The 288,358-nt window shown below is 42.5% G+C and overlaps 2 protein-coding genes across 2 annotated transcripts; both read left to right on the top strand.

The window, feature by feature from the left end:
• The first annotated feature begins 20,078 nt into the window (after nt 1–20,078).
• On the top strand, nt 20,079–20,450 carry LOC132866732 (helix-loop-helix protein 2-like). The gene has a single exon (XM_060899515.1). It carries the CDS (start codon nt 20,079–20,081, stop codon nt 20,448–20,450), a length of 372 nt encoding a protein of 123 aa, XP_060755498.1.
• Nucleotides 20,451–57,191: 36,741 nt separating this feature from the next.
• LOC132866165 (vang-like protein 1) lies at nt 57,192–274,860 on the top strand. Its single transcript, XM_060898767.1, has 9 exons — nt 57,192–57,377; nt 146,214–146,486; nt 194,488–194,617; nt 231,448–231,879; nt 235,659–235,834; nt 251,523–251,656; nt 267,499–267,652; nt 269,334–269,568; nt 272,981–274,860. Exons 2-9 carry the CDS (start codon nt 146,416–146,418, stop codon nt 273,239–273,241), a joined length of 1,593 nt encoding a protein of 530 aa, XP_060754750.1. The 5' UTR covers nt 57,192–57,377; nt 146,214–146,415; the 3' UTR covers nt 273,242–274,860.
• The last annotated feature ends 13,498 nt before the right edge of the window (nt 274,861–288,358 follow it).

The following is a 288,358-nucleotide window of genomic DNA, read 5'->3' as shown; positions in this document are numbered from 1 at the left end:
TTCAACCTGCTGTTACTCCTAAAGTACTGAACAGATCTTAACGAGATAAATTCTGTGGAAAGCAGAGATTATAAGCTTTTTAATGATAGTATTCATGGTATAAAAATATTCAAGAGTTAAGCAATGACAGATTTGGAAACTCTGATGAGCGTCTGCATGCACAATTTTCACAGCACAGTCAGTGAGCATCTGATCTGCCTATTATTATAGATTTCTATTTTATGACTTCGACATTGGGCGGCACGGTGGTGTAGTGGTTAGCACTGTCGCCTCACAGAAAGAAGGTCCGGGTTCGAGCCCTGTGGCTGGCGAGGGCCTTTCTGTGTGGAGTTTGCATGTTCTCCCCGTGTCCGCGTGGGTTTCCTCCGGGTGCTCCGGTTTCCCCCACAGTCCAAAGACATGCAGGTTAGGTTAACTGGTGACGACCGTAGGTGTGAATGTGAATGGTTGTCTGTGTCTATGTGTCAGCCCTGTGATGACCTGGCGACTTGTCCAGGGTGTACCCCGCCTTTCGCCCGTAGTCAGCTGGGATAGGCTCCAGCTTGCCTGCGACCCTGTAGAACAGGATAAAGCGGCTAGAGATAATGAGATGAGAGACATATTGACTTTGTTTCATTTATTATGACTTACTGCTGTTTATATTACTTTTTTAATATTGAAACATTTCATTTAATTATTTTTAAGCCATTTTAGCTCTACAGCATTTCTTTACATGTGCCTAAGACTTTTGTATAGCACTGTATATATACGTATATAAACAGATTTTCATGTTTTCTCCAATGAGGCTCAGTGTGATAGAGAATAGAAATGTCTACCTATGGACACCAGCACACTGACGGTGCTAACATAGGAGCAAAGAAGCTCCAAAGCCAGTGATAAACAACAGTGAATAAACAAACAAACAGGAAATTATGCTCGGATAACATAATTGGTAGTGCTAAAGAGGTGTGATTACGCAAAATGGTGTGAAGGAAATCAAATAGAGAGAAAGAAGAGATGAGGATAAAAGGAAGGCGAGCGCAAAATGTTATTAGGGGAAAAACAGATGGCCGAATTCAGCAGACCCTGGGGAATACAGGGGACAACTCGCCACACCTACGGTTATGAGCGCCAAGTAGGGTTTTAATAAGTGTGTGTATGTGTGTGTCCAAAAGCACTTTTAGAAAGTAAATCAGTGCTGCATGAGTGATGTCATAAAAGAGAGGAAAGAAGTCTCCACTGAATGTTGAGTACCTCACATATGCAACATAATACACTCACACACACATGCACACGTACTCAGATGACAGGCAGAGAGTGTAAATGAAGGATTTGGGGTTCCATCCCGTTACATTATGCAGCAGATGGCGTACAGGCCGAGCCAGGCCGGGGCAGTCCCAGGGGTAACACACGCTGGAGGGGGAGGGGAGAGGGGACAAAGCTGCCCTCCTGCCCTTCTCTTCTCGTCTCCTCTCTCATCTTCTCCTCTTCACTCCTCCCTTCTCTTCTCTTCTCTTCTCTTCTCTTCTCTTCTCACACCTCTGCATTTCTGATTTCCTTTTGTCACACTCATGTCTGAGGCCCAGCATACTTCACTTTTCTGCTGCTCCTCACCTTCATTGCTTTTCTTTTCTTTTCACAATTCTGCCCTGTTCTGCTCAGATAACCATCACTTTAACCTTCCCTATAACTCTTTTTCTTTCTGTTTTTGCTTTCTCTCCACTCAAGTGAAGCTGCACCTGAGGACCACTGCAGAAGATTCTGACCCTGATGGATCTCAGAACCCGTGTGTGTGTGTGTGTGTGTGTGTGTGTGTGTGTGTGTGTGTGTGTGTGTGTGTGTGTGTGTGTAGATGTGGATGGATAAATTGTGGATTTGAAAAAGATGGACGAAAGAAACAGACGTGTATGTATACAGTGTTGAGAGAGAGAGAGAGAGAGAGAGAGAGAGAGAGAGAGAGAATTACAATCATCACCAGCATGGTTCTGGTTGTTGGTTTTAGAGTTATGCTGATTAGCGTCGTTATGTTTATGATCACTTTCACTGTGCAGGTTCATTAGTTTAGCGCTGCTCATTACAGGCCGCTGCTGTACCTGAAACAAGGACACACAACAAACACTGAATTAGACCTATTTCTCAGTCATTGTCTATATGATAATACAGAACAACAACAACAACAACAACTTTATTCATCACAAACTTGTGAAATTCCTCTCTGCATTTAACCCATCTGAAGCAGTGAACACACGCACACCTGAGCAATGAGCACACACACATACCCAGAGCAGTGGGCAGCCATGCTAACAGCGCCCGGGGAGCAGTTGGGAGTTAGGTGCCTCTCTCAAGGGCACCTCAGCCCAAGGCCGTCCCATATTAACCTGGGGAATCAACTGGCATTAATCGGCACACCATACACAGATAAGGCTCTATTCTCATTCTGAAGCTGACAGTGGCATACAGATGTTCACTAGAAATTTAAATTAAAGACTTTAAATATTAGATAATTTTATCCCTAATTTATCCCCAATGAGCGCGCCTGTGACAACGGTGGCAAGGAAAAACTCCCTCAGATGACATGAGGAAGAAACCTCAAAAGGAACCAGACTCAAAAGGGAACCCATCCTCATTTGGGTGATAACAGACAACGTGATTAAAATAACTTGCTTCTACAGTGCCTTGCAAAAGTGTTCATACCCCTTGAACTTTTTCACATTTTTCCACCTTACAGCCACGAACTTAAAAGTTTTTTATTGAGATTTTATGTGATAGACCAACACAGAGTAGCACATAATCATGAAGTGAAACGAAAATGATAAATGGTCTTCAAAATTTTAAACAAATAAAAATCTGAAAAATGTGATGTGCATTAGTATTCAGACCCCCTGCGTCAATACTTTGTACTGTAGAGCCACCTTTTGCTGCAATTACAGCTGCAAGTCTTTTGTGGTATGTCTCTACCAGCTTTGCACATCTAGACACTGAAATTTTTGCCCATTCTTCTTTGCAAAATAGCTCAAGCTCAGCCAGATTGGATGGAGAGCGTCTGTGAACAGCAATTTTCAAGTCTTGCCACAGATGCTCAATGGGATTTAGGTCTGGACTTTGACTGGGCCATTCTAACACATGAATATTCTTTGATCTAAACCATTCCATTGTAGCTCTGGCTGTATGTTTAGGGTCATTGTCTTGCTGGATGGTGAATCTCCTTCCCAGTCTCAAGTCTTTTGCAGCCTCCAACAGGTTTTCTTCCAGGATTGCCCTGTATTTAGCTCCATCCATCTTCCCATCAACTCTGACCAGCTTCCCTGTCCCTGCTGAAGAAAAACATCGCCATAGCATGATGCTGCCACCACCATGTTTCACAGTGGGGATGGTGTGTGCAGGGTAATGAGCAGTGTTAGTTTTCTGCCACACATAGCGCTTTGCATTTAGGCCAAAAAGTTCAACTTTGGTCTCATCTGACCAAAGCACTAGCCTGGCTAATGCGACTTCAAAGCTCTCCGAGCATTTGGTCTGGCCAAGCTATTAAGCCAAACCGTTTCCCAGAGCCCGTGGTTGACCCGCCTCCCTGAAATGCCTCAGTTTGCTACTGGTCGAAGCCAGAAAAGGCTGTGACGAAGCTTAAACCAATCACATCACTCTTTCCTCTGACGTATGCGACGCAACGGGGCTAACTGGTAGATTAAACTCTTACCGAAGCCGGTCGGGAGCAAGGCGAAAACGTCCTTCCTTTCAATAAATACCTCCAGGGCTGCTCTTTGCTCCGTTTTCAATGAGAACTTCCCGTTGAATGCTTTCAATACAGCATCTACCGCTGTGTTAAAGGCTTGCCGCTGCTCCATGTTCATGATGTGAATGAAGCACTTCCGGCATAGATTCTGTAAACAATCTATGGCTTCCGGTCGCAGTTCTACTACGTCACTGCCTTGAACACGCCTCTACCCAGGGCCGTTGGAGATGCTCAAAGTTGATTGGTTCACGATTTTTCGGGAGCTTGGAAATGCTGTAGATAGCCTGCCTGGCCAGACTAAGCTCGGAACAGGCCCTCGTGTTGCGTCACGCTTAGGATGGGCGGGCCCAGGCTACCAAAGCACCTTCTTCCACATGTTTGCTGTGTCCCCTACATGGCTTCTTATGCCTGTCTTTCAACAATGGCTTTCTTCTTGCCACTCTTCCAAAAAGGCCAGATTTGTGGAGTGTACGACTTATAGTTGTCCTGTGCACAGATTCTCCCACCTGAGCTGTGGATTTCTGCAGCTCCTCCAGAGTGATCATGGGCCTCTTGGCTGCTTCTCTGACCAGTGCTCTCCTTGCTCGCTCTATCAGTTTAGGTGGACGGCCATGTCTTGGCAGGTTTGCAGTTGTGCCATACTTTTTCCATTTTTGAATGATGGATCGAACAGTGCTTCTTGAGATGTTCAGAGCTTGGGATATTTTTTTTATAACCTAACCCTGCTTTAAACTTCTCCAGAACTTTATCCCTGACCTGTCTGGTGAGTTCTTTGGTCTTCACGATGCTGTTTGTTCTTCAGTGTTCTCTAACAAACCACTGAGGCCTTCACAGAACAAGTGTATTTATGCTGAGAGTAAATTACACACAGTAGGACTCTATTAACTAATTAGATGACTTCTGAAGGCAATTGATTGCACTGGATTGTATTTAGAGGTATCAGAGTACAGGGGGCTGAATACTAATGCACACCACATTTTTCAGATTTTTATTTGTTTAAAATTTTGAAGACCATTTATCATTTTCATTTCACTTCACAATTATGTGCTACTCAGTGTTGGTCTATCACATAAAATCTCAATAAAAAACTTTTAAGTTCGTGGCTGTAAGGTGGAAAAATGTGAAAAAGTTCAAGGGGTATGAATACTTTTGCAAGGCACTGTATAACTGTGTCCTATAGAATCACAAAGTATAACTGTGTAACCAGGAAAATCATTATAGTTTTAACATGAAGTCTGTTTTGTTGAAGTTATAAACTGTTCATTGATGGAAACTTGAGTGCAAAACTGTTCATGACAACTGCAGTCCGAGAGTTAGCAAGTCAACTGTAGTCCTCAGCCATAAAAACATTACTGTAAGTGTCCAGAGCATCTTCCAAGTGTGACTTTCATCTGTCCGTATGGGGCCGTCCTCCACTGGAGTGATGTGATGAGACTCCAGTCAGACATAGGGCATCAGGATGGATCAGGTAGGTCCGAGGAGCAGAAGAGGTCAGCATCTCGATCTCAGGATCGACATGTAACTCAGAGGGACAGACAGAGTGAAGGGGGAGAGAGAAAGAGAAAGAAAGAGAGAGAAAACACAAGTTGTTAGGTATGCCCAATGTCACCTAATGAGTAAGAACAGGATACATTTTGCGCTGAGTGCAAGCAGGGACTTCGGCAAAACTATGACAGCATAACTAAAAAGGGAGAACCAGAAGGTAACACAGACATGACGGCGCCCCGGGACATAAAACAGCCACCCACTACACTGTCAAGAAACCCGAGTGTTCGAGTGAATGGGGGGCCGACAGCATCCATACAGCCCAGTTTACTAAAACACTCTATGCCTGAGTACCCTCCAGATCTACTCCTTTACCTAATAAAACTATTAACAAAAGGCTTGACTAAAAAGATATGTTTTCAGCCTCGACTTAAACACTGAGACGGTGTCTGAGTCCCACAAGAAAAAATGGGCATTTAGGAACCTTATATTAGTAGGTTGATAAATGACTTGGTTTTGATTTACAATTTGCTCATTACAATAAAGAATATTTATAGTAAAAGAAAAAAAACATTCTGAATATATTGTTTGGCATGCTGCATATTACACTGGTTGTCTTGTATTAGCAAATATACTTGCTAATTTTTTTTTTTACTTTCACTTGTGTAACTGAATGTTGATAATGAAACAAGACAATTTAAGATAAAACGGTACATCCCAAAGAATCAAGTGTAACCCTGGAATCATTAAGGAATTAAACACGATGGTGTGTTCTGTTATAGGAAATTCATCAACAACTAGCTGGTGTAAAGAGGTCCAAACTTGAACAGGAGGAATTGTGTATTAGCTTTTACCTAAGTGTGTTATTCCTTTTATACTGTAGCTAATTGACAATGTTAATTTTTTTTTATTTAAAGAACATACTGTATGTTTTATCCATTTAATGTTATATTTAATGTAGTGAAACATCTGTAAAATTAGTTAGTTCCTGTTATCACTAATATGTCACTCCAAACAAGTGTAAGCAGTCGATGCCTCAAGAGCTTCTCTTTTGTCTGTCTTGAACTTAATGAGACAAACTTTCAGCTTGTCTTGTTACAAAGAAACAGCAAAGCCCTTCATCCGTATCAGAAAGCATACAGTTTCAGCTTTACCTCTGACTGTTACAAACTGACACTGGACACTCCTTCCATACATGTTAAATAAACATCTCCTCACGTATCAACAATTACATCCATCCATTTTCTGTAACCACTTATCCTGTGCAGGGTAGCAGGCAAGCTGGAGCCTGTCCCAGCTGGCTATGGGCAAGAGGCAGGGAACACCCTGGACAAGTCGCCAGATCATCGCAGGGCTGACACATAGAGACAAACAACCATTCACACCTACAGTCAATTTAAAGCCACCAGTTAGCTGTGGGGGAAACCGGAGCACCCAGAGGAAACCCACGCAGACACGGGGAGAACGTGCAAACTCCACACAGAAAGGCCCCCGTCGGCCACTGGGCTCGAACCCAGAACCTTCTTGCTGTGAGGCAACAGTGCTAACCACTACACCACCCTCAACAATTACATATATTTTTCAAATTAGTTTCTGCAGAGCATCCACACTTCCTGTGTAAGTCCCTAGGTAAGTTGTTACTATAGAAACCACAACAGATTTGAGTGAGTCGATCAATATAAACCTGTGCTTTGTGGCTTGCAGCCAAACTATTGTCTGAGCTGCTGTTATGGAAAATTAACCAATACCTTCTGACCAATCAGAAGGAAGAATTCAGCAGTGCTGCTTTATAATGTAATATAATGTAATTGAATGGAATGAATTGCTTACACTGAAAATCGCAGGGAAACAGTAATGTGGGTACATCATCATTATCCAGACTTCATTATCCACATTCTAGACTTAATTTCTGCAAACAACCGTTTCTAAACAAAACAGTCAGATGATTATATAGGACTAAGATTGTCCCACAGTTCTAATGAAGAATCAGCCCAAGCTGCAGTGCTCAGATGAAGTCACATTCAAGTCCAATGTCATGTTTTTGTTGCACTGGTTTTCAGCCAGGAACAGAGTGAAGTACCTCTTGAGGCTCCTCCAGAACAGAGCTGTCTGCTATCACATTACTTTTCTACAATTCCCAAGTTCTCACACTGGTAACAACACCTCCTGCTTCACAATACCCTTCCATAACAAGAAAGGCCTCCCAACATCCTGTTTCATGTGAATGTACACTTTTCCACATGCATTTGTTCAAGTAAATGACCAAGCCTGCGATTATTTCTAGAGTCCCTCAATTTGATACTCCCAAACCCCCTCCCACAACCTCCAAGTTATGCGATCTCAGGTTTGTCCTATTTGGCTTGTATAGTACCTCATTGCCCATTCTATCCCTTGCCATTTTATTTGCAGCAAAGGACAGATCAAATCAGAACAGAGCAACCGATGCCAGTGCCACACAGCCATCCGGTTTGCAGTCAAACAGGCAGTCTGAGTGCCAAGAGTCTGGTTGGATTCTTGTAATTCAGGAGCTAATGAATGAGCCAATGCACAAACAAGTTCATTAAAGCAGAGACACTCAAGTCCAAGTCCACCCAAAATGGGCTTCCTCACTCTATATATTACCATGTGGTCACCCTGGATGCTCGTCCCAGCACCAAGGTGGATGCCAAGGGAGCTGTGAGGGGCCTGCAAATTTCAGACACACACACACACACACACACACACACACACACACACACACACACACACACACACACACACCTTGTGGTTTCACTGGGGCATTGTGGAGTCCTGGCATGGATGTCAGTCTAATGAACCCATCAGCCAGCTGGAGGAGCAAAAGAGGAACGATTTAAAGAGCCGAGCAAAGCCGTGCCACACTGCCATACAAACACAGGCCAAGAGGTGGTGGAAGGAGGGAGTGAGGGAGATAGTGCGAGAGAGAGTGTGTGAGGCTGGGTTAGATGTGAAGAGTTAAATGAAGAGAAGCAGCATGAACAGTGACCCAGGGTTAGGTGGAAAAGAGTTAAGAGGTTTGAGTGTGCCAAGACTCAGCCTTCTTAAAAGGACTGATTGAAAGGCTATAGAAATTGAACAAAAGGTTGAGTGAGGGTTATTGGTATTGGGTGGGTGGAATGAAATGGATTAATGATAGACAGAAGCACTGGACTGAGACATGAGTATTAGAGAAAGTGGGAAAGAAGCAAGATATTTTACTGGCAGAAGCATTAGCGGGCAAAGAAGAAGGGAGATCAGGCGTTGTTGTGTCCAGATGCTTGCGACATCTGCACGTACCTGAATCACTAGCTAGCTAATGGGGCCTCTTCTCACCTGACTCTCTTATCTGCCCAAATGATGTTTAACATCTTTGTCTGTCTGCTTGTCTTACCCTATGCTTTGTTGGCGTTGTTCTCTCTATAAAAGCCAAGAATTCAGTGGTAGCATCTGGATCCCATGCAATTCACTATGGGATTGTGTGGAGTCAGTTCTGGGCAGTACACATGACCCTATGCTTTGATGACTACCTGTCCTAAGTTCTACATCATACATCAATGGAAAGATAGACTTCAGTGTTATGGCACAATACTTATCTTCAGTAATTGTTTTATGCTAGTCAGGAATCAGGAGTATGTCACAGAAACACTGGGCAAAAATCAAAGATATAACTTGAGTGGGATGCCAGTCCAGTGTTTTCTGTTATTATGGCTTTCTGAAATTCCCAGGATTTTCCTACTCATAGTCGTTCTCACTATGATCAACCATACACTCACTGGCCATGGTGGTATAGTGGTTAGCACTGTTGCCTCACAGCAAGAAGGTTCTGGATTCGAACCCAGTGGCCTTTCTGTGTGGAGTTTGCATGTTGTCAATGTGGGTTTCCTCCAGGTGCTCCAGTTTCCCCCACAGTTCAAAGACATGCAGCTAGGTTAACATGGGGCGGCCTTGGGCTGAAGTGCCCTTGAGCAAGGTACTTAACCCCTGACTGCTCCCCGGGTGCTGTAGTATGACTGCCCACTGCTCTGGGTTTGTGTGCGTGTGTTCACTGCTTCAGGTGGGTTAAATGCAGAGGATGAATCTCACTGTGCTTGAAGTGTGCATGTGACAAATAAAGGTTTCTTCTTCTTCTAGGAACTTGTTCTTGATTCTAAGACTGCTGTTCTTGACTGGCAGGACTGGAACCCAATGTGTTCTTCTGCTGTTGCATGCTGAGATGCTTTTCTGCTCATCATGGTTGTAAAGAGTTGCTATGAGTTGCTTTATCCTTCCTGGCAGCTCGAACCAATCTGGCCATTGTCCTCTGACCTCTTATCAACAAGGCATTTGTTTCCACCCACAGAACTGTCGCTCACTCAATGTTTTTTTTTTTTTGCACCATTCTGTGTAAACTCTAGAGACTGTTGTGTGTGAAAACCTCAGGAGATCAGCAGTTTCTGAAATACTCAAACCAGTCCATTTGGCACTAACACCTATGCCACAGTGAAAGTCACAGATTAAACAATTTTTCCCATCCTGATGTTTGAAGTGAACATTAAATGAAGCTCTTGATTTGTATCTGCATGATTTTATGCACTGTGCTGCTGTCAAGGGATTGGCTGATTAGAGAACTGCATCGAACAACAGGTGGATGGGTGTTCCTAATAAAGTGGCCAGTGAGTGTATACTATTCCATCTGCCAAAGCAATTGTTCCTGACTTCCTGGTAGTGTCAGAAGGTAGTGTACAACCCCGATTCCAAAAAAGTTGGGACAAAGTACAAATTGTAAATAAAAACGGAATGCAATGATGTGGAGGTTTCAAAATTCCATATTTTATTCAGAATAGAACATAGATGACATATCAAATGTTTGAACTGAGAAAATGTATCATTTAAAGAGAAAAATTAGGTGATTTTAAATTTCATTACAACAACACATCTCAAAAAAGTTGGGACAAGGCCATGTTTACCACTGTGAGACATCCCCTTTTCTCTTTACAACAGTCTGTAAACGTCTGGGGACTGAGGAGACAAGTTGCTCAAGTTTAGGGATAGGAATGTTAACCCATTCTTGTCTAATGTAGGATTCTAGTTGCTCAACTGTCTTAGGTCTTTTTTGTCGTATCTTCCGTTTTATGATGCACCAAATGTTTTCTATGGGTGAAAGATCTGGACTGCAGGCTGGCCAGTTCAGTACCCGGACCCTTCTTCTACGCAGCCATGATGCTGTAATTGATGCAGTATGTGGTTTGGCATTGTCATGTTGGAAAATGCAAGGTCTTCCCTAAAAGAGACGTCGTCTGGATGGGAGCATATGTTGCTCTAGAACCTGGATATACCTTTCAGCATTGATGGTGTCTTTCCAGATGTGTAAGCTGCCCATGCCACACGCACTAATGCAACCCCATACCATCAGAGATGCAGGCTTCTGAACTGAGCGCTGATAACAACTTGGGTCGTCCTTCTCCTCTTTAGTCCGAATGACACGGCGTCCCTGATTTCCATAAAGAACTTCAAATTTTGATTCGTCTGACCACAGAACAGTTTTCCACTTTGCCACAGTCCATTTTAAATGAGCCTTGGCCCAGAGAAGACGTCTGCGCTTCTGGATCGTGTTTAGATACGGCTTCTTCTTTGAACTATAGAGGTTTAGCTGGCAATGGCGGATGGCACGGTGAATTGTGTTCATAGATAATGTTCTCTGGAAATATTCCTGAGCCCATTTTGTGATTTCCAATACAGAAGCATGCCTGTATGTGATGCAGTGCCGTCTAAGGGCCCGAAGATCACGGGCACCCAGTATGGTTTTCCGGCCTTGACCCTTACACACAGAGATTCTTCCAGATTCTCTGAATCTTTTAATGATATTATGCACTGTAGATGATGATATGTTCAAACTCTTTGCAATTTTACACTGTCGAACTCCTTTCTGATATTGCTCCACTATTTGTCGGTGCAGAATTAGGGGGATTGGTGATCCTCTTCCCATCTTTACTTCTGAGAGCCGCTGCCACTCCAAGATGCTCTTTTTATACCCAGTCATGTTAATGACCTATTGCCAATTGACCTAATGAGTTGCAAGTTGGTCCTCCAGCTGTACCTTTTTTGTACCTTTAACTTTTCCAGCCTCTTATTGCCCCTGTCCCAACTTTTTTGAGATGTGTTGCTGTCATGAAATTTCAAATGAGCCAATATTTGGCATGAAATTTCAAAATGTCTCACTTTCAACATTTGATATGTTGTCTATGTTCTACTGTGAATACAATATCAGTTTTTGAGATTTGTAAATTATTGCATTCCATTTTTATTTACAATTTGTACTTTGTCCCAACTTTTTTGGAATTGGGGTTGTATTAGGCTTATTCATTAGTTCATTTTCAGTAAGCTCTTTATGTTGGTAAAAGTTACAGTGGATCTGGAGCTTATCTTGGGAATAGTGGGTGCAACGCAAGAATGCACCCTGGATGTCATGCCAGTCCATCGCAGAGAACCACGCACACACATTCACACACTCATTCAATCCTAGGGACACCTATGACTATCACCAGTCCACCTACCGCCATACAGACACGGGGAAGATGCAGAACTCTAGTAACCTGAGCTCAGAATCGAATCCATAACCCTGATCTGTAAGTGTTCCAGTTAATAATCAGGGCTAAATTATATACACATGATGGTCCTCTTGAGAAGATCATCCATTCATTATCCATAACCGCTTATCCTGTGCAGGGTTACGGGCAAGCTGGAGTCTATCCCAGCTGACTATTGGCAAGAGGCGGGGTACACCCTGGACAAGTTGCCAGGTCATCACAGGGCTGACACATAGAGACAAACAACCATTCACACTCACATTCACACCTACGGTCAATTTAGAGCCACCAGTTAACCTAACCTGCATGTCTTTGGACTGTGGGGGAAACCGGAGCACCCGGAGGAAACCCACGCGGACACGGGGAGAACATGCAAACTCCACACAGTAAGGCCCCTGTCAGCCACTGGGCTCGAACCCAGAAACTTCTTGCTGTGAGGCGACAGTGCTAACCACTACACCACCGTACCACCCTCTTGAGAAGATCAGATAAATCCAAACAAACAAGGATAAAGATAAGTTACCCATTAAATTTTCATACAAACTGAGTCATTAATATGATGTATAGCAATGTCATTTGCTCCCATACATGGATGTCTGCAAACTTGTGCATATTTCCCTACTCTTCATACAAGTGACTCATGAGATAACATCTGCAGTGTTAAGGTTCTCCATCATGAAAGAAAAAGTCTATATAGAATAGACCTTTTATCTCACTTTTCTAAACATAGTTTCATAAACCTTTCACAACTACACCAATAATATTGCTCAAACTGCTAAGGTGTTGGACAAAAATGAAATAATATAATAAGCAGATTTGTTTTACTGAGCCATAGCAAATCACTGACAATCGCAATATGCCTCTTTATATATGCCTCCATGTGCGAGTGTGTGCACGTCTGGCTGCATGTATGTACTTGTGCATGAGGGAGGGGGATCCCTGCTGGGACTACAGATGGTGCAGAAGGCTCAGTGATGGCCACATTTTCACTTGGGACTGCCGGCCCCCTGCTCGCTCTCCCACACCTCCTGTTCATGACTGGCCAACTCCAGTGTCATTGTAGAAGCCTCCTGCCACACACATACACACACTGCCAGAAGCAATGAACAGAAACCGCAAAGGTGCCAAGTTGTAACACAAATACAAAACAGTGTTTCATAGCTTGAGGTAGAAATAAAAGTGTGATATGTACTCTGGAGTACATCTCAGACTGGGTGCAAACTCATTGACAACTCTTGAATCCAACTACAGAGTGTGAAGATCCAAACCGTGAGCTTGGACACATCCCCAATGGTTGACACTACATTATCACTCAGTTTTCAATTATTCACTCCCAACAGATGTGTAAACAAGCCCCTGCTCAGCAGTTCCCTCACTACTTCAGTGTGTAGCACCGTGTCTGTGTTTAAAAAGCAAATTAGGAAAAGATCCGACGCACTCTGTTTTGACAGTCCCGACGGCTTCCTAGCCCACATATCCTTGTCCCTTAATCCCTTCTACTTGGTGCTCAAAGGAACCAACAAGTGAGATGGGAGGGAGGTAGAACCCAAGAGAAACCACGAGGACACTCTTTGGAGTTTTGAGGGCTTTGAACAAGTCTTGCCAACTTCAAACACTCAAGGTTTTCAACACATCAGGTTCATTATGGCCTTGCATGGTTACAGACAAGTGTGTCGAGCAGATTGGTGGAAATTTGGCTCTACCAATAGTGTTTGGGACATGAGTTGAAGACTTGAACAAGGGGAAAAGCCAACACTGATAAGTATGTCTAATTGAAAGCATGGGTCAGTGTTCTGTTTGTGACCTTTGAACAAGGTGTGAGTGACATCCTTGTTGCACATTGGTTTCTGGACTATAATTGCCACAGTCAGGAAAAAGCCGTCTGGAGTTAGAGTCTCAGGATGGGTGGTTTCTGTCTATCCCTACTGACACTACACAATTAGAGCGACCCCATGTGTGCTCCCTGTCAGTGCAGCATTCTTCCTCTCTTCTGACAGGTCTCCAATACCACGAACACACACCCATACATTCTTGGCATCCCCCACAAAGTCTCTCCATGTCACATCTTTCTTGACTCAGGGCAAAAGGCGACTTGTCCATCAATCACCCACCCCCTCCTTCCTTTTCATTCCTCAGTCCACCCCTCTGATGCACCCCATCAGCCCTCCGGCCTAAACCTCTCCACTCTCCCCTGATTCCCTCCATTCCAAAGAAGGCTTTCCTAACCCTCACCCCAGACAACCACACACACAAATACACACACCACCACACATAGAGACAGATACTCCCCATGCAGTGGCTCAGGGCCACAATACCTCAGCAGAGCCTCCTTCATCGTTTTAATCAGCTCGTTAGGCACGGTCGGTCACCACGACACACTCCCTGACCACCACCACAGGCACATGAACACACTTGCACAGCCATGACCTAGACCTACTGCTCTCCCTGGGTGGGATGTGAAGCAGGGGCAGGGTAACACAAGGGTCACGATACAGATCCAACTGATGCCAGGCTGCTGCTCTGATGCCAAGCATACACAAGAATCGCTGGTGCAGTGATGTGGAAAGATTTGGGTAGGAAAAGGAGAGAAGTGCGCTTGAGAAGAGCAGGGAACAACTTAAAAAAATTTAATAAATGTACTTGTTTTTATTTGTTAACGCTTGCAGCCAAGGTTTAGGATATTGCTGATGTTGAAGACTGGGTCTGTTGTAGGAGGTTGAAAGAAATTGATTGTTTGAATCACAGTAGAAAACATTTCAAATAAAGTATTTCAAGAAAACACCGTTTCTTATAAGTTGACAAATCTGTTTTGTACAAGCCACACTTTAATTTGGGATTATTCTGTAAGGAAATGTGTAATAAGCTGAACAGGGACTGAACCTATCACTTGAATCCATTGTGATCACGAATCCAAGAAGGACTCTCAAGCATCACCTCGAACCTAAAGCAACCTCCTTGTCATCTATACCTCTAATTTCTGTTTATTTCCTTTCTGTCTCATCCCACTTTAATTCCAACCATTTCATCCTTGGGGTGTTTTAATGTAGACAATGCTGTTGATTTTAGATTGTACATAACTTTACCCCTTTAAATCCATACCTTGGGCTGCTAGGACCTACAACTTCATTCCCACCTAAACTTCAGTCACTTAATTTACCAATTCACTCAATTTACCAAGACCACAATTCAAAAATCATCACTAAACTTAACTTTGAAGTGATTAATACTACAGACCATAATTTTTTAAACAGCATTCTGTAATGCATTTATTATGGCCAGGTTCATGTCCAAACTGATAATCACATCAGCATTTTTTCTTTGGCTAATCAGATACAAGGTACACTTGCTGGAGCAGTTGGGGGTTAGGTGCCTGCTCAAGGACACTTGAGCCAATCCTGCTGGTTCAGGGAATCAAACCAGCAACCTCTTGGTCCCAAAGCTGTTTCTCTAACCATTTGGCCATGGCTTCCCCAAATGTGTTATGTAAATACAGCTCAATACTGTATGCCATAAATATAGTCTGACAGAATCCAAACCACATGCATTACATTTTAATCAATTCTACCTTGACGTTGTTAATAGTTGGGGATATTTGCCAGTATTAATGCTGTAATTAAAGTGTAGCTAATGGTAACTCTGGTCAACACTTCTTGACCGATCTCAAAACTACTTTATTTGTCACAGGAGCTGTTAGTTAAACACACTCTCAGTAAAATAAAAGTACTAAGCTGTACCTTTCCTTGTCACTGAGGTGGTCCCCTCAAAGGTACACCTTTTCGACTTTTATTATGTATTTTTCACTTGGAAAGTGTGGAAATCTGTACCTTTAAAAAATGATATAGGCTCGATACTTGGATCATATATATATATATATATATATATATATATATATATATATATATATATATATATATATATATATTAGTGCTGTCAAGCGATTAAAATATTTAATCGCGATTAATGTTGCGACTGTCATAGTTAACTTGCGATTAATCGCAATTTAATCGCACATTTTTGTCACATGAAAAAACATTGTAAATTCTCTTATCAGCATAAAAAAGTGAATGGGCTTGCTCACCGTTCGAACTACGGAGGTACTTGGGGGATCCGAGATCCCCTGAAACAGACATGAGATCCCTTGAAAACATGATTTGGGAAATGTTGGGGGGTCTCTAAAATATTGGCAAAATGATGTTTATTGACATAGCAATCATGTGTAACGGGAAGCATTTGCATATCCGAAGTGAGCGCGTGATGGAGATCCGCGCTCTGAGACAAGCGCAAGCACCCCCCCCAAGGGAAAAAAAGGGACCCCCCCGAAAATATCGGCATAGTTCGAACACTGGTTGTACCAATGTGTTTTTTTTTTTTTTTTTATTGCAGAGCATAACACGTCTTGTCACAGCCACTGCAAAGTGGGGCTGGAGCCGCCGATGGGAAAACGAAACCTAAGCCGAGCACCGTGGCTCTTCGGGGGAGGGCAGAGGACTCTGGCTGTGCGGGGCGTGGCATCATGTCACAGAGCGTTAATCTCGCGATAAAACAATTATCGCCGTTAAAATTGAGTCAAGTTAACGCATTAATAACGCGACATTTTTGACAGCACTAATATATATATATATATATATATATATATATATATATATATATATATATACTAGTATATTTTAAGTAAAGCTTGATGCATCTTTTTTAGCTTAAAAAATGTATACATGAACGTTACAAAAGCTGTATGTTTGATGGTACCATCCTGACAACAAGGAAAGGTACAGTTTAGTACCCTTTCTGCTCTGAGAATGTAATTGAGACTAAGAATAAAATTGTTTATCAATATTCAGTATATCCAAATATCCAGTGCCCAACAAGAATAAATTGTATACATAGTATAGGCCAAGTATGACAAAGCTATCATACTCTCATCCTGTTCGTGACACCTGAACTTCAGAAATGTCTCTTATTATTACTGCATTGACTTTTACAGTAAATTAAGATCAGTTGACTTTTCTATGGAGCCCCTAAAGTCCCAAAAGGTGACTTTTAAAAAGTCTTATACCCACAAGTTTTCTTATCTTATCTTGTGGGAACAAGATAATTATCCTGATTTACTTGAGTATCCTGATTACATGATATAGTATCTTGTGTGAATAAGATAATTATCCATCCATCCATTATCTGTAACCACTTATCCTGTGCAGGGTCGCAGGAAAGCTGGAGCCTACCCCAGCTGGCTATGGGCGAGAGGCGGGGTACACCCTGGAAAAGTCGCCAGATCATCGCAAGGCTGACACACAACCATTCACACCTACGGTCAATTTAGAGCCACCAATTAACCTAACCTGGATGTCTTTGGACTGTCAGGGAAACCAGAGCACTCGGATGAAACCCATGCAGACACGGTGAGAACATGCAAACTCCACACAGAAAGGTCCTTGTCAGACACTGGGCTCGAACCCAGGACCTTCTTGCTGTGAGGCGACAGTGCTAACCACTACACCTCCATGCCGCCCAAGATACTATATATATTATCTTTTATCATACTGGATATTATCTGATAATAACTTGTGCATTCAATATTAAAAAAAGACACCTTTTGTGGGCTCTGGTTGTACTTTTCAGAAATATGCTACAAGATTTTTTCTTTCTCCAAGCTCAGCATCCTTGTCCATAGACCCTTTGGGGGAGAGAGAGAGAGAGAGAGAGAGAGAGGTGGAGGTAGTGGTGGAGGAGAAGTGAGGGAGGTGTGGTGGCAGAAGGGGCGGTGTTAGACAATACCGCCCCATAAATATATTCCATCTCCCCGTCAATCGGGACAGCGTTTCACTCGGAAGTAGTATTTTTATTCCCTCTTCCACTCTTTTTTGCAGAAGCGGATGCGACCAGAAACGCTCTGCTTCAAGAGCAGGAAGTGAAAATTCAGCTGAAATGATTTTCGATTCGAGGACTGTTTACTCTGTTGGCATTTGGGGCTTGTGATCGCCATCTCATCCAGGAGATAAGGCATTTCTGCACTTTCCCCATCATCTTATCGCCACTGCCATCTCTATTGTCTGAAGCCGGGGGGTCACGAGACATCAAGATCCTTTTTTTTTTTTTTTTTTTTTTTAAATCTCTTCCTAAATCAAAGTCGATTACTCTGGGAAAATAATCTAATCGACTAATCTACACTGATACAGATAAACATCTACAGAGAGAACAGATGAGAGAGAGTTTATTCAGCTGTAGATGATCTGAATCAGAGTCTTCAGTAAACCAGGTGGTTTTTGCAGAAGAGGATGTTGCATGAAAAAAGCCACGAGTAGCGGAAAGAGTTGGAGGAGGACTTCAAGGCCATCAGGACTTTTTTTTTTTTTTTTTTGGACCTCCAGCATACTACGGTTGGTTGCACTTGAACTCGAGATATGTTTCCAACATAAATGATATCCTTTTTGTAAACATCTGTAAACTACAGAGCTCCTAATAGTTATCTTTTTTTTTTTTTTAATCTCGTGCGCACAAGTTATTATCTCGTACGCACGTGCGCAAGATAATAACTTGTGCGCACGAGACTGAAAATAAAAACCTTTAGGGCTTTTGTAATAAACATGTAATACAGGTTGTTGGGGGGGGTCTTCATGTATAGGTTGAAATTAAACAAGATTAAATAATCCAGTTAGTTAGTTAGTTAGTTAGTTAGTTAGTTAGTTAGTTAGTTAGTTAGTTAGTTAGTTAGTTAGTTAGTTAGGAGAGCACAATAATTGAGAATCCTTCTTACAAAATGTTTTGTTTTTGGACATTGTGAGGCGTTTCCTGTTTGCACCAATGTGCATGAATTAAATATGATTTTTAAATGAAAAGCTCTAGCCTATAATTACAAGTGAGGTTTGTGAGCGAGGAGAATTGATGCTGATCGAAACCCAAAGTTCCTACAACAGATGTTAACCTTTTGAACCTCTTTATTATTCCGGTTCCGTTTTGTCCTGTCACGCAGCACGCGCCAAGTGTTACAGCGCGTGACAGATGGGTGATTTTAATTACGGAATAAGACTCCAAAAAAATTATCATATTTGCAATGATTTCGTTCAGTCCTGAACAATAGCCTACATATAGGCTACTCATGCACATGCACATGCATTAAAATCCTAAGCTCTAAAGCTCATCTAAAGTACTTTATACCTGTTGTTTGGCATTTAGAAATAGAACAAATTAAAAATAAGCAAACAAATAAATAAATAAATAAACTAAAAGCAGCTTCATGTGCACGAGATATCAATTTCTTGACAATTTAAGAGATTGAATTGTTTTTTTTTTTCAGATGGTGTTCGTGCATTATTTTCCCACTTCGTTTTGAGCTGGATGTTTATTGCAAGTTGGGACAAGTAACATTTATTTGCTCCCCTGCAATTTAAAAAAAAAAACACAACAGTTTGCATTTATAGCACCAGTCAGTTTTACATTTCGTTTTTGCTGTGTCCAAAGGCAAATAAAGCATTCTAGTCTAGTCTGGTCTATTCACTCAGAACCCTTAGATGGAAAGGTTCTTTGGTTCTCTTCTTGAAAGGTTTTAGATAGAACACTAGAAGAGATTCTCGATCAGAAAGTTCAGGACCTTTAAGGCTGTATAATGAAGTGTTAAGAGTCCTTAAATTTGTAGAATAATGTTTTATTCAAAATGCATATAGATAGATAGATAGATAGATAGATAGATAGATAGATAGATAGATAGATAGATAGATAGATAGATAGATAGAACTTTATTGATCCCTTTGGGAGGGTTCCCTCAGGGAAATTAAAATTCCAGCAGCATCATTACAGGATAAACAGAGAACAGAGAAAAACTTCTAGGTAAATTAAATTAAATTAAGTATTTACATATACAAATATAAAAAAGAATAAGATATTGGGGGGGGGAGTCCAGCAGGAGAGGTATTGCACATTATATTGCATGTATATATATATATATATATATATATATATATATATATATATTTAAAAAAAATATTTGGGTGGATGGGTTTATTTTATGTTTCAAGAACAACCCAAAAACAAAACCCTTTTATATGCACATACTGGATGCTCTTTTAATATGTCTAAAATGATGTAATAATATGACTGTTGCATCAAATCAGCATGTTATTTGGTTTAGTCCACTACTTCTAGACGTTATGATGTCTATTGCATGTATGCATGCTCCCTTTCAGGTCCTGTAAAACTTTAAAAGGTGCTGTAAAACTTCCTGTAAAACTGTGTGTGTGTGTGTGTGTGTGTGTGTGTGTGTGTGTGTGTGTGTGTGTGTGTGTGTGCCAGCAACAAAAAAAAAAAAAAAGAGAGAGAGAGAGAGAAAAATGATGCTGAGCCCAGACCAGACGGACCCGGAGCTGCCATGGAGCCACTCGGACGCCGAAAGTGTGTTAAGTGACATGAAGGCCGGCTGCATGTCCGAGGAGCTCCACACAGACGCCGAAGGGAAACCCAAAGCTCTCGCACCGCAGCCGCTCACGCGCGAGGAGAAGCGACGGCGCAGGCGCGCGACAGCCAAGTACCGCTCTGCGCACGCGACCCGGGAGCGCATCCGCGTCGAGGCGTTTAACGTGGCTTTCGGCGAGCTGCGCAAACTGCTGCCCACCCTGCCGCCCGACAAGAAGCTCTCCAAGATCGAGATCCTCAGACTGGCTATCTGTTACATCTCCTACTTAAACCACGTGTTGGATGTTTGAGTCCCACGGACAGCGTCTTTAAAAAAGAAAAAAAATATTGAGATCATGTTTTTTAATAATAATAATAATAATAATAATAATAATAATAATAATATAGGCTAGATAAAGTCAACTAAAGTCCCTTAATGGTGATATTTTTAATCTTGTATGTGTATGTATTATCTCGTGCGCACAAGATATTAAAAAAAAAAAGGGATAAAAAGCATCTCCTGTCGGGACTTTAGAGACTCTGTACTACTCACTCAGTAACTAATCGGTAAAGTGTTAGACTTGTTAGAAGAACAACTTGTTTGAGGTTTGATTTGAACGCTGTACCGCCCCTTGAACCACATGGTGAGAGCTCCAAGAGCTGCTCTTCACACCGTTATTAAAAACAACACAATGCGGTCCCTGCTGGAGGCGAAATAGAGATGCAATAAAGCCGAAAGGGACTTTAAAATCACTTGCATAATCTTATAGCAGTGTAGACAAGTGGAGAAAGAGAGAGAGAGAGAGAGGACTAGGCTAGCTTGTCCCATGTTTATCCCCTTAGGTATGACGTAATACGTGTCACACTATTGCAGGTTCGCCTCTTTTAATGTAAATACTAGCACTCAGTCCATCTCTCATATTTCGAGAGTAAGGAAGGAAAAAAGAAAGAAAGAAAGAAAGAAAGAAAGATGTAAGGATGAAAGGAAGGAAGGAAAGAAGGGTGAAAAAATCAAGAAATAAACAGGGAAGGGAGAAAGGGTGGAAGGAAGAAATGAAGGATGGGAGGAATAAAGAGAGAAAGGAAGGGACAGAGAGAGAGAGAAGGCTATAGACCACCAGTTGCACTGAGACTGAAGAGCTGGTGATTATAGCTGCCTCCATCTGTAACACGTCGTTTTTCTTTCTTTCTTTCTTTCTTTCTTTCTTTCTTTCTTTCTTTCTTTCTTTCTTTCTTTCTTTCTTTCTTTCTTTCTTTCTTTCCCCCAAATGAGGAGGGGGAAAAAATAAAAACAAAAGTGCCACTTAGAATTTAGAACTATTTATTTATTTATTTATTTATTTATTTATTTATTTATTTGTGTTACAATTTTATAAGTCGTTCTCTGAAACATGTACAATAATGCTGGGTGTTTGTAATGTATTCTATCTCGTACACGACCTTACCATATGTGTTAGACTGTGACGTTTAAATTTACACACACACACACACACACACACACACACACACACACACACACACACACACACACACACACACACACAAAGAAGAAGAAGAAGTTAAAAGACAGGCTACACAGGAAAAAAAAGTGATTGAGCAATTTTTCCAGACTTAAAAGTATTTTCCTGAAAAACAGTTAATTTTTCAAAATTTTAAATTTGCAGATTTGGAGTTGGAGTTGGTTGTGGCTCTGAACCAAGTAGTACAAGAGTTAATTTCAAGACACACTGAAAAGAGTCAAATACCAAAATAAAGACTTAAATATTAACACTAAATTGAGGAGAAACTGACTCTGGAAAAAACAGCTCGGTCAAAAGAGTAACGTTTACTCTTTTTTTTTTTTAAGAGAGGGACCAAATGTTATCTGGTGTCGAGTAAAATTTTCTTCAATTCAAGTAAATTTTACTCAGGCAAATTTCCTGTGTATGACTGCACTCTTTTTTTTTTGGTGTTTATTTATATTCCATAGGTTATGTTTGTGATGGGAAAAAATACTAGAGATTAGGCTACTATGAAATGAAAAAAAGAAAAGAAAAGAAAAAAGAAACAAAATCAGATTTTGTTTTCTCTCTGCTTTCTGAAGTAGTTTCTTGTGCACCTCTTAAAGCTGCTCTATCTCACCTATTAAAGGAAAACTAACATGTGAACATGTGACCTTTTGCAGCAGGAGCCTAATTCCCCTTCTGGTTGATGTGACACAGTATTTTGACTTTAGTGGAAGTTCAGGACTTCCAGATCTGACCAAATAAAATCACAAGTCTTTTTGTTCGTTGGTGTTTTATGTGTCGCAATTTGAAAATTTTTGATTTCTGTGGTTTATAATAATAATAATAATAATAATAATAATAATAATAATAATAATAATAATAATGTATGTTATTTTATAACAGGGGGGAAAAACATATCTGCTATCCAAAGAATTCTTGTCTTTTCAGGGTCTGGCCCTTATTGCTTTATGCACATATTTTGTAGTAGAGTTGCTGTGACAGCTGGTTTTTAAACAAAGATTTTTTTTAATATTTTACTGGTGGGGTGTTTTTTTTGTTTGTTTGTTTTTGAAATAAAAACAACAAGAGAAATTGCAAAATGTCTCCTGATTTTTTTAAAGACAGAAATCACCTTATATGTGTGTGAGTGTGTGCCATATGGGTCAGCTGACACATTTTGTCGGAGCTGCAAAATATGTGATTAAAAAATAGCCAGCATTTGAGGACCAATTTATTAATTTATCAGTGCTTCATTTTATTTAAGTCTCTGGAGAAATCATTTATCAGATCTGGTTAATCTTATAGCCTTTAGACTGCTTTCATGTTTCTGTTCCAAACCTTTCGCTTCCACCAAACACCACAACATGGAATGGAAATGGTCAGTCGTCGAGATTTAGCTTCGTAGTGTGACTTTATTTTATTATTAATTTTTTTTTACCCTGCAAGTGTTTGCTCCTTGTCTTCCTCCCTCTTGGCTGAAAGGCCATTTCCCCAGAGAGGGGGCAGGTGTTACTCCAGACGAGCCAAGACAACCAAATTACTGGCCGTCTGGCACCTCCCGTGGGAAACACACACACACACAGTAGAAGATGGAAATTTATGTGTATGAAAGCGTCCTGTATCATCCATCCTGTTAAAAGATTTCGAAATGTTTCTATGAATTCAATTGACATTTTATAGTCTATAGAAATAAAATGACATCTCAGATGCATTGCACCTACAGGGTAGCTTCTGATTGTTTTTCTTTTGTGAATATGAAAGATGATAAATATTTGATGCAGGTTATGCAACCCAGATGTAAACGTGGTGGTGTGTTCCCGAGGGAAGCAGGCTTTGAAGTGACAGCACTTCCGTCTCTGGGTCAAGAAGTTTGGGGACGTAAACATAGCTTCCAATTAACGAACATTTATCCTGTCAAACTTGAAAGAATTGGTTGGGATACCACTGAAACCATTTAAATGGGACACTTCACATAAAGATTTGTGACACTCTCTAGAAAACAATAACACTCTCAGGGGGAAAAAATTACCCCAGATACATCCAAAACCCTAAACAGTCCTTTGGCTTGTCGTTTCAGGAGCTAAGCTTAAATTAAGAAATTGGTCCAATGGTTTGACCTTTTCTAAATCCCAACTCCATTAGAAGCCCATATAACTCATGTAAAGTCTTACACCCCCCGCCGCTTTTCCTCTAGAAATACAAGCAGACAACTCCAGTATGTGTATCCTCTTGCAGGCATAACCTCATGGATATAAATTTGTAGAGCTGAATTTTAATTGTGGACATAGTGGCACAGGATGTACCTGGTTTGATCCTGAACTCAGGATACTGTTTGTAAGGAGTTTCACATGTTCTCAATGTTTTTTTCTGGGTTCCAGTTTCCTCCCACTGTCCAAACTCATGCAACCAAGCAGATTGTTTAAGTTAAAGCTAGACGGCCTTTTGATTTCATAAAATCTCTGAAGGGCGGCACGGTGGTGTAGTGGTTAGTGCTGTCGCCTCACAGCAAGAAGGTCCGGGTTCAAGCCCCATGGCCGGCGAGGGCCTTTCTGTGTGGAGTTTGCATGTTCTCCCCGTGTCCGCATGGGTTTCCTCCGGGTGCTCCGGTTTCCCCCACAGTCCAAAGACATGCAGGTTAGGTTAACTGGTGACTCTAAATTGACCGTAGGTGTGAATGGTTGTCTGTGTCTATGTGTCAGCCCTGTGATGACCTGGCGACTTGTCCAGGGTGTACCCCGCCTTTCGCCCATAGTCAGCTGGGATAGGCTCCAGCTTGCCTGCGACCCTGTAGAAGGATAAAGCGGCTAGAGATAATGAGATGAGATGAAAATCTCTGAAATTTGGTCATTTTGATATATGTTTATTTCTGTAATATCTAAAAAAGCAAAAAATAAAAGAAAAAACCAACCAGGCCATTCTGTGCCTGGGAAGTTATTTAATTTGAGGGGATTCCCTCGCAAATAATGTGCATGAAATCGCTCGTGTCACACAGTCAAGCAGACAGAGGAAGTCCGTGTGCTCAAGCGCAGGTTTACTTGTTTCTTCTTCTTTTCCTTCTTCTTTTGGGATGGCATTACTGCCATCTACAGGTTTACCTTTGACCGTGCACTGACAGTCACATCATTCTGTCACTAAACGAACAGCTGATCACACCGAGGTGCTCGCTGGCTGCCGATATTTATTAGTTTGGTCCTGCATTTCCTTTCCTTCGCAACATAATGTCTTTTCTTCTCATTTTCTGTTAGTGTAGTCAGTCTTTCATGTTTCATTCGCACACTCACGTCCTCCATTTTTCTCTCCTGGTTCAAATTTGTATCCCACAATGCCTTGCGCAAATGGGGAAAGCCCACCACGTGATGCATGATGTAGTATCTTGAATTGGGTCATGGTGAAGCAGGAAAAAATAGCAGAGAATTTAGGGCCACATGGCCCTAAATTCATTAATTGTTCTATTAAAAAATAATAAAATTGGAAGTCTGTGATTTGGATTCAGTAGCTTTTGGTCCACTAAACAAAAATAATTGGTTGTCGGGAAAATTCTTTTTATGGCCTAAACTTGACAAATCTGAGAGGCAGTCTACCATTAAATTGCCCATAGTTGTGAATGTCCCATCTGGGGCGAGGCCTCCTGCCTTTTACCCCGAGGTCCTGGGATTGTCTCTGGTTCCACCATGACAAAACAGTTACTGAAAATGAATGAATGTTTGGACACTTCTCTCCAACCTTTAATCCAACAGTGTTAAGGTCAGGCCATTACATTACAGGCATTCTTATCCAGAGCAACCTCCAACAATTTTTTACCTGAACTGCATGTCTTTGAAGTGGAAGGAAACCCACGCAAACATGGGGAGACCATATAAACTCCACACAGAAAGGCCCCCATCAGCCATGAGGTTTGAACCCAGAACCATCTTGCTGTGAGGCAACAGTGCTAACCACGGCACCACCATGCCATCTTTATGGGCTGCCATGACAGACAGCACTTCTAGCTTCCTGTCTAGAACTCCCACAGTACTGAGGCATGCCTGGAGTCACTGAATCAAAAGGTTGCGGAAACTGTTGTACATAATACAAGTGTGTAGCCTACACGAAGTTTCCAGAGAAAGAGACATATCAGATGAAAGTCCCTATCACCCATGCAAACAAAGTGCACTGGAGCATGTAAGCGGTGAAACCATTTGAATGACATATAAAATTTCCAGAAAAGCAGAAGGTCCTACATCACATAAAACGTTCTATTATAAGTTCTTTTGTATTAACTCCATGGGGCTCTAAATGATCCAAGAGTGTAGATGAGCCAACAGAGATCATTAGCATGTAATTTGTGTAGATGTTGAAGAAATCTGTTACAAAATGATCGTCTTCTTCTCTTGGTTTCCCCAATCTCTTGATGAAGTTACAATAATCAATTTTTGCAAAGATGGCTGATGAAAACAAACAAACAAACAAACAAACAAACAAACAAACAAACAAACAAACATCATTTATGACTTGTGATTTTGGTGATGCCATGGATAAGGGTGGACTAAGACTAGGACTAGTGGATAAACATGGATTAAGATAAAGCAGGTACTAAAGATCAGCAATGAGCAGGAGCTCATATTCGTTTGCAGCTTTCTTTTAATTGTGATAACACACGAACTCATGTGCACACCCTGATTCACTTAGGCATGTGTATAAAAGGCCACCAGAGAGAACTGGAGAGTGTTTCTCTGGTAATCCAGGGCTTTACATGCTTTTACCAGGATAGTTATGGCTATGAAACAGAGTTCTTAAAGGATTTACTCACCCATGTGCCATTGCGTTTCTTTTTAATATATTTCAGAGACACTAGAACAGCTTTAGCTATAAACAAGGATTGATTCAACTGAGAGTAATGTTTTAAATGATCAGATTCAAGTTTTATTGGTTGAAGTATAAATTTGGAACAACACCAGACAGCACAATTTGTTTAAAGAGGTTCATTGTAAAGCAAGGACGCTGGCTTGGCCTCTCTACCCGAGCTTTCAAATTAAAGCTACCATGTGTAGGGTTTTCTGTTGAAGGTAAAACAAACAAACAAACAAACAATTATTTAGTCAAGAGAGAAAGGCGTACAGAACTAGAAAGGCACTCGGAGAGCGCAGACTGCCGCCAAGGACAAAAGTCAACTCTTCTATGATTTGCAAATCTGCAACCACAGCCACTTGATACGTCTGGATATATTTCCAAAACTATTTGAATGGTGTGCCTACATGTGTATCCCAGAGGATGGATACAGGTCATTTCATCCAATGACTATTTCGTCCAATAGTTAAGACATTTTGTCCAAAGCCTTTTTCATACGCACTATCAATTATTTTATATTTCAGGTATTTGTTTGTTTGAAAAAAGGAGGAATTCTCAACAGAATTTGACTAAAGCAAAACACATCTTTGCAGTACCAGTATGTAGTTTAACCACCTGCCATTCACCAAACGCAAGTTGTGAAATCTAATGGAGAGTAAAGATCGTCCCAGACTCTCCTTTCTTGGCGACTGAGATCAAAACGATGGGTTCCTACCTAGTATTCATGTAAAATCCAAGAAATATTCGACAAAAACTCCTTCCTTGCACATGTTGGGGGCCATCATTGCAAAATGAAAATGAAACCGGAAATAATGGGAATCAGCGAGTGTCAACTTCGGGCATGTTCGGCAGGGGCCACTTGTGAAGAGAGATCGTTTTTATTAAACCAAATTACATAGAAAATCTATACTCGCACTTGCCAGATATCCTTTTTTGGGGCCCCAACTATTATGTGGGTGTCAGTCCTGTGCGCTTCGGCACGCGCCCCTTGAAGGACTCTCAGGCACACTCTGGACTGCGCGCATGCCAAGCGGACTCTCACACGCTCGCTGTTAAACATTTTATGTTTTGTTTATTTCCATTTATTACAGGGAGATCCAGTCATAAACCTGCTTGATGCACTCTCTTAAATGAATTATGGTTTGTTTATACCTTGAGCTTGTCACACATATTGTCACCACATATAAAATAATTGATAGTGTGTATGAAAAAGGCTTTGGATGAAATGTCTGAACTTTTGGATGAAATGTCTCAAATACTGGACGAAATTGCATTGGACGAAATGGTCATTGGACGAAGTGCCCTGATCCCCAGGGGATTAATGGCACCTGTAAATGTGCATTGTGATATGGAGTCATCATATTTCTACATTGGCTATGTTTTGTCACTATTGAACTTTACTGCCATCTACTGGATTGTAAGCTGTATGGCAAATGCCATTTCTCACAGTGTTAGCAAAAGAGCAAAGAAAGTTGTGGATTAGCTCCATGACTCGGATGCGCTCCAAAATTTAATCAATTCTTCCTTGACCCATGGTACACCCTTCCACCAAGTTTCATGGAAATTGCATTGGTAGGTTTTGCGCAGGGTGGCACGGTGGTGTAGTGGTTAGCGCTGTCGCCTCACAGCAAGAAGGTCTGGGTTCGAGCCCTGTGGCCGGCGAGGGCCTTTCTGTGTGGAGTTTGCATGTTGTCCGCGTGGGTTTCCTCCGGGTGCTCCAGTTTCCCCCACAGTCCAAAGACATGCAGGTTAGGTTAACTGGTGACTCTAAATTGACCGTAGGTGTGAGTGTGAATGGTTGTCCGTGTCTATGTGTCAGCCCTGTGATGACCTGGCAACTTGTCCAGGGTGTACCTTGCCTGTAGTCAGTTGGGATAGGCTCCAGCTTGCCTGCGACCCTGTAGGACAGGATAAAGCGGCTAGAGATAATGAGATGAGGTTTTGCGCAATCTTGCTTAAAGGCAGATTCAAGTTTTTTTGGTTGAATCATACATTTGGACAGCACAGCTGTTTAAAGACGTTCATTGCAAAGCAAGAATGCTGACTTTGCATCTCTACCCAAGCTTTCAAATTAAAGCTATGGTGTGTAGGTGTTTTCTGTTAAAATTAAAAGAAACAACCATAATTATTGAGTCAATGGAGAAAGGTGTACAGAACTAGAAAGGCGCTCGGAGAGCATGGACCACCGCCAAGGACAAAAGTCGTCTCTTCTATGATTTGCGGATCTGCAACCGCAACTTGCGATTATCTCAGATGATTAACCACACCCATGAATGTATTTCAGCTTCATGATTGTGATATGGAGTCATCGTATTTCTACATTGGCTATGTTTTGTCACTATTGAACTTTACTGCCACCTACTGGATTGTAAGCTGTATGGCAAACGCCATTTCTCACAATGTTAGCAAAAGTGCAAAGAAATTCATGGATTAGCTCCATGACTTGGTTGCGCTCCAAAATGTAATTAATTCTTCCTTGACCCATGGTACACCCTTCCACCAAGTTTCATGGAAATTGGATTGGTAGGTCTTGCTTAAAGGCAACCAAACAGACAGAGAAAGAAACAGCACCAAAAACATAACCTCCTTGGTGGAGGTAATAATATGATGTTTTGGGGTTTTTATGAGTTATCCTGACAATCCTGTAATAGTAATTCACAGTCAGCTCTGTGTCAGGGCTGTCAGGTTGGAATTGGCAGGAAATTTTTACACACACTTCATACGTCAGCTCAGATACGTCAAATGTCATCATGCCTCCATTTTCAGATGCAAGAGAGATCTGAGTGGTTACATGGTGACAGACAGGAAATCACAGGAGAGAAAGTGGAAGAGTGTCGGCGGGTAAACAAACCAAACAGGAATCAGAGTGAGAGTACTGTAAAACTGTAATGAGGGAAATTAATTCAGGAGTTCAAGTGTTCATCTTACTGAATAGACAAGTCATTCACTGTTTTCAAATTTGATAAGAATCAAATGAATAATACTTCATTTATCCTCATTGTGCAATTTATATTATTGTTATTATTAGCCAGTTGTGAATTTGTTTCACCTGAGAACTCATCATAGCCAACGAGTATATTACAGAACATGCTTCTTTTCTATATTGGGTGAAAATCCTGGTGTGTCTATTTATTGAAAAATATATATACTAAAAATTAAGGAAAAGAGCGCAATGTTTCGGTGCCCCTCAGACACCATTATCAAGCGAGTGTTCATAAGCTAAGTTAATGTCAAACAATATAAAAATAGATTAGCAAAAGACATTAAAGGAGAACTGCAGTCATTTTTAAACTTGCTTTATTTCTTAATTAACGTGTTATTCAATTACGTTTTCGGTTTTAGTAACCTTATATCGTGACTCACATTGGCAACTAATTGCAATTAAATATTATACTTATCGGACGATTCGGTTTTTAGCCGTGTTGAATTTAGTTCGTTTGGTCCACGGCAGGCGTCGATTATCCGCGCGATCTTCATGAGACTTGTGCGAGACTTTGAAACGTGAAGTGTCAGCCAGGTGTCAGTGCTGCCATTTTTAAAACTGTTTTCCAAATGAAACATTGCACAAAAACGAGTTTAAATGACGGTTACTGCTGACTTTTTTCAAACTTTCCTGATTGCTCTCAAAACAAACAAAACTTCCGGCTTGATTACGTCAGCATTCGAAGGAGGGCGTGCGCGTCTTTTGACAACGTTGGCAGATGTTGGTCACTTTGATTTCCACTGTACGTTTTATTTCCGTCCTACGATGTCTCGCACAGGTCTCAACGAATCTCGTTTACGGCCATTGCTTTGACATATGGACTGATATATTACAGAGCGTATTTCAAACACTCATAACTTGCTATAGCAGTGACAAAATAGCTATCAGAAATGCATTCCGATATTTAATAAAATGAGATAAATAGAATTTTGATCATAAAAAATTTGCCTTCAGTTCCCCTTTAATAAAACCTAAAGACATTAATAAGATCTTTTGTCTTAAGAAAATGTCAGAGTAAATTCACTGCTTGTTGTACGAAATGCTCTACATTAGAGAAAGAAGACCAGCTCTCAATGTGCAATCGCCTCCTTACAGGCCAAACTTTTTGTTTAGCATTATGTTCATCTATTTTTATATGTTTTGACATTGACTTAGCTTAACAACACTCGCTTGACAACAGTGTCCGAGGGGCACCGAAACATCACGCTCTTTTCCTTAAAACTAGACAGTCTTTCGATTTCATAAAAATCGATGAAATTTAGTTCCCTCTGAAATTTGGTCATTGTGATATATGTTTATTTCTGTAATATGTAAAAAAAATAAAAACAGGCCATTCTGTGGCTGGGCAGTAGTTTAATTTGAGGTGATTCCCTAGCAAATAATGTGCATGAAATCACTTGCTTTGTGCAGTCAAGCAGACAGACGAAGTCCGTGTGTGTGTGTATGCATGTGTAGGTTTACTTTTGACCGTGCACTGACAGTTACATCATCTTGTCGCTAAACGAACAGCTGATCACACCGAGGTACTCGCTGACCGCCGATATTTATTAGTTTGGTCCTGCGTTTCCTTTCCTTCGCAACATAACGTCTTTTCACTATCTGTTACTGTAGTCGGTCTTTCACGTTTCATTTGCGTCCTCCATTTTTCTCTCCTGTTTCAAATTTGTATCCCACAATGCCTTGCGCGGATGGGGAAAGCCCACCACATGATGCATGACATAGTATCTTGTATTGCGTCATGGTGAAGCAAGAAAAAATAGTGGAGAATTTAGAGTCACGTGGCCATAAATTCATTAATTGTTCTCATCTCATTATCTCTGGAGCCTATCCCAGCTGACTACGGGCGAAAGGCGGGGTACACCCTGGACAAGTCGCCAGGTCATCACAGGGCTGACACATAGACACAGACAACCATTCACACTCACAGTCAATTTAGAGTCACCAGTTAACCTAACCTGCATGTCTTTGGACTGTGGGGGAAACCGGAGTACCCGGAGGAAACCCACGCGGACAACATGCAAACTCCGCACAGAAAGGCCCTCGCCGGCCACGGGGCTCGAACCCAGACCTTCTTGCTATGAGGCAACAGCGCTAACCACTACACCACCGTGCCACCCCACAAATAATTGTTCTATTTAAAAAAAAACTAATAAAATTGTAAGTCTGCAATTCGAATTCAGTAGCTTTCGGTCCACTAAACAAAAATAATTGGGTGTCTGGGAAAATTATTTTTATACCAGAGCTTCTTTATTTTATTTTATTTATTTTTCTATTTTTTTTCCTGTGTGTTTGTGTAGTTTGATGTTTGTTTGAATGTTTTGTCCGCCGGTTGTGGTGTAGCTCCGGACCTAGTTTTGGGCGTCGGTTCCCTCCAGGCCTTGGTTTGCCGTGGATGATGCCTGCGCTCCCAGCTGTGGACTGCAGTGAGCTTGTTGCTCATTTTACATCGTGGTTGTCCAGCGCTCTGCGCTTTAATGTTCGGCGTGATGTTCCGAGCGATGTTGCTCGGTGGTGTCGTGGCGGCTGTGCAGGTGGTTTGGGACACACCAGTGCTCTGCGTGGCGGAGCTTCTCTGCTCGCTTTGTGGATCCATGGCGTGGTGTTGAGCGATGTTGCTGACGGCGTCGCGGCGGCGGTGCTGGAGATGTGGGACTTGTTTTCGTGCGCCTTTTGGTGGGACTGTGACTGCTACACCACGGGAATTACATCCTGACCCCTACTTGGTGGACGTTTTACTTTTTATTTATTTATTTATTTATTATCTATTTATTTATTTATTTCCTTTGTCTATAATTGTAAAGCATCCTTGGGTTTTTTGAAAGGCGCTATATAAATTTAACTTATTATTATTATTATTATTATGACCTAAACTTGAAAAATCTGAAAGGCAGTATAGCTTTAATTTTTAGTATATATATATATATATATATATATATATATATATATATATATATATATATATATATATATATATATATATATTTATTTTATTTTTTTTTTTCTAAATCTTCACCTATAAAGTATATTTATTGCTCTGTCTTTTACTTAGCATGCTACCACAATGGCTAACGTCTAATGTTTTTGACAGGCTACAGAGCAACTTACACAGATTTCATAAGAAAATACACAAAACACACAGATTGAGTATTATAAATACACACAATGGCAGTGACACAGTGGAGGTTATAGTTTAGTTTGCTGTGCTACATTTTAGATAGCTAGCTCGAGCTAGTTGTTTAGCTTGTGTCTGTCGCTGTTAGATATCTGCAGAGCCATTGTTGATACATATAGACACAAGTCTACTCATCAGTTGAGCAAGCATGAGTAGCATGAGCTTCATCTTTTATGTTGTAGTCAGTAATCAAATTGTCATCAGTCATATTAATGTGCACGATAAATAAAACATAAGCAAATGATTATATCCTCTGATTCACAAAGACTTGGGATGAGTGCCAGACTGTGCGAGACAGTGCATTATTGGTGTCATTACTATTCATTTTCATGTGTATTATACTGTTTGTGATACAGAAATGAATTCTCTCTGAATGCGTATTGACTTAGCAGTGGAGAAGAACTCAGCCAGAGAATTTTTCTCCTGGACCAGCCTGACATATCAAACTCTTACATCCTGTAGTGTTAATTATTAAAAGCATTTTGATCTCCTTTAATGTTTAAGCAGTAACCTGTAATTCATCTTTTATACAACACCATACAAGAAATGAATGGCTGAAATGATGAGCGCTTGCCATGTCCAAGGTTTAGCCCTAATCAACAAACAACAACATTTTGTCCTGAGTCAGTTTTTGTGGCTACTGCCTCATAGAGGCAAAGTGAGGCAGTGTTGTAAGAATAAGTGTAACAATAGCGCACTGTGCATATGCATAAGCATTACAATCACCAGAATGGCGAATCGTGATTTCGTGATACGAACCGTTGATCTCGCGTTATCCAAAGGTACACAAGAATGAGTGGCGAAGCCTCTGTCATCGTGTTGTAAGAATGAGTGTAACAATAGCGAAACTTCGTAACCAATCAGCACTTATCCTGATCAAGTTTGATTACTCGTTCTACTTCTTGATAAACTTTGGAACCAATCAGAACCAGAAACCTCGTTATAACTTCGTAGTATCAGAAGATAATCAGCAGATAAAAACAAACGAAATTCACCTCGTGGTTCGCCAAGACTGCTGATTCGATCTCAAGTTAGTGGTGTTTATTTTAAGAAAATTTACCTTTTGATTATCACAGCTTTAGTTTGGTCCTTCTGAAAGGACAAATGAAAGGGTTTTTTTTTTTAGCTTTTTGGCAGATATACTGAGAAGCCGATATCAAACTTCTGCTATTCGTTTAAATTTTTTTATTAAATTTTTTATTTTAGTGTCTTTACACTACACTTGTGAAACAAAATGTGCTCATTAGTACTAAATAATGCTTCTAAGACAATTCATGAACAAGTGCTTTCTTACTATTTTGAGCATAGATCTAGTTCACAGCGCTGTATTTTCAACAAAACACAGTAACCAAAATACTACAAGCCCTGATGCTGCTCACAGCTTGGTGATGCTTGCAAGAGATGAGGCGAGTATAATTGATAACGTGTGGATATATATGCGATATTTCCTGTATGGGCATCAGATTATCTCATCTCATTATCTGTAGCCGCTTTATCCTGTTCTACAGGGTCGTAGGCAAGCTGGAGCCTATCCCAGCTGACTACGGGCGAAAGGCGGGGTACACCCTGGACAAGTCGCCAGGTCATCACAGGGCTGACACATAGACACAGACAACCATTCACACTCACATTCACACCTACGGTCAATTTAGAGTCACCAGTTAACCTAACCTGCATGTCTTTGGACTGTGGGGGAAACCGGAGCACCCGGAGGAAACCCACGCGGACACGGGGAGAACATGCAAACTCCGCACAGAAAGGCCCTCGCCGGCCACGGGGCTCGAACCCGGACCTTCTTGCTGTGAGGCGACAGCGCTAACCACTACACCACCGTGCCGCCGGCATCAGATCAGAAAACAATTTTATTTATAAGCAGTAACCACATGTACACATACGGTACCTATTTTTTATATCTTGTGATTTCTTAACATTGGATGCACAAACTCCAGTATTATGGAATAATAGAGTGTATAATTAAAATAAAGTGTGTATACAGCCTAAATAATGATTAAGCATTGACAATAGTGATATATAACTTCTCATCTGCAGTTGATTGCTGTAATCAATCAGCACTCAAACATGTTTCTGCTTTTAACTGTTAATGCTTCCTTCCTCTGGTACCTCATTTGGCCATGTGTGGTTAGTCATATATCTATTCCTTCCATTCCTTCTCATCTTCTGTGTGTATTCCAACCCAAAGCTCCTGCCAGCTGTAGCCCTGCTGTGGGCAGTAGCAATCTGCCAGTGCGGCCAGTATGAGTGTGTGTCTGTGTGTGTGAGAAAGAGCCATATTGCACCTCTTTTCACCATGGATTATGTAATGGCAAAGGCCTACAAGTGACCATATGTCAGAAAGTGTACAGACGGACCCACAACCATAATCACCATTGTTTCTTTTTTGGGAGCTGTGCACTCTCTGTTCATTCAGGTGGGCTTGTGTAAAAAAAAAACAAAAAAAACTGAAATGGGCCAACAGACACATTTCCCCTTTGTTCCAATGGGGAGCATCTTGTCTTCTGGCTAGAAGAGAAAACATGACAACAAGCAGCCATATGTCCACAGGTCTGGAAAAAGCATCTCAGTGCAAAGTGTGTGTGTGTGTGTGTGTGTGTGTGTGTGTGTGTGTGTGTGTGTGTGTGTGTGTGTGTGTGTGTGTTGGGTTATGTGTGTAGTTCTCCTGTCTGTGCACCTTCATTATAAGTGTGCTCCGTCTTCAATGCCTCTGAACTCTCCCCCCTCTCTTTCCTTTTCCTTTTCTCTTGCTCTTCGTAGCCATCAGAGGTGTGTTGCTGTTGTAGAGCGTGAGTTCATGTGTGTGTGTGTGTGTGTGTGTGTTGTGTGCCATACAAGCAGCAAGACACAAAGGCAGGTCCATGTGTTGAAATGTGGCCCCCGGGATGGACCACATTATGCCTGCCTACTTCACCAGCAGGGACCCAGGCTGGAGCTGGCTCACAGCCCTTTGTCTCCAAACAGATGGAAATAGATTGAGAGGGGTGAGAGGAAGACAGACAGACAGAGAGAGAGAAAAGAGAGAGAGGAGAGAGAGAGAAGAAAGGGAATGTAGAGGGGGGGAAAAGAAAGTCAGTCTGTTCTCATTAACTCGCATATTGAGAGAGGCCGGATAGACTCGGCCTTATTCAGGCTCACGCTCAGACCATCTGTACACACTGGACCCATGCATGTATTAACGCTCACACACCAAATACACGCCACGTTAACAATTCAACGAGGAGTTTTAATTTACTCTCGGCCGTTTTTGAAATCTCCTCTTCATAATATGGCCTATCAATCTATTATACCTTTTATTTCTGATAAGCAAGTGGAAAAATAAATGCACCTTGAATGGAGACACGAGGCTATTGCATGCAAATTTGTTTTATGCTACAGATTACAGGGAGAATTAAAGGAGATAAAGCAGATATGAATTTCCAGTGTTTTGAAAAGCCAGTACGTCCATAATATCTGAAAAAGTTGATGAACCGCTGTATCACTTCATTTTTTTTTTACCTTTCAAGCTATAAGTCCTTTCGATTTCATAAAATCGGTGAAATTTAGTTCCCTCTGAAATTTGGTCATTGTGATATATGTTTATTTCTGTAATATCTCACAAAAACAGGCCATTCCGTGGCTGGGAAGTTATTTAATTTGAGGGGATTCCCTAGCAAATAATGTGCATGAAATCGCTCGTTCGCGCAGTCAAGCAGACAGAGGAAGTCCGTGTGCGCATGCGCAGGTTTATCTTTGACCATGCACTGACAATTACATCATTCTGTCGCTAAACGAACAGCTGATCACACTGAGGTGCTCGCTGACCGCCGATATTTATTAGTTTGGTCCTGCGTTTCCTTTCCTTCGCAACATAATGTCTTTTCTTCTCGCTTTCCGTTACTGTAGTCAGTCTTTCATGTTTCATTCGCGTCCTCCATTTTTCTCTCCGGTTTCAAATTTGTATCCCACAATGCCTTGCGCAAAAGGGGAAAGCCCACCACGTGATGCATGATGTCGTATCTTGTATTGTCATGGTGAAGCAGGAAAAAATAGCGGAGAATTTAGGGTCACATGGCACTAAATTCATTAATTATTCCATTTTTTAAAAAGCTAATGAAATTGGAAGTCTGTGATTCGAGTTCAGTAGCTTTCGGTCCTCTAAGCAAAAATAATTGGGTGTCTGGGAAAATTATTTTTATGACGTCTCATCTCATTATCTCTAGCCACTTTATCCTGTTCTACAGGGTCGCAGGCAAGCTGGAGCCTATCCCAGCTGACTACGGGCAAGAGGCAGGGTACACCCTGGACAAGTCGCCAGGTCATCACAGGGATGACACATATACACAGACAACTATTCACACTCACATTCACACCTACGGTCAATTTAGAGTCACCAGTTAACCTAACCTGCATGTCTTTGGACTGTGGGGGAAACCGGAGCACCCGGAGGAAACCCACGCGGACACGGGGAGAACATGCAAACTCCACACAGAAAGGCCCTCGCCGGCCACGGGGATCGAACCCGGACCTTCTTGCTGTGAGGCGACAGCGCTAACCACTACACCACCGTGCCACCTTTTTTATGATGTAAACTTGAAAAATCTGAAAGGCAGTCTACCTTTAAAGCTTTACTCTAAAAATAACTCTGGCCCAGTTATGAACTGTAAATCATTTTTAAAGCTACACTAGCTACATCCACGTTTACTAGCATTAACGGTACAAATGGTGAACATTTCAGGGCAGCACATAATAGTGACAAAGAAATTCAAGGTTGCCACTTTTGACAGAGCATAGACATAATCACCTCATGAAACAAAATTTGGTCTCTTTTTTTTTTACAGAATGTCAAAGTAAAGTTTGGATGATGAAAGTAAAGCACGCTACAGGACTGCTACTCCATGTAACACCGTGTCTTGGAGTAATTAAGGCGTTATGGTGGCAATAAATAAAGTAAACAACACTGCATGTGAGCTTTATCTGTATGAAAGCAATTCTACGACTATTTAGGAGACATTTAGGTTACAACACTGAAATGGAGGGCAGTCTAAAAAGCAAAGGCGTGACCCAGTAATCAGTGCATATGTGTGGCCTCTCATTTCTTCCCACTGCCTCTTAATTGTGCATGGCCTTTTGTAAACCTGCGATCCCTAAACTCATAAGACTCGTGTCCTCAGGCAGGGAGTCATTCATCTACTGCGTGCGCTGATGAATGCCGTGACGTCAAAGGCGCTGGCCGCATACGCGCTGAATAGCAGCCATCTGCGCACGGACAGCGCTCTCTAATCAAAGATGCGCGTGACGTGAACCTGTGGCCTTTAAATGTGCGCACGCCCTTTTCACACGTGACATTCACGTCCCACGTTAATCGATCAGGACACGTTGTGAAGTTGAGATCTTCCTAATGTGGCCAGAGAGAGAGAGAGAGAGAGAGAGAGAGAGAGAGAGAGATGCCATATTGCCTGTATCAGTGTTCCCCAAATTAAAGTCCTGGAGGGCAGGAGTCTAATACAGTTTAAGACACGTGATTCAAGCCACCAGGTGATTACCAGAGCTTCACTTCAGTACAAGATATTTGGAAATACCACAACATCTACAATACATTCTCACTCCTGGGTGATATCTTCATGTTGTTTATGTACACTATACCAGCTAAAAGTTTGTGGACCCAACCATCACACACATATCTACTTCCTGAATGTCCCATTTCAGATTTTACCCCCCTTTGCTCTTGTAATAACCTCCACTCTTCTGCGAAGTCTTTCCAGTATAGATTTTGGAGCATGGCTGTGGGGTTTGCCTGTTCAGCCACAAGAGCATTAGTGATACAGTATTTAGCGAGGAGGCCTGAGGTGCAGTCAGTGTTCCAGTTCATCCCAAAAGTGTTCAGTGGGGTTGAAGTCAGGGCTCTGTGCAGGCCACGAGTTCTTCCACTCCAACCTTGGAAAATCATATCTTCATGGAGCTCACTTTGTGCACAAGGGCATTACGATACTGGAACACGTTTGAACCTCTTAGTTACAGTGAAGGGAAACAGTAAAGCTACAGCGTACAAAGATATTCTGTGTGGACAACTGGGTCCTTCCAACTTTGGGGCTACAGTTTGGGGAAGTATCCAATATGATTGTGATGGTCAGGTGTCCATAAACCTTTGGCCACAGTAGAGTGTATCTTTCAAGTAGGAAGGTACACAATGTGTATTTTTAATTTGCTTTTAGAGTGAAGCTTTGGTATAAAAGGTACATTAGTAGTCCTTATGGATTAATTATGTACTTTTATTGGTGTGGGATAGCAGGTACTGTTGAGGCCTCACAGCTTGACGGTCTCTGGTTAAATCCTGAGCTCAGTTTTAAAGGTTGTGTACACACATACTTGGACACATTTTATGGTTTGATAATGCATGTGTTCCCCATGCTTGTGTAAGTTTCCTCCAGGTTTTCTGTTTTTCTCCCATTTTCTAAAAGCAGACCATTAGGTGGAGAGGCTATGTTAAGTTCACCCCTCATGCCTAGTGTTCCTATGATAGGCTCCAAATCCACAATGATCCTGATTAGCACAGCATAGTTGCTGAAGATGAATGAATGAATGAGCAAACGAATGAACGAATGAATGAACGAATGAATGAGCAAATGAATGAATTAATTAATGATCAAATTAATTAATGAATGAATGAGCGAGCAAATGAATTAATGAATGAATGAACAAGCAAACAAATGAAGGAACGAACAAAGGAATGAATGAATGAATGAGCAAATGAATGAACGAATGAATGAATGAATGAATGAGCGAATGAATGAGGAAAATAATTAATTAGTGAGTAAATGAATGAATGAATGAATGAATGAATGAATGAATGAATGAGCAAATGAATGAGGAAATAAATGAATTAATGAAGGAATGAATGAACAAGCAAATGAATGGAGGAATGAGCAAAGGAATGAATAAGCAAATTAATGAAATAATGAGCAAATGAATGAATGAATGAATGAACAAGGAAAAGAATGAATCAATGAGCAAATGAATGAATGAATGAATGAATGAATGAAAGTGTGCTGGATTAATATTTCGATTAATGTGAGAGATACACATTAAAAGGTACAAAAAATGACCCTGTATGATACCCAGTGCTTAATTTGTGAAGTGGGAGGTCCCGGAACGCAGGAGGTGGGTGGGTCCGGCGGCTCAAAAAAAAAAAAAGGCGGGGGGCGGTTTACTATAACTTTACGCACACACGCCTATTGCATGACATGTATTGCAACAGCACCAGTTATCAAATCCTGGACAACAATGGACAACGCTCAGAATGTTCTCCAAACAGGCACTCAAGTTCACTCTTGCTCTCCACACATATGTTAAGGCAGGGGTCGGGAACCTTTTGGCTGAGAGAGCCATGAAACCACATATTTTCAAATACGTTTTCGTGAGAGCCATATATAAAAAGTGACGCTGAATACAACTAAAATGCATTTTTACGTATAACCAACAATTTGAGTGTAATATATTCTTTTTCATAATGAAGAGGATCTTGACATGCCGTCTTCCTCCTGTTCCCCGCTGAATATTTTGACGCAAACGTAGCTTGGCGTGTTTCGAAGTGCCGCTTTATTTCATTGTTTCATCAATGCAATCTTGTCATTGTATAGGCCTATTGGACACAAAGCAGAACCCTCTCACCCCACAAAGGCGAATTCCTCTGTCCATTCCTGTTGAAATGTACGGTAGCCTACCAGTCACCTTTTTTCCCTTTTCGCCATGTTCTTTGTCAAAAGGCTTTGCTTTGCGGACAGCTAACTGACTTTCATTAAATGGAGGTGTACTTCTTGATCTCAATGTGAGCTGATTAATCTGCGAGCCAGATGCAGTCACCAAAAGAGCCACATCTGGCTCCCGAGCCATTGCAGACCCCTGCGTTAAGGCAACAACTGGATCAACAATTAACAAATCAAACACAGGTTACAATATATTGATGGCCATAATAAAACACAGCAGAGTAAAGACTTAATCTTGCTTGTGTATCTGACTGAGATTATAAAGAAAGTAAATAAATAAAACGGTCCTGGCACTTGCACCCACAACGCAGCCCCATAGACCGTAGAACACATTTGAACAATAGACCTACCACGTGTCGACCGACCCGGCAGTGGCCCCGCTTAGCAAAAAAAAATATATATATATATATAGGTTTAAAAGCAGTACCAGCAAACATAAGTGCCAGCAAACATAAGTGCAATCAATTCAAGTAATAGTTAAGAAATAAAGGGTTTACAAAACAAGTTGGAGAATTCATTTTAAAAATTTTAGTAAGCTTTCTTGTTTTTTTTTTGCCATTTTTTCCACAGCGCAAGCTAACGGCTACAAAAAACCCGGTGTTCTATTGAGCGGAAGTATACACCCCATGCCCCCCCCTTCCCCTTTCGCATAGATTTTGTGGATGTCATAGGAGAGAAATCAACAACAGATATCAAAATCAAAACCGAACACTAAACAAATTTTTATTTACTTATTTATTTAATTTATTGTTTGATTTTTTTTTCCCCTTTGTGATGGTCACGGAGGTGATCTGATCCATTTAAATAGCTGCCAGAACACCGAATGAAATCAAAATAGCTGCCGGATCCGACGACGGAGGTTCCGGATCTTGTTCCGTCATGTTCCGGCTCAAGTTAAGCCCTGATGATACCTAGAAGGTACCACACCAGCAACAAGGAAACATACCTTTAACTTCAACATCCACACTAAAATGATTACAACCATACAATGAAGAAACCTTTATTTGTCACATGCACACTTCAAGCACAGTGAAATTCATCCTCTGCATTTAACCCATCTGAAGTAGTGAACATGCGCACACACACCCAGAGCAGTGGGCAACCACACTAGAGTGCCCGGGGAGCAGTCAGGGGTTAGGTACCTTGCTCAAGGGCACCTCAGCCCAAGGCCGCCCCATGTTAACCTAACTGCATGTCTTTGGACTGTAGGGGAAACCGGAGCAAACCCACGCAGACACGGGGAGAACATGCAAACTCCACACAGAAAGGCCCTCGCCGGCCTCGAACCCAGAACCTTCTTGCTGTGAGTCGACTGTACTAACCACTACACCACCGTGCCGCCCATATAAAATGAACGTAACTGTATTATGATAAAACAGCATGGCACCAAAACAGTACAGACTCCAAACATACGAAATACTGTGTAGAAAAATGACACTAGCTGCGATATGACAAAGCTTTACACTAAATACACTGTCGAAATACTGTACCAAGCCACTAGATGAGTAGACTTATAAAAGTATTTGCCTTTCTTGAGGTTTATTCTGTGAATGTTGTTATTTGTAAGTTTTAACAGCAACAACATGATACATGTGTGTCACAGAGGAGCACAGGACGAGATATAAATGTAATGTTCACTAATCCAAGAGCAAGTTATTCGTGAAAACATGTGGTTTTGTGAAATTTATAACTATAAATCTGTCAGAAATAAAACATGCTTTCTGCTTGCAAGTAAAATGCATGTATGTTATAATCATGCAGAACAATAAGTATGAAACTAGCAACAAAAAAGTGTGAGATTTATGTATGATATACAGTATTATTAAAATGTTATTAAAATATTGCTGGGTATTGGACAGATGGTTTACTGCAAGCAGGTCATTCGACCTCATCACATTATAAGATTGTAGATAAGGTTGAGATTTGGGGACGGTGCAGGCCACTGAAGCAAGGCGAACATGCTGGAATGTTCTGGAAGCCATTCAGTAATGATACATGCCTTGTGTCTCGGTGCATTATCATGCTGAAGGACATGTCTATCCAGGTGTGGATAAACTGTAGCCATAGAGAAGTAAATTTTGGTCAGCACTGTGCTATTCAAATCCTAAAGAAAAAAATACATTGTAAATGACTGGCTTACTCACTGCAGAGTTGCCAGAGATTCAGTACAATTATTTAAATTAATATGTCAATAATTCAGCATTGTATTTATACCATTCACACTGTAAAGCACGTTTACACTTATGACACACTGTACTGCCATTTTTAAAACTGCATTTTTACAGAATAATATATGGGTATAATTATCTCATCTCATCTCATCTCATCTCATCTCATTTTCTTCTGCTTATCCGGGGCTGGGTCATGGAGGCAGCAGTCTGAGCATGGAAGCCCAAACTTCCCTCTCCCCAGACACCTCGGCCAGCTCCTCGGGAAGAACACCGAGGCGTTCCCAGGCCAGCAGCGTGTCCTGGGTCTTCCCCAGGGCCTCCTCCCAGGGGGACATGCCTGGAACACCTCCCCAGGGAGGCATCCAGGAGGCATCCGAAAGAGATGCCCGAGGCACCTCAGCTGATTCCTCTCGATGTGGAGGAGCAGCGGCTCTACTCCAAGCTCCTCCCGAGTGACTGTGCTTCTCACCCTATCTCTAAGGGAGCACCCAGCCACCCTGCGAAGGAAACTCATTTCGGCTGCTTGTATCCGTGATCTTGTTCTTTCGGTCATTACCCGAAGCTCATGACCATAGGTGAGAGTCAGAACGTAGACTGACCGGTAAATCGAGAGCTTCACCTTTTGGCTCAGCTCCTTCTTCACCACGACGGACCGGTAAAGCGACCACATCACTGCGGAGGCTGCACCGATCTGCCTGTCTATCTCACGCTCCATCCTTCCCTCACTCGTGAACAAGATCCTGAGATACTTAAACTCCTCCACTTGAGGCAGGACTTCTCCACCAACCTGAAGAGGGCAAGCCACCCTTTTCCAGTTGAGAACCATGGCCTCGGACTTGGAGGTGCTGATTCTCATCCCAGCTGCTTCACACTTGACTGCAAACCGCCCCAGTGCATGCTGAAGGTCCTGGTTTGAAGAAGCCAACAGGACAACATCATCCGCAAAAAGCAGAGATGAAATCCTGTGGTTCCCCAAACAGGATTCCCTCCAGCCCCTGGCTGCACCTAGAAATTCTGTCCATAAAAATTATGAACAGAACCAGTGACAAAGGGCAGCCCTGCCAGAGTCCAACATGCACTGGGAACAGGTCTGACTTACTGCTGGCAATGCGAACCAGACTCCTGCTCCGTTCGTACAGGGACTGGACAGCCCTTAGCAAAGAGCCCCGAACCCCATACTCCCAAAGCACCCCCCACAGAATACCATGAGGGACACAGTCGAATGCCTTCTCCAGATCCACAAAGCACATGTGGACTGGTTGGGCGAACTTCCATGAACCCTCGAGCACCCTATGAAGGGTATAGAGCTGGTCCAGTGTTCCACGACCAGAACAAAAACCGCATTGTTCCTCCTGGATCTGAGGTTCGACTATTGACCGAATTTTCCTCTCCATTACCCTAGAGTAAACCTTCCCGGGGAGGCTGAGAAGTGTGATTCCCCTATAATTGGAGCACACTCTCCGGTCCCCTTTCTTAAAAAGAGGGACCACCACCCTGGTCTGCCACTCCAGAGGCACTGTCCCCAACCGCCACACAATGTTGCAGAGGCGTGTCAGCCAAGACAGCCCCACAACATCCAGAGACTTGTGATACTCAGGGCGGATTTCATCCACCCCTGCTGCCTTGCCACCGAGGAGCTTGCAAACCACCTCAGTGACTTCGGCTTGTGTAATGGACGAGTCCACCTCTGAGTCATCAGCCTCCGCTTCCTCAATGGAAGACGTGACGGTGGGATTGAGGAGATCCTCGAAGTATTCCTTCCACCGCCCAACAATATCCCCAGTCGAGGTCAACAGCTCCCCACCCGCACTGTAAACAGTGTTGGCAGAGTACTGCTTCCCCCTCCTGAGGTGCCGGATGGTTTGCCAGAATTTCCTTAAGGCTGACCAATAGTCCTCCTCCATGGCCTCACCGAACTCCTCCCAGTTCCGAGTTTTTGCCTCCGCAACTGCCCGAGCTGTGGCACGCCTGGCCTGCCGATACCTGTCAGCTGCCTCAGGAGTCCTGGAGGCCAACATGGCCCAATAGGGCTCCTTCTTCAGCTTGACGGGATCCCTTACTTCCGGTGTCCACCACTGGGTTCGGGGATTTCCGCCACAACAGGCACCGGAGACTTTGCGGCCACAGCGCCGAATAGCCGCGTCGACAATGGAGGCAGAGAACATGGCCCACTCAGACTCAATGTCCCCCACCTCCCTCGGGAGCTGGGAGAAGCTCTCCGGGAGGTGGGAGTTAAAGACCTCCTCAACAGAGTGCTTGGCCAGACGTTCCCAGCAGACCCTCACCATATGTTTGGGCCTGCCAGGTCTGTCCGGCCTCCTCCTCTGCCACCGGATCCAACACGCCACCAGGTGGTGATCAGTTGACAGCTCAGCCCCTCTCTTCACCCGAGTGTCCAAGACATAGGGCTGGAGATCAGATGAAATGACAACAAAGTCGATCATCAACCTCCGACCTAAGGTGTCCTGGTGCCACGTGCACTTATGGACACCCCTATGCTCGACCATGGTGTTTGTTATGGACAAACCGTGACTAGCACAAAAGTCCAAAAACAAAGCACCACTCGGGTTCAGATCGGGGAGGCCATTCCTCCCAATCATGCCCCTCCAGGTGTCACTGTCGTCGCCCACGTGAGCATTCAAGTCCCCCAGTAGAACAATGGAGTCCCCAGTCTGAGCACCTCTCAGTACCTCTCCCAGGGACTCCAAGAAGGCTGGATACTCTATACTGCTATTCGGCCCATAGGCACAAACAACAGCAAGAGCCCTCTCCCTGACCTGAAGGTGCAGAGAGACGACCCTCTCGTTCACTGGGGTAAACTCCAACATATGGCGGCTGAGCTGGGGAGCTATAAGCAAGCCCACACCAGCCCGCCGCCGCTCACCATGGGTGACTCCAGAGAAGTGGAGAGTCCAGCCCCTCTTGAGGAGCTGGGTTCCAGAGTCCAAGCTGTGCATGGAGGTGAGCCCGACTATCTCTAGCCGGTACCTCTCAACCTCCCGCACAAGCTCAGGCTCTTTCCCCCCAGCGAAGTGACATTCCATGTCCCAACAGCTAGCCACTGTGTTCGGGGATCAGGTAGTTGAGGCCCCTGCCTTCGACTGCCACCCAATCCACACTGCACCGGCCCCCTACGGCTACCTCTGTGGGTGGTGAACCCACAGGAGGTCGGGCCCACATCACCGCTTCGGGCTGAGCCCGGCTGGGCCCCGTGGGCAAAGGCCCGGCCACCAAGCGCTCGTATACGAGCCCCACCCCTAAGGCCTGGCTCCAGAGTGGGGCCCCGGCTGCGCCATACCGGGCAATGTCACAGTCCTTGATTTTTTTATTTCCATAAGGGGTTTTGGTGAACTGCTCTTGGTCTGGCCTGTCACCTAGGACCTGTCTACCTTGGGAAACCCTAACAGGGGCATAATGCCCCCGACAACATAGCTCCTAGGGGGGGTATAATTATTTTATTGCCAAATATGTATTGTAAATAAATTGGAAAGAATAAAAAGTTCTAACAAATGAAGCTGATTTTTTTTAATTGCAATTCTTATTCTGTAAAAACCTTTGTCGAGATTTATGTAATAATAAAAATGTTAATAAATTGTGAAATAGAAGCAAATCATTATAGAACATGCACAGGGTCTACAGGTTGGCTATAAGATATCAAATTACACATGTTGTGAGAATGAACAATCAAGTTCAACAAATAGAAAATGCTAAAATCAAAGATGATACGTTAAGAAACATTTAAAGTAAGAAACGAGAAACAGTGATGAAATCAATGCGTCATCGGGCAGAATATGACAGAAAAATCAAGAAGAAAGTAAGCTACTGTTTATAGGTTATCTATTTTAAATTATTCTATCCACATTCACTGGATATGAGTAATCGTGCACTCTGATTGGCTACTTTACTACTAGGATATCAGCTCATATACCATGAGTAGAGAAAAACAAAATGCAGAGCGTGTTGCTGAACCAACTGAGGACGAAATAAAAACTACTCGAAAACAAAATCCTAAAAAATACAAAAAAGCAACAAAATATAGAACGAAAGTATTTGACGGTAAGAACGTATCTTTTTTTATTTTTCAAGAATTATTATCACATTTTTCACAAATTGCGACTGTCATTTCACCAGTTTGTTTACATTATAAGTGGAAATTATTTTGTTGGATGTTTTGTACAAAATTTTTATTTATCAAATTTGCAAAAAATAAAAATGCTCTGTTTCTTAAAATCCAGTGAATGTGGATAGAATAAAACAGTTATTCCACTCAATCTCGTCATAGATGGCTTATAGCCAACTCAGTGCTATGCGCCTCGTCGGCTATCAGCTCATGTACAGTATGACTTGATTGAGTGGAACTGTTAAATAATCTACCAGTTGTATAGATACTATACTGCATTTTCCCAGAATGCCATGCAGGCTGTGGCACTGAACTGTAAAACATATTTAAAGGTTTATACCAGTTTGATTCTTGTATTTTATTGTAGAAATTACAGAAATTCTTTCTGTAATGTGTGCCAGGAGAACACCATAACCAGCACACAGCCCTGACACACAAAAAAAAGAAAAGAAAAAAGATTTGTCCAATCAGTTAATGGTGTTGATGCTCCTGTGCCTCCTAGAGATGCTTCTTGTTCTTACATTCTCACTTGCATTGGTCTTCAGCTGTTCAGATGATTTGAGGTTGATAAGTGATTCATTATGAGATGGCATTTTGCACACCATTGTTAAATTTACAAAACATTTCGTCGCTATAGGTGCTAAAGAAGGCAACTGGACTTGCTTGAAATTCTTGAAGACGTTTCACCTCTCATCTGAAAGGCTTCTTCAGTTCTGTCTGACTAGTGAAGAGTTCCAGGTATTTATCCTCTAGTGGACCAAAAGCAACCCTAAGGAGAGCCATTGAGGTCGCATGGGTTGTTGATGCTCATCCTGTAGGTGTTAGGGTCACTGGAGGCCGGGTGTGAACGGTTTTAGCAGCCTAGAGGGTGGGTAGGGTGATCTGTGGGTCGTTGGCTCTCTCTGCCATCATGTGAGTCATTGAAGTCAGCTGAGTCTTGGTGTGGATGTGTATTCAGTTTTCTGGGAAGTGTGCCAAGGACTACATTGTAGGTGGATGAAAAGTGGTGTCTCCTCTATTCAGTGATGGTCATTCCAGGTTGACGAAGATGGCTTCTTTTACTCCTCTTTCAAACCATTGGTCTTCTCTGGCTAGAATGCGTACACTGCAGTCCTGAAATGAGTGTCCTTTGTTATTGAGATGAAGATAGACTGCAGAGCCCTGGCCTGAGGAACTGGCTCTCCTGTATTGAGCCATGTGCCTGCGAAGCGGTTGTTTCGTTTCCCCAATGTACAGGTCTGTGCATTCCTCACTGCATTGAATTGCGTACACTACATTGCCCTGTTTGTGTCTTGGTATTCTGTCCTTGGGGTGGACCAGTTTCTGCCTCAGAGTGTTACTGGGTCTGAAGTGTACAGGGATGTTGTGTTTATAGAAGATTCTCCTGAGTTTCTCAGATAGTCCAGACATGTAGGGAACGACAGTGCTCTTGCGTTTGTTACTGATTGTCATTCCTTACATTTCTGGAGTATCTGAGAAACTAGTCACATTAGTCCAACGCAGTAGCAGAGACTGTTTCACATAAAGGCAGCGACAGCCACCTTCAAATGGTGCCGTTGGAATCTTGTTCTCAGACTCGGCTCAGTAGTGGACTTGACTCAGACTTGACTCAAAGTTTTCTTTAATGACTTGGACTTGAACACTGGGGACTCGAGACTGGACTCAGACTCGAGGTTTAGTGACTCGACTACAACACTGCCCCACGCGGACACGGGGAGAACATGCAAACTCCACACAGGAAGGCCCCCGTCAGCCACTGGGCTCGAACCCAGAGCCTTCTTGCTGTGAGGAGACAGTGCTAACCACTACACCACCCCATTATACTCCTAAAAGTTTAATAATATACTTTACTTTCTGAGACTGAGTCCCCTGTTTGTGCTCTCGAAAGGTGCAACAACATTTTTTAAAAACTTTTGTCAAAATGGACCATCTTCCTAATGTTTTGCCTGTTGGTTGTTTTCACTCCTGTCCATAAAAAATGACAGATGTAATTGTGATTTCTTACTGTTGGGGTTTCTAAAAGATATCTATTGTGTTAAAAAAAAAATCAGAAGCTTCCATGTCAGCTGTATTTATTACATGACAAGAAGTGAAGGCTTTTTTATGTCTTAATAAAACTCTTTTCTGTCTGAATCCACAATAACTTGTATTCCACTTTATTAAATTTTAATACATCAGAAAACAGAATAAATCTGCGACTGGAGATTTATTATGAGTTTGCAGTGCCCTCTATAGGCCACTAACAGTCAAGTGATGGCAATCTGACATCATGTGGTTAATACATTATCATTTACATTTTTTCCTGTGAGTATTTTTCTAGTTATTTAAATGGAAATGATGATGAATAGGTCAGTTCATGATTACAAATTATACTGTAGTTTGTGTGCAACAGCTGATGAAAGGTCTGCAGTACATAAGGTTTGCCATAAGGGGGAAGTCTTTCCTTTTTTGTGCTTATGTTTTCCCACTACTCTGTGGAAAGATTGAGCCAATTAAGGGAAGGGAAGGGAAGGGAAGGTTAAGGGCCTTGCCCAAGGACTCAACAGTGGCAGCTTGACAGTGCTGGGGCTCAAACCTACAACACTCTGAGTCCTCACTAACTCGGAGCTGTAACCTGTTGAGCAAGCACTATATTGAAAGCTATTTCAGTGTCCGTGTTTTGCTGAAGACATGTACAAAGCAGCTTGTGTAGCATGACATAGCTACAAAAGCCCACAGATGAAGTGGGGTCAGGAGAGCTTATGTGCTCTAACGGCTTCACCCCAATTACCATCCAACGTCTTCATCACTCGCTGTCTCCTAAAGAGAGCAAACTGATTAACTCAATGGTGGTTAATTCAAACGGCCCATCATGTTTATGTATCCCTTGAGAGTTGAAGAAAGGAAATGTCATAGGTCATGAACTCGGTACGACCCCAGTCTCTTTTAATACCCAGTCATAAATAACATGCATGCAGGGGGGCTGTAGAAAGTGGGACAGGCTAGATCGCCAAAGAAGCGCCATCTACTCCACAAAACCACTCACACAGCTTCACCCTGGCAATAAATAGCACGTCAGGGGTTCCGTGGAAAGCAGGAAGACCACTGTTTAGCTTTCAGAACAGTAATGGCATGACCTAAATCTACTAATCGGCTCTCCATTGAATCTCCATCAATTCATCAAGCTAGAAATCTGCATGACATCTTCTAATGAACAGGGATTCCTGTCACGTTCATCAAATGATCACAGGCTCATTTTTTAAATTCCCACCGCCAGTAATAAAGTATCGACCCAAATCAGTGTTTAAAGATTACCAGGGTTATTCGAGCAGGCTGAAATGCAGACAGGTAGGTCTATAAATTTCTCAAGAGATCCCAAGAGATAAAATTATTTACATTCCATGTTTACAGTCCCTGAGGCTTAACCACTTTTTTCCCCCTTGGCTAATCACAAAGGGCCAAGGAGATAAGGTCCGAATGAAACTCGCATGATCTTTTTCACTAAAATGTGAGTGCGGAAAATCAGTACAGCTACAACAATGAAGATCTATTAAAAGAAGCAACTAATATTTAATCAGATATTTTTCATTAAAAGCAATTATACAGGTAGTAACCTCCTGTGTCCGAGGGGGAAAATGCCATTTTGAAAATGTCAAATATGATCTCGGTATTATTAGTTTCACAAGTGTGGTTGGAGAACATTGCCTTATTTGTCTTTCCTGAGTGGTGTAGTGATTAGCACTGTCGCCTCACAGCAAGAAGGTTCTGGGTTTGAGCCCAGCGGTCGCCAGGGGCCTTTCTGTGTGGAGTTTGCATGTTCTCCCCGTGTCTGTGTGGGTTTCCTCTGGGTGTTCCGGTTTCCCCCACAGTCCAAAGACATGCAGGTTAGGTTAACTGGTGACTCTAAATTGTCCAAGTGTGAATGGCTGAAAAGAAAAAACCTCTATAACAATCCAGTAGAAGGCAACGGCAAACCACTACTATTATGTTCCATAGAGACTTTGATGGCTGAAGCTGTCAGAGTGGCCATGTCACTGTAGTGATATGCCAAAATGGATGGATGGATGGATGGATGGATGGATGGAGTAATCTGTATCCTTTCACACAATAGTTTTTAAACATTGGCAACGACATGTTTTATACATACTTTGTCCCTCCTCTCCTGTCCATCAGTGTAAATGAACCATTCATTATAGGTACACCACTGATTGAGTACTCTTTGGATGCTGATAATTACTGTATTCCTGAACATCCATCATTCCAAAATATCCAGCCAAGAGAACCAACACCAGTCGCATGGTCAGAACTTGACACGTATGATGGACTAGAGAATGATTTAGTCTATAATATCTGTCCACCAACAAAGTGGAGTAACAAAGTAGGTGTTCTTGGTGAAATGGACAGTAAGAACACATGGTGTTTAAAAACATTAGCGAAGCTGCTGTAGCTGATAAACTCGTACCAGCACCACACACAGTATCAGGTCAGTGTGAAGAGAAATAGTGGGCCACTTCCAGTGTTGGACAGAGTTGGAAAAAAAAAAGCCATACAACGCAACAGGTAAAAGGGTAGAATCAGGAATTGTGCACCTATATGTTAAGTTATCTGATAAAATGGCTAACAAGGATTTTCACACACCTATGAAAATGCAAGTGCGTAAAATCCATGATGAAAATTCTAGTATGGTCAGGGTGATAGGTGATCTTTGTCAGCACTTTTTGTTGACCTTTTAATGATGACCTGTTTTAAAAAAATTCAGAGTTAAAAAAAAACAAAACAAATTGCGTCTTCTTTTAAGCTGTTATGTGACACATTTCCTTTATAAATCTTCAAAACCCGACTAACTGAAGTGGAAACACATTAAACAACATTGTATATTGTCCATCCATCCATTATCTGTAGCCGCTTATCCTGTCCTACAGGGTCGCAGGCAAGCTGGAGCCTATCCCAGCTGACTATGGGCGAGAGGCGGGGTACATCCTGGACAAGTCACAGGGCTGACACACAGACACAGACAACCATTCACACTCACATTCACACCTACGGTCAATTTAGAGCCACCAATTAGCCTAACCTGCATGTCTTTGGACTGTGGGGGAAACCGGAGCACCCGGAGGAAACCCACACGGACACGGGGAGAACATGCAAACTCCACACAGAAAGGCCCTCGCCGGCCACGGGGCTCGAACCCGGACCTTCTTGCTGTGAGGCGACAGCGCTAACCACTATACCACCGTGCCGCCCCATTGTATATTATCTCTCATCTCATTATCTGTAGCCGCTTTATCCTTCTACAGGGTCGCAGGCAAGCTGGAGCCTATCCCAGCTGACTACGGGCGAAAGGCGGGGTACACCCTGGACAAGTCGCCAGGTCATCACAGGGCTGACACATAGACACAGACAACCATTCACACTCACATTCACACCTACGGTCAATTTAGAGTCACCAGTTAACCTAACCTGCATGTCTTTGGACTGTGGGGGAAACCGGAGCACCCGGAGGAAACCCACACGGACACGGGGAGAACATGCAAACTCCACACAGAAAGGCCCTCGCCGGCCACGGGGCTCGAACCCGGACCTCCTTGCTGTGAGGCGACAGCACTAACCACTACACCACCGTGCCGCCCATTGTATATTATGTTTCTTTTAAATAAAAATTCTCTCTCTCTCTCTTTATATATATATATATATATATATATATATATATATATATATATATATATATATATATATATAAAAAGGATTTATATTACAGATGTATTTCCCAAAATGTTGACAATAGTTGGATTTGCGTTCGATTTTATACTAAAAATAGCATTAGCATCAAATAATTAAAAAATTAAATTTAAACAAACTGTTCTGTAAAAGTCTTTCTCTTGACAACATCTTTGTCAGATCCTGGTCAGAGTCTCGGTGGATCTGAAATCTATCCTGGGACCAGGACACAGTCCATCACAGGACACCATGTACACACACAAATACATCCTTACTCACACCTCGACGCAAGTATACACCTACTGGCATGTTTTTTTTTTAATTACCTGGAGAACCTGAAGGAAAACACAGGGCCAACCAATACACACAGAGAGAAACATGAACCGATGAGCATTAAAAGACTATATTTTTGGTTTAATTGAGTATGCAGATGTATGCATATTAGATGAATATGCAAAACATCATTTGCATGAACAAATGTAAAACAAAAACAATGAAATTAAATGTTTCTTCATGGGAAAAATATAAATAGAAGTAAACATGAATAAATGAAGCAAAGTCAATATTTTGTGATGTCATGTGATGAATATTTGCTTTAAAAACCATTATCTCAGGTATAATTTGTGCAGATTTATAAAGAAATGAAATGAGCTGTAAGTTTTAGCGAGCATCTTACAGAACCAGACACAGTTCTGGAGTTTGTCACACTTGATGTTTATTCTTGCAGCAACCTTCATTAGGTTTTTTTTTTTTGGTCTGAAAAGTGCTTTCTTATATTATGTGCGGCTTTCTTTACTGGCATACAAACATTTTTCTATTGATTGATTGATTGATTGATTTAATTTATTGATCCCAAGCTGGGAAATTGTTTTGTTACAGCAGCAACTTATCAGACATCTCATCTCATCTCATTATCTCTAGCCGCTTTATCCTGTTCTACAGGGTCGCAGGCAAGCTGGAGCCTATCCCAGCTGACTACGGGCGAAAGGCAGGGTACACCCTGGACAAGTCGCCAGGTCATCACAGGGCTGACACATAGACACAGACAACCATTCACACTCACATTCACACCTACGGTCAATTTAGAGTCACCAGTTAACCGAACCTGCATGTCTTTGGACTGTGGGGGAAACCGGAGCACCCGGAGGAAACCCACGCGGACACGGGGAGAACATGCAAACTCCGCACAGAAAGGCCCTCGCCGGCCACGGGGCTCGAACCCGGACCTTCTTATTATGAGGCGACAGCGCTAACCACTACACCACCGTGCCGCCCCTTATCAGACATGCAAAAAGAAAAAGACACACCGGACAACATAAAAAAGAATTTAGAAAAAATATCCCAAGTACAAGCCGACTATATAATATACAGATAAAAATTTAACGATAAAAAATTATAAATGTGTATGTGTGTGTGTGTGTGCTTTGTACAGGTGGATGCGCATTAATAGTGCTAAAAACAAGAATTATGATAAATGAAGATAAACTGTGCAAGAGTGGCAGTGTTGAGCAGAAGATAAATAAAAAAAATTAAAAGCAAATAAACTCTAATGGTGTAAAGTGACTAACATTGTTACAGTAAACAAATGAGCTCTGATGGTGCAAAAGTTACAGGAGGACCAGGGTTATTTAATTTTTGATTTAATTTTAATTTTAATTTAACCTTGATTTAACCAGGAAAGACTCGTTGAGATTAAACATCTCTTTTACAAGAGCGTCCTGGCCAAGACAGGCAGCAGCACAGTTAACGAAGCACAGAGCCAAGACACACAACATTAAATGCAGAAACCTATTCTGTTTGTTAGAAACAGAATAATGTAGAAATCAGAGGTGGACAGTAATGAAGTACATTTACTTGAGTACTGTACTTAAGTACACTTTTTGAGTATCTGTACTTTACTTGAGTATTTTTTGGGGGAAACTTATGACTTTAACTTCACTACATTTGAAAGGCAAATATCGTACTTTTCACTCCACTACATTTCTATCAAGGTCCTCGTTACGCGTGACTACCGTATGAAGCGGCTTTGAAAGTGGATGTATTTTCCTTTTCTTTTCTAAAACGTGATTGTTTTTTTTCCCAGGTGACACTGAGACAGCCGATCAGTAATCACTAGGGTCACGTCACGTCCATAGACTGAATAAAATCAAGTTCAGTGATTTCTCAGCAGCATTATTTAACACGATCAGTTGATGGCAGAATGGAAGGAGGCGGTTCTTCTGGGGAATAATACATGCACCTATGGCCCATGAACCCATGTTTCAGTTTTCTGAAAGGATTAAAGATTTGTTTCGTTTGAAATGTTTGCTTTGTTTGCCTAAAACGAACCACATCACGGCCTACAAAAACTCGCCGTCCAACCTGCAGAGGCATATTGAGGTATATAAACGTTTTATTCCAAGAGAAAGCTTGCAATGAAGTTGTCTGTGCTTTTAGAGCTAGCGATAACATTGCAATAGCTATGCAGTCTGGTTAGTCAAATGACTTTCTATGGATTTGCCCAACAAGTTGCCATCGCCTTGTCCACAGCTAACGTTTACACATAGCTAGTTAACTTGGACACTGTTAGTTAGCATGTAAAAACGGAGTTACGCTAACATGAATAATGTTAACTTATCTGAAGTCCTTTTAGAAATATGCTTTAGCATAATCTTGCCAAATAAACAATGTAGAAATCTTTCTTTTCTAGTAGCGTTAGCTACCCAATATGATTTCGAATTTGAAAAGAGTTTGCTAGCATGTCAGGTGGAGCGTCACTGACTAGCTAGCTTAACGTTAAACCACCATGATGGCACAGCATGCATTCATTTTGTGAATTCACATTTCTGTTTTTGGTAATGGCGTTAGGTTTTGTAAGCGTTGTGGCAATAATACAACGATGCGTTGACAGAAAATGTACTTTTAATACTTAAGTATTTTTAAAAGCAAATACTTCAGTACTTTAACTGAAGTAAAAATTTGACTGGACAACTTTCACTTGTATCGGAGTAACATTTGCCCAGTGGGATCTGTATTTTGACTTAAGTAATGAAGTTGGGTACTTTGTCCACTTCTGGTAGAAATCCATCCATCCATTATCTCTAGCCGCTTATCCTGTTCTACAGGGTCGCAGGCAAGCTGGAGCCTATCCCAGCTGACTATGGATGAGAGCTGGGGTACACCCTGGACAAGTCGCCAGGTCATCGCAGGGCTGACACAAACAACCATTCACATCTCACATTCACACCTATGGTCAATTTAGAGCCACTAATTAGCCTAACCTGCATGTCTGGGGAGGAAACCCACGCAGACACGGGGAGAACATGCAAACTCCATACAGAAAGGCTGGGCTCGAACCCAGAACCTTTTTGCTGTGAGGTGACAGTGCTAACCATGACACCACCATGCTGCCCCGGTAGAAATCCATCCATCCATCCATTATCTCTAGCCGCTTATCCTGTTCTACAGGGTCGCAGGTCGACCCTGGACAAGTAGCCAGGTCATCGCAGGGCTGACACAAACAACCATTCACACTCACATTCACACCTACGGTCAATAAACTCCATACAGAAAGGCTGGGCTCGAACCCAGAACCTTTTTGCTGTGAGGTGACAGTGCTAACCATAACACCACCATGCTGCCCCTGGTAGAAATCCATCCATCCATCCATCCATCCATCCATCCATCCATCCATCCATTATCTCTAGCCGCTTTATGCTGTTCTACAGGGTCGCAGGCAAGCTGAAGCCTATCCCAGCTGACTATGGATGAGAGCTGGGGTACACCCTGGACAAGTCGCCAGGTCATCGCAGGGCTGACACAAACAACCATTCACACTCACATTCACACCTACGGTCAATTTAGAGCCACTAATTAGCCTAACCTGCATGTCTGGGGAGGAAACCCACGCAGACACGGGGAGAACATGCAAATTCCATACAGAAAGGCTGGGCTCGAGCACAGAACCTTTTTGCTGTGAGGTGACAGTGCTAACCATAACACCACCATGCTGCCCCTGGTAGAAATCCATCCATCCATCCATCCATCCATCCATCCATCCATCCATCCATCCATCCATTACCTCTAGCCGCTTTATCCTGTTCTACAGGGTCACAGGCAAGCTGGAGCCTATCCCAGCTGACTATGGATGAGAGCTGGGGTACACCCTGGACAAGTCACCAGGTCATCGCAGGGCTGACACAAACAACCATTCACATTCACATTCACACCTACGGTCAATTTAGAGCCACTAATTAGCCTAACCTGCATGTCTGGGGAGGAAACCCATGCAGACACGGGGAGAACATGCAAACTCCATACAGAAAGGCTGGGCTCGAGCACAGAACCTTTTTGCTGTGAGGCGACAGTGCTAACCATGACACCACCATGCTGCCCCTGGTAGAAATCCATCCATCCATCCATCCATCCATCCATCCATTATCTCTAGCCGCTTATCCTGTTCTACAGGGTCGCAGGTCGACCCTCGACAAGTCGCCAGGTCATCGCAGGGCTGACACAAACAACCATTCACACTCACATTCACACCTACGGTCAATAAACTCCATACAGAAAGGCTGGGCTCGAACCCAGAACCTTTTTGCTCTGAGGTGACAGTGCTAACCATAACACACCACCATGCTGAAAAAATGTTTGTACTAAAAAAAAAATAATAAAGGGCGCCAAAACTTTTGCGCACTGCATTCAGTAATGTAGTAATGTTCATGTACGGTAGTAATGCAGTAGTTATGAAGCGTTATGAGGCTGCTGTGCTGTGCCCCGAGGTCCCCTAGCGCCTGACTGCGGTATTACAGCTTCCACATGGAAGAGAAGAGAAGAGAAGGGAACTGAACACTGCCCCTGCTGTTAGTGTTAATCCTGATGTGGAGAGGAGCCCGTTCTGCCGCCGGGGATCCCAGCCGGGCTCGGGTCGGTGCCAGCGGTACCTGGGGATTACCTTCACTCTGATATGGCATGCAATTAATCATCATAATCATAATAATAATTAAACAAAAAACACCATCGGAATGTCACGCGCTCCAGTAAAGGTGAGTGGGTCTTTCACAGTGCTGTATGCATGGAGCGCGTGCACGGCCGGTAACACAGCAACGGGCTGCTCGGTGGCTAGCAGAGCACGAGCAGAGCAGATCAAAGCAGAGGATGGGATTTGAACTCAAAACGACCCTTTCAACTTCACCGACTGACTCCTAACCGTCGTATTGTTCATTATCAGTGTTGTTTGTTTATTTATTCTTACAATCACATCGACTTATTTGGATTCTGGTCCCCTTGTTCACTCAGCTAGCAAACATGCACTCATAAACACATTAACAGTAGAGTTATTGATTTGATGTGATATGATTTGATTTGATATATGCTCTATGATATTTTCCTGTTTTTGCTAGCACTTTGGTGCAGTCATGTACGGTATTTATTTTCTAATCTATTCAACCCGACTTAAGAGCAAGTTTACAAACTGTCAGTCTGACTTGTAAGACGTTATAGCTGCAGGAATTGACAGAACACAAACTGTTGAATAATATTTATGAAACACTGTTAGCGTGTTAAGTCGCTGATGCTTGACTCTGCTGCTGTTTGTCCGGATTGGCATCGGTTTTTGCCCCTCGGGTGTCCTGCAGCTCTTGGGCAGGGTTTTATGGTTCAGTATTCCTGTCTTTTCGTTCCTCGGTTCGTTCAGAAATGTGTGTGTGTGTTTTCTGACTCGGTTTGTGGAGGCCTTGAGAGACCGCGGAGTTTCCTGCTGCGACCGCCATTGGTTTGAAGGCTACAGGTACCGGAGAACCAGGATTTGGCAAAAACACCCACACTGTTTCACATGGAACTGTCAACACCGACTGGATACTTTAACATGGGGTGGGATATCAGAACCAAACGTCGTATTTAATGACAATACAGTGCACTGCAAAAAGTAAAATCTAACCAAGATTAAATATCTTAAATCAAGACAACTGTTATTTGTCTGCCAAGATAATTCTCCTTTCCAGGCAGGTTTTGTGTAAGAGCATTTCACTTACTTTAAGCATTTTTTTCCCTCAATTATCTTAATAAGGAGGGCGGCACGGTGGTGTAGTGGTTAACGCTGTCGCCTCACAGCAAGAAGGTCTGGGTTCGAGCCCCGTGGCCGGCGAGGGCCTTTCTGTGTGGAGTTTGCATGTTCTCCCCGTGTCCGCGTGGGTTTCCTCCGGGTGCTCCGGTTTCCCCCACAGTCCAAAGACATGCAGGTTAGGTTAACTGGTGACTCTAAATTGACCGTAGGTGTGAATGTGAGTGTGAATGGTTGTCTGTGTCTATGTGTCAGCCCTGTGATGACCTGGCGACTTGTCCAGGGTGTACCCCGCCTTTCGCCCGTAGTCAGCTGGGATAGGCTCCAGCTTGCCTGCGACCCTGTAGAACAGGATAAAGCGGCTAGAGATAATGAGATGAGATGAGAATTTCTTATTTCAAGCATCTTATCCTTTCTTTTAATCTCTTAACACAAAACAGATAACTAAATGAAATGAATTGTTGTATTGTCAATCTGGCAACAAAAATAGGCTACAAAATGGATTGGTTTGTTGTTTTGATTTTGATTTATTTGGCGGTCTCAGTTGGTATAAACACTTACTTAAACAGAGCACACCAATATGCCCAGATGAAATAGTCAAACTGTTGGTTGGGGGACAAAGTATCTAGCATGTTAAAGTGAGTAGTACAAATCTACTTGTTTTTAGTATAAATACACTAGTTTTAAGACATCTGTGGGGTTTCTAAAGCTAGATATATTTACTTGTTTTTAAAAATCTTGCCAAGTCAAATTTTCTTGTTCTGTTGGCAGATAATTTTGCTTATTTTAAGTAAAATATTCCTCATTTTATTACTTTTTTTTCTTGTTTTTGTAAGCCGGGTTCTTGCAGTGTGGTGCTTGAAAGTTTGTGAACACTTTGGAATTTTCTATATTTCTGCATAAATATGACATTATCAGATTTCAACACGAATTTCAAATTTCAAATTTCAACACAGATTTCAAGAGGAAAATGATCCGATATTGCATATCTGTGAGTGGCAAAAGTATGTGAGCCTCTAGGATTAGCAGTAGGTGTTTTCAATCAATGGGATGACAATCAGGTGTGAGTGGGCACCCTGTTTTATTTAAAGAACAGGGATCTATCAAAGTCTGATCTTCACAACACATGTTTGTGGAAGGAGATTTCTGAGGACCTCAGAAAAAGCGTTGTTGATGCTCATCAGGCTGGAAAAGGTTACAAAACCATCTCTAAAGAGTTTGGACTCCACCAATCCACAGTCAGACAGATTGTGTACAAATGGAGGAAATTCAAGACCATTGTTACCCTCCCCAGGAGTGGTCGACCAACAAAGATCACTCTTTCCATGAGCAAGGCGTGTAATAGTCAGCGAGGTCACAAAGGACCCCAGGGTAACTTCTAAGCAACTGAAGGCCTCTCTCACATTGGCTAATGTTAATGTTCATGAGTCCACCATCAGGAGAACACTGAACAACAATGGTGTGCATGGCAGGGTTGCAAGGAGAAAGCAACTGCTCTCTAAAAAGAACACTGTTGTTCGTCTACAGTTTGCTAAAGACCACGTGGACAAGCCAGAAGGCTATTGGAAAAATGTTTTGTGCATGGATGAGACCAAAATAGAACTTTTTGGTTTAAATGAGAAGTGTTATGTTTGGAGAAAGGAAAACACTGCATTCCAGCATAAGAACCTTATCCCATCTGTGAAACATGATGGTGGTAGTATCATGGTTTGGGCCTGTTTTGCTGCATCTGGGCCAGGACGGCTTGCCATCATTGATGGAACAATGAATTCTGAATTATAGAGGTTTTTGACCTGACGTCATAGGGTCACGTGATACTGTTTACGCCGCCATTTTGGAGGTCAAACAAAGCCACGCTTATCAGCAAACAACGCTTGTAATATCCATCTTCTTCATCGCTTACTTTTATCGTAGAATGCCTGATACGTGTTGTGCAGTTAGCTGCCACAACAGAAGAGGGGATAAACCTGGATTAACGTTCCATAGGTTCCCGGCCGATCAACAGTGTCGCAAAAAGTGGATCGTGGCGATCAGGCGAGAGAATTGGCAGCCCACCGAACACACGCGTTTGTGTGGCGAACATTTTGTCTCAGGTAACTTTTCCAAAAGTTTAAAGATATTGTATGCGAGATAAATGACAAATTATACATGTAGCCTAGCACCTAGCCTACACGTAAGCCCTGTTAGGCGGTGTTCAGGCTACCTGGCACCTAGCCCCACTAGTCAGGCTACGATGGTTTTATCTTTATACATCCATGGTTTTACCGTATATACGTGAGACGGGGACTGCTCGGCCTCATCAGTGGGGCTACCTGGCACTGGGCTTCTTACTAGTGTTTGGGCGGCTTATGTGTAGTCTAGGTTTAACATACACGGTGCACTCAGGCGAGGCAGAGCCATGTTGTTGGGTGGGTTGTACTTTTTAGATGTGAATATTCAATGGTCAAAACTAGAATTCAATACTAGACATATTAATTATTATGCGTTTTTCTATATGATTAATGTAACTCTCTCTCTCTCTCTCTTTTTAACCTGGACACTATTTTTCTAACTGCAATGAATTTACTTTTATTTGGTATCACATTGAAGTAGACTGTTATGGAATTTTTTTGCCACAAAATGTTGTTGAAAATCTTTGCATATGTTGTCATGGCAACCATTCAAACAATGCATGCTGTGAAAAGGGAAAATAGTGTAATGTCGCTCGATAACCCACATGTTGGGCTAGCAGGAGTCGCCATTGTTGTGACCGCCAAAATGGCACCATCTACATGTCGACATGGCAACGGTCACGTGGATCGAAAACCTCTATACCAGCAAATTCTAAAGGAAAATGTCAGGACATCTGTCCATGAACTGAATCTCAAGAAAAGGTGGGTCATGCAGCAAGACAACGACCCTAAGCAGACAAGTCGTTCTACCAAAGAATGGTTAAAGAAGAATAAAGTTAATGTTTTGGAATGGCCAAGTCAAAGTCCTGACCTTAATCCAATCGAAATGTTGTGGAAGGACCTGAAGTGAGCAGTTCATGTGAGGAAACCCACCAACATCCCAGAGTTGAAGCTGTTCTGTACGGAGGAATGGGCTAAAATTGCTCCAAGCCGGTGTGCAGGACTGATCAACAGTTACCGCAAACGTTTAGTTGCAGTTATTGCTGCACAAGGGGGTCACACCAGATACTGAAAGCAAAGGTTCACATACTTTTGCCACTCACATATATGTAATATTGGATCATTTTCCTCAATAAATAAATGACCAAGTATAATATTTTTGTCTCATTTGTTTAACTGGGTTCTCTTTATCTACTTTTAGGACTTGTGTGAAAATCTGATGGTGTTTTAGGTCATATTTATGCAGAAATATAGAAAATTCTAAAGGGTCCATAAACTTTAAAGCACCACTGTATTTTGACGTATTTGTTCGTAGAAATCTGTCAAAATACCCCAAAGTGACTGAGGAGAGAAGTCTAGTTCTGAAGTGGCTTGTTCTTTCACTGAGCGTTATGAAAGTTCATTATGAGTTCGACAAGCATAATATTATTTCATTTCTGTATTTTCTCCCAGCTGGGAATCTGAAAAGCAGTTCTCTCTCTCTCTCTCTCTCTCTCTCTCTCTCTCTCTGGTCCACGTCACGAATGACGAGCGGAGTCTCTCAGTTGACGTCTTTGACGGCGCCTTTGAGATCTAAGGTCAAGCTGTTCCTCAGCGTGGACACGGCCTCTTTCTGTCTGGTTACGCCAGGCATCCCTGTCTGCGGTGAGGTTGTGCCATGTGGTCAAGTCGAACCCAAATGCCTTCAGGTCTTCCTTGATGCAGTCCTTCCATCGTTTCCTTGGGCAATCTCTGCTTCCTTTGCCTTCTGCCATCTCGCCAAATAGCAATTGTTTGGGGATGCGATTGTCCTCCATACGACATACGTGTCCCAGCCACCAGAGTCTATTGCTGCGAATCATGGTCTCAATGGTGGAGGTCTTTGCTCTATTGAGGACTTCTCTGTTTGTCTTCTTGTGCCACCATCTGATTTTAATTATCTGGCGTAGAGAATACTGATGGAATGCTTCCAGACTTTTGAGATGGTGTGAGAGAGTTGGCCAGGTCTCACTGCCATACAGCAAGGATGGTAGGACAATAGCTTTATAGACAGTGAGCTTAGTAAACAGGGTAAGTCCTTCCTGATTCCATACTCTTGAGCTTAGGGACTTGAATGCAGCTGCACCACGGGAGGTTCTGTGTTTGACCTCTGAGTCTAACGAGGCATCCTCTGACATAACCCCACCAAGGTATGTAAACTTCTTGGCACGCTTGAGGGTGAAGTTGTCAATCTTTATTGGGGGTGGATCAGGGCAGCCAATATGCATCACTTCAGTTTTGAGTTTACTGATGGTAAGACTCCAAGCTTTGCAAGACTGATTGAGGGCAGTAACTCCATACTGCAGAGAACTTGCACTTTTTGTGGCTAGAGATGCATCATCTGCGTACAGGAAAGCATCTTGCTTAGTTGTTGATGCTGACTTTGACTTTAAAATTGAAAGGAGATAAATCTGACAATGTTCAACTGTACGTCTACCATCGAAAGATTCACAGTAACACCCTTCCAGTGTTTCTCAGGTTTCAGCCATCTGGGAGAACCTTCAACCTACCAAAGAACCCGTGAGGAACACCTTTCTAACCCAAAAGCTTTATACTATCAGTCAACATGTTCCTCCTCACTCCAGCCCTTATATTTTGACTTAAAAAAAATTATTCCTGCAACTGTGTTGCACTTATTTCTGGTAATTTTGATAGAAACTCAGCTATTAACTAAAAGGACACACAGTAGAATCCATACCACCACCAAGCCACATGTTATCAACATCAAAATCAGATCACTTGAACTTAGGATGATACTAAAGCTGTGCACCAAATTTCATCCAAATCTGTTCACTACTTTTTGAGTTACCTTGGGGAAAAGACAGACAAACAAATGGAGGCGAAAACATAACCTCCTCCAACAAAGTTGGCAGAGGTAATTACAAATTGGATTCTGCATCTGAAAAATAAATACTGTGTGTCTAAGGATCTACTCACATTACCCAATCCAAATTGTGTCCACGCATGTTTGACCACCAAAGTCCAGTTTGACTAGTGTGATCACTATGGCCCACTTGAACAAATGGGGTCGGTTCAGTCAGACTCGGGCACAGTACACATCTGGTGTGATCACTAAGTGCCCAAGTATGGAACGTAAATGCTGTGACATCCATCCATCCATCCATCCATCCATCCATTATCTGTAGCTGCTTATCCTGTTCTACAGGGTCGCAGGCAAGCTGGAGCCTATCCCAGCTGACTATGGGTGAGAGGCGGGGTACACCCTGGACAAGTCGCCATGTCATCACAGGGCTGACACAGAGACAAACAACCATTCACACTCACATTCACACCTACGGTCAATTTAGAGTCACCAGTTAACCTAACCTGCATGTCTTTGGACTGTGGGGGAAGCCGGAGCACCCGGAGGAAACCCACGCAGACACGGGGAGAACATGCAAACTCCGCACAGAAAGGCCCTCGCCGGCCACTGGGCTCGAACCCAGGACCTTCTTGCTGTGAGGCGACAGTGCTAATCACTACACCAGCATGCCGCCATGCTATGACATGCGCTCTGTAATGGAAATTTCTAATAAACACTTCAGAACGCTAGCAGTCGTCTTTTCAGTTTATTTATAGGAAAGAAAGAAAATTAAAGCAGAACATCACCTCTAGTGATGTGAGAGTATGCGCGCGCTCTCTGATTTGTGTTTTAGTGGCTGCTATCTATTACACTCTAAAGGCATTCGCTTACTGCTTGCATCTTCACGTGATTGGCTCAAGAATTTCTATGAAGCTTTGTTAAAGCGTGCACCTGGCGTGCAGGCGGATGCGTAGTTATGAGAACTCAGGCACCCTGCTTATCACCACCGAGGTCAGGAAAAGGTGGTTACATCATGAGAAGATGCAAGCTAGGACGAACTCAAGCACCCTGCTCATTACCACCAAGGCCACAGAAAAGCGATTACAACATAGGAAAAAACATCTTTCTCAGTATATTAGGCCACTTGAGCTCAACACACAGAAACACAGAATAGGAATGTTCATCCATTAAAATTCCCTCACAGCTCTTCAATTAATCCGAGACTGTTAGAATTAATAACGGGTATGGTTCTCACCTTATTGATGAATGCAAACTGTAGACAATAAGTAAAGCTGCGAAGTCCTCCCCATTGTCAGCTGCCTTTGTAAAAATGTTCTTAAGTGTACACTTTAGCATAATTTAATCTGTAAATCTGTATGGTGCGTCTATCACCGCGCCCAAAACTAATCCGTGCGACAATCATCAGGAGGTTCCCAGTAACACCCTTCCAGTAGTTCTCTAGTTTTGTCCATCTATGAGAACCTTTAACACTTGAAGAACCCTGTTCCTAACCCTATTTTCATACTAGCAGTCAACAGATTGCTCCTGTCACCTTTGGTCTGTCTCTTGCGGGTGATTAGTAATTCTTTAAATGGTTAATAATTGCATGTAGGAATTAAAATGGTGAGTCAGGAACTGAAGAAACACAAATCACAAGCTCCTTGTGATTGATATTGCGGTATGCATCTTGTACATTTGTTGCTTGCTAGCCTGAACGAGTGTGATGATGCTCTCGTGCTCTCATGAGAAGTTTGTGGAGTAACTATAACCTGATAAAAAGTACAGTGTAGCCAAATTGTCAGCAAATTACTATGGTTCAACATTTTGTGACATGATGTTATTGAAAAAGAATCAACATTGAGGTGGCAATGTCTCACCGGGCCGCATCACACCACCCCGTCATTGATTAATTTTCTTTAACATCATCTGTTTTAGGCGGCACGGTGGTGTAGTGGTTAGCGCTGTCGCCTCACAGCAAGAAGGTCCTGGGTTCGAGCCCCGTGGCCGGCGAGGGCCTTTCTGTGTGGAGTTTGCATGTTCTCCCCGTGTCCGCGTGGGTTTCCTCCGGGTGCTCCGGTTTCCCCCACAGTCCAAAGACATGCAGGTTAGGTTAACTGGTGACTCTAAATTGACCGTAGGTGTGAATGTGAGTGTGAATGGTTGTCTGTGTCTATGTGTCAGCCCTGTGATGACCTGGCGACTTGTCCAGGGTGTACCCCGCCTTTCGCCCGTAGTCAGCTGGGATAGGCTCCAGCTTGCCTGCGACCCTGTAGAAGGATAAAGCGGCTAGAGATAATGAGATGAGATCATCTGTTTTATTCCTTACATTAAACAATATGATCGTAATATCGTGGCCAGTTTTTATCAACGCACGTCCGGTTGTGTCATAATAATCCAATCACCATGTCAGAAAATAATGTTTAAATGATTAGCTTGTAAGGGGCGTCACGGTGGTGTAGTGGTTAGCACTGTCGCCTCACAGCAAGAAGGTCTGGGTTCGAGCCCCATGGCTGGCGAGGGCCTTTCTGTGTGGAGTTTGCATGTTCTCCCCGTGTCCGCGTGGGTTTCCTCCGGGTGCTCCGGTTTCCCCCACAGTCCAAAGACATGCAGGTTAGGTTAACTGGTGACTCTAAATTGAGCGTAGGTGTGAATGTGAGTGTGAATGGTTGTCTGTGTCTATGTGTCAGCCCTGTGATGACCTGGCGACTTGTCCAGGGTGTACCCCGCCTTTCGCCCGTAGTCAGCTGGGATAGGCTCCAGCTTGCCTGCGACCCTGTAGAACAGGATAAAGCGGCTAGAGATAATGAGATGAGATGAGATGATTAGCTTGTAGAAATAATGATACAGATTTCACTATATACACTGTATTATCACAATAGTCTTCATTTATTTTGAAAAACAAGTCACATGGCACACCAGGGATGTGACCTGATTCCCATGGTACTCTCCATGTGTGTACAGTTGAGCACCGATGACGTCTCTTAAGGCATTGTTGCCTTCCAGAAATGTTTCAATCTCAGACGTGCTTGAGTGAATAAAAATGAATTTTCACACCTGTGATATTTATCCTCCAGTCAGTCTCGCAGTTATCTTTTCTCTTTAAAGATCAGCGTGTGCATTGTACCGAAAAGGAACCGCTCTGTTGAGAGAACGCTGAACACTGAACTGATATCTGCTTTTGTGCTCTTGTGGTAAAACACGCCCTGGCATCGAAAAGAGAGAGAGAATGAGAGAGAAAGATAAAACACCTCTCTGTCTTGAGCAGAGTAAGGATTTCTCCTCTGCTATTCAATGAATAATGCAACACCGTCAATTACGGGGGGATTTTTTTCACTGTGCGAGACGTGAATCTGACAGCAGCAAAAGCATGCGATTATTACAACTGATGTTCACATGGGATTTGAAAGCACAGTTCCCGTTTGCAGTGATAACAAGTTCTCAGAGGAATATGACTTACAACACCTATCATATATATGAGAGAGAGAGAGAGGGAGGAATAGGCTAGCTTGTTCCACGTTTATCCATTTAGTTATGATGTAATACGTGTCACACTATTGCAGGTTTGCTTCTTTTACTGTACGCAGGCTTGTAGTACTCGGGTCCAGGACTCGTGTCCTAATTTTAAGGACTCGTGACTCGACTCGGACTCGGACTCGCGTATTAACTGCATTCGGACTTGCAAATTGGAAATGAGGACTCGGATTTTTTCTGTATTTTTTGTAACGTCATAATAATTTGGCATAAGATATTTATATCTACATTACTTTTTATACTAATTTCGTGCAAGAGAATGCACATTCACCTGTTCATACGTCATGTTCAGAAACAAACTAACGTTAATGGCGCTAAAATGCCTGGAGAGAAGCCCCTAGGATTGTCCGCTTTGCTTATACAGACTCCTCGTGCAGTGGGGAAAAATGCACTGCTGTGTGTTCCATATGTAGAAGAACTATCGAGGAGACGACGGGGACGACCTCGAACTTCAGTCGTCATTTGGCAAGACTCCACCCAGAGAAGGAAGTGACACGCTATGTTCATTGCTCTGTTGATAGCGAGGCTTGCTGACTGATGAACTAGCTAGTGTTAACCCTCTCTCATGTTATTTGCCCTGTTGATAGCGGGGCTTGTGTCAGACTCGACTCGGATCAGCAGTGGACTCGACTTGAAATTTCCTTTGACTTGGACTTGGGGCGGCACGGTGGTGTAGTGATTAGCGCTGTCGCCTCACAGCAAGAAGGTCCGGGTTCGAGCCCCGTGGCCAACGAGGGCCTTTCTGTGCGGAGTTTGCATGTTCTCCCCGTGTCCACGTGGGTTTCCTCCAGGTGCTCCGGTTTCCCCCACAGTCCAAAGACATGCAGGTTAGGTTAACTGGTGGCTCTAAATTGACCGTAGGTGTGAATGTGAGTGTGAATGGTTGTCTGTGTCTATGTGTCAGCCCTGTGATGACCTGGCGACTTGTCCAGGGTGTACCCCGCCTTTCGCCCGTAGTCAGCTGGGATAGGCTCCAGCTTGCCTGCGACCCTGTAGAACAGGATAAAGCAGCTAGAGATAATGAGATCAGATGAGAGACTTGGACTGGACTCGGACTTGAACACTGGGGACTCGAGACTGGACTCGGACTCGAGGTTTAGTGACTCGACTACATCACTGAATGCAAGTACTAGCACTCACTCCAGCTCTCATATTTCGACTCTATTTTATTTTATTTATTTTTTTATTCCTACACCTACTGTATATTGCACTTGTTTCTGGTCATTTGGTCGAACCTCGGCCATTAATTACGAATTGGATTGTGCATTTGATAAATAAATACTGTGTATATAAGTAAATGTTCTGCACAAGAACTAGTCCTCTTCTTTCTTTTTTTTTTATGGCATCCTTCCCCCCCCCGAGACTTATTTTTGATCTGTCTGGGAAAATAAGTGTCAGTGTAGAAATTTGTAATCTAGTAATGGGCAATTCCATGTAAATGTCAACCTCACCATGCAAAAATAAAGCAACATGTAATACATCAAAACCACTCCCAAAGATCTCACCTAAGCCTGTATTTTACAGATGTGAATAAGTTGAACCAATTTGTAACCAACCTAATATGTCACTGTCAGTCTTTCTTTCTTATAATGTAAAGCCCAAGCTAAAATCAACTTTGATCATGTACAATTCTATATTATTGCCACAAGCCACAGAAATGTATGCTAAAATCCACAAAACAGCAAAACAATAGCCATCCTAAATATTATTTAAGAACTTTGATAGTTTTAGCTGATATTTAGAGAGTTTTTCAAAGGGTTATGGTGGTTAAATTGCTGATTTTCTAAACATATGCCATGTCCATTTCAGACGCGTCACATCCATAACGGAATTTCGTCACATCCATAACGCTGACTTTTCCTTCCGAAACTCTGCATGAAATACAAAATATTTTAAACAAAGGTTTTTTAATATTCACCTTGGACCCCTCTATCAAATGGATAGCTCCATTTCGACATTAGGTTTACAATTTCACAGAGTTTGATAAAAATGTACAGTCACCCAAGAAAAGTGATACTTTTTCTGTCACATCCATAACGCATCTTTTATTGGCGTTTTCTGGCATGCCCTAGATGTACTATGGGAATTGTTCTTGTTCTATCACTTCTCCAGTATGGTACAGCCTTAAAATATGCAACACCTGTTTAAATACTGGGAGACAAAACATGCACTGGGTCATTTGTTGCCATTTTGAGTTCTAAAAATACTCTGAATGCAGTCGTACATTATGACACAAATATCACGTCATGATTAGGATTGTTCCACAGTCACGATTTCACAGTTAGTCACGGTATAGGATCTGATCGTTACCTCACTGTTGAGTTTTTCAAAATACTGATTGAAATGCATTTCTGTTCATCACCGTTTACCTGTGGTCGGTTTTCTTTTTTAAGCCGATGAAGTAAGCCACCTCACTGTAAATCATACTACAGAAACCTTTGTTCGTCCACACAGGGGATGCGAACTGCTCTGAAAACCCTTTGGCTGTGTGATTTGTTACTGATGTATAGAAGCGCATTGCTGTTACACCAGAAAAAGTAAAACAGATCAGTATCATGTTATAATGTGGAATATTTATTGTGATGACCAGATTTTTTTTCACGTTATAACAAGATATTTTAACGTTATTACAACATACAAACTTATGTTATAATCAGAAACTTTTCTTGTTATAACAGTGTACTTTTTATATTACACATACCTATTACAATCTCATCAACATGATAAGTTTGTATGCTGTAATAACATGAAATTATTTTTTTTCGAGGTCCGGTTTCCATCAAATCCTGTGCTCTGATTGGCTGGCGAGCGGGTCCATATCCTACGATACAGACCTCTGGTGACTCGCTCGTTCACAACAGCAAACATAGTAGCATTTTTTGTCAACATTTATCTTTTTTTTTTTTAAATAAGAGTTTTATCAAAAATCTTGTAAATTTTTGCCAGCATTTCTCAGGAGAATGGCATTAATTTTACATCATGGATAATGATAACGACAGTGTTCACAGTGAAAGCGAGTTTTACTACCCTGAGGAAGAAGAAATAAAAGAAAACATTTCAGGAGAAAGCTAAAAACCTGTAACTGTTGCTAACACTGAACAAAAACATGGCTGAATCCTGAATGACTCCTATTTGTATAAATAGGGGACTACATAGGCGGCAAAGTGTAGTTTTTTTCCTGCCATGGAAGTGCACTTGTATACCGAGGAGGAAGCAATTTGCATTACAGCCGTGAATGAGGATTCAATATGGCGTCTCGGCTCGGTTTTCCCTTTCGGGCGCTCTCGTTTTCTGTTAGAATTTGGTAAAGAAAAAAATAAATATATTATTTACCAGCTTAAGGTCGGTCCATATGGTGAAATACCGTGACCTCGGCCCAGAGGGCCTCGCTCAGTACTTTCAAGACCTTGGTCACAGTATTTCACCATACGGACCTCCCAGCTGGTAAATAACATATATGTATCTTGTTTTATTCTGTCCACATTCACTGGATATGAGCAATCGCGCACTCTGATTGGCTACTCTACTACTAGGCTATCAGTGCATATACCGTAAGTAGAGAAAAACAAAATGGTGGTGTGTTGCTGAACCAGACCAAGGATGAAATAAAAGCTCTACTCGAAAACAAAGCCCTGAAAAATACAAAAAAAGCAACAAAATATGGAAGAAAAGTATTTGATGGTAAGAATGTCTTTTTTTATTTTTCAAGAGTTATTCTGAGAGCATTTTTCACAAATTGCTCCTGTCATTTCGCCGGTTTGTTTACATTCTAAGTGGAAATTATTTTGTTGGACGTTTTGTATAAAGTTTTTATTTATCAAATTTGCAAAAAAAAAAATTCTGTTTCTCAAAATACAGTGAATGTGGATAGAATAAAACAGTTATTCCACTCAATCTTGTCGTACATGGTTTATAGCCAACTCGGTGCTACGCGCCTCGTCAGCTATCAGCTCATGTACGACTCGATTTCATGGAATAACTATTAAATATCAATAAACTTTTCACGTTATAACATGATCCTGATCCGTTTTTCTTTTTCTGGCGTGGCAGCAATTCATTTCCGTACTGATGTAAACTTTGACATTTTACAGTTTTAGAGATTCAGGAGAAAATTTGAAAATTGGCTGTTTCTAATATAAATAAAACAAAAGAAATTACAAAAAACATCATGATATACAGGGCGGCATGGTGGTGTAGTGGTTAGCGCTGTCGCCTCACAGCAAGAAGGTCCGGGTTCGAGCCCCGTGGCCGGCGAGGGCCTTTCTGTGCGGAGTTTGCATGTTGTCCGCGTGGGTTTCCTCCGGGTGCTCCGGTTTCCCCCACAGTCCAAAGACATGCAGGTTAGGTTAACTGGTGACTCTAAATTGACCGTAGGTGTGAATGTGAGTGTGAATGGTTGTCTGTGTCTATGTGTCAGCCCTGTGATGACCTGGCGACTTGTCCAGGGTGTACCCCGCCTCTCACCCATAGTCAGCTGGGATAGGCTCCAGCTTGCCTGCGACCCTGTAGAACAGGATAAAGCGGCTAGAGATAATGAGATGAGATCATGATATACAGTACTGTGCAAAAGTCTTAGGCATCCTATTATTTTTTTCCATACAAACTTTGTTATAGAGTTCTATTTTATGACTTCTACATTATCGTGTCAGTACAGAAACATTTTAGAGTCCAAACGTTCGTTTCATTTTCCAGCACAAAATTAAATGCTACAGAAAAAAAATGTTTGTATCTGAGCAGCATATGACATAAGAGAGCACTTTTCAGATTAAAAAAGAAAACATAATGAAGGCTGCTGGGTTTTGGTGCAAAATTAAGAAGTGAGTGTGACAGTCAAAGTGTCCAGAAGAACTGTGGCTGGTTCTGTAAAGCCAGTATCTCACTGGGCTGCGACAGCTTGCGACAAATTGCGAACGTCATTCACGAGAGAGTTTCAAAAGTGTCGTGAAACATTCGCGGGGCTTCTCAATTTCCTCGCATGAGTCGCAAAGTGTCGCTCCTTCGTCGCTGAAATTTTGAACATGTTCAAAAAATTTGTGCGAAAAATTTCTCTCAAAATAGCCGCGCTGGTGTCACAAAGCCGTTGCGAACCCTTCTCAAGTCAGTTTCCGTGAGGTTTCCTCTATTTCCCTGCCTGCCGAGGGAAAGCCGGGCTGCGACAGCCCGCGACTAGTTGGAGACACAACAATTGCGGTAAAATATGTGAATATCAATTCAGTGTGATTCCAAGTGAAAATTGTCGCTAATTCGCATATTTTACCGCAATTGTTGTGTCTCCAACTAGTCGCGGGCTGTCGCAGCCCAGTGAGATACAACCCTAAGATGCTCAGTAAAACCTACGGCTCATTTCCTCATCAAACTGCACTCGCTGTACCTCAGACTGCTTTTTAAAAATTTTTTTTAAGCAAAGGGTCGTCTCATACCAAATATTGACTTTGTTTCATTTATTATGGCTTGCTGCTTATTTTTTTAAACGTTGAAACATTTTATTTCATTATCTTTTTTTTTTTTAAAGATATTTTTTTGGGCTTTTTGCACCTTTATTGGATAGGACAGTGTAGAGACAGGAAATGAGCGGGAGAGAGAGAGACGGGAAGGGATCGGGAAATGACCTCGGGCCGGAATCGAACCCGGGTCGCCCGCATTCATGGTATGGCGCCTTAACCACCTGAGCCACGACGCCCCCTTATTTCATTATCTTTAAGCCAAGCGGCGGCACGGTGGTGTAGTGGTTAGCGCTGTCGCCTCACAGCAAGAAGGTCCGGGTTCGAGCCCCGTGGCCGGCGAGGGCCTTTCTGTGTGGAGTTTGCATGTTCTCCCCGTGTCCGCGTGGGTTTCCTCCGGGTGCTCCGGTTTCCCCCACAGTCCAAAGACATGCAGGTTAGGTTAACTGGTGACTCTAAATTGACCGTAGGTGTGAATGTGAGTGTGAATGGTTGTCTGTGTCTGTGGTGGGGTTTACATTAGACCGTATCAGCGGATCATCAGATTAACGTTTTTAAAACGATTCGCGTGCACACAGCAACACCAATACACGGATACGCTCGGCTCCGCAGGCATCCTGCGCTCCAAATCACTCCGCCCTGAACAGCGAGTGGCCTCTGGAGGGTGCGCACTCCGGCCCTGCGCAGCTCACACAGCGCGCGAGTAGAGCGCACGAGCAGTGATTCAGGACTGAGCCGCTGTGTGTGTGATCCCAGCGCATATCACTTACCACTTGCAAGTGGAAGGATGGCAAGCCTAAAGACCATCATAACTACACAATGGGCAGTATTTGCATCAGTATTTGCAGTATTTTCATACTTTTATACTCTTTAATGAAAGGTGATACAAGGCGGAAGTCCGCGCCGTTTTTCAGCAGTCGCGTCACATGACTAACGCCAGCGAATCAGGAAGGTGGATGTCACAGTGACGTTGTCCAATGACGACGCCAGCTAGAGCTCAGCACAGCGTATCCGCGTATTCTCAATGTTTACACAGCACCGGACCAGACACGATCTGGATTGAATACGTGGACCCTGGCGGATTCCCGTTTCCCGGCGTTTTAATGTAAACGGACAGTGCATCCGCGAAGAAAACGAGACAGATACGGTCTAATGTAAACTTGGCCTATGTGTCAGCCCTGTGATGACCTGGCGACTTGTCCAGGGTGTACCCCGCCTTTCGCCCGTAGTCAGCTGGGATAGGCTCCAGCTTGCCTGCGACCCTGTGGAACAGGATAAAGCGGCTAGAGATAATGAGATGAGATGAGATCTTTAAGCCATTTGTGGTCTACAGCATTTCTTTACATGTGCCTAAGACTTTTGCGCAGTACTGAAGCTCAGTAAAGTGTATCGTGATGTCAGTATAATTTCTTCACATTGTCGAGGTCTGTGAGATGAATTTGGTTCCCTTCAGTTTGTGAACCTCCTGCTTTTGTTCAGATTAGATTATAGATTATATCCCCTTTGTGTATTATAGTCCAGGAATTAATTGTAGTATTTACTCAAATTTTTTGGGATCAAGGAAAGCTTAAGTACATAAAGTATGTACAATGGTATCTCAGAAAATGGAGTCCATTTCTCTCTCTCTCTCTCTCTCTCTCTCTCTGTCTGATTGTTTGTGGGTTTAGTCTCATGGACATGCTGGAGCCAAGAATGGTGTAAGTTCTTGTTGGAGGCGAGCCAGCACCTTTTCTTTTGTGTGCTGTAGTAATTTGTCTCTTCTCTTTTCACTTTCACTTGCACTCTTCCTGCCTCCCCTCTGCTCGAGCTTTTCATTTCACGTGTCCATTCCAGCTGCACCCCAGAGTACTCACAAGCGGACAAAAATCCCTGAAACGTCCTCCAATCCACACAGAAAGGAAGTTCATTAACATGTCCATCACACAGAGGATTCCGATGGCTGCCTTTTTTTTTTTTTTAATTTCATCCCATTGTTTGCTGATATGAAGCCTCTAAGATTAAACCCAAGATGAGCTGTTTTAATGCAGCCAGCTGTGAATGGATTCTCCTTTCTTGCACAGCATTTCCCCCTGATGCGGAGCACTGAATACTGAGGCACGGCGAATCGATTGCTTCCTGTGCTCTTGTGCATTTCATCTTCCCAATCATCCGAGTTTCTTTTGTGTTGCTTTTATTACCAGCCGTCGCGCTCCGGGCAGGGAAATCGCTGCTTGTTTTGTTTGCTTGTTTACAGAGCTGCTTTGCATATACTTGATGAGGTGTCACTAATGAGCGTGACACAGACAATTTTCACATCTTCCACCATTGTCGATGGATCTGTTGGTTTTTTTGTTTTTTTTTTTCTTCACAAGCTGTCTCTCGCTCCTGTCATACGCTCCATTCCAAAGCAGCTTAGAGACAGGAGGTCAATGTAAAACGAATTTCCCTGGCAGCTATATTGAGTTAACATCACCAGGGTCAGGGGTTAAAAGTAAAGATAGATGAATGTTTTGTGTCAGACTCGACCTTGTACGGTACGTGTGGCTCAGTAAATGTTCTCCGGTCTTTCAGTCCCATACAGAGGAGTTGCTCTGGAGTTTTGGAATAGGCGTTTTCATAAAAAGGGGTGTTCACACAGCAACTTTTACTCCGGTGTAGCACCGGGGCTGCCCCGGTAGAGCGTTCACACGGTACAAAGTTATACCGGTGTAGCCCCTGAAAGCTGCTTAAACCGGTGCAAATCTAACCCTGCTCGGGAGGTGGTTTAAGAAATTTACTCTGGAGTAAATGTTAGGGTTTTGTTGGGATTTGAACCTGGTTCGCTGGTGTGATAATCTAGCAAACCCCCACTAGGCCACCAGGGGGATGACTCAAGTGCAGAGGCGTGAGGCGAAAGTAGAGTATCAAAAACAGTTTAATTACACTATATACACTATTTACAATCCAGGGCAAAAACAAAAAGTATAATCCAGAGGTTCTGGGGCAAAAAACAAAAAGTATAATCCAAAATGCAAAACACTCAGAAGATCGATCAAAAAAGAAAATCCAAAAGTTCAAAGACCAAATAAGAAAAAGGCAAAAATGTAAACGCTCAGAAGATACCAAAGGTTAAGTGAAAAATCCAACAAGAAAACAAAAGGCCAAAAACACAAGGGCAAAAGCAAGGACACGGGACAGAGGTTCTAACGAAAAGCATTTATACACAAACTAAAATAGGACACAGGTGACACTAATGAGGACTAGGCGGGGCACAAGACACATGGAAAACAACAAACATAAAACACAGAAACAATGGCGGCCTCTAGAGGCCAAAACAAACATGACAAGAAAAGCAATAACAGCGGCCTCTAGAGGCCAAGACAGTCCCCAGTCCTAACAGTAAATGCTAGTTTGCGGGGCAGCACCGATATAAAATGGGACGTCTGAACGCTACAGGGGTAGACTCGCTATGTGTGAGGAGAGTTGATTACATACAGGCATTGCATAATTTGCATCCTGGTATTTTCCGCTTCCAAAATGGCGAATATCAACAACAACAGAACTGCGCGTCTTCCAGTGTTGCCAGATTGGGCGGTTTTAAGTGCATTTTGGCGGATTTGAACATATTTTGGGCTGGAAAACGTCAGCAGTATCTGGCAACACTGGTGTCTTCATCCACGTTGTTTTCCCGGCGCTTGGTGATGCCATGACAACCGGGAAAAGGAAGTACATTTTCACGCATGCGCATATTTCATTTCCGCATTATTACTATTGTATAGCACGGTTGCAAAAACTGCCGTGTGAACGCAAGTGGGGCTGCACCGGTGCTAACACGCTTCTCTCTAGTAAGCAGGTTTGTGACGTGTGAACGCTCCACAAAATTTACACCGGTGTAAGATATATCGCAACAAAATACATCGGTGCAGCATCGATGCAAATATGTGCCGTGTGAACACCCATAAAGATGTGGCAGGTGATCATGGGAGGATGTTTACGCAGGAAGAAGGAAGTGGTAGAACAGATATAAGAAAATAAACGTGGGATTTGGTGAAGCCTGGAAGATTTCCAACGTCGTCATAGTGATGGATTATTGTAGAGGGGTAGGTTTCCCAGAAGCATCGCAGCACAAAGATCATCATTAAATGGTAGAGCAAGCATCACAATGAACACTCTGTCCTAGTTAAGATGCTTTTAGGAAATCCACCCCAGTACATTCATACTAGAAAGAGTCAGGTCTCTCATTTTACTTTACATTAATAATATTTAGCCTTGCATTATTTTTTGTCTGTACATTTGCATTATACCATCCATCCATTATCGGTAACCACCATCCCAGCTGACTACGGGTGAGAGGCGGGGTACACCCTGGACAAATCGCCAGGTCATCACAGGGCTGACACATATGGCCCTTTTCCACTACCCTTTATCAGCTCACTTCAGCCCGACACGGCTCGCGTTTCGACTACCTCAGAGCAGCACGACTCAGCTCGCTTCAGCCTTACTCAGCACCCAAAACTCGCACGGTTTTGGAGTAGGGCTGAAGCGAGCCAAACCGAGCCGAGTGGGGCTAGGGGCGTGAGGAGACACTCCCCTGTGCACTGATTGGTGAGGAGGAGTGTCCTCACATGCCCACACACGCCCCGCGAGCACGCTGGGATCTGTAAACACCGTAAACCCGGAAGAAGAAGAATTACGAATTACGAGAATTTCTGAAGCCTTATGCGCCTCTCCTCATCTATACGCTCTTGCCAGTATCTGTTGGTGTTGTCGGTGACAACAAGCCACAGCACCAAGACCAGCAACACTAACGACTTCATGTCCTCCATGTTTATTGTTTACTATCCGGGTCGTGAGACTACCGCTTAAAAGGTCACTGATGTCACTGTTTGCGCCACCTAACGACATCACGTGACATCCACCCACTTTCGCTAACTCCACCCAATGTGTCCACCCACTTCCAGCCAGCACGGTTCAGCGCGGTTGTAGTCGAAATGCAACCCCAACAGCCCCGCTCAGCTCGACTCAGCCCTACTCAGCTGTGTTTGTAGTGGAAAAGCGGCAATAAAGACAAACAACCATTCATACTCACATTCACACCTACGGTCAATTTAGAGCCACCAATTAACTTAACCTGCATGTCTTTGAACTATGGGGGAAACCGGAGCACCCGGAGGAAACCCACGCGGACACGGGGAGAACATGCAAACTCTACACCCCCGTCAGCAACTGGACTCAAACCCAGAACCTTCTTCCTGTGAGGCGACAGTGCTAACCACTACACCACCTTTGCATAATACCAATAGTAGTAAAGGTTTTGTTTTCTACATCCGAGTACTAAAGTTTCTAAATTAAAGTAACAGATCTGCCAACCCTATCATTCCTAACTTGCATACAATTAAGAAATAACAAATTCACATGAAAAGTATGATCATCCGTCACTTTGGTTCTTATGTAAGGTTTCAGTAGCTGATTTGATGCTTTCGACAGTTTTGTTTTAAATGGTAGTTACGCATAAATACGCTAAAAAGCTTCTTATTAATCGTTTGCTTTAACTTTTACTCGGAAGCTTAGCGTTAATACCTTAAAGTCCCACATGTCATCTCCAGAGTCTTGAACATCACATCCCCTCCAACGCTAAATCTCTCTTGCGTTCCATCCCCATTTGCCATCGATAAGAGGATTATTTTTGACTGATGATGATGGCACCTGAACAGGCAACTCCATATTCCTTACAAGAAAAGTTAGTACTCCTCAGCCCCCTCCTCCTCCTCCTCCTCCTCACGGGTTTTAGCTTGAGGAGAAAGTATGATGGCTCGAAGTTGACGTGACGTTGACGGTCACGTTAATTTAAGGCTTCTCATAGTTGTGTCTTGACACCGATTCAAGCGCTTAAATGAGGATTACAGAATTCGCTCATGCACAGAGACATTCGTGATGCTTTTAAGTGCTGGAGGTTTGGTTTCATATTGAAATGTGGTTTACTGAGGACTGCCTCAAACCCGCTAGTGGTTTTTAAATCATGTGTGGGCTCGGAGGCTCCCTGTAATTGCACATTTATTAGGTATGAATGACAGCTAACTGGCTTTCAGTTGGAGTATGATGGAATGAGACAGCGCTGAAATATATTTCAGCCGCTAATACCTGTCTGTGCTGTAACACAATTCATACTGCAAGAGGCATCCATCGAGGAGCAAGAAAATAGGAAATAATGTCAGTGGATGACACTAATACAGTATTTTAGATTTAGATATCGTATGACGCAACTTATATCCTGCCATAACACAAGCTATTTTTGCTCTCTGCCTGTTTTGTAGCTAATGTTTTGTTGTTGTTTTTTTGCTTAATAGTGATATTTGGATCTGTAATTTGCCAGAAATCTTCCAAATCAGGGTTCTCCAGAAAATCTGAAGTCGCTGGCTAAAAAAGGAGTAGTTGGTTCTGGAATTTGTGGCTAATGGCCAAAGACACGCTAATGCTAAGGGGTTCTGGGGGCATGCCCCCCCCCGAAAATTTTTTTATTTACATGGCTTCTGGTGGGTGGCATGGTGGTGTAGTGGTTAGCGCTGTCGCCTCACAGCAAGAAGGTCCTGGGTTCGAGCCCCGGGGCCGGCGAGGGCCTTTCTGTGTGGAGTTTGCATGTTCTCCCCGTGTCCGCGTGGGTTTCCTCCGGGTGCTCCGGTTTCCCCCACAGTCCAAAGACATGCAGGTTAGGTTAACTGGTGACTCTAAATTGAGCGTAGGTGTGAATGTGAGTGTGAATGGTTGTCTGTGTCTATGTGTCAGCCCTGTGATGACCTGGCGACTTGTCCAGGGTGTACCCTGCCTTTCGCCCGTAGTCAGCTGGGATAGGCTCCAGCTTGCCTGCGACCCTGTGGAACAGGATAAAGCGGCTAGAGATAATGAGATGAGATGAGATCTTTAAGCCATTTGTGGTCTACAGCATTTCTTTACATGTGCCTAAGACTTTTGCGCAGTACTGAAGCTCAGTGAAGTGTATCATGATGTCAGTATAATTTCTTCACATTGTCGAGGTCTGTGAGATGAATTTGGTTCCCTTCAGTTTGTGAATCTCCTGCTTTTGTTCAGTTTAGATTATAGATTATATCCCCTTTGTGTATTATAGTCCAGGAATTAATTGTAGTATTTACTCAATTTTTTTGGGATCAAGGAAAGCTTAGGTACATAAAGTGTGTACAATGGTGTCTCAGAAAATGGAGTGTGAATGGTTGTCTGTGTCTATGTGTCAGCCCTGTGATGACCTGGCGACTTGTCCAGGGTGTACCCCGCCTTTCGCCCGTAGTCAGCTGGGATAGGCTCCAGGTCGCCTGCGACCCTATAGAACAGGATAAAGCGGCTAGAGATAATGAGATGAGATGAGACATGGCTTCTGGTGGATTCTCAGCAAATAAATGACTAACCATTTCCCTGTAAAACACTTGCAAAATCTGTATGAAATTCCCCTCCAGATGTGTGTGCTTGGCTTTCTCAGTTCCCCTCTGTAGTATGCTGCCTGGCTCTGTAACATAACTACATACGCTACAGCATGGTCACGTGTTCCAGCTCAGCCAATCAGAGTGCGAGAATCGATCAACAAATATGGCATCGCTTCTGGTCATGCTAGACCCGAATCGATGACAATGTTGCGGTGAAATAATTGGATTTGCAGCAAGTTGTAGGCAGCGGAGACAATAGAAATCGCTTGAACATCGAAAGGCAAGTTTGTATTTTTTCTGAGATCGAGTAGCCAGCGTGGGGCGGCACGGTGGTGTAGTGGTTAGCGCTGTGGTCTCACAGCAAGAAGGTCCGGGTTCGAGCCCCGTGGCCGGCGAGGGCCTTTCTGTGCGGAGTTTGCATGTTCTCCCCGTGTCTGCATGGGTTTCCTCCGGGTGCTCCGGTTTCCCCCACAGTCCAAAGACATGCAGGTTAGGTTAACTGGTGACTCTAAATTGACCGTAGGTGTGAATGTGAGTGTGAATGGTTGTCTGTGTCTATGTGTCAGCCCTGTGATGACCTGGCGACTTGTCCAGGGTGTACCCCGCCTTTCGCCCGTAGTCAGCTGGGATAGGCTCCAGCTTGCCTGCGACCCTGTAGAACAGGATAAAGCGGCTAGAGATAATGAGACGAGTAGCCGGCGTAGACTGTCTGTGTAGGTGGAGAAAACCGTCGGTTGCCAGCACTTGTGGACATCTCTGCAAATTATTGCATTTATCTCGCTAACGTAACATGACTTGAGAGACATCATTGGTCATCATCTGAATGTTTGGCTTCAGAGTCTTATTTGTATTTGTAAGTTACCAAAATCTGAGTTTATAGTGAAATTTAGCTAGCTAAGGTAACATAACCAGATAGAAAGCACAGCACTTGTAAACTAGCATCGGCTACAAAGCTACTCAGGTTTGTCTTCTGAGGTAATATACAGATTGGCATTCATTATTACCGCCGCCAACCTTGTTGTCGGAGGTCATGTTTTTGCCTCCGTTTGTTTGTTTGTTCCCAACATAACTCAAAAATTAATGGACAGCTTTTGATGAAATTTTGAGGAAAGGTGGGGCCATTGGTCAAGGAACAATTGATTAGACTTTGATGTAAATCTGAATATGTGGCCTGGCGGAGGTAAGCGCTCTATCGAGTGCCCTTCTAGTTATTACAATATTATGATGTCATGTTAAAATGTTGGACATAAATTGAGGTATAAGGAATAAAAGACATACAGTACACGTTTAACCCAAACCAAACATGTCCACTTTTGTATGGATTTCTCTGTGAAGCTTTCCTGAAAGAGTTACACCATTAGATAAGTAACCAAATTAGCTAACAAGTTACACATGCTGACTGTAAGATCAGGTTATATTATGTTGTGTTAGATAAATTTAACAATTCAAGTTATTTCTGGTCATTTATAATTCCAAGTGAAGGGTTTGGTTCCAAAACGCTATATATCCAATTCCACTGTTTCAAGAAAAATCACTTTTTCTGATTACAGGAAGTGATAAAAGGAAAACCACTGTATCCTGCTTTAAAATTTATTGACTAACTCGTTAATGATAATAAACTTCAAAAATGAAATCCAGAACTAATTAACAGCTTTTAACTGAACCAAGTAATTATTTTTTTGTCAAGTTGCTACATATCCATGCCTGGCATTTTTCCCCAAAATGCTACATATCCCTTTCTATTTAAAGTGCATTTAACTGTATTCTTTCATGACAGATTATTTTATTTTATAGATAATTTTATCGAAATTATTCATAATTCAGCGTGAAATTGCCCAATAAATGCAAGACGTGATGAAGCGATTTCCTGCTTCATGGGCGCAGTTGTCTTGGAAGACTTCACGCCAATGGCGGCCTCTGATTGGCCAAATGGATATGTCTGGTTTTGAGAAAAATCAGTGATGGTGCTTGTAGCATTTTGGAATGAAAGGCCGTAATGCAGTGTGTAAATCAATGGCAGATATTGTGTTTTGGCAAAAATTGAATATGGTACGAGTAAGATATGATAATTGCTGATGCTTTGGTGGCGGGAGTTTCAGTTTTTCAAATTTGGGGTTTATCACGTTTTATTTAGCCTTTATTTTCTTCATTTAGCCTTTATTTTTTTCAGGAAGGTCCCATTGAAGAAGAAACCTTTATTCGTCACATGCACACTTCAAGCACAGTGAAATTCATCCTCTGCATTTAACCCATCTGAAGCAGTGAACACACGCACTCACTCAAAGCCACACCAGAGCGCCCGGGGAGCAGTCAGGGGTTCGGTACCTTGCTCAAGGGCACCTCAGCCCAAGGCCGCCCCACGTTAACCTAACTGCATGTCTTTGGATTGTGGGGGAAACCGGAGCACCCGGAGGAAACCCACGCAGACACGGGGAGAACATGCAAACTCCACACAGAAAGGCCCTCGCCGGCCGCTGGGTTCGAACCCGGAAGCTTCTTGCTGTGAGGCAACCGTGCTAACCACTACACCACCATGCCGCCCAGATATTGAGATACAATATCTCTTCTGCCAGGGAGTCCTGGCCAAGATAGGTGGCAAATAAAAGTTACAGTAAATACAAAAGATGTAACAAAAGACGCACACGACAATAAAACATTCAGTTAAAAGAAAACAAAGAATAACAAAAAAGACATAGAGGAGGGTACAGTTAAGATGTGTTAAGAAACCAGAGAAGCTAGGTTAGAAACATTGACATTGTTCTGTAATAGTTGTTTTTAAATACATTGAGAGAGGGTAATAACTCAAGATTTAGTATATTCTGAAGTTCATTCCAGGCATATGGCGCAAATATGCACCATTTGGTTTTGGAACCAAACTCTTCAAATGTTAGTGTCAAACAAAATATGGCCTAGATGTTTAGCTGATATCATGTCACGTGAGACTGGTAGTAATTTTTAATACAATGTAATGATGCTGCTATGGTGATAAGGAAGACACCCCAAAAATAATAATAAAAATAGAATAAGAAGTTTAACTTATACACCGATTAACAATTATTTGCTGAAGGTGATGCGCAGAGGTGGACAAAGTACCCAACTTCATTACTTAAGTCAAAGTACAGATCCCACTGGGCAAATGTTACTCTTATACAAGTGAAAGTTCTCCAGTCAAATTTTTACTTCAGTTAAAGTACTGAAGTACTTGCTTTTAAAAATACTTAAGTATTAAAAGTACATTTTCTGTCAATGCATCGTTGTATTATTGCCACAACACTTACAAAACCGAATGCTCTTACCAAAAACAGAAATGTGAATTCACAAAATGAACGCATGCTGTGCCATCATGGTGGTTTAACGTTAAGCTAGCTAGTCAGTGATGCTCCACCTGACATGCTAGCAAACTCTTTTCAAATTCGAAATCATATTGGATAGCTAACGCTACTAGAAAATAAAGATTTCTACATTGTTTATTTGGCAATATTATGCTAAAGCATATTTCTAAAAGGACTTCAGATAAGTTAACATTATTCATGTTAGCGTGACTCCGTTTTTACATGCTAACTAACAGTGTCCAAGTTAACTAGCTATGTGTAAACGTTAGCCGTGGACAAGGCGATGGCAACTTGTTGGGCAAATCCATAGAAAGTCATTTGACTAACCAGACTGCATAGCTATTGCAGCGTTATCGCTAGCTCTAAAAGCACAGACAACTTCATTGCAAACTTTCTCTTGGAATAAAACGTTTATATACCTCAATATGCTTCCGCAGGTTGGACGGCGAGTTTTTGTAGGCCGTGATGTGGTTCGTTTTAGGCAAACAAAGCAAACATTTAAAACGAAACAAATCTTTAATCCTTTCAGAAAACTGAAACCTGGGTTCATGGGCCATAGGTGCATGTATTATTCCCCAGAAGAACCGCCTCCTTCCATTCTGCCATCAACTGATCGTGTTAAATAACGCTGCTGAGAAATCACTGAACTTGATTTTATCCAGTCTATGGACGTGACGTGACCCTAGTGATTACTGATCGGCTGTCTCAGTGTCACCTGGGAAAAAAACAATCACATTTTGGAAAAGAAAAGAAAAAACATCCACTTTCAAAGCCGCTTCATACGGTAGTAATGCGTAACGAGGACCTTGATAGAAATGTAGTGGAGTGAAAAGTACGATATTTGCCTTTCAAATGTAGTGAAGTTAAAGTCATAAGTTTCCCAAAAAAATAATACTTAAGTAAAGTACAGATACTCAAAAAGTGTACTTAAGTACAGTACTCAAGTAAATGTACTTAATTCCTGTCCACCTCTGGTGATGCGAATATCGGTCAGTTATAACCGAAACGAAGTCGAGGTTATTATTCACCAATATTCACTGAGCCTGAGATGGATAATTGTTTCAGTATAAATACGCAGGTGATTATTTTACAAAATAATAAAAATAAATTGCATTAAAAAATAGTTTATTTCAATTTTCAAAAGCAGCATGCAAATGTAATAAAGGTACGAGTACGTGTAGGCTTGCTTCACTTATCTATGCGAGTCACATAAAATACTTTGCTTTGAAATCGATAAAAGAAATCACAACTCCACCTGACCTTTGAATAGTTTTAGACCAAACTTCATAGTATCTTTAGTGCTTTTAGGAACAGCATTTTCTTTCATAATTTGTAATTCTTCCTCACTTACGGTGACACAGCGATTAGCCGCCATTTTGCCGAGTCGCTTGAGGTGATTATCGAGTAATAGTCCAAATTTCTCGACCAATCAGCATGCGCAATTTTCTATAATCACCTGCATATTTATACTAATCAGCCATAGCGTTATGACCACTGACAGGTGAAGTGAATAACATTGATTATCTCATTATGGTGGCACCCGTCAAGGGGTGGGATATATTAGGCAGCAAGAGAACAGTCAGTTCTTGAAGTTGATGTGTTGGAAGCAGGAAAAATGGGCGAGCGTAAGGATCTGAGCGACTTTGACAAGGGACAAATTGTGATGGCGAGATGACTGGGTCTGAACATCTCCAAAATGGCACATCTTGTGGGGTGTTCCCGGTATGCAGTGGTTAGTACCGACCAAAAGTGGTCCAAGGAAGGACAACCAGTGAACCGGTGACAGGATCATGGGTGTCGAAGGCTCACTAATTCGCATGGGGCACAAAGGCTAGCCCATACGGTCCAATCCCACAGAAGAGCTACTGTAGCACAAACTGCTGAAAACGTGGATGCAGACACCTTTCTGTTTTAGCCAGTTAACTTTTTCAGCAGTTTGTGCTACAGTAGTTGGCAGAAGTAATAATTAGTGAACCTGTTATTATGAACCAATATAGAACACAAGGACGGAGCTGTGGTCTCATTTATGCTGCTAGTATGGAACTGTCTCAGATTTTCTTGATCAAATTCTGTTTTCGGGGCGGCACAGTGGTGTAGTGGTTAGCACTGTTGCCTCACAGCAAGAAGGTCCGGGTTCGAGCCCCGTGGCCGGCGAGGGCCTTTCTGTGTGGAGTTTGCATGTTCTCCCCATGTCCGCGTGGGTTTCTTCCGGGTGCTCCAGTTTCCCCCACAGTCCAAAGACATGTAGGTTAGGTTAACTGGTGACTCTAAGGCTACGTTTACACTAGACCGTATCTGTCTCGTTTTCTTCGCGGATGCACTGTCCGTTTACATTAAAACGCCTGGAAACGGGAATCCGCCAGCGTCCACGTATTCAATCCAGATCGTGCCAGCTCCGGTGCTGTGTAAACATTCAAAATACGCGGATACGCTGTGCTGAGCTATAGCTGGCGTCTCATTGGACAACGTCACTGTGACATCCACCTTCCTGATTCGCTGGCGTTGGTCATGTGACACGACTGCTGAAAAACGGCGCGGACTTCCGCCTTGTATCACCTTTCATTAAAGAGTATAAAAGTATGAAAATACTGCAAATACTGATGCAAATACTGCCCATTGTGTAGTTATGATGGTCTTTAGACTTGCCATCCTTCCACTTGCAAGTGGTAAGTGATATGCGCTGGGATCACACACACAGCGGCTCAGTCCCGAATCACTGCTCGTGCGCTCTACTCGCGCGCTCTGTGAGCTGCGCAGGGCCGGAGTGCTCACCCTCCAGAGGGCACTCGCTGTTCAGGGCGGAGTGATTTGGAGCGCAGGATGCCTGCGGAGCCGAGCGTATCTGCGTATTGGCGTTGCTGTGTGCACGGCTAACGGTTTTAGTGTAAACGCGAATCGTTTTAAGAACGTTAATCTGATGATCCGCTGATTCGACGTAATGTAAACATAGCCTAAATTGAGCGTAGGTGTGAATGTGAGTGTGAATGGTTGTCTGTGTCTATGTGTCAGCCCTGTGATGACCTGGCGACTTGTCCAGGGTGTACCCCGCCTTTCGCCCGTAGTCAGTTGGGATAGGCTCCAGCTTGCCTGCGACCCTGTAGAAGGACAAAGCGGCTACAGATGATGAGATGAGATGGGAAATTCTGTTTTCTGTTGTCACCTGTGATCCTCTCAGAAACAGAAATAAAATGTTTTGGTATGAAAAATACAGTCGATACCTATAGCACAAACTATTAATTGGATTTTTTTGGTGGATCTTTGTAGTCTGGTCTTGTGCAATGAATCATTGAAAAAGTTGGACAAGGCAGAAAATCACATTTCAAACTTTGGGACTTCTTTTTCTTTATAAAGTGAGCAAGTTTTCCTCAGGGCAAAAATGAAACGGGACACCTTCTGTGTGTGTCCATCCATCAAAACAAATGGGCTATAACTACCTTAAGATTTCCACGTGATCACGCTCAGTGTCACATCACTTACAAAGACTTATTCTCTTTCAAGACTTGCTGCGTTCCGCAGTCCTGAATATAACGTGTTCAAAGTGAAAGCATAATGTTTCAATCAAAATGCCATTCCGTTTCACTCGTGAGTGTTATAGAGACAAAATCTCTCTTGAAAGGTCAAATAAAAGAACTGCCTACAACGAACGACTTTTTCTTTGTTTTCTTTTTCTGTTTATCATCTGGAATGCGCTTACTGGAATGGTTTGGGAAGAAATGAGCCATAAAGTTGAAAACAAAGAGAGTGTGCCATATAAATGCGTCTCTTTTGTATTCGGTCACTCAGACCTGCGTAAATTAAACTCCATTGTGATTAATAGAGTGTGGTTGAGCACAGAGGTGAGATTTGATACGGTTGTTTGGGTGCCGGTATGAGAGGCACTCAACTCCATCATTGGACACTTAATCCTGGCATGTACCCCGGAGGTCACTGCAAAACAAGGATTCTTCTCTTTCAAGGCAGTTGTGCTGGGCCAAGAAAGACAAGGGTGCCGTGTTGAAGCAGCTTGGGGGTCAAGTGTTTTGGTTTGAAGCACAACACCACTCTGGACCACTTAGTGCAGAGAGAAAGAATTCAAGAATAAACATTCAAGAATTGCAAACAAGGGGAAGCTCTCTTAGGTGGGGTTTACATTAGACCGTATCAGCGGATCATCAGATTAACGTTTTTAAAAACGATTAGCGTGCACACAGCAACGCCAATACACGATTCGCGTGCACACAGCAAAGCCAATACACGGATACGCTAATCACATGACTAATTCGGCATGTAAGTTGAGAAATGTGTCAGTGCAGCTCATCGCTTCCTCCTCAGCGGCTGCGCTCCAAATCACTCCGCCCTGAACAGCGAGTGCCCTCTGGAGGGTGCGCACTCCGGCCCTGCGCAGCTCACAGAGCGCGCGAGTGAAGAGCACGAGCAGTGATTCGGGACTGAGCCGCTGTGCGCAAGTCACTTACCACTTGCAAGTGAAAGGATGGCAAGCCTAAAGACAATCATAACTACACAATGGGCAGTATTTGCATCAGTATTTGCAGTATTTTCATACTTTTATACTCTTTAATGAAAGGTGATACAAGGCGGAAGTCCGCGCCGTTTTTCAGCAGTCGCGTCACATGACCAACGCCAGCGAATCAGGAAGGTGGATGTCACAGTGACGTTGTCCAATGACGACGCCAGCTAGAGCTCAGCACAGCGTATCCGCGTATTCTCAATGTTTACACAGCACCGGACCAGACACGATCTGGATTGAATACGTGGATGCTGGCGGATTCCCGTTTCCCGGCGTTTCCAGGCGTTTTAATGTAAACGGACAGTGCATCCGCGAAGAAAACGAGACACATACGGTCTAATGTAAACTTGGCCTTACATTGGAGATGGCCTGGTTATTCAGTATTTAAGATAAGATACTTTATGACAAAAGTGTGAGTTGGTCAAGTGGTTAGCATGTCCGCCTCTTGACCGGGAGATCGCTGGTTCTACTTGTGGTCGGGTCATACCAAAGATCATCATAAAAATGGTACCTGCTGCCGTCTGGCAAGGCATGCTGCAGTGCAGATGCAAGTAGGGAGTCAAACTTTTGCCATTACAAGAGGACTAGCCCCCAGTATAACTGTAGCTACAGTGCTGAGCGTAAATGAGTACACCCCCTTTGAAAAGTAACATTTTAAACAATTGCTCAATGAACACAAACAATTTCCAAAATGTTGAAAAGACAAAGTTTAATATAACATCTGTTTAACTTATAACCGGAAAATAAGGTTAATAATTAACTTAGATTACACATTTTTCAGTTTTACTCAAATTAGGGTGGTGCAAAAATGAGTACACCCCACAACAAAGCTACTACATCTAGTACTTTGTATGGCCTCCATGATTTTTAATGACAGCACCAAATCTTCTAGGCATGGAATGAACAAGTTGGCGACATTTTGCAACATCAATCTTTTTCCATTCTTCAACAATGACCTCTTTTAGTGACTGGATGCTGGATGGAGAGTGATGCTCAACTTGTCTCTTCAGAATTCCCCAAAGAAAATCATTTCTTTCCACCACAAAGGTGATGGCTACAAGAAGATCAGCAACGCTTTACTTATCAGTCAGAATACTGTAGCAAAAGTGGTACAAAAATTTAAGAAAGATGGAACTGCAACCATCTCACAGAGACGTCCAGGTCGTCCACGGAAGTTAACACCTCGACAGGAGCGTCTTCTGATGAGAAGGGGTGAAGAAAATCGGCATGCAAGTTCACTGCAGTTATCTAAAGAAGTAGAAAGCCAAACTGGGGTGACTATTTCCCGTGACGCAATACAGCGTACACTGCAGAGGAATGGCATGCATGGATGCCGTCCACGAAAGAAGCCTCTCCTAAAGCCCAGGCGCAAAAAAGCCTGCCTAGAGTTTGCCAGGGCCCATGCTGACAAAGATGAAGACTACTGGGACTCTATACTCTGGAGTGATGAGGCCAAGATAAATGTTTTTGGAACTGATGACTTCAAAACTGTATGGCGTCGCAAAGGTGAGGAATACAAAGGAAACTGCATGGTGCCTACAGTGAAGCATGGTGGTGGCAGTGTCCTTATGTGGGGCTGCATGAGTGCTGCTGGTGTTGGGGAGCTGCATTTCACTGATGGCATCATGAATTCACAGATGTATTGCTCTATACTGAAAGAGAAGATGCTACCATCACTCCGTGCCCTTAGTCGTCGTGCACTTTTCCAACATGACTAAACACGCATCTAAGGCCACTGTTGGATTTCTGAAGAACAACAGGGTGAAAGTGATTCAGTGGCCGAGTATGTCTGCTGATCTGAACCCAATCGAACACCTATGGGGAATTCTGAAGAGACAAGTTGAGCGTCACTCTCCATCCAGCATCCAGTCACTAAAAGAGGTCATTGTTTTTTTTTAAAGATTTTTTTTGGGCTTTTTCACCTTTATTGGATAGGACAGTGTAGAGACAGGACAGGAAATGATCGGGAGAGAGATCGGGAAATGACCTCAGGTCGGAATCGAACCCGGGTCCCCGGATTTATGGTATGGCGCCTTAGCCACCTGAGCCACGACGCCCCTAAAAGAGGTCATTGTTGAAGAATGGAAAAAGATTGATGTTGCAAAATGTCGCCAACTTGTTCATTCCATGCCTAGAAGACTTGGTGCTGTCATTAAAATTCATGGAGGCCATACAAAGTACTAGATGTAGTAGTTTTTGTTATGGGGTGTACTCATTTTTGCACCACCCTAATTTGAGTAAAACTGAAAAATGTGTAATCTAAGTTATATTATTAACCTTATTTTCCGGTTATAAGTTAAACAGATGTTATATTAAACTTTGTCTTGTCAACATTTTGGAAATTGTTTGTGTTCATTGAGATATTGTTTAAAATGTTACTTTTCAAAGGGGGTGCACTCATTTACGCTCAGCACTGTATGTAATAGCCGAGAGGCCGAGGGCTATGGAAATGAAGATCGGTACCGCCCAATTTGCTTTAAGGACCTGGTTAGTATTGGGACGGGAGACTGCCTGGGAAGATCAGGTCCTGACACAGGAGGGACTTTGACTTTATGACAAAAAAAAAGTATGATACCTTATGAATCCAATATCTTGCATAAAATCATCCCATTTGATCTCAAATGCAATTCTGAAAAAACAATTCTACCAAGAGGACTGATGACTGTCACAATTTTAATTTGGTGGTTAGTGAACCACTCCATGTGGATTTAGATATTGTCCAACTGGAAGATCCACCCATCTATTTTGGATATCGCTTATCCATTGTGGGTAGTGGGTGCCAATCCTGGAGCCAATCCCAACTGACTTTAATAATAAAATAAAAAAAGAGAAACCAAGAAGCCTTTATTTATCACACGTACACTCAAGCATACAGTGAAATTTAACCTCTACATTTAACCCATCTGAAGCAGTGAACACACACATGCGCGCACACAAACCCAGAGCAGTGGGTAGCTATGCTACAGTGGGGAACAGTTGTGGGTTAGGTGCCCTTGCTCAAGGGCACTTCAGGGCCACCTCATGTTAACCTAACCGCATGTCTTTGAACTGTGGGGGAAACCAGAGCACCCGGAGGAAACACAGGAAGAACATGCAAACTCCACACAGAAAGGCCCTGTCGGATGCTGGGCTTGAACCCAGAACCTTATTGCTGTGAAGAGACATTGCTAACCACTACACCACTGTGCCGCCCTTTGGTCGAGATTTGGGGTAGACCCTGGGCAGGTCACCAACCTGTTGCAGGACTAACACAGAGAGAGAGACAGCCATTCACATTCATACTCACATCTATGGACAATTTAGAGTAGCCAGTTGACCTAATCCACATGTCTTTAGACTGTCAGAGGAAACCAAAGCACCTGGACATGTAAACTCCATACAGAAAGGTCCCCCAGTCGGCCAGCAGGTTCGAACTCAGAAACTGCTTGCTATGAGGCGACAGTGCAAACCACTGCACCACCTTGCTGCCCCACAATCTTGGTTGCAATAAAGAACTGTACTATCTTATATAGTATAAAACACATAACCCGGTACATTTGCTCAACACAGGATACAACTGAGCTGAAGAGTCTTGCTCAAGGACCCAGTCAAGGCAGTTTGGTGGTGTTGGAATTTGAACACACCACCTTCTTATCTGTGACTCAAAATCTTAACTACTGATCCCCCACAGCCAGCTCAACTACCTTGCATTGGTTCAGTGCAATTTCTAGTAGAGTCAGTTCAGTTGCAGTTGGATGAATCAGTGGAAGATAGTTGTGATGGCTCAGTGCTTAAGGCTTTGAGTCATAGGCTACGTTTACATTAGACCGTATCTGTCTCGTTTTCTTCGCGGATGCACTGTCCGTTTACATTAAACCGCCTGGAAACGCCGGGAAACGGGAATCCGCCAGCGTCCACGTATTCAATCCAGATCGTGTCAGCTCCGGTGCTGCGTAAACATTGAGAATACGCGGATACGCTGTGCTGAGCTCTAGCTGGCGTCTCATTGGACAACGTCACTGTGACATCCACCTTCCTGATTCGCTGGCGTTGGTCATGTGACGCGACTGCTGAAAAACGGCGCGGACTTCCGCCTTGTATCACCTTTCATTAAAGAGTATAAAAGTATGAAAATACTGCAAATACTGATGCAAATACTGCCCATTGTGTAGTTATGATTGTCTTTAGGCTTGCCATCCTTCCACTTGCAAGTGGTAAGTGATATGCGCTGGGATCACACACACAGTGGCTCAGTCCCGAAAACACTGCTAGTGTGCTTCACTCGCGCGCTCTGTGAGCTGCGCAGGGCCGGAGTGCGCACCCTCCAGAGGGCACTCGCTGTTCAGGGCGGAGTGATTTGGAGCGCAGGATGCCTGCGGAGCCAAGCGTATCCGTGTATTGGTATTGTTGTGTGCACGCAAATCGTGTATTGGTGTTGCTGTGTGCACACTAATCGTTTTAAAAACGTTAATCTGATGATCCGCTGATACGGTCTAATGTAAACATGGGCATAGTTCAGAAGGATGTGGGTTTAAATCTCAGTGCTGTCATGGTTTGTCAAGACCCTTCAGCTCGGTTGTATCTTCCTGCATGAGCAAATGTATTGGGGTTATGTGTTATTTTATACAACATTAAGCTATTGCAGTATTTTACTGGAAATATGTTTTAGTTGTTTGCTGTAAATCAGGGGTTTTCAAAGTGTGGGAGAGTCCGCCCCCCCTCGGAGAGCAAATAAACAACAGCGCCCCCCCTTACAATTTTTGTTGTTGCTATACTTAATGTTCCTTTCGTATTTTTAAAAAAATGGTTGTTGTACACATTATTTTTTTCTTTTTCACATTTTAAACATCTGTGCTTTTTAAAACATCTTGTTTTACACATTTTAAACATCCCATAGCATCGTTAGCTAGCACCTCTTGGCAGACAACACACTGTGGCAGTGGAGCATCTTCAGATCCAGTCCATGAAAATCCAAACTTTAAATAATCGTGGTCATACTTCCTTCTTTTTCCAGTCCCCCAGGATTCCGCGGGCCTTTTCTGTGATTGTTGCGGGCTAAAATGTCTGATGTTGCGGGGGTTTTCCAAAAAAATTGCGATGAAAGTTGTGGTGTGTTTTAGGTTTTTGTTGCGATTGGAGGAAGTGAAAGTTGCGAGAAATTGTTGCGATTTTCTCTTTTTGTGATTAAAACTGAGTGATATGTTAAATATTAAGTTATTACTGAAAAACTATTGATTAAAAAAACAGAGAAATGGTCCTATAAACAACTTTACCAATATAAAAGATTACCAGGACTACAAAAATGCAGAAAAATAGGCTTTACTTATCCAAATGCTCCTGTTGGTTCGAAAGTTAAAGTGCAGAGAACCTCACAGCACAACATGAAGTTACCTTAAAATATAATATAAATGCCTCAGCTTTCATGTAAGAAAAAAAACTATTAATACTAGTACTGTGTGCAGGCAGTCTCTCCTGAAGACTAAATTAAACAATAATTATAAACTAATAAAATAAATGGCTCAGGCTTCATAGAAGAAAAAAAAACAATTTGAACAGAATCTCACAGTATGATGCTGAAGCTGCCTAAACAATGGAAAATAAAATATCATTTTGGCAAAAATGTTGGCATCCATTAACTTCTTGTATTAAGTAAAAAAATAAAAAATAAAGTGCACACAGTCCTTCACTGTAAACATAACACACTTTCAGTGTTGCCAGATACTGGTGACGTTTTCCAGTCCAAAATATGTTCAAAACCCGCCAAAATGCACTTGAAATCGTCCAATCTGGCAACACGACGCGCATGCTGCTTCTCTTGAACACACGGAAGTAAGGCGGAAGGTAGTTTGTCGACGTCACCTCAAGACGACGCCAACGATTGGTCAAATTTGCGGGAAAGTTGTGGTGATTGGATATAATTGCAGCACCGCCCTGAATTCGCGGGGATTGGTTGAATTTGGGCTGAAGTTGCAAATCGCAACATCCTGGAGGCTGTTTTTTTGCTTGGCCGTCTCCTCACTCACTGTAGCTTTAGGTACTAAAAACCGATCCATTTTGTCTCTCACGTTGCGCCCCCCCTGAAGAACTCTGCCGCCCCCCAGGGGGGGCGCGCTCCACACTTTGAAAAGCCCTGCTGTAAATGTTACAGTACTTTACTGGCAACCCAAAGTGTCACTAAATTACTGTAGAAGTTACAGCAGGTTTTTTGTTTTTCCCCCCAGTGCAACCACAACCCAGTTGTAACCTTATGGCAGAGGTAGCCAGATTTTCAGTTAAAATCTCTTGATACTTCATGAAGTCCATGATGCCACGATATCATCACAAGGTTTCCATGGTATTTGGGGGCAACAACCCCAGCTCCACAACACTGCAGAGCCTCTGCTGGTCTTAGCTGTCGAGATGAGGTTCTCTTTTTGTGTGTAAATATTTATTGCTTAAAAAAAAAAACCAACTCTATTTTTGCCATGTCTGACCATAGAACCCATTCATCTCATCTCATTATCTCTAGCCGCTTTATCCTGTTCTACAGGGTCGCAGGCAAGCTGGAGCCTATCCCAGCTGACTACGGGCGAAAGGCGGGGTACACCCTGGACAAGTCGCCAGGTCATCACAGGGCTGACACATAGACACAGACAACCATTCATACTCACATTCACACCTACGGTCAATTTAGAGCCACCAGTTAACCTAACCTGCATGTCTTTGGACTGTGGGGGAAACCGGAGCACCCGGAGGAAACCCACGCGGACACGGGGAGAACATGCAAACTCCGCACAGAAAGGCCCTTGCCGGCCACGGGGCTCGAACCCGGACCTTCTTGCTGTGAGGCGACAGCGCTAACCACTACATCACCGTGCCGCCCACCATAGAACCCAGTTTCTACCAATGACCTAGTAGAGTCTGCTGAACTCCAGGCACTTACACTCACCGGCTACTTTATTCGGTGCACCTATACACCTGCTGTTTTATGCAGTTCTCTAATCAGCCGATCCCTTGACAGCAGCACAATGCATAAAATCATGCAGATACAAATCAAGAGCTTTAGTTCATGTTCACTTCAAACATCAGAATGGGAAAAATTGTGATCTCAAAGTGTGACTTTCACTGTGGCATGGGTGTTGGTTTGAGCCAGATGGACTGGTTTGAGTATTTCAGAAACTGCTGATCTCCTGGGGTTTTCACACACAATAGTCTCTAGAGTTTACACAGAATGGTGCATAAAACAAAAAACATTGAGTGAGCGACAGTTCTGTGGGTGGAAACGTCTTGTTGATAAGAGAGGTCAGAGGAAATGGCCAGATTGGTTCAAGCTGCTAGGAAGGATAAAGTAACTCATAGCAACTCTTTACAACCGTGGTGAGCAGAAAAGCATCTCAGCATGCAACAGCAGAAGAACACATTCGGTTCCAGTCCTGCCAGTCAAGAACAGGAACCTTAGAATCAAGAACAAGTTCCTATTAAAGTGGCCGGTGAGTGTATGGTTGATCATAGTGAGAACAACTATGAGTAGGAAAATCCTGGGAATTTCAGAAAGCCATAATAACAGAAAACACTGGACTGGCATCCCACTCAAGGTGTATCTGTGATTTTTGCCCAGTGTTCCTGTAACATACTCCTGATTCCTGACTAGCATAAAACAGTTACTGAAGATAAGTATTGTGCCATAACACTGAAGTCTATCTTTCCATAGATGTATGATGTAGAACTTAGGACAGGTAGTCATCAAAGCATAGGGTCATGTGTACTGCCCAGAACTGACTCCACACAATCCCATAGTGAATTGCATGGGATCCAGATGCTACCGCTGAATTCTTGGCTTTTATAGAGGGAACAGCACCAACAAAGCAGTCTCTAGAGTTTACACAAAATGGTGCAAAAAACAAAAAACACTGAATGGGTGACAGTTCTGTGGGTGGAAACAAATGTCTTGTTGATAAGAGAGGTCAAAGGAAAATTGCCAGATTGGTTTGAGCTACCAGGAAGGATATAGTAACTCATAGCAACTGTTTACAACCGTGGTGAGCAGAAAAGCATCTCAGCATACAACAGCAGAACAACACATTGGGTTCCAGTCCTACAGCCAAGAACAGGACTCTTATGGTGATGATACACGGGGCAACTTTTTGGGCAATGTTGCCGAGCAATGTTGCTGGGCAATTGCGTTTTGACTCTTTTCTATTGAGATTGGGCAACATTGTTTCTTTCTGAATGGTTTTGATAATCTCTGGCAACTTTTTGAGATAAGCCAATCAGAACGCGAGTATCGAGTCATGTGACCTCCGGTGAGGTTCGGATCAGAAATTTCAAACAAATATGGCGGCCGCTCAGTGTCAGTGGAGTGAAGAGATGGAGAGACTCCTCATCTGTTTTTACGCCGGTAAGTTATTTTAATATTCTATATGGAGGAATTTACCTCACCAAAGCTCTAAAAAACAAAAGACAGCTTGATTAAATGGTCACAGCAAAAATTAAGACATCGATTTTTTTTTAGCTAACTGTAAACTGCCGTTGCTAACTGTTGTTGCCCATTGTTAGTTGCCCTGAAAAGTTGCCCTGTGTCTCACCTAGTTGCCCGTTGCCAGCAACATTGCTCGGCAACATTGCCCAAAAAGTTGCCCCGTGTATCATCACCAATTGGATCAAGAACAAGTTCCTATTAAAGTGGCCGGTGAGTGGATGTTTGTGGTTAGATGAAAAAAATAATAATAAGGGCTTTACTCTGGCACACCTTTCAGATAGATTCTTGGCATGGAAGTGGCGTCCAGTTGTAGATTTGGAGACTTGATTACTGTAAAATGCTCCCATCTACCACCATGCTGCAATTATCCAGCTTTCTTTGTTACTTTCTGTGCTCCCTCCGAGTGTGTGGGGGCAAAATACACTTGCATTCCAGCTCCAGGTGTATTAAATCTCCCGAACAGATTTAAATTGCTTTAAAAGTAGCTATTAATACCATAAGAGTGACGCCTCGTTAGGGATGAGTGAAAATGATGGCATAGGGTATGAAGCGGGAATACATGATGGGACGATGGGACTCCAGGATATCCCAGGGCACCATACAGACAGACATTCACACACTCATTCAGAGTTTATTCACTTTTAGAGGAGCCAAACAAACACCATAACTTAAAGGGGAACTGAAGTCATTTTTAAACTTGCTGTATTTCTTAATTAACGTGTTATTCAATTCCGTTTTCGGTTTTAGTAACCTTATATCGTGACTCGTATTGGTAACTAATTGCAATTAAATATTATACTTATCGGCCGATTCGGTTTTTATCCATGCTGAATTTAGTTCGTTTGGTCGACGGCAGGCGTCGCTTATCCGCGCGATCTTCACGAGACTTGTGCAAGACTTCGAAACGTGAAGTGTCAGCCAGGTGTCAGTGCCGCCATTTTGAAAACTGTTTTCCAAAAGAAATATTGCACAACGAGTTTAAATGACGATTGCTGCCTACTTTTTTCAAACTTTCCTGATTGCTCTCAAAACAAACAAAACTTCCAGCTTGATTACGTCAGCATTCGAAAGAGGGCGCGCGCGTCTTTTGACAACGTTGGCAGATGTTGGTCACTTTGATTTCCGCTGTACGTTTTACTTCCGTCCTACGATGTCTCGCACAGGTCTCAACGCATCTCGTTTACAGCCATTGCTTTGACATATGGACTGATATATTACAGAGCGTATTTCAAACACTCATAACTTGCTATAGCAGTGACACAATAGCTATCAGAAATACATTCCGATATTTAATAAAATGAGATAAATAGAATTTTGATAATTAAAAAAAATTGCCTTCAGTTCCCCTTTAAGCTCAGGATCAAACTGCAAAACCCTTTCTCAGACAGCAGTTTGTTCTTGCTTACGTTTTTCACTGCAAGACATATTTTTCATCCTTGTGACATTTTCAGCTCCAGTGACTTTTTCAGTCCTACTTACATTACACACTCTACTGGCTGGTTTTAAGTATAGAAATGGTGAAATTGTGTGTCTTAATAATGACTTTTAAGCACTGTTGCTACCAACAGAGCACCACCTAGCCACAAGGCAGTTCCTTAATGTTCTGCACTTATTGCAGGTTTAATGAACCCAGTCTCCATTTGCACCATGTCAGCTGACTCTGAAGTGAGAAGTTTGTAATCTTCATTCTCATCTCATTATCTCTAGCCGCTTTATCCTGTTCTACAGGGTCGCAGGCAAGCTGGAGCCTATCCCAGCTGACTACGGGCGAAAGGCGGGGTACACCCTGGACAAGTCGCCAGGTCATCACAGGGCTGACACATAGACACAGACAACCATTCACACTCACATTCACACCTACGGTCAATTTAGAGTCACCAGTTAACCTAACCTGCATGTCTTTGGACTGTGGGGGAAACTGGAGCACCCGGAGGAAACCCACGTGGACACGGGGAGAACATGCAAACTCCACACAGAAAGGCCCTCACCGGCCACGGGGCTCGAACCCGGACCTTCTTGCTGTGAGGCGACAGCGCTAACCACTACACCACCGTGCCGCCGTTTGTAATCTTAATTACGTCATTTACGAACTCCATGATACAAATTGGGAGGATGTTCATGTTCAATTTTTGTTAGCAATACTATAGCTAGGGTGGCACGGTGGTGTAGTGGTTAGCGCTGTCGCCTCACAGCAAGAAGGTCCTGGGTTCGAGCCCCGTGGCCGGCGAGGGCCTTTCTGTGCGGAGTTTGCATGTTCTCCCCGTGTCCGCGTGGGTTTCCTCCGGGTGCTCCGGTTTCCCCCACAGTCCAAAGACATGCAGGTTAGGTTAACTGGTGACTCTAAATTGACCGTAGGTGTGAATGTGGGTGTGAATGGTTGTCTGTGTCTATGTGTCAGCCCTGTGATGACCTGGCGACTTGTCCAGGGTGTACCCCGCCTTTCGCCCGTAGTCAGCTGGGATAGGCTCCAGCTTGCCTGCGACCCTGTAGAACAGGATAAAGCGGCTACAGATAATGAGATGAATGAATACTATAGCTAGCTATCTGTGCTGACTGATGTAAAAACAGTGAACTGTGTTATCATCAGTGTTATCGAGTCCACAAGCAAACGTCTGTATATTAATTGATCTAAACCAAATAGTTGTGTATACAGTTTAACATACAGTTATGACATGCTATTTTCTTTACTGTTGATGCTGTGAGCAGCCATGTTGATTTGACGTCACTTGCTGAATTCGGAGTCGAGACTCCCAAGACCTTCCTGACTTTTCGAGTTAAGGCCCCGTCTCACAATACCGATAACTATAACTACAACTATAACAATAACTATAAATAAATGGGCCTCCTGCAGTTTATGCGGTTGTTGGTCACACCAGACCGATAACGATACCTTTAGCCCAGGCCTGGGTTTATCCGTATCGGTGAGATTGCTTCTGGAGCAATTTTTCCCAGCCTGGACCTGATCCGATAAAACATCTGACCAATCAGGTAACTGTTTACATGTGACGTTGTCTGAGCACGTGCTATTTTTCCCCGGGCATCTTTGTACATCCTTGTAGCATCATGAAGTCACAGAATACGGATTCACGGAAAATAAAATACATAATACAGAGCACGGAGCTTTTATTCGCGGATATGTGATTTTCTGTGAAAGATCGACAGTAAATTAATAAAGTAAACAAATAAATGTCGGTCAGATATTTTAATTATGAACTTCAGCAGTCCAAACATTTAATCGTTTTAGACTTCTTAATTTTCATCCGTGATGCATCATCCATGTGAAATCTGTAACCAATCTGTAATATACTGAAACGTCTGTGACCAATCCGTAAATTATTTGCATCCGTATTAAAATCCGTAACCACTTCATATTTTGTATCCTTTATTATTATATTTCCGTAATCCGTGACCTATCTGTATTTTGTCAGCCACTGGAGTATGTGGTTGTTTTGAAGTCCAAGCTGTACAGTACGACCCGGAATAATGTGCTACTACTTGGAAAAAACTTCCATGATGATTCGTAAGTTGCATGCATTTATTTCCCTGAGTGTCAGGACCAAGTGATATTACAGTCGGGGTTATAGTTGTGGTGTGACTGCTCCAGACTGGAACTAAATTCAGGCAGAGGTATAGTCATAGCTGTAGCTATAGTTATCGGTGTTGTGGGACCGGGCCCTTAAAGGGACTTTTTTTTTCTCCCCAAGTCAAAAGTTGGAAATTCAGAGTTACGAGTTTTAATCATAGCAGTGATTTTACAGGATTACAAAGTCATTTCCTTTGGACTGATTAGACATAATACTTAGTCGATTTAAAAAAAACATGTACTGCTATCGGACGGCACGGCGGTGTAGTGGTTAGCGCTGTCGCCTCACAGCAAGAAGGTTCTGGATTTGAGCCCAGTGGCTGACAGGGGCCTTTCTATATGGAGTTTGCATGTTCTCCCCGTGTCCGCGTGGGTTTCCTCCGGGTGCTCTGGTTTCATCTACAGTCCAGAGACATGCAGGTTAGGTTAATTGGTGGCTCTAAATTGACCGTAGGTGTGAATGTGAGTGTGAATGGTTGTCTGTCTCTATTGCCGCTTTTCCACTACCAACGCGGCTGAGTCGGGCTGAGCCGTGCCGTGCTGAGTTGGGCTGAGTCGAGCTGAGCGGGGCTGTTGGAGTTGCATTTCGACTACAACCGCGCTGAACCGTGCTGGCTGGAAGTGGGTGGACACATTGGGTGGAGTTAGCGAAAGTGGGTGGACGTCACGTGATGTTGTTAGGCGGCGCAAACAGTGACATCAGTGACCTTTTAAGCGGTAGTCTCACGACCCGGATAGTAAACAATAAACATGGAGGACATGAAGTCGTTAGTGTTGCTGGTCTTGGTGCTGTGGCTTGTTGTCACCGACAACGCCAACAGATACTGGCAAGAGCGTATAGATGAGGCGAGGCGCATAAGGCTTCAGAAATTCTCGTAATTCTTCTTCTTCCGGGTTTACGGTGTTTACAGATCCCAGCGTGCTCGCGGGGCGTGTGTGGGCATGTGAGGACACTCCTCCTCACCAATCAGTGCACAGGGGAGTGTCTCCTCACGCCCCCAGCCCCACTCGGCTCGGTTGGGCTCGCTTCAGCCCCACTCCAAAACCGTGCGAGTTTTGGGTGCTAAGCAGGGCTGAAGCGAGCTGAGTCGTGCTGCTCTGAGGTAGTCGAAACGCGAGCCGTGTCGGGCTGAAGTGAGCTGATAAAGGGTAGTGGAAAAGGGCCATATGTGTCAGCCCTGTGATGACCTGGCGACTTGTCCAGGGTGTACCCCGCCTCTCGCCCGTAGTCAGCTGGGATAGGCTCCAGCTTGCCCGCGACCCTGCACAGGATAAGCGGCTACAGATAATGGATGGATGTAATTCTGCACATCTCTGGCATTTCTTTCTGATTTGTGCTTTTTAGTCATTACAAAAACAGCCCGAGTTTCTTCATTGCCGTTAAATAGGAATGTGTGTAATGTGGGAAGGGCGGAAATGAATTCCTCACAGCTTTTATGACACCGTCTCCAGCATCATCCAGATACAAGACTTTGAGTACGATGTACTTGAAACATTATTCTTTTGTTTCAACTAATCGACAAAACCAGAATGAACGGAATACATTTTTCATTGTTAATGTTATTTGCTCCTTTACAATGAGACAGTAATATCAGGCAGTGTTGTGAAGGATGAGGAAGAAAAAAAAACACTCAGAAATGACCATGATGTCAAAAGGGTGACAGTGTGAAAGCGTTTGCGTATCTCTAGTTAAAGCAGCAAGTAAAATGATAGTAATTCTGTAGTTTTAATAATCATCAGTTCTTACTGCTGCGTGCTACATGTGACGTCCCATTTAAAAAATACATATTCAGTTTTCTACCTTTTTGTACCTCTGAAGTGTGTCTTCTGTTTTTAAGACAGTGGCGCAGGAGGCTAGAAGCATGTAGGGAATCAAACTCTTTGGGTGCGTTTAGGAAAAATAATCAACAACATCGCTGAATATTTGAATATTTTCCAGTAAAAGCACATCCTGAAGTTTTTTATTCTTCTTATAACTTAGCAATTTGCCAACGCTGACAATTATAACGTCTATAAACAGTTGTTCCTTCGGCTGCCTCTTTTTTCCTGCTCTTCAAGTTAACGAGAGAAAGCATTTGGTCTTCCATTTGAAAGACTTTCCCATGTTTTAAAATGTAAAGTTAAAGCCAAACAAAAACCAAAAAACAAACTCCTTGAGACTGACAAATAATATCCATACAAGACATGTTTGAGTGCTCACTTGTTCGTATTTGTGCCTGTATACTATGTACAGATTTTATTTGTAGCTTCACGAGCCTCGGTGAGTCATGTTTGGAGTCGGTGACGTCACGATTTGTACTCAGAGTGCGATATCTGAACCTCGGTGGGAGTAAGATATCAGCGCCCAGGGACATTGTTTTCCTTTTAAAATAAAATCTGTACACAGTATACACGTACAAATATGAACAAGTGAACACTCTAACATGTCTTGTATGGATGTTATCTGTTAGGATAAAGGAGTTTATTTTATTTTTTTGGGTTTTGTTTGGCTTTAAAGCTTTACCTCTGACTGTTATAAGTAGGCATATCAGACGCTCGCTGGCCGTGCTGTGAAAATTGTGCATATAGACGCTCGTTTAAGTTTCCAAATCTGTCATTGCTTAACTCTTGAATATTTTCTCATCTCATCTCATTATCTGTAGCCGCTTTATCCTGTTCTACAGGGTCGCAGGCAAGCTGGAGCCTATCCCAGCTGACTACGGGCGAAAGGCGGGGTACACCCTGGACAAGTCGCCAGGTCATCACAGGGCTGACACATAGACACAGACAACCATTCACACTCACATTCACACCTACGCTCAATTTAGAGTCACCAGTTAACCTAACCTGCATGTCTTTGGACTGTGGGGGAAACCGGAGCACCCGGAGGAAACCCACGCGGACACGGGGAGAACATGCAAACTCCACACAGAAAGGCCCTCGCCAGCCACAGGGCTCGAACCCGGACCTTCTTGCTGTGAGGCGACAGCGCTAACCACTACACCACCGTGCCACCTTGAATATTTTCTATCGTGAATATTATCATCAAAAAGTATATCATCTCTGCTTTCCATAGAAATTTATCTCGTTAAGATCTGTTCCGTACTTTGGGAGTAACGGCAGGTTGAAGTTGGTACAATGGAGTAAAAACTCTGCTCGTGTGATGTCGGAAAACTGCCGGTGCTTTTTGAGTCATGGGAAAGTGGTCAGGCTCTCTCTCTCTCTTCTGATCGGTTTCTGACCGGATTACTCGTCAATATCGATCAGATAACTTTTATAGGGATGTTCTCCAGCTCTCACTGTTTCTGATGACGTATTCAGCAAAATTTTCCGTCAGCTAGTTTTGATTTTATGATTCACGGGAGACTCTGAAGTGAGTTTTCATAGCTTTGCCTACTTTTTTATTCAAATCAAACTGATTCATGTAAATAAATAACTATTTTAGAATATAACTGGAGTTGGTTTGATGAAAAATATTGAGGTCTTAGTGGTCGGAATGATATTTAAAAAAAACAGAAGTCAGAAACGCGAGTGTCAATTTCAGTTCAGTTAATTGGAGTTGTTTATTGGATGCGGCTCACACAGATTTTTCGAGGTTTGCCTTGAAATCTGTGAATGTTAATCGAAATAATTATTTATGTTCTTTAATATAAACACTAGTAGGCCCTACTTTTGAGAAATACAAAGGCCTACAGAGCACAAAGAGTATTAGAAATAATCTTTTCCTTTTTTATTGAGTGTACCGATTTAACATTTTTGCATTATTAGCAAAATTAGTACTAATTAAATACTAATTTGCATAATTTTTTAAAACTAATTTTTCAAACTTTGTATTCAGTATACAACCATCTATGTGTCTGACAATTTCCATGTAAATATCTTGAAAAATAAAAAAGTTATGAAGAAAAAACATTTGATCTCACTGGTTAATGAGGCCCATTTTGGACCATACAGAATATTACGGCCGTTTTCTAAAAATTAAGCCATTTCTTCAGTCTTTGATTTGTAATATCTAAAGAATGGATAAACATCTTTTAAATCTGTAAAAAGTATGTTGTTTAGCATTCAGTTCTGAATTCAGCGAGAGCAGTTTCAGGCAATTTGGATTGAATTAAATTTTCACCTGATATGTCAATTTTAAAGCTCTGACACTGGAGACTCCTTCCATAAATGCTCAATAAGCATCTTCTCAATTAGAATAACTGTTAATGTAACCAGCTTCCAGTTTTTGGGTGTGGGTTTTTTTTTTACATAATGTACATAACACATATTATGTACAGTGCCAGTCAAATGTTTGTACACCCCGAATGATTCATCGCTTTTTCTGTATTTTGACTTTTCTACGTTGTAGAACAATACTGAAGATATCAAAACTATGAAATAACATATGGAGCATATATGGAATTATGGAGTCAACAAAAAAGTGTTAAACAACAAAAAAATGTTTCAGATTTTAGATTCTACAAAGTAGCCAGCGTTTACCTTGATGACGCTTTGCACACTATTGGCATTATCTTCACCAGCTTCATGAGGTCGTCACCTGGAATGCTTTTTAATTAATAGGTGTGTCTCGTCAAAAGTTAATTAGTGTAATTTCTTGCCTTCTTAATGCGTTTGAGATCAAACAGTAAATAGTAAAGAGCCCTATTCCACAACTGTAGTAATCCATATTATGTCAAGAAGCGCTCAACTAAGTAAAGAGAAATGACATCCGTCATTACTTTAAGACAGGAAGTGTCTTTAAATCGGTACCGGGACTTTTTAGCAGAGCCCCATAGGCATAGAGTGTGGATACATAAAGAAACCCATCGAGTTGTTTTCTGACGGTTTCGGTCCTGTGCGTGCGTGCCTGCCTGCCACCACAGGAAACCCAACAGCTGAGTAGTGAGTAACCCCATCGAGTTGTTTTCTGAGGGTTTTCTGATGAGTTATTCTGTCTCAACATACTGTATTACGTGCGTTATTCATTTTAATAACTGTGTAATAAGGACCTGAGACCTTCGTGCAAAACGTGCACACTTGTAAAAAACAAATGTTGATCTTTTACGAACAAACTATAACTCTAGAAAACTCTTTAAACGTCTTTCTAGTTTCATAACACAATTTCTTAATATTAGTATGTTGATAATGCCGATGCGGAGTGTTTCAAATATTTCCTCAATTACACTTTTTTAACAAAACCTCTATCGTTTTTTCAAAGTCAAAGCTCTAATCCTTAGAACAGCGTTTCTCAACCTTTTTTCAGTCATGGCACCCTTCAGAAGTATGCAAATCCTCAAGGCACCCCCGTATAAAATATACGCAGTCACGGTGACCCCGGCAGTGACGTTGTGACATGGGAAAGGGGGCCGTGAGACAAATTTTGATGATGCATGAGGCGGCGATGATCTGCATAAGTGTAACTATCGTTTTTTGGAATTTTAATTCATTTTATTTATTTCAATGTTAGAATAAATAATTTTTTGACGACACCCCAACGAAGCCAGACACCCCCCGGCTGAGAAAGGCTGCCTTAGAGCTACATGCGCTGCATTCAAACGAGGAGTACATTCCCGGGAGTTTTTAATCCCACTGGGTTTTTATCCCGGGTTTTCGTACCGGGCAGTGTATTCATTGTATTATATTTTATTTTCAATCTGATATTAGTTTTCCAATATATGTTTGGTTTTTTTTTGTATTCTTGTCTCAGCAATGATGAAATTGAAATCGAATTTGTAAATAAAATCACTTCCCTGACTCTACTCATCAAGCCAGAGCTATTCTCTTTCTGTGTATTTTTTGTACAACATAAGGAAACAGTATAGTAACTATAACGGTAAAGAAATTAAACAAAAGAGACTGGCTATGATAAGAAAATTCTACAACCCAGAAACAGATGGCCGCTCCACTTTTAGGCAGTGCCTAAATCTATATATTACAGTGTACCGGGACTTCTCACAGTACCCTTTCCTGTCCTCTCCATATGAGAGTGTCTCTTGGCGAGTCAATATGATGTTTAAACTACATTACCCAGGGTGCACTACGTGACGCATGCCTCTCTTGACGCTCACGAGACTACATGAAACTGTCATGCTCTGCCCCGGACATTCACTCTGGAGATTACGGATCTCTCATGCCAGCGCCGATCTGGATCCGGGACAGAATTCCTTCTCCCTTGAACTTACTTCCTGGTTTTCACTGCTGCTTATTTAAAGGCCATTCTCAGACTCTGTTTTTGCCAGAATGTACTGTTAGGATTGGTGGAGGTGTGGTGGAATTAGGATCCAAAAGCAGAACACAGAGAGTAATCCAATAAACAAGATGATTTAATGGGTGGCACGGTGGTGTAGTGGTTAGCGCTGTCGCCTCACAGCAAGAAGGCCCGGGTTCGAGCCCCGGGGCCGGCGAGGGCCTTTCTGTGCGGAGTTTGCATGTTCTCCCCGTGTCCGCGTGGGTTTCCTCCGGGTGCTCCGGTTTCCCCCACAGTCCAAAGACATGCAGGTTAGGTTAACTGGTGACTCTAAATTGACCGTAGGTGTGAATGTGAGTGTGAATGGTTGTCTGTGTCTATGTGTCAGCCCTGTGATGACCTGGCGACTTGTCCAGGGTGTACCCCGCCTTTTGCCCGTAGTCAGCTGGGATAGGCTCCAGCTTGCCTGCGACCCTGTAGAAGGATAAAGCGGCTAGAGATAATGAGATGAGGAAGATGATTTAATCCAGAGAAGAAAGGGCGTGGCAAAAAGGTAGACAAACAGGACAGTAAACAAATGGCAAAAATAGTCAAGGCAAAAAGAGACAACTTGACAAAAACACGAGACAGGCAAAGACAAAAACGCTAGTGTAAAAAATCATGAATAAGATAAGTAACTAGAGAAAAAAAAACATGAAAAGCAAGAGTGGCACAGAAACGGCTAGAGTAGCAAACGAAACGTTCTGGCAAAAACAGAGTCTGAGAATGGCCTTTAAATAAGCAGCAGTGAAAACCAGGAAGTAAGTTCAGGGGAGAAGGAATTCTGTCCTGGATCCAGATCGGCGCTGGCGTGAGAGATCCGTAATCTCCGGAGTGGATGTCCGGGGCAGAGCATGACAGAAACAACAAAAGGGAAAAACAAAGAAACAAAAACAGGACAGTAATGTTGGCATGGCTACAAAAGGGCACAAAGAGAATGAGAGTCAAAACGGAGTCGTATGATGACACAGCTCTTCGATAGTCAAATTCTACTGCGGCAGAAAATGCAGGTGGGGAGTGGCAAGCTAACACTAGCGCGTCTGCTAACAGCGAAGAGCCTGTTGCTACCGATACTCCAGCCAGCTGCAACGTTAACAATAATTTAAATCAAGTCCTTCCCACACCATGTGGCGCATAGGGCAGCGCCGATCTCCGTTTGCCTAGCCCTCGGCCTCTCGCCTATTACCTAGCTAGGGTTACAGTGGGGGGCTAGTCCTCTGGTAACCGCGAGAGTTTGACTCCCCATTCGCATCTGTATTGCAGCGTGCCTTGCCAGACGGCAGTAGGTATTGCCTTCCTATCTTTAATTAACTGTAGAAATTCAGAATGTATTACTTGATGATCGGCTGACTTGATGACCGACTCATATGCCAGCAGGTGAATATGGGGAGAACTGGCACTTATTTTTTTTTTCCGCTTAAAGCACTGCTTTTAATGAATAAAAATAAAGAAAAAACATTGAATTAGAAGGTGGCGGGTACTGTATGTCTGCCCACGCCCTCTTTTTTGCAAGAATCAACACTCTTCAGCAGCCTTCACCCGTCTAAAGCCTAGGTCACAACGATTTTTTGGCCGTGCGATTTTTGGCGTTTCCCAAATCGCTGCGTTTTTTTTTTTTTTTTGTTCGTGGAGAAAGACGCACGTTGGCCGTAAGTTTGTCTTGCAACCTGAAAAAAACGTAAGCGCCCGTAGAGTTTGTTTGACATGACAAAGAACCTCTGCGGCCGATCTGCGGCCAGTCTACGGCTCAAAAATCAGCACGTCACACGCGCGCCCTCCGTGCGTTTCTTGCGTTTTTTGCACGTAGACCGGCTGTAGGAGCACGTACGGCTGGTTGTGACCGAGGCTTAAAGTGACAGGCAGTACTGTTATCGATCAGTGATAGCCAGGCAGCACAATAGACCAATGGTATATTACACACGATATACAGTATATCACAAACCGAATTCTGCTGAGTCATACCCTGAACTCTAAACATTCAATCTCTTATTTTGGTTTCCTTAGAAAGCACTTTGACTCAAAGTATGTGAGGAATAAATGCCAACACTGTAAAACAGCTTTTGAAACACAGCCTCTGATCTCATTTTTTAACCTGCTCTGCAGTCATGAACCTCCTGCTGCAGTTTAATTAACCGAAGCCGAATGCGAATCACACGTACTGCAGCAGCGCTTCGATTCATTACACAGTCCGGCTTTCTCATTATTGAGCACCGTTCTACAAAGCTGTAAAGTCTCTACATTCTGAGGCATTTTTCTTTTTTTTATTTCTCCGAGTTGAATATTTGGAATTGGGTTCTCTGTTAATCTCCCGCGGTCTGATTAATGAGTGGGGTTAAGATTTGCATAATCCCATGAAGTGTTGGAATGGAGGGATGAACGTGCAGTGTCCGGATTCAGTGCTGCAGCTTCTTCAGATCCTGTCCTGAGGGATTGAGCAGGAATTTCTGTTTTGAGTTTTAGCTCCAGAAACTTTGTCATACGGTCATAAGGTAGCATACTTTTTTTTTGTCATAAAGTCAAAGTTCCTAATGTGCCAGGATCTGGTTTTCCCAGGCAGTCTCCTGTCCCAGTACAAACCAGATCCTCAAGGCCTCTGCATGCTCTTGCGACAAGGCTTTCGCAGATAGCTTTTCGCAGACAGTTGTAATTTATCGTTGAGCGGGGAGTAATAGGCGTGCGCGATGTTATTCACTGCCACAACGCAAGGGGGCACGAAGTCGCGAAATCGCTAGGAGTAGTTGGTGGGTGTGGTTAGTGGAGTGTTTATCCTCCGGTTACTTATAATGACTAGAACTGGAGTCGTATAGATGTACGTACTTCCTCACTTCCTCGATCAACCGCTCTTCGTGCTGCTCCATCTTCGCTCGTGTTTTTAAAAATGCCGGTCGTGAAAACAAACCAAACCGGGAAAGTAGGGAAGCGGAAGTGCGTGTACAGCGGATGTAGAGTGGACCAATCAGAGCCCTCTTGTTTGCGACGCTGTCTGCGAGGCTGTCTGCGGTGGTCACAATTTTTGGGAGGTGCGCGCAGAGCGTCTGCGAAGGGGGGGGCTTCGCAGACGCCATCTGCGACGCCATCTGCGAGGACTGGGTTGTCAGCATAAATTGGCCTTTAGCCTTCTGGGGGCTGAGGGTATTTTCTGGCACTAATGATTTTGGCATGCTCTGATTATCTTGTCAATTTCAACAAATCTAAGCAGTATTTTCAAAGTCATATGACTTTTCTATTCAGCACAAGTTCAGCTACAATAATATCTATGTAGTATGTATGTCATGATTGTTCTTTAAAAAAAATAAAGATAAATGAAGATGTTGTAAAAAGCAGTTTTAGAACTGTTCGAATGTGTGAAAAAAAAACATGACCTTACCCATTGTGTCGAACCGTTTTGGTCACTTGAGGTGATTCTGTTCAGTCTGAGGAATGGATCAAGCACAAAAACTTAAATCTGCTCCATTGATTTGGACAATTAACTGGCCATGAAAAAAATTATGTCCTATTGTTTTGAGATAAAGGGTTGGCAGTGGGAAGGGTATTCAATGAGAAGTGTAAAAAATTTCCATTCCATTCAATGAGAAGAGTGAAAACCCCCTCCGCTGCCAGCTCTTAGTCCCAATGGGTAAGGTCAGGTTTGTTCACACATTCCAACACAGTTCTAAAACTGCTTTTTACAAACAGATTCATTTATCTGGTATTTGACTTTATTTTGGTATTTGACTCTATTCAGTAGGGGCGGCACGGTGGTGTAGTGGTTAGTGCTGTCGCCTCACAGCAAGAAGGTCCGGGTTCGAGCCCCGTGGCCGGCGAGGGCCTTTCTGTGTGGAGTTTGCATGTTGTCTGCGTGGGTTTCCTCCGGTTTCCCCCACAGTCCAAAGACATGCAGGTTAGGTTAACTGGTGACTCTAAATTGACCGTAGGTGTGAATGTGAATGGTTGTCTGTGTCTATGTGTCAGCCCTGTGATGACCTGGCAACTTGTCCAGGGTGTACCCCGCCTTTCGCCCGTAGTCAGCTGGGATAGGCTCCAGCTTGCCTGCGACCCTGTAGAACAGGATAAAGCGGCTAGAGATAATGAGATGGGAGATGAGACTCTATTCAGTGGGTCTTGAAATTAACTCTTGTACTATTTTACTCAGTCCCGAAACCTTGTGAACGCGATATCTCAAAGGCTAATGAATGGAATTTCACCAAACTTTCACCATTTGTGCGCTTTGGGACAAACATGAACTGATTAGATTTTGAGGTTAAAAGGTCACAGGTCAAGATTACTGTGAGGTCAAATGTCCATCCCCAAACTTTGTGAACACCATATCTCAAAGACTAATGAAAGGAATTTCACCAAACTTTCACCATTTGTGCACTTTGGGACAAAGATGAAATGATTAGATTTTGAGCTCAAAAGGTCGAAGGTCAAGGTCACTGTGAGGTCAAATGTCTGTCCGAAAACCTTGTGAACACAATATCTCCAACGCAAATGAAAGGAATTTCACCAAACTTTCACCATTTGTGCATTTGGGGACAAACATGAACTGTTTAGGTTCTGAGGTTAAAAGGTCACAGGTCAAGATTACTGTGAGGTCAAATGTCCATCCCCAAATCACAACTTAATAAGGCGTGTGGTCTACCAGGCGGAGGCATCCCCATCGACGCTGTTGACGTCGAGTTCTATCTAGTTTCTCTCTAAACTCAAAATAGAGCAAAATTAACTATTTTGAGGAAAATACTTTTAACTCTGGAAAAAACTGCTCAGTCATTTTTTCCTGTGTATGCACTACAGCGCACCCATATCAACCGATCTGCTCATCAAAAATAGAAGAAATATTTACACTTACTCAAGTTGATCTTCAGCTGGATCGAGTCGAAGTTAAAAAAAAAAGGCACTGTTCATCATCAGTGTTGCAGTTCTCAAGATTGAACCGAATCGCTGTCCTGAATCATGAAATGAATCATGATTATGAATTGAATCGCTGTCCTGAATCATCCGAAGCGCATAAAATCCATGTGCCATCTCGCAACAAGTTTTATCGCTAAATAGCCTGAACTATGTCTGACAGATTTTATCCTGTTTACGGTGGACGTTCCCACTGCGAAAGAGAAACTGATCGAAACCAAAAGAGTGAAAGTGATTATCATGCTGTTGCCATGTGAATAGTCTTTTATGAATGCAGAAGTGGTGTAGTGGTTAGCACTGTCACCTCACAGCAAGAAGGTTCTGGGTTCGATCCCAGCAGCCGGCAAGGGCCTTTCTGTGTGGAGTTTGCATGTTTTCCCTGTGTCCGCGTGGGTTTCCTCCGGGTGCTCTGGTTTCCCCCACAGTCCAAAGATATGCAGGTTAGGCTAATTGGTGGCTCTAAATTGACCGTAGGTGTGAATGTGAGTGCGAATGGTTGAGTCAGCCCTGTGATGACCTGGTGATTTGTCCAGGGTGTACTCTGCCTCTCGCCCATAGTCAGCTGGGATAGGCTCCAGCTTGCCTGTGACCCTGCACAGGATAAGCGGCTACAGATAATGAATGGATGGAATGCGGAAGTGGGCTCTCAGCGCTCTGGCTCCAGTGTGACTGAGTAAGGTGGCAAGTTTTATGTTTCATCTAATTTAGGTAATTTAAAAACTATAATATTATTTCACAGTGGACACATAGGAAAGTGTAAAGTATAAAGTTTGTCAGTATGTTCATCATGCTTGTATGATAAAAACTCGAAGATATTTATCTAAATTCATGACCTGTTCATTCTAAACCTGTTGAGCTTCGCTGGCGACGCTCTCGACCCCAAAGGGTGAAGGTGCATCGTGTGGTGCTGATCTCCGTTTCCATAGCCCTCGGGCTGTCGCCTGTTACATAGCTACAGTTACGATGGGGGCTGGTCCTCTAGTAACTGCGAGAGTTTGACTCCCTACTCGCATCTGTATTGCAGTGTGCGTCCCCAGATGTTAGTTGCAATCTGGCAACAGGTGCTTTTACTGCCATCTACTTTGTCAGATAGCAGTAGGTACCATTTTTACGATGGTCTTTGGTATGACCCGATTGCAAGTAGATCTCACGATCTCCCGTCCAAGAGGTGGCCATGCTAACCACTAGGCCAACTTGTGATGATTTAAAGGAACAGTCCACCGTACTTCCATAATGAAATATGCTCTTATCTGAATTGAGACGAGCTGCTCCGTACCTCTCCGAGCTTTGCGCGACCTCCCAGTCAGTCAGACGCAGTCAGACGCGCTGTCACTCCTGTTAGCAATGTAGCTAGGCTCAGCATGGCCAATGGTATTTTTTGGGGCTGTAGTTAGATGCGACCAAACTCTTCCACGTTTTTCCTGTTTACATAGGTTTATATGAGCAGTGATATGAAACAAGTTCAGTTACACAAATTGAAACGTAGCGATTTTCTATGCTATGGAAAGTCCGCACTATAATGACAGGCGTACTAACACCTTCTGCGCGCTTCGGCAGCGCATTGATATCTGAGCTCCGTATCAATGCGCTGTCGAAGTGCGCAGAAGGTGTTAGTACGCCTGTCATTATAGTGCGGACTTTCCATAGCATGGAAAATCGCCACGTTTCAATTTGTGTAACTGAACTTGTTTCATATCACTGCTCATATAAACCTATGTAAACAGGAAAAACACGGAAGAGTTTGGTCGCATCTAACTACAGCCCCAAAAAATACCGTTGGCCATACTGAGCCTAGCTACATTGCTAACAGGAGTGACAGCGCGTCTGACTGCGTCTGACTGACTGGGAGGTCGCGCAAAGCTCGGAGAGGTACGGAGCAGCTCGTCTCAATTCAGATAAGAGCATATTTCATTATGGAAGTACGGTGGACTGTTCCTTTAAACAAACAAACAGAAAAAGCGATACTGTACAAAAGTCTGAGGCACCTTATTTTTTTTTTTCATACAAACTTTGTTTTAGATTTCTATTTTATGAATTCTACGTTATCGGGACAGAGTCCAAACGTTCGTTTTCCAGAACAAAATTAAATGCTACAGAAAAAAAATGTTTGTATCTGAGCAGCATATTACATAAGAGAGCACTTTTCAGATTAAAAAAGAAAACATAATGAAGGCTGCTGGGTTTTGGTGCAAAATGAAGAAGCGAGTGTGACAGTCAAAGTGTCCAGAAGAACTGTGGCTGGTTCTGTAAGATGCTCAGTAAAACCTACAGCTCATTTCCTTATCAAACTGCACTCATTGCACCGGAGACTACTATTTTTTCTAAAGCAAAGGGTCGTCTCACACCAAACATGGACTTTGTTTCATTTATTATGGCTTACTGCTTATTCATCTCATCTCATTATCTGTAGCCGCTTTATCCTGTTCTACAGGGTCGCAGGCAAGCTGGAGCCTATCCCAGCTGACTACGGGCGAAAGGCGGGGTACACCCTGGACAAGTCGCCAGGTCATCACAGGGCTGACACATAGACACAGACAACCATTCACACTCACATTCACACCTACGCTCAATTTAGAGCCACCAGTTAACCTAACCTGCATGTCTTTGGACTGTGGGGGAAACCGGAGCACCCGGAGGAAACCCACGCGGACACGGGGAGCTTCTTGCTGTGAGGCGACAGCACTAACCACTACACCACCATGCCGCCGGCTTACTGCTTATTGTTTATAGTATTTTTTTAATGTTGAAAATTTCACGTCATTATTTTTCAGCCATTTTTTGGTCTGCAGCATTTTTTTACGTGTCTAGGATGTTTGCACAGTACTGTATATATACACCTTTGTTCAGATGAAATATTGGAGGCTGACAGTATCAAATCCACAGCTGCTCTTTTTCTTCTGCTTGATGGCAATTTGTCGATATCCTCCAGTTACTCTCTACTGTATTTACATTTGTGGCTCAGTGGATCTGTAAAAGAGAGACTATCTGAGAGATTATATAAACAGAGATGCTATCAGCACAGACATGACGAATTTGCGCTGTCTAGGTCTGTGAAGTCTGTGCATAGCGTTCCGTGTCACATGACTCGTTGGATCTGACGCTGTACTGGATGATGTGTAGAGGAGAGATCTCCGGACTGCTTCTGCCACTACACTTCCTGCCTCGGTGAGTTTCTGACAAATGCTATCGATTCCCATTACACTAATCTCAGCCACTATGTCTGGCTGCACGTATCACAAACACACTGATCTCGAAGTCGGAGGATTTTTTCTGAAGCTCAGCCTTTGAAGGCACCTGGGACATACATGCTTTCTCACTTAATACTCATTACCCATTAAGATGGGCGATATCTAAAAATAATTCAGGAGGAAAATAATGGTGATAACGTGTTGCGTCACCCCTGTGTTAGCCTGTTTACAGCATGGTTGTCACGGTAACCTGTCTCTCAGCGATAACACAGGTTTCCTATTTCTCTTTCTCTCTGGCTCGCACCAAACCTAGGTTCATAATTCAGAGCATTTAAAAAGCGTCTCAAGTGTCAGATCTAATGCTTTACAAATAACATTAATGGTGATGATAATTAATTAAAGTGTGATTAAATACGTTTTTTAATGGGTTTTTTTTTCCAACTGAAGTTTTGCTTTACAACATTGTGAGTAGCATAAACGATGAAAATGTGAGCCTTGTGAGCAATCGACAGTTTATTTGTAAAAGAAGTACACTCACTGGCCACTTTATTAGGAACACCGATCCGCCTGCTGTTTGATGCAGTTCTCTAATCAGCCGATCCTTTGACAGCAGCATAATGCATAAATGAAATCATGCAGATACAAATCAAGAGCCTCAGTTAATGTTCACTTCAAACATCAGAACAGGAAAACTTGTGATCTCAAAGTGTGACTTTCTTTCACTGTGGCATGGGTGTTGGTTTGAGCCAGATGGACTGGTTTGAGTATTTCAGAAACTGCTGATCTCCTGGTGTTTTCTCACACAACAGTCTCGACAAAGAATGGTGCGAAAAACAAAAAACATTGAGTGAGCGACAGTTACAGTGCCTTGAAAAAGTATTCATACCCCTTGAACTTTTCCACATTTTTCCACCTTACAGCCACGAACTTAAACGTTTTTTATTGAGATTTTATGTGATAGACCAACACAGAGTAGCACATAATCGTGAAGTGAAACGAAAATGATAAATGGTCTTCAAAATTTTAAACAAATAAAAATCTGAAAAATGTGGTGTGCATTAGTATTCAGCCCCCCTGTGTCAATACTTTGTAGAGCCATCTTTTGCTGCAATTATAGCTGCAAGTCTTTTGTGGTATGTCTCTAGCAGCTTTGCACATCTAGACATTGAAATTTTTGCCCATTCTTCTTTGCAAAATAGCTCAAGCTCAGCCAGATTGGATGGAGAGCGTCTGTGAACAGCAATTTTCAAGTCTTGCCACAGATGCTCAATGGGATTTAGGTCTGGACTTTGACTGGGCCATTCTAACACATGAATATTCTTTGATCTAAACCATTCCGTTGTAGCTCTGGCTGTATATTTAGGGTCATTGTCTTGCTGGAAGGTGAATCTCCTTCCCAGTCTCAAGTCTTTTGCAGCCTCCAACAGGTTTTCTTCCAGGATTGCCCTGTATTTCGCTCCATCCATCTTCCCATCAACTCTGACCAGCTTCCCTGTCCCTGCTGAAGAAAAGCATCCCCATAGCATGATGCTGCCACCACCATGTTTCACAGTGGGGATGGTGTGTGCAGGGTGATGAGCAGTGTTAGTTTTCCGCCACACATAGCGCTTTGCATTTAGGCCAAAAAGTTCAACTTTGGTCTCATCTGACCAAAGCACCTTCTTCCACATGTTTGCTGTGTCCCCTACATGGCTTCTGGCAAACGGGACTTCTTATGCCGGTCTTTCAACAATGGCTTTCTTCTTGACACTCTTCCAAAAAGGCCAGATTTGTGGAGTGTATGACTTATAGTTATCCTGTGCACAGATTCTTCCACCTGAGCTGTGGATTTCTGCAGCTCATCCAGAGTGATCATGGGCCTCTTGGCTGCTTCTCTGACCAGTGCTCTCCTTGGTCGCTCTGTCAGTTTAGGTGGACGGCCATGTCTTGGTAGGTTTGCAGTTGTGCCATACTTTTTCCATTTTTGAATGATGGATTGAACAGTGCTTCTTGAGATGTTCAGAGCTTGGGATATCTTTTGATAACCTAACCCTGCTTTAAACTTCTCCAGAACTTTATCCCTGACCTGTCTGGTGAGTTCTTTGGTCTTCATGATGCTGTTTGTTCTTCAGTGTTCTCTAACAAACCACTGAGGCCTTCACAGAACAAGTGTATTTATGCTGAGAGTAAATTACACACAGTAGGACTCTATTAACTAATTAGATGACTTCTGAAGGCAGTTGATTGCACTGGATTGTATTTAGAGGTATCAGAGTACAGGGGGCTGAATACTAATGCACACCACATTTTTCAGATTTTTATTTGTTTAAAATTTTGAAGACCATTTATCATTTTCGTTTCACTTCACAATTATGTGCTACTCTGTGTTGGTCTATCACATAAAATCTCAATGAAAAACTTTTAAGTTTGTGTTTGTAAGGTGGAAAAATGTGAAAAAGTTCAAGGGGTATGAATACTTTTTCAAGGCACTGTATGTGGGTGGAAACAAACGCCTTGTTGATAAGAGAGGTCAGAGGAAAATGGCCAGATTGGTTTGAGCTGCCAAGAAGGATATAGTAACTCATGTAATCACTCTTTACAACCATGGTGAGCAGAAAAGCATCTCAGCATGCAACAGCAGAAGAACACATTGGGTTCCAGTCCTGCAGCCAAGAACAAGAATCTTAGAAACGAGAACAAGTTCCTATTAAAGTGGCCAGTGAGTGTGTATTGATGTGCTAGGGTTTATTTATTTATTTACTTACTTACTACTTTTGCTTTTGTTAAGGCCCGGTCCCACTGGCCGATGGACACAAAATGTATGCAAAAAGGACACAGCGGACGAGCAAAATTTTGGGGGTGGCTCTATCCGTTTTCATCCGCTCCAGAAATGGACAAAATTGGCGAAAATTTGCGAAAACATAACGGAAAAGAACAGACGTGGGTAGTATATAGCGGGGATGTTAAACGCATGTTCATAGGAAGCCTAGTGGATGAAAGCGGATGGAAGTGGATGACAGCTCCGACGGGGTTACCGGTGATAACTGAGAAGCGGACGCATAGCAGAAAGAGCGGATGCATAGCGGATGAAGGGGATGCATCACGTACGCCTAACGGAAACAAAGGGGATGTTGCGCGGATGTATATCGGATGCAGACCGTTCACTGCGCATGCGGGGGGTATGAATTGCGTCTGCTCCGCGGATATAAAGGGATGCAGCACGCACGCCGTCAGCATAAAGCGGAAAGACATGCTGGCGGCTACATCGATACATCTCTACTACTAGATGATTTTCTCCCCCTTTTTATACAAAATATCGATTGTCCGCTAGGTGTCCTTCTACATACTCTAGACATACTCCAGACATCCTAAATATACGAGATACATCCCAGATATAAACGCTTTGTCCGTTTTGAATACTTTATATACGAGATGCATACGCTTACGTCCTTTCTATTTCCGTGCTACTAACGATGAATAGACGTTTCCTGTACCTTATCTTTCCTCCCTCTTTCCGTTTTCAGCTGCAGCGGATGTGAGTTGCGAGGATGCCCGGAGGATGCAGAGAGGATACAGCAGACGTTTAACGGATGATAACGGACATAGAACGTTTGTTGCTCGTATATGTCACGGATTTACATCGTACACGGCGGAAAGTTCATCCGTTCTAAAAGTTTTGTGCAGCTCAAAACTTTTTGCGCGGATGAAATCACAGTGGACGGATGCTCGATGGATAGAGCGTATGAAGCACGTATGCAATGAGTACACAACGGATGCATAGCGTTTTCCAACGGATGGCAAAGATTTTTTTACGTTTTACATCCTCTTTGCATCCGTAAGTGCAGTGGGACCTGGCCTTTAACGGCGTATTACAGCAGAATCACTTAAAATCCACCATCTAGCTGATGGTTTCGCCACAGTTCCTGACTGCACAGGTGATAATATTCTTATTGTGTCCTGGTTTAATTTGGACATTTTCTTTCTCATCTCATTATCTCTAGCCGCTTTATCCTGTTCTACAGGGTCGCAGGCAAGCTGGAGCCTATCCCAGCTGACTACGGGCGAGAGGCGGGGTACACCCTGGACAAGTCGCCAGGTCATCACAGGGCTGACACATAGACACAGACAACCATTCACACTCTCATTCACACCTACGCTCAATTTAGAGTCACCAGTTAACCTAACCTGCATGTCTTTGGACTGTGGGGGAAACCGGAGCACCCGGAGGAAACCCACACGGACACGGGGAGAACATGCAAACTCCGCACGGAAAGGCCCTCGCCGGCCACGGGGCTCGAACCCATGACCTTCTTGCTGTGAGGCGACAGCGCTAACCACTACACCACCGTGCCGCCACATTTTCTTTCTCTCAGGTTTTTTAAAAATATTACTAACACTTTTTAAAAAATGTTTAACAAACATCCATCCATTATCTGTAGCCAATTATCCTGTACAGGCAAGCTGGAGCCTATCCCAGCTGACTACGGGCGAAAGGCGGGGTACACCCTGGACAAGTCGCCAGGTCATCACAGGGCTGACACATAGACACAGACAACCATTCACACTCACATTCACACCTACGCTCAATTTAGGTGGTGTTTACATTAGACCGTATCAGCGGATCATCAGATTAACGTTTTTAAAACGATTCGCGTGCACACAGCAACGCCAGTACACGGATACGCTAATCACATGACTAATTAGACGGCACGTCACATGATCCCAGTGCATATCGGGCATGTGCAAGTCACTCACCACTTGCAAGTGGAAGGATGGCAAGCGAACACCTTCTCCAGCAGATAAACACACCTGGCTGTGATGTTCATGTTCTCTCTGAGTTTAAGCGCCTGAAGAAGGTAAATAAGTTGAAATGTGTAAATAAACCTCAGTGCAGCTCAGCGCTTCCTCCTGCGCTCCAAATCACTCCGCCCTGAACAGCGAGTGCCCTCTGGAGGGTGCGCACTCCGGCCCTGCGCAGCTCACAGAGCTCACGAGTGAAGCGCACGAGCAGTGATTCGGGACTGAGCCGCTGTGTGTGCGATCCCAACGCCAGCGAATCAGGAAGGTAGATGTCACAGTGACGTTGTCCAATGATGACGCCAGCTAGAGCTCATCACAGCGTTTCCTCGTTCCTCAATGTTTACACAGCACTGGATCAGATACGAACTGGGTTGAATACGTGGGCCCTGGCGGATTCAAGTTGTTCCGCCTGTGGAGTCGTTTCCCGGCGTTTTAATGTAGACGGACAGTGCATCCGCGACGAAAACGAGACGGATACGGTCTAATGTAAACACCACCTTAGAGTCACCAATTAACCTAACCTGCATGTCTTTGGACTGTGGGGGAAACCGGAGCACCCGGAGGAAACCCACGCGGACACGGGGAGAACATGCAAACTCCGCACAGAAAGGCCCTCGCCGGCCCCGGGGCTCGAACCTGGACCTTCTTGCTGTGAGGCGACAGCGCTAACCACTACACCACCCATTTAACAAACAGTTTTTTTAATATTAAGAAAAGAAAAGTGTTTTTTTTAAATGTATGAATGTACTCATGGACATTCCTTAAAACTGAAATGATGGTAATGCTCATTTCCTTGTCTTTTTTTGGGGCTGGAATTTCTGGATGATTAAAATGTTTATCGCAGTCGCATGTGAGGAAAACATCAGTATCGCCCAAGCCTCGTAGGGATGCATGAATACTCGTAATTAAAATGAATACAGTGCAAAGATTTGAGTATTTAACAATGCAATTCTAGTTTTCTTTCCGTTTCAAAAAAAACCCACCTATATTGTATGTGTGGCAGCGGGGGCGTGGTCAAGCGCCGGTCTGTGACAGGAGGGCGGAGTCAGGGAAGGTAAGTGGCAGAATCACGACACCTGAGAGCAATTAACCTGTGTTTGTGTGTCTTCCCAGTGACCGCGCCCTATATCAGGAGGGAGAGCGAGAGCGGAAGGAGCTCACCCTTGGACGAGACGCTGATGTGTGTGTCTCTGTGCGTCCGACACATATTGCTAAAACTGAAAAGTGTGGCAATAAAAGCCTTGTTTCACCTGATCTCTGTCCTGCCGTCCTCTGTGCTCCACCCACCCACAGGGAAATTACCACAGTGGTGCCGAAACCCGGGACAGAGGATGGCAGGACAGAGATCAGGTGAAACAAGGCTTTTATTGCCACACTTTTCAGTTTTAGCAATATGTGTCGGACGCACAGAGACACACACATCAGCGTCTCGTCCAAGGGTGAGCTCCTTCCGCTCTCGCTCTCCCTCCTGATATAGGGCGCGGTCACTGGGAAGACACACAAACACAGGTTAATTGCTCTCAGGTGTCGTGATTCTGCCACTTACCTTCCCTGACTCCGCCCTCCTGTCACAGACCGGCGCTTGACCACGCCCCCGCTGCCACAGTATGTGTACCGGTAGTTACTCTCAACTAGAATTTTGTCGATAGGAAAACAACTGGAAGGCTGATGACCCCATGTTCAGTAAAAACAAGTCTGTGCTGACGGACGAATGTGTAAGAAGTGCGTCAGAAGTGGCAGTCAAATGTTCTTTGATATTAACAAGCTTTTAGGGTCACTTGAGAAGAAGCTAAAGTCCATAGAAATCGATTGAATTCACAAAAGCACAATAAAAATCATCACATACAGTTGGGTGCTGATTGCATGCTGTTGTTCCAGTGCTGTGTGTGAAACATGTTTGAGGTGAACGAATGCTCACCACACATCCTTCTCACTATGTAGTGTGAGGCAAATTTGGGTTAAGATCAGTTGTTGGGGCGTCAAAAAATGTCTATGTGAAACATAACATTTTTTTTAAATGGAAAGCTTACATGGATTTATTTAGCTTTGTGGTTTTTATGAGCGATGTTGTTTTACATCACAGGATAAAACAACAGCTTTGGGAAGGCTTTCTTTTCGGTGTGTAGCATCCTTTGATCTTTATTACTTCCACCAGCTTTGTTGGAGGAGGTGATGTTTGTTTCTGTTCCCAGTGTAACTCAAAAAGTCGTGAACAGATTTGGATGAAATTTTGACGAAAGGTGGCCCATGGGTCAACAAACAATTGATTAGATTTTGAAGCAAATCTGGTTATATTGGCAGATCCAGGATCCAGATATGTATGTGGATCCAAGATATTTTTGTCTGTTCCCAACGTAACTCAAAAAGTAGTGGACGGCTTTTGATCAAATTTGGCGTACAGCTTTAGTATTATCCTAGGTTCAAGTGAGTTGATTTTGATGTTGATAATACGTGGCTTGACAGAGATACAGTGTCTTGCGAACGTATTCATCCCCCTTGGTGTTTGTCCTGTTTTGTCGCATTACAAGCTGGAAATAAAATGGATTTTTGGAGGGTTAGCACCATTTGATTTACACAACATGCCTACAACTTCATCTCATCTCATTATCTCTAGCCGCTTTATCCTTCTACAGGGTCGCAGGCAAGCTGGAGCCTATCCCAGCTGACTACGGGCGAAAGGCGGGGTACACCCTGGACAAGTCGCCAGGTCATCACAGGGCTGACACATAGACACAGACAACCATTCACACTCACATTCACACCTACGGTCAATTTAGAGTCACCAGTTAACCTAACCTGCATGTCTTTGGACTGTGGGGGAAACCGGAGCACCCGGAGGAAACCCACGCGGACACGGGGAGAACATGCAAACTCCACACAGAAAGGCCCTCGCCGGCCCCAGGGCTCGAACCCAGGACCTTCTTGCTGTGAGGTGACAGCGCTAACCACTACACCACCGTGCCACCCTGCCTACAACTTAAAGGTGAAAATTGTTGTTTTATTCTGACATAAACAATAATTAAGATGAAAAAAAAACAGAAATCTGGAGTGTGCATAGGTATTCACCCCCCCAAATTCAATACTTTGTAGAGCCACCTTTTGCTGGGGTATGTCTCTATTAGCTTAGCACATCTAGCCAATGAGATTTGTGCCCATTCCTCAAGGCAAAATTGCCCCAACTCCTTCAAGTTAGATGGGTTGTGTTGGTGTACAGCAATCTTCAAGTTATGCCACAGATTCACAGTTGGATTTAGGGCTGGGCTTTGATTAGGCCATTCCAAGACATTTAAATGTTTCCCTTTAAACCACTCCAGTGTAGCTTTAGCAGTATGTTTAGGGTCATTGTCCTGCTGGAATGTGAACCTTCATCCCAGTCTCAAACCTCTGGCCGACTCAAACAGGTTTTCCTCCAGAATTGCCCTGTATTTAGTGCCATCCATCTTTCCTTCAGTCCTGACCAGCTTTCCTGTCCCTGCAGATGAAAAATATCCCCACAGCATGATGCTGCCACCACCATGCTTCACTGTAGGAATGGTGTTCTCAGGGTGTTGGGTTTGCGCCACACATGGCATTTCCCATGATGGCCAAAAAGATCAATTTTAGTCTCATTTGACCAAAGAATCTTCTTCCATGTGTTTGGGGAGTCTGCCACGTGCTGTTGGACAAACTGTAAATGTGTTTTCTTCAGCAATTACTTTTTTCTGGCCACTCTTCCATAAAGCCCCGCTCTGTGGAGTGTACGGGTTAAAGTAGTCCTATGGACAGATACTCCCATCTCCACTGTGGATCTTTGCAGCTCCTTCAGTGTTTTCTTTGGTGTTCTTGTTGCATCTCTGATTAATGCCCTCCTTGCCCAGTCTGTGAGTTTTGGTGGGCGGCCTTCTCTCGTCAGGTTTGTAGTGGTGCCATATTCTTTCCATTTTCCTATAATGGATTTAATGGCGCTCCATGGGATATTCAAAGTTTGGCATAATTTTTTTTTTACCCCAACCCTGATCTATACTTCTCTACAACTTTGTCTCTGACCTGTTTGGAGGCTCCTTGGTTTTCATGTTGCTTGCTTAGTAGTGTTGCAGAGTCAGGGTCCTTCCAGAACAGGCTGATTTATTCAGACATCATGTGACAGATCATGTGACACTTTGATTGCACACAGGTGGATCTTAATCAACTAATTATGTGACTTATGAAGTGAATTGTTTGGACCAGCTCTTATTTAGGGGTTTCATACGAAAGGGGGTGAATACTTATGCACACTCCAGATTTCTGTTTTTTCATCTTAATTGTTGTTTGTGTCACAATAAAACAACAATGTGCACCTTTAAAGCTGTAGGCATGTTGTGTAAATCAAATGGCGCTAACCCTCCAAAAATCCATTTTAATTTCAGCTTGTAATGCAACAAAACAGGACAAACACCAAGGGGGATGAATACTTTTGCAAGACAATGTATACACTCTACCGAGTGCCCTTCTAGTTGTTACACTGACATGGTTATAGTCTTGATTTCACATTCTTCTAGTCATGTATTTTACACAACTGCCCCAGACTTTCAAATAAACAGGATTTCAGTTCTTTTCCAGTCACGTTCACTTAATGCTACGTTTATAATGACCTGGATGACCTCTCTCTCTCTCTCTCTCTCTCTCTCTCTCTCTCTCCCCATTCTTTCTTTTTCTGTCTCTTCCTGCTCTTGCTCAAAGTCTTGCTCTTTCCCACAAATTCAAAAACAAGGAAATTCACAAGGCACTTCTGTTTCAATACTCCAAGCCTCCACTTTTGGATTGTCTTTTGTCTCTGTATCAGGGATATCATCTTACCAAATTTTTGTTCTGTGAATCAAAAGTAAAAAAAAAAAAACAATGGTCGCATTTGTCATAGCAAAGGTAACCAGCGGAAAAAAATAGGCTAATTATATTGGTAATTATAAAAGCCTGGGGTAACTGCTGTTCTCTTATTAGTGGTGTCAGAATTTCTGGTTAAAATATCAGGAGACGGCGGCACGGTGGTGTAGTGGTTAGCGCTGTCGCCTCACAGCAAGAAGGTCCGGGTTTGAGCCCTGTGGCCGGCGAGGGCCTTTCTGTGTGGAGTTTGCATGTTCTCCCTGTGTCTGTGTGGGTTTCCTCCGGGTGCTCCGGTTTCCCCCACAGTCCAAAGACATGCAGGTTAGGTTAACTGGTGACTCTAAATTGACCGTAGGTGTGAATGTGAGTGTGAATGGTTGTCTGTGTCTATGTGTCAGCCCTGCGATGACCTGGCGACTTGTCCAGGGTGTACCCCGCCTTTCGCCCGTAGTCAGCTGGGATAGGCTCCAGCTTGCCTGCGACCCTGTAGAACAGGATAAAGTGGCTACAGATAATGAGATGAGATGAGATATCAGGAGACACATCGTTCTGGAGTAATGTTGGAGTCATAACACTTTCTGTTTTGTGAGCACAGTTTTATCAGATTAAGCAGCTGCTATTTATAGCATGAGGAGAGAATAGCAATGGTGACAGCTGAAGATTTTGTTGTTTCCATGACTCCGTGTCAGGATCTGTGTTGGTGGACAAAAAGAGTTACGCAAAGGGAGTCACCGTTTTGTACAGAAAGGGATTTTAAGGAATATGTTCAAAAGGACCGTTTGGTATCTATTGAAAAACATGCATGCCAATAATTCAGAACAATGTGTTGATGGACAGTGCATGCTGTTACCGAAAAATGTTTGTTGTTTGTTTAAAAAGTTCATCCGAGTTAAGATTTTGATGGAATGTACTTTGATGTGATCATGCATCAGCCAAAAGAAGATACATATTGTGGGCAAAGCATCCACGTTGATGTCGGGAAAGCAGACAGAGAAGTTAATTACACTTGTCAGTTCACATCCAGAGCTGTGACCCAGTGCAGAAAATCTCAAATGAAATCCAGTGCTAAAAATCTATAATTAAATCCAGTGCAAAAGATCTCGAATTAAACCCAGTGCTGAAAATCTTGAATGAAATCCAGTGCTAAAAATCTAGAATGAAATCCAGTCTTCAAAATCTATAACGGATGAGAGTTTTCCGCTTTTCGGCGGATTTCCGCTTTTCCTGAGTAAAAATCGACCTTTTTATATTATGCCAAATCCGTTGAGATTTTTTCTTCATTTATTGAGGGGGGGTTGGGGTATGTTCCTTCGTGATACTCAAGCGTAATTCATTCCTACGACAATGTTACATGTTTACATTTTCGCCATCTTTAGTCTCGCTAAGTCTCGCGGTAGAATACGTGTTCTCTGCAATGTAATTGGCCAAAACATCGATGGCGAGAGCATGATAGCCAATCATAACAGTTCTTACAAAAGTACCCACATCCGTTCTATTTTATCGAAACTTGCAACTTCATGTTCATCGTCGCTGCTCTTCAAAAATACGTTTCTCTTTCGTATCGGCTTTTTTACTCAAAATGCCTCAATTTACTCAGTTAATACATTGAACATGTATATGATAGATAGTCAGTAAATCTGAATTAATGCTGACAGTTTTGAAAACTTAAATATTTCAAAAGACTTTTTGAAGAAATCATATGCAACTAATGAGGACATGGGGAGAAAAGGTCAGTCACCCGAAGAAATTTTTTGTAATATATGAACATTTTGATAATTAATAGAACTTAAGTTTAATGTGAATTTAGTTTGTCATTTTTGTTGATCATGAATTATAACCATACCCTTGAATGTAGAATGTGATTTTATTTTGAATTCAAACAATACTCCTATTGATTTGAAACATATTTTCATGTAAATGTATAAAAAAGACAACAGATTTTTTTTTATCTACTTCAGCTCAGATTGCAGGAAAAGTGGTTTGTAAGGCCTTATTATTCAAAATTTTCCTGGGGGGTATTCCTCCCAGACCCCCCCCCCCCACCCCCTTGGCTTCGGGCGCCTTCGGCACCCTCGCATACCTTTATCTTGTTTTCTGCTTTTTTGATGACCACCCACTCTCATCCCTGCTATCATTAAATCCAGTGCATAAGATCTCAAATTAAACCCAGTGCTACAAATCTATAATTAAATCCAGTGTTAGAAATCTATAATTAAATCCAGTGTTAGAAATCTATAATTAAATCCAGTGCAAAAAAAATCTCAAATTAACTCCAGTGCTAAAAATCTATAACTAAATCCAGTGTTAAAAAGCTCTCTTTAAATAGTGTTAAAAATCTATAATTAAATCTGGTGCTAAAAATCTATAATTAAATCCAGTGTTAAAAAGCTCTCTTTAAATAGTGTTAAAAATCTCTAATTAAATCTGGTGCTAAAAATCTATAACTAAATCCAGTGTTAAAAAGCTCTCTTTAAATAGTGTTAAAAATCTCTAATTAAATCTGGTGCTAAAAATCTATAACTAAATCCAGTGTTAAAAAACTCTCTTTAAATAGTGTTAAAAATCTATAATTAAATCTGGTGCTAAAAATCTATAATTAAATCCAGTGTTAAAAAGCTCTCTTTAAATACAGTGTTAAAAATCTATAATTAAATCCAGTGCAAAAGATCTCGAATTAAACCCAGTGCTGAAAACCTATAATTAGGCCATTATTAAAAAATGTTCTGTTTCCGGTCCACCGGCCGGAAACAGAACGCCGGTTAACGCCGGTTTTTCGACATTTTTTTCGGGTTCGTAAATCTAAAATCGAACTTGACATTTCCGCATTCCCAGGGCTTTCCACTAAGGCTCATACTAGCCAGCCATGACAAATAAGTAGCCAGGGGGGTAAACACAAAATAAACTCCAGTTCCCAGGGTTAAATGTATTTTCCACAGACCATTTATTTATTCACTTTAATCAAATACAAAATAAAATGGCAGTAAATCTTTTCTTGTGTATTGCATCATGAGGCGTTCCTGGCTTGTAAATCTCTTATTTTCGGTGCATGACACATTCACGCAACTGAGTGCGCGCGCACACCGCATGTCGGGGCGCGGATGAGTTGCTCTCCCTTGATCAACGGTTCAGTTTGACATTATTGTCAGTCCGTTAGATAAACATTTAATTTTATTAAAATCGAAAATTAATATTTAGAGCCTGTGGGCTACAAAAATAGTCATTAAAGTAGCCGGCTGGACTTAATTGTGTGGCCGGCAGCCGGCGCTTGTGGAAAGCACTGTCGAATCAGCTCTGCGCATGCGCCGTGCGGCACAAAAAAATGGCAGCCACCATGAAGGAAGGAGATCCGGAGTTTTCAAACATTTGCTGAAGTGTGAAATCGCAAAATGGTATTCTAGCGAACAACAAAATAGTAAAGATTCAGAAAAACAAATCATTCAGTGATCATTTTAATAGTGTAATTTCATCCGAACTAGGCCTAACGGTCGATTTAGAACTACAAAAAGTCCGTGTGTCGGACATTTTAAGTACCTTTGTAAAAGTTTTGCAAATGTTGCAGTCAGCATTTAAAATGCTAACTTAAAGTTTTTGTACAAGTTTCAGTTGATTTAACTGTCATATTTTATTAAATGTGTCTGCTTTTGTAATAAAAAAGTACTGAAAGAAAAAGCAAACACAGCATTGCGATTTCTTATCCATCCATCACATCACATCACATTATCTCTAGCCGCTTTATCCTTCTACAGGGTCGCAGGCAAGCTGGAGCCTATCCCAGCTGACTACGGGCGAAAGGCGGGGTACACCCTGGACAAGTCGCCAGGTCATCACAGGGCTGACACATAGACACAGACAACCATTCACACTCACATTCACACCTACGGTCAATTTAGAGTCACCAGTTAACCTAACCTGCATGTCTTTGGACTGTGGGGGAAACCGGAGCACCCGGAGGAAACCCACGCGGACACGGGGAGAACATGCAAACTCCACACAGAAAGGCCCTCGCCGGCCCCGGGGCTCGAACCCAGGACCTTCTTGCTGTGAGGCGACAGCGCTAACCACTACACCACCGTGCCGCCTTATCCATCCATATATAATAAAAATAAATAAATAAAAATAAATAAATCCCTCCCTCCCGACTGAAATTTTTTTTGCCCACCCGGTGGACAGGAAACGGATTTTTTTTTTAAGGATGGCCTTAAATCCAGTGCTACGTTTTTAATTACATTAAAAATGCTCCTGCTGTTGGCAGCTTCAAATCTAGACTAAAGACCAAGCTGTTTTCAGATGCTTTCTGCTAACTGATAAACATCATCTTTACATGTTTTAACTTTACTTAACTTTTACAGTCTTTGCATGTTTTAAACTTTACTTAACTTTTATTCTATTTTATTCTGCTGTTTTTTACTGAACTTTTACTTCATTTTATTATTTTACTTCTACTATTGTTTAATTCTTATATTATTTTTATTTTTCTCTCTTCTTCCCCCTTTATTTTATGTAATTTTATTTTCTATTGTTTACTGTTTTGCCTTTACCTCCGTAAAGCACACTGACCTGCCACTGTGTATGAAATGCGCTATATAAATAAACTTGCCTTGCCTTGCCTTTTATGTGTACGCCCCTTCAGTAACTCTATGTTCACCACTATTGTTATCACATATGGGTTTTCACTGTCCTGTTTTTATTTATTATTACCATTTCTACTGATAAACAGTAGTAGCCAAAACATACAGCCTGCAGCCCAGTGTACATTTTATAGACACCCCTTGTTTAAAATGTGCTAACATTCAATTTACTCGGCTTTGTTCTAGCTTTATTGGAAGATAGATGCTAAACAAGCTAAAGGTACTAGCTATTTTGGTGAGCTCGCCAAACTCTTCAGCTTCCTTCCAAGCTTTATTTTTATTCAAACGGAAGAAAAAGTCAGACCAAATGTGCCACAGGGAATTAGCAAGCCAAACCCTTTGGATTTGTCACTTTATCTCGTCGTATTTAATTTGCACAGCATCTCAGTTCAGATGTCAGATGGTCATCTTGTAGCTCACTAGTGTGAGAATAGATGGAGAGACGCTGGAGAAAATACCTTGATTCTGTAAACAGCAATACTGCAGCGTGGAATACATCGTATTACTAATCTACTATACCATGCCCTGACAGGCTCTGGTTGAAAGTATGGATTGTCTGAGGTGACTGGCATAGTACTATTTTGTGACAGGCACAGCTCTGAAGAACATAGTACAACACCAGTCACCAAAGAGAATCCATAATTACCGGTGTCTCTTAGTGCATGGTACAGTGTCTTGCAAAAGTATTCATCCTCCTTGGTGTTTGTCCTGTTTTGTCACATTATAAGCTGGAATTAAAATGGATTTTTGGAGGGTTAGTACCATTTGATTTACACAACATGCCTACCACGTTAAAGGCAAAAATTGTTGTTTTATTGTGATACAAACAATAATTAAGATGAAAAAACAGAAATCTGGAGTGTGCATAGGTATTCACCCCCTTTCGTATGAAACCCCTAAATAAGAGCTGGTCCAACCAATTCACTTCACAAGTCACATAATTAGTTGATTAAGATCCACCTGTGTGCAATCAAAGTGTCACATGATCTGTCACATGATGTCTGTATAAATCACCCTGTTCTGGAAGGACCCTGACTCTGCAACACTACTAAGCAAGCAACATAAAAACCAAGGAGCCTCCAAACAGGCCAGAGACAAAGTTGTGGAGAAGTATAGATCAGGGTTGGGTTATAAAAAATATCCCAAACTTTGAATATCCCATGGAGCACCATTAAATCCATTATCCATCCATCCATTTTGGCATATCACTACGTGGCCGCTCTGACAGCTTCAGCCATCAAAGTCTCTAGGGAACATTACAGTAGTGGTTTCCTGTTGCCTTTTACTGGATTATTGTAAAGGTTTTCTCCTCTCAACCATTCACACCTATGGACAATTTAGAGCCACCGATTAGCCTAGCCTGCATGTCTTTGGACTGCGGGAGAAACTGGAGCACCCAGAGGAAACCCACGCAGACATGGGGAGAACGTGCAAACTCCACACAGAATTCCCCATCAGCTACTGGGCTCGAACCCAGAACCTTCTTGCTGTGAGGCAACAGTGCTAACCACGACACCACCGTGCCACCAAATCCATTATAGCAAAATGGAAAGAATATGGCATCACTACAAACCTGACAAGAGAAGGCCGCCCACCAAAACTCACAGACCGGGCAAGGAGGGCATTAATCAGAGATGTAACAAGAACACCAAAGAAAACACTGAAGGAGCTGCAGAGATCCACAGCGGAGATGGGAGTATCTGTCCATAGGACCACTTTAAGCTGTACACACCACTCTGGAAGAGTGGCCAGAAAAAAGTCATTGCTGAAGAAAACATGTTTGGAGTTTGTCCAACAGCACGTGGCAGACTCCCCAAACACATGGAAGAAGATTCTTTGGTCAGATGAGACGAAAACTGATCTTTTTGGTCATCATGGGAAATGCCATGTGTGGCGCCAACCCAACACCCTGAGAACACCATTCCGACAGTGAAGCATGGTGGTGGCAGCATCATGCTGTGGGGATGTTTTTCATCTGCAGGGACAGGAAAGCTGGTCAGGACTGAAGGAAAGATGGATGGCATGAAATACAGGGCAATTCTGGAGGAAAACCTGTTTGAGTCAGCCAGAGGTTTGAGACTGGGACGAAGGTTCACATTCCAGCAGGACAATGACCCTAAACATACTGCTAAAGCTACACTGGAGTGGTTTAAAGAGAACCATTTAAATGTCTTGGAATGGCCTAATCCAGGGGTTTTCAAAGTGTGGGAGAGTCAGCCCCCCCTCGGAGAGCAAATAAACAACAGCGCCCCCCCATTACAATTTTTGTTGTTGCTATACTTAAAGTTCCATTCGTATTTTTAAAAAAATGCTTGTTGTACACATTATTTTTTTCTTTTTCACATTTTAAACATCTGTGCTTTTTAAAACATCTTGTTTTACACATTTTAAACATCCCATAGCATCGTTAGCTAGCACCTCTTGGCAGACAACACACTGTGGCAGTGGAGCATCTTCAGATCCAGTCCATGAAAATCCAAACTTTAAATAATCGTGGTCATACTTCCTTCTTTTTCCAGTCCCCCAGGATTCCGCGGGCCTTTTTTGTGATTGTTGCGGGCTAAAATGTCTGATGTTGCGGGGGTTTCCAAAAAAATTGTGATGAAAGTTGCGGTGTTTTTTAGGTTTTTGTTGCGATTACATTGTGGGAAGAAGTGAAAGTTGCGAGAAATTGTTGCGATTTTCTCTTTTTGTGATTAAAATTGAGTGATATGTTAAATATTAAGTTATTACTGAAAAACTATTGATTAAAAAAAACAAAGACACTGAGAAATGGTCCTATAAACAACTTTACCAATATAAAAGATTACCAGGACTACAAAAATGCAGAAAAATAGGCTTTACTTATCCAAATGCACCTGTTGGTTCAAAAGTTAAAGTGCAGAGAACCTCACAGCACAACATGAAGTTACCTTCAAATATAATATAAATGCCTCAGCTTTCATGTAAGAAAAAAAACTATTAATACTAGTACTGTGTGCAGGCAGTCTCTCCTGAAGACTAAATTAAACAATAATTATAAACTAATAAAATAAATGGCTCAGGCTTCATAGAAGAAAAAACAATTTGAACAGAATCTCACAGTATGATGCTGAAGCTGCCTAAACAATGGAAAATAAAATACCATTTTGGCAAAAATGTTGGCATCCATTAACTTCTTGTATTAAGTTAAAAAAAAAAATAAAGTGCACACAGTCCTTCACTGTAAACATAACACACTTTCAGTGTTGCCAGATACTGCTGACGTTTTCCAGTCCAAATTATGTTCAAAACCCGCCAAAAAGCAGTTGAAATCGTCCAATCTGGCAACACGACGCGCATGCTGCTTCTCTTGAACACACAGAAGTAAGGCGGAAGGTAGTTTGTCGACGTCACCTCAAGACGACGCCAACGATTGGTCAAATTTGCGGGAAAGTTGCGGTGATTGGATGTAATTGCAACACCGCCCTGAATTCGCGGGGATTGGTTGAATTTGCGCTGAAGTTGCAAATCGCAACATCCTGGAGGCTCTGTTTTTTTGCTTGGCCCAGACTTGTCACCTCACTCACTGTAGCTTTAAAACCCATCCATTTTGTCTCTCACGTTGCGCCCCCCCTGAAGAACTCTGGCGCCCCCCAGGGGGGGCGCGCCCCACACTTTGAAAGGCCCTGGCCTAATCAAAGCCCAGACCTCAATCCAATTGAGAATCTGTGGCTTAACTTGAAGATTGCTGTACACCAACGCAACCCATCTAACTTGAAGGAGTTGGAGCAGTTTTGCCTTGAGGAATGGGCAAAAATCCCAGTGGCTAGATGTGCTAAGCTAATAGAGACATACCCCAAGAGACTTGCAGCTGTAATTGCAGCAAAAGGTGGCTCTACAAAGTATAGAATTTGGGGAGGGGTGAATACCTATGCACACTCCAGATTTCTGTTTTTTTCATCTTAATTATTGTTTGTGTCACAATAAAACAACAATTTTCACCTTTAAAGTGGTAGGCATGTTGTGTAAATCAAATGGTGCTAACCCTCCAAAAATCCATTTTTAATTCCAGCTTGTAATGCGACAAAACAGGACAAACACCAAGGGGGATGAATACTTTTGCAAGACACTGTATATTAGCTTTATATCCCTCATGAAAAAAATTCCAAACTAAAAGTGCTGACTACAAAGAATTAGAAATAAATCTGAAAAAAAAAAATTAGAGGTCTAACTCATAGCGGTGACTCCAGTTGGCTGTATAGCTAGAAATTGTAGCGTGAGGCCATCCTTAAAAAAAAATCCATTTCCTGTCCACCGGGTGAGCAAAAAAATTTTCAATCGGGAGGGAGGGATTTATTATTTTTTATTATTATTATTATTTTTTTAATATATATATGGATGGATGAGAAATTGCAATGCTGTGTTTGCTTTTTCTTTCAGTACTTTTTTATTACAAAAGCAGACACATTTAATAAAATGACAGTTTAATCAACTGAAACTTGTACAAAAACTTTAAGTTAGCATTTTAAATGCTGACTGCAACATTTGCAAAACTTTTACAAACGTACTTAAAATGTCCGACACGCGGACTTTTTGTAGTTCTAAATCGAGCGTTAGGCCTAGTTCGGATGAAATTACACTATTAAAATGATCACTGAATGATTTGTTTTTCTGAATCTTTACTATTTTGTTGTTCGCTAGAATACCATTTTGCGATTTCACACTTAAGCAAATGTTTGAAAACTCCGGATCTCCTTCCTTCATGGTGGCCGTTGTGCCGCACGGCACATGCGCAGAGCTGATTCAGTTGAGAGTGCGCGCGCACTCGGCGGAGGCAGTAGTGTGTCGGAGGGAACAGAAGCAGAGATGACGCTTATTTTGTCTCCGGTAAACCAGTCTTCTCTCGTTCAATTACGTGCTGGCATCAAAAGACACCGTTGGTTGTAAATGAAACCAAGCTGAGTGGTTGGAGTGTATTTTCATACACAAATGGAGAAATGTTCGCTGAGTGTGTAATTGTGTAGCCCCACTGCAGACCGCTGTCGTTGTTAATTCATAGCATGCTCAGCTGCGTGAATGTGTCATGCACCGAAAATAAGAGATTTACAAGCCAGGAACGCCTCATGATGCAATACGCAAGAAAAGAAAGAAGATTTACTGCCATTTTATTTTGTATTTGAGTAAAGTGAATAAATACATGGTCTGTGGAAAATACATTTAATCCTGGGAACTGCGTGCACAGGAGTTTATTTTGTGTTTACTCCCCCGGCTACTTATTTGTCATGGCTGGCTAGTATGAGCCTTAGTGGAAAGCCCTGGGAATGTGGAAATGTCAAGTTCGATTTTAGATTTACGAACCCGAAAAAAAATGTCGAAAAACCAGCGTTAAAAAAAAATTTCAACCGCACTCATCCGGCCGGTGGACCGGAAACAGAACATTTTTTAATAATGGCCTGAGTTCTTGGTATATACCATGACTGACTCACACCAATCAATTTTATTTGTATTTTTTTTTTTGCTTGGTTTTGATGTCACGAGATACATTGCTTCATCAATGGTGGAACTATTTTATGTCACGTGAGCCATCCTTGGCCAATCCCTGCACAGGAATTTTTTGGTGAGGGATATAAATAGTAAATATATCTGTTGAAGAGATTTTACGCCGACTGTTAATAAAACATACAAGAAACACGCTAAATTCAGACAAGTGGTTTAGTTGTAATCATTATGATGAATGGTATGCTTTAAAAAAACTATACTATATCAGATAATCTGATTTCTACAATACGAGAAATCTCTGTGTAGGATTTCGGTAGTTGTGTATCTGTAGTTTGAGTACTCGCTCTCTCTCTAACTCTCTCTCTCCGTGTGTGTGTGTGTGTGTGTGTGTGTGTGTGTGTGTGCGCGTGCAGGAATGCAGTTATTTTCAGCGTAATTCAGTTTAACTCAAGACTCAGACTGTGTAGGGCAGAGATGGTGTGTCCTCTGTGTGTGTGTGTGTGTGTGTGTGTGTGTGTGTGTGTGTGTGTGTTTAGTAGACAGCTCTCTCACACATCGAGAGTTAAATCTTACCTCACACACACACACACACTGCAGCTTTTGGGCAAGGCTCAGCTTGCCAGTTCCTGCCTGAACCCTTAATATTCAGCTGTAGGTCTACACACTGAACCTGAGTGAAGCTGGGAGCATGTACCAGGCCTCGGCGCTCTCTATTTCTGTCATTTCTTTACAAACAGAGACTCATTAAAGTCCTTTAAAATCCCAGCTGAGCGTCTTGAAAAACACCACAGGGCCCTCTGTCTGTCTAATCTCTCCTGGTCCCATTACATTTCCTTTTGAAAAGAGTAGAATCATATTGATCATAAAACACACCACAGAGAAGTGGGGTTTTATTCTCCACCCTGATTGTACACAATTAGAGAAACACACACACACACACACACACACACACACACACACACACTTCTTGTGGAAAATTGGGCACCTGTGCCACTGATTGTGAGGCTCACAATTGAGCAGTAATGATGAAACTTCTAGCGAGCAATTAAAACTACTGCTTTTTGGGTAGAGCCTGGTTTAACATCTGGTTCACATGGTTATGAAGAAGATTCACATGGCTTAGCCTTAGCGAATAGGTGACAGTCATCGACTTCACACATGAATAGAGCGAAATGAGGATGGATCGAGGCTTAACGATGAAGCCATTTTTATCTGCTCAGAATGACGCATCTCTGAAGGAGAGTTGAACAGAAAAGTCTGTTTGAGCTTCTTTTGAAACACGAGATTGATCTGATTGATCTCATCCTCTCAAATCTTCATCATGATGCTGTGTGTGTGTGTTAAGTCAAACTACAGTTTAAAGAAAATGTGGGGATTTTAGGATATAAAACGCACAGAAAAAAAACCCCCAAACAATAAAGAGGTGATGACAATTCACTAGCCAAATGTCAACACCCTGAGAACAAAACAGAAGAAGCAACCAGCTTAATTACTGTCCGGTGTACTCAACCCGGCACATGGTGTCATATACACTACCGTTCAAAAGTTTGGGGTCCCTTTGAAATGTCCTTATTTTTGAAAGAAAAGCACTGTTCTTTTCAATGAAGATCACTTTAAACTAATCAGAAATCCACTCTATACATTGCTAATGTGGTAAATGACTATTCTAGCTGCAAATGTGTGGTTTTTGGTGCAATATCTCCATAGGTGTATAGAGGCCCATTTCCAGCAACTCTCACTCCAGTGTTCTAATGGTACAATGTGTTTGCTCATTGCCTCAGAAGGCTAATGGATGATTAGAAAACCCTTGTACAATCATGTTAGCACAGCTGAAAACAGTTGAGCTCTTTAGAGAAGCTATAAAACTGACCTTCCTTTGAGCAGATTGAGTTTCTGGAGCATCACATTTGTGGGGTCGATTAAATGCTCAAAATGGCCAGAAAAATGTCTCGACTATATTTTCTATTCATTTTACAACTTATGGTGGGAAATAAAAGTGTGACTTTTCATGGAAAACACACAATTGTCTTATTGAACGGTAGTGTACGCAATGCAGCTCTGGAAGTTACAGGCGTGCAGTCAAAAACCACGCTGGAATAGATGCTGTTCGGATGCCGTTGTTGTTAAAGCAGAACTGAGGTCATTTTTAAACTTGCTTTATTTCTTAATTAACATGTTATTCAATTCTGTTTTCGGTTTTAGTAACCTTATATCGTGACTTGTATTGGCAACTAATTGCAATTAAATATTATACTTATCGGCCGATTCGTTTTTTAGCCGTGTTGAATTTAGTTCGTTTGGTCCACGGCAGGCGTCGCTTATCCGCGCGATCTTCACGAGACTTGTGCGAGACTTCGAAACGTGAAGTGTCAGCCAGGTGTCAGTGCCGCCATTTTGAAAACTGTTTTCCAAACGAAATACTGCACAAAAACGAGTTTAAATGACGATTGCTGCCTACTTTTTTCAAACTTTCCTGATTGCTCTCAAAACAAACAAAACTTCCAGCTTGATTACATCAGCATTCGAATGAAGGCATGCACATCTTTTGACAACGTTGGCAGATGTTGGTCACTTTGATTTCCGCTGTACGTTTTACTTCCGTCCTACGATGTCTCGCACAGGTCTCAACGAATCTCGTTTACGGCCATTGCTTTGACATATGGACTGATATATTACAGAGCGTATTTCAAACACTCATAACTTGATATAGCAGTGACACAATAGCTATCAGAAATGCATTCCGATATTTAATAAAATGAGATAAATAGAATTTTGATAATAAAAAAATTTGCCTTTAGTTCTCCTTTAAGAAGCTGCTAAAAAAAGTTCTTATCAGTGCAGTGATCCGTGGGCTATTGTGCAGAACTTTGAACATCTACAAAGACTGGAGAGGCAACTGGTAAGAAGCTGAACTTTAAATCCTGGGTTTTACAAAGTTTGCTGCTGCTACCAAACCAGTTTGTCATGGCGTCTGGTAATTGAATGAGAGTAGTGTTTGGCGTCAGTGGTTGTAGCTCTGTTTGCTAATGTGTTTGCCTAATGAAAGCACTATGTTGTCGGGATAATGTTATTTGTAAATGAGAGCAAACTGCATTCTGTTTGTAATCAGCATTGTGAGAGAATGTGTGGTTAACTGTTGCAGTTTGGTGCATTGTGTTTTAACTGTAATGCTAATAGTTTTAAGAAGAAATTGGCTTGCTAGCTAATGGACTTGTGCAATTTAAAGGTGCAGTATCTCTTTTTGTACAGAGGTAAATTACATGTGTATTTTTAATGAAGGTTAAATGATAATTTTGTACTAAATTTAATATTTAAGCTTAAAACTATTGCATGTTTGCACATACTAATGTCCGTTTACTGGTGTTCATGTACATTGTGTGCAATAGCTCATGTATACATTTTCTTTCTGTTTTATCTAAAGGTTTATTACCTACTTGTCCTATTAGTCACCTAACTGACTGACTGCTTTCAGCTAATGGCCACTAGCTATTGCTGGGTTTCAGTCATGTGACTTTTCTTAGCGGTTTTACCGGAAGTGAAATAGCTGGTGGTCTAAACAGCTGCCGTAGTGCAAACAACTAGCGATAACTTAGGCTACATCCACACGACAACGGCAACGAGATTTTTTTTTAGCGGGTAAAAAAAATATCGCGGCCACATGGGCAACGGATCAGTAAAATATCAGGTACATATGGCAACGCAACGCTTACTGAAAACGATGCAATACACATGCCACACCTCTACGTGCGCTGTAAGACGGTCCCATCGGAGACACCAGAACAATAGAAAAAGTAGGACGCATGCGCATAAACCCCTTCTTCTACCCGGCGTAAAGCACTCACAGGAACAAACACACAACAACAAGAAGAAGATGGCTGCGACTACGCGAGGAAATCATGCCTTCTGTGTGTACAAATTAGTTTTATTAGTGTGCATAGTTTTATATAACTTAATTTTCTTATTGTATGTGAACATTTTGAAAAGCATTTTTATATTATTTATATAACTTTTTATATTGTGTGTGAACATTTTGAAAAGCAGTCTTATCCGATAAAAAAAAAGAAATTCAAGAAATGGTTCAGTTACTTGTTTATTTAAAAGAAAAGCTGTTGTTGTTACAAATGATGCGCACGAGAGTGCTGCTTGTTCTAGTCATGTGGTTGTGACGTCATCGTAAACAAATCCGTTCTACTCATCCAGACGACTTCGCAACGGCGCCGTTACCAGATTTTTCCACTCTGGAACCTGTTCTCAAAAAATATCGTTTTGGGGCACCCAAAATGCCGGTGCCGTGTGGACGTCAGGCCGAAACAATAAAAAATTTTATCAGATTCACCTGAATCCGTTGCCGTGTGGACAGGGCCTTAGAGTACGCTCATAATCTAGAAGCCACTGCTCGCTTTAGATATATTCAGAAGATTGCTATGTCCAATGGAATCGACCCCTACAGTCTGGGAAAGAAGGATTCGTCATACGATCTTGAAAACTACCCTTCAGTCGAGTTCCCCGACATCTCGAACTATCTGGTGTTGCAGACGTCCTTCTACACTGCAGAACAAATGAAAGCGTGGAAGAGTATGGAGGCTTACAACTTTTTTGTACGTGGCTGGGTAAAAGACCTCGGGATCAAGTCGCTGCCCAATGAATCCTGGATTGTTTTTGCCTGTGTATGTACATTTGTTTTTGTTTTTTTTTTACTTTTCGTTCACATCTACAACGAAGCGCTGCAAGTTGAAGTGTAAACAAACAACAGTTCACTTGATTCTCACTTGTGTTGGCTCTTATCTCTCAGGTAAATTTCACTCCAATGATGTCACGCCCAGTATTTTTCCCGCTGACTGGATGCACGTTGCCAAAATGGTGAAGAACAACAACTTTGAAAATGACCCCCTTAAAATGAGATGCCACATCTCAAGGGGTTATCCTCAAATAAATAAAATAAAATCATTCACAAAGAGGGGCGGCATGGTGGTGTAGTGGTTAGCGCTGTCGCCTCACAGCAAGAAGGTCCGGGTTTGAGCCCCGTGGCCGGCAACGGCCTTTCTGTGCGGAGTTTGCATGTTCTCCCCGTGTCCGAGTGGGTTTCCTCCGGGTGCTCTGGTTTCCCCCACAGTCCAAAGACATGCAGGTTAGGTTAACTGGTGACTCTAAATTGAGCGTAGGTGTGAATGTGAGTGTGAATGGTTGTCTGTGTCTATGTGTCAGCCCTGTGATGACCTGGCGACTTGTCCAGGGTGTACCCCGCCTTTCGCCCGTAGTCAGCTGGGATAGGCTCCAGCTTGCCTGCGACCCTGTAGAACAGGATAAAGCAGCTACAGATAATGAGATGAGATGAGAGATTCACAAAGATCATCAGAAACCCCATAAAAACCTGGATCTTAGTTAAACAAGATGGAGAAGTGATCACGGCGCATTGTAACTGTACGGCTGGGGAAGAATTGTCATGACCTTCATGCATATGGACTTTGTGAGGAGTAAACAAAGAAACAGCTGGGGACTTTAGCGCTTCGTGACTAAAAAAAGTACCATAAAATAACGACACATAGCAAGAAAAGTACTTGGAAAACACTCAGGCCATAGCTGAGAGGGAGATACAAACCTTTCACCAAGTGATCACTGCAAACTCGAGCATGCTTCGACTCGGCTCCCTTCGATTTCAGTGAGAGGTTCAAAAGCCACCTTTCTCGACGTCTTTTTGTGAAATCCTGTGTTCGTTCACCCTTTATTAGTTCACGGGGAACCCTGAAGAAACTTTGATCAGTTTCACGGTTTGATCGATTCAAACAACCGAAAACAACGCAAGCGTAAGGCATTTTTCATGCGAGCAATGCACCTTCTCCGTACAAACGCTTTGTCAACTGAGCTTTGGTAGACCACCAGCTAAAGTTTTGAATAACTAATGAGGCGGATGTGACGTCACGTGAAACCCAGCAATTGCAACCTGCTAACTGAAGCTAACTTTTCTGCCATCAATGCAGTGCTTCATGGAGCTGATCTCCTGAAATCAAAATAAAAAAGGGGGGAAAAAGAGGAAAAAGGAAACAACCCTTCTGGTCATTGAGTGAAATCCAGTTTTCATCTCCAAGTAGACATTTCAAATCTCTCTTCAAGTTGGGGAATCTGCATAACCACACAGACAACTTGACTGTGTGTGTGTGGTGGCAGATGAGAAGTGTGTGCTGCAATTTTAGCCTGATCTCAATGACTCCTCAGACTAGCACTCAGTAACTGTCAGTCTTCATTTCGCATGTAGTGTGTATCTCTCTGTCTGTCTGATGATGGTGGGACGTGGCCTGGGAATCAGGCTGATAAGTTCTCGAGCTATGACTGTAGTGCTATTTGTCACGTTCTGGCAGAGATGGAGCTTTTCATTACATTACATTTGGCTGTCTGGGCAGCATGGTGTTGCAGTGGTTACCACTGTGGCCTAACTGCAAGAAGGTTCTGGGTTTGAGCCCAGTGGCCGACAGGGGCCTTTCTGTGTGAAGTTTGCATGTTCTCCCCATGTCTCTGTGGGTTTCCTACACAGTCCAAAGACCTGCAGTTAGGTTAATTGAATGTGTGTGTGTGAGGGTGCGGAAAGGAACTGGCCACCCTACTGCTGCGATTCTGGCCAAGGTGCCTCAAGTCCGGATTGGGTTTGGCAGTGATGACAACATTGGGCTGTACTCACATTGCCTTTACAAATAAAATATTTTGTGTTTGCATACACATATCATTCACATTCTGTAAACAGTCAGCTGGCAGAAGCCGTATTCAGAGATTGCAGTTAAGGATCCGGCCAAAAACGTACTCGACTAAAGATACTTTTAAATGTACTTATTTAGTACAACCCCGATTCCAAAAAAGTTGGGACAAAGTACAAATTGTAAATAAAAACGGAATGCAATGATATGGAAGTTTCAAAATTCCATATTTTATATTTTATTCAGAATAGAACATAGATGACATATCAAATATTTAAACTGAGAAAATGTATCATTTAAAGAGAAAAATTAGGTGATTTTAAATTTCATGACAACAACACATCTCAAAAAAGTTGGGACAAGGCCATGTTTACCACTGTGAGACATCCCCTTTTCTCTTTACAACAGTCTGTAAACGTCTGGGGACTGAGGAGACAAGTTGCTCAAGTTTAGGGATAGGAATGCTAACCCATTCTTGTCTAATGTAGGATTCTAGTTGCTCAACTGTCTTAGGTCTTTTTTGTCGTATCTTCCGTTTTATGATGCGCCAAATGTTTTCTATGGGTGAAAGATCTGGACTGCAGGCTGGCCAGTTCAGTACCCGGACCCTTCTTCTACGCAGCCATGATGCTGTAATTGATGCAGTATGTGGTTTGGCATTGTCATGTTGGAAAATGCAAGGTCTTCCCTGAAAGAGACGTCGTCTGGATGGGAGCATATGTTGCTCTAGAACCTGGATAGACCTTTCAGCATTGATGGTGTCTTTCCAGATGTGTAAGCTGCCCATGCCACACGCACTAATGCAACCCCATACCATCAGAGATGCAGGCTTCTGAACTGAGCGCTGATAACAACTTGGGTCGTTCTTCTCCTCTTTAGTCCGAATGACACGGCGTCCCTGATTTTCCATAAAGAACTTCAAATTTTGATTCGTCTGACCACAGAACAGTTTTCCACTTTGCCACAGTCCATTTTAAATGAGCCTTGGCCCAGAGAAGACATCTGCGCTTCTGGATCATGTTTAGATACGGCTTCTTCTTTGAACTATAGAGTTTTAGCTGGCAACGGCGGATGGCACGGTGAATTGTGTTCACAGATAATGTTCTCTGGAAATATTCCTGAGCCCATTTTGTGATTTCCAATACAGAAGCATGCCTGTATGTGATGCAGTGCCATCTAAGGGCGCGAAAATCACGGGCACCCAGTATGGTTTTCCGGCCTTGACCCTTACGCACAGAGATTCTTCCAGATTCTCTGAATCTTTTGATGATATTATGCACTGTAGATGATGATATGTTCAAACTCTTTGCAATTTTACACTGTCGAACTCCTTTCTGATATTGCTCCACTATTTGTCGGCGCAGAATTAGGGGGATTGGTGATCCTCTTCCCATCTTTACTTCTGAGAGCCGCTGCCACTCCAAGATGCTCTTTTTATACCCAGTCATGTTAATGACCTATTGCCAATTGACCTAATGAGTTGCAATTTGATCCTCCAGCTGTTCCTTTTTTGTACCTTTAACTTTTCCATCCTCTTATTGCCCCTGTTCCAACTTTTTTGAGATGTGTTGCTGTCATGAAATTTCAAATGAGCCAATATTTGGCATGAAATTTCAAAATGTCTCACTTTCAACATTTGATATGTTGTCTATGTTCTATTGTGAATACAGTTTTTGAGATTTGTAAATTATTGCATTCCGTTTTTATTTACAATTTGTACTTTGTCCCAACTTTTTTGGAATCGGGGTTGTATTTGACTCTTACAGACATATTTATAAGAATTTCTAAGAGACATTACTGTAGGTAGGGCTGGTGTGTCCCTGTAAAATAAAGTAGAAGAAACTCCAGCATATTTTTGAGATTTGTAAATTATTGCATTCCGTTTTTATTTACAATTTGTACTTTGTCCCAACTTTTTTGGAATTGGGGTTGTATAAAAAAAAAATCATTTTTAACTGATGAAATTAAGTTCATGCCATATTTTCATGTAAAAACTAACTTGTATTACATATCTGAAGTGGTTTCATTTTAAATTACACTCCAGCTACACCATTTTGCCTGAATACATCATTTACTCTCTAAGTTCACTGTTTATATGCTTGACTAATGCAACATAGTTTGATAAAATAACCAATAACCAACTGGTAAATAATAATAATAATAATAATAATTGTGTAAATAACCAATATTTATCATTAGCCGGAATTTGACTTGCTGCATAGCCAATAAACTTAGCTAAACATTATTAGTATTAGTTTACCCTGGCATTAGCAAAGAACACAGGCTAACTTTGTTAAATGTAGCTAGTTTTGGTTACCGAATTAGCAAAACCTACCTCAACATGCTTTTTAAAATATTAGATGGATTTCATGCCTTCTTAGGAGGTAAAGGAAGGAGACGCCTCATTGCCTCCACCAATTAGGTTTTGTTTTCAGTGCAGTTTGTTTGTCTATTTGTTGATCTGCCTGGAAGTAGGACTGCGCAAAACCTACCAACCCGATTTACATGAAGGTTAGTAGAAGGGTGTAACATTTGGCCAAAGAGGAGCCTGTTAAATTTCGGAGCGGATCTGAGTCACAGGACGGATCTAAGAATCTAGTGTCTCTTTTGCTAACGTTGTGAGATACGCCATTTGGCCTTCGCGTGCAACAATGCCATACAATCCAGTCGATGGCAGCTAAGTGCAGTAGTGTCAAAACAGAGACACTGTAGAAATACGATGACTCCATCGTATGACAATCCACGTTCACAGGTACCACTAATCCTCTGGGATACACATGAAGGTTAGTTGCTGAAATGTAATAGAGAAAGCAGGCGCACACAGGGACAGCGGTTTCAAAATATGTCTTAATTTGAAACAAACAGGCTGCGGAATCAGTGCCAGTGAGTCCGACTCATCCAGACATATAAAGTGGTTGCGGTTGCGGATTTGCTTATCATAGAAAAGTGGATTATTGTCCTTGGTGGAGGGCTGTGCTCCCCGAGGGCCTTTCTAGTTTTATATGAATTTTTGCTTCTTCCAGCATATTGAAATCTTTTACAAATGTTGAAGTTCAAGTTCCACACTGCAGTCCATATTCAAGTGAACGCAGATAGTTAGAGCACTGCTCCACTGTGAAGCATGAGAAGGTCATTTCAATAACTTCAATAATACTCAAAACATGAATACCCTGAACTTATATGCAATTATAATAACAAACGACAATTACTCAAGCATTTTCCACCATCTGGGAATCCTGTTATTGCCAGTAGTGCTGTCTGTTCATACTTATCATGAGCTAACACTATTATAGCAAAGCAGAAAACAAACATGGCTACTAGGCAACAAGCCCTCACTGAGTTCAAAGTTTTAAAAGTCACACTGCTGCTCTTTTGTTTCAAACCCCAGGCCCATGCACTCAATGGAGAGTACAGTGAATCCATACTGACGCGTGTGTGTGTGTATATGTAGACACACACCAATCAGGTGGAGTGAATAACATTGATTATCTCATTATGGTGGCACCTGGTAAGGGGTGGGATATATTAGGCAGCAAGAGAACAGTCAGTTCTTGAAGTTGATGTGTTGGAAGCAGGAAAAATGGGCGAGCGTAAGGATCTGAGCGACTTTGACAAGGGTCAAATTGTGATGGCGAGATGACTGGGTCTGAGCATCTCCAAAATGGCACATCTTGTGGGGTGTTCCCGGTATGCAGTGGTTAGACCCGACCAAAAGTGGTCCAAGGAAGGACAACCGGTGAACCGGCGACAGGGTCATGGGTGCCGAAGGCTCATTGATTCACATGGGGCACGAAGGCTAGCTCATATGGTCCAATCCCACAGAAGAGCTACTGTAGCACAAACTGCTGAAAAAGTGAATGCTGACACCTTTCTGTTTTAGCCAGCATTAACCGGTTGGACCATAACAGAATACTGCATTTCATTTCATTTGCATGTAAAGACATAAGCTGCATTAGTTGCATTAGGTATGATGGAAAAGTCTGGTCTAAAAATGAAGCAATTGATTTACATTGTTTGCTACTTAAAGGAGAACTGAAGTTATTTTTAAACTTGCTTTATTTCTTAATTAACGTGTTATTCAATTACGTTTTCGGTTTTAGTAACCTTATATCGTGACTCATATTGGCAACTAATTGCAATTAAATATTATACTTATCGGCCGATTCGGTTTTTAGCCATGTTGAATTGAGTTCGTTTGGTCCACGGCAGGCGTCGTTTATCCGCGCGATCTTGACAAGACTTGTGCGAGACTTCGAAACGTGAAGTGTCAGCCAGGTGTCAGTGCCGCCATTTTGAAAACTGTTTTCCAAACGAAATATTGCACAAAAACGAGTTTAAATGACGATTACTGCCGACTTTTTCCAAACATTCCTGATTGCTCTCAAAACAAACAAAACTTCCGGCTTGATCACGTCAGCATTCGAAAGAGGGCGCGCACGTCTTTTGACAACGTTGGTGGATGTTGGTCACTTTGATTTCCGCTGTACGTTTTACTTCCGTCCTACGATGTCTCGCACAGGTCTCAGCGAATCTCGTTTACGGCCATTGCTTTGACATATGGACTGATATATTACATAGCATATTTCAAACACTCATAACTTGCTATAGCAGTGACACAATAGCTATCAGAAATGCATTCTGATATTTAATAAAATGAGATAAATAGAATTTTGATAATAAAAAAATTGCCTTCAGTTCTCCTTTAAAGGCAGATGGAAGAAGCTTGAATGGTTAAATAGTGCAGTAAAGCTGTTGGATAGTTGCATTATCTGCTCTTCCACAATTTCACAGTCAGCAATTAGAAGAAGAAGAAGCCTTTATTTGTCACACGTACACTCAAGCACAGACTGAAGCACACAGTGAAATTTAACTTCTGCATTTAACCCATCTGAAGCAGTGAACACGCACACATACGTGAGCAACGAGCACACACACACACACACACCCAGAGCAGTGAGCAGCTATGCTTCAGCACCCGGGGAGCAGTAGTGGGTTAGGTGCCTTGCTAAAGGGTACTTCAGCCCAACCTCAGCCCAAGGCTGCCCCATGTTAACCTACCCGCGTGTCTTTGGGGGAAACCGGAGCACCCGGAGGAAACCCACACAGACACGGGGAGAACATGCAAACTCCACACAGAAAGGCCCCGTTGGCCACTGGGCTCGAACCCGGACCTTCTTGCTGTGAGGCAACAGTGCTAACCACTACACCACCATGCCACCCTTAAGGCCAATTTATGCTGACAACCCAGTCCTCGCAGATAGCGTCGCAGACAGTGTCTGCATAGCCCCCCCACCTTCGCAGACGCTCTGCGCGCACCTCCCAAAAATTGTGACCACCGCAGAAGCCTCGCAGACAGCGCCGCAGACAAGAGGGCTCTGATTGGTCCACTCTACATCCGCTGTACACGCACTTCCGCTTCCCTACTTTCCCGGTTTGGTTTGTTTTCACGACCGGCATTTTTAAAAACACGAGCGAAGATGGAGCAGCATGAAGAGCGGTTGATTGAGGAAGTACGTACATCTATACGACTCCAGTTCTAGTCATTATAAAAAAAAAAGTTCTAGTCATTATAAGTAACCGGAGGATAAACACTCCACTAACCACATCCACCAACTACTCCTAGCGACTTCGCGCCCCCTTGCGTTGTGCCGGTGAATAACATCGCGCACGCCTATTACTCCCCGCTCAACGATAAATTACAACTGTCTGCGAAAAGCTATCTGCGAAAGCCTTGTCGCAACAGCATGCAGAGGCCTTTAGCAACACAATAGTGTCATTATTCCATAGGTCTTCCCCAATATTGTTCATTTATCTTATTTATCCATTTATTAATGGAGGTTCATGTGTACGTATGCAGTGTTCTGACTGGCCCAACTCATTTTTACTCATTATTAATGTAGGATATAATTAAAATGGCTGCTTTTGCGATTCGAAAATCACAATGTCATATTCTATTGTTAGCCAAGCATTGTACACATTTTTACAGACCTGAAATTTTAACTGTCTTTTCAGATTGATGTTTGATGGCTGGGAGGCTCCAGACTCACATCCAGGATTGACACTCAACAGTGCACGCTCTACATCGATCTCCTGCGTGAATTCCACTTCCTGACAGATAAAACCGCTCACTAGCTCCCACTACACCAACCCCACTGACAAGTCGAGCAACGTACAAAACGCCCTCAGCCAATCGCTGGGGCAGGAACACGTTACCATGGACACGGAGTCCACCTACTCCGGCTACTCGTACCACTCGGGCCGGTCGAGAGGATCCCACAGACATGGGTAAGAACCAGTATGGAAATAACGCATACACATGAAGGAATTTTATACTTACAGTCTCATTCTGAGACATATGTCGTCATCATCATCAGGAAAAATGTCTATAGGTTTGTCCATGTGGAAGAGTCCCACATTAAAGGAACAGTCCACCGTATTTCCATAATGAAATATGCTCTTCTCTGAATTGAGACGAGCTGCTCCGTACCTCTCCGAGCTTTGCGCGACCTCCCAGTCAGTCAGACGCGCTGTCACTCCTGTTAGCAATGTAGCTAGGCTCAGCATGGCCAATGGTATTTTTTGGGGCTGTAGTTAGATGCGACCAAACTCTTCTGCGTTTTTCCTGTTTACATAGGTTTATATGAGCAGTGATATGAAACAAGTTCAGTTACACAAATTGAAACGTGGCGATTTTCTATGCTATGGAAAGTGCGCACTATAATGACAGGCGTACTAACACCTTCTGCGCGCTTCGGCAGCGCATTGATACGGAGCTCAGATATCAATGCGCTGTCGAAGCGCGCAGAAGGTGTTAGTACGCCTGTCATTATAGTGCGCACTTTCCATAGCATAGAAAATCGCCACGTTTCAATTTGTGTAACTGAACTTGTTTCATGTCACTGGTCATATAAACCTATGTAAACAGGAAAAACGCGGAAGAGTTTGGTCACATCTAACTACAGCCCCAAAAAATACCATTGGCCATGCTGAGCCTAGCTACATTGCTAACAGGAGTGACAGCGCGTCTGACTGCGTCTGACTGACTGGGAGGTCGCGCAAAGCTCGGAGAGGTACAGAGCAGCTCGTCTCAGTTCAGACAAGAGCATATTTCATTATGGAAATACGGTGGACTGTTCCTTTAAAACTATACTCTGCTGGTAATAGAGTTATTATGAAACTTTTCACAGTAAACGTTAAATTGTTCTACATGTTTTGTTTCTGTTTATAGTTTAGGTTTTGTTGTAAAACGTGTATTTTCTTTTTCCAGTTGGAAAATATGCAGTTTTGATATCATAATCTTTATGGTCTCGTTACACATGGACCAATGCAACCAATTTTTGATCAATTCAAGAAATTTAATAAAGAAATCGTAAAATAACTCCAGTTGTAGACACGTTTACACCTCTCAGCTCATTGCGAGTGCGTTCCATCTTGCTGATGCACTGTGTTGACCGTAAAGTCGTGTTCTTTTTTTACAGCACTTGTTTTTTCAGTTGGATGAAGCCAAGTAGCTTCATCCAACTGAAAACAAAACCAAGATGGCTGTCAAAGCTGCATTAAAACAGCCAAACTTGGAGGAATGGTAATGTTCTGTCACGTCTAAGCAAACGTGAATTAGCGTGGCGCAACAGTACAACACTCAGTATCCAGTAAGATCAGTGAAACATGTTAATGATTGTCCTTGCTCCTGAGTATTACAGCTTCTTAAGTGCATCGCAGCTTCATGAAAAGTTCCGCAGTTCAGGTTTTCTTTAGTGCAGTAGACGTATCTTGTTTGACCTCCTCTGTTGCATATTCAACCAGCATCATGACTGTCTAGCGGAGAAATTTTACAACGACAATTCCAAATATTTTGAAATGGAATGCAAATTAAAACAAAAAGCCATAATTTGTAAAAATATAAAATAAAAAAAAATAATAATCTCATCTCATTATCTGTAGCCGCTTTATCCTGTTCTACAGGGTCGCAGGCAAGCTGGAGCCTATCCCAGCTGACTACGGGCGAAAGGCGGGGTACACCCTGGACAAGTCGCCAGGTCATCACAGGGCTGACACATAGACACAGACAACCATTCACACTCACATTCACACCTACGGTCAATTTAGAGTCACCAGTTAACCTAACCTGCATGTCTTTGGACTGTGGGGGAAACCGGAGCACCCGGAGGAAACCCACGCAGACACGGGGAGAACATGCAAACTCCGCACAGAAAGGCCCTCGCCGGCCACGGGGCTCGAACCCGGACCTTCTTGCTGTGAGGCGACAGCGCTAACCACTACACCACCGTGCCGCCCCTAACTAAAACTCGTACTTTTGAAATATTAATTTTTACACCTTCTGCTGAACAGATCGGCAACATGCCCAGGGTGTACCCCGCCTTGTGCCTGAAGTCAGCTGGGATTGGCTCCAGCTTCCTTTGTGACCCTGACAGATAAATGGAATAAGATAATGGATGGATGGATGGACCGACCTCATGCTTCTTTTTCGAGCAATTTTTAGCTTCAGCTTGGAAATTATACAATTATGTTGGCTGAATTCCTCAGTCCTTCAAGGACTCAACTACCAACTTGGATTCCAATAGATAAAGTTATTTAAAAAAAAAAACCTTATGAAGGACCCTGGGATTGACACAAGGGGGAAAAAAAAGCTGATAAAGCCATGTTAAAAGAGTAGTGGTCTAGACCACTACACCACCATGCTGCCCCAATAATAATAATAATAAAATAAAAAATTATGTTGACTTGTAGTCAAACAAAAACAGTGAAGCAACAAGGTGTTTCGTGTTTTAGCTAATCAACGTCATTGTTTTTTGAAGACGTACGTTTATTCGGAAATTCCTCATTTTTTTGGCTCGGGGCAATTTAGGACTAATAACAGTTATGATAACAAGGTGATGTGAAACACTTGCATTAGAATAAGTTGTGATCAAAAAGATCAGAGACTGTTCATTTTGTGAGCAAATGGAGAGCAGCGAGGTCACGCACCTGCAGCAGGAGCGAGCGGAAACTCTCGTGAGTCAGTATGCTGCGTGTCAACATTGCATTTTACCACATTATGAAGCTTAAATAAGAGCAACGAAGACCTCGTAAAGTTGTGCAGCTGAAGACCTCAGCGTGCCAGCTTGCTTTCCAAGAGGGCAGCGCGCCAATCATTATCGCAGGCAATTTTTCATGCATCTACTGCAATTTTGCACACATTACTATAGATCTATAAGAATCTGTCATGAAAATTAGCCATACTGGACAACTATGCAAGGTAGCACCCACGTGCGATGAACCGGTGCTACAGGTGCTCTAGCCCCTGCCCCTTTTCTGTTTGCTGTCCAAAGTGCCCTTTTCATAGGGACTTTTTTTTTTTTTTTTTAATATTTGTAAAAGATAAGTTAGCTCCAACATCAATATTCTCTACAATTTGACAATAATATATGAAATTATAGATTTATAAAATAACGTTTTTCTATGTAAATGCGGGCATCAATCCGTGACGTCATGCATTCAGTGAACCTCCGTGCAGAAAGCGCATGCAGGCGGTTGGCAGTGGGAGACAGTGCAAGGAACGGCATGGTAAGGTCACACTGAAAGTCTCCTTTCATTTATCTGAACATGCAATATTGTGCAGCTTAGAACACAACAGTAAATGCGTAGGGTTGTTTATCACTTAATGAAGCCGCCTAGGCTATATTTAAACCGTTTGCTCCATCTCATCTCATCTCATTATCTGTAGCCGCTTTATCCTTCTACAGGGTCGCAGGCAAGCTGGAGCCTATCCCAGCTGACTACGGGCGAAAGGCGGGGTACACCCTGGACAAGTCGCCAGGTCATCACAGGGCTGACACATAGACAACCATTCACACCTACGCTCAATTTAGAGTCACCAGTTAACCTAACCTGCATGTCTTTGGACTGTAGGGGAAACCGGAGCACCTGGAGGAAACCCACGCGGACACGGGGAGAACATGCAAACTCCGCACAGAAAGGCCCTCGCCGGCCACGGGGCTCGAACCCGGACCTTCTTGCTGTGAGGTGACAGCGCTAACCACTACACCACCGTGCTGCCCCACCGTTTGCTCCATCCATTTCATTAACGTGGCAGATTCGGAAACTTTAGTTTGAACGACGGCGTTAATAACATATTCTAGCAGCTTCGAAAACTTAAGGCTGAATGACGACGTCCACAACATATTCTAGGCTGTCAGACCTTCTTCTGCTGGCAATTGAGAAAGATATCCATATTGAATACAGTGTTGTCATAGACATTTTCAAGAACATGGCAAACCGAAGACTGCTGCTTTGAAGAATACTGCAGCATTTAGATGGATCTCACACACACACACACACACACACACACACACACACACACACACACACACACACACACACACACACAGAATGTTCAGTTGCAATTGAAATTTAGTTTTGAATAAAGTTAACTTGTGTGAAAAATTTGTTCCAAGTGCCCTTTTTTGAATGTTGAGCCCCTGCCCCTCCAAAGGTCTTTGCACGGCCCTGCAAGGTAGATTACTTTTATAAAATAAGTATGCAAATCTGAAACTTTACTTAACCAGTTTAATACAATGCTTCATAATAGTATTATAGTATTATTAATAACTTAGTATGAATACACAGGTGATTATAGAAAATTGTGTGCACTGATTATCGAGAAATAGTACGAATCTCTCGACCAATCACCTCGAGCGACTCGGCAAAATGGCGGCCAGTTGCTTCGTCACCGTAAATGAGGAAGAATTAGAAGTGATGAAAGAAAATGCTGTTCCTTAGAGCACTAAAGATGGTATGCAGTTTGGTCTAAAACTATTCAACGGTCAGGTGGAATTGTGATTTATTTTATCAATTTCAAAACAAAGTATTTTATGTGAGTCGGCTAGATAAGTGACACAAGTCTGTGCTTTTGAAGTTTGAAATTAATTATTTCTTTAAATATGATTTTTATTAGGCGGCACGATGGTGTAGTGGTTAGCGCTGTGGCCTCACAGCAAGAAGGTCCGGGTTCGAGCCGCGTGGCCGGCGAGGGCCTTTCTGTGCGGAGTTTGCATGTTCTCCCCGTGTCCGCGTGGGTTTCCTCCGGGTGCTCCGGTTTCCCCCACAGTCCAAAGACATGCAGGTTAGGTTAACTGGTGACTCTAAATTGACCGTAGGTGTGAATGAGAGTGTGAATGGTTGTCTGTGTCTATGTGTCAGCCCTGTGATGACCTGGCGACTTGTCCAGGGTGTACCCCGCCTTTCGCCTGTAGTCAGCTGGGATAGGCTCCAGCTTGCCTGCGACCCTGTAGAACAGGATAAAGCGGCTACAGATAATGAGATGAGATGAGAATCACCTGTGTATTTATACTGAAACAATGATCTGTCTAAGGCTCAGTGAATATCAAGTGATATTCACTTTGTCTTCGGCCAATAATTGTGAAATTTAGAACTAGTCACACTTATATACAGTATTTATTAAAAGTAATATTCAGAATTGAGTAATAATGCTAACAAAGGCATTTTAAGTGATTGTCTCTGCAACAGTTTTACACAATGCATACATTCAGGAACATAATTTCTCTCCTGTTCTATTTGTTTCTATCAATTTCAAGCCAGGATTGTAGTACTCGAGTCTATCCCTATGGACTATATATGGTGAGGACGCCATTTTGTAGTGCTGTCCGAAACCTAACGCTACGTTCACACTGCAAGGCTTAATGCTCAATTCTGATTTTTTTGTGAAATCCGATTTTTTTGTGAGGTCGTTCACATTAACAAATATATGCGACTTGTATGTGATCCTCAGTATGAACGAAAAGCGACCTAAAAGTGTTCCGCATGCGCATTGCAGGATACGACGACGTCACACGCAGTGAGCATGGCCAGTGTTTACGGAAGTAAAACCGCCCGGTTGCGGTATGACCCATCCAATCTAGCTTGAATAGCTGCATCCCCCCAAATGGAAATCAGCTCCCTAACCTCTGCGTCCTTCCATTGAGAAGATTCAGAACCTTCACAGCCCGAAGCGTCCCTCGCATTGATGTCATGCGCAGGGGCACAGATATGTTTTTTGAACTGGGAGGGACAAAAAACTGGGGGGGGGGGGACAAAGCTGCCAGCAAACCAACCCCAAACCCCGATATGCCTGTCAAACTTGTTGTTAGTAACCATAGCAACCAAGCTCAAGCTCGCAACCTGTGCAGTCTGCGCAGCTCAACCAACCGAATATCAGTCTTTGTTTTGTTTTATGTGAGTTGTTGCAACTATGTATGTACTGCTGTGCACCTCAATAAACCGAATGGTAATTAGTCTTTTGATTTTTCCGTGAGGTTTGCCTTATGCAAAGAAAGACAGCATAGACGTTTTTTCCTCCCTATAAGTGGGGGGGACCGAACGAGGTGAATTTAAATCTGGGTGGGACAAGTCCCACCCTCTATCTGCGCCCGTGATTATGCACCATGTTGTTGTAACTTTTTTTGAGAGACCCGCCGCCTACTTCAGCGCAGAATAGTGACGTTTGTGGCTTGTTGATGACGTGTAAGTCGGATGAATGCGACCTGGCGGTTCAGACTGAAGTCGCATATGAAAAGAGCGGATAGGAATCGGAATTAGGACCACATATCCAAACGGCCTGGGTCGGATTTGAAAAAATCGGATCTGTGTCGTTCATATTGTCAATAAAAGATCGGATACAGGTCACATATGGGCGAAAAGATCGGATTTGAGTCACTTCAGCCTGCAGTGTGAACGTAGCCTTAGTGAGGATTATTTACACCCTATATAGTGCACTCAAAGTATCCCACAATGCGTCATGAAAAGTAGTGTACAATGATGCTCACTAGCCAAAGCAATATATCCCATCATGCATTGCGGTCGCGCTGAAAGAAATCAAATTAAAAGTCGCAAATTTGATTTGATAAAAGGCAGCGGCAAAGAAGAAAGCATTCAGCCTTGATTTAAAAAACTGAAAGATGCAGGTACTTTGTATTGATTAATGTGGGAAATGCGCTCAGTATAATATGGATTTATCACAAAAACACATGCATGTATTTATTATTTTGAAAACTCACCAGCTGACTGATCTGGCGCGTTTTAATTGTGCGACAGTAATGACGTAAATACCAGCATGACGGACTAGTGTCCGAAAGTGTTTTCCATTTTACCAATGAGCTCACTATATAGTCCTCTATATAGTAATTCCCTAGATAGTGAGTAGGGAGTAGTGAACGAGTGAGCGATTTCGGACACAGGGCAGGACTTGGACTCGAGTCCGTCTCGTGCCCTAATTTTAAGGACTCGTGACTCAACTTGGACTTGAACACCGATGACTTGGACTTGGGCTCGGACTCGTGCATTAACTGTATTCGGACTCATAAATTGGAGACGAGGATTCGGATTTTTTCTTTATCTTTTGTAACATGCCATAATAATTTTGCAAAAGATATTTATATCTACATTAAATTTTGTACTAATTTCGTGCAAGAGTGACACCTGCATGCCTTGGCATGTGCATCAGATAGACTCTCAGGCATGCTCCGGACAGTGTGCACGCACCGTAAACGACTCGCACCTGCACAGGATTAAGGCACAATCAGTGCGCCAATATAAAAACTGTGAAAACACACTCACTTTGCGAAGTATTGAGTTGCGTTGCTGACACATTACCTAGCCTTATTTCCTTGTTTGGTTTCCTGATCCCTGATTTCCTGTTTCTCGTCTTTGATTCTGCCGAGTCTACGATAGCCTGTTTGTGTCTCGCTCGACCTGTTGCCTGTTTCACTGTTTTACGATTTTGCCTGCTGTTCTGGATTGTTCACCTCTCTTCACTTGTATGAATAAACACACCTTCTGCACTTGCATCTGTCTCCCAACCATCTCTGACAGAATACTGCGCACTCTCTGATAAAGAGAAGCACGTTCACCTGTTCATACGTCACGTTCAGGAACAAACTAATGTTAATGGTGCTGAAACAGCCACCGTCAAATGGTGCGGTTGGAGTGTTGGACTCGGACTGGACTCAGATCAGTAGTGGACTCGATTCGAAATTTTCTTTAATGACTTGGACTTGACTCGGACTTCAACACTGGGGACTCGAGACTGGACTCAGACTCGAGGTTTAGTGACTCGACTACAGCGCTGTTTCAAACAGCCTCCTATTTTTGGCTTTCAGCCAGCTGTCCACTGACAGGTTTCCACACTCAGATAATCAGCCAATTTGTGCAAAATGTTTAAATACATTAAACTAATTTAAAGGAAAAGTTTGAAAGGTGATAAAGGATCCATTAGTGCTGACTTGTCAGTGTTGATCTCATAAATTTAGCTTTGATCATGTGTCTGTATTTTGCACAAATCACTGATAACATGGTGCATTGGGATTGTTAGTTTTAATTAATGTTAGCGCAAAAATATTAGAGAATATAGATCTGTAAATCATCATCACCTAAAATGAGATCATGGGCCAAATATAGACCAATAATGTTCGGCCTGTTGATGTACAGCAACTTAAATGTATTATATTACATTACAGGCATTTAGCAGATGCTCTTATCCAGAGCGACGTACAACATACCCAGAGCAGCCTGGGGAGCAGGTGCAGGATAGATGCCTTGTTCTAGGGCACTTCAGCCATTCCAGCAGGTCCAGGGACTCGAACCGACAACCTTTTGGTCCCAAATGTGCTTCTCTAATAATTAGGCCATGACTTCCCCCAAGGACAACAGGAAACACAAATGTAAAAAACTAATATTTAGATTTATTGCTGTATTATTATATTAATGGCAGACCAAACAGTTAGGCCTATTTAAAATTAAAAATTAAATGGTTGCAACCCAATTGCAATTAGCCTCGACTAGGTCTAACGTTAATACTACTAATAATAGTAATACTAATAGTGATCATCGTTGTTGTAGTTTCCATAACAAAAGGGCTTTTTACGATGTGGGGATGTTGACCCCATGCCCAACCCCCAGCCTGGAGGACCAGGGGATTGCTCTTTGTCTGGACCCTACCCTTCAACCTGTTTGGCATAGGTGGCCTTACCAGGAGTCTAAGACTCCAGCCGACATAGCTCTCGGGGTCATAGGGACACACAAACTTCCCCACCACGGTAAGGTGGCAATCCCTTCGGAGCAGAGTAGGCAAGGCTCACAGTGCATTTGCTCGACTTCAATCCATCTGGAAGTCAAAACAGTACAGCCTAAGGACTAAGATCAAACTATATAACAGCAATGTGAAATCTGTATTTCTCTATGGCTCAGAGTGTTGGCGAGTGGTTAAAACAGACATGGACAAGATCAACGCTTTTCACAACAGCTGCCTGAGGAAGATATGCCACATCTTCTGGCCTCAGAAAATATCAAATGAAGACCTGTACTGTGCAACAATACTGTGCTAGAGGTTAAGCGTCGCCGGCTGAAATGGCTTGGACATGTACTGAGAATGGAACAAGAATGTATACCAAGAATAGCGCTGCCTTGGACCCTGGCGGGTAAGCGTAAAACTGGGTGGCCAAAAACAACTTGGCGTAGAACAGCCCAGGCTGAGCTCCAAGAGATGGGCCTGACATGGGGTGAAGCTCAAAGGGTAGCAAAAGATGGCACAGAATGGCGTCTATTGCCGCTTTTCCACTACAAACGCGGCTGAGTCGGGCTGAGCCGTGCCGTGCTGAGTTGGGCTGAGTCGAGCTGAGTGGGGCTATTGGAGTTGCATTTCGACTACAACTGCGCTGAACCGTGCTGGCTGGAAGTGGGTGGACACATTGGGTGGAGTTAGCAAAAGTGGGTGGACGTCATGTGATGTCGTTAAGCGGCGCAAACAGTGACATCAGTGATCTTTTAAGCGGTAGTCTCACGACCCGAATAGTAAACAATAAACATGGAGGACATGGAGTCGTTAGTGTTGCTGGTCTTGGTGCTGTGGCTTGTTGTCATCGACAACGCCAACAGATACTGGCAAGAGCGTATAGATGAGGCGAGGCGCATAAGGCTTCAGAAATTCTCGTAATTCGTAATTCTCCTTCTTCCGGGTTTACGGTGTTTACAGATCCCAGCGTGCTCGCGGGGCGTGTGTGGGCATGTGAGGACACTCCTCCTCACCAATCAGTGCACAGGGGAGTGTCTGCTCACGCCCCTAGCCCCACTCAGCTCGGTTTGGCTCGCTTCAGCCCCACTCCAAAACCGTGCGAGTTTTGGGTGCTAAGCAGGGCTGAAGCGAGCTGAGTCGTGCTGTTCTGAGGTAGTCGAAACGCGAGCCGTGTCGGGCTGAAGTGAGCTGAAGCGAGCTGAAGCGAGCTGAAAAAGGGTAGTGGAAAAGGGCCATAAGTGTCGCAGCCTTATTTTCCACTTGGAAAGAAGAAGATAAGTAAGTAAGTAAATAGTGTTAATCAATAATTGATATTAGTCCGGGATATTAATGTTAGATTAGATCTTGTCTAACATGTTAATTTTAACGTTAAAGGGGAACTGAAGGCCAATTTTTTATTATCAAAATTCTATTCATCTCATTTTATAAAATATAGGAACGCATTTCTGACAGCTATTTTGTCTCTGCTATAGCAAGTTATGAGTGTTTGAAATATGCTCTGTAATATATCAGTCCATATGTCAAAGCAATGGCTGTAAACGAGATTCACTGAGACCTGTGCGAGACATCGCAGGACGGAAGTAAAACGCACAGCGGAAATCAAAGTGACCAACATCTGCCAACGTTGTCAAAAGACTCGCGCGCCCTCCTTCGAATGCTGACATAATCAAGCCGGAAGTTTTCCCTGTGTCCGAAATCGCTCCCTACTCACTATATAGGGCACTATATAGTGGGGACGCCATTTTGTAGTGCTGTCCGAAACCTTAGTGAGGATTATGTGGGAAATGCGCTCAGTATAATATGTATTTATCGCAAAAATACATGCATGTATTTATTATTTTGAAAACCCACCAGCCGCCTGATCTGGCACGTTTTAATTGTATGACAGTAATGACATAAATACAAGCGCGACGGACTCGTCCTTATCCTGTCGTCTTTCCAACTCTTCTCTACTCCATGTTGGTTCGAAGTCGTATGGAATAATCTCCATCACTGATGAAGCTGGCAAATCTTGAAATTAATCGAAATTGGAATGATATGAAGATCTGGCCGCTGTGTAAACAGTTTTCAAAATGGCGGCGCTGATACTTCACGTTTGAAGTCTCGCACAAGTCTCGTGAAGATCGCGCGGATAAGCGACGCCTGCCATGGACCATACGAACTACATTCAACATGGCTAAAAACCGAAAAGGCCGATAAGTGTAATATAATATGCCAATGTGAGTCACGATATAAGGTTAATAAAACCAAAAATGTAATTGAATAACACGTTAATTAAGAACTAAAGCAAGTTTAAAAATAACTTCAGTTCCCCTTTAACATTAGTGACTAAATTTTCTATAGATCTATATCTAGAGTCTAGATCTATCGGTCCTAACTTTTGATTGAATTTGTTTAGTCCTACAACTTCTAGATGTACTTATGTTTTGGTAAACAGAGATCTGTGAATCCCTTGCTGCTTTAACCAACTCTTTTTTTTCTTTCATACGTTTGTAGGCATAACTGATTTTTAGGGCCTGAGCACCAGTGCAAAGCCCTATCGTTTTCGGCATGTTTTCTTCTTATTATTATTTTTTCTCCGCACGCCAGCTCATTTTTGAGGCACTTGTGATGCTTGAAAACTCAAGGATTTTGGCACACCGATCAAATGTGCATAAAATCACAAAGTTACATTGAGCAAGGGACTGGGCGTGGTCCCAGAGCTCTATAGCGCCCCTGAGAACAAGCTATGGTTGAGATGAAGTTGCTTGGATCAGCACAAGATTTGGTGTGATCAATACTCTTGTTACACTTATGTTTAGCTTGTGTCACTGACTTCTCATCTCATCTCATTATCTCTAGCCGCTTTATCCTGTTCTACAGGGTCGCAGGCAAACTGGAGCCTATCCCAGCTTACTACGGGTGAAAGGCGGGGTACACCCTGGACAAGTCGCCAGGTCATCACAGGGCTGACACATAGACACAGACAACCATTCACACTCACATTCACACCTACGCTCAATTTAGAGTCACCAGTTAACCTAACCTGCATGTCTTTGGACTGTGGGGGAAACCGGAGCACCCGGAGGAAACCCACGCGGACACGGGGAGAACATGCAAACTCCGCACAGAAAGGCCCTCGCCGGCCACGGGGCTCGAACCCGGACCTTCTTGCTGTGAGGCGACAGCGCTAACCACTACACCACCGTGCCGCCCGCGTCACTGACTTGTTCTTGTAATAAGACAAAATGGTTGACAGAGCAAGACTATGACCCCATGCTAATAGTGTACTGTGATTGGTCAACATGCATTACTGTCACTAAATGTGGGCATTTATTAGTACTCGTTAGGGCACACTTTCTTTCTGTGGTGGAGCGTACGGTATGTGCTGGGCGCTTGGAACATTCTGGAAAATTATGAGCAGGGAGCATATAAATTTGGGCATGGCGATGGTATTTGGGGTCAGGGTGTAAGTTCTGGAGGGCAGGGTGTGGCACTGTGGTGAAATAAACTGGCTGGAACACTGGACGTGCATAATGTAGGAACAGGGGAAAATTTCATTTGCTTAACTTAACCAACTGGTGTCTTCAGAGCCCAAACGCTTATTAAGTGTTATTAAAACAAATGGTGATGTTACAGAGCGGTAAACACACAACTGTCTCAACTTTACAGTGTTACAGTCATCAGATTTGAAGTTAGTGTATATGGGGGGGACTCAGGACGAATAGAATTTATAAATCACTCCTTTTTGTTTTTATGAGCATTTTCCATACTTATTTGGAATCGTGGTTGTACAAAATGTATAGTTTTGAATGACTTGCACTATAAAAAAAAAATAATAATAAAAACACCACATGAAAAACAAATATCTTCCAATGATGGAGATTCCACCCTTACCTTATTTTGCACAAAACCTCTAATACCAGAGTTAAAAGCTTTGACTCATGTTCTTTGAATGTCTCCCTTCTTTTTTCTCCCCCTTTCTTTCTTTCCGCTGTTTGGCGGTTTAGTTTTCTCTGGGCTATTTTTCTGTCAGTGGTTAAATTGCTCTGACTGACAGGTTCAGGAAGTCAGTAGTAGACAGGCACTGAAGCAACTTGGATGCTAATCCTTCCTTTCTTTCTTTGTATCACTCTGCTCTCTCTGCTCCCTCTCTCTCTCTGGGGTCAGTACACCTCTGTCTCCATGTCTTTTCTTCCCTTTTTCTTGCACCAGCGCCTGCATTGGCTCTAAGGTTTTGGAAGGTCAGGGAGATGGATATTTTAGTTTCTATTTCCTTCCTACCTCATAGAGACCTTTCCTTTTCTTCAAGGATGGACAGATTATGAATTTATTAGCAAGGCCACCAGGCAGGTAAAAGCTCCAGTACTGGTTAGGTTTGGTTGGTAGGAAACTGTCAGGGATAAAAAATGTTAGGGAAATTAATCTAATAACATTATGGGTGGCACGGTGGTGTAGTGGTTAGCACGGTCACCTCACAGCAAGAAGGTTCCGGGTTCGAACCCAGCGGCCGGCGAGGGCCTTTCTGTGTGGAGTTTGCATGTTTTCCCCGTGTCTGCGTGGGTTTCCTCTGGGTGCTCTGGTTTTCCCCACAATCCAAAGACATGCAGTTAGGTTGACGTGGGGCGGCCTTGGGCTGAGGTGCCCTTGAGCAAGGCACCGAACCCCTGACTGCTTCGCGGGCGCTCTGGTGTGGCTGCCCACTGCTCTGGGTGTGTGTGCGCGTGTGTTCACTGCTTCAGATGGGTTAAATGCAGAGGATGAATTTCACTGTGCTTGAAGTGTGCGTGTGACGAATAAAGGTTTCTTCTTCTAGTTGGTTAGTTAATTTTATTAATGCAGACTAAAGGAAATGAATAAATGTACTGTTATGATATTAAATGTCTAATGTAACACATTGTGTTTGGAACATTGATAAAAAATGAGTAAGTCACTGGCCAACATTTCGCTATGACCTGTGATGTTCTGTTCTTGACTGTAACGACCGACAAGAACTACAACGCCCAAACTCTGTCACGTTCACATTCACCCGATTACTCATCACACACACCTGGACTCAATCACGTCAGTCACACTCACTGCATATAACTTACTTACTTCAATAATTTAGCATTATAAATTTCTTAGTGTTTGTTAATTTTAATGGATGAATATGTAATTCAGCCTTGTGCTGCGATTTATTTGTCAATAAACTAGAAACTTATCCTCTTCTTTCTGAGTGGAAAATAAGGCTGCGACACATTGACGCCATCCTGTGCGGTCTTTTGCTACCCTTTGAGCTTCACCCCATGTCAGGCCCATCTCTTGGAGCTCAGCCTGGGCTGTTCTGTGGCAGGTTGTTTTTGGCCACCCAGGTTTACACTTACCCACCAGGGTTTAAGATTGGACTCAAGTCTGGTCTGGTACCAGTAGATATTATTTGACTTGTTGTCGTAGTTTCCGTAACAAAAGAGCTTTTTATGGTGTGGGGATGTTGGCCCCATGCCCAACCCCCAACCTGGAAGACCAGGGGATTGCGCTTTGTCTGGATCATACCCTTCAATCTGTTCAGCATGGGTGGCCTTACCAGGAGTCTAAGATTCCAGCTGACGTAGCTCTCGGGGCCATAGGGACACACAAACTGCCCCACCATGGTAAGGCTGCAATCCCTTCAGAGCAGCACTGCATCTAAGGACTCTCAGTTTTCACATTCTTTGCGAAGTACATCCATCCATTATCTGTAGCTGCTTATCCTGTACAGAGTCGCAGGCAAACTGGAGCCTATCCCAGCTGACTATGGGCGAAAGGTGGGGTACACTCTGGACAAGTTGCCAGGTTATCGCAGGGCTGACACATGGAGACAAACAACCATTCACACTCACGTTCACACCTACGGTCAATTTAGAGCCACCAATTAACCTAACCTGCATGTCTTTGGACTGTGGAGGAAACCAGAGCTGCGAAGTATATGCTCAGCATTATATTACCTGTCTTTATTAAGCCTTGCTACATTGTCATGTTCTTATCCTGGTTTTGATCATTGTTCTGGTTTCTCAATTCCTGCCTTGCCTTATTTATGCTGTTTGCTCATCGCCTGACCTTTGCCTGTTTATCAGTACAGAGTTTTACCTGCACCTGCATTAGGGGTGGGCGATATATCGAGATTATCGATATATCGATATGTTTTATGAACACGAAAAAGATTTTGGCATATCGTATATATCGAGATAATGCTCTAAATTAATATGATTTCGCCACTGTGCTTAATTTCCTTCACTGTGCTATGGTGCTGCCCGCCCCGCCTCCTTCTTGCGTTTGTACCCCCTCCCCTCGCGTGTAGGTGGCGTGTTAACTCATTCAACATGGCGGCGCCCACAGAAAGCCCGGAGGCGGCAGAACTCGTCCCAAAAAAAAGGACAAATGGCTCCATTATATGGAGATATTTTGGTTTTAAACCGTCGGACGAACAACAGAAAGAGGTCTCCTGCCGGGAATGCAAGAAATTGGTGGCAACCAAAGCATCGAGCACCACGAACCTGTTCAACCATTTACAGGTACGCCACAAACTTTTGTACGAGGAGTGTGCCAGGCTGCGGGTCGCGCCCAAACCCACCACCTCTACCAAGACTCCACAGCAGACAACACTCCACACTGCTTTACCCCGGGGTGTACCATACGAAAAAAACGAGCGCAAGGTGGGCCAGCATAATGGAGTCGGTTGCATTTCACATAGCAAAGGACATGGCACCCATTGCCGTCGTTGAGCAAAATCTTCAAATGTAAAAATGTTACACAACAGGTACAGTTTTTGGCTATGTATTTGTTACTGACTACTACAAAAGAGTTAATGCAGTGAGATGAGTTTAAGTTTTGCTTTTAAGGAAAAGGAAGGCAATATGTAAGTCAAATTATTATTTATGAAATGAGGTTTTTTTTTTTGTTATCTTAAATGTTTAAGACACACTTTATAAGAACTGCCTACCCTCAGGTTTTATGTTTGTAATTAAAATAAGGCAATATACTACTTCCTTGGTTTGATAATTCATGTTAAAAATGGTGCACAAGCACTTTGTTACTAGTACCTGTCTACCTCTAGGCACTTGGCTGCCTACCTGTTTGCACTTCAATTAAAAAAAAAAAAAAACACCTTGCTGAATTTGGTGTGTCTGTTTTTTGGGGGTTGTTTTTCCTGCATAGGTATCGAGATATATATCGTATATCGAGATATAGCAAAAATATATCGAGATTTTTTTTTTCTCCATATTGCCCAGCCCTAACCTGCATCCACATCTGCATGTTCCTGATTCGGAAAAGATCCTCTGTCAGCTGTACATGCTTATTAATCCATGTAGTAAAAAACGGTTTACCAACAGCCAGCTCACACCTCAGCTGATGTGTGTGGTGCAGCAGCCTGTGGGATTCAGAACGAATAGCTCACGCTGTAGTTACAAAATCAAGATGTTCCACCTTGAAGTGTCAAGTTTAAATATAATCAGTCAAAAGTCTAGACACCCCTACTCATTCATAAGTTTTTTCTATATTTTGACTGCTTTCTACATTGTAGAACAATACTGAAGACATCAAGACTATGAAATAACATAGGGAACATATATGGAATTATGTGGTAAAGAAAAAGTGTCAAAAAACAAGATATGTTTCATATTTTAGATTATTCAACGTAGCCACCGTTTATCTTGATGACGCTTTACGCACTATTGGCATTATCTTAACCAGCTAAATGAGGTAGTCACCTGGAACGCTTTTCAATTAACAGGTGCCTCATCAAAAGTTAATTAGTGCAGTTTCTTGCCTTCTTAATGCATTTTAGATCAAACAGTATATAGTAAATAATAAAAATACAGTAAATAGCCCGATTCCACAACTGTAGTAATCCATATTATGTCAAGAAGTGCTCAACTAAGTAAAGAGAAACAACATCCATCATTACTTTAAGACAGGAAGTGTCTTTTAATGAATAAAAATAAAGAAAAAACATTGAATTCGAAGCTGTGTTCAAACTTTTGACTGGTACTGTACCAAATAAATTGTGTTACTTTGTTGGAGAAGGTTATGTTTTTGCCTCCATTTGTTTGTTTGCCTGTTCCCATAGTAACTCAGAAAGTAGTGGACGGATTTAGATGAAATTTGGTGTACAGCTTTAGTATTATTCTAGGTTCAGGTGATTTTGATTTTGGCTTGGCGGAGGTATGGACTCTCCCGTGTGCCCTTCTAGTTTTGGGAGTTTCTTTTTCTCGTTATTGTCTACTGCGTGACAGCTACACATGAGACTTATGTCTCAGAGTTTATACACACAATAACAAAGAGTAAATGGATTTAAATCAACCTTTTTTTCTTCGACCAGTTGTGAGAATAAAAAGTTCCTGTGGGACTCGCTGCATTGATTGCTACTTACAAGAACAAACACACAATCACTTCAGGGCACTTTTCAAAACTAAAGTTATGAGGTACAGTTAATATCTGAGTGGCTTATAAATCAGTGTGTGTTTAAAACATAAAAACTGGTTATCCTGGTTTCACCAGGGTGATCATGAACAACCCCAAGCATTCTGGTGACAAATAATTTACTACCTGATCATAGTCGTAAATGCTCATGTGTGTAATGCATTGGCATTTTGTGATCTAGCTCTCTAAAGTATGAGACTTTAAAAAAAAAAATTAAGAAGTTGTGGCAAAGGGTTTGAAATTATAGCAACCATAGTGCTGCTGAATGCTCAAATCTGATTGGTCAGAAGGTGTGCATAATTTATTTATTTTTTTCCGTATAGCAGCATAGGTAGTTCCGGCTGCAACATAAATGTTAATATTAACGCGCTCGTTGTAATATTTTATTGTTTCTATAGTAACAACTCATAATAGGGCTGTTTCACAATCATGGTTGTCTTTTTGAACAATACGAACTAACTCCTGCAACTAGGTCCAGTGTATATATGCTGGAGTTTCTTCTACTTTATTTTACAGGGACACACCAGCCCTACCTACAGTAATGTCTCTTAGAAATTCTTATAAATATGTCTGTAAGAGTCAAATACAACCCCGATTCCAAAAAAGTTGGGACAAAGTACAAATTGTAAATAAAAACGGAATGCAATAATTTACAAATCTCAAAAACTGTATTCACAATAGAACATAGACAACATATCAAATGTCGAAAGTGAGACATTTTGAAATTTCATGCCAAATATTGGCTCATTTGAAATTTCATGACAGCAACACATCTCAAAAAAGTTGGGACAGGGGCAATAAGAGGCTGGAAAAGTTAAAGGTACAAAAAAGGAACAGCTGGAGGACCAAATTGCAACTCATTAGGTCAATTGGCAATAGGTCATTAACATGACTGGGTATAAAAAGAGCATCTTGGAGTGGCAGCGGCTCTCAGAAGTAAAGATGGGAAGAGGATCACCAATCCCCCTAATTCTGCACCGACAAATAGTGGAGCAATATCAGAAAGGAGTTCGACAGTGTAAAATTGCAAAGAGTTTGAACATATCATCATCTACAGTGCATATCATCATCAAAAGATTCAGAGAATCTGGAAGAATCTCTGTGCGTAAGGGTCAAGGCCGGAAAACCATACTGGGTGCCCGTGATCTTCGGGCCCTTAGATGGCACTGTATCACATACAGGCATGCTTCTGTACTGGAAATCACAAAATGGGCTCAGGAATATTTCCAGAGAACATTTTCTGTGAACACAATTCACCGTGCCATCCGCCGTTGCCAGCTAAAACTCTATAGTTCAAAGAAGAAGCCGTATCTAAACATGATCCAGAAGCGCAGACGTCTTCTCTGGGCCAAGGCTCATTTAAAATGGACTGTGGCAAAGTGGAAAACTGTTCTGTGGTCAGACGAATCAAAATGTGAAGTTCTTTATGGAAATCAGGGACGCCGTGTCATTCGGACTAAAGAGGAGAAGGACGACCCAAGTTGTTATCAACGCTCAGTTCAGAAGCCTGCATCTCTGATGGTATGGGGTTGCATTAGTGCGTGTGGCATGGGCAGCTTACACATCTGGAAAGACCCCATCAATGCTGAAAGGTATATCCAGGTTCTAGAGCAACATATGCTCCCATCCAGACGACGTCTCTTTTAGGGAAGACCTTGCATTTTCCAACATGACAATGCCAAACCACATACTGCATCAATTACAGCATCATGGCTGCGTAGAAGAAGGGTCCGGGTACTGAACTGGCCAGCCTGCAGTCCAGATCTTTCACCCATAGAAAACATTTGGTGCATCATGAAACGGAAGATACGACAAAAAAGACCTAAGACAGTTGAGCAACTAGAATCCTACATTAGACAAGAATGGGTTAACATTCCTATCCCTAAACTTGAGCAACTTGTCTCCTCAGTCCCCAGACGTTTACAGACTGTTGTAAAGAGAAAAGGGGATGTCTCACAGTGGTAAACATGGCCTTGTCCCAACTTTTTTGAGATGTGTTGTTGTCATGAAATTTAAAATCACCTAATTTTTCTCTTTAAAAGATACATTTTCTCAGTTTAAACATTTGATATGTCATCTATGTTCTATTCTGAATAAAATATGGAATTTTGAAACTTCCACATCATTGCATTCCGTTTTTATTTACAATTTGTACTTTATCCCAATTTTTTTGGAATCGGGGTTGTACAAACTCAGTTTTGACCTTGTAGTCATTTCATTTAATTCTACTTTAATTATTACACTTAGGTTTCACTTGTTAAATTCAGAATTGCATTTTTTTCGTACTAACTAGGTTTTACTTTGCGATGTGTACAGTATTTTCATTCACAATAGAAATATATTTCAGTGGAAGTTACATTTTTTTGTAAACTAAGTGCCTCTGACAGAATCCTTTATCCGTCAGAAATGTCCTCTCTGGAAAGCACTCACCATATGATGAGGCTGTAAATGATTTTTTTAAGAAAATATTTGTCTCTTCTGAAGCAGAATACTCTGTTGTCGCTCAGTAAAAAACAGGACTTGAAACCGATGCGAGACACACTTGCAGCGGAGCTTCACATGTGGTTGAAATGTGAATCTGTCAAAAAGTGTCCTCTCCGGAAAACCACAAGGATTGTGATCAAGACTTCAGTTGTTATTACAGTTACCACCATGTACACGCATTAGTGCACAGTACTTGAAAATTTGTACTTAAAATCACATCCATTTCAACAGTTTTTCACTTTGTATTTGAAAAACTGACCCGCTTTCTTATAGTCCTCTTGTGGACTATAAGAAAGTGGATCAAGTCTAGTAACACATGATATACTGTCTTCTCACCACAAGTAACACACCCAGTATATGACCTGTAGCTCTGAAATTCTGCGCAGTTAATTTCCGTATCAAAAGGTCATTTCTGGCAGCAGAGAAACACAAAAAATCTGAAGTTTGATTTTTGGACTATTGTGGATCCAAAAAGTAGACCTGATTGTGAAACAGCCCAATCAAGGACTCATATGGTGGACGCTTGACGTAATCTAAAACTATATAGAACCGACTCTAATATCTCATTTAAAATGGGTTGTTTATAGGGTAGTCACACTAGAGGCGAAATGAGCCGGAATGCCGTTGGAATGAAAATTCTTCGTATATTCCGGGATATTCGAAGTGCATTCTAAAAATTCTGACTGCATTCTGAGTGCATTCCAAACATTCGGGCCCATTCTTGTGGCCGGCCCGAATGTTTTGCTCGTGCTCAAAACATTCGAGGTGCATTCGAAGTGGAGAAATATCGAACGGCATTTGAAGTGTATTCTAACTGCATTCTGACTGCATTCTAAATATTCTTATGGCATTCCAACAGCATTTGAAACATTCTGATCACATTCGAGGGAAAAATCGAAATGGCAAGCCACTTCAAATCCTGCCAGAATGTCCCGAAAGTGCCTCGAATGAGCTGGAATGCCGTCGGAATGAAAATTCTTTGTATATTCCAGGATATTCAAAGTATATTCTAAGTATTCGAGCTGCATTCTTTTTGAATTCTTAGACATTTGAAACATATTCGGCGGCTATTCCGGGAGCGTTCTGACTGCATTTGAGGTGAATTCATACAGCATTCGAGGCACCTTCCGACCAGACTTCGGGTGGTATTCGGGCAGCAATCAAATCGCACTCGTATGGCATTCGAAGTGCATTCTTAAGATTCTTACTGCATTCTAACAGCATTCTAGGTATTCCTACTGTGTTCCAACTACATTTTAGCTGCATTCGAAAGCTAATACACCCGGAATGTGCAAGAATCATTCGAGGCAGGTTTGAAGCGCATTCTAAGTATTCGAACGGCATTCTTACAAAGCTGTAAGAATGTTGGTCAGTTTGAAATTCCCGCCCGAATGTGGCACGAATTTTGAAAAATGTTTCATTCCGGCTGGTTCTGCTTGATTCCTGCTAATTCCGAATAAGTGTGGCGGGAGCCTTAACAAAGTAATCACAGAAACACTTTTAAATTATACTTGTTATTATAAAAGCTTCTGTAAGTCTTTGTTAAAAGTGATGTCCTGTGATTGTTCGATTGAGCTAAAGACAGGCATTGTGTCTCAAAAAACAACCAAAATACTATTTATTTTTGTAGTAGCAGTATTTATGTCTTCTGTCCTATACTAATTCGATTCCGAGTCCACCTAGCTAGCTTGTGTGAAAAAATGAGCTTTCTGATTTTTTTTTTTTTTGCTTAATCCTAATTATATGCTTCCCAGAATGAATTAAATATCCCAGTGTCAAACGCACTAATCCTTCTGGGGCAAAAGGGAGCTTAGAAGTTACAAAAACCCGTCTCGCTGGATTAGGCGTGTGTCCTCCAAAGCTCTTCTGCAAAGCATGGCTCCAATGTAATAGGGAAATACTTTCTAGAGCATTGGTGTATAAGCCTTATGTTTCTATATGCCTTTGTTTCTACGGTATCTGTATTGCCGTAACTGTTTGACATGGAAGAAAAATGCCAAGACAGTCCATCATGTGCTTTTAGTAAACGCTTATTGTTACATTTGAGGAGATTTTCAGTGCACTCCATCAGATATCCCTTGATTAGAAAGCAAATAGATTATTTATAGCCTTTAAAATGAAGGCTTTATCACTAATGCATGAGCAGTGCACTATAAAGTACTGTCATGTTTTTTATCTTTCCTTGAAAGCTTTTCTCCAGAGATAACAAGATATAACACTGTTAAACTGTTATAATGAGAATTATAACATAGCATGTATAGTATTTAACTGTAACCCTCTTTTTGGATTTTGTTCGGCATGTGCAGGTTGTAAAAGAGGCAATAAGAAGCACTTAAATCTGCCGTAACACAGTAATTTAGTTTAACACTGAGACTCGGTGAAATCAGAACTGGCTGCTTTTTCATTTATGAGCATTAGCTTGCTTACAATAAGCCTCAGGAGTTGTTGGCCTTTAGCGAATGGGCTAATCTCTTGGTATAAGTGAGCAGTTTTCTTGCTCAGATGCTCAAGCGAACAAGGAGATTTATGAGCTTCTCTTTGGTCAACTACTGGATGTTAGTGGAGTTTCATTCAGAATGGTAGCCCAAGTGTGGGAAAAGCTGGCAGAACCCCAAACCCCTACAGCAAGAACGTCTACTTCACTCTAATACCTGTATTTGGAAGCAACACTGGAAGTTAGAGATCATTAATCAAGCCTTACAGCGTCTCCTACTGAATCTGAAACGAGGTAGCCCCTTTTAAGTGCTAATTTATCTGCCTCTAGCACCAGTAAGTGATGGATGGTTTTGGCACTCAGCAAGGAAAATCAATGAAGTCTAGACCACTACTCTTTTAACATGGCTTTATCAGCTTTTTTTTTCCCCCTTGTGTCAATCCCAGGGTCCTTCATAAGGTTTTTTTTTTTTTTTAAATAACTTTATCCATTGGAATCCAAGTTGGTAGTTGAGTCCTTGAAGGACTGAGGAATTCAGCCAACATAATTGTACAATTTCCAAGCTGAAGCTAAAAATTGGTCGAAAAAGAAGCATGAGGTCGGTCAATCCATCCATCCATCCATCCATCCATCCATCCATCCATCCATCCATCCATTATCTTATTTCATTTATCTGTCAGGGTCACAAAGGAAGCTGGAGCCAATCCCAGCTGACTTCAGGCACAAGGCGGGGTACACCCTGGGCATGTTGCCGATCTGTTCAGCAGAAGGTGTAAAAATTAATATTTCAAAGTACGAGTTTTAGTTAGGGGCGGCACGGTGGTGTAGTGGTTAGCGCTGTCGCCTCACAGCAAGAAAGTCCGGGTTCGAGCCCCGTGGCTGGCGAGGGCCTTTCTGTGTGGAGTTTGCATGTTCTCCCCGTGTCCGCGTGGGTTTCCTCCGGGTGCTCCGGTTTCCCCCACAGTCCAAAGACATGCAGGTTAGGTTAACTGGTGACTCTAAATTGACCGTAGGTGTGAATGTGAGTGTGAACGGTTGTCTGTGTCTATGTGTCAGCCCTGTGATGACCTGGCGACTTGTCCAGGGTGTACCCCGCCTTTCGCCCGTAGTCAGCTGGGATAGGCTCCAGCTTGCCTGCGACCCTGTAGAACAGGATAAAGCGGCTACAGATAATGAGATGAGAATGAGATGAGTTTTAGTTACTCAAGCATTTATGTTTAGTGAGTTATCTAGTTCTCAACCTTTTTTTTTTTTGCCAGGAACCTGTTTAAATTTCCACAGATCCCTTCAGTACATATTTATTTCATGAACATTATTTAAATATGCAGAAATAATGTATTGTCTATTTATTGAAGCAATAGACCTTTCTATTCCTGAACTTCTATTTCACCAACAGGACACATTCCAGTCCAAGCTGACATTATTATCCCCCGCCCAAACGAAGTTTGGCAGGGGATATAGAAACGGGTTCCATCCATCCATCCGTCCGGCTGTCCATCTGGTCACGTTTTCGTTTCCGGGCCATATCTTTAAAACTACGGAAGATATCTTCATGAAACTTTGTATACATATCAAGCAACATATGAACTGGTGCCTTTTGCTATGTTGGATTTTTGAAAAAAAAGTATTTTTTTACATTTTTACATAAAAAATAGATTTTGACTTAGTTTCTAAGAGCACTGTTCATTTCCAGAGCATATATCCAAAACTATTCATGATACGGATTTGAAACTTGATATACATGTTAAAGTGCATATCCTGGACCAAATTCATTTTTTTTTTATATGAAAGAATGTCCCTTTACACACTCATCCAGAAGGGTAATTTTGCACAAGGCCATCTGTCTACAGCAGAAAAAAATAAAATAACAAAACGCGTCTGGAAAAATCCCAAGGGAGTCTGGAGCCAGGTTTGTGACGTCACGTGCAGAAGCGCCAGCAGGCTGCGAGAGCTTTGCACGGTTTCAGTGCACAGCCTGTGTAGACCAAGTTTAGCAGCTAGCGATTTTGCATTGAAATATGGAATTGTCACCTGAGCGCAATGTGGGAAACGATGAGTACTAATCCCATCAAGATTGGTGTTGCTACACCCTCCTACGATACATCTGTTAACCATTTTAATAATTACGTGATAACGTTGAAGAAATTTGCAGAAAACCACCAGGTCGTTTTCTCATAAACAAACCAGTGCTGACGTAGGATTCAGAGGGAGGCGTCCCGCACTCGACGTCACGAAAATCAATGTTTGCCGGGAAATCCAAATGCCAAGTTTTTTCAGAGGCGGACCAATTCACCTCAAATGGCTTGATTTCAACTGAATTTTTCTGGTATTGCTCAAGGTAAAAAAATTGCAGAGAGTGCAGAACGTTACAGATATTTGACCAAAGTTTAATATAAAATAGGAGAATTACACTGATCTTGCTCCTGAATTTACCCGTGATATGCACTTTAACAAGGTGATATAGATGTGCATTTTCATACTAAGAAATTTGAAAAATTTGAATTTTTCATGCTTCCATGGGAACAATTTCAGACTTAGTCTCTCAGGTTAGTCTTAGGGGTAGGTTTAGTTTCTGGAGCAGAACTTGAAAACTATGAGTGGTACGGTCTTGAAAGTTGGTAGATGTGTTGATTAAGTAATGTATATGTGCCTTTTGATACTAAAAAATGTGAGAAATTAAAATTTTTAGCTCACCTGGACCAAAGGTCCGGTGGGTTTATGCCCTGGGCTGCTGAGGTCAGTGTAAAGACGTAGGGTTGGTTTCCTGCAGCAGAACTTGAAAGATGTGACAAATAATATCTTGAAATTTGGTATATAGTTGGTATATAGGGCGGGGGATATAGATGACTCTGTCTCCTTGTTTGTAACTTGTTTGAGAGCTGTTGAGGTTCGGATGAACTGAAACTAATTCAATTTCAATAGACCAGTCAAGTATGCTAATAACTATAAGAAACCAATAATAAATATAATCTTTAACTTTGATAGTGGAGTTCCTCGCGCATGCGGAGCGGAGCTCCATACTTACAAGAATACGGTAATGCATCGACCTCATTTTTGATGGATTGACCGGACGATGTCCATACAAAAAATGAACGTGTACCACTACAGGGTACCTGGTGATGAGTGCAAGGCAGCGTATCTCATAAACACTTGACCACCAGACAATGAAATTTGTATCTTTATTTCCATAAGATAGATGGGTTTTTATCCAGTGCTTACTTTTAATTTGCTTTTGAAAAATAACGTGAGATTATTTACTAACACATTTTACAGACAATATTCAGGACAGTTTCATATAAAACAAGTTTAAATGGTTTTATTAGTCAGGGATGAAAGTCTTCCGGATTTACCCGGAAATCCAGATATTTGACAAAACTCTTGAAAATCTCCGGTTTTCCGAATGGAGAAATTTATTTTTCGGATTTTTCGCGTTCCTAGATGCGGCGTAATACTTCGCATCGTCCTTGCATGGGCGTGGTCCTTAAATAGCCCAAACATAGTTCATTGATTAAAGACAGGTGTTCTTTGTTAACGGCGTGCATGCCGGAGCTCGTTAGGCGCACGCTCCCAAGGCGCGCTTTCAGGTGCATGTGCTAAGACGCGCAGGACTGACACCGTTCTGCGCAAGCGCAACACAGTCGCACTAGAAAGCATGTTCAAGCTGCCAGTGTAGCTGCAGTCTTTTTAGTTGCGAATTACAAGTATTTCCTCGTGTTAATAATTCGCCATGTCAAAACAAGCAAAACTTTCCTCCTTCTTTCGACGTGAAGAGAGGTAGCAATTTATTATATTTTTTTTTCCATCAAAGTTGCATTTTGTGGTTTCGAAGCTAAGTTTTAGTGCCGTTTCTAGAGCACATCAAGAAAACGTGGAAGAAACAGCAATAATGGAAGAGTCGGTTTCTAAGCTGCCTAAAACTAGCAATGGTAATTTATTTTTTGTTACATAATGCACTCAGGCTGCCAGTCAGTGTGTGACACACACACACACACACACACACACACACACACACACACACACCCAAACACACACACACCCTACGCCCCTGATTTACGTGAGAAATTTGGTATTCATTGGTGTGTTTAAATTTACAGACAATACGAACTAATGTAAACAATTGTCTTCAACTCGCATAAATATGAATTGGAAATGTTTAGTTCACTTTAGCTTCTGCAAACGCACAACTCTACTAAAATATTGATAAACGAGGCTCAACGTCCCCAACATTGAAACCTGAAAGCTTTAGAAACTCTAACAGACCTTTACTTTTTAACAGGACTGTTTTGGGATTTTGCTGAGTTTACCTTCAACTGTCTGATTTTTTTCAAAGTAATGAACTGTGTAGCAGGAAAATCACCACGTTTTCTAAATGCACTCCTGAAAATTACTAATTAACTAGGGGAATTTAATTTGATATTTTTGACATGTTAATCATTAATGTACATGAAAGAAAAAGGCTTAAAAGTTATAACTTGTTTTAGTGAAAATAAGTACTAAAATGCACTAGAATGCAGGGTTTTGCGTGTTATGTTATTAAAATATTTTCGGGGGACGTTGGCCCCCCCATCTTAGTTTGACTTTCAAAAGTTCAGGGTTTTTTTCTTTGCTCCCTTTCATCTCTAATTAGTCCACTAGCTTGTTGGACAGTTGGCAGTTTCTGCCATGTAAGGGCCATAGATGGATGTAAGTGCAGGAAGAGTTTTATTGAAAACACGCTAGCAAACAGATCCAAAACGGAGACGAAGGCAGAGTCGAAAAGCAGGCAGTGGTCGAGTGAGGCACAGACAGGATATCAGAGGTAATACAATACTCACAGTCCAAAAACACAAACAGGGTCAAAAGCAGAAAACGATACAAAATACAAGGGTTTTGCAAAGTCTGTTTGTTACTGAGAGTCCTTATATGTATGTGCTGTGATTGCGCTCTAATCAGAAACAGGTGCATGGCAATTATTCCTAATGATGTGTGTGTGCTTTACAACCTGTGGCTGCGCTCCAAGCTCTAACACGCGTGTGGACGTGACAGATGTAACCAGACAACTATTTGACATGTCAAGTTTGATATTTGATCATAACTATATAGTAATGATGTAAATTGAAAGCGCTGGTTCACTGTTATCCACCAGACACCCAGCAGAGTCACACCATAATAAATGTCGTGGTGTTGTTTCTGGCGCATGGCATGCAGTGTCACAGAAAGGAATAAATATGTATTCACAACTGCGATACATTTCTCATTATTGGTATCGCTGTCACAAGACAATGCAGTAATTTATTGATGTGAAATACACCACACTACAAAATTCGATGGTTCATATGCTGTAATATTATTATTCTATTCAGGTCGATTTTATGCCCTTGCAAATATTTTCCTCATACACTCATCAGGAGCTCTGCTTTTAGGTCATGCCTAAATATCTATATTAATGGTGGGTTGTGGTTTCAACTGTCGTAAATGAATTCAAGAAAATCCCCCCCGGGTGTCCCTCGACCCCATTGAGAGAACAATGGATCTAGTTAACAGCCTGCTATAACTCATGTCAAGAAGACACTCATGAAATAGGGTGAAGGAAACCAACAGTTTTATTATTTCCATATTTCCAATTATTTTAGTATTGAAAAATGTGTTCTCTTGTATTCCTTGTGTTGCAAATTGTTATTCTTGCCATTCCCATACACTTCCAGCTGCAAGTTGGCAAGAGCTTATTAAAACCAATATTGAAATGCAGGATAACCAAGGTATTTCTGGGAGGTGGAAGGAAACTGGAGATATCCTCCGGAAACCCACAGGGATATGGGAAGAACATGTGCAGAAGGTCCACGTAGACAGGAACCAGGATGATACTCAGGATGAAACCAGAGATCCTGGAGCTGTGACGCAACAATGCTATACCAACATCTCATCTCATCTCATTATCTGTAGCCGCTTTATCCTGTTCTACAGGGTCGCAGGAAAGCTGGAGCCTATCCCAGCTGACTACGGGCGAAAGGCGGGGTACACCCTGGACAAGTCGCCAGGTCATCACAGGGCTGACACATAGACACAGACAACCATTCACACTCACATTCACACCTACGGTCAATTTAGAGTCACCAGTTAACCTAACCTGCATGTCTTTGGACTGTGGGGGAAACCGGAGCACCCGGAGGAAACCCACGCGGACACGGGGAGAACATGCAAACTCCGCGCAGAAAGGCCCTCGCCGGCCACGGGGCTCGAACCCGGACCTTCTTGTTGTGAGGCGACAGCACTAACCACTACACCACCGCGCCGCCCGCTATACCAACATGCTGCCTGTTATTGGGTTAATAAAACAAATCTTAGATATTAAAGAAAATATCTCACAAATAAACAAACTGAGCAAAAAGTCGAGCTTTATGTCTGTCCTCCATGTTGAATTTGTTCTTAACAACAGAACATAACTCCATCGTGTGTGATGTCATTTTCTGCGAGCACAGCAGAGGTGTACAAGTGCATGCTATACGCGACTATAGTATAATATTATGGTCTCGCGTGACTTCTCGGTCAATTTGTTTGCATTTCTCCACAAAAATTATGGCAATGCAGTATTAGAAAAGGAATCAAAATAAAGTAGTGGCAAGTTTATTGCCTGTTTATTTAACAAAATATATTTACCTGCAGGGCGGCACGGTGGTGTAGTGGTTAGCGCTGTCGCCTCACAGCAAGAAGGTCCTGGTTCGAGCCCCGTGGCTGGCGAGGGCCTTTCTGTGTGGAGTTTGCATGTTCTCCCCGTGTCCGCGTGGGTTTCCTCCGGGTGCTCCGGTTTCCCCCACAGTCCAAAGACATGCAGGTTAGGTTAACTGGTGACTCTAAATTGACCGTAGGTGTGAATGTGAGTGTGAATGGTTGTCTGTGTCTATGTGTCAGCCCTGTGATGACCTGGCGACTTGTCCAGGGTGTACCCCGCCTTTCGCCCATAGTCAGCTGGGATAGGCTCCAGCTTGCCTGCGACCCTGTAGAACAGGATAAAGCGGCTACAGATAATGAGATGAGATGAGATATTTACCTGCTTATCTTCCATCCGTCTAATGCGTGACACAGGATGCTGTCGTGCTGCCGGTGTTTTGTGGTGAAACAAAATCGGGATCATGTCTGGCTTCAGTTATTGGTTCTCTCTCGTGTCTTGCTTCTTCCCAGGGATTTTTTCATACAAGTCCTCCACAAAACAAACAATCTTCTGTAAAATGCTCACGGCACAATTTGCTGCTTTTTCCAGGAGTAAAATTTTCTTGCTTTACTTGATGAAGCCACTTGGCCAAATGTCTTGGATCCAGGACAGAATGAAGGAGATGTGCGGAATCCTATGTCACGCAGCGCCATCCTCATTTTCGTCTCCTAAAGCCTGGCGCACACGGGCGATTTTCCGTCACTTGGTCCTGCAACTTTTTGATGCAAGCGAAAAACTGCTTCATATGCGGATACAGTATTTGCAACGGCGATTTTTTGTTGCTTGCGACAGATTGCAGGTATCAAACATGCTTGATATTCTGCAACAAAAAATCACCAGTCACTGACTTGTTGCAGAGATATCGCCGCGTGTGCGTGTCTTTGCGATAATGAAGCGCTCACCTCCAAAGGCTAAGCCAATCCCTGTCCATGAAGTAGTCACGTGAGTTCCACGTGACTTGCATCCCCCTCCCCAAATTGCCCACTGGTCACAGATAACGCGCACACGTAGCTACCCGAGGAAACCTGCGTCCAAAAATCGCAATATGCTTGCGACGAGAAGTCGCCCGTGTGCACTGGGCTCAATACATCCATGCGTCTGGCTAATCCAGTGCGGCTGCAGCCGGGGAAATGACCCAACAGCCTGATGTTACAACTTTAACAAGTTTTTTAAGCTAAAGTCCGCTTAATATTTTTTCACCTAGAACATCTTGTATTAATGTATAACGATGACATTTCATAACCCCGTCATTTCAAAATTTCCTGGTTAATCACTTTGAATGGTCCCAGAGTCCAGCCATCCACCCATATCTACGATTCATATTTACTACGAAAGGCTCATACTGTTCCTCGAGCTTCAGCCTTAAAGTGCATATTCTGGACCAATTTCGGGTTTTTTATATGAAAGTACGTCCCTTTACACACTCATCCAGAAGGGTAATTTTGCACAAGGCCGTCTGTCTACAGCAGAAAAAAATAAAATAACAAAACGCATCCTGAAAATTCCTGAGGGAGTCTGGAGCCAGATTCGTGACGTTATCTGTGGAAGCGCCAGCAGGCTGCGAGAGCTTTGCACGGTTTCAGTGCACAGCCTGTGTAGACCAAGCGCTCCCATTTCTCTCTCATTGTCCGGTCTTTTGGGAAACAATGAGTACTAATCCCATCAAGATTGGTGTTGCTACACCCTCCTACGATACATCTGTTAACCATTTTAATAATTACGCGATAACGTTGAAGAAATTTGCAGAAAACCACCAGGTCGTTTTCTCATAAACAAACCAGCGCTGACGTAGGATTCAGAGGGAGGCGTCCCGCACATGACGTCACGAAAATCAATGTTTGCCGGGAAATCCAAATGCCAAGTTTTTTCAGAGGCGGACCAATTCGCCTCAAATGGCTTGATTTCAACTGAGTTTTTCTGGTATTGCACAAAGTAAAAAAAAAAATGCAGAGAATGCAGAATGTTACAGATATTTGACCAAAGTTTAAAGGGGTACCAAATATAATATATACAGTTGCTTATGTGACAAAGTAACGTATTCTTAAGTATTCTATCAAATTTATATACTAGAAAACAACGAAATATCTTGGTAATTGTAAATATAATACTTTATACGCTAAACCGCACAAGAGTCGCCATTTTTAAAAGACCGTGATGCCAGCGCTACGTACTGCACTAGCGGAACTCTCTGAAATAGAGGAGATAAGCGCGTAATCATGGCGTCGGGCGCATCAAGTGAAAGCGACAGCTCTGTCGAATCATACGAAGAGATCCCGCAAGACACACTGCAAGCAGGCTATGGCTTAGAAGGGTACCAGTTTAAACCTAGGAGAGGTACTCTCGACTCCGGTGATGAAATAAGAGAAGAAAGCTCGGATGACGGCGAGGATGAGACCGATGCTAACCATGGGCATGGCGAGCGTGGGGCAGAGCGTCTGCGTGCAGGTGACACGGCGTGGTGCTCGTGCGGAAAATGTAACTTGGAGTTGCTCACGAGTCCAGCAGAATTTATTTGCTGCAATGAGTTAGGCGCCACCCGTGGACTTGCGAAATCGTCGCAAGAGGCAGAAACAGGTATTTCACACGTGCTATTCCCAACCTCAATGAGCCAACACAACTGGGCACATACATACGTCATGAGTGTTACGCAGAGAAAATGAACGTGCATTCTGATTGGATAAAATTAATATCATGGCGGGCTGTTCAAACTGCGGAAATAGTTTGCTCGAGCTACTTTCAAAACACTATAACTTTCCAACCTTAGAACAAAAAACTTTTGTAAGTCTTGAATAAGGTTCGTTAATGTGTGTTTTATTGTTATATTTACTCTATATATTGCCCTCTGTTCCCCTTTAAGGCCCGGTCCCACTGGCCGATGGACACAAAACGTATGCAAAAAGGACACAGCGGACGAGCAAAATTTCGGGGGTGGCTCTATCCGTTTTCATCCGCTCCAGAAATGGACAAAATTGGCGAAAATTTGCGAAAACAGAACGGAAAAGAACGGACGTGGGTAGTATATAGCGGGGATGTTAAACGCATGTTCATAGGAAGCCTAGCGGATGAAAGCGGATGGAAGTGGATGACAGCTCCGAAGGGGTTATCGGTGATGATTGAGAAGCGGACGCATAGCAGAAAGAGCGGGTGCATAGCGGATGAAGGGGCTGCATCACGTACGCCTAACGGAAACAAAGGGGATGTTGCGCGGATGTATATCGGATGCAGACCGATTGTCCGCTAGGTGTCCTTCTACATACTCTAGACATACTCCAGACATCCTAAATATACGAGATACATCCCAGATATAAACGCTTTGTCCGTTTTGAATACTTTATATACGAGATGCATACGCTTACATCCTTTCTATTTCCGTGCTACTAACGATGAATAGACGTTTCATGTACCTTATCTTTCCTCCCTCTTTCCGTTTTCAGCTGCAGCGGATGTGAGTTGCGAGGATGCCCAGAGGATGCAGAGAGGATACAGCAGACGTTTAACGGATGATAACGGACATAGAACGTTTGTTGCTTGTATATGTCGCGGATTTACATCGTACACGGCGGAAAGTTCATCCGTTCTAAAAGTTTTGTGCAGCTCAAAACTTTTTGCGCGGATGAAATCACAGTGGACGGATGCTCGATGGATAGAGCGTATGAAGCACGTATGCAATGAGTACACAACGGATGCATAGCGTTTTCCAACGGATGGCAAAGATTTTTTTACGTTTTACATCCTCTTTGCATCCGTAAGTGCAGTGGGACCGGGCCTTTAATATAAAATAGGAGAATTACACTGATCTTGCTCCTGAATTTACCCGTGATATGCCCTTTAATCTGAGAAGTTTGATCAGTTTAACCCTGTTCTGACATATCAAGCTGAAAGACCAGGATTTTTCCAGTCTGTCTTTTTTTCTGTGTTGTAGATCCAGGGGCCATCTGTGTAATACTCTGATTTCGCTAATTACATCAATACATTGAATCTGATTCTCGTCATGTATTACTCACTGTCTATAATCTGGTTTTGGGTGGACATGAGTTACTGGGATTACTTTAATGTGGTTATGTCCCAATAGATTAGAAGCTTAACTTATTTATAGCATCCTCATATCCAACTCACTCCATTTATGTTTTACAATTTCAGTTTGGATTTCGGTCCTCTGTGGTAAAAGACTCGTACCATAAACCTTCAACACTAATTGGTGCATTTTAGAACAATAGGCCAAGGGTGAAATTTCTGAACGCAGCCAGGCGCTGGAGATCCCCTCCGAGATTTCACAGGATGAACTCCAAATACCAGACCCTGCTTTTTTTTTTTTTTTCTCACTCTCCGGATGATTTATGATTCAGTTATTTGCAAACGCTGGAGTGAAAAATATTTCTGGTTTAGCTCAGGTAGGGGTGTGGTACATGTAACACTCAGGAGGGTATGTTTATTAGGGTGTTTCCACCAATTCTAGTTATGACAGGTAGCTGGAGTCAAATCAAAACAGGCAAAGTAATCATATGCACTTTCAGAATGTCATCAAGAGTCTGATCCAGAAATTTCTAGCATTTGAAAGCTCACAAAAGAAAGCATGGGTTGTATATCAGTAAATCCGAAGGAAAAGCTGTTCACCAGAACTCCTGTCTGAGGTTGGCATCTTGAGTAAGAGTGATGAAAGCACTCAAATTATTGTGAGCACATCGTAACATTGAAAGAGCTGGCTTAAGTGTGTCATGTTTTCTTTGAGATGTATTTATACCACAGCGATGTTTTTCTCAATTGCGATTGGTCAGAAGGTGGAAGATTCATTTTCTGTAACATACACTGTGACAATAGGTCCGGCTACAAGGTGTACAGTGTCTTCCAAAAGTATTCATCCCCCTTGGTGTTTGTCCTGTTTTGTCGCATTACAAGCGGGAATTAAAATGGATTTTTGGAGGGTTAGCACCATTTGATTTACACAACATGCCTACCACTTTAAAGGTGAAAACTGTTGTTTTATCATGACACAAACAATAATTAAGATGAAAAAACAGAAATCTGGAGTATGCATAGGTATTCACCCCCCCAAAAGTCAATACTTTGTAGAGCCACTTTTTGCTGCAATGACAGCTGGAGGTCTCTTGGGGTATGTCTCTATTAGCTTAGCACATCTAGGCACTGGGATTTTTGCCCATTCCTCAAAGCAAAACTGTTCCAACTCCTTCAAGTTACGTGGGTTGTGTTGGTGTACAGCAATCTTCAAGTTATACCACAGATTCTCAATTGGATTGAGGTCTGGGCTTTGATTAGGCCATTCTAAGACATTTAAATGTTTCCCTTTAAACCACTCCAGTGTAGCTTTAGCAGTATGTTTAGGGTCATTGTCCTGCTGGAATGTGAACCTTCATCCCAGTCTCAAACCTCTGGCTGACTCAAACAGGTTTTCCTCCAGAATTGCCCTGTATTTAGTGCCATCCATTTTTCCTTCAGTCCTGACCAGCTTTGCTGTCCCTGCAGATGAAAAATATCCCCACAGCATGATACTGCCACCACCATGCTTCACTGTAGGAATGGTGTTCTCAGGGTGTCGGGTTTGCGCCATACATGGCATTTCCCATGATGGCCAAAAAGATCAATTTTAATCTCATTTGAGCAGAGTATCTTCTTCCATGTGTTTGGGGAGTCTGCCACATGCTGTTGGGCAAACTCCAAACGTGTTTTCTTCAGCAATGACTTTTTTTCTGGCCACTCTTCCATAAAGCCCTGCTCTGTGGAGTGTATGGCTCAACGTGGTCCTATGGGCAGATACTCCCATCTCCACTGTAGCTCTTTGTAGCTCCTTCAGTGTTATCTTTGGTGTCTTTGTTGCATCTCTGATTAATGCCCTCCTTGCCCGGTCTGTGAGTTTTGGTGGGCGGCCTTCTCTTGTCAGGTTTGTAGTGGTGCCATATTCTTTCCATTTTGCTATAATGGATTTAATGGCGCTCCGTGGGATATTCAAAGTTTGGGATATTTTTTATAACCCAACCCTGATCTATACTTCTCCACAACTTTGTCTCTGACCTGTTTGGAGGCTCCTTGGTTTTCATGTTGTTTGCTTAGTAGTGTTGCAGAGTCAGGGTCCTTCCAGAACAGGTTGATTTATTCAGACATCATGTGACAGATCATGTGACACTGATTGCACACAGGTGGATCTTAATCAACTAATGATGTGACTTATGAAGTGAATTGGTTGGACCAGCTCTTATTTAAGGGTTTCATACGAAAGGGGGTGAATACTTATGCACACTCCAGATTTCTGTTTTTTCATCTTAATTATTGTTTGTGTCACAATAAAACAACAATTTGCGCCTTTAAAGTGGTAGGCATGTTGTTTAAATCAAATGTGCTAACCCTCCAAAAATCCATTTTAATTCCAACTTTGGAATTAAAAGTTGGAATTAAACTTCCTTGAGTCGGATGCAAGGGCAGGTTTAGTGTTTATTAAAGAATATGGCAGATAGTCGTAGTCAAAACAGGCAAGATTCAGGCAGTCGGCAAACAGAGTATCAGGATCAAAATGAGATAAAACCCAAAAAGTAAACAAACAAAAAAACTTGGTATAAATGACGCAGGGAGTATATGTCATGCCAAACAAACAAAACAAGAGTTAAAATAGACAGACTAATCAGGGAGTCATTTGAAGCGGAATAGAGAACTAACCAATGATGACATAAACAAACACAAACAAGTGGTCTTGTTTGTAGCGCTGTGACCTGTGAGCCGTGCCGAGAGCTGTAAAGCTCAGTGCGAAGGGGAATTACGTGATAGCCTCTTGTTGATTATGATTAACACACAGCAGCACTCCCTATTGTGGTTTACTCCGTACTTGCCGAACCTTTAGATGGATACAGACATATAAACATAGATGATACAGTATAACAGGACATGGGTATGTTTGATTATGGTGAAGCACGATGTCGTGCTAGGAGTTTTCAAAACATTGAAGGAAAAAAGGTCCAACTGGCATGATCCCATGACCCAGTCTGTCTCACACTTAGAACGCTTCCTGCTTTATTATCCCTGCACACCAAATAGCATTATTTTCAAATCCATGTTTCGTTCATCTTACTTTGCGAGTTCACGAATTTGTTGTCCTGTGCTGGAGAAAAGGAAGCGGGTGATGGAAATCACAACATTTAAAGCGACTCAGCAGTGTGTCTGTCCAAACTTCAGGATATCCTCTATATACCATGTTTATATTTAGGGTTTATATAAAGCAGCCTCAGATGGCTTCCTCACTGTGGGGATTTCCGTATTTACCGTTGTGTTTCCATATTCACTCAAACACTCGAACTAGAGAACGTTTTCATTTTACATGGTTATGCGTCAGCACATGATGTAAAAAACGTGCTAACAAGTCCAGAGTTATGGAGATGTCAAACTGGATTCTGTGAAATTGTCCACTTTTTGAAGCATTTAAAATAAGGACTGAAAAATTCACTTAACCCTTTGATGCAAAACATGGGTCAAAAGTGACCCGGCTGAGTTTTTATCTTCTATATCTTTGCAATAAATTAATCCCATCATTCAGTATTCAAGGTATTCCTCAATTAACTTGTTTTTGATCATCATACATCCTTATTTTATTTTTTCCTTTCTTACTTTTTGAATAAAAACCATTTTTGTATCACTACCCTTCTAATGCACAACATGGGTCAAAAATGACCTGCATTCATTTTCCAGCTTATTTCATGTATGGCTGAGTGTTTCTATTTTGAAATAAATTCATTTTGTCATTTACTTTTCCAAATATGCAGTAAATATCTTGTTTTTGTTTAGCACAAATCATCATTTTTATTTTTCCTTTCTTAAGTTATGAACAAGCACAGCTTTTGTAATTCTACATCAAGTTTACACACATGGGTCAGAACCGACCCGCATGCATTTACTCCAGCGTTTGGTGGGAACTGTGAATTGTGCTTGTGTCAGACATTTCACAGCTCAGCACAGCACAGCGCCCTTTGCCCATCTAATACATGCAAGTAATGTTTTTCAATTGTTCGAACATTACCTTAGAAAAAAATTGATTATGTTTAGGTTACCTTGAGAGTGAGTCGATTACTTGTCAGAAAGTTACAAGTAATTACTATTAGCTACCGAGCTGCTGACATATTCTACTTTAGTTAGCTAATTTTATTGTAGTTGGCTTAGCTAACGACACAGTTAATAAATAAATAACTGGCCCCATTCACTGCTAAAGTAATTACTTGAAACAAATTATTATTATAGTATTAAGACATTTAATTTTAAATCACACTTGGATGACCCATGTGTAGTAATATAAAAAGTATTTTTGTTCATAAAGTAGGAAAGAAAAAATGTAATTAATGATTTGTTGCAATTAAAAACAAGATATTTAAAGAATGCTTGGAATATTCAATCATAAAATAAATTGATTTCAAAAGATAGAGCAAAGAAAAACTCAGTCAGCATGAAATAACCTGGAAAATGAATGCGGGTCATTTTTGACCCATGTTGTGCATTAGAAGGGGTGTGCATATGTTTTGCATCAAAGGGTTAAAGAATTCACAAGATTTTCCTACAAAATGATCACCAGCTGTTTGCAGTGTTGTAGTCGAGTCACTAAACCTCGAGTCCGAGTCCAGTCTCGAGTCCCCAGTGTTCAAGTCTGAGTCAAGTCCAAGTCATTAAAAAAAAAATTCGAGTCGAGTCCACGTCCAACACTCCAACCGCACCATTTGACGGTGGCTTTTTCAGCGCCATTAATGTTAGTTTGTTCCTGAACATGATGTATGAACAGGTGAATGTGCATTCTCTTTATCAGGGAGTGTGAAGTATTCTGTCAGAGATGGTTGGGAGACAGATGTAAGTGCAGAAGGTGTGTTTATTAATACAAGTGAAGAGAGGTGAACAATCCAGAACGGCAGGCAAACTCATCAAACGATGAAACAGGCAACAGGTCGAGCGAGGCACAAACAGGCTATCGTAGACTCGGCAGAATCAAAGATGAGAAACAGGAAATCAGGGATCAGGAAACCAGACAAGGAAATAAGGCTCAGTAACGTGTCAGCAACGCAACTCAATACTTTGCAAAGTAAGTGTGTTTTCACAGTTTTTATATCGGTGCGCTGATTGCGCCTTAATCCTGTGCGGGTGTGAGTCGTTTATGATGCGCGCGAGTGTCCATTTGGTGCGCATGCTGTCCGGAGCGCACCCGAGAGTCTATCTGATGCACACGCCAAAGTGCGCAGGTGTGACGCTCTTGCACGAAATTAGTACTAAATTAATGTAGATATAAATATCTTTTGCCAAATTATGATGGCTTGTTACAAAAAAATAAAGAAAAAATCTGAGTCCTCGTCTCCAATTTATGAGTCCTAATGCAGTTAATGCACAAGTCCGAGTCCAAATATGAGTCATGAGTGCTCAAGTCCAAGTCGAGTCATGAGTCCTTAAAATTAGGGCACGAGTCGGACTCAAGTCTGACTTCTGGACTTGAGTACCACAAGCCTGCTGTTTGTGCTAAACCTCTGTCAGTTAGTATCATGTGTTTTCTCTTAGGTTAATTCTTACCGTCAGTTGAAACCTTACCAAAGTTCAGTCATATGAAGAAGTTTTGAACTCTTAGACACATGCTCAAGGTATAACTAAGACAATAAGTTTTTCCTCCTTGGCATATGACTCTATCTAACCCTTGGTATTTACACCATTTGTTTACATTGTCATTTTATTAAGGGGATTTATGCTTCCTTTCCAGTCTCAATTCTTTTTTACTATACAACTTTGGCACTACTTCTTGGCTGATAGGGTTGGAACTTGATGTGGTCTTCTAGCACATCTGCCTCAACATTCAGTATTTAGTGCCTTCTGAGATGCTTTTCTGATCACCATGGTGGTAAAGAGTGACTATTCGAATTACTGTACCCTTCCTGACAGCTCGAGCCTGCCTGGTCATTCTCCTCTGATGTCCCTCGATCCTCAACAACATAAAGTGTCTTGCAAAAGTATTCATCTCCCTTGGTATTTGTCCTGTTTTGTTGCATTACAAGCTGGAATTAAAATGGACTTTTGGAGGAGGGTTAGCACCATTTGATTTACACAAAATACCTACAGCTTTAAAGGTGCAAACTGTTGTTTTATGGTGACACAAACAATAATTAAGATGAAAAAACAGAAATCTCGAGTGTGCATAGGTATTCACTCCCTCCACCCCCCACCCAAAAAAGGTCAATACTTCGTAGACCCACCTTTTGCTGCAATTACCTCTGCAAGTCTCTTGGGGTATGTCTCTATTAGCTTAGCACATCTAGCCACTGGGATTTTTGCCCATTCCTCAAGGCAAAACTGCTCCAACTCCTTCAAGTTAGATGGGTTGTGTTGGTGTACAGCAATCTTCAAGTTATGCCACAGATTCTCAATTGGATTGAGGTCTGGGCTTTGATTAGGCCATTCCAAGACATTTAAATGTTTCTCTTCAAACCACTCCAGTGTAGCTTTAGCAGTATATTTAGGGTCATTGTTCTGTTGGGTCCAGTCTCAAACCTCTGGCCGACTCAAACAGGTTTTCCTCCAGAATTGCCCTGTATTTAGTGCCATCCATCTTTCCTTCAGTCCTGACCAGCTTTTCTGTCCCTGCAGATGAAAAATATCCCCACAGCATGATGCTGCCACCACCACCATGCTTCACTGTAGGAATGGTAATTCAAGCTTGTAATGTGACAAAACAGGACAAACACCAAGGGGGATGAATACTTTTGCAAGACACTGTATTTCCACCCGCAATAGTCACTGAGATCACGGACATCATATTTTCCCCCTATTCTGCTGATTACTGCGAGTTGGCCTAGTGGTTAGCGTGTCTGTCTCTCGACCGGGAGATCATGAGTTCTGCTCGTGGTCAGGTCATACCAAAGACCATCATAAAAATGGTACCTACTGCCATCTGGCAAGGCACACTGCAATACAGATGTGAGTATTGAGTCAAACTTTCACGGTTACCAGAGGACCAACTCCCACTGTATCCCTAGCTGTATAATAGGCGAGAGGCCGAGGACTATAGAAACGGAGATTGGCGCCACCTGAAGCGCCTGGTTGGTCCTGGGATGAGACTGAGACTGCCTGGGAAGACCAGGTTCTGGCACGGTAGGGACTTTGACTTTTTTGATTCTGCTGTTTGGCATGAACATTAACTGAAGCTCTTGACCTGCATGTGCATGGTTGTATGCGTTGTACTGCTGCCACATGATTGACGAATTGGTTGAATGACCAGGTGGACAGTAGGTGTGTACTCAAAAGGCTCACAGCTATCCAGTGATTCTGTGAGTGAGAAATTAATGGATAAATGGTAAAGGATATTAAACGTGGTCCTACTGAAGGCAGAAGGATTGCTTTATAAGAGAATTTGAAAAGAAAGGGCTACGACTTGGGCCACTTTATTGGTGAGTTTACAAGCTCGTCACGAAGGAAAGGTTAGCATTTCGACCATGCCATCATGACGGAGAAGGGGGTGGTGGGTTTGCCGTCCCTTTTGTATTTTGCACTTTATCAAGTTTGAACAGATGCTTGCTTTCTGTATATCTGTGTCTGTATTTGTGACGATGTAGCGAATAAGTAAGTAAGTAAATAAATAAATAAAGCCAATGAAAAGTCAAGTACATAAGGATTATGGCTGCTTCGGCTGTCTGCATAGTTCACATTCTCGTCTATCTTGGCTAAACTACACCGTGTTTGTGTATGAACAAAGAAACGGATTTTGCACAGCAAGCGATGACAAAGAACCCGAAGAAAGCCAGACAGCTATAAATGCTGCTTCAGCCCTTTAACCCACTACTGTTCTAGTCACCTTTCACAATGGGAGCTATTCAGTACAGCGTGATTTCCTCCCAACAGCAGCGCCTCCACTACTGCGTCAAGAACAGAACAGTTCCACTAAAGATGTCAACATTCCTAACGACAAATGCATTCTTATAGCCACTGATTAGCATGATGTAATCTTAAGTAATCTTATTTCATGCAATTGAGAAGACCAACATTGCAAGAAACAAATGAATACTGAACAATGATGGTTTTATGGATGCATCAGTATGAAATTAAACCGGTTTACCATTTGTACAGAATGTGCATTTAATAAGTCTCCTTCTAATTTACAGCCAAAGATGCTCAATGCAGTAAAGCTGTTTTCAAATTTGAATATAAAACTCATTTTTGAAATTAAATGTGTGCGGGTTCGGTTGATAAGACTAACAGGACACATTGGACACGATTTCTAATTCATTTGAGTTATGAAATCATAATTACAAGACAATGCCGATTATTCGATCCACATTCACTGGATATGAGCAATCGTGCGCTCTGATTGGCTACTCTACTACTAGGCTATCAGCTCATATACCGTGAGTAGAGAAAAACAAAATGGCGGAGCATGTTGCTGAACCAACCGAGGATGAAATAAAAACTCTACTCGAAAACAAAACCCCAAAAAATAAAAAAAAATAAAAATCAACAAAATATGGAATGAAAGTATTTGATGGTAAGAATATATCTTTTTTTTCAAGAATTATTATTAATTGCATTTTTCACAAATTGCTACTGTCATTTCGTCGGTTTATTTACATTCTAAGTGGAAATTATTTTGTTGGACATTTTGTATAAAGTTTTTATTTATCAAATTTGCAAAAAATATAAATTAAATATGCTCTGTTCCTCAAAATACAGTGAATGTGGATAGAATAAAACAATTATTCCATTCAGTCTCGTCGTACATGGCTTATAGCCAACTTGGCGCTACATGCCTCGTCAGCTATCAGCTCATGTACGACTCTATTTTGTGGAATAACTTAATTATTTTGAGATATTGTTAGTATCTTATTTGGCTATATTCAATTCTAATTATTTTTCGATGCTGAGTTCTAAGAAGTTATATAATTGTAAATGTCCAATGTATGTGTATGTAAATAAGTTAAAGCGACACTAGGTAGGAATTTTAGCTTAAAATATCAGCTTCAAAATTATTTTCATGGTACATCGACTCATAATAGGGAGAATGGTTTGTCTTCCATTTCAATTCCACACCCACTTCATCAGTTATAGCACTATGTAACTCTGGTGGGGCATCCCTGAGACATCTCACGAGATCTGTCTAAAGCTTTACTGCACCACCAGCAGCTTCCAAAATCAACCAGCAACACTAGCTATAAAAATAAGCTAAATCGGTATTCCCAGTATGGACATCATGGCAGTCGAGGTGAAGAAACCAAAGAAGATGCTGTCGGAGGAAGCCAGGAAGAGAAGAAAAGCGAGCGTGACTGGACAAGAGTAAATCTTGGACTGGATTTTATTCGCTGGCAAGAGCTAAGAGTGATAAAATGGTAAAGACAGATGCTGAGCTGGGCTTCTTTCTGTTGGATTAGCTGCCTTGCTGTAGGCCCTTTTACACTGCATGGTACCGGCTTGACTTGATTCGTTTTCCACTACAGCTGACCGTCATAGCAACACCACATGAAACTGCCGTGACGTCATCTTCAACGCTAACATCTTTATTATTATTAATACTACTACTTGCGCGCATGTTTGTCAAGCCGAAGTTGCCACAATAGGTCACTTTTTGTAAAACAAACAAAAATGGTGTAATAAGTGGCGTCCAAACTGTCAGGACACACTGGCAACAGTGTAAAAAGTGCCATCAGTTTATAAGCTGGGGGGGGAACAAAAAAACGCCAGACTGTATGTTGTATGACTGCGAGTTGGCCTAGTGGTTAGCGTGTCCACCTCTCGACCGGGAGCTTGTGAGTTCTACTCATGGTTGGGTCATACCAAAGACCATCATAAAAATGGTACCTACTACCATCTGGCAAGACACGCTGCAATACAGATGTGAGTGGGGAGTCAAACTCTTGCGTTTACCAGAGGACCAGCCCCCCACTGTAACCCTGGCTGTATAGGCGAGAGGCCGAGGGCTATCAAAACGGAGATCAGCGCCGCACCCATACGCCTTAAAGAGTTGGTTAGTACTGGGACAGGAGACTGCCTGGGAAGACCACATTCTGGCGTGAGAGGGACTTTGACTTGACTTGTATGTTGTGTAGTGATGAAAGCACAGGACTTTCAATCAGAGGATGCGGGTTTGTGTCCTCGCTTGGCATATTCTATTTGGGATACGTTGTGCTGCAGGTAACGCATTTAAAATAAAATGTAAATTTTATTTCACATTACATTACATGGCATTTAGCAGACACTCTTATCCAGAGTGACGCATTTTTTTATGAGTTACTGTTGTTGATGTTATACTGTGTATAGTTTATAAATGAAACTTTATCATAGGTATATACAGTACAAAAGTCTGAGGCACATGTAAAGAAATGCTGTCGACCAAAAATGGCTTAAAAATAATGAAATGAGATGTTTCAACATTAAAAAAATACTATAAACAGTAAGCAGTAAGCCATAATAAATGAAACAGTCAATATTTGGTGTGAGACAACCCTTTGCTTTAAAAAAGTAGTCTCAGGTATAATGAGTGCAGTTTGATAAGGAAATGAGCTGTAGGTTTTACTGAGCATCTTACAGAACTAGCCACAGTTCTTCTGGACACTATTGCCGCTTTTCCACTCCCAACGCGGCTGAGTTGGGCTGAGCCGTGCCGTGCTGAGTTGGGCTGAGTCGAGCTGAGCAGGGCTGTTGGAATTGCATTTCGACTACAACCGCGCTGAACCGTGCTGGCTGGAAGTGGGTGGACACATTGGGTGGAGTTAGTGAAAGTGGGTGGACGTCACGTGATGTCGTTAGGCGGCGCAAACAGTGACATCAGTGACCTTTTAAGCGGTAGTCTCACGACCCGGATAGTAAACAATAAACATGGAGGACATGGAGTCGTTAGTGTTGCTGGTCTTGGTGCTGTGGCTTGTTGTCACCGACAACGCCAACAGATACTGGCAAGAGCGTATAGATGAGGCGAGGCGCATAAGGCTTCAGAAATTCTCGTAATTCGTAATTCTTCTTCTTCCGGGTTTACAGTGTTTACAGATCCCAGCGTGCTCGCGGGGCGTGTGTGGGCATGTGAAGACACTCCTCCTCACCAATCAGTGCACAGGGGAGTGTCTCCTCACGCCCCTAGCCCCACTTGGCTCGGTTGGGCTCGCTTCAGCCCCACTCCAAAACCGTGCAAGTTTTGGGGGCTGAGCAGGGCTGAAGCGAGCTGAGTCGTGCTGTTCTGAGGTAGTCGAAACGCAAGCCGTGTCGGGCTGAAGTGAGCTGAAGCGAGCTGAAGTGAGCTGAAAAAGGGTAGTGGAAAAGGGCCATAAGACAGGGCTCGACATTAACTTTGCAAGTGGAGGTTAATTTCCACTCCCCCCCTCCCCCAATATTATCACTTTCCCCCTATTTTGCGAATACTACTTTTTTTTTTTAAGAAAACCATAGAATAGTTATGAATTGCAACATAAAATGAAGATCACACATTGAGTTGAAGTTTGGTTATTGATTAAGTTTATTATTAAGTTTGGTTATTGGTTACTTTTTATTTTTACTTGTAACAGACAATAACAATTTTATCCAAAATAGTTTTTCCTGCCTTAGTCGATTTATTTCCATTTCCCATGCATGCAACTGTTGTAAAGTTCAGTGTGTTTGTGTAGAATTCTCTCTCAGACTGTAGGTTCATTACTCAATAATGTAGAAATCATAAAATAGAAATCTATAACAAAGTTTGTATGAAGAAAACAATAGAGTGCCAAGACTTTTGAACAGTACTGTGTATGAGAATATTTATGTATCTTTTTTTTGTGATATCATCCACCTCTAGGTTTAAAGGAAAAAAAAACGTGCTGCGTAATGACAGACAGGATAATGTTTGAGATAAATTATTGTTTAGTGTGTAGGTTTTCGTTGTTTATACAGACCTGGCAACCTGTAACTGAATCAGTGCAGCCGGTCTGTCATGACACAGCACAGGTTTTTTCTTTGTTTTTTTAAACCTAGACATGGATGATGTTAAAAAAAGCCCGATATATAAAGATTTTGCACAGGACTGTGTTCCTCTGATAACAGAAACAGAGCTCCAGCTCTCTCTCTGCTCTTAATCTGTTCTTTTCTTTCAAGATTTATCACGCATGTTGCTCCTTGTTGAGTTTTTTATACCCTAGTTGTTTGAAACCAATCTGGGTTTTCTGTGTCAAATAAGGAAGCGGCTTCACCTGTAAGAAAATCAAGCACTTTCATGAAGGCGCTAATTTGAATGCGAGCAGGAAAAATAAATAAATAAATAAAACGAGATTCTTAAGCAAACTCTTCCATCCTCACTTCCGACTTTCTCATTATCTGTAGCTGCTTTATCCTGTTCTACAGGGTTGCAGGCAAGCTGGAGCCTATCCCAGCTGACTACGGGTGAAAGGCGGGGTACACCCTGGACAAGTCGCCAGGTCATCACAGGGCTGACACATAGACACAGACAACCATTCACACTCACATTCACACCTACGGTCAATTTAGAGTCACCAGTTAACCTAACCTGCATGTCTTTGGGAGAAACCAGAGCAAACCCACACGGACAACATGCAAACTCTGCACAGAAAGGCCCTCGCCAGCCACGGGGCTCGAACCCGGACCTTCTTGCTGTGAGGCGACAACGCTAACCATTACACCATCGTGCTGCCCCTTCCAACTTTCTGTTTCTGTAAAATACATTTTAAATACAATTGTGAATTTCTCAGGTGTTTTCAGGCTCAGCTTCTCTCTTCGTATTCTTTAACCACTCGTTTCCTCGTTGTTCTTGAAATATTTGCTTCTATTTGTTAACATTTTTCTTGATAGCGGGGAGACGGTAATGCCTTTTATCTATTTCGCTGTTTGAACAAGCAAAAACAGCGCAAAAATGAACCATATTGAAGACAGATTAAGCCTTGCTTGCATGAAAGATGGTGTCTGTCTGACCCCAGCTGTAATTATCACGTGATGCATGACGTCATGCACAAGGGGTCTATAAACAGTACGCGTGCCATACTACAACAGCGGGGGTATATAAAATAACTTGCAAAGCAGCAAATGAAACCGAGACTAAGAAAACAGCCAAGACATAATGGCGGATACGTAGTGAGGGACGCTTTTAGGAACTGAAATAAAAGATCAAAAAGCCTATTTTTTGTGGTGCTAGTTCATAATATATGCTCTTTCCAACTTGCCTGGTTAGGCATGTCAGGGACATATCCCACTTGCCTGAATGAATGTTTCACTTGCCCCGGGCAATCGGGCAGTCCTTAATGTCGAGCCCTGTATGACTGTTTACACTCTCTTCTTAATTTTGCACCAAAACCCAGTAGCCTTCATTATGCTTTCTTTTTTTAATCTGAAAAGTGGTCTCTTATATAATATGCTGCTCAGATACCAACTTTATTTCCTGTAACATTTAATTTTGTGCTGGAGAACAAACATCTGGACTCCTAAAATGTTTTTGTACTGACTCGATAATGTAGAAGTCATAAAATAGAAATCTATAACAAAGTTTGTATGAAAAAAACAATATGGTGCCTAAGACTTTTGCACAAGACTGTATATACGGAAAAAGCAAGCTTTATATATGGTTCGCTCCTATCTGCAGTTTCAGCTATCTGTATTAGGTGTTGGAACATATCCCCCTATGGTAGGGTGACCAGATTTCCCGAGTCTAAAACCGGGACACTTTGCGCGTGACCGTGATACTCGTGCACGCACACGCGTTTTGATGTAAACATGCGCCGGCTCAGACAGGTGCTTTTATCATTTTGTAGCTCACTTTTATCAACATTTCAGAGAATAATCAAGTATTTTCTTGTTATCTACATGTACTTCTCTCACAATTCAGTTAAAGTAAGAAAATCAGACAACAGATGTGATGATAGGGAATAGGCCAATAGCCTAAATTTCAACTGATTTATTTCACCTTTGTGAAAACGCCAAGAAAATGCATTGCTTGCATATTAACATCAACATTTTATGCGATGAACTTTTTTTTTTTTAAACAATAGGCTATGCATTGTAACAGGAACGAGCGCATGAGCCTAATCGTTGTCACCTCCGAACCTTTACCCAAAATGCCTCTGTTTAATCTTAACCAGTGTCGGCTATTAACTATTTTGAAAACGTGAACCGTGAGTTGACAACAGCATCAAACAAGTCAAGACAATCTGTGATACAGATTAAAGACAGATGAAACAGATGAAAGACAACAAAAAATGTTTCAGAAATGCAGCCACCCAACCCACCCACCCTAAAGAAGATGCCATTTTATTGCGATGAGTGAATTTGCTCCAGTAGCGCTTTACTGCCCGAGAGCCTGCTGTGAAACTGCGAGCAAGTATCGTCAAAATTGGTCCGGGTAATGAGCAAGGCTTTGAGAGTAGGCACGGTCATGCGATTCCTCTCGCCAGTCCAGGTGTTGCTCATGAGTGAAAATATTCGCTCAACTGGAGCATTGGTGCCAGGTAGGCACATGGCAAACTGGCAAAGCTGGCTGGCATTGCTGTAAGGAATCTCCCTACTCTTGAAGTGCGCGAACATCTCCGCCCAGCGCTCATCCGTTCGGCATTGTCGCGTAGTAGTTAACAGCCGCTAGTGAAAAAAAAACGTTATAACGTGGCCTCGATATTGCAACATTGTACAAATAGATACATTGTAAGGTTGACTGCACACACACGCACATTGATGCTGAATTGCTAGAAGCTTTATTGACATCTCGTTGGCTATATATGATCGCTGTAACCAGGACAGATTGTTAGTGTTTGGTGTAAACCGGGACATTTCAGCGTCCCGACAGACCTTTGTCGGGACTGGGGACACGCAACTCAAAATCGGGACTATCCCGGGACGTCTGGTCACGTTACCCTATGGATATGGTTCTCCCACTGTATCTGCTGACGTCTGCTTGTTGTTTTGAGTACGAGTCGTGGTGTCTCAACATCACTCTATAATCATTTACGTCACCAACAGCAACATCTTGACTGGGTACAACACATAAATCCGACGGTTCTGATTCCCTCAAAAGATTTCTGTAAACGTTACCAGGTCAGCAGGGGGAAGATTAATGTTTCGACTTTGCTCCCATTCCCACAGGACCCCACTACTTCATAATAATTTACGGTTTTCCGTGGGAGTGGGGTATAATAAATTAACTCATCTAATAAATGAATATTGTTAGCCACTGAATAGATTTGTGTAGTGTAATGTCACAGATTTCACATTTTAACTTGTTTATTTTCAGAGAGCGCAGCAGAGAACGACACAAGTCTCGCAGTAAAGACAGCAGTCGCTCGGAGAAGTCCGTCACCATCAACGCTCCTCCTGCAGAGCCGCTGCTGGGAGACCAGTCCATGCGAGGAGATGAAACACAGGTGAGATTTGGTAACTGTGGGTTTATACTGCGCAGGAATGTTTCCCAGAAGTGTTTTTATTTCTTCAGGTGATGATGGGAAATGCACAAATGCTCCTGTTAGTGCTTCAGTACTGTCTCAGGGCTTTTTTGTTGTCAACATATTTAGATTTACTTCACAGTGGGGCAAAAAAGTATTTAGTCAGCCACCAATTGTCCAAGTTCTCCCACTTAAAAAGATGAGAGAGGCCTGTAATTTTCATCATAGGTATACCTCAACTATGAGAGACAGAATGGGGGGAAAGAATCCAGGAAACCACATTGTAGGATTTTTAATGAATTAATTGGTAAATTCCTCGGTAAAATAAGTATTTGGTCACCTACAAACAAGCAAGATTTCTGGCTCTCACAGACCTGTAACTTCTTCTTTAAGAGGCTCCTCTGTCCTCCACTCGTTACCTGTATTAATGGCACCTGTTTGAACTCATTATCAGTATAAAAGACACCTGTCCAGAACCTCAAACAGTCACACTCCAGACTCCACTATGGCCAAGACCAAAGAGCTGTCAAAGGACACCAGAAACAAAATTGTAGACCTGCACCAGGCTGGGAAGACTGAATCTGCAATAGGTAAGCAGTTTGGTGTGAAGAAATCAACTGTGGGAGCAATTATTAGAAAATGGAAGACATACAAGATCACTGATAATCTCCCTCGATCTGGTGCTCCACGCAAGATCTCACCCCGTGGGGTCAAAATGATCACAAGAACGGTGAGCAAAAATCCCAGAACCACACGGGGGGACCTAGTGAATGGCCTGCAGAGAGCTGGGACCAAAGTAACAAAGGCTACCATCAGTAACACACTACGCCGCCAGGGACTCAAATCCTGCAGTGCCAGACGTGTCCCCCTGCTTAAGCCAGTACATGTCCAGGCCCGTCTGAGTTTTGTTAGAGAGCATTTGGATGATCCAGAAGAGGACTGGGAGAATGTCATATGGTCAGATGAAACCAAAATATAACTTTTTGGTAAAAACTCAACTTGTCGTGTTTGGAGGAGAAAGAATGCTGAGTTGCATCCAAAGAACACCATACCTACTGTGAAGCATGGGGGTGGAAACATCATGCTTTGGGGCTGTTTTTCTGCAAAGGGGCCAGGACGACTGATCCGTGTAAAGGAAAGAATGAATGGGGCCATGTATCGTGAGATTTTGAGTGAAAACCTCCTTCCATCAGCAAGGGCATTGAAGATGAAACGTGGCTGGGTCTTTCAGCACGACACTGATCCCAAACACACCGCCTGGGCAATGAAGGAGTGGCTTCGTAAGAAGCATTTCAAGGTCCTGGAGTGGCCTAGCCAGTCTCCAGATCTCAACCCCATAGAAAATCTTTGGAGGGAGTTGAAAATCCGTGTTGCCCAGCGACAGCCCCAAAACATCACTGCTCTAGAGGAGATCTGCATGGAGGAATGGGCCAAAATACCAGCAACAGTGTGTGAAAACCTTGTGAAGACTTACAGAAAACGTTTGACCTCTGTCATTGCCAACAAAGGGTATATAACAAAGTATTGAGATGAACTTTTCTTATTGACCAAATATTTATTTTCCACCATAATTTGCAAATAAATTCTTTAAAAATCAGACAATGTGATTTTCTGGATTTTTTTCCTCATTCTGTCTCTCATAGTTGAAGTGTACCTATGATGAAAATTACAGGCCTCTCTCACCTTAAGTGGGAGAACTTGCACAGTTGGTGACTGACTAAATACTTTTTTGCCCCACTGTATTTATAAACTCATTAAACAGTGAATATGAATACAATAGTGTTTTGTTGGCGATGCTGAGATAAAACTGTTGTTGGTAGCAGACTCAGATTTTTGGACTTGCAAGCTGAGTCAGATTCAGGAATGGCATGAAGGCAGTGAGGTATTTGGCATGCAGTCATAAAGATGTGGTTCATTTCAGTCTCATCACCCACAAACCACTGAACGAATAGATGAAGATATGAAGAGGAGAGCCAAGTGTTCCTTTTCCTCCCCTTTTCCCAAACTGCTGATATAAACATAATTAGAACCATTACAGGAACAGAGGGTTCAGTCCAGGAACCTCACCATCCTCATATCATTAACCCCAACGCCCATCATTTCTGTCTCTCTCTCCCTCTCTCTGTATATTTCTCTTCCTCAATCTCACCCTATGCCTGTATCATTTCCTCTTGTCTTTTTCTATCCCTCTGTTTGTATCTATCTGCCGGTCTGTGGATATATTTTCTATCCACATTCACTGGATGTGAGCAATCATGTGCTCTGATTGACTACTACTAGGATATCAGCTCATATACCGTGAGTAGAGAAAAACAAAATGGCGGAGTGCATCAAGTCAGATATATCACTTTATCAAGTATTTAAAAGAAACAGAAATATCTAAATAAAAGAATATAGTCCCTCCCCCCCACCCCCAGTACCTCCTGTTCCACACTCCAGCCCAGTCAGTGGCAGTAATGCACCTTTAAGTTGGTTTGCCAACTGCCAAAAAAAGAAGAAAAGAAAATGGTAGCGCGTATTGCTGAACCAACCGAGGACAAAAGAACGTATATATTTTTTTATTTTTCAAGAATTATTATTATGGCATTTTTCACAAATTGCTGCTGTCATTTCGCCGGTTTGTTTACATTCTAAGCAGAAATGATTTTATCAGACGTTTTGTATAAAGTTTTTATTTATCGGCTTTGCAGGAAATATAAATGAAAATGCTCTGTTTCTTAAAATACAGTGAATGTGGATAGAATAAAACAGTTATTCCACTCAACCTCGTTATACGTGGCTTATAGCCAACTCGGCGCAATGCACCTCTTCAGCTATCAGATCATGTACGACTCGATTTTGTGGAATAACTTAATTATTTTGAGATATCATTAGTATCTTATTTAGCTATACAGGTAGTCGTCGACTTACGACCTATGCGACTTACAACCAATCGACTTTATGACCATCTGGTTATGACTGGCAAGTGTTTCCCAGCTGAGCTAGCTGAGCGTACGACAGTTTCCGCCCCAGCTCCCGGCAGCGCCCAGCATCCAGCCAGTGTTGTCAGATACTGCTGACGGTTTCCAGCCCAAAATATGTTCAAAACCTGCCAAAATGCACTTAAAACTGCCCAATCTGGCAACACTGCATCCAGCCTCTTCTATTATGTGTGCAGTGCAGCGTTTCGCTGGACAAACAACAAGCGAGCTACAGCGCGCGTGCGGCTTAACCAGATCTTGTGCTATAACATGCGCAGCTGGTAATCAAAGTAACTTATACTTTTCTGTTCTGTTACACTGTTCTGTGTCCAATGTCCAAAATGAAAAGTTAGTTTTCAACTGTTCAGCTAAAAAAATTTTATTAAAACGATTGTGTTGTTGAAATGTTGTGTTTGCAATTTATTTATAATCAAAAACTGATACAGGTGGATGAAAGAGTGATAGTGTGATAAAAAAGTACTATACTAGTACTACTGAGTGATAAGAAGTCCTAGTGAATGCTTGATAAGTAGACAATAATAAGTAATTAGGTGTATTTTTCGGCGCGTGCACTATGGCTCAAAATAGTATACCAGCAAGAAATAAAAGTTACTTTCACCCCTGAATATGCAGTGTTTGACTTAAACCAAATAATGAGCCATGGTAATGAAATGAGAAAATGTTGATAAAATAAGACTTTAAGATGATTACAATATCATTACACATCACAATATACTTACATTCATTTAACATAGGCCGACTTATGACCAGATCAGTTTACGACTGGTCAGTCGTAACCAAACGCAGTCATAAGTCGACGACTACCTGTATTCAATTCTAATTATTTTTCAATACTAAGTTCTAAGAAGTTATATAATTTTAAATGTCCAATGTATGTGTATGTAAATAAATTAAAGGAGGAATTTTAGCCCATTCCTCCGTACAGAACAGCTTCAACTCTGGGATGTTGATGGGTTTCCTCACATGAACTGCTCGCTTCAGGTCCTTCCACAACATTTCGATTGATTAAGGGCAGGACTTTGATTTGGCCATTCCAAAACATTCACTTTATTCTTCTTTAACCATTCTTTGGTAGAACGGCTTGTGTGCTTAGGGTCGTTGTCTTGCTGCATGACCCACCTTCTCTTGAGATTCAGTTCATGGACAGATGTCCTGACATTTTCCTTTAGAACTCGCTGGTATAATTCAGAATTCATTGTTCCATCAATGATGGCAAGCCATCCTGGCCCAGATGCAGCAAAACAGGCCCAAACCATGATACTACCACCACCATGTTTCACAGATGGGATAAGGTTCTTATGCTGGAATGCAGTGTTTTCCTTTCTCCAAACATAACGCTTCTCATTTAAACCAAAAAAGTTCTATTTTGGTCTCATCCATCCACAAAACATTTTTCCAATAGCCTTCTGGCTTGTCCACATGATCTTTAGCAAACTGCAGATGAGCAGCAATGTTCTTTTTGGAGAACAGTGGCTTTCTCCTTGCAACCCTGCCATGCACACCATTGTTGTTCAGTGTTCTCCTGATGGTGGACTCATGAACATGAACATTAGCCAATGTGAGAGAGGCCTTCAGTTGCTCAGAAGTTACCCTGGGGTCCTTTGTGGCCTCGCCGACTATTACACGCCTTGCTCTTGGAGTGATCTTTGTTGGTCGACCACTCCTGGGGAGGGTAACAATGGTCTTGAATTTCCTCCATTTGTACACAATCTGTCTGACTGTGGATTGGTGGAGTCCAAACTCTTTAGAGATGGTTTTGTAACCTTTTCCAGCCTGATGAGCATCAACAACGCTTTTTCTGAGGTCCTCAGAAATCTCCTTTGTTCGTGCCATGATACACTTCCACAAACATGTGTTGTGAAGATCAGACTTTGATAGATCCCTCTTCTTTAAATAAAACAGGGTGCCCACTCACACCTGATTGTCATCCCATTGATTGAAAACACCTGACTCTAATTTCACCTTCAAATTAACTGCTAATCCTAGAGGTTCACATACTTTTGCCACTCACAGATATGTACTATTGGATCATTTTCCTCAATAAATAAATGACCAAGTATAATATTTTTGTCTCATTTGTTTAACTGGGTCCTCTTGATCTATTTTTAGGACTTGTGTGAAAATCTGATGATGTTTTTGGTCATATTTATGCAGAAATATAGAACATTCTAAAGGGTTCACAAACTTTCAAGCACCACTGTATATATTATATATTTCAATTTTTTATTTATTTAATTTATCCACATTCACTGGATATGAGCAATTGCGCACTCTGATTGGCTACTCTACTACTGGGATATCAGCTCATATACCATGAGTAGAGAAAAACAAAATGGCGGAGCATGTTGCTGAACCAACCGAGGACGAAATAAAAACTACTCGAAAACAAAACCCTAAAAAATACCAAAAAAAAATGGAATAAAAGTATTTGATGGTAAGAACGTATCTTTTTTATTTTTCAAGAGTTATTATTAAAGCGTTTTTAACAAATTGCTACTGTCATTTCGCCGGTTTGTTTACGTTCTTCATCTTTAAGCATTAAAATTTGTTGATTTCTTTTTAGACTGGTTCAAAAGCTCAAAGAAGTTTGAAAATTACATCACTGAAATGTCCAAGGAAGAATTAAATAAATATCTAAAGCTGTTCTATACCTCGGCATGACAGCAAGACGGCTCTTTCTACAACAAAACAACACTAAAGTCAATTCGTGCAGCCATCAATATGTTTTTAAGAAGTCCGCCTAAGCGGAAATGATTTTGTCAGATGTTTTGTGGAAATATATGTGTATATATATATATATATATAAATAATTGTGTGTGATGCTCTCTCTCTTTCTTTCTGTTTGTCTATCTCTGTCTCTCTCTCCCTCCTTCCCCCGTCTCTGTCTCACTCTCTGTCTCTCTCACTCTCTGACCTACTTTGTCATTATGAGCTCGGTTTGAGTGTTTAAGGTAGTGAGAAGACATGAAGAATAATATTGATGTGTGTCACTTGTGCAGAGGAGAGTATGACGTTACGTGGCTTTGTATGGAGTAAATTAAAGGGGTACCAAATATAATATATACAGTTGCTGATGTGACAAAGTAACGTATTCTTAAGTATTCTATCAAATTTATATACTAGAAAACAACGAAATATCTTGGTAATTGTAAATATAATAGTCGGTACGCTAAACGGCACAAGAGTTGCCATTTTTAAAAGACCGTGACGTCAGCCCTACCCACTGCACTAGGAGAGAAGCGTGTAATCATGGCGTCGGGCGCATCAAGTGAAAGCGACAGCTCTGTCGAATCATACGAAGAGATCCCGCAAGACACACTGCAAGCAGGCTATGGCTTAGAAGGGTACCAGTTTAAACCTAGGAGAGGTACTCTTGACTCCGGTGATGAAATAAGAGAAGAAAGCTCGGATGACGGCGAGGATGAGACTGATGCTGACCATGGGCATGGCGAGCGTGGGGCAGAGCGTCTGCGTGCAGGTGACACGGCGTGGTGCTCGTGCGGAAAATGTAACTTGGAGTTGCTCACGAGTCCAGCAGAATTTATTTGCTGCAATGAGATAGGCGCCACCCGTGGACTTGCGAAATCGTCGCAAGAGGCAGGAACAGGTATTTCACACGTGCTATTCCCAACCTCAATGAGCCAACACAACTGGGCACATACATACGTCATGAGTGTTACGCAGAGAAAATGAACGTGCATTCTGATTGGATAAAACTAATATCATGGCAGGCTGTTCAAACTGCGGAAATAGTTTGCTCAAGCTACTTTCAAAACACTATAACTTTCCAACCTTAGAACAAAAAACTTTTGTAAGTCTTGAATAAGGTTCGTTAATGTGTGTTTTATTGTTATATTTACTCTACCGTATATATTGCCCTCTGTTCCCCTTTAAATATTTACACTCGCACAGCCGAGCTGTGTCTGTTTCAACTGAAGCTCACTGTAAAGGTGATGAGTGACAGAGTGACACTTCATCAGGTCGGTTCTTCGTTGGCTTCTGTGTGCTTTTTTATACGTGTGTCTTTAACATCCAATCAGCTGCTTGTTCCTGTGAATGACAATACGGCTATTATCAATATCACATCATCATAGTGAACAGTAATCAAGTGTGTGTATGTTCACTCTTAATGAAGGACTGTAGATCCGTGTGTGTGTGTGTGTGTGTGTGTGTGTGAGAGAGAGAGAGAGAGAGAGAGAGAGAGCACAGCTGTAGAGTTTCAGCCTGGGACTTGCTCCAAATCTCAGTACAAGTGCTAACACTAAATCTTTCAGTCATAAGGAATGAATTTTCAGCAACATTATATTGACACAATATTATTATATAATTATAGAAGTGAATGCCAAAGCAATGATTGCATTTAACTTTTATTAATACAGTCATGTTTCCTTATGGCGGCACGGTGGTGTAGTGGTTAGCGCTGTCGCCTCACAGCAAGAAGGTCCGGGTTCGAGCCCCGTGGCCGGCGAGGGCCTTTCTGTGTGGAGTTTGCATGTTCTCCCCGTGTCCGTGTGGGTTTCTTCCGGGTGATCCGGTTTCCCCCACAGTCCAAAGACATGCAGGTTAGGTTAACTGGTGACTCTAAATTGACCGTAGGTGTGAATGTGAGTGTGAATGGTTGTCTGTGTCTATGTGTCAGCCCTGTGATGACCTGGCGACTTGTCCAGGGTGTACCCCGCCTTTCGCCCGTAGTCAGCTGGGATAGGCTCCAGCTTGCCTGCGACCCTGTAGAACAGGATAAAGCGGCTACAGATAATGAGATGAGATGAGATGTTTCCTTATACCTGTTCCCAATTTTTTCACCTTTTACATTTTTTTTTGCGATTGCTGACATGCTTGTTGCGAAACTTGGCTCATTTGACTCAAAAACACACAAGCCCAATAAGACACAATGCTTGGAGATAAACATCTCACTTCTGTGTCACAATGAACCTCTGCAATCCGAACATAATTCTTTTTCAAAATGGCATTTTTCCAGCAAAATGATAAACACATGGACGATTTTAATTGTTCTTTGAAAGCAGCAACACAATGATGTAGTTTAGACCAGTGTTTCTCAGCCACAGGCCGCGAAGCGCCATTTAGTGGGCCACAATTTTTTTTTTTCAAGTTGAAGGTAATTTTTACTCGAAGTAGGTTACAATTGGTTGCATTCAACATCACATCCGCCTCATACTCCAGCTCGCGATGATTTGCGATGGATTATCGATGAAAATGAGGCATTTCAGTGGTGATGTGTGGCGATATACACGTGAGCTAAAAGTTGTGGTCACACAGCACGCGAACACTTGACTGTCATGCCTTCGCACACTTGAGTCTGGCGCAGCTCGAGCGGCCGTACGGGCTCACGGAGTGCATTGTGCCGCGCTCTTGGGACCCAGTCGTTATGGGAAACACCTGATATTGATTTGAGTGCAATCAGTACACATAGATAAGGGCGCTTTTTTCACAGAGGCTTTGCGAAGTATCATCATCACTGTCACATTTGTTTCTAGTCATGTTTATAACGCTGTTTAAATACTCCACTTTCTGTTTTCCTTTTGTAAATATCACGCCTGCTAATAAACACTCTTCCTGCACTTAGATCTGTCTACCGCCGTCTATCTTGTAGTGTCCCGATCCCCAAATATTTAACCCAGCCATATGAAAAGTTGTACTCCTCCATGCTCTTCCAGGTTTTCATCTGTGTGTCCATGTAGAATGATGTCTGCAGCACCAGGTAGTTTGAGATGTCGGGGAACTCAACGGATGGATAACACTGGGGAACACAATTTTTTTGAGTTAGGTCTGACAACTGTTTTTAACTAATTTTTGGGTGCGGAATCCAAAACTGATCTCAGTTTTTCTCTATCACGTCAAGTTTTTGAACTATAGGATCCCCGTTTTCTTAAAAAATATGAAAAATACTGTACTTAACAGATATGTGCTTGTTTTATAAAAATTTACAAATATTGGCATACAATGAAATATGAAAGAAACAGGCATGACTGCAATGTTTATTTAACACTATGTTTTTACAACGGATATGGCTACTGTAATTATAATTGTGTGCAAGAAGAAGAAACCTTTATTCGTCACATGCACACTTCAAGCACAGTGAAATTCATCCTCTGCATTTAACCAATCTGAAGCAGTGAACACACACCCAGAGCAGTGGGCAGCCACACCAGAGCACCCGGGGAGCAGTCAGGGATTCGGTACCTCGCTCAAGGGCACCTCAGCCCAAGGCCGCCCCATGTTAACCTACTGTAACTGCATGTCTTTGGATTGTGGGGGAAACCAGAGCACCCCCACACAGACAGAACATGCAAACTCCACACAGAAAGGCCCTCGCCGGCCGCTGGGTTCAAATCCGGAACCTTCTTGCTGTGAGGCAACCGTGCTAACCACTACACCACCGTGCCGCCTGTGCAAGTAGTTAAAGTAAAAATTTACATTTATAGCTCTTTCTGGAATGTTCAACTTGGGGACTATCACGTTTGATGCTCCAACAATAGTCAGCAATATGTACATCCCATCTACCCTGATAACGTTCTTCCATAACCTTCAAATAGTCTTACTACAGTGGAATTTTGCTTATCTGGAGGGTAAGCTGTGGAGAAAAAAACTTGACGTGCTAGAAAAAAACTGACTGCAATTTTGGAATCAGCATGCCAATTTTAGTTTTAATCAGCATAAAAATCTAACTCAACAGAATTTTTTCAAATTGTTCCCCAGTGTAATTTTCCAACTCAGAGGAAAAATCCTTCTTTGTTAGCGTGTAAAGCTCTATCCCATTGAGTGGTTTCTATATCCACTTCTTTTGAGTGTACTTCTTGGTTTTAATAACTTGCTTGTTTGCTGTGCACAAACATGGCAATAAGTTCTTGTGTTAATCGACCAGACTCCACTTTTGGATCATTAATCCGTTTTGACTGAGAATGCCCTGCATGCATGGTTTTATGTCGGCTTCTGGCACATCCATACAGTTTTAAATACAATGCCTACAATTAAAAACGGTTTGTTTTTATTGCATTTATTTAATTCCTGGGCTCCCATCTGTAACAGGGAGTGATGTCACATCCCATTAAGACACTTTACAATAGATTATTAGGTTCTAATAGAATAGATGAGCCAAAATAATTGGGGACCTTTTTTAATGGGCTCCGACTCATTACAGGTATGAATAGGTGGGCCTTAAAGCAGAAAAGGTTAAGAACCCCTGGTTTATACAAAACACTGCTGTCTTTAGTACTTTTTTAATACCTTTTTTATTTTCTCATACAGGCTTCTGTGAAAGATGGTTCCAGTACAGTACATCTACTGACATTTCAGTGAACCCGACAATAGAATGGCTTCAGAGAAAAATATACAGATTATAACAGAGCTCCCTGTGCGCAAAGCATGCGGAGCAGAGCTTCATACTTAAGAGAATATGGTAATGCATTGACCTGATTTTTGATGCCATTTGTGACCGTATGACGTCTGTATGTATGAACGACGTCCGTGTACCACCACAGGGAACCCGATCGCAAGTGCAGGGCAACCTATCTCAGAAACACTTGACCCCCAGACAATGAAGTTTGTATCTTTATTTACATAAGATAGATGGGCTTTTATCCAGTGCTTATTTTTAATTTGTTTTTTTTTTAAATAACGTGGGATTATTTACTACCACAGTTTACGGAAAATACTGATGAGGGTATTGCCAATTTGAGGAATGTTGTGCATTTTGAGTAGGAGTGTTTTGATTGCAAGAGATTTTGTTCTGGTATAGTGTGTAGTGTTTTGCAGGAAGTGTGTTGCAGAATTACAAACAAAGAATTGTGCCTTTTTTTAAAGGTAGACTGCCTTTCAGATTTTTCAAGTTCAGGTCATAAAAAGAATTTTCCCTGACACCTAATTATTTTTGTTTAGTGGACTGAAAGCTACTAAATTCGAATCACAGACTTCCAATTTTATAGGGCCACATGGCCTGAAATTCTCGGCTATTTTTTCCTGCTTCACCGTGACGCAATACAAGATACTACATCATGCATCACATGGTGGGCTTTCCCCGTTCGCACAAGGCATTGTGGGATACAAATTTGAAACAGGAGAGAAAAATGGAGAACACGAATGAAACGTGAAAGACCGACTACTATAGATGAAAGTCTTCTGGATTTACCCAGAAATCCAGATATTTGACAAAACTCTTGGAAATCTCCGGTTTTCCGAATGGAGAAATGTATTTTTCGGATTTTTCGCGTTCCTAGATGCGGCGTAATACTTCGCATCGTCCTTGCATGGGCGCGGTCCTTAAATAGTCCAAACATAGTTCATTGATTAAAGACAGGTGTTCTTTGTTAACGGCACTCGTGCCGGACCTCATTAGGCACGCGCTCCCAAGGCGCGCCTTCAGGTGCACGTGCTAAGGCGTGCAGGGCTGACACCGTTCTGCGCAAGCGCAACATGATCGCACTAGAAAGCATGTTCAAGCTGCCAGTGTAGCTGCAGTCTTTTTAGTTGCGAATTACAAGTATTTCCTCATGTTAATAATTCGCCATGTCAAAACAAGCAAAACTTTCCTCCTTCTTTCGACGTGAAGAGAGGTAGCAATTTATTATACTTTTTTTCCATCAAAGTTGCATTTTGTGGCTTCGAAGCTAAGTTTTAGTGCCGTTTCTAGAACACAGCATTAAGAAAACGTGGAAGAAACAGCAATAATGGAAGAGTCGGTTTCTAAGCTGCCTAAAACTAGCAATGGTAATTTATTTTTTGTTACATAATGCACTCAGGCTGCCAGTCAGTGTGTGACACACACACACACACACACACACACACACACACACACACACACACACACACACACACACCCTGAAAAATCCTAGCTACGCCCCTGATTTACATGAGAAGTTTGGTATTCATTGGTGTGTTTAAATTTACAGACAATATGAACTAATGCAGGGCTTTTCAAAGTGTGGGGCGCGCCCCCCCTGGGGGGCACCAGAGTTCTTCAGGGGGGGCTCAACGTGAGAGACAAAATGGGTCGGTTTTAAAGCTACAGTGAGTGAGGAGACAAGTCTGGGCCAAGCAAAAAAACAGAGCCTCCAGGATGTTGCGATTTGCAACTTCAGCGCAAATTCAACCAATCCCCGCGAATTCAGGGCGGTGTTGCAATTATATCCAATCACCGCAACGTTCCCGCAAATTTGACCAATCGTTGGCGTCGTCTTGAGGTGACGTCGACAAACTACCTTCCGCCTTACTTCTGTGTGTTCAAGAGAAGCAGCATGCGCGTCGTGTTGCCAGATTGGACGATTTCAACTGCTTTTTGGCGGGTTTTGAACATAATTTGGACTGGAAAACGTCAGCAGTATCTGGCAACACTGAAAGTGTGTTATGTTTACAGTGAAGGACTGTGTGCACTTTATTTATTTATTTTTTACTTAATACAAGAAGTTAATGGATGCCAACATTTTTGCCAAAATGGTATTTTATTTTTCATTGTTTAGGCAGCTTCAGCATCATACTGTGTGATTCTGTTCAAATTGTTTTTTTCTTCTATGAAGCCTGAGCCGGCGGCACGGTGGTGTAGTGGTTAGCGCTGTCGCCTCACAGCAAGAAGGTCCTGGGTTCGAGCCCCGGGGCCGGCGAGGGCCTTTCTGTGCGGAGTTTGCATGTTCTCCCCGTGTCCGCGTGGGTTTCCTCCGGGTGCTCCGGTTTCCCCCACAGTCCAAAGACATGCAGGTTAGGTTAACTGGTGACTCTAAATTGACCGTAGGTGTGAATGTGAGTGTGAATGGTTGTCTGTGTCTATGTGTCAGCCCTGTGATGACCTGGCGACTTGTCCAGGGTGTACCCCGCCTTTCGCCCGTAGTCAGCTGGGATAGGCTCCAGCTTGCCTGCGACCCTGTAGAAGGATAAAGCGGCTAGAGATAATGAGATGAGATGAGATGAAGCCTGAGCCATTTATTTTATTAGTTTATAATTATTGTTTAATTTAGTCTTCAGGAGAGACTGCCTGCACACAGTACTAGTATTAATAGTTTTTTTTTCTTACATGAAAGCTGAGGCATTTATATTATATTTTAAGGTAACTTCATGTTGTGCTGTGAGGTTCTATGCACTTTAACTTTTGAACCAACAGGAGCATTTGGATCAGTAAAGCCTATTTTTCTGCATTTTTGTAGTCCTGGTAATCTTTTATATTGGTAAAGTGGTTTATAGGACCATTTCTCAGTGTCTTTGTTTTTTTTAATCAATAGTTTTTCAGTAATAACTTAATATTTAACATATCACTCAATTTTAATCACAAAAAGAGAAAATCGCAACAATTTCTCGCAACTTTCACTTCCTCCCGCAATGTAATCGCAACAAAAACCTAAAAAAACACCGCAACTTTCATCACAATTTTTTTGGAACACACCCCCACCCCCCCCAACATCAGACATTTTAGCCCGCAACAATCACAAAAAAGGCCCGCGGAATCCTGGGGGACTGGAAAAAGAAGGAAGTATGACCACGATTATTTAAAGTTTGGATTTTCATGGACTGGATCTGAAGATGCTCCACTGCCACAGTGTGTTGTCTGCCAAGAGATGCTACCTAACGATGCTATGGGATGTTTAAAATGTGTAAAACAAGATGTTTTAAAAAGCACAGATGTTTAAAATGTGAAAAAGAAAAAAATAATGTGTACAACAACCATTTTTTTAAAAAATACGAATGGAACTTTAAGTATAGCAACAACAAAAATTGTAATGGGGGGGCGCTGTTGTTTATTTGCTCTCCGAGGGGGGGCTGACTCTCCCACACTTTGAAAACCCCTGAACTAATGTAAACAATTGGCTTCAACTCACATAAATCTGAATTGGAAATGTTCGTTTCACTTTAGCTTCTGCAAACGCACAACTCTACTAAAATATTGATAAACGAGGCTCAATGTCCCCAACATTGAAACCTGAAAGCTTTAGAAACTCTAACAGACCTTTACTTTTTAACAGGACTGTTTTGGGATTTTGCTGAGTTTACCTTCAACTGTCTGATTTTTTTCAAAGTAATGAACTGTGTAGCGGCGGCACGGTGGTGTAGTGGTTAGCGCTGTCGCCTCACAGCAAGAAGGTCCTGGGTTCGAGTCCCGGGGCCGGCGAGGGCCTTTCTGTGTGGAGTTTGCATGTTCTCCCCGTGTCTGCGTGGGTTTCCTCCGGGTGCTCCGGTTTCCCCCACAGTCCAAAGACATGCAGGTTAGGTTAACTGGTGACTCTAAATTGAGCGTAGGTGTGAATGTGAGTGTGAATGGTTGTCTGTGTCTATGTGTCAGCCCTGTGATGACCTGGCGACTTGTCCAGGGTGTACCCCGCCTTTCGCCTGTAGTCAGCTGGGATAGGCTCCAGCTTGCCTGCGACCCTGTAGAACAGGATAAAGCGGCTAGAGATAATGAGATGAGATGAGATGAACTGTGTAGCAGGAAAATCACCGCGTTTTCTAAATGCACTCCTGAAAATTACTCATTAACTAGGGGAATTAAATTTGATATTTTTGACATGTTAATCATTAATGTACATGAAAGAAAAAGGCTTAAAAGTTATAACTTGTTTTAGTGAAAATAAGTACTAAAATGCACTAGAATGCAGGGTTTTGCGTGTTATGTTATTAAAAATTTTTTCGGGAGACGTTGCCCCCCAACCTCCCCTATTCTTAGTTTGACTTTCAAAAGTTCAGGATTTTTTTTCTTTGCTCCACTTTCATCTCTAGACTACAGTAACGGAAAGCAAGAAGAAAAGACATTATGTTGCGAATGAAAGGAAGCGCAGGACCAAACTAATAAATATCAGCGGTCAGCGAGCACCTCGGCGTGATCAGCTGTTCATTTAGTGACAGAATGATGGAACTGTCAGTGCACGGTCAAAGTAAACCTGTCGATGGCAGTAATGTAACACTGGATGCCAGCTGCCGTTAAACCCAAAAGAAGAAAAGAAGAAAGTAAACCTGTGCATGCGCATACTGTATGGACTTCCTCTGTCTGCTTGAATGCGCAAAGCAGAACTAAATTTCACCGATTTTATGAAATCGAAAGGCCGTCTAGTTTTAAAGCTACATCGCTACAAAAGTTAAGGTTTTGGTGCTTTTGTCAAAGCATTTATTTTCTGTGTGTAAGCAGTTACCAAAAGTAAGCAGATTTGTTCACAGGATCATTTTTCAAACCTGGAAAGTTTTTCTGCCATGGAGTATAAAAGAGAACATTAATCAAATGTTTCGTAAATATTAGTGAGGTCCTGGAACAGTGTAGAAACAAGGGATGCCACCGAGATGTCTGGAGAAATAGATGTATCTTATAAAACTGTAAGAACAGACGGATGAGAGGTTCACTGTCTAGATCCAGAATTTGCATCCTCAATGGTATTTGAATGGAAACCAAAGCAAAAACTTTTTTTTTTTTTTACAATTTATCTACAAAAACAATCTTGTGATATAGTTATCATTGGTTAAAGAATGCTCTGTGTGTGTGTGTGTGTGTGTGTGTGTGTGTGTGTGTGTGTGTGTGTGCGCGCGCGTGCATGCGGGCCTGTGTATTAGTCAGCCGGTCAGTCATTAGACCTTGCATTGTTGACTTAATAAGGATGTCTGCAAACTTGAGTCATTCTAAGATGGTCTTCCGTGAGCAGCAGCTGTTTGTAGACGCCATGGAAAATGCCCTGGGAAAGTTCTGGAAAATGATGTCACAAGACGAGGATATCTGATCTGTTATCATTTGAATGTATGAATTATACACTCGCTGGCAAGACTTGTACACATGCTCATTCATGTAATCGTCCAATCAGCTAATCACATGGCAGTGCAGAAAAACCTGCAGGTCATGAGCTTTAGCTAATGTTCACATCCAACATCAGAATGCAGAAAATGGGATTTCAGTGAGCTTGTTGGAACCAGATGGTTTGGTTTGAGTATTTCAGAAACGGCTGATCTTCTGGGATTTTAATAGACAACAGTCTGTCGAGTTTACATGGATTGATGCGTAAAACTCTTCAAGAGAGAAGTCAGAGGAGAAAGGCCAGACTGGTTGGAAGTGAAAGGAAGGCCATGGTCATGCAAATAACCACTCTTTACAACCATGGTGCACAGAAAACCATCTCATATGTCTCACATGTCAATTCTTGAGGTGGATGAGCTATACCAGCAGAAGACCACATCCACATCAGGTTTCACTCCTGTCATCCAAGAACAGCAATCTGAGCATAAAATGTGCACAGGATCATCGAAATTAGGCAGTTGAAGATTGGATAAGGGGCGGCACGGTGGTGTAGTGGTTAGCGCTGTCGCCTCACAGCAAGAAGGTCCGGGTTCGAGCCCCGTGGCTGGCAAGGGCCTTTCTGTGTGGAGTTTGCATGTTCTCCCCGTGTCCGCGTGGGTTTCCTCCGGGTGCTCCGGTTTCCCCCACAGTCCAAAGACATGCAGGTTAGGTTAACTGGTGACTCTAAATTGAGCGTAGGTGTGAATGTGAGTGTGAATGGTTGTCTGTGTCTATGTGTCAGCCCTGTGATGACCTGGCGACTTGTCCAGGGTGTACCCCACCTTTCGCCCGTAGTCAGCTGGGATAGGCTCCAGCTTGCCTGCGACCCTGTAGAACAGGATAAAGCAGCTGCAGATAATGAGATGAGAAGATTGGATAAAGACCAGGTGGTAGGTTGTTTTTTGTTTTTTCCAGTTTTCAACTGTCCAGCTGTGGTGAATCTGTATACACCGTCAAAACCTATTTCAGAATTCTGTGAGTCTGCCACACATACGTATATGGTATACAGTATCAAAGTCCCTTCCCATGCCCTGTGGCGCAAAGGGCGGTGCCGATCTCCGTTTCCGTAGCCCTCGGCCTCTTGCCTATTACATAGCTAGGGTTACAGTGGGGGGCTAGTCCTCTGGTAACCACAAGAGTTTGACTCCCCACTCACATCTGTATTGCAGTGTGCCTTGCCAGACGGCAGTAGGTACCATTTTTATGATGGTCTTTGGTATGACCCGACCGTGAGTAGAACTCACGATCTCCCGATCGAGAAGCGGATACGCTAACCACTAGGCCAACTCGCGGTCGGTATACAGTATAGTCGAATGAAAACTTGAATTTCATATGAGAAATATGTTCAAGTAGCAAAAACACAATGTATTCGTGTCAGTTTTAAATCCTTTCTAGTGATTTATAATATAAACATAACAAAATTTCTTGTCAGTTTGTGATAAATGATGAAATATCATTTATTCAGTTAGTTGTGAATGCCGATTTTTGTACCTTACTGTAGGTAAACAGTATATTGGTGAAGGTCGCTAACTCATGACACACTGCATGTTGTATAAGGTCAGGCATCCAGCAGCAATGACAGCTGCATCCCATGTCATATTCCGAACATGCAGCATGGTAGACAGGAGGACGCTGTAGGCTGTAACTCGGTCGTGTGTCTGTATTCGCTACATGAATTACAAGGTAAAGAGTATTCAGCTGGAAGACAGTCCAACTGTCAACACTTTTTTCGACGACAGAAATGAGCTTCCCATCCAAATGTTACGCAAACTGTAAGCAAATGTTCAGAGCCAGTACACAAAGATGCAAATGCTGATTTGTAAGTACTGTTATAGAAATACTGTATACTGAAGCATGTACTGTACGAGACGGCATCATCAAACGAGTTATGGCAAGAATACGGCACACGCAATTTCTGTGAGGTTTGATACAAATGAGTCTGTACAGTTTCAAGATTTGCATGCAGTTTTTTTGTGCATACTAATGGCCCTTTTCCACTACCCTTTCTCAGCTCACTTCAGCCCGACACGGCTCGCGTTTCGACTATCTCAGAGCAGCACGACTCAGCTCGCTTCAGCCCTGCTTAGCACCCAAAACTCACACCGTTTTGGAGTAGGGCTGAAGCGAGCCAAACCGAGCTGAGTGAGGCTAGGGGCGTGAGCAGACACTCCCCTGTACACTGATTGGTGAGGAGGAGTGTCCTCACATGCCCACACACGCCCCGCGAGCACGCTGGGATCTGTAAACACCGTAAACCCGGAAGAAGAAGAATTACGAATTACGAGAATTTCTGAAGCCTTATGCGCCTCGCCTCATCTATACGCTCTTGCCAGTATCTGTTGGCGTTGTCGGTGACAACAAGCCACAGCACCAAGACCAGCAACACTAACGACTCCATGTCCTCCATGTTTATTGTTTATTATCCGGGTCGTGAGACTACCGCTTAAAAGATCACTGATGTCACTGTTTGTGCCACCTAACGACATCACGTGATGTCCACCCACTTTCGCTAACTCCACCCAATGTGTCCACCCACTTCCAGCCAGCACGGTTCAGCGCGGTTGTAGTCGAAATGCAACTCCAACAGCCCCACTCAGCTCGACTCAGCCCAACTCAGTACGGCACGGCTCAGCCCAACTCAGCACCGCACGGCTCAGCCCAACTCAGCCACGTTGGTAGTGGAAAAGCGGCATAATATTTCCCAGTGATGGATCATACACTGCAAAAAACTGAAAACTGAATTTGAGGAGAAAATTCCTTAATACTAATGAAATGATCTTGCTGCATGGACAGATGATTTTACTTGACAGGACATCTTGGACTAAAGCCTAGGTCACAACCGGATGTACGATTTTTTAGCCGTGCGATTTTTGGCGTTTCCCAAATCGCTGTGGTTTTTTTTGTTCATGGAGAAAGATGCACGTTGGCCGTAAGTTTGTCTTGCAACCTGAAAAAAAAACGTAAGTGCCCGTAGAGTTTGTTTGACATGACAAAGAACCTCTGCGGCCGGTCTGTGGCTCGAAAATCAGCATGTCACACGCGTGCCCTCCGTGCGTTTCTTACATTTTTTGCACGTAGACCGGCCGTAGGAGCATGTACGGCCGGTTGTGACCGAGGCTTAAGTTGGTTACAATCTAGAGCTAGTTTTAATAATCTCAGAGTTGGTGTCTTGTATTCTTCTAATAGGAAATGCGAGATCGTTCCAACTATATTCAAGATATTTTGACTTGTTATCATTTTTGCAGTGTAGAAGAAAACAAGACACCAACTCTGGGATTATTAAAACTAGTTCTAGATTGTAACCAACTTATTCCAAGATGTCTTGTCAAGTAAAATTATCTGTCCATGCAGCAAGATCCTCCCCAAGGTGCTGATACCTTGTTGTGGTGGGGGGGCTTGCGTGCATCAGTGACCCCTGAGAGCTATACCGACGGGGGCGCTGCCTCTGGAAGGTTCTACCATGTCGGGCAGGTCTTGGGGATAGATGTCAGACAAAATTCAGCCCCCTGGTCCTCCAGGTTGGGGGTTGGGTGTGGGGTCAACAACCCCACCCTGTAAAAAAATCAACCTGTTACAGAAACCAATACTACCATTAACGCTATTGACAGCCCTGCTGTGAAATGGGGCGAGGCACAACATCTTGCTAAAGACCGCCAAAAGTGGAGGCGCTTGTTATTGGCCTCATGCCCCACTCGGGGCGAAGAGGATTAAGTAAGTAAGCAAGTAATGCAACAAGATAATTTCACTAGTAATAAGGAATTTTTTCCTCAAATTCAGTTTTTTGCAGTGTCAGCGTATTAGTAGTACACCCCTATTCCAAAAAAAAAAAAAGCTGGGACGATGTATAAAACGTAAATAAAAACAGAATGCAATAATTTGCTAATGCATTTTGACTTTTATTAAGTTGAATACAATACAAAGACAAGATATTTAATGTTCAGACTGATAAACTGTATTGATTTTTATAAATATACACTCATGCTGAATTGGATGCCTGCAGTATGTTCCAAAAAAGCTGGGACAGGGGCATGTTTACCACAGTCTTACATCACCTTTTCTTTTAACACCATTCAGTAAGCATTTGGGAACTCATGACACTAATTGTTGAAGTTTCGAACATGAAATTCTTTCCCATTCTTGCTTGATATATGACTTCAGTTGCTCAACTGGATCCTGACATCAGAACATGTTGCCATTTCCTGTTCCAAGATCGTATTTCATGGCAAAGCCGCCAAACAGGAAGTGAGCTTATATCTTAGCAATCTTTGGTCAGTTGACATGAAACTTGCTTTGAGTGTATCCAGCCATGCCCTTGTCAAAAAATGACATGAAGTTTCCATGGCAACTATACTCTGGTCATTTGATTGGACCCCTCATCACTGCTTGCAGCTATTTTTGATGTTATGTTTGGTTTTTTAGGAGTGGCCTCAAATCAGAATTTGAAACCTGATGATGTATTCTTGCAAGGGGTCCAAGTACTGACAGCATAGTATATCTGTATGTGGCAGCAAGGGCGTGGCCAAGCATCGGTTTGTGAATGGAGGGCGGTGTCAGGGAAGATGAGTGGCAAAGTCAGTACACCTGTTGTCAATTAACGTTGTGTCTGTGTGTTTTGCAGTGAAGACAGAAGGTAGAAAAGGAGGGAGAGAGTGACGAGAGCGACCCCATATATATATATTGCCAAAAGTATTTGCTCACCTGCCTTGACTCACATATATGAGCTTAAGTGACATCCCATTCCTAATCCATAGGGTTCAATATGATGTCGGTCCACCCTTTGCAGCTAGAGCAGCTTCAACTCTTCTGGGAAGGCTGTCCACAAGGTTTAGGAGTGTGTTTATGGGAATTTTTGACCATTCTTCCAGAAGCGCATTTGTGAGGTCACACACTGATGTTGGACGAGAAGGCCTGGCTCTCAGTCTCCGCTCTAATTCATCCCAAAGGTGTTCTATCGGGTTGAGGTCAGGACTCTGTGCAGGCCAGTCAAGTTCATCCACACCAGACTCTGTCATCCATGTCTTTATGGACCTTGCTTTGTGCATTGGTGCACAGTCATGTTGGAAGAGGAAGAGGCCAGCTCCAAACTGTAAAAACAGTCTGCATGCCGAGGTGCTTGATTTTATACACCTGTGGCCATGGAAGTGATTGGAACACCTGATTCCGATAATTTGGATGGATGAACAAATACTTTTGGCAATATAGTGTATATGTGTGTGTGAGAGAGAGAGAGTGAAAGGCTGAAAAGCAAAGTAAACATGAAAATAAAGGTCTGTGTGAACCACATTCCCCGTCTGCCGCGCTTCAGTATTCCACCCGCTTCAGGAGTTTGCTACTCTATACTTAAATGTTTCCGATATAGGTGGCCAACCATTAATCATTTATATAATCATATGTACAAATGGTCTACTCTGTTCTTGCTTTTTTTTTTTTTAGCAAGGGTCCAAGCACCAAAGATGCAGCAGATCGTTGTTGGGTTTTTTCTTTTTCTTTTTAAACCTACCATAGTTTTGTGATATGTGATTCACAGCAAAAATATTTAGCTTTGCCAAGTACCAGCATAACAGCAGTACCACGTATAAAAACAACCAGAAATACCGATGAAAAATTGTGCTGTATTTTAGTTTTACTATAGTTATTGAATATTTTAAAGACCAACAAGAACAAGTCCTCCTCATTCCCCCTCCCCCAAGATTTAGACTTTTTCACCTTCAATGCTTTTCATTCAGGTTTTGTTATTCGCTTTTCAGAATTCACTGAAAAGTGCTGGATGGCAAGTCTCATACAGAGAGCAAGATACATTCTGAAGATATCTGCTATATTATCTCATCTCATCTCATTATCTCTAGCCGCTTTATCCTGTTCTACAGGGTCACAGGCAAGCTGGAGCCTATCCCAGCTGACTACGGGTGAAAGGCGGGGTACACCCTGGACAAGTCGCCAGGTCATCACAGGGCTGACACATAGACACAGACAACCATTCACACTCACATTCACACCTACAGTCAATTTAGAGTCACCAGTTAACCTAACCTGCATGTCTTTGGACTGTGGGGGAAACCGGAGCACCCGGAGGAAACCCACGCGGACACGGGGAGAACATGCAAACTCCGCACAGAAAGGCCCTCGCCGGCCACGGGGCTCGAACCCGGACCTTCTTGCTGTAAGGCGACAGCACTAACCACTACACCACCGTGCCGCCTCTGCTATATTATATTATATTATATTATATTATATTATATTATATTATATTATATTATATTATATTATATTATATCACATCACAGGCATGCACGTGACCTGTAATTGGTTGATAATGATGTTAGTCATCTCTCTGGGGGGAAAGAATGGTTTGTATGATGGACACATTCACTCTCACTCACTTTCTTTGCCACTCAGCCGTCCCATGTGACCCGTCTACTGAAAGCTCTTGCAGTAACTCACTGCACTACACTCCTGACTGCATTATACGATGGGAGATTTTCTTTTTCTTTTTTCTTTTTTTTTACACTAATAAAAGTAACAGTAAAGCCAGTACTCGCTTCACAAAACGCATTTGTTCGCCTGTCATGTTGGAGAAAGGCCACTTCTTGCAGTGCTAAAGTACACGCAAACACACTCCAGGCTTCAGACAGTGATGGAAGAGCTGGCATTAGAAAGCGAACCTGCAACACAGGAGCTGAGCTCACCGCCATCCGAGCCTCAAGAGGTAGGACGCACACGCACACGCGCACTCTCACTCAGTGGTATGCCCCAGTGCTACGTTATCTCAGATGCCGGATTTCTGTGAGGCACATTGCCTGTCTGAGAACACTGACCTCAAACACGAACATTATGGCCATTTTTATGACATGGAAGTGATTTCTTGCGGCTGCTCGGAGCCAGACGGACTGCAATAATGTGTGTGTTGGTCAGAATTACAGCCATGTTGTATGAGATAATTAGGTTTGTCACTCCATCAGCTGAACACACCCAGATAACCACATCTTTGTGTTATAAAACTCTGCATAAGGACTCTTTGGATTTTTTGGATTCTTCAGATGCCTGTAAGAAATTTGTTTATTCAGTTTGTTCTTTTACTGTGTTATTTCTCAGTTCTCCATAAAGACCTGCACTTCGCATTTTTGTCATGACGGAAGTCATCTTATTTTGATGAAAGACTTATGCACTTGATCCAGTACACCAAATGTGGTTGGATTTTTATTGCGTTTGAAAATAACTATTACAGTTTCAGTCTCTTATTTTTTTTTTCCCAAACATTTTATTTTATTCACTCACCACATAAAGGTATTGGATGTGACCAAGCTTTTGAGTTCTTTATTTATTTTTTTAGCTTCTCTGCTTATCTCAGTGAAGATATTTTGTGAAGCAAATTGCTGTTTTCCGGCAGAAGTAAAAGCAGTCATTTTTCTGCTTCACTCTCCATTCTTTGTGCTGTATACAACCCCAAATCATAAAACACTGGGACAGTATGGAAAATGCAAATAAAAATTTACTTTCTAATTTTACTTTGACTTGTTTTTCATTGTAGACATTATGAACCCAAGAGAGTTCATGTTTTGTTTGGTTAACTTCATTTCATCTGTTAATATACATCCATTCCTGCATTTCAGGCCAACAACACATCCCAAAAAAAAGTCGGGACGGGGGCAATTTAGGGCTAGTAATGAGGTAAAACAATTAAATAATGATGTGATTCGAAACACGTGGTTGTAATCATGATTTGGTACAAAGTCAGTATCCAGGAAAGGCTTAGTCTTTGAGGAGCAAAGATGAACCAAGGCTCTCCAGTTTGTCAACAGATGTGTGAGAAAATTATTGAAATGCAACCCCGATTCCAAAAAAGTTGGGACAAAGTACAAATTATAAATAAAAACAGAATGCAATGAAGTGGAAGTTTCAAAATTCCATATTTTATTCAGAATAGAACATAGATGACATATCAAATGTTTAAACTGAGAAAATTTATCATTTAAAGAGAAAAATTAGGTGATTTTACATTTCATGACAACAACACATCTCAAAAAAGTTGGGACAAGGCCATGTTTACCACTGTGAGACATCCCCTTTTCTCTTTACAACAGTCTGTAAACGTCTGGGGACTGAGGAGACAAGTTGCTCAAGTTTAGGGATAGGAATGTTAACCCATTCTTGTCTAATGTAGGATTCTAGTTGCTCAACTGTCTTAGGTCTTTTTTGTCGTATCTTCCGTTTTATGATGCACCAAATGTTTTCTATGGGTGAAAGATCTGGACTGCAGGCTGGCCAGTTCAGTACCCGGACCCTTCTTCTACGCAGCCATGATGCTGTAATTGATGCAGTATGTGGTTTGGCATTGTCATGTTGGAAAATGCAAGGTCTTCCCTGAAAGAGACGTCGTCTGGATGGGAGTATATGTTGCTCTAGAACCTGGATATACCTTTCAGCATTGATGGTGTCTTTCCAGATGTGTAAGCTGCCCATGCCACACGCACTAATGCAACCCCATACCATCAGAGATGCAGGCTTCTGAACTGAGCGCTGATAACAACTTGGGTTGTCCTTCTCCTCTTTAGTCCGAATGACACAGCGTCCCTGATTTCCATAAAGAACTTCAAATTTTGATTTGTCTGACCACAAAACAGTTTTCCACTTTGCCACAGTCCATTTTAAATGAGCCTTGGCCCAGAGAAGACGTCTGCGCTTCTGGATCATGTTTAGATACGGCTTCTTCTTTGAACTATAGAGTTTTAGCTGGCAACGGCGGATGGCACGGTGAATTGTGTTCACAGATAATGTTCTCTGGAAATATTCCTGAGCCCATTTTGTGATTTCCAATACAGAAGCATGCCTGTATGTGATGCAGTGCCGTCTAAGGGCCCTAAGATCACGGGCACCCAGTATGGTTTTCCGGCCTTGACCCTTACGCACAGAGATTCTTCCAGATTCTCTGAATCTTTTGATGATATTGTGCACTGTAGATGATATGTTCAAACTCTTTGCAATTTTACACTGTCGAACTCCTTTCTGATATTGCTCCACTATTTGTCGGTGCAGAATTAGGGGGATTGGTGAGCCTCTTCCCATCTTTACTTCTGAGAGCCGCTGCCACTCCAAAATGCTCTTTTTATACCCAGTTATGTTAATGACCTATTGCCAGTTGACCTAATGAGTTGCAATTTGGTCCTCCAACTGTTCCTTTTTTGTACCTTTAACTTTTCCAGCCTCTTATTGCCCCTGTCCCAACTTTTTTGAGATGTGTTGCTGTCATGAAATTTCAAATGAGCCAATATTTGGCATGAAATTTCAAAATGTCTCACTTTCGACATTTGATATGTTGTCTATGTTCTATTGTGAATACAATATCAGTTTTTGAGATTTGTAAATTATTGCATTCCGTTTTTATTTACAATTTGTACTTTGTCCCAACTTTTTTGGAATCGGGGTTGTATTTAAAAACAATGTTCCTTAGCAAATGATAGGAATAGATTTGGATATTTCATACTCTGCGATTCATAATATCATTAAACAATTCAAAGAATCTGGAGGAATTTTGGTGCGTAAAGGGCAAGGGCACAAGCCTAAGCTGAACACCTGTGATCTCTGATCCCTCAGACGGCACTGCATCAAGAACTGTCATTCATCTATAGCTGATATAACCACATGGGCTCAGGATTACTCTGACCAATCTTTGTCAAGCACTACAATACAGAGTTACCTCCACAAATACCAGTTAAAACTTTACTGTGCAAGAAGGAAGCCTTATATTAACTGTTTTCAGAAGTGCTGTCAACTTCTCTGGGCTCGGAGGCATCTGGGATGGACCATCACACAGTGGAAACATGTATTGTCATCAGTCGAATCAGTATTCCAGGTCTTTTTTTGAAGAAATGGTCACTGTGTGCTCTTGACAAAAGACTGAAAGGACCATCCAAGACTGTTACCAGCAACAAGTCCAAAAGCCAGGGTCTGTCATGGTATGGGGTTGTGTCAGTGCCCTTGGCAAAGGTAACTGTGATGGCAGCATTAATGCAAAAAAGTACATTGAGATTATGGAGCAACATATGCTGCCTTCAAGACATCTTTTCCAGGGGTATTTCAACAAGACAATGCAAAACCACATTCTGCACACATTACAAAGGCATGGCTGTGGAAGAAGAGGGTGCCTGTCCCCTCTGTTCCCAATAGAGAATGTGTGGTGAATTTTGAAATGAAAAATAAAATATAACAACGATGACCCTGTACTGTTGCACACCTTAAGACCTGTTTGGAGGAAGAATGTGACAAAATAACACCTGAAACATGATCAATTGGTGTCTTCAGTCCCAATACACCTTTAAAGTGTTGTGAGAAGGAATGGCAACATTATAAAGTGGTAAATGCTTTACCGTCCAAGCTTTCCTTGAAATGTGTTGCAAGAATCAAAATTGAAATGTTTTATTTTGAAAAATAAAAAATAAAATCCATGAGGTAAAACATCAAATAATGTGCTATTGTATTATTTTGAGTGCAATACAAGGCAAAGATTATTTGCACATTATTGTTTTCAGTTTAATTTCAATTTCAACATACACTATATTGCCAAAAGTATTTGCTCACCCATCCAAATTATCGGAATCAGGTGTTCCAATCACTTCCATGGCCACAGGTGTATAAAATCAAGCACCTCGGCATGCAGACTGTTTTTACAGTTTGGAGCTGGCCCCTTCCTCTTCCAACATGACTGTGCACCAGTGCACAAAGCAAGGTCCATAAAGACATGGATGACAGAGTCTGGTGTGGATGAACTGGACTGGCCTGCACAGAGTCCTGACCTCAACCCGATAGAACACCTTTGGGATGAATTAGAGCGGAGACTGAGAGCCAGGCCTTCTCGTCCAACATCCGTGTGTGACCTCACAAATGCGCTTCTGGAAGAATGGTCAAAAATTCCCATAAACACACTCCTAAACCTTGTGGACAGCCTTCCCAGAAGAGTTGAAGCTGCTCTAGCTGCAAAGGGTGGACCGATGTCATATTGAACCCTATGGATTAGGAATGGGATGTCACTTAAGCTCATATATGTGAGTCAAGGCAGGTGAGCAAATACTTTTGGCAATATAGTGTATGTAATTTTTAAAATTGAAATCTAAATCAAAACTGGACCAAGTGAGTCTACTATGTAAAATTTGGCAAATATAAAATTCTAGTATATTTACTTAATACCACAGGATTTCGAAGGCTGTTTATTGATTTTCTATCGCAGCATGGCTCTGACAGTCGTTCAGTCTGCAAGCTTCATTCACGTACATTGTTTTCTGTGAGGTAATATTTATTTAGCATTTATGGAAGGAGTCTTCAGTGATCATACTTTGTAACAGTTAGAGATAAAATTAACTTCTGGTTTTCTGCCATGTAAAGTTGGTTCTTTTTGGTGTCTTTGTAAAATGATATATAACTGTGTAGCTGTTGTAATGTCAGTGACAGAAGGTGCTTGATTCACATACATTTCTAAAACTCAAAAGATTTACATGTTGTATGGGATTCCCTGTCATAGCAACACTCGTTAATCGTGAGCATCTGTGGGTTCATGTATGCAAAAGAGGGCAGATAGCACTTTCCTCTGTGTACAAAAAGACGCAGTTGGTGGCCTTCACGTGTCTCAGAGGAAGCAAATTAGCCTTCGCGTTCCACCATTAGTAGCTGTTGTATGATAAGCCTAGGTCACAACCGGATGTACGATTTTTTGGCCGTGCGATTTTTGGCGTTTCCCAAATCGCTGGGTTTTTTTTGTTCGTGGAGAAAGACGCACGTTGGCCGTAAGTTTGTCTTGCAACCTGAAAAAAACGTAAGTGCCCGTAGAGTTTGTTTGACATGACAAAGAACCTCTGCGGCCAGTCTACGGCTCGAAAATCAGCATGTCACACGCGCGCCCTCCGTGCGTTTCTTGCGTTTTTTGCACGTAGACCGGCCGTAGGAGCACGTACGGCCGGTTGTGACCGTAGCTATAGGGGAAAAGCTGGCTGAGTGGGAAATGGCAAAGACTAACTCAAGGAGAAAATGTTAATGTGGTATAAGAAGAACTTTCCTGGGTAGTGACTGAATGAATATTTTTCTACAACAGCACAAACCTTCATGTTGGGTTCTTTACATAATTCTTGCGATACAAGGGAGCTTCTTTGTCAGACACTTCCAGTCACTCATAGCTGCAAACACTCAGTTTCAAGCAAGAAAGTGATTATTAAGTTTGTGGAACCAATTATTGTAGACAGGCACATATTTGGAAAGGAATTTTGGCACCTTGTCATTACTCCATCTGAACCCTGCAAATTAGCAGGACAAGAAAATCTGCCATTTACTTTTGAGCTCTGGAAAAGATCCAGTAAATGGCTTGATGTCTGGCAGGAAGCACATGTTAGCCATCATCCTTCCAGGCTGGTGGCTGTACAGTGCGGTACACATTGAGAAAAATGTCGCAAATGATCACTATCATAATGCAGACAGTAATGTCTTCCAGTATCTCAGTGTGGTTTGACCTTTGACCTTTGTCCTCTCTGTACCAGCACTCTGGTGGGGTTTCTGGGCCTGTTTTAACAACCTTACATTTTGGTAAATTAAAAAAGAAAAACCAGAATCTGAATTTTAAGTGTGTAAATGCTATAAAAGAGAGAAGATATGAAGAGAAAGATGATATTGTGTATTCCAGTCTCTGTGTGACTGTGTGTTTGCCTTCACTGTCATTTTCTCATCTCATCTCATTATCTCTAGCCGCTTTATCCTGTTCTACAGGGTCGCAGGCAAGCTGGAGCCTATCCCAGCTGACTACGGGCGAAAGGCGGGGTACACCCTGGACAAGTCGCCAGGTCATCACAGGGCTGACACATAGACACAGACAACCATTCACACTCACATTCACACCTACGGTCAAAGGCGGGGTACACCCTGGACAAGTCGCCAGGTCATCACAGGGCTGACACATAGACACAGACAACCATTCACACTCACATTCACACCTACGGAGTCACCAGTTAACCTAACCTGCATGTCTTTGGACTGTGGGGGAAACCGGAGCACCCGGAGGAAACCCACGCGGACACGGGGAGAACATGCAAACTCCACACAGAAAGGCCCTCGCCGGCCACGAGGCTTGAACCCGGACCTTCTTGCTGTGAGGCGACAGCGCGAACCACTACACCACCGTGCCGCCCCTCATTGAAATAGCCATTTTAATTTTCTTTGGCATTTTTTTTTTTTAGAATTTAATGTGACATTTTGGGTGGGGAGTAATCTTCTGTGCTCTCCCTGTAGTTTTCTATAGCTGTGTGCTGGCCTTCGTTCAGCTTTTCCAGGATCATTTACAGATATGAAAACTATCTCTGTACTCTGATACCACCCACTGTATCCTATATCTCCTCCAGGGATTCCATTCCTGAGGAGAGAGAGAGAGAGAGAGTGTGTGTGTGTGTGTGTGTGTGTGTGTGTGTGTGTGTGTGTGTGTGTGTGTGTGTGTGTACGGATGAGCAGCTAGTAGTAATGAATTCACAGTATGATAACCATACAACTCATTATCACATTGTTAGTGACTATTTCATTTTTCAAAGGGGCTAATATCTAATAATATCTTTTCAGACGGGTTAATATCTAATACTGCTGTAGTGTAAGAAATATTATTGTAATGCCTTTTTGCTTCAGATTTTTTGCCTTACTGTTGTTAACTGTGTCTTTTAACAGTATAACTAGTTAAGATCCTGAGCAACTCTATCAGTAAATTAAATTTGCGTCCACATGTGGCTTCTTTTATTCGGGTTAGAGATGAGATGATGAAAAGGTTCTCACCTGTCACAAAAAAAAATCCCTCCATTCCTTCCTGTTCCACCCTCTATTCTTTTAATTCTCTCTCTGTCTCACCGGTCCTTTCCTTCTATTGTTACTCTGCTGCCCTCCAGCTTACTAAAACACTTGGCCAGCTTGGTGCATGATACCACCCTCTCGCTCCCCTTACATCATCTGACATACACACTCACACACCACCATTCTCGCTCCTTTGTACATGAGTGTTGTTGTAGGACCACACACACAGAAGGATGACAGGAAGTGCAGCCAGCCCAATGTGTGAGTTTAATGTTATGACAGCTATTTTGGAGGCATTATCTGTATTATTCTAGCACTCTTTCTACATTTTTGGAAAGGTCTTAAACTGTTAGGCAAACAGTGTTGAACAGTCCTGAGTAGGCATGCAACAATATACAGTTAGGTCCATAAATATTTGGACAGAGGCAACATTTTTCTAATTTTGGTTCTGTACATTACCACAATGAATTTTGAACAAAACAATTTAGATGCAGTTGAAGTTCAGACTTTCAGCTTTAATTCAGTGGGTTGAACAAAATGATTGCATAAAAATGTGAGGAACTAAAGCACTTTTTTAAACACAATCCCTTCATTTCAGGGGCTCAAAAGTAATTGGACAAATTAAATAATTGTAAATAAAATGTTCATTTCTAATACTTGGTTGAAAACCCTTTGTTGGCAATGACTGCCTGAAGTCTTGAACTCATGGACATCACCAGACGCTGTGTTTCCTCCTTTTTAATGCTCTGCCAGGCCTTTACTGCAGTGGTTTTCAGTTGCTGTTTGTTTGTGGGCCTTTCTGTCTGAAGTTTAGTCTTTAACAAGTGAAATGCATGCTCAATTGGGTTGAGATCAGGTAACTGACTTGGCCATTCAAGAATATTCCACTTCTTTGCTTTAATAAACTACTGGGTTGCTTTGGCTTTGTTTTGGGTCATTGTCCATCTGTATTATGAAACGCCGACCAATCAGTTTGGCTGGATTTGAGCACACAGTATGTCTCTGAATACCTCAGAATTCATCCGGCTGCTTCTGTCCTGTGTCACATCATCAATAAACACTAGTGACCCAGTGCCACTGGCAGCCATGCATGCCCAAGCCATCACACTGTCTCTGCCATGTTTTACAGATGATGTGGTATGCTTTGGATCATGAGCTGTACCACGCCTTCACCATACTTTTTTCTTTCCATCATTCTGGTAGAGGTTGATCTTGGTTTCATCTGTCCAAAGAATGTTCTTCCAGAACTGTGCTGGCTTTTTCAGAAGTTTTTTTAGCAAAGTCCAATCTAGTCTTTTTATTCTTGAGGCTTATGAGTGGCTTGCACCGTGCAGTGAACCCTCTGTATTTACTTTCATGCAGTCTTCTCTTTATGGTAGATTTGGATATTGATACGCCTACCTCCTGGAGAGTGTTGTTCACTTGGTTGGCTGTTGTGAAGGGGTTTCTCTTCACCATGGAAATTATTCTGCGATCATCCACCACTGTTGTCTTCTGTGGGCGTCCAGGTCTTTTTGCATTGATGAGTTCACCAGTGCTTTCTTTCTTTCTCAGGATGTACCAAATTGTAGATTTTGCCACTCCCAATATTGTAGCAATTTCTCGGATGGGTTTTTTCTGTTTTTGCAGCTTAAGGCCCGGTCCCACTGCACTTATGGATGCAAAGAGGATGTAAAACGTTAAAAAATCTTTGCCATCCGTTGGAAAACACTATGCATCCGTTGTGTACTCATTGCATACGTGCTTCATACGCTCTATCCATCGAGCATCCGTCCACTGTGATTTCATCCGCGCAAAAAGTTTTGAGCTGCACAAAACTTTTAGAACGGATGAACTTTCCGCCGTGTACGATGTAAATCCGCGACATATACGAGCAACAAACGTTCTATGTCCATCATCATCCGTTAAACGTCTGCTGTATCCTCTCTGCATCCTCTGGGCATCCTCGCAACTCACATCCGCTGCAGCTGAAAACGGAAAGAGGGAGGAAAGATAAGGTACATGAAACGTCTATTCATCGTTAGTAGCATGGAAATAGAAAGGATGTAAGCGTATGCATCTCGTATATAAAGTATTCAAAACGGACAAAGCGTTTATATCTGGGATGTATCTCGTATATTTAGGATGTCTGGAGTATATCTAGAGTATGTAGAAGGACACCTAGCGGACAATCGATATTTTGTATAAAAAGGGGGAGAAAATCATCTAGTAGTAGAGATGTATCGATGTAGCCGCCAGCACGTCTTTCCGCTTTATGCTGACAGCGTGCGTCCTGCATCCCTTTATATCCACGGAGCAGACGCAATTCATACCCCCCGCATGCGCAGTGAACGGTCTGCATCCGATATACATCCGCGCAACATCCCCTTTGTTTCCGTTAGGCGTACGTGATGCATCCCCTTCATCTGCTATGCATCCGCTCTTTCTGCTATGCGTCCGCTTCTCAGTTATCACCGGTAACCCCTTCGGAGCTGTCATCCACTTCCATCTGCTTTCATCCGCTAGGCTTCCTATGAACATGCGTTTAACATCCCCGCTATATACTACCCACGTCCGTTCTTTTCCGTTCTGTTTTCGCAAATTTTCGCCAATTTTGTCCATTTCTGGAGCGGATGAAAATGGATAGAGCCACCCCCAAAATTTTGCTCGTCCGCTGTGTCCTTTTTGCATACGTTTTGTGTCCATCGACCAGTGGGACCGGGCCATTAAGGATGGCTTGTTTCACCTGCATGGAGAGCTCCTTTGACCGCATGTTTTCTTCACAGCAAAATCTTCCAAATGCAAGCACCACACCTCAAATCAACCCCAGGCCTTTTATCTGCTTAATTGAGAATGACATAACGAAGGAATTGCCCGCACCTGCCCATGAAATAGCCTTTGAGTCAATTTTCCAATTACTTTTGGTCCCTTTAAAAACAGGGTGGCACATGCTAAGGAGCTGAAACTCCTAAACCCTTCATCCAATTTTAATGTGGATACCCTCAAATGAAAGCTGAAAGTCTGGACTTTGTCCATGTCCATTATATAACTATAACCTGAATATGTTTCAGTAAACAGGTAAAAAAACCAAAATTTGTGTCAGTGTCCAAATATATATGGACCTAACTGTACAACCTCAATTCCAAAAAAGTTGGGACGCTGTGTAAACTGTACATAAAAACAGAATGCAATAATTTGCAAATCACAGAAACCCTATATTTCATTGAAAATAGTATAAAGGCAACATATCAAATGTTGAAACTGAGAAACTTAATTGTTCTTTGAAAAATATATGCTCATTTTGAATTTGATGTCAGCAACACGTTTCAAAAAAGTTGGGACAGGGGTATGTTTACCACTGTGTTGCATCACTTCTGCTTTTAACAACACTTTGTAAACGTTTGGGAACTGAGGAGACCAGTTGCTGTAGTTTTGAAAGAGAAATGTTGACCCATTCTTGCCTGATATACAATTTCAGTTGCTCAACAGTTCGGGGTCTCCTTTGTCGTATTTTGCACTTCATAATGCACCAAATATTTTAAACAGGAGACAGGTCTGGACTGCAGGCAGGCCAGTTTAGCACCCGGACTCTTTTACTCTGGAGCCATGCAGTTTTAATATGTGCAGAAAGCGGTTTGGCATTGTCTTGCTGAAAGAAGGAAGGCCTTCCCTGAAAAAGATTTTGTTTGGATGGCAGCATATTGCTCTGAAACCTGTATCATTCAGTATTAATGATGCCTTCCCAGATGTACAAGCTACCCATGTCACGTGCACGAATGCACCCTTATACCATCACAGATGCCGGCTTTTGAACTGTGCACTGATAACAAGCCGGATGGTCCCTCTCCTCTTTAGCCTGGAGAACGTGGTGTCCATGATTTCTAAAAAGAATTTCTACTTTTGATTTGTTGCACCTTGGGACAATTTTCCACTTCGCCTCAGTCCATCGTAAAAGAGCTCGGGCCCAGAGAAGGTGGCGGTGTTTCTGGATATTGTTTATATCTGGCTTTAACTTGTATTTGTGGATGCAGTAATGAACTGTTTTCATAGACGATGGTTTTCTGAAGTGTTCCTGAGCCCACACAGTGATTTCCACTGCAGACACATGTCTGCTTTTAATGCAGTGTCTCCTGAGGGCCTGAAGATCACAGGCATCCAATATCAGTTTTCAGCCTTGTTTCTTGCGTACAGAGATTTCTCCAGATTCTCTGAATCTTTTAATGAAATTATGTACCATAGATGATGTGATCCCCAAATTCTTTGCAATTTTACATTGTGGAACGTGATTCTTAAATTGTTGCACTGTTTGCCCACGCAGTCTTTCACAGAGCGCTGAACCCCTCCCCATCTTTACTTCTGAGAGACTCCACCTCTCTGGGATGCTCTTTTTATACCCAATCATGTTACTGACCTGTTGCCAATTAATCAAATTAGGTTTTTTAGCATTATACAACTTTTTCAGCCTTTTGTTGCCTCTGTCCCAACTTTTCTGAAACGTGTTGCTGACATCAAATTCAAAATGAACATGTATTTTTCAAAAAACAAAATTTCTGTTTCAACATTTGATATGTTGTTTTTGTACTATTTTCAATGAAGTATAGGCTTTCCATGATTTTGTAAATTATCACATTGTTATTATTTACAGTTTACACAGTGTCCCAACTTTTTTGGAATTGGGGTTGTCCCATCTGCCGATAATTCGAGAAACAAATTTATGACAGTTTGAATTGATGACATAAAACAATTAATCATGATTATTATCAGGCTATGTAATCTTAATCTCTTTAGTTTTTCTTAGTTGTAATTGAGTTGTTCAGAGAGCAGAATAACGTCCAATAGCAGGAATGCATGTGACTTCACCCTCAGTGGAAGAAACACAGCTCTAATGCCACAAAAACAGATCTAAAATGGGAAAGAGCTGTTGTGTGATTGACTGTACAAGTAGATTTAACAAGGTATTGGCGCTCTCTTTTTACAGACTGCTGAAAGCTGAAGAAAATGAGGTTGTACAAATGTTCATAAAAGTTTATGAAGAAAGGGCTTATTTGTTATCTTTCACTTTTTGTTGCTTTTTTGACAAATCCATGTCACAGTTATTGATACTGCTAGAATTAATGAACTGAAACACTTATTTTTTGCCAAGGGTGCTAATAATTTTGGAGCTCACTGTGCCAGAACACCATATCAGGTTGTACGTATATGCTGTTCGTCATGCCATTTTGTTTTGTGCTATTTATACTGTTTCATTGCTACTTCAACCCAGTTTAAAGCATTCATGAGTTATATGAAAAGTTTGCTCATGGGCTAAGTATTCTTTAGTTTCTTTTGTATTTTAATAGCTCTTACACACACACACACACACACACACACAAATTGTCTCGCTGTCCTTGTGAGGACCTTGTATTGACATCTACACTACCGTTCAAAAGTTTGAGGTCACCCAGATAATTTTGTGTTTTCCATGAAAAGTCACACTTTTATTTACCACCATAAGTTGTAAAACGAATAGAAAATATAGTCGAGACATTTTTCTGGCCATTTTGAGCATTTAATCGACCCCACAAATGTGATGCTCCAGAAACTCAATCTGCTCAAAGGAAGGTCAGTTTTATAGCTTCTCTAAAGAGCTCAACTGTTTTCAGCTGTGCTAACATGATTGTACAAGGGTTTTCTAATCATCCATTAGCCTTCTGAGGCAATGAGCAAACACATTGTACCATTAGAACACTGGAGTGAGAGTTGCTGGAAATGGGCCTCTATACACCTATGGAGATATTGCACCAAAAACCACACATTTGCAGCGAGAATAGTCATTTACCACATTAGCAATGTATAGAGTGGATTTCTGATTAGTTTAAAGTGATCGTCATTGAAAAGAACAGGGCGGCACGGTGGTGTAGTGGTTAGCGCTGTCGCCTCACAGCAAGAAGGTCCGGGTTCGAGCCCCGTGGCCGGCGAGGGCCTTTCTGTGCGGAGTTTGCATGTTCTCCCCGTGTCCGCGTGGGTTTCCTCCGGGTGCTCCGGTTTCCCCCACAGTCCAAAGACATGCAGGTTAGGTTAACTGGTGACTCTAAATTGACCGTAGGTGTGAATGTGAGTGTGAATGGTTGTCTGTGTCTATGTGTCAGCCCTGTGATGACCTAGCGACTTGTCCAGGGTGTACCCCGCCTTTCGCCCGTAGTCAGCTGGGATAGGCTCCAGCTTGCCTGCAACCCTGTAGAAGGATAAAGCGGCTAGAGATAATGAGATGAGATGAGATGAGATGAGATGATCTTCATTGAAAAGAACAGTGCTTTTCTTTCAAAAATAAGGACATTTCAGAGTGACCCCAAACTTTTGAACAGTAGTGTAAACCTAACCTTAATCTTCGTAACCAAAAGGAAACATTTCATAACATTAAATAAAGGCTGCTGTTTTTGTTAATAAAAAACATATCAGTTTTCGTTGGGGCCAAACACCAAAATGGTTAGTTTCTATCCTTGTGGAGACTTTTGATCCCCGTCAAGATATATAAACAAGCCAACACACACACACACTACATTATTCATATGATTTTTCATGTAAACAAACTAACGAGTCGTATTATTCACCTCAGAACTGGAGTGTTAGCCTGAAGCGCTAACCAGTTTTTAAGTGACCGCTATTTTCCCACCTTTTTCAAACATTGCTATGTTGCTGTGACCTCAGAGTTTGTTTATTTCGCACTTGGCAAGACGGAAAAGTAAACGGGGATCAGAAATGGAACATTTGTAGATATTAAGTTACACTGCCGCTTAATTGTTTGTTTACATTTCAATTTCTCTTTGATTTTGCGTTGTTTTTTTCCTCTCCTACTAGTGTATTATTCAAGCTTGTTATTTCTCCTATAACTTTGAGCCATTATTAAATATAAATTTCTGTTTCTCACTTGGAAGACTGTGATAAAGTTTAGCGTATACTATACTACCAGACATCAAGACAGTATAATCAGTTCCTGTTTTGAACATTTTTTGAACTCAGTCGTTTGCCTCTAGGCACTCTGCTTGGATCTAATCCTGTCTGTGGTTCTTGTTCATAAATTATTTCTAGATAAAACCAATAAATTTCATCTCATATTAAGTTTTAGTGCCATCTTCAGCAGGCCACTGAAAATAAAAAAAAACCTTGTCTGTGCTTACAGTATAAATCTGCTGTATGAAAGACGCAGGTGAAGCGGAGGGGTGTAGGAGATTTTTTTTTTCCCTTGGATTGGATTCAGACATAATAATTAAAGAATACTTTATGCTACTTTGACTACAGTTTATCTCTCTTTGTAGGATGACAACTGGGGCGAAACTACCACTGCGATCACAGGCACTTCAGAGCACTCCCTCTCACAGGAGGACATTGTGCGCATTAGCAAAGACCTGGACGACAGCGTGGGTCTGGACTGTAAACGCTATTTAGTCGTCTCATTCTCTATTATCTTGAGCCTGCTGGTTCTCCTGACACCACTCGCATTCCTCATCCTGCCCCGACTGCTCTGGTCTGAGCGGCTGCGTCCATGCGGCACGGCCTGTGAGGGCCTCTTCATCTCTGTAGCATTTAAGCTGCTTATTTTGTTGCTAGCCATGTGGGCACTGTTTTTCCAGCCATCCAAGGCCACCATGCCACGCATCTTTGTTTTCCGATCCTTGCTGGCCATGCTGGCGTTCCTGCTCGTGCTCTCCTACTGGCTGTTCTATGGAGTACGCATCTTGGACACACAGGTGAGGAGTCAAAAAATTGAAATGCCAATTCACAGACATCTTAAACACACAGTAGAAGAAGCAAAAACGATCATAAAGGTCAGAAAGATGTGTATATGCGTCTATAGAGACGAGCAATATGATTTACTAGGATTTTTATTCCTTCTTATGCTCTTTCATTGGCAGAGAAGTGTGTATTAGTTGTATCAAACACAAAAATGGGTTAAAAAGACAGCCCTTCGTTGTTACATACAAACATGCGCACAGTACAGTCAAATATCTTTTGTTAGGAAGCCAGGCTCAGAGCATAGCGTTAGCCATGATACGGTGCTCCTGAAGGAGAAGTTTATGGACCTTGCTCAAGGGCCTGTCAGTGGCGGCTTGTTAATTGCTAATAGCAGTATTTATTTTTCAGTATTCTGTAAAAGTGCAATATGTAAATAAAAAAAACTTCTGAATATTCTGCAGGTGGCTTAATAGTAATAAATGCATTGGCATTATAAAAAAATCATTTCAGTTGGTGCATTTATATGCATGTTTCACCAGTATGCTTCAGTATATTGCAAGGCATATAGGGATTGCAGTGTGTAACAGTATATTCACAGCTGTGGAGTATAATTAACTCCAAAGCTTATATATATATATATATATATATATATATATATTTATTTTTATTTATTTTTTTTTTTTTTAAATGTGCATCCATTTTTGAGAGGTTTGTGGACCATAAGTATTTGGACTGTGGTGCAGTTTTTGTAGTTTTGCTTTTATACACCATGACAATGGATATGAAATTAAGCCATCAAGATGTGATTAAAGTGTAGACTTTCAGCATTAATTTAAGCCATCTAACAAAATATTGTGTTAATCATTTACGAATTACAACCCTTTTTTTTAAATAGTCCCTTAATTTGTCACAGGCTAAAATGTCATCGGACAGTTGACTGAAAAGCAGTTTTATGGCCAGTTATGGCCTGTTTCCTCATTAATTTAAATTAAGGTGATAAAAGGTCTGGAGTTGATTCCAAGTGTTGAATTTGCATTTGTTCATGGGTACTGTCAATATGCTGTCCAAAGAGGTGTCAATGCAAGTGAAGGAAGCCATCATTACATTACAGGCATTTAGCGGACGCTGTTATCCAGATTGGCGTACAACATACACAGAGCAGCCCAGGGAGCAGTTGGGGGTTAGGTACCTTGCTCAAGGGCACTTCAGCCATTCCTGCTGGTCCAGGGAATCGCACCGGCAACTTTTTGGTCCCATAGCTGCTTGTCTAATCATTAGGCCATGGCTTCCCCAATCAATAGGCTGAAAAAAACCCAAAACAGACCTTTCAGAGATGGCAGAAACCTTAGGAGTGGCCAAATCAGTGATTTGGTCCATACTTAAAAAGAAGAAATTCATTGGTGGGCTCAGCAACACCAAAATGCTGGGAAGACCACAGAAAACAACTAAAGTGGATGATCATCCACTTTAGTGGTCCGGTCAAAGTCCCGACGGACTTTGCTACTGGTAGCAGTGTAAACCAGCCGCACGGACAGGTGGTTGGCGTCTAAACCGGCTCTCCCACCAGTGTCATACTGGTGAGGAGGGTGGCATGTCACCCAGCAGGACTAAAAACAAAACCTATCAAAGGGCGGAGGAGCTCCCTGTGAGCCAACGGCCGTCATGCAAACCCATTTAGGTAACCCATGGTATCACCCAAGAGCGGGAATAAACAAACCTATTTCCCGGTCAACCACTGCAGCAGACATTGATGCCAGTTTGTCTAAGCCATTGGGCAACATCATTGTTCTGTCAAGATAGTACTGCTAGTAATGCAAAAGCTAGCAGCACTTCCAAATACTTGCAAGCAGTTTCGTGCTATGGTTGAAAAGAACTTGTATCATACCGGCTCAAACGTCACCCGGGCCAACAAGGTTCACGCTGGTTACCTCCCGCTCCGGGGGCCAGTGAAAGGATAGGCTCAAATGGAGTACTTTGATCAGTCCCTGGACACCTTCATGAAACAGTCCTCGTTGCTTGTGCAACAGTCCGCATGATGATGATGATGATGATGATTATAGAATTCTTTACTTGGTAAAGAAAATTCCTTCAGAACATCTGAGCAAGTCAAGAACAGTCTTGAAGATGTTGGCCTATCATTGTCAAAGTCTACAATCAAGAAATGCCATCATGAATGTAAATACAGAGGGTTTACCTCAAGATGCAAACCACTGGTAGCACTCAAGAACAGAAAGACTAGAGTAGACAAAGCATCTCAGGGAGGAAACTCAGCATTTGTTCATCAGACTTCACATGGTCATTGACTGCAAAGGATTTGCATCCAAGTATTAAAAAATGATGCTTATATTTATAATGTTAGTTTGTCCAGTTGCTTTTGAGCCAGTGAAAATGGAAGGACTATGTAAAAATGTCTAATGCAGTTGTTAATACAGTGATTTTGCCAGAATCCTTGAATTAAAGCTGAAAGTCTACACTTCAATCACATCTTGATTGCTTCATTTCAAATCCATTCTGGTGGTGTACAGGGGCAAAATTACGAACAGCGTGTCATTGTACAAATACTTATGGACCTGACTGTGTATAATGCACTCCATATTGGACAGTTATTGCTCCAATATTATTGTATAAGGTGTTTTACAAAGAAAATCATGATTCGTGAAATGTTGTTTGCTGATGATGCAGCATTGGCTGCCCACAGTGAGGCAGAACTTCAGATTCTCATCAACAAATTTTCCTTTGCATGTAAAGAGTTTGGACTCACCATCAGCTTGAAAAAAACTCAAGTTCTGGGACAGGGTTGTGAAGAACCTCCCATGATTACTATTGATGACCATACCCTTGAGACTGTACATAAGTTTGCCTATCTAGGTTCCACTGTAACTCGATAATGAGCTAGATATCAGAATAGGCAAAGCTGCTACTACTATGGGCAGACTTCAAAAGAGAGTATGGAAAAATCCTAAATTGACCCAAAATACCAAGATCAGAGTGTTTGAAACATATGTCCTGAGTACTTTGTTGTACGGTAGTGAAACTTGGCGGATTTATGCAAGGCAAGCTGTTTGAGGCGTATTCTTGGTATACACTGGACTGACAAAATACCTGCTATTGAAATCTTGAACCGTGCAAAGCTCACCAGCCTTCATTCCATGCTCCTCCAGCGACGCCTTCACTGGCTAGGACATGTTAGTAGAATGAAAGATGAGAGGATTCCAAAGGCATTTCTCTATGGAGAACTTGCTGAAGGAAAGAGGCCAGTGGGAAGGCCTAAGCTCAGGTTCAAAGATGTTTGTAAAAAAGATCTTAATGTTTGTGGACTGAGCCCTTTTGAGTGGCAGGATGTTGCTGCTGATAGAGCTTTGTGGCGAATGACCGTGCTCGAGGGGAAGAGAAAGAACGAGGAGGTCCGTGCAGAACACTACCAAGAAAAGCGACATAGAAGACACAATAGGCCCAGATCAGCTGCTGATGAAATGGCAAACCAGGACTTTATCTGTCCTAACTGCAATCGTCGGTGTCGTGCTAGAATTGGGCTAATTGGACACATGAAAAAATACCGACACTAAATTCGTCCTCCTTGAAGCAGATACCGTTTGTCTTTCGCAACAGACGGTGCCATCAGTTTATAAAGCGGTCTGGCATCGCTTTCTGTTTCATGTGAACCCGTGTTGTCAGTGTATTTTAACATTGGCTTAGTCTGGGCCAATAATAACATCATTATCAAAAGTGACAAATGTTTATGTGCAGTCCAGGAGGTTTATGTGTACTGTCTCTCAATCCATTGTTGATCCAGGATGAGGATTATCAGGGAATTGTGCAGTATGCGGTGTCCCTGGTGGACGCACTGCTGTTCATCCACTACTTGGCTATAGTGCTGCTGGAGCTGAGGCACCTGCAGTCCTGCTTTTCGCTCTGTGTCACACGTTCTACAGATGGAGAGACACGACATTACAACCTTGGACAGCTCAGGTGAGTGTGTGATTTGTATACGCTTAGCTGGGGAGATTGTGAAGGTGAAAAGGTGAACTATAAATATGTGAAAGTGTTCGCTAAGGAACAGTCAAGTTTCTACTTTTCAACCATTTCGATATTATAAAAACTCTGATTAAAAAGCATGTCGTAGCCTTTTAAGGTAAATGTTAATAGCTAGAGTCAAAAGGTTTTGCAGTGCTTTTCATGTTAACAAGCAGAATATCCACGTAAGACAGAATCCAAGACTTAATCAGAAATGAAAGGGTTTTAGGTGATGAATTTAGCTTTTTCAGTCACTGTACTGTGTGTAGGTGTGAGAAGGTGATTGTGTGGTATCATGTTTCTGCATGTTAGTTCCAAGAACACTCACCGGAGTTAAAGCCAGTATTGTTGCTTAGTTGTTTTTTTTTTTTAAAGGAACAATGCTTTGTTTCTGTCTTTCTCTCTTCTTGTTTTTTTCCCTCCAGTATTAACTACCCAACAAATATGGTCAGGACCTTCATGCATGAGCGGTCTTGGATTCATAAATCTACACATATTTACATATATCTACACATACACACACACAGAGATGTGTCCCACAGAAAGGGATTATAACTGCACTCTGTCATCATTAGCGTGACAGCGTTTTACTGTTGCATTATCATTATGCATCTCCCCAGGCCCTCCAGCCTTCGCCCTGGTATCTCTTTCCTCTTCTTGTTTGCAATGATCCAAGAAGTGCCTCCCCTCCCTGAAATATTATCCTTAATGCAACATTTGCACCAAACATGCTAAGTAAGCATTTCTTAAAATAATTTTTGAAAATGTTCTTAGTTATACTAATCAGTGATAAATAATTAGAGCAAAAAGGCACACGGTTTGGCCACTCTGCAGATTCATTCTCCAGTTAAGCCCCTGTACGTAAAGAGGAGCAATAGACGAGAATGAGTGCAGCAAATAGCACAACAGCTCAATAGTAATTAGGCTTTGTTTGCTTGCCTTGCTCCTCTTAGCAACATGAATAATTGATCAGTGGAGTGGAGGCTCTGCAGATCGAACAGGAAACTCGTGCTTATAATAATTTTCGTCTTTCAGTTAATAAACTTGTGTGGCTGGCATGGTGGTGCAGTGGTTAGCACCATGGCCGTAACTACCATTGAGGACACCGAGGTCATGTCCTCGGTATTTTTTTCAGAAATTTAAAATTGGTCTACGCTGAATTCGAGCAGTGATCAATGTAAAACGCAGCGTCCACATCCACATGTCATCTGTATTTCCCCCCAATAAAATTCACATTGTCTAATGTCATCTGAAATCTCTCAGCCTCTATCTCTATCGTTGCCATGTCTAATGCAGTGTCACGCGACGTAGCCTATAGAGGGATATTACTAACGTCACCCAAAACCGGAAGTAAACAGACCCTGCGCCATATTGGAAGACCAACAAACTCGTGATTAGAGGGAAATAACGGCAGCGGTATGTGAACCCATGAGAATAAAGTGGAGTGGCAAACGACTTAAACAAACAAATCTGAGCTGTTTTATTTATGATTTATTGGCCCAACAGTAGACTTGAAAGAAACCTGTGTGAGACTTGGCAAAAAACTGTGGATATAATGGATAAGTCTGTGCATGATCTGCGGACACTTTGAGGTAAGCAAACGCAAGAAATTCAGATTTAAAACATGCTAAATTGGCCCCAAGTTGATAACTGTATGAGGAGCAAGCCTCCCAGACTTCTACAATTTATTAATAATAATAATAATAATAATAATAATAATAATAATAATAATAATTTAGGATGGTTTGGGGCTTGCTCTCCCTCCTATTATATAAATAAAGCATAGTTGTTGTGTAGGCATATATCATAAATACATATGTATAATTTGGATAAATTAACCTAAATTATGGATACCTTAATAGTAACAAAAAGTATTAATTTTTTCAACTGAAAAGATATATTATTAAAAGATAAATATCAACAAGATTACCTTGGCCATAACTATGTGTAGGTTATTCTTAACAACAGCTGTAATATCACGAACCAAGCCACTAACAACATAATTGTAAGCCTGTAGCCCTTTGTAGGCTTTCAGGTCATCAGCAGTGTAGGCACTGGGTGTAAACAACAAATAGTTTACAATGTCTGGGTAGCAAACAGATGGCAGAATTGGTGTCCGGTCCTCCTTATGTTTCCATTCTCCCTTGCCCCGAGTCTTATCATATGGGTCAAACCCATCAATCACAGCGAGTTTCTGCACATACCGTGCCCTTTCTGCAGCTGGTAATGTACTCACATAACCAGAATTATCAGCCATCGTGTCACTTCACTCTCGCTCGTAGTTTGTTTTATATTGTGAGTATGTATGTATGTACTTGAGGTCTTCCAATATGGCGCCCTAACAAAATCTCGTGGTACAGTGACGTCACGCGATAGCCCTCTATACTAGTGTCGGCCGGGGAAGTTGGGTTTTGGATAAAACAGGCAGGGTGTAGTCTATGGCCCAATCCCAATTCTAATTTCTACCCCTACCCCTCCCCCTTCCCCTCCGCCTTCCCTTTGGCCCTTCCCCTTGAAACTGAGCTACAAGGGATAGGGCTTGAAATTCAACCCCTACGTATTGGGATAGCCCTTCAACGATCGCATACGTCATCGCGTACCTCCGTCAGCGTTTACGTTAGCAAAACGCGACCAAATGCGTCATTGGCTGCGACCAGCCGCTACAGTCAGAGCCAGAGGCAGAACCAGAAATCTCTGCTGGCGGGGTGTGATTTGTTAACTAACACCACTGAATGGGATATCTTTGGCGCTTCGTGCACCACATCCGACAGAATGAGGTGTCAGAACACTCATGTAAACAATAAAAGCGAGAATAACAGAACAAAACGTACGCAGTCAAGCAACCGAAAACAATACTCACTCCCAAAGCTTTTTAGCAGCAGCTTGGATTTCAGAAATCGCTGCTCATTCTCAGCTCGAAAGCGAATCAAGCGGCGTGTTTCCTCTGGATAACAACTTAAAACACGTAAATAATGGAGAAAATACATTTATGACAATCTTTCGCCGCGGGAACCGCCATCTTTCTGAAATCCGCATGAAATCTCGCTGAAATCCGCATGGCATTGTGGGAAATCACTCAAACCCCTTCGTTCGGAGTCAGCTCCAGGAAAATCTCCGTTTGGAGGGGTACAGAAGCCCTACCCCTTCCCCTACCCCTCCGCGTTAACTGGGATTGGGATACCCCTACCCCTTCACGTGAACGCGCAAAATGGAGGGGAAGGGCCAAGGGGTTGGGCCAAGGGGTGAAATGGGATTCGGCCTATGCTGTATCACATATGCCTACCTAACCTAACGTAGGCTAATAGTCACATCGCATTATAGAGCTTTACCCGAGTGCAAAATGAAAACGTTGCAACAAACTAAATTAAGGTTTGGACAGCCAACAGAAGAGCAGGGAAAGAGAAGGAGGGAAGGTGAGAAAATATTGTCAGGGCAGTGGCAGACCGTTCAGCGGTGTCATGCCAACTTTCCAAGGGGAAACGTTTCATTGTCATTGCCTATTACATTTTAGTTAGCATTTCGAGAAACATTCAAAACTACATTGTCACAGGCAGCCCTGTGCAGGGCTGAGTAAACGGGCTTGTTTGAGTAACTCTCTCTTTCTCTCATAACTCTCTCTCTCTCTCTCTCTCTCTTTCTCACTCACTCACACAGACACACACAAATAATACACTCTCACACACTCTCTCTAATACACAGTCTTCACACAGAACTAATAGCCCTACATTCTAATGTAATTTAAGATAATGAAATGTAAATAATGCCAATACTTCAGGTAGCTGAGCAATACACTCAGTTCACTTCAGTTTTGACTTTTATGTCAGACAAAACTCCACAGTTATGATGGCACAGTTTTAGAATTGTTCAAGTAAATGTGTTATGAGCCAAACTTACATTACAGGCAATGGTGAGAACACTGTGTTTCAGAGAATGCATGCAAATGGATCTCAATTCAAGACAGCCAGATAGACTGATGCCTTTACATTACTGCTCAGAATGTCAGAATGTCTCTACACATACAGACACCCACAAATAACACACAAACTCTCAGTCACACTCTCTCTCTCACTCTCTCACACACACACACACACACACACACACACACACACACACACACACACACACACACACACACTATTATTGTAAGGTGTAATACTAAAGCTTACAATTCAGCAGTTCACACCCTTTCTGTCATGTGTATGCTGCAATGTAAATAATGCCAATACTTCAGGTAACTGGTACTTTAGGTATGTATACTCAGTTCAAGAGTTCACTACCTTTCTACTTTTATGTCAGATAAAACACCACAGTTATGGTGCCACAGTTGTAGAATTGTTAAAATAAATGTGTCCACCACCAAATCTATCCTTGGTTTGTTATTTATTTAAGTTGTGCCTGGGGGGGGGTGCTGTCAGCCATGCTTGACCTCGGTATTTGAAAAATCCTGGTTACTGCCCTGGTTAGCACTGTCACCTCACAGCAAGAAGGTTCCCGGATCGAACCTCATGGCTGACAGGGGCCTTTCTGTGTGGAGTTAGGGCCGGTGCGTCGCACCTGTAAGAGAGAGGGTTTATGCTGACTAAAAAAAAAAAAAAAACACATAAAATTAGTAACGTTCGCTGTTTGAGAAGAAAACACATCTACCCACAATATGCCATTTTTGACCAGCTCCGATGAAGAGTAGCGTGTTTAAAAAGTCATAGGATGTGTGACGCGCGTCAGCAGCAGCTTCCTTTTGCAGTGCTGTGCATCGACCGACGCTTTCAAATCCACCCATTCTCATCTCATCTCATCTCATTATCTCTAGCCGCTTTATCCTTCTACAGGGTCGCAGGCAAGCTGGAGCCTATCCCAGCTGACTACAGGCGAAAGGCGGGGTACACCCTGGACAAGTCGCCAGGTCATCACAGGGCTGACACATAGACACAGACAACCATTCACACTCACATTCACACCTACGGTCAATTTAGAGTCACCAGTTAACCTAACCTGCATGTCTTTGGACTGTGGGGGAAACCGGAGCAAACCCACGCGGACACGGGGAGAACATGCAAACTCCACACAGAAAGGCCCTCGCCGGCCCCGGGGCTCGAACCCGGACCTTCTTGCTGTGAGGCGACAGCGCTAACCACCACACCACCGTGCCGCCCCTCCACCCATTCGAGCCGCAAAAATAATAAATAGGAAAATAATGGTACTAAACGCCAGCAAGTATGGTAATCCGTTTTCAAAACTTCTGCAAATGTCTCCCATATTTTGGTCTTTCTGTTGGTGCGTTTTTGGAGCTTCAATTCCGTCTCATGCAGGGCTCACGCTGCCCGCTCAGCAGTTAGTCAGCCAAGTCTCGTCTTTGATAGAAAATTGTGTCAACGAAATTAATCGGGATTTCAAACATCATGTTTTTAAGTGACTGGGTATCAGATTGAGACATGGCATTCACATCACTGGTGGTTTCACTCGGACAAATAATAAAGGACTCTTCAAATACACCTTTTATAAATCGTGGTTAAGCTTTAGAACATTGTGCTCACGCCGTTTATAACTGGGGCACGGCCAGGGGTGAAAGTAAGCCGGTCCTGACCGGTCCGGCGTACCACTAAAAGATTTGGCCGTACCAGAAAGAAAAATATACTGTCTCTGAAAAAAAATGCACTTTAAGCATAACACCACACCTGCTAACGTCAATTTACCAAAAGCAACACGTTTTCCTCAATATACATTGCATATAACTCGTTCTGACCTGTCTCTGAATTGTCTGAAGTGAATTCCTTCCGTGTTTCACTCGACAGACAACGTGCGAGATAGTGCGCGGAGCCCACTGCTTAACCATCTTGGGCCAACGTGCGCAGCTGGTATCCAAAGTGTTTTAGTAGACAGACGTTTGTTGCAAAGCCTCCCAAATAAAAAACAACATATACAGAAACATGTGTTGATGTTTCAATATTCTATTATGTGTGCAGTGTTTCGCTGGACAAACAACGAGCGAGCTACAGCGCGCGTACGGCTTAACCAGATCTTGTGCTATAAAGTGCGCAGCTGGTAATCAGTGTTTTAGCAGACAGACGTTAGTTGCAAAGCCTCCCAAATAAAAAGGCATATAAAGAAACATGTTAATGTTTCATGATGGGCTATTTAAAAATAGCTTTGATCAGAATTTGTAAATCGAGTGGAAGTTGGGGCAAAGATTCTAGATTACTGTCTGGTTGGAGCGACCAGAGTAACTAGGCTCCCAATGCATGGCACGCGCACTGAGAACACACGCACTTACTGTAGAACGCACGCACTTTCTCAAACGTTCCGACACACCCGTGGGAAAATACAAAGAATCCAAAAAACACCAACAGAAAACCACAACGATATATTTGATAAGATAAGGAAGAGAGGACAACTTTTACCTACAAACTTTCACTTTTCTGTTCTGCCACACTGTTCTGTGTCCAATGTCCAAAATGAAAAGTTAGTTTTCAACTGTTCAGCTAAAAAAAAAATTATTAAAACAATTGTGTTGTTGAAATGATGTTTGCAATTTTTTTACAATCAAAAACTGATACAGGTGGATGAAAGAGTGATAGTGTGATTAAAAAAGTACTATAGAGATCTTGCATGTGACGTCACAGCCGATCCAGATTGTGACAGACGCCATCTTGTAGGTCAAACGCCGTATTCCGCCTTCTACTTCTACTTCTGGTTCTACTTCTGCTTTTACTTCTACCTTTTCTTCTGGAAAACCCTACTATATACAATTCTACTACAACGGCTCCGGCTACAAGCTCTCCCTACCTGTGCACGGTTTTTATGGTTTTTGTGTGTATTTTTGCGTGTTGTTCGTCTGTACCGGACTTCAATATCCACTACAACCGTATGGACTTACTGGACATTGGTTTCCAGCAGAAAATGACGGTTTGTAGCGATTTCCATCGCATGCACAACATTCCGGACGAGAAAAAAAAAAAAAAACATTCCGGACGAGACCAGATTGCGAGACCAGCGGGGTCTCCGTGGATTGTTATTGGAAGCAAAGCGAAGGAGGCGGCGCCGGGAGCCGAAGCAAAAGCGAGGCTACAGGCAGAGCCGGCCTGTTGACTAAGCTCAGAAAACAGCCACTCAAATCTCCACTGCCAAGCCTCTACCTCTCCAACGCCAGATCCATGTAAACAACACGGACGATCTGGAATTACCTTATTCTATTATCGGCTGGTCAGTGCTATACTCAATACTTAAGTGACTTACCCATCCAGTGAGGATCATTTTCTTGTTTACAAGATGCCACATCTGAGTCGCTGACAAATCCTGAATTTCTGTAAAGAAAACTGTCCAGAGATTTATAAGCACGCAGTGCTTCACCACTGAACAGCGAGGGAAAGTTGATGAGGTAATCATACACGTCCGGGTATTCCGCTGGCAGTTCAAAATCCGGTCGTGAAAACTCCGTCCGGAAAGCCATAAGAGTCACAAATCTGTAGATCGTTTATTTTAGACATATATCTAGTTATCTGTTCATTAGAAAAATGAGCCGTGTAGTCCGTCGGTTGAAATTGATCCATTCTGTACACGAGTGCAGCAGTATTCAGCGGTGTTTTTGACCGACACGATGGCGGTTGTGTACTTTCCGGTCACGTGACTGCAAGATCTCTATACTAGTACTACTGAGTGATAAGAAGTCCTAGTGAATGCTTGATAAGTAGACAATAATAAATAATTAGGTGTATTTTTCGGCACGCGCTCTGCGCGCGCACGATGACTCAAAATAATAGTACCAGCAAGAAATAAAAGTTACTTTCACCCCTGTGTATATCCGTTAAGTAAAATGACCAGCAGAATACGTTCTGATTTGGTTGGCTTGTTTAGCGTTGTTTTTGTCAGCTTCGTTTGTTATCGTTGACATTCGGGAACACTCGGAAGTTAAATTGATGTAAATACCGCGAGACTGTACGCGATAGAACGAGAAAACAATATGGCTGCGCCCATTTGCTAGAAAATGTGTTTTAACTCCGTTCGTGCTTTTGTTTCTAATGCGTTGAACTTAATTCAATATGTCGTGGAAAAAAAGATATCCTCCATAAAAGAGATAGCGGAACAGTGTCTGGGTTAGAAGAAGTATATTCTTCAAAGCTACATTTTCATGTAATTTTTATAAATATTTTTTTTGCCACTTATGTCATTGATTACAAAATATGGCATCAAATAGATACACATTATGGTTAAATTCTGTTGCTTTTCTATGTTAAATCTATGTAAAAAAAAATGTGTTCTATAGCATCTTTAAATGTTAAAATCTCAACAGCTTCAGGGGGCTTGCAGCCCCCTTGACCCCTGCTGATAGTTTCTTACATTCCTCTATTTTTTTCAATTACTGCTGGGATCCCTGATTAGTTTGTTCCTGAACATGACGTATGAACAGGTGAATGTGCATTCTCTTTGTCAGGGAGTGTGAAGTATTCTGTCAGAGATGGTTGGGAGACGGATGTAAGTGCAGAAGGTGTCTTTATTAATATAAGTGAAGACAGGTAAACAATCCAGAACGACAGGCAAAATTGTAAAACGGTGAAAGAAGCAACAGGTCGAGCGAGGCACAAACAGGCTATCGTAGACTAGACAGAATCAAAGACATGAAACAGGAAATCAGGGATCAGGAAACCAAACAAGGAAATAAGGCTCGGTAATCTGTCAGCAACGCAGCTCAATACTTCGCAAAGTAAGTGCGTTTTCAGTTTTTATATAGGTGCACCGATTGCACCTTAATCCTGTGCAGGTGCAAGTCGTTTATGGCACGCGCGCAAGAGTCCGTTTGGCGCATCCGAGAGTCTATCTGATGCACACGCCAAGGCGCACAGGTATGAGACTCTTGCACGAAATTAGTACAAAAATTAATGTAAATATAAATATCTTTTGCCAAATTATTATGGCATGTTGCAAAAAATAAAGAAAAAATCTGAGTCCTCATCTCCAATTTACGAGTCCTAATGCAGTTATTGCACGAGTCTGAGTCCAAGTCCGAGTCATCAGTGCTCAAGTCCAAGTCAAGTCATGAGTCCTTAAAATTAGGGCACGAGGCGGACTCGAGTCCAAGTCCTGGACTCGAGTACTACAAGCCTGGTTTCCTCCGAGTGCTCCAGTTTCCTCCCACAGTTCAAAGACATGCAGGTTAGATAAAAATACCCAGCCACTTACAGTGGCATGCAAAAGTTTGGGCACCCTTGCTGAAAATGTCTGTTACTGTGAATAGTTAAGTGAGCAGAAGATGAACTGATCACCAAAAGGCATAAAGGTAAAGACAACACATTTCTTTAATATTTTCCGCAAGATTACATTTTTATTTCCATCATTTACAGGCATAAAATACCAAAAAATGAAAAGGACCTGAAGCAAAAGTTTGGGCACCTGACATTAGGGTTGCCAACTCCCTGAAGCCCAAAAGAGGGACACTTTCAACCCAAATGCAGGACTTTTTTTCCCAGGCCTATCCGCACTGCCCCACGACGGAAATCATAACGTTTCCTTATCCAGACCACAATCCTACTAATTTCAGTATAATTTTGGTAAATTAATACTGCACGAACAAAACTGTATTGTGTTTAAGTAATAATCAAAACAATCATTAGGCCTACAAGTGTTTCTCAAATTTCTCAAACTCTGAAAAGCTTTAGGCCTAAACCAACCATTGTCATAGTTATTCTATTTGAGGGGCATATCTTGAAGGAAAAGCAAAGACAGAAATGTATGCAAGTTTTTTAAACTATTTATTAAAACTTAAGAGAATATGTCGTTGGTCTGGATCTTTTCAGTATGGCATGGGCCTCCTCTTATCCTGCAATAAATAAGAGAAAGAAAGGATATTTAGATTGAGAAATAGCCTACTGCCATCCCATGAACTTGTGTGTGTAATAAGATGTTTATATGGACATTCAAATGAAGGCTCACCAGTTACTTCTTCCATAGCTATTCCAGATTCCAGCATCTCCTCATCCTTCTGCACAGCCCAAACTATTTACAGAACAGTGGCATGGACATCCTCTTATCCTGCAGTAAATAAGAAAAAAACAAATGATATTTAGATTGAGAAATACTGCCACCCAATGAACTTATGTCTGTGTGTGTTGCATAAACAAGATACATAGACAAATTAAAATGATATTTAGATTGAGAAATACTGCCACCCCATGAAGTTATATGTGTGTGGGTTGCATAAACAAGATACAAAATAGACAAATTAAAATTATATTTAGATTGAGAAATACTGCCACTCCATGTTATAGTGGAAGTGTGTGGGTTGCATAAATAAGATATACAGACAAATTCAAATGAAGGCTCACCAGTTACTTCTTCCATGGCTATTCCAGTTTCCAGCATCTCCTCATCCTTCTGTACAGTCCACACTGTTATAGCTATGGCTGTGTTTGATGGTGTGATACACATAGGCTACCTCGCTTGCAGAAGTTTTGTCGATTTCAGAAGTAGATGCGGCGAAGAATGTACTGATGTTGCTAGCTCCTTTCGATAGCACAGCCCTTTTGTGCGAGTCTGTGTCTTCATGGCGGGATAAGTCGTGCTCGCCACCATGGCCAATAGATATCTCTCGGCGGCATAATGTACAAAATGCTCTCCTAGCGTCTGTGGTGGCTTTAACCCATGACCTTTTTGCTTCCCATTCCTTGTTGTAGCTGCAAAGCCTCTTTTTCTTAGCAGGTTCATCCATTTTCACTGACTTGTTCACGAGCAGAGAACCACTGACTGAACTGAACTCAACAACCGTCTCCCACAGCAACGTTTGCATGAGTTTTGGCGCCTTATCACAGTAGCCTATCAAAGATCCCTGTTCAGAATGTGTCATCAATCACCAGTCTGCTACTATTGGATAAAATATTTCATCCATATTTCATCAAAAACTGCGACTGTGATTGGAATACGGGACGGGAGCTGTTCCTCGCGGGACAAATTAAATTCACCTAAAATTCGGGACGTCCCGGGCAAATCGGGACGGTTGGCAACCCTGCCTGACATGGTCAGTACTTAGTAACACCCCCTTTGGCAAGTATCACAGCTTGTAAACACTTTTTGTAGCCAGCTAATAATCTTTCAGTTCTTACCTGGGGGATTTTCGCACAGACATCCTTGCAAAAGGCTTCCAGTTCTACAAGTTTCTTGGGCTGTCTTGCATGCACTGCTCTTTTGAGATCTATCCACAGATTTTCAATTATGTTTAGGTCAGGGACTGTGAGGGCCAGGGCAAAACCTTCAGCTTGTGCCTCTTGAGGTATTCCACTGTAGATTTTGAGGTGTGTTTTGGATCATCGTCTTATTGTAGGACCCATCCTCTTTTTAACTTCAACTTTTTTACAGATGGTGTGATGTTTACTTCCAGAGTTTGCTGGTATTTATTCGAATCCATGCTTCCCTCGACCAATGAAATGTGCCCTGTGCCACTGGCTGCAACACAACCCCAAAGCATGATCGATCCACACCCATGCTTCAGAGTTGGAGAGGTGTTCTTTTCCTGGAATTTGGCACCCTTTTTTCTCCAGACATACCTTTGCACATTGTGGCCAAAAAGTTCCATTTTGATTTCATCAGTCCACAGGACTTGTTTCTAAAATGCATCAGGCTTGCTTAGATGTTCATTTGCAAACTTCAGACGCTGAATTTTGTGGCTAGGATGCAGGAAAGGTTTTCTTCTGATGACTCTCCCATGAAGGTCATATTTGTTCAGGTGTCGCTGCATAGTAGAACAGTGCACCACCACTCCAGGGTCTGCTAAATCTTTCTGAAGGTCTTTTGCAGTCAAACAGGGGTTTTTATTTGCCTTTCTAGCAATCCAACAAGCAGTTCTTTCAGAAAGTTTTCTTCATCTTCCAGACCTCACCTTGATCTCCACTCTTTCTGTTAACTGCCATTTCTTAATAACATTACAATCTGAAGAAACAGCTACCTGAAAACACTTTGCTACGTTCTTGTAGCCTTCTCCTGCTTTGTGAGCATCAATTATTTTATTATTCAGAATGCGAGGGAGTTGCTTAGAGGAGCCCATGGCTGTTGATTTTAGGGACAAGTTTGAGGAGTCAGAGAATTTATACAGCTTTGAAATCTGCATCATCTGACCTTTCCTAACGAAGAATTTGAACAAGCCACAGCTCAATAAGCTAATTAAGGTCTGGAACCTTGGTAAAAGTTACCTGAGAACGCAAATGTATTGGGGTGCCCAAACTTTCGCATGGTGTTCCTTTTCTTTTTCACTCTCCAATTGTCTCATCTCATCTCATTATCTGTAGCCGCTTTATCCTTCTACAGGGTCGCAGGCAAGCTGGATCCTATCCCAGCTGACTACGGGCGAGAGGCGGGGTACACCCTGGACAAGTCGCCAGGTCATCACAGGGCTGACACATAGACACAGACAACCATTCACACTCACATTCACACCTATGGTCAATTTAGAGTCACCAGTTAACCTAACCTGCATGTCTTTGGACTGTGGGGGAAACCGGAGCACCCGGAGGAAACCCACGCGGACACGGGGAGAACATGCAAACTCCGCACAGAAAGGCCCTCGCCGGCCATGGGGCTCGAACCCAGGACCTTCTTGCTGTGAGGCGACAGCGCTAACCACTACACCACCGTGCCGCCCTCTCCAATTGTACAAAACAAAAATAATACACAAATCTTGTATAAAATGCTGAAAAGAAATGTCTCGTCTTTACCTTTATGCCTTTTAGTGATCTGTTCACTTAACTATTCACAGTAACAGACATTTTTAGCAAGGGTGCCCAAACTTTTGCATGCCACTGTAGCTTGCACAAGCCAGTGCATACTTAGCGCTGATCCCAAGCCTAGATTGAGGAGGGTTGTGTCAGGACGGGCATCCAGTGTAAAAACCTATGCCAGATCATGATGATCCGTTGTGGTGACCCCTAACGGGAGCAGCCAAAAGAAGTTAATAAGCTTGTAGCTAGTATTAGCTTTTCTGTTTTGGTTTTTTTTTGAGTCAGCTGTCTGTCTCTTGGTCACTCTTGTTCATCTCTCTGGCTGTCTCTCAGGCCATGTGTACATGTGAGTTTGTAAAAATAGCAAGCACATGCTTCAGGGGCATGCTGTGTTTGTAAGAATTAAATTAGCGTTCCTGAAAGCATGACACAAGCTGCTGAGTGAGGCACGTGGCTCAACACTGAAGCCTGTCTACAGAGCACACAGATTTTACAGTGTAGTTGTAAATAGCAATGCAATTGTAAATATAGTCAAATGGGTCAGTTTGACAGCTATTTACTGAATGTACAATCCGAGCAATATTGATGCTCTCGGTTTGTTTGCTATTTGTTTTTGGTTGGGGTTCACACTGTGTATAATTAAATGAACCAATAAAAAAAATGCTTAAATGAAGGATAGGGAGGAGGAGACAAATCAGGGTTCAATTCAGATGGCCTGAACACTGTATATGCGAAAGCACCTTCGATCGCAACAGAACAAAGTGAGATATAACAGACCATAAATGATGGATACTCTCAATAGTCCACTCGACTGGTGTAAGGCCAAGCATCCTGATAACAGACCTTTAGTTTTCTTTATACTGGAATCTTTGCAATCGCCAAATGGTATCCAATTCAGCTGAGTTGTCCAGGATTGCATAATTGTTTTCAGCACATATCCTTTTAAGCCGCCAGGTGTTATCGCTGTTACCTAATAAATAGTTGTTGCCACAGGGTATTCTGGCAGAACAAGTTTAAGGATAAACAAGTTTAAGGATATTGACTGATAGCAGTAACACAACTTAAACAGCTTAATGTATGCACACAATCTCTTTATTGATGCTGATCCACTGCTGATTATCCAGTAGTGTGCTGCCTCAATGTGGCATGGCAGTGCATCTGGCAATGTGGCTCTTACCTATGAACCATTTTAAGCTTGTGCAGTGTGTTGGCCATGATCATACTTTATCATTTAAGATAAAGTTTAATGCAGCATGATATCTCTCCAAGCACATGACACAGGACCCCCCCAGTGTCGTCAACAAACTGGAAACAACCCACCTGTTCCTTGAGGTTATCTTAATCAGCAGAAGCATGTAAAATAGGTAACAAACAGGAAGTGGAAGCACAAGTGATTGTACTTTTGTTGCGCTTTCTTCTCAAGAATCACTAGGACGTAGTCCATAAATGCAGAAGACATTGAACCAGTGAATAAGCAAGAATCCAGTGCACTGAAGTAGATGGCAAAAAGAACTATCAGAGAGAGGCATGGCAGGGACAGGATCATGAATCGAGGCCGACACTGGGACAGGATCGTGGCTCGAGGCCGACACTGGGACAGGATCGTGGCTCGAGGCCGACACTGGGACAAGATCGTGGCTCAAGGCCGACACTGGGACAGGATCGTGGCTCGAGCCCGACGCTGGGACAGGATCGTGGCTCGAGCCCGACGCTGGGACAGGATCGTGGCTCGAGGCCGACACTGGGACAGGATTGTGGCTCGAGGCCGACACTGGGACAGGATCGTGGCTCGAGGCCTACACTGGGACAGGATCGTGGCTCAAGGCCGACACTGGGACAGGATCGTGGCTCAAGTTTAATTTGGGGTATACCGTGTTGCCGCATCACATCAAAGATAAGACAAGGATGTCCTAAGATCAAGGCTGACAGTGAGGCAAGAGTGTGGCTTGATGTTGACATTGTGGTAGGAGAATGGCATGAGTCTAGCACTAGTGCAGGAGCATGACTCATGGTTTTTACTTGGACAAGAGCTTTGACTCAGTCGTGACACTGTGGTAAGCGCATGACTCAAGCCTGAGACTTGGACAGAAACATGGGTCATGCCTTATGCTGGGACAGAAGTATAGATCAAGTCTGACAGTGGGGCAGGACCATTGCTCAAGCCCAAGATTGGTGCAGGAGCATGGCTCAAGTCATCACACTTTGACAGAAGCATGGCTGGAGCCTAACAATGGGGCAACAGCATGGTCCACATCCAACGCTGGAGCAAAAGTATGGCTCGAGACTGACATTGGTGCAGGAGCATGGCTCGAGCCTGACATTGTATCAGGAGCATGGCTCATGGCATGACATTGGGAGAGGAACATGATTGCTGACCATAGCCTTGGCAGCTAGGTCAAACTTAGCGTACAATAGAACTCCAAACCATTCCATGGATTCATCTCACTCATAGTCTTCCCCAGTGCACCATGAGAGCAGGATAGCCCCATTTTTATGGACGTTCTAAGCATAAATAAAGTAAAATAAGAAGTGAAACAAGAAACCTTTTTACTGCTGGCAGATAGGAGCATGACTGCACAGATCTGGACCAAGGCCACAGTCTTGATCAGGAAATGCTGTATAGATGTTAATAAGTTACTTTCTGGGCAAAAATCACTGTGCAGCATATCAACAATAAAGAAGAGTGTAAAGCACTGCATACAGATTTACCAGTTTAGAATATATAATTATTTTCTTCTTGCTCTTGGCTTTACTTTTAATGTCAGGACTTTATAAGTGTACTACTGCTTCAGATTCCCACACACAACACCACACTTCAAGGGCCAGTGAATTATCCAAACTGAATCCTGCTTGTGTTTGCTCATTACTATCCATATTAGCTTTGTTTAAGTGACCTTTTAATCTGACTCATCACCTAACCCTCATGTATTGTCCTTTTCTCATTCCAGCATCCAGAGGGCAGCTGTGGTAATCTTGGAGAACTACTACAGAGATTTCCCTATACATAACCCAGCACTGCTCACAGCGTCCAAATCGCGTGCTGCCAAACACCTGGCTGGCCTCAAGGTCTACAACGTGGATGGTGAGTTAACAGCCTTTCTCCTGGCTTTCAAATTTAACTCAAAGGGGCCCTTTTTAAGATGTTCTCTGGGCAGAGACATTCTTATTGTTTGTTCTTTCTGGTTCAAAATGTTCTCCTTAATATCTGTATGACTCTTGTGCTGTTCACTAACTGGTAGGCCTCTTCTATATAGTACATGTTATTATATAATCAAGTCATTGCGTGTATTTGAGCTGACCGTTAGATTCTTCAGTGATATGCTACCATGTAACTGTAGATTTAGATATAAATACCGTTCATGATAAATTTGTCCAGAATAGAACGTGGATGTTAACGTGGCTTAATTTTATCCGAGTTACATCCTTTTCTAAATTGTATTTGGCAGGTTGTCAAATATTAGTAACCCAGCCTCACTCATCAAGGTCCCTTTTCCTGCAAAATATAGCTCTAACCCATATCATGATGTGCTAGGTTTAGGATTGGACCCAGATGTTTGGGAACCTGATCTATATAGTGTCATTTCCAGTAAACAGTCAGTCAATGCTGTTATTCACACTGCTTACATACTATTTTCTGGTTTACTGTACCCCTGCCTCAAAAGAGAAGCTGAAAGCGTACCTTTTGGATAGTAAGTGAAACTTTAAACTATGTTGACACATTTATGACCACCAAACACATTACTCTTTGTGAGTCTGACAGGACTGACACGTCCACCCACCACACAGTGCAAGTGCACGATTGTTTTTACTTTCTGAAATGTTCTCTGTTAAAGCATACTGTTTGATTGGCTAGATTTCCCAAGATCTATTGTTATAGAGGACTTTCACTGGCGTCACGGATTTTTGTTTATCATGCGGCGTCCACCATGTTGCCGGGCAAACAAAGAACCCTAGCCGCGACAGGTAATGAAATAAATCGAGAGGACTGCAGTCAGTACAATCTCTCTGAAACAATAAAAAGTTTTTGTGTCAGCAGATCGCATTACATCCAAAAGCTGAAACATGCAGGCATCACAGATCCATATAATTTACCCACAAATGTATTTATTATTTATTCTTCACACTTCTCTCTCTGGGCGGCACGGTGGTGTAGTGGTTAGCGCTGTCGCCTCATAGCAAGAAGGTCCGGGTTCGAGCCCCGTGGCCGGCGAGGGCCTTTCTGTGCGGAGTTTGCATGTTCTCCCCGTGTCCGCGTGGGTTTCCTCCGGGTGCTCCGGTTTCCCCCACAGTCCAAAGACATGCAGGTTAGGTTAACTGGTGACTCTAAATTGACCGTAGGTGTGAATGTGAGTGTGAATGGTTGTCTGTGTCTATGTGTCAGCCCTGTGATGACCTGGCGACTTGTCCAGGGTGTACCCCGCCTTTCGCCCGTAGTCAGCTGGGATAGGCTCCAGCTTGCCTGCGACCCTGTAGAACAGGATAAAGTGGCTAGAGATAATGAGATGAGATGAGCTATGCTTTTTGTGACTGCACTGATTTTTTTTTTATTTTTAACTCGCCCAGGACAGAGTCCACCAGGGGGCGAGGTATTGTTTTCGGTCAGGTTTGTTTTTTGTTGATGATTTTACGGGAAAACGGCTGGACCAGTTTTCCTGAAACTTTCAGGATAGATGGGGATTGGTCTCACATAGAACCTCCAAAATTTTGGGGGCCATCCGGTCAAGGTTAAGGTCACCAAAAAGGTCAAAATTGTTTTTTCATGATATCTTCTTTCATATTCATTCAGATGTGTTCTGATTGGCTGAGAGCAATACAGTGTGTTCTGATTAGTTGAGAGCAGTATGGTATGCGAATCAGAATCAGAACCATGTTTACTGGCCAAGTATGTTCACATACAAGGTCAAAATCAAGGTCAAGGTCACCAAAAAGGTCAAAATCGTTTTTTCGCTGTATCTTCCTTCATATTCATCATAAGTGCTACTGGGCAAGGTTTGTTTTGCCTGGCAACACTTGTTTATTACATTTTCTTCTACAGGTTTTATTTTGTTGTTTTTATTTATTGATTTAGGTTCCTGAGATTTAAATAAATGAAAAGTAAAATGTTCTTGAAACCCTGCTGCATAGTAGGCACAGCATGAGTGCATGTGTGGTTTGGGGCTGTGTAAAGCAATCAAATATTTGCACTACATGGTTTAGCTTTCGAGTACTACATGGGTTTCACTGCCTCGTGCTGCCATCTGTGAAGAGAACATATTGCTTCTCGTGCTGTTTAAATGCCTCCCCGGCATTCTTTTTCTCAAAAACATTTCGAAACCCTTTAATTTTGCTGCTTTTAATGTTTAAACAAGTCGTTGACCTTATACATTGCATTTTTCATCTTATAAAATGGTCCACTGAGGGAAAAATTAATATCAGTGATTCAGCCTTGGTTTTCACCAGTTCTTTGATGCACCACCTTTTATCTCTTTCCTTTCGTTTCTTTATCTTTCTGAATCTCTCGCACTCTCTCTCTCTCTCTCTCTGTTTGAGCAAGACAGCATTTGTGTTGAATCAATAGTTCTCATATGCTTCAGCTTCAGAGTCAGCCCGAGGGAAGCAGAAATCCCTGATCTACTCACTACTGCCGGAGGAAGTGTGTCGTGCTCTTACACTCTCAACCTCTCCCTCCTTTTTTTTCTCCTTTTCTCAAGCACTCACCACTCTGGCTTGTTATTCAAGCAGCACATGCAAAGCTTGAAGGCTGAAAGTCTAATAAACCTTCAAATAAAAACACAGATGATGCATATCTGAATATTCTGCATTCAAATGATAACACATTTGCTTAGTTTAGTAAGTTTAATAGCTTAGGCTTAACAGTAATTTGGGCTAATATTAGTTAAGGCGGGGCGGCACGGTGGTGTAGTGGTTAGCGCTGTCGCCTCACAGCAAGAAGGTCCGGGTTCGAGCCCCGTGGCCGGTGAGGGCCTTTCTGTGCGGAGTTTGCATGTTCTCCCCGTGTCCGTGTGGGTTTCCTCCGGGTGCTCCGGTTTCCCCCACAGTCCAAAGACATGCAGGTTAGGCTAACTGGTGACTCTAAATTGACCGTAGGTGTGAATGTGAGTGTGAATGGTTGTCTGTGTCTATGTGTCAGCCCTGTGATGACCTGGCGACTTGTCCAGGGTGTACCCCGCCTTTCACCCGTAGTCAGCTGGGATAGGCTCCAGCTTGCCTGCGACCCTGTAAAAGGATAAAGCGGCTAGAGATGATGAGATGAGATGAGATTGGGGAACTTATTATGCGAGATCTGATTAACTCAAAATAATCAAAATAGTTCTTATAACAAGATCGTACTTTTTACATTTAGCCATTCAAGTCATTTTTATTTATTTCATTTTAAGGGTATTTCACTTAAATTCATGACAAAGTCTTAGCAGTAAAAACTGAATTTAAGATAAATATACTAATATTAGGATTGCATTTTTAGCTTTTAAGCTAGCTTAAAAGATTCTCCTTTTGTGACCTGTAATTAGTAAAATACTCTAGATATGAGACCAGAGACTATCTTGAATCAAGTTGACGACACGTGTAGCATTGCAACAAGTTTTTTTTGTTTTCCCATTTCAACATTCAAACATTAAAACATCTCTTAAGATTCCACTTCCCCAGGACCTCAGGCACCAAAAAAATAATAATAATAATTTTAAAAAAAAGTCTATGCATTTTGACTTACAGTGCTTACACAACGCCAAAGCAACAGTGCATTTTGGGGGCACTGACTATTCATGTGTACGAGGGGTTTACAAGATCAGGCACAAAAAAAATCCAACCAACCAAACAAACAAAAAAAACACTGAACTTAACTCACAGCATTCCAAAAAGCCCTCACTAAAACGCCCTCCACTCACTCATAGCCTTTTTGAAGGCACTTGTCTGGTCTAGAGTCTGTACAGCATCTAGAAGGAGCTCACTCTGAATGACTGAGAAAACAGTCGCAGTAAACTTAGGATCTGTAAGGTGGAGTTGAATTGTAATGAAAGATTCAAAGATTTCAGTAAAGTTCATTTATTCCCAAAACGAGCATACTTTGTTTTTTTTTTCTTGAAACAAGATGAACCGCATTTGACAAATGTCCAAAATGTACTTAGTTGTTTTAAAAAAACTTGTTTTATTTTCAAAGGTGCTCCAAATAAGACTTTTTCAAGACATTTTGTCTATACAAAATTTTCAAGATGGACTGTCTAAAAACTAGCCTTTCTAGCTAAATGAGGTTTTGCTTGTTGGGCAATTATGTCTTATAATAAGGGTGGCTAGTAGGACTGTAACGATATGCGTATCGAAATCGCGATACGCAGAGCCACGATCCGTATCGCGATACAAGAAGGCAGAATCGCGGTACACCCTTTCAAACTTCTCCTCAGCCCAAAAACAGAGGCGCTTCCAAACTTCAATTTATGAATACTTTACTTTTTATTTAAATTACATTTTAAACTTACTTAAATTACTTTTATTTTTTTATATCTATTAGTAAGTCGTTTTTTCACCGACCTGCGACAATCTTCTGCGAGTCACGCAACGTCCACACTCGCCACTGGCAGAGCATTCATTTCTTTTAAGCGGTCGCCATTCTGGTTGCGACGCGGGGAGCGAATCTGTAAACAAGCAGCTCATTGGCTGGCTAGGTGTGCCACAAGCCAATCACAATCACTTGACCGGAAAGGCATGCAGTGTTGCCAGATTGGGCAGGTTTAGGTGCTTTTTGGCTGGTTTTGAACATATTTTGGGGTGGAAAACGTTAGCAATATCTGGCAACACTGAAGGCATGTCTGCTTGGGCGGAAGCCTTCTGCGGCAGTTACATTTTGACACGCGAGCAATGTTTCACCATAAAAATTCCGTAATTTCCATCTGTTTTCCGCGATCACAGAAAATCATTGGCCCTATGAGAGTGAGACAGTGAGAAAGCCGCCCCCCCCAAAAAAAATCTTAATGGATTTACACGATTTGGAAAAATGACTTTTTCAGAACCGAAAAAAACAGAGCTTCCGGCTCAACAGTATTATTTTGAGAAATAAAACAATCTTTGGATATACATTTGTTCATTTTTGCATACATATTACTCATTCTCTGCAGTGGTCTGAATTATTTGTTATTAAATAGTTAATGTAAGTAAGTAAATGTTAATAAGTCAAATTTACTACTTTAAAAAAAACATTTTAAAAAAATCGTGGGCGTATCGAATCGTGGGTCAAAAATCGCGATACGAATCGAATCGTGAGTTGGGTGTATCGTTACAGCCCTAGTGGCTAGATGTTTTGACTTGAAAATAGACAAATAAACTTCCTAAGATTTTTATTTTTTGCAGTGTAGGGTGGCACGGTGGTGTAGTGGTTAGCATTGTCGCATCACAGCAAGGAGGTCTTGGGTTCGAGCCTGACAGCTGTTGGGACTTTTCTGTGTGGAGTTGGTGTGTTCTCCCTGCGCTTGTGTGGGTTTCCTCTGAGTGCTCCGGTTTCCTCCTACAGTCCAAAGACATGCAGATTAGGTAAAAATACTCAGCCAGTGGGGTTGCACAAGCCAGTGCATTCCATTCTTTGTGCTGGTCGCAAGCCTGGATGAATTAGGGAGGGTTGCGGCAGGAAGGGCATCCAGTGTAAAACCTCTGCCAAATCAAATGACATAGGATCATAAATCAGGAAAAGGATGGGATGGAAGCAGATGATCCACTGTGGCAAACCCTAATGGGAGCAGCCGAAAGAAGATGATCAGTTAAGAAAGACATAACTGTATTTGAGAAGGAAAATTGATGAGAGCAGGGGTTCTTAACCTTGTCTACTGTAAGGCCCACCTATTCATACTTGTAACGAGTTGGGGCCCATTAAAAAAGATCCCCAATTATTTTGCAGAAGTGTAGAAGTTTTATGTCACCAACGTGTCTCTTTTCCAGTTTTTCGATGTCCGTTGGTATGTTTTTCTCTGGTAAATATGCGTGAAGAATATATAATGAAGTTTTGGTAGCTTTTCGGGTGTTCAGCGCATCTTTAGTTTCAGTTTATTTATTTAGTGCTTAATCTGAGCACTGAATTAACGTTGTCTTCTCTCTCTCCTGACTGACAAAGAAATGATTGTGCGCATGCGCAGCAGAAAAGTTTTGTCATTGGATCCTCGCATGAGCTCCATCATGTGACGTCATGTTGTCTTGACAATGTGCAAGATTATAACAATATTGCACGTTCATTCTCCATTGGGGAGAGTGGTGTAATACATGGAGGATATGCCATCGTGAAATACCGTGACCTCGGCCTTGAAAATAATGACCTCAGCCCAGAGGCCCTCGGTCAGTATTTTCAAGACCTCGGTCACGGTATTTCACGATACGGACCTCCCAGCTTGTAAATAATATATACTGTATATATTGAACAAAGAATGAAAAAAACTAGCTGTTTGTTTCTTTTATTTCAATTTCTGACTTCTGAAAAACATTACTGTATAAACTTTATTCTTTCAGCTTCTAGCAATTCTAGCAAAATTCAGAAATACTGTTATCATTTTTGATACAGAAATGGCACACATAACAGCTGAAACAACCAGTCAAATAACAGTCTTACACTATAGTTTATACATGTACAGTAATTTTTCACTTACAGTAGCACTTGGTGAATGACAGTCATTAAAGCATAATGGTTATCATAACTATAACTGCTTTTTGGAGACGGATGTACAAGGGTAAGTCAAAAAGTTCTAAGGCAAGTTGAAGAAAAATCTTTATTTATGAAAATAACAAAGCTATTTCTCTACATCTCATCTCATTATCTCTAGCCGCTTTATCCTGTTCTACAGGGTCGCAGGCGAGCTGGAGCCTATCCCAGCTGACTACGAGGGAAAGGCGGGGTACACCCTGGACAAGTCGCCAGGTCATCACAGGGCTGACACATAGACACAGACAACCATTCACACTCACATTCACACCTACGGTTAATTTAGAGTCACCAGTTAACCTAACCTGCATGTCTTTGGACTGTGGGGGAAACTGGAGCACCCGGAGGAAACCCACGCGGACACGGGGAGAACATGCAAACTCCACACAGAAAGGCCCTCGCCGGCCACGGGGCTTGAACCCGGACCTTCTTGCTGTGAGGCGACAGCGCTAACCACTACACCACCGTGCCGCCCATTTCTCTACATATCCTCCATTTAAGTCTAAACGCTTCTGCAAGCGATGTTTCCACCGGAGAATTCCTTCTTTGTAGAATTCTGGGGGATGTCTTTCACACCTTTTTGAAATTATAACGTCTGTCTTAGAACTTTTTGACTTACCGTCATATGTGCAGGAAGAGTGTCTTTATTATAAAAGAAACAAACAGGCATATAGTCCAAAATGGCAGGTTGAATCAATAACGATAAACAGGCAGAAGGGTCGAGCGAGGCACAAACAGACTAAACTGGACAAGACAAGATCGGAAAGCAAAACAGAAACGAGAGCCAATAACCAGGAAGACAATACAATAACAGCGGCTCAGTAATGGCGATAAATAATGCAATACTTCGCACCGTGTAGATGTGTGCAGCGTCCTTTTATGTGCACGCTGATTGTGCTTAATCCAGGGCAGGTGCTCATTGTTAGAGGCGTGTGCTGTTCAGAGTGCACGAGTGAAAGACTGTTGCATGGATGTGACAACCACTTTCCTTTCACTGAACTAGTAAATACACAGTGATGAAAAGGTTATGGTCAGGACAAATGAAAAATCTTGCCGCTTGTCCGACTAGACAAGTGGATTAAAAAGTGAACGTCGAGCTATGTATTAGGTTACGGGAAAACCCCTCTAGACGGCCAAACTCGCTGATGTAGGGATTAGTATTTCTAGCAATATTTATTGATTTTTTTTTTTTGTGTGAAAGATAACGACACAAAAACACCCAAACGTAAATGTGACTAATATATGAAAAACTAACAGATGGGGTTGGGTTTTTTTTGGTTTTTTTAATGCATCAAGTTGATGCAGTCGTTTATTTTTTTGGGCGTATTTCCATTCTAATCTGCATCAAATACGCAGGAATCCTGCGTCAGGGGAAACCCTGCCTTCTGGTCTTTTTCCCTGTAACACAACAAATCTAATCATAAATAGCTTAGCTGAGGAGTTAAATCAGACATGTTACTTAACCCTCTGATGCAAAACATATGCACACCCCTTCTAATGCACAACATGGGTCAAAAATGACCCGTATTCATTTTCCAGGTTATTTCATGCTGACTGAGTTTTTCTTTGCTCTATCTTTTGAAATCAATTTATTTTATGATTGAATATTCCAAGTATTCTTTAAATATCTTGTTTTTAATTACCACAAATCATTAATTTAATTTTTTCTTTCCTACTTTAGGAACAAAAATACTTTTTATATTACTACACATGGGTCATCCAAGTGTGATTTCAAATTAAATGTCTTAATACTATAATAATAATTTGTTTCAAGTAATTACTTTAGCAGTGAATGGGGCCAGTTATTTATTTAATATTTGCAATGTTTGTCATTTTGTCACACATACACATACCTCCTGATAACAGATAACATGGCTGTTGAACTGAACTTTATCTGTGGTTTAACAACTGTAAACTGGTGAAATGTGACCAAACAAAATAAAACACAACTGAACACATCACTAGAGCACAAATTGCCATCTCAATTTTTATATGCCTCACAAATGATCACTAATACCCCTTTTCCACCAAATCAGTTCCAGGGCTGGTTCGGGGCCAGTGCTGGTTCAGGTTCACAACTCGTTCAACTTGCGAGCCAGCTGAGAACCAGTTTGCTTTTCCATAGCTCGCAGTGCTAAGGGAAGCCACGTCAGTTACGTTGTTGTATACGTCAATTACGTCGCTGTATACGTCAGTTACGTCGCTACGTTTGCATAAACCTTGGCGCGAATATCAAAGCAAAAACAACACGGAAGAAGCAGCAGCAACAACAACAATAATAATAATGCATGACTTCGTGTTTGTACAGCTGCTGCTTCTCGTCGCTTAAAAATGGCGATCTTTTGCGGTCTTGCTATTGTTGTTGGTCTTAACAACTCCGCCCCCCCGCTGACGTAAGCGGTTCTTTCCTCTGGCCCAGCAGAGAGTTGGTGCTAGCCTGGAACCGGTTTTTCTGGCCCCAGAGCCAGTTCTTTGTCAGTGAAACAGAAAACCCGGTTCCAAACTAAGCACTGGCCCCGAACCAGCCCTGGAACTGCTTTGGTGGAAAAGGGGCATAAGTGTTTGTGCTCCTTGCACACAGGCCTGGTGCACTGGGAACACCAGCTGCTGGCTTTTCTGTCTTTCGAAAGTGGGCAGATCGCGCACCTCTTCCTCTTCCTTTGGCCCTCCTGCCTCATGTCCTCTTGTAGCTGGGTGGTGGCTGTGTTTTGTTTTTTTAACCCACACCTTCCCATTGCCTCAATAATATGCTTCTGGAGTTTGGGTGTGCCCTCCATGCGCCTCTTCATATGTGGCATGACGAGCTCTTTGCCCAGCTCCTTGATAAATAGCCGGCGTGCATTGCTCGCACCACCCATATAATCAGGGTGTTGTGCAGTGAAGTTGGTGTAGGCATTGAGTGTCGCAACATCCAGTATATTGTACCAGAGAACCATGGGCCATCTCCTTGTTCTCCGCTGACATGTGTAGTTGCTAACCATTTGATCCATTGTGTCCACTCCTCCTTTTGTTTTATTGTAGTACTGGATCACTTCTGGTTTCTTCTTCTGACTAAAGTAAAACTAACTAAAGTAGAATATGTCAACAGCTCGTTAGCTAATAGTAATTACTTGTAACTTTCTGACAAGTAATCGACTCACTCTCAAGGGAACCTAAACATAATCAATTTTTTTCTAAGGTAACGTTAGAACAATTGAAAAACATTACTTGCATGTATTAGATGGGCAAAGGGCGCTGTGCTGTGCTGAGCTGTGAAATGTCTGACACAAGCACAATTCACAGTTCCCACCAAACGCTGGAGTAAATGCATGCGGGTCGGTTCTGACCCATGTGTGTAAACTTGATGTAGAATTACAAAAGCTGTGCTTGTTCATAACTTAAGAAAGGAAAAATAAAAATGATGATTTGTGCTAAACAAAAACAAGATATTTGCTGCATATTTGGAAAAGTAAATGACAAATTGAATTTATTTCAAAATAGAAACACTCAGCCATACATGAAATAAGCTGGAAAATGAATGCAGGTCGTTTTTGACCCATGTTGTGCATTAGAAGGGTAGTGATACAAAAAGGGTTTTTATTCAAAAAGTAAGAAAGGAAAAAATAAAATAAGGATGTATGATGATCAAAAACAAGTTAATTGAGGAATACCTTGAATACTGAATGATGGGATTAATTTATTGCAAAGATATAGAAGATAAAAACTCAGCCGGGTCACTTTTGACCCATGTTTTGCATAAAAGGGTTAAAGAAAAAACGTGTAACTATGGAGTCCATATTGGGAAGATCTACATTCATCCCACATTACTCATTAGTCATCATTTGCATGTTCTGTTTTTTTTTTTTTTTTCCAAAATGTCTCCTGCAGTTGAGTAATTAAATGCATCCTGAGTCATCCCCGGTATCACTTATTCATGTCGCCCAGCCCTCTTTTAACCTACATTAACATAAACTCAAGGATTCCACAGTCCCCGCTGCTGTAACCTAACAGTGCTTTAATTAGCATGCACCGAACAATATCTTTGATGTCAGGGAAGAAGTTTATGAAGACGGGCACTTGGTACCACCCTGAGACACTGCGTACCAGGGGAAAGCAGAATAGCTGAATATAAATGAATCCTGGGTACGGGAACAGAATTTGGGGAATGTAGATTAGACTTTTAGATTAGGACGCTGTTTCATCATGAATGTTTGAATTAATGGAATGTGAGCACGGTTCTCCTTCACAGAAAAAAGTTGATGCGCTGCTGAACTGTCCAACACTTTTTTTTGTTTTTTCTTTTTTAATAGATACAGTTCCATTAGTTCGTTTTATGTACAAGAGGTACAAGATGAGCAGATTGCACGGGCCAAAAACACACTTTCAGTACACCATTAAGCTAAACAGTCTACTCGCACCGCTATTATTTATTTATCGCATCTTCTTTCTATCCAATGCCAACTTCAATGCCACCTCAAACAAGTGAAAAAATGTCTTCTTTTACTCCTGTATACTTTAGTGGAGGGGTCTTCAACATTTTTCAGGCCAAGGACCCCCTGCTAGTGTCCCCTGTTAGTGTCAACCTTAGAAGCCTGTTAGAGAGAGTCCAACGACGTGCAACGTGCTGGATACTACAACAGCGTATTGGGGATGCTACTTACACAGACAGACTCAGAAGCCTGCACTTGCTTCCTCTGACTTATGATGGGGAGATTAGAGACTTAGGGTGTATTCAGACCAGGATAGCTCGATAGTTCACTTGCTTTGGTCCGAACCAAATGTTTTTTTTATTTTTTCATTTTGGTGCGGTTCGCTTTCACACCGTACATTTTTGTAAGCGGACCAAAATCTGTCAACAAAGCCACGCGCCCTGAGGTCGTTCAGCTATTGGTCAGAGACGACACGCGCACAAAGCGTTAAATTCAAAAGTAGCCATGGAGGCTTTCCGTGCTGTTATTCTTTTTAATGTCATCAAAGCTATATGCTTTTTCCAGTTTTTACTGTTTTCACAATTGTGCGATTACTATGCTGTTGTACAAGTAATTTATCAACGACGACGACAAAGGGCAAGGCGGCTACGGAGGATAGCGCTGATGAGCGCACATCATGTTGTGACAGTTCTGGCTCTTCACGTAATAGATGAATTTCTTTTTTGCGTCGCTAGTACCGCCACTTTTTGAAAGAATGTCCCTGATTTTAATGTAGGTCTGACGGAGTTTCTTCACTTTTAGCCGACATTGTTCTGGGGAGCGCGTGAACCCCTTCTCCTTCATTTTCTCACTGAATACAGCAAACACGTCGCCATTTTTGTGTGTTCTCTCCAAAAGCTCAGATATGTGGACATCTGCCCATATATCCACAAGGGTACGCGTTTCTTCCTCGGCCCACGTTTGCCCCCTACTCATTTTTTGTACTCTGTAGTCTAGCCTACCACTGGTCTGAATGACTGAACGACTGTTGTAAGGTTCCCTTGACAACCGAAACAGTGTTTGCACTTTGCGGTGGAGTGTCGAGACTCTGTTTCCCATAATGCTCGACAAACGACGGAAGCTCCCAAGGTACAAAAAAGCAAAACTGTCAGATTAGGTCCGGTCTCCTTTCACACCTCCAAAAGGTCCGCACCAGGGTTCCTTTGGTCCGGACCGAGTCCGACCTTGCAGCTCGGTCTCGGTCCGCTTGTTTGGTCCGGACCAGAGTTCGGTGGTTTGTATTCAGACCAACCCAAAAGGTCCGGACCAAGGGAAATTTGGTTCGTTTGGTCCGGACCAAACAACGTAGGTGTGAATACGCCCTTAGTCTTTGTATAGAAATGCATTAATGGCCAAACAGATTTGAACATAAACCTCTACGTGTCTTTTGTAACTCATGACCGGTCTAGGGCCCAAAATCCGAAATTAATTTTAAAACCTACTCACTGCAGAACTTCAACTTATCAGGCCTCATTCTTCAATAGGATTGTTAAACCATGGAACTATGTATGTAAATATTTTTCCCCAGATAAATTCCGTAGCCTCCCTGTTTTCAAATCATCCCTGTTAGAGCTGTACTTTGAATTACTGACCTCCACCTATAATATGGACTTTTCATGTACTTGGTCTGTGTACCGTGACCGTGGTTGCCACAGATCAATTTAGTCTAATTTTAATTGTATGATTTTTCTCTTTAATACCTTCGGGGAAACGCCTTGCATGGGTCGCCCGTTCGCATTCTCCCCTTTGGGCTGACTTACTTTATTATGTTTATTTTTTTATGTTTATTTCTTTTTTTTATGTTTATTTTGTAACAGTCCAATAAAGTTGGTAAAAAAAAAAAAACTGATGAATAGATGGAGCGGGAACCCCCTACTATATATATTGTATAAAATTGTGTTTTATATCAAACTGGGCCTAGTGCCATGTATAAACATAGCTACCCTGTAATTGTGCATTCAATTCTAAGCTATTCAAATAATACACAGGTTCATGTATTCATGTTTTTATTTTAAACATGTGCAAGGTACAGGGTGGCCGTGCCACTGCCGTTTATAAACATACATCTTGCATACAACTCTGAACTCATCTCGTCTCATTATCTCTAGCCGCTTTATCCTGTTCTACAGGGTCGCAGGCAAGCTGGAGCCTATCCCAGCTGACTACGGGTGAAAGGCGGGGTACACCCTGGACAAGTCGCCAGGTCATCACAGGGCTGACACATAGACACAGACAACCATTCACACTCACATTCACACCTACGGTCAGTTTAGAGTCACCAGTTAACCTAACCTGCATGTCTTTGGACTGTGGGGGAAACCGGAGCACCCGGAGGAAACCCACGCGGACACGGGGAGAACATGCAAACTCCACACAGAAAGGCCCTCGCCGACCACGGGGCTTGAACCCAGACCTTCTTGCTGTGAGGCGACAGCGCTAACCACTACACCACCGTGCCGCCCACAACTCTGAACTATTAAAATAATTCACAGATTCATGTAGAAGGGACAGTGAATCCTCAAGCCATCTTTGGATGGCATATATACTCCTACATTAGTGAGATGTCTGACCCTGATGAGTAGCACACAACTTCTCTAACCTTGGATGGATGGAGGTTGTCAGGCAGAGGGTCATATCAGCCTCAGGCTGCAGTCTTGACCTGTATCTGTTTTTCAGGTAGGTGAGTGAGGAAAATCCACTTTCACAAAGATGTGTTGTTGCAAAGGGCAAAAGGCTCATCGTAGCTTTTGCTGCCAATTGTGGAAAGTCTTTCTGGCAAGAGATCCAGAACTGGGTGAGTGGTTTAGTTTCATTCTGAACGTATGGTTAGCACTGTCGCCTCACAGCAAGAAGGTTCGGGTTCGAACCCAGCAGCCGGCGAGGGCTTTTTGTGTGGAGTTTGCATTTGTTCTCTCCGTGTCTGCGTGGATTTCCTACGGGTGCTCCAGTTTCCCCCACAGTCCAAAGACCTGCGGTTAGGTTAATATGGGACGGCCTTGGGCTGAGGTGCCCTTGAGCGAGGCAGCTAACTCCCAACTGCTCCCCGGGCGCTGTTAGCATGGCTGCCCACTGCTCTGGCTATGTGTGTGTGCTCATTGCTCATTGTGTGTTCACTGCTTCAGATGGGTTAAACTTGTCCAGGGTGTACCCCGCCTTTCGCCCGTAGTCAGCTGGGATAGGCTCCAGCTTGCCTGCGACCCTGTAGAGCAGGATAAAGCGGCTAATGAGATGAGATGAGATATGCAAGTTTGGTGACCCAGACATTGTCACTGAAAAGTGCAGCCAGCTCTGTGCGTTTTTGGAGAAGTAAAAACTCCCGAACAGACGTGCGTAATTCCAACACATGTGACAGCGGTGTTCCACGTGAAAGCCATCGAACCTCAGAATGGTACAGTAGCGCAGTGTGTTCTTCTCCCTCAGCATCACAGAGATTAGAGAAGAGACGCGTTTGCAAAGCACTCTTCTTGACGATATTGACAACTTTCACGACCGAGTCCATGACATCTGACAATTCTGCGCTCATGTCTTTGGCAACAAGTGACTCCCTGTGTAGCATGCAGTGCGTCGCGGAGCCACATCCCTTACAAGTGCGATTAGTCCACTTTTTAAACCAGCCATGGCTCATGCACCATCGGTGCACAGCGCAATACATTTTGTCCATGGAATGTCATTTTCTCTGAAAAAAACATCAATCACTTTGAAGATTTCAGAACTAGTTGCGCGTTCAGGAAGCCGCTTACAAAACAAAAATTCCTCCTGCATTTCCTTTTGATCGACAAAGCGCACAAACGCCAGAAGCTTTGACACGTCTGTTGATTCATCCAATTGTAATGCAAATGCATCTGCCAACCTCAGCTTCTCTATCAGTTGCACCCTCACATCAGATGCCATCTCGTCAATGCGGCGAGCAACGGTTGTGTCCGACACTGGAATAGTTTTCAGTTTATTAATGTCAATATCATTCCCATACATTGTTTTACACGTGTCAGTTGCTGAAGGCAGTATTAAATCCTCTCCAAGTGTGTACAGTATGTCTGTTTCTTCTGGGCAATCCGAAGAGCAACTTGATAAGAGCATTTCAAAGCTAGCTCACCAACTTTGGCTGATTTTCTCATCAATGTCTGTTGACCTTGGAGGGATTTGAGACTAGTTTGGAAGTATTCAACAGGTTTATCTTTTAAGTGGCTGTGGGTTGTCTGCAAGTGACGCTGCAGCTTTGATGGCTTCATAGATTCGTTTGACAGCACAAAGGTATCTTCTTTTCAATAATATTGCAGCGTGCGTCTTGTGTCTGGGATCTTAGTCAGCTGGGGACTGAATAGGTTCGGCCAATCACGGGGAACCTGACAGAGCCAGCTTGTAACATGCGGCCTCGTGATTGGCACAGCAGCGATAGGGGCGGGGTCCTCCTCTTTGTATACAGAAGGCTTGGAGGGACAGGGCTAGGCTGGTCTCGTGCTGTGAGAGACCTCCTGTGTGTCCTGAATGTGTGCATCGCTGACTGAAAGATAACATTATCTGCCTCCATTTATCCGTTCACTACAATATGTTGGAGTCATGTTAATGTGTATTTAAAGACATTTAAGTTTGTTTGAAAAAAATTTTAAAAATATAAAAAATTGTCTAATCAACCACAAATTTCGCAGCACCTGCACGGATCCCCTAGGGGTTGCGGACCCCCTGTTGAAGACCTCTGCTTTAGGGTTTTATCCTACAATCCAGCATTTTCTTCTGCACAAATTTCTCAGAAGACCTGGTTGACCATAAAACACAGGCTCTTGTGACTGTGTTTATTGTGTTCAGGTCCAGGAGGCAATAACGCCGCTGCAGTGGGAATCTCTCAGTCCCAGTCTCGCGCCATGATCGCTGCAGCCGCACGCAGACGAGACTCCAGCCACAACGAACTGTACTACGAGGAGGCCGAGCATGAGAGACGTGTCCGTAAGCGCAAGGCCAGGTGAGAAATCCAAACCCATTTCCTGGATCGGATTATGTTACTTATTCATGAGTGCTTTAACAGCTCCTAATTCCCATTTGAGGGCTATTTTACTAAGAAAGCCAGTATAATTTAAGTGATTGCCAATGGCAAGTGTGCTTTTAATTGGCACAAATTTGCATGTTTGTATAAATTGTCTGCACTCTTCTGAAAGGTACAAAAGACACCTGGATTAGCTTGTATTTGGCTGGTGTAAAGTGCCTCCAAAAATACCCTCGCAAATCAGGATTATTTTTCTTTTGTGTAGGTCTGATTGATATTTTCGTTTCTCAGTTAATTAAAAGTAATCAGCACCGTTAGGCATGCAACGATATATCATGTGGTGATAACTTGCAATATAAATGTATGACTTATTGAATTGACAAATCGCGATTATTATCAGGCCAGGTAATCTCCTAGTTTTTCCTAGCTGCAATTGTGTTGTTTAGACAGCACAGGGTGCTGTAACGTACAATAGCAGGAATGCACCCTTAGCGGAAGTAACACAGCTCTAATAGACTGCCAAATGCCAAAGAAAAGAGAAGCAAATGGAGGTAAAAGTTTATGAAGAAAAGGCCTATCTGTTACTAACTTTTTCATTTTTAATAAAAGGAATATTTTAGTTAATAGACTAATTATATTTTACTCGAATAAATTTACAAATGAGGGAAAATAATTATTGTTGGTTATTAAGAAAATGAACAAAGTTCCTTCCATCCATCCATCCATCCATCCATCCATAACCGCTTATCCTGTGCAGGGTTGCGGGCAAGCTGAAGCCTATCCCAGCTGACTATGGGCGAGAGGCAGGGTACACCCTGGACAAGTCACCAGATCATTGCAGGGCTGACACATAGACACAGACAACCATTCACACTCACATTCACACCTACGGTCAATTTAGAGTCACCAGTTAACCTAACCTGCATGTCTTTGGACTGTGGGGGAAACCGGAGCACCCGGAGGAAACCCACGCGGACATGGGGAGAACATGCAAACTCCACACAGAAAGGCCCTCGCCGGCCCCGGGGCTCGAACCCAGGACCTTCTTGCTGTGAGGCGACAGTGTTAACCACTACACCACCGTGCTGCTCCATGAACAATTTTTAAGTTGATAAAGAATAGGAAAATAAATGTTGCTTTTTTTAGGTCATAAAACTTTCTTTAGGTTTTTTTTTTTTTTCAAAAATATACTGTGAAAATGGGTGACATGGGGACCTTGCTGTGTAGAGTTAGCATGTTCTCCCCGTGTCCGCGTGGGTTTCCTCCGGGTGCTCCGGTTTCCCCCACAGTCCAAAGACATGCAGGTTAGGTTAACTGGTGACTCTAAATTGACCGTAGGTGTGAATGTGAGTGTGAATGGTTGTCTGTGTCTATGTGTCAGCCCTGTGATGACCTGGCGACTTGTCCAGGGTGTACCCCACCTTTCGCCCGTAGTCAGCTGGGATAGGCTCCAGCTTGCCTGCGACCCTGTAGAACAGGATAAAGCGGCTACAGATAATGAGATGAGATGAGATGAGATCTCATTCAAGACACTTGATTCACATAAACAAATCTTATCCACTTTCATCAATTTTAAATTATTACTGTACCACAGTTTTCTCATAAATGTTGCATTAGACTAGACTTTTACAAACGCACTGCTTTGTATTTACTCCTCCAGACTGGTGGTGGCTGTGGAAGAGGCTTTCACACACATCCGGCGCGTGCAGGAAGAGGAACAGAAGAAGTCTCCAGGAGATGTGATGGACCCGCGCGAGGCGGCACAGGCCATCTTCCCATCAATGGCACGAGCGCTGCAGAAATACCTGCGCACAACACGGCAGCAGCACTGCCATAGCATGGAGAGCATCCAGCAGCACCTGGCCTTCTGTATCACACACAACATGACACCAAAGGTAAAGAGAAACACAAACACACACTGACAGTGTGAAATGTAAAGGTTGATAGAGCCATATGAAGAGTTGTGATATATTGATACAACTGTTTTGTAGTTATGAGTAATTTCACAAGGAGATTGAAATTATTACCACCTCGTAAGCAGGATTTGATCCTTCCTGAGCTGTACATTACACTGTACACTCATCAGCCACTTTAATAGGAACTTGTTCTTGATTCTAAGATTCCTGTTCTTGGCTGGCAGGACTGGAACCCAATGTGTTCTTCTGCTGTTGCATACTGAGATGCTTTTCTGCTCAGCACGGTTGTAAAGAGTTGCTATGAGTTGCTGTATCCTTCCTGGCAGCTCAAACTAATCTGGCCATTTTCCTCTGAGCTCTCTTATCAACAAGGCGTTTGTTTCCACCCACAGAACTGTCGCTCACTCAGTGTTTTTTGTTTTATGCACCACTCTGTGTAAACTCTAGAGACTGTTGTGTGTGAAAACCCCAGGAGATCAGCAGTTTCTGAAATACTTTTATTCAACTGACTTTTTTTTAATGTATTTACTTTCTTATCCATTCGTAGACATCTCAGACGCTAGCTGGCTGTGCTGTGAAAACTGTGCATGCAGACGCGAATTTAAGTTTCCGAATCTGTCATCGCATAACTCTTGAATCTTTTCTATCGTGAATACTATCATTAAAAAGCTTATAATCTCTGCTTTCCAAAGAAATTTAGCTCGTTCAGATCTGTTCAGTACTTTGGGAGTAACAGCAGGTTGAAGTTGGTACAACAGAGTAACATACATGTCAACCTATACGGAATGTCCGTATTTTATACGGATTTGATTCAATAAATGTAGTATACAGGCGTACAAATAAAGTTATACGGATTCTTTAAAAAAAAACTTCAATATTTATTTAGAGCTATAATCAATTCCCACAATGATAAAAGAGCGCATAACATTTACAAACGTACTGTACACCACAGAAAGCACAAACAGCCAGTAAAGAGTCTTATGAAATCGCGTGTTATCTTGTGGTAGCGAGACTTCGTTCCACTTTTGATCATGCGCACACTGCATTGCAAGAATCCCGCCAACCGGGAAGTAACATTTTGTTTGAAACGCGTATTTCCACCTGAGCGACTTTCACTAGCGACTGAAAAGATTCTGAACGGGCACTCCGGCAAGATCAACACAGACACTTGCTGTGACGTGCAGCCTAGTGAGGTATTGGTGCAGAGCGCTAAAAAAGCTGTCATGGAGTACAATTCAGAACATTAGAGTGACACTTTGTGTTTTTGTCGAACATTGGAGCTTTGTATTCATTCTGAAGGTTTATTGTTATTAATATTGAATAAAAAGTAACTTGGATATCTCATCTCATTATCTCTAGCCGCTTTATCCTGTTCTACAGGGTCGCAGGCAAGCTGGAGCCTATCCCAGCTGACTACGGGCGAAAGGCGGGGTACACCCTGGACAAGTCGCCAGGTCATCACAGGGCTGACACATAGACACAGACAACCATTCACACTCACATTCACACCTACGGTCAATTTAGAGTCACCAGTTAACCTAACCTGCATGTCTTTGGACTGTGGGGGAAACCGGAGCACCCGGAGGAAACCCACGCGGACACGGGGAGAACATGCAAACTCCACACAGAAAGGCCCTCGCCGGCCACGGGGCTCGAACCCAGGACCTTCTTGCTGTGAGGCGACAGCGCTAACCACTACACCACCGTGCAGCCCTAACTTGGATATATCATTGTTAATTATCATTCAAATTTTAGGTAAATTATTTTAATTTGCATCTTATAAGGATTTTATAAGGGAAATACGGATTTTGGAGGTTGGTTATACAGGTTTGATTGACCAAACTGCCGGTGCTTTTTGAGTCACGGGAAGGCAGTCAGGCTCGCTCTCTTCTGATCAGTTTCCGACTGGATTACTCATGAATATCAATCAGATAACTTTTATAGGGATGTTCTCCAGCTCTCACTGTTTCTGATGAAGTATTCAGCAAAATTTTCCATCAGCTAGTTTTGATGTTATGATTCACAGGAGACTTTGAAGTGAGTTTTCATAGCTTTGCCTACTTATTTTTTAAATTTTTTTCAAATCAAACTGATTCATGTAAATAAATAACTATTTTAGAATATAACTGTAGTTGTTTTGATGAAAAATATTGAGATCTTAGTGGTCGGAATGAGATTTAAAAAAAAACGGAAGTCAGAAACACAAGTGTCAATTTCACTTCAGTTAATTGGAGTTGTTTTTTGGATGCGGCTCACACAGATTTTTCAAGGTTTGCCTTGAAAGCTCATCTCATCTCATTATCTCAAGCCGCTTTATCCTTCTACAGGGTCGCAGGCAAGCTGGAGCCTATCCCAGCTGACTACGGGCGAAAGGCGGGGTACACCCTGGACAAGTCGCCAGGTCATCACAGGGCTGACACATAGACACAGACAACCATTCACACTCACATTCACACCTACGGTCAATTTAGAGTCACCAGTTAACCTAACCTGCATGTCTTTGGACTGTGGGGGAAACCGGAGCACCCGGAGGAAACCCACGCGGACACGGGGAGAACATGCAAACTCCACACAGAAAGGCCCTCGCCGGCCCCGGGGCTTGAACCCAGGACCTTCTTGCTGTGAGGCGACAGCGCTAACCACTACACCACTGTGCCGCCCTCGTCTTAAAAGCTGTGGATGTTAATTAAAATAATCATTTATATTCTTTCATATAAACACTACTTTTGAGAAATACAAAGGCCTCCAGAGCACAAAGAGGGTATGAGAAATATTCTTTTATTACTCTCTTATTTTGATAGAGAACGGTAGATGTGAATGGCATTCATTGCTTATTTATGCATATTTTATAATTGACATTGATTTCTCCTTCTTTGTGATGTGTAAATGAGAGTTAAGATCAGCTTTATAGTGCACAAATAAAGCCATTTGGTGAAACTTTGAAGAAGAGAGTGGACCGATTTAACGGTTTACCTAATTAGCATAATTAATAGTAATTCAATACCAATTTGCATAATTAGTTTTTACTAATTTTTTAAACTTTGTATTCAGTATGCAACCATCTATGTGCCTGCCAATTTCCATGTAAATATCTTGAAAGATTAAAAAAGTTATTAAGAAAAAACATTTGATCTCACTGGTTAATGAGGCCCATTTTAGACCATGTGATCGTCATGCAGAATATTATGGCAGCTTTCTAAAAAATTAAGCCGTTTTTTCAGTCTTTGATTTGTAATATCTGAAGAACGGATAAACATATTTTAATTCTGTAAAAGGTATGTTGTTCCGCATTCAATTTTGAATTCAACAAGAGCAGTTTCAAGAAAATTGGATTGAGTTTTCACCTGATATGCCTACTATTCATTATTTTAATGTATTGGATTTTGTGCAGGCGTTTTTGGAGAGCTACCTGACCCCAGGCCCGACGCTGCAGTATGGACGCGAGCGCTGGTTTGGTCGCCAGTGGACACTCATCAGCGAGGCGTCTGTGAACAGCGGCCTCAAGGACGGAACTGTCTTCCTGCTCAAGTGCGTAGACTTCAGCCTGGTGGTCACGGCCAAAAAGATCCCCTACATCCGGCTGTCTGAGGAGTTCATCGACCCCAAATCGCACAAGTTCGTTCTGCGGCTACAGTCAGAGACTTCGGTGTAGGCTAGCAGCTTGTGGTATTGTCTCTATTCACGGTCATTCACAAGCAATTTTTTTTTATTAATTTGGGGGGTTTGCAGTTTTATTATGTTGTCTTTATGTATGTATATATGTATAATATATACATATAAATCTGTATACCACATATTTGAATATATTTCCTTTTATTTTCTCTTTGCTTTGTTGACTGGTTTCTGGTTAAACTGAACAGACATGTTGATCTTCGACTGTGCACAAAGACACAGACGTGATGAGGGATGACATGACGCAAGACTCAGCATTCTTTTTCTAAAATAAGAGACAGTCGAGAGAAAAGAAGAAGAATAAATACACTTGTAAGAGCCCAGTGGACCACTCGTAATGGTGGACGGACCGATTACAAAACGAGACGCATCCTTTCTGCTGTTATTCTGTAGCTCTGATGGACCTGTTCAGGCACATTGCTGTAAATCAGAGCCATCTCATTTGGACTGGATGGGTCCCTCTCGCTGTTGACATCAGAGAACTCCCAGAATGCTCCTCTTTCAGCTGCAGAGTTTGGAGGTTCAAGTGGCAGCCTTTTTTTCTACTGTAAGTCCAAACTAACTCTTGGTGCTCTTTAAAACACATCTGGTTTGTATTTCTGCTGATGATACACAACATAATCATCTTTCTTTCCATATGCACAATGTACAGATGTGAGGTGTTGGTGTGTATCTATTGGAGTGTATTCAGACACGTTCTGTGTTCAGCTGGACAAAATATGATTATTGGTCATTTGATGAAAGCAGTGGTTTTGTTCTTTTAGCATTTGGTTTGATTCAAGCATTTTGTGATTATTATGAGAGTTATTGAGTCGAATCCAAGGGCCAAAAGCAAGCCGATTTTCACTATGCTGCAAATTTCCCACCGGAACCGCTAAAACTGTATCTGTTCAAGGAAGGAGAGTGAACTGAGTTCAGAAAAGATCACAGAACCAGATCAGTGAGCTGGTTCGACTCTTTATCAGGCCACTGACCAGCATTTAGACACTGATTTAATCATATTGTTGTTTATCAGCATCGTTAAAGAGTTCAGTAGTTTCTTAAAGGAAAGACAAAGGGATAGTTTGACCAAAAACAGTAATGTGGCTAATGAATCCAGCATGAAGTCACGCTGCTAGGTTTCTTGTTGTTATTTGCCTGTTTTTTGGTGGAACGATACTGATGATAATCTGAAGCATGGACTTTGGGGACATTCTGTCTGACATCAGGCACATTTTATCAGCAGAGATGATTGTATCCTGCTCTTTCCACTACTTGTCTATGTTAATCATAAGGCCAAAGATAAGACATTACCTGATTCTTTATATGGCGTTTAATAAAGCTTATCATCTGGTTAATAAGAAAGCACTTAAAATTATTGTAGAAATTATGACTAAACACTAATCACCATGAGATCTCAACTCGATTCAGAAAGATGAATAAGGCTTGATAGTTGATAAATGGGGGAAGATTTTTCAAATGGAATGGATTGAGTTTGTTCAAATCAATGTAATATCCAGTTAATTAAACAAAAATGTTGGTCACATTTAGGAGTGGAACGGTGTGCAGGGATGATTGATGGGATGCTGATCATAAAACAGTTATCAGTAACAGCGTTGAGAGCGTAAGTTCGAAACAGCCCCCGAACATGGCCACCATAAACTACACTTCCCACGAACCAAAGCGCCCTCTGTCTCCAACCTATTAAGTACACCTGCCACTCATTTACGCCTTCATCAGCTCTGCTTCTTAAACTCCACTCTCGCTCACATTCAACACGAAGTATTGTGCAGTGTTTATTTCCTGTCGTACCAAGCCGTTTACTTTCTGCCTGCCAGTTCGCTATTCGACCTTTGTTTACGTTTTCCCTGACCTCGTCTCTTAGTCTCTCCTCCAACATTCCGTTTGTTGATCGACCGACCTCCGCCCATCTCTTTGACCACGATTCTAGTCTACTGTTTTGGCTTCGTCTGCAGTTTGCTTCTCCATAAGTGCCTACACCCTGACAGGAAGAAGCAAACTGCAGACGAAGCCAAAACAGCAGACTAGAATCGTGGTCAAAGAGACAGGCGGAGGTCAGTCGATCGACAAATGGAATTTCGGAGGTGAGACTAAGAGATGAGTCGGGGAAAATGTAAGCAAAGGTTGAATAGCGAACTGGCAGACAGAAAGTAAACGGCTCGGTACAACAGGAAATAAACACTGAACAATATTTCATTGAATGTGAGCGAGAGTGGAGTTTAAGTAGCGGAGCTGATTAAGGCGGAAATGAGTGATAGGTGTACTTAACAGGCTGGAGACAGAGGGCGCTGTGGTTCGTGGGAAGTGTAGTTTATGGTGGCCAAGTTTGGAGGCTGTTTCGAGCTTACGCTCTCAACGCTGTTACTGACAATAGTTTTTGGTATAAAGCGATACAAGCTAACACTGTTTACAATAAGGTTCCTTAGTAACCCATTGGCTTATCTGAGAGCAGTTCATTATTTTCCAGTTACAGCACATCCCAAATTATTTCATTCATCTTATACCACGGTGATTTGCCAGTGATTAAAAAAATGCTTATTTATTATCGAATGGTATGCTGTACTTTTAAGGTTGTATTTCCTGCTGTGGAATATCCGTGAAACAACATCTTTCCGGTTAATGCTAACATTATTGCAGCTATAAATGGTCGCTCCATAACCTACCTATCTATTTTTTTCTTTTGAAGTTAATAAGAATAAAAACATTCAACTTATCATGACACCCTGAAATGAAAGCCCTCTTTGCTGGAGACTGTTATGAACCTTAAAGTTACATCTACACCACCTACTGTTACAAAGTGCTGACACTGGAGACTCCTTCCAAAAAGGCTAAATAAACATCTCACAAAAAGATCGGCATATTAATCATTACACACATTTTTTAAAATCTGGTAATGTAAAGCCTCCACCATACTGTTTAAGTTATTATGGAAACAATAACGTATTAGAAAGAGTGAGTACATTAATATAAACCTGTGATTGGTTATTGTCAGAGCTGATGAAATTAGTCAGCTTCCTCTGGCCAATCCGATTAAAGAATGTACCCAGTGCTGGGGTACAACATCAGACAAAGGATATTTATGATGGAGAAATAGATAGATAAACTAATTCAACAAGCAGGAACAACCATATTAATGCAGCCTGCAAAAAACACTAATGATGAAAACAATAGCTGAAATTTACATCATAGACTTGTAGACTAACTTGCAATAGAATACTAGTAATCAACTAAAAAGGCACTCGAAGAGCGCAGACCTCTGCCAAGGACAATAATCCATCCATCCATCCATCCATCCATCCATCCATTATCTGTAGCCGCTTATCCTGTGCAGGGTCACGGGCAAGCTGGAGCCTATCCCAGCTGACTATGGGCAAGAGGCGGGGTACACCCTGGACACGTTGCCAGGTCATCACAGGGCTGACATATAGACACAAACAATCATTCACGCTCACATTAGCACCACCAATTAGCCTAACCTGCATGTCTTTGGACTGTGAGGGAAACTAGAGCGAACCCACGCAGACACGGGGTGAACATGAAAACTCCATACAGAAAGGCCACTGGGCTCGAACCCAGAACCTTCTTGCTGTGAGGCGACAGCGCTAACCACTACACCACCGTGCTGCCGGACAACAATCCATTCTTTTATTATATGGAAATCTGCACCTGCAACCACTTTATACATCTGGAAACTATATTTCCAAAACTATTAGAATGACGTGCCTACATGTGTATCCCGGAGGATTACTGATACCTGTGAATGTGGATTGTAATATGGAGTTATCGTATTTCTACACTGGCTATGTTTTTCACATGGATTTTTCACATGTATGGCATTTTTGACTGCAGATTTCCACCAAGTCTAAATGACACATCTCAAAACATTTACGAAAGTGAAAATAAACTCATGGAGCCGCCCCGTGACTCGGATCCGCTCCAAAATTGAATAGATTCTCCCTTGTCCCATGCTACATGCTTCCACCAACTGTCATGGAATTCGGCTCAGTAGGTTTTGTGCAATCCTTCTTACAGACAAACAAACTGCACCAAAAACGTAACTGCTTTGGCCGAGGTAATAAAAAAGGCCCCTTTTTGGCTCGTAAATTAATCCTTTTTCAGTGGGTTTGCACGACATTAGGTTAATTTACCAAATACTCAAAAGGCTCAAATATTCTTGCTGCCTTAAACTATCCGTCACATGTTTTAACATAACACGTTTTATTTTTTCAGATCGCTGTTACTACCTGTGTTAATGACTTGCTCGTGCATTGTTACCGGGTTATTAAGGAACCTTACTGTATAGCGTTACTCACATAAGATTGTTGTGGAGGCTACTTTAGCAGATTGTTAACATGTTTTCTGCTACTCTATTTGATAGAGTCTTGTGTAGCATAATGATGCACTGCACATTGAAATAATTTACAATACTGTTATACCCTTGCTCATATTATTATAGCTTCAGAATTTTTTTTTTTTCATTTTTATCACTAAAGCTGCTTTCACACTAGGTGTTTGTTTCCGAGAGTCAAATCTGTCCAGAGTGCCCTTTGTATTGGATTATCAACGAGCAATTCATGCAACATGCACGCTCTAACCATAACACGGCTCTTACAGCTTCTGCCAATTATATTACTTATCTTATTTATCTGGATTTATACACGAAGATTAGATTCATTTCTCATTTATTTAGCCTAACTATTGTGAAAAGGAGGCTGGCTTGAAATTACACATTGAAATGACAAACCTATGCATTTTTGTATTTTATTAGAGTGACAGTTATCCTTTATCCATTTATAGTTACGTTTAAAGCTAGACTGCCTTTCAGATTTTTCAAGTTTAGGTCATAAAACGGATTTCCCCAGACACCCATTTATTTTTGTTTAGTGGACTGAAAGCTACTGAATTCGAATCACAGACTTCAAATTTTATTACGTTTTTTTAAATAGAACAATTAATGAATTTAGGGCCACGTGGCCCTAAATTCTCTGCTATTTTTTCCTGCTTCACCATGACACAATTCAAGATACTATGTCATGCATCACGTGGTGGGCTTTCCCTGTTTGCGCAAGGCATTGTGGGATACAAATTCGAAACAGGAGAGAAAAATGGAGGACATGAGTGTCACGTTTCATTCACAAAGACCGACTACAATAACGGAAAGCGAGAAGAAAAGACGTTATGTTGCGAAGGAAAGGAAACACAGGACCAAACGAATAAATATCAGTGGTCAGCGAGCACCTCGGTGTGATCAGCTGTTTGTTTCACGACAAAATGATGGAACTGTCAGTGCACGGTCAAAGTAAACCTGTAGATTTTAGTAATGCAACACTGGATGCCAGCTACCGTAAAACCCAAAAGAAGACGACGCCAAAAGGAAAATCTGCACATGAGCACACGGACTTCCTCTGTCTGCTTGACTGCGCGAAGCAAGCGATTTCATGCACATTATTTGCTCAGGAATCCCCTCAAATGAAATAACTTCCCAACCATAGAATGGCCTGGTTTTTTTTTTTTTAGATATTACAGAAATAAACCTCTATCACAATGACCAAATTTCAGAGAGAACTAAATTTCACCGGTTTTATGAAATCAAAAGACCGTCTAGCTTTAATGTATGAAACACCAAGAAAACAAAGGTATCAAATTTCCTGATGTCACTTGTTATAGCAGCTATAAACAGACATTCCGTCAGCAACCTCTGTTTCTCTTTTCTCTCGTAAAGTTAAGACAAAAAAAAAATGCAGCACAACGTAAATAAACAGGTTTGCCTCTCAAGTTTCCTTCTATAAATGTATCAACAACATCTGACTTCAACAGATTCAAGAATTCAACAGCATTATGGTGGGTGTACATCTCTGTATTCGGTAACCAACAAGACTGTGTTTCTGTCCTGGCGCTCACGCTACCTGATCAGTCTTTACTTTTGCAAGCATTTGGTTGCAATGGGGGGAAAAAAATTATAAACTCTAAATACGACCATATTACAGTTGCATAAAATACACCGTATGGCCAAAAGTATATGGACGCCCGACCATCACACCCATACAGTGGTGCTTGAAAGTTTGTGAACCCTTTAGAATTTTCTATATTTCTGCATAAATATGACCTAAAACATCATCAGATTTTCACACGAGTCCTAAAAGTAAATAAAGAGAACCCAGTTAAACAAATGAGACAAAAATATTATACTTGCTCATTTATTTATTAAGGAAAATGATCCAATATTACACATCTGTGAGTGGCAAAAGTATGTGAACCTCTAGGATTAGCAGTTAATTTGAAGGAGAAATTAGAGTCATTGTGTTTTCAATCAATGGGATGACAATCAGGTGTGAGTGGGCACCCTGTTTTATTTAAAGAACAGGGATCTATCAAAGTCTGATCTTCACAACACATGTTTGTGGAAGTGTATCATGGCACGAACAAAGGAGATTTCTGAGGGCCTCAGAAAAAGCGTTGTTGATGCTCATCAGGCTGGAAAAGGTTACAAAACCATCTCTAAAGAGTTTGGACTCCACCAATCCACAGTCAGACAAATTGTGTACAAATGGAGGAAATTCAAGACCATTGTTACCCTCCCCAGGAGTGGTCAACCAACAAAGATCACTCCAAGAGCAAGGCATGTAATAGTCGGTGAGGCCACAAAGGACCCCAGGGTAACTTCTAAGCAACTGAAAGCCTTTCTCACATTGACTAATGTTAATGTTCATGAGTCCACCATCAGGAGAACATTGAACAACAGTGGTGTGCATGGCAGGGTTGCAAGGAGAAAGCCACTGCTCTCCAAAAAGAACATTACTGTTCGTCTGCAGTTTGCTACAGATCATGTGGATAAGCCAGAAGGCGATTTGGAAAAATGTTTTGTGGATGGATGAGACCAAAATAGAACTTTTTGGTTTAAATGAAAAATGTTATGTTTGGAGAAAGGAAAACACTGCATTGCAGCATAAGAACCTTGTCCCATCTGTGAAACATGGTGGTGGTAGTATCATGGTTTGGGCCTGTTTTGCTGCATCTGGGCCAGGACGGCTTGCCATCATTGATGGAACAATGAATTCTGAATTATCCCAGTCAATTCTAAAGGAAAATGTCAGGACATCTGTTCATGAACTGAATCTCAAGAGAAGGTGGGTCATGCAGCAAGACAACGACCCTAAGCACGCAACTCGTTCTACCAAAGAAGTTAAAGAAGAATAAAGTGAATGTTTTGGAATGGCCCAGTCAAAGTCCTGACCTTAATCCAATCGAAATGTTGTGGAAGGGCCTGAAGCGAGCAGTTCATGTGAGGAAACCCACCAACATCCCAGAGTTGAAGCTGTTCTGTACGGAGGAATGGGCTAAAATTCCTCCAAGCCGGTGTGCAGGACTGATCAACAGTTACCGGAGACGTTTAGTTGCAGTTATTGCTGCACAAGGGGGTCACACCAGATACTGAAAGCAAAGGTTCACATACTTTTGCCACTCACAGATATGTAATATTGGATCATTTTCCTCAATAAATAAATGAGCAAGTATAATATTTTTGTCTCATTTGTTTAACTGGGTTCTCTTTATCTACTTTTAGGACTTGTGTGAAAATCTGATGTTGTTTTCGGTCATATTTATGCAGAAACATAGAAAATTCGAAAGGGTTCACAAACTTTCAAGCACCACTGTATATGCTTCTTCTCCAAACTGATGCCATAATGCTGGAAGGACACAGTTGTATAGAGTGTCTTTGCATGTTGTACTGTAGATTTCCTTTCACTGGAACTAAGAAACCTAAACATGTTCCAGCAGGACAGTGCCACTGAAGCTCCATGAAGACATGTCTGTGCCAAGGTTGGACGAGAAAAACTCAAGTGGTCTGCACAGAGCCCTGATCTCAGCCCCACTGGACACCTTTAACCTCCTGAACCCCAGGCCGCTTCGCACTGACATCGGTGTCTGACCTCATTAATGCTCTTGTGACTGAATCGCACCAGCCAATCTCTAAAATCTGTCGGAAAGCCTTCTCAGAAAAGAGGAGGATATTACAACAGCAAAGCAGGACTAAATCTGGAACAGGAAGTGTGATTTGTTGGGTGTCCACATACTTTTGGCCAATCAGTGTGTTTGAATGAGACCTAAACCTAATTTGCACAGAACTGAGAAAAGTCTCAATCCAGATATCGTTTGTCATTCTGTCGCTTGACTCCGTATCGCCTGCCGCATTGCTCTTTGCGAGTATGAATGCACTGAAATGTGCGCTGGCAAACTGAGAAAGAAAACACCAAGTGTGAAAGCAGCTCTCGAGTCTGACGGTAAACTTAGGAATGCCGTTTTGGAACAAGATTAACATGCATGTACTTTCACTTTTTCCACGGAGCCTCAAAGCATTATAAATTTTTTATGATCTGCCTTTAAATAATAACAAAACGTCACAGACACTTGCCACTCTCTAGGACAGATCACTAAACGCATCAGCCTCCCACTGACCTGCTTAATTATTAATTATATCTTCTAATATGATATTGATTTTTCTCTTGTTCCACCTTAGTTTTGTACAGTATTTTTCTGCCACTTAAAGAAACTGTGCAAATGTTATTTTTGTACTGCTCATAAACAGCAAAAGATCCTCCTTGCAAAAAACAAGCATTTTTTTAATAGATATTGATGATCACTGGTGTACTTTCTATGAACCTCTCTCTCTTACAATGTGACCGTGCCTCTGTTTTTACACAGTGTGCTTGTATTTATACTGTATACATGCATAATGAAGTCATTCCTCCTCTTCGGTTACGGCTGGCACTCTTCACCTGTTACTCTGAAAAGCCAACATTTATATACCTGATGTTATGTTGTAATAAATGTTTCGAAGCTCACAACACACATTTGTATGAAATAAACATTTGTATGAACAATGGGGCTTGAGCTTTTTCCTTTCTCAGCATGTTCCGAGTTCATATGAGTCACACCAGGAATCTTGCAATATTAATTTGCGGTCAGAGCTGTGAAATCTTCCGACAGATATGTCATATATGATATGGATACGGCGGCATGGTGGTGTAGTGGTTAGCGCTGTCGCCTCACAGCAAGAAGGTCCGGGTTCGAGCCCCAGGGCCGGCGAGGGAGTGGAGTGTGGAGTTTGCATGTTCTCCCCGTGTCTGCGTGGGTTTCCTCCGGGTGCTCCGGTTTCCCCCACAGTCCAAAGACATGCAGGTTAGGTTAACTGGTGACTCTAAATTGAGCGTAGGTGTGAATGTGAGTGTGAATGGTTGTCTGTGTCTATGTGTCAGCCCTGTGATGACCTGGCGACTTGTCCAGGGTGTACCCCGCCTTTCGCCCGTAGTCAGCTGGGATAGGCTCCAGCTTGCCTGCGACCCTGTAGAACAGGATAAAGCGGCTAGAGATAATGAGATGAGATGAGACAAGCCAAATAAGACTAAATACATCGAGCAGACACACACTGGAAGTGACCAGGCATTGTAAGTTTTAATCTTCAATCGGTAGCTGGCTAGCTAGCAGTCCTTTATCCTTCAAAAAGAGCACACGTTTTTAGCTAGCAACTAACAATATGCTAGCTTACTCGTTGTTTCTGAATTGTGATCACACTGTCAGCACAGTTACACTACAGCATCTGGGGATCTAGTTACCTCCGCCAAGGACATACATGTCAACCTTTGGTCAACCAAACCTGTATAACCAACCTCCAAAATCCGTATTTCCCTTATAAAATCCGTATAAGATGCAAATTAAAATAATTTACCTAAAATTTGAATGATAATTAACAATGATGTATCCCAGTTACTTTTTATTCAATATTAATAACAATAAACCTTCAGAATGAATACAAAGCTCCAATGTTTGACAAAAACACAAAGTGTCACTCTAATGTTCTGAATTGTACTCCATGACAGCTTTTTTAGCGCTCTGCACCAATACCTCACGAGGCTGCATGTCACAGCAAGTGTCTGTGTTGATCTTGCCGGAGTGCCCGTTCAGAATCTTTTCAGTCGCTACTGAAAGTCGCTCAGGTGGAAATACGCGTTTCAAACAAAATGTTACTTTCCGGTTGGCAGGATTCTCACAATGCGGCGTGCGCATGATCAAAAGTGGAACGAAGTCTTGCTACCACAAGATAACGCGCGATTTCATAAGACTCTTTACTGGCTGTCTGTGCTTTCTGTGGTGTACAGTACGTTTGTAAATGTTACGCGCTCTTTTATCATGGTGGGAATTGATTATAGCTCTAAATAAATATTGAAGTTTTTTTAAAGAATCCGTATAACTTTATTTGTACGCCCGTATACTATGTTTATTGAATCAAATCCGTATAAAATACGAACATTCTGTATAGGTTGACATGTATGCAAGGAGGTTATTGTAGCAGTCCATGTAGGTGGGTGGAGCACAGAAGGACGGCAGGACAGAGCTGAGTTCCAAAAACTCTTTTTATTTGCACTTTTCAGTCGCAAAACCACACTCTCCCAGCCATACGCATACACACACATAAGTCATCTGGTTAGGGAGAGAGAGCTCCCTCTGCTCTCGCTCTCTCTCCTTAAATAGGGCGCGGTCACTGGGAAGACACACAAACACATTAATTAACAACAGGTGTAGTGATTCTGCCACTTAACTTCCCCAACTCCGCCCTCCTGTCACAGACCGATGCTAGACCACGCCCCCGCTGCCACATACCCCCACTGCCCGACTCAGGCCGGGTAGCCGACTCCCCCCCTCCCCCCCCCCCTTGACGGGAGAGGAAGTCTGCCACGACCATCTGCACCCCCAGCCTGTGGATCACCTTGAAGGTAAAGGGTTGGAGTGCCAGATACCAACGGGTGATCCGCGCATTGGCATCCTTCATGCGGTGGAGCCACTGGAGGGGTGCGTGGTCCGAACAGAGGGTGAAAGGGCGTCCCAGCAGGTAGTACCGGAGGGCGAGGACCGCCCACTTGATCGCCAGGCACTCCTTCTCAATGGTACTGTAGCGACCCTCACGCACCGACAGCTTGTGACCAATGTACAAGACGGGGCGATCCTCCCCCTCCACCTGCTGGGACAAAACGGCCCCCAGCCCTCTGTCCGACGCATCCGTCTGCAACATAAAGGGGAGAGAAAAGTCAGGGGAGTGTAAAAGTGGCCCCCCACACAGTGCAGCCTTAACCTTAGAAAAAGCCCGCTGGCATTGCTCCGTCCACTGGACCGGATCTGGTGCCCCCTTGTTAGTCAGATCAGTCAGCGGGCTGGTGACGTCCGAATAATTAGGTATAAACCTACGATAATAGCCAGCCAGTCCCAGGAACTGTCTCACCCCCTTTGTGGTCTTGGGCCTCGGGCAGGCCGCAATCGCTGCAGTCTTGTTAATTTGGGGACGCACCTGCCCGTTGCCCAAGTGGAAGCCCAGATACCGTACTTCCACCCGCCCAATCGCACACTTCTTCGGGTTGGCCGTGAGACCCGCCCGCCTCAGCGACCTAAGGACGGCCCTCAGGTGTTGTAGGTGCCGCGGCCAGTCATTACTATAAATAATGATATCGTCTGAGTACGCGGCCGCATAGGTGGCGTGGGGGCGGAGGACCCTGTCCATCAGCCGCTGAAACGTAGCGGGCGCCCCAAACAGCCCAAAAGGAAGTGTGACAAATTGGTGTAAGCCGAACGGTGTGGAAAAGGGCGTTTTTTCACGGGATAATGGAGTCAAGGGGATCTGCCAATAACCCTTTGTTAAATCCAGTGTCGAGTAAAAACGAGCCGTGCCTAGCCGATCGAGCAACTCATCAATACGAGGCATTGGGTACGCATCGAATTTAGACACCGCGTTGACTTTCCTATAGTCCACACAGAACCGGACCGACCCGTCGGCCTTGGGTACCAAGACCACCGGGCTGCTCCAGTCACTGTGGGACTCCTCGACGATGCCCATTTCGAGCATGGCCTCGAGTTCTTCCCGAACCACCTTTTTCTTGTGTTCGGGTAACCTGTAAGGGCGGCTACGCACTACCACCCCCGGGGGCGTCTCAATGTGGTGCTCTATGAGGTTAGTGCAGCCGGGCAGGGGTGAGAACACGTCCGAAAACTCGGTCTGCAACTGGGCAACCTCCGCGAGTTGGGTCGGGGAGAGGTGGTCTCCACAGGGGACCGGAGAGGGACGTGATGCTAATGTTCCTTTTTGAACCTCCGGCCCCAGCTCCGCCTTCTCCGGAACCACCGATACCAACACCACGGGGACCTCCTCGTTCCAGAGTTTGAGTAGGTTGAGGTGGTAAATCTGTAGCGCCCCACCCCTGTCCGTTCGCTTCACCTCATAGTCGACGTCCCTGACTCGCCGTGTGACCTCAAAGGGTCCTTGCCACTTGGCGACTAATTTAGAGCTCGATGTGGGCAACAGTACGAGTACTTTCTTTCCTGGTGCAAACTCTCTAAGGCGCGTACCCTTGTCATACAGGCGGGTTTGCCGTTCTTGGGCCTGCCGCAAATTCTCCTGGGTTAGGTGTGTGAGTGTGTGGAGTTTTGCGCGCAGGTCAATAACGTATTGAATTTCATTTTTGCTTGGTGAAGGTCCCTCCTCCCAATTTTCTTGCAGCACGTCTAAAATGCCGTGCGGCTTATGCCCATATAATAATTCAAACGGGGAGAACCCCGTGGAGGCTTGGGGGACCTCTCGTACTGCAAAGAGCAAGGGTTCGAGCCATTTATCCCAGTTACGCGCGTCCTCACTTACAAATTTTTTAATTATGTTTTTAAGGGTGCGATTAAACGGTTCCACTAAACCGTCCGTTTGTGGGTGATACACGCTGGTGTGGATCGGCTTAATACCTAATAACCCATATAATTCGTTCAGTGTTCGTGACATAAACGAGGTGCCTTGATCAGTCAGAATCTCTTTCAGGATTCCAACTCAGGAGATGACGCAGAAGAGCGCCTCCGCAATACTGCGTGCTGAGATATTGCGAAGAGGCATGGCTTCTGGGTATCACGTTGCATAGTCCATCAGAACTAATATAAAGCGGTACCCTCGTGCTGACCGATCTAATGGCCCGACGAGATCCATCCCAATTCTTTCGAACGGGGTCTCGATTAACGGTAGAGGGCTCAAAGGCGCTTTTGGAATGGCCGCTGGATTTACTAACTGGCATTCGCGGCACGCCGTACACCACCTATGGACATCACCGCGAATCCCCGGCCAATAGAATCGGGCCATTATTCGGGCTAGTGTTTTATCCTGCCCTAAGTGTCCAGCCATGGGATTAAAGTGAGCCGCCTGGAATACCAATTCCCGGCGGCTCTTCGGAATTAAAAGCTGCGTCACTCGGTATAATCTATCCTTCATAATCGAGAAGTAAGGGAAGGATGGGGTGGCGTTCGGCGGGAGCGTTTGACCATCGATTACTCTCACTTGGTCAAACGCATGCCGCAGAGTCTCGTCTCGCGACTGCTCTAATGGAAAATCCGCAAGGGATTCCCCAATAGAGAGAGGAGGAGCCGGTGGCTCCTCACTCTGACACGGAGATGACGTAGACGGCTCTGTGACAGCTGCTCCCGCCAAAGCGACACCGGGACCTCCCCCTGTCAAATGGCAGGACCCACTCTTGACTAGGCGTGTCATTAAACCCCGAAATCCCGGCCAATCAGTCCCCAAAATTAAAGAGTGGGTAAGGCGAGGATTAACCGCCGCCTTCACTATAAATTTTTCCCCTCTGAAAATAATGTGGACCGACACCAAAGGGTAGCGGTGAACATCCCCGTGCACACACAACACCTTCACCCCTTGTGCTCCCCCCAATGCCTCATCTTGAACCAGGCTTTGGCGAATTGAGGTCTGATTACAACCAGAATCCACCAACGCCTGATATGTAGCCCCTTGGATACTCACCGGTATGCGATACGCTCCGGCCCGATTGAGGTCGGCCTCTGGCGCATCGGGGATCCGAACCACCACGCTCACCTCCATCGCCGTGCACTGCTGTTGAAGGTGGCCCGGCTCCCCGCAGTGCCAGCAAACCGGCCCGGGCTTTCCCTCTGCACCGGTGATCTGGGGCTCACTCACCTGAGGTGGGGGAGAGACAGACACAGAAGGGAGAAACGGGAGGGCACCGCGGGTGCGGTGGGCCGGCTGGGGTGGTGCCGGCCCCCGCCTCCGCAGTGGGGGAACGGGGAGAGGACGGGACACAGGAGGAGGGGGAGAGAGAGAGAGAAGAGGAGAGAAGAGAAGATGCCATCTGTTGTCCTGCCGCCGGGACAGCCGCCAGATGATCCTCCGCCAGCTCGATTGCCTGATCCAGCGACGCCGGGCGGTGGCACTGGACCCACTCTGCGGTTCCCGCTGGTAAACGCGCGACGAACTGTTCCAGTACCACCTGGTTGATGAGTCCCTCGGCATTGCAACTGTCAGCCCTCAACCACTGCCAGCAGGCATCCCGGAGCTGCTGGCCAAACGCAAACGACACGAGGAGGTGCCGGAACGCCCGACGATCTTCCTGTTGCGCCAGCACCAGGGCCTCGAACCGTTGTTCTTGCTCCTTTCGGAGGGCGAGCAGCGCCTGGTGCTAGCTCTGTTGGGCCGTGGCGAGGGCGTGGATCAGGTCGGCGAAGGTGGAGGATTCCATGGGGCTGTTGTCTTCTGTGCTCGGCTCCCGGGTTTCGGCACCACTGTAGCAGTCCATGTAGGTGGGTGGAGCACAGAAGGACGGCAGGACAGAGCTGAGTTCCAAAAACTCTTTTTATTTGCACTATTCAGTCGCAAAACCACACTCTCCCAGCCATACGCATACACACACATAAGTCATCTGGTTAGGGAGAGAGAGCTCCCTCTGCTCTCGCTCTCTCTCCTTAAATAGGGTGCGGTCACTGGGAAGACACACAAACACATTAATTAACAACAGGTGTAGTGATTCTGCCACTTAACTTCACCAACTCCGCCCTCCTGTCACAGACCGATGCTAGACCACGCCCCCGCTGCCACAGTTATGTTTTCGGTAGCGTTGGTTTGTTTGTTTGTTGGTTTGTCTGTTAGCAACATTACGGAAAAAGTAATGAACGGATTGCTCTGAAATTTTTTCCAGAGGTGTGACTGGGCACAAGTAACAATCCATTAAATTTTGGCGGTGATCTGGATCACCTTCTGGATCCCAGATTT

Source organism: Neoarius graeffei, chromosome 18, assembly GCF_027579695.1.
Source record: "Neoarius graeffei isolate fNeoGra1 chromosome 18, fNeoGra1.pri, whole genome shotgun sequence".
Lineage (NCBI taxonomy): Eukaryota > Metazoa > Chordata > Actinopteri > Siluriformes > Ariidae > Neoarius > Neoarius graeffei.
This window is presented reverse-complemented; position numbering and strand designations above follow the sequence as displayed.

Excerpts from the sequence above, each read along its gene's own strand:
- LOC132866732 (XM_060899515.1), top strand. The coding sequence starts at position 20,079 with ATGATGCTGAGCCCAGACCAGACGGACCCGGAGCTGCCATGGAGCCAC.
- LOC132866165 (XM_060898767.1), top strand. The coding sequence starts at position 146,416 with ATGGACACGGAGTCCACCTACTCCGGCTACTCGTACCACTCGGGCCGG. Across the intron at positions 146,487-194,487 it reads AGAGGATCCCACAGACATGG|AGAGCGCAGCAGAGAACGAC; the intron begins GTAAGAACCAGT and ends GTTTATTTTCAG. Across the intron at positions 267,653-269,333 it reads GTCCGTAAGCGCAAGGCCAG|ACTGGTGGTGGCTGTGGAAG; the intron begins GTGAGAAATCCA and ends TTACTCCTCCAG.